The sequence below is a fragment of the Bubalus bubalis genome, chromosome 7 (genome assembly GCF_019923935.1).
Source record: "Bubalus bubalis isolate 160015118507 breed Murrah chromosome 7, NDDB_SH_1, whole genome shotgun sequence".
NCBI lineage: Eukaryota > Metazoa > Chordata > Mammalia > Artiodactyla > Bovidae > Bubalus > Bubalus bubalis.
Window position 1 is genome coordinate 3343196 of NC_059163.1, and position 281875 is coordinate 3625070.

At 55.3% G+C, this 281875-nt stretch overlaps 2 protein-coding genes and 1 long non-coding RNA gene across 35 annotated transcripts in view; 2 read left to right on the forward strand and 1 right to left on the reverse strand.

The window, feature by feature from the left end:
* Positions 1-15660: 15660 nt before the first annotated feature.
* On the reverse strand, positions 15661-17902 carry LOC123334386. The gene is made up of 2 exons (XR_006552130.1): positions 17754-17902; positions 15661-15916 (listed from the first exon to the last, which is right to left on the reverse strand). It is a non-coding gene; the product is annotated as an uncharacterized LOC123334386 (long non-coding RNA).
* Positions 17903-18142: 240 nt separating this feature from the next.
* On the forward strand, positions 18143-184219 carry ABLIM2 (actin binding LIM protein family member 2). 29 transcript variants are annotated; one of them, XM_025290545.3, is made up of 24 exons: positions 18143-18290; positions 68301-68444; positions 81177-81360; positions 84092-84207; positions 89840-89966; positions 90942-91007; positions 92844-92937; positions 103274-103361; positions 107853-107911; positions 115401-115478; positions 121522-121668; positions 124365-124397; positions 126020-126140; positions 127758-127856; positions 134044-134145; positions 134654-134707; positions 140992-141111; positions 142110-142162; positions 142820-142961; positions 155196-155257; positions 162222-162276; positions 163867-163874; positions 164086-164166; positions 182462-184219. In XM_025290545.3, exons 1-24 carry the CDS (start codon positions 18281-18283, stop codon positions 182573-182575), a joined length of 2157 nt encoding a protein of 718 aa, XP_025146330.3. In that variant the 5' UTR covers positions 18143-18280; the 3' UTR covers positions 182576-184219. The 29 variants fall into 29 exon arrangements, 28 of the variants coding, with proteins under 28 accessions (XP_025146330.3, XP_044801524.2, XP_044801523.2 ...); XM_006042999.4 differs by lacking the exon at positions 18143-18290 and adding an exon at positions 47455-47670; XM_044945585.2 differs by lacking the exon at positions 18143-18290 and adding an exon at positions 47456-47670 and having other exon boundaries at positions 142823-142961.
* A 12173-nt stretch (positions 184220-196392) lies between these two features.
* AFAP1 (actin filament associated protein 1) overlaps positions 196393-281875 on the forward strand; it is a 149347-nt gene continuing 63864 nt past the window's right edge. The window contains exons 1-6 of one of the 5 annotated variants that reach the window (XM_025289636.3): positions 196393-196619; positions 250030-250158; positions 254169-254266; positions 266086-266194; positions 274439-274650; positions 277177-277356. In XM_025289636.3, the coding sequence (XP_025145421.2) occupies positions 250032-250158; positions 254169-254266; positions 266086-266194; positions 274439-274650; positions 277177-277356 (726 nt within the window). In that variant the 5' untranslated portion in view covers positions 196393-196619; positions 250030-250031. Of the gene's footprint in view, positions 196620-221650; positions 222470-231091; positions 231114-250029; positions 250159-254168; positions 254267-257039; positions 257234-266085; positions 266195-274438; positions 274651-277176; positions 277357-281875 lie in introns of those variants that run through there. The other 4 variants (XM_044945614.2, XM_044945612.2, XM_044945611.2 and 1 more) reach the window with 4 other exon arrangements.

Below are 281875 nucleotides of genomic sequence, written 5' to 3' on the forward strand. Positions count from 1 at the left end.
TCAAAGAATATTCAAACTACTGCACAATTGCACTCATCTCACACGCTCGCAAAGTATGCTCAAAATTCTCCAAGCCAGACTTCAACAGTATGTGAACGGTGAACTTCCAGATTTTCAAGCTGGATTTAGAAAAGGCAGAGGAACCAGAGATCAAATTGCCAACATCTGTTGGATCATTGAAAAAGCAAGAGAGTTCCAGAAAAACAAGAGGAACTAAAAAGCTTCTTGATGAAAGTGAAAGTGGAGAGTGAAAAAGTTGGCTTAAAGCTCAACATTCAGAAAACGAAGATCATGGCATCCGGTCCCACCACTTCATGGGAAATAGATGGGGAAACAGTGGAAACAGTGTCAGACTTTATTTTTCTGGGCTCCAAAATCACTACAGATGGTGACTGCAGCCATGAAATTAAAAGACGCTTACTCTTTGGAAGGAACGTTATGACCAACCAGGATAGCATATTCAAAAGCAGAGACATTACTTTGCCAACAAAGGTTCGTCTAGTCAAGGCTGTGGTTTTTCCAGTGGTCATGTATGGATGTGAGAGTTGGACTGTGAAGAAGGCTGAGAGCCAAAGAATTGATGCTTTTGAACTGTGGTGTTGGAGAAGACTCTTGAGAGTCCCTTGGACTGCAAGGAGATCCAACCAGTCCATTCTGAAGGAGATCAGCCCTGGGATTTCTTGGGAAGGGATGATGCTAAAGCTGAAACTCCAGTACTTTGGCCACCTCATGCGAAGAGTTGACTCATTGGAAAAGACTCTGATGCTGGGAGGGATTGGGGGCAAGAGGAGAAGGGGACGACAGAGGATGAGATGGCCGGATGGCATCACTGACTCGATGGATGTGAGTCTGAGTGAACTCCGGGAGTTGGTGAGGGACAGGGAGGCCTGGCGTGCTGCGATTCATGGGGTCGCAAAGAGTTGGACACGACTGAGCGACTGATCTGATCTGATCTGATCTGCTTTATTGACTATGTCAAAGCATTTGACTGTGTGGATCACAACAAACTGTGGAAAATTCTTAAAGAGATGGGAATATTAGACCACCTTACCTGTCTCCTGAGAATCCTGTATGCAGGACAAGAAGTAACAGTTAGAATCGGACATGGAACAAGAGACTGGTTCCAAATCAGGAAAGGAGTCTGTCAAGGCTGTGTATTGTCAGTCTGCTTATTTAACTTATATGCAGAGTACATCATGAGAAACGCTGGGCTGGCTGAAGCACAAGCTGGAATCAAGATTGAGAAATATCAATAACCTCAGAGACTCAGATGAGACCAACCTTACGGCAGAAAGGGAAGAAGCTAAAGAACCTCTTGATGAAAGTGAAAGAGGAGAGTGAAAAAGTTGGCTTAAAACTCAAAAATCAAACAACTATCATGGTATCTTGTCCCATCACTTCAAGGCAAATAGATAGGGAAGCAATGGAAATAGGGAGAGACTTTATTTTGGGGGGCTCCAAAATCAGTGTAGATGGTGACTGCAGCCATGAAATTAAAAGATGCTTGCTCCTTGGAAGAAAAGTTATGACCAACCTAGACAGGATATTAAAAAGCAGAGCTATTACTTGGCCGACAAAGGTCTGTCTAGTCAAAGCTATGGTTTTTCCAGTGGTCATGTATGGATGTGAGAGTTGGACAATAAGGAAAGCTGAGTGCTGAAAAATTGATACTTTTGAACTGTGGTGTTGGAGAAGACTCTTGAGAGTCCCTTGGACTGCAAGGAGATCAGACCAGTCCATCCTTAGGGAAATCAATCCTAAATATTCATTTGAAGGACTGATGCTGAAGCTGAAACTCCAATACTTTGGCCACCTGATACAAAGAACTGACTTATTAGAAAAGACCCTGATGCTGGGAAAGATTGAAGGCAGGAGGAGAAGGGGATGACAGAGAATAAGATGGTTGGATGGCGTCACCGACTCGATCGACATGAGTTTGAGCAAGCTCCAGGAGTTGGTGATGGACAGGGAGGCCTAGTGTGCTGCAGTCCGTGGGGTTGCAAAGAGTCAGACACAACTGAGCAACTGAATTGAACTGAAGGCATATCAGGTGGCTCAGTGGTAAAGAGCCTGCCTGCCAATTCAGGAGACGTGGGTTCTATCAGGGGAAAAGATCCCCTGGAGAAGGAAATGGCAACCCACTTCAGTATTCTTGCTGGGAAATCCCATGGACAGAGGAGCTTGTGGGCCCCAGTCCATAGGGTCACAAAGAGCTGGACACGACTGAGTGACTTAGCACGCTTGCACAGCACATATTAATGGCTTGCAGTGGCGATGCTGTCCCCAGGCACATGGGTCACTCAGGTCCTTGCCTGGTCACCAAAGCAGCTCTAGTCGGTGGGTGTTCTGGTCTCACCCTCTTAGAAAGGAGCTATGAGGAGACAGAGTGAGCCCAACATCACCCAGCTGGTGAAAGGGGTGAGCATCAGTTAAACAGCCAAGGGCTCTGCCAACCCCACTGGCAGGACCCATGGCCAGCCTGGTGCCTGGTGCCCTTTTCAGGGTGACCAGTCATCAGCTGACCAAGTCAAGGTGAGGTGCTGGAGCCATTAGTGGTCTCTGCTCTCCAGATGAGCAGCTGGTTGATGGGGAAGAATGATGACATGGTTGGAGTCCCAGCTCCACCAGATGCCCAGCAAGAGAGGCAGACAGACACGCACTCCCAGCCTGAGTTGCATCTGTGAGGTCAGGGCAGGGATGCGGAAAGAGATGGCCAAGCCAGGACTCAGGAGGGCAATATCCATGGAGCAGGTCCATGGAGGACAGAGCAGGGGTCCTTCCCTTGGGGACCACGAGTGCCATTCCCTGCTGGCTGCGTCTCACACACTCACCGTTCACAGGAGGCAGGGTGGCATGGCACAGGAGAATCTCCCCTTGTTCTGCGCTGTGTCTCCTTGAGTCAGACACTTAGCCTCTCTGACCTTCAGGTTGTCCATCGTGCAAAGGAGGCTCACACATGAGCAAGCTCGGAAACGATCCTTCCCCTTGCCAGCAACCTTCAGAGGAGACCGCAGCCCAGCCGATGCCCCGACTACAGCCTCACAAGAGCCCTGGATCCACAGAAACTGTGTGACGAGAAATGTTAGCGAGCCGCTAACGTCACATGCTTCCCTGGTGGCTCAGCGGGTAAAGAATCCGCCTGCAGTGTGGGAGACCTGGGTTCAGTCCCTGGATAGATCTGCTGGAAGAGGGATAGGCTACCCACTCCAGTATTCTCGGGCTTCCCTGGTGGCTCAGTGGGTAAAGAATCTGCCTGCAGTGTGGGAGACCTGGGTTCGATCCCTGGGTTGGGAAGATTCCCTGGAGAAGGGAAAGACTACCCACTCCAGAGAATTCCATGGACTGTGTAGTCCATGGGGTCGCAAAGAATGGGACACAACTGAGCAGCTTTCACTTTCACTTTCAACATCACTAGCCCTTGAAGGGCCGTCTGTGTTTCAGTGAGGGGAGGCAGACGAGGTGGTTCAGACCATGGACGGTGGCATCAGCCACACTTGGGGTCTGTGCACCTCTCTGCTCTGCCGTTTGCTGGCTTTGGGTGGACCTTGGGGACGGTCTCTGTTTTCTCATCTGTGGGATGGGGCCAGCAACCTCAGGGGCTGCCAGGAACACAGACAGCGTGACTCGGGTAAAGCACACACGATGCTTTCGCTGGCAGTGGTGCCCACTCCTCCGGGGCCGAGTCTTTGGCAGATGGTAGCTGCTTCACTGGCATCACTCCCTACCCTCATCGGTCTGGAGAGGGAAGCACAGGGAGCCGCAGGTCTGTTTGTCTGTACCTAGGGAAAGCAAATGACACACAGGACCTGATTTTCTGGAAGGACGAGGATGAGAGTGACTTGACAAAACGCTCTGGCAGGCCCCCTTAGTCACCACTATTCACACACAAAAAAGCACCTGGGATCAGAAAGCACTTGATTTGGGTGCTGTTCCTGGTTCTGCTCCCTGGAGGAGGAAATGCCAACCCGCTCCAGTTTCCTTGCCTAGAAAATCCCACAGACGGAGGAGCCTGGCGGGCTACAGTCCATGGGGTCACAAGGAGTCGGATAGGACTGAGCTCACGGCATGCACGTACCCCCTGGCTTTGCGGGTGGCTGGCTGTGTGACTGCAGGCAGGGTGCTTGCCCTCTCTGTGCTTGCTGCCCCCAGGGGTGAGGTGGGCCACCCGTGGACCAGATGGCACAGGGCATGTCATATGTCTGTTCGGCCTCCCCCCACCCGCCTGCCTGCCCGCAGGAGTCTGTCTGGAAGTCCCCAGTTCCCCTAGTGTGGCTTTTCATCTGAATCCAACTTTTATTCAATGAATATAAAACCTCTCCAGGCTTCCCTGGTGGCTTAGTGGTAAGGAATCTGCCTGCCAAAGCAGGAGACACGGGCTCAGTCCCTGGTCCTGGAGGGTCTCACAAGCTGCAGAGCAACAAAGCCCGTTGCAACAAAACCACAACTATTGAGCCCGTGCTCTAGAGCCCAGGAGCCACAGCTGCTAAGCCCAAGCCCCACAAGCAGCCTCTGAAGCCCACACGCCCTAAGGCCAGGCTCCACGAGTCAGACACGACTGAGCGACTTCACTTTCACTTTTCACTTTCATGCATTGGAGAAGGAAATGGCAACCCACTCCAATGTTCTTGCCTGGAGAATCCCAAGGATGGCAGAGCCTGGTGGGCTGCCGTCTATGGGGTCGCACAGAGTCGGACACGACTGAAGCGACTTAGCAGCAGCAGCAGCCACAAGAGAAGCTGTGGCGAGGAGATGCTCGCTCTCCATGACTAGAGAAAAGCCTGTGCAGCGATGCAGACCCAGCACAGCCAGAATACATAAATGAAACTGTTTTACTGGACAACCTCCGGGCGCTGCTCTTGTGGTCAGATCCTGTCTTACTGCACAGCTGCCTGCAGGTTTCCCTTCTTTTACCGTATCCACAACCTCAACCCCTCCGTGAGGGCAACACTGTCACCCCCATTTGTGGATGGGGGGAGCTGAGGCTCTGTGGGGTCAGGAAACTTTCACGGGGTCACGGCAGCGGCCCAGCCGGGTGGGACCCTGGTCTGTGGCCCTCCTGGGAGCCACCTCTTCCAGGGACCCAGGCAAGCCAGCAGGAGCAAGGCCACAGGTAGGTGCTGGGGGGCAGGAGCCCCAGGAGAAGCAGGGAGAGAGGGCTCCCCAGGAGAGGCAGGGAGAGAGGGCTCCCCAGGGGTGCTTGTTGCTTTCCCCCGCTCGGGCCTGGCCTCCTCGGGGCCGCCTTTGCCAGCCTGGCTGTCGCCTCCGCTGTTAGTCTCCAGCTCCGAGAGGGCAGGCCTGGTCACCTTGGCCCTGGGCAGCCATGTGCGGCTCCAGCGACAGCCAGGTAAGCACGGCTGTATAAGATCCCGGCTAGGACTTCCCTGGTGGCAGAGTAGGTAGCATCCATCTGCTAGTGCGGGGGACACAGGTTCGATCCCTGGTCCGGGAAGATCCCACGTATCGCGGAGCAACTGAGCCCCGGCACCACAAATACTGAGCCTGTGCTTGGCAACGAGACGGCACAGCAGTGAGAAGCCTGCACGCCACAACTGGAGAGCGGCCCGTGCACAGAAACACAGACCCAGCACAGCCAGTAACAATAATAGTAAAAGAAGATCCTGGTTAACCAGCCGCAGGGAAGGAAGGAGGCCCCGACCCGGGAGGCACGTCCTGCTCACTCCATGGACGGGCTGGGTGGCTGGAGGGACTGCATAGGCCTTGGTCCAATTCTTCGTCCAGACCGCGGCCCAGCCCTGCACGCCTACTATGGGCCAGGCCCTACAGAACGCAGTGTGGATCTGCGTCTCTGGTCCCCGAGCCCTGGCCCCCAGTGACGTGGCCTGGGAAGACCCCTCCCTGCGTCAGCGTGTTTCCTTGCCCGTACGAGAGGATCATGACAGAGTTCGTGAAGGACTATAAATAAAGTTCAGGAATGCCCTGTGCCCAGCACAAGAAGGGCACTTAATTCTTGCTGTTCTTCAGTTCAGTTCAGTCGCTCAGTCGTGTCCGACTCTTCGCGACCCCATGGACTGCAGCATGTCAGGCCTCCCTGTCCATCACCAACTTCCGGAGCTTGCTCAAACTCATGTCCATCAAGTTGGTGATACCATCCAACCATCTCATCCTCTGTTGCTCTCTTCTCCTTCTGCCTTCAATCTTTCCCAGCATTGGGGTCTTTTCCAATGAGTCAGCTCTTCGCATCAGTATTGGCCAAAGTATTGGAGTTTCAGCTTTAGCATCAGTCCTTCCAATGAACACCCAGGACTGATCTCCTTTAGGATGGACTGGTTGGATTTCCTTGAAGTCCAAGGGACTCTCAGGAGTCTTCTCCAACACCACAGTTCAAAAGCATCAATTCTTCGGTGCTCAGCTTTCTTTATAGTCCAACTCTCACATCCATACATGACCACTGGAAAAAACCATAGTTTTGACTAGACGGACCTTTGTTGGCAAAGTAATGTCTCTGCTTTTGAATGTGCTATCTAGGTTGGTCATAACTTTCCTTCCAAGGAGTAAGCATCTTTTAATTTCATGGCTGTAATCACCATCTGCAGTGATTTTGGAGCCTAAAAAAATGAAGTCTGTCACTGTTTCCATTGTTTCCCCATCTATTTGCCATGAAGTGATGGATTCAGATGCCATGATCTTAGTTTTCTGAATATTGAGTTTCTTTTTCACTCTCCTCTTTCACTTTCATCAAGAGGCTTTTTAGTTCCTCTTCACTTTCTGCCATAAGGGTGGTGTCATCTGCATATCTGAGGTTATTGATATTTCTCTTGGCAATCTTGATTCCAGCTTGTGCTTCACCCAGCCTGGCATTTGGCATGATGTACCCTGCATATAAGTTAAAACAAATTTTACTTAGAGAAAAATTTATTTTGTTCTGATGTCCTGTGTTACTAGTTTGAACACATCTAATTGCCCCACGAAAATAGAAAACAGTTCTGTCGCCTCTCCAAACACTCTCTGACCTGTGAAAGCAATGCGTTTCCCTAGAAGCGGTCAAGTTGGTGGGCGGGACTCCACGTCCCAGTCTGGTCTGTGTGGATGCTGGTTTCAGGGTCAGTTCAGCTTTCAAAGCCTTCGCAGGGCTGTTTGGATCTGACTTGCGTGTGCGTGACCAAAACTCTGACTAAATCTTAGTCTCTCTGAGCCCTTTTGTAAAATGTTTTATTGGAGTATTGTTGATTTACGCTATGTTAATTTCAGGTGTACAGCAAAGGGAATCAGTGTACATACACATAGATCCACATTTTCAGATTCTTTTCTGATTTAGGTCATTACAGAGCATTGAGTAGAGTTCCCTGTGCCATACTGCTGCTACTAAGTCGCTTCAGTCATGTCCGACTCTATGCGACCCCATAGACGGCAGCCCACCAGGCTCCCCCGTCCCTGGGATTCTCCAGGCAAGAACACTGGAGTGGGTTGCCATTTCCTTCTCCAATGCATGAAAGTGAAAAGTGAAAGTGAAGTCGCTCAGTCGTGTCCGACTCTTCACGACCCCGTGGACTGCAGCCCACCAGGCTCCTCCGCCCATGGGATTTTCCAGGCTAGAGTACGGTAGGTCCTTACTAGTTATCTATTTTATGTGGCCCAGTGTTCATTCCAGCCTTGTCCTCAAAAGACAGAACCGGCTAAACCGGTCTCAGGCCTCACCCCCAGCGCCCCCCAGTGGACAGCTGATGTCCAGCCTCCAGCAAGGACGTCCTCAACCTGGTGCTCTCCCTCAGTGGTTTTCCATCCACTGACCCCACCTGCTCCTGGGCCATGACCCCCATGACCCTGTATTCAGGACTGAGCCTGGTTCCCCCATTGCAATTATTGTTGTTCAGTCACTCAGTCGTGTCCGACTCTTTGCAACCCCCTGGACTGCAGCACACCAGGCCTCCCTGTCCTTTACCATCTCCCGGAGCTTGCTGAAACTCACGTCCACTGAGACACTGATGCCATCTAACCATCTCATCCTCCGTCGTCCCCTTCTCCTCCTGCCTTCAATCTTTCCCAGCATCAGGGTCTTTTCCAATGAGCTGGCTCTTCACATCAGGTGGCCAAAGTATCGGAGCTTCAGCTTCAGCATCAGCATCAGTTCTTCCAATGAATATCAGGGCTGATTTCCTTTAGGATTGACCTGTTGCAATAGCCCAGAATAAAATCTCTCCAGCTCTGGGTTTTCTCTGACATGCGCCACCCGCCCCCAGCCCAGGATCCTCTTTAGGGTCAGGCCCTAAGGCTCTCAGAGCTTGGGGGTGGGCTGTCCCCCTGAGCCCCCCGGGCACAGGGAGGGCGCTTCACTGAGTAGCGCTTGTTGCTCTGCTCACGGTGAGGACTTCTGTACAGGGGGGTCCATGGCGGCCAGAAGGCTGAAGCTGCCAGAGCCAGAGACACTGAGGGGCTCCCCCCACCGTTTGCCTGTGGGACGGGGTGGTCACTGAGCTCACAGCACCTCATCAGGGCATCCCAGCCAGCCTGCGAGGGCCCTCGCAGTGTTCCCATTTCAAAGATGGGAAGAGTGAGGCCAGAGAGGGACCACAGCATGACAAGGGGAAATCCGTCCTCTGCGGCTGGTGGTTGGGTTGTGGGCATCATTGCTCAGAAAGCCCACATGTGGGGTTTTCCCTGATTAGAAGTTGGGCTTTGCTGACGGCTCAGATGGTAAAGATTTTGCCTGCCAATACAGAGAAACAGGTTCTATCCCCGGGTTGGGAAGATCCCCTGGAGGAGAGCATGGCAACCCACTCCAGTATTCTTGCCTGGAGTATCCCCATGGACAGAGGAGCCTGGTGGGCTACAGCCCATGGGGCAGCAGAGAATCAGACACGACTGAGGGATCAACTCAACTAACACTTTCATTTCCAGAAGTTGGAGGCTTCAGGACTGCCTCTGTGTTTCTCTGCCTCTGTAGCTGGGTCTCTCTCCCTCTCACGGGGTGCAAAGATGCAGATGGTTTGCTGTTCAGAGTGGGTCAGATTACTTGTTATCAGCAAAAGCCACCACCCCCACCCCCACCCCGTCCCTCCCAGCAGCCTGGGACGGGCTTAGAAAAAGATCAGTGACCAGGGGGCAGGACTCTGAGGCCAAGGAAACATCCCTTGACTTTTCCTTCCCTTGAGCCTTTTTCATCCAGGGGTCTTTAAGAAAATGGAGCTCCAGAGCTCTCCGGCATCCACCGTTCTCATGAGTAAACCCCCTGGCACCCCCTTGTGGCCGGAATGTCCTCTGCCCGCCGAGCATCCCTGGGAGAAAACAGCCCTCGCATCCCTCTCTGGAGTCCTGGCGTCAGAACTCGGCCAACTCTGTTCTCCACCCCAATGTGCACCTCCTCCTCTGTCACTTCCCTGTCTCCCTAGCCTGACCCCACACGTGTGGGGTCTGCGGTCTCCCTGTCTCTCCAAAGGTCAGGTTCATGATCACAGTTACCCAAATAGCTCAGACACAGGACTCGGCCGCTCTGATTCTGAGACTCCCCAGGGAGTCTGGTCCCCCGGGATCTGCGTCTGGCATTCGGGGCTCCTCAGGACAGCCCCCACCCCCCAGTCCAGGCAGCCTCCTGTCCTGCTGGCTCTGACCCCTCCACGCCGTAGCTGTCTTCCCTCCCTAACTCCACTCCAGAAAGGGAGACAGGGCTTTGAAGAGGAAGTTTACTGTGAAAGGGACTCTGGGGACGGGAGTGGGTCCTGGGGAGAGGGCAGAGGGCAGTAAAAAATGGACACTGTTGATCTGGTCAGCCTGCAGGCACTGGGGCCTTGATCCCACTGAGATCTTCTAAGGAGCCACGTGGAACGTGCCTGGGGGTTGAGCCTAGAAGAGGGGCCGTGGGTGCAGAGACTCACACGCCCCCTTGACTCACACGTACTCGGTCAAGGGTGGCCTTGCCCCGCTGCGTTGGTATGCTGGGCAATCTCGCAGACACCCGCGAAACGTGTCAGCGAAGCCCAGGGCAGAATCGAAGAGAAGTGCAGGGCAGCGTGCCCGACGTGCCCACACAGTCCAGCTCCGGTGTGGCTTCACTCTGCTCACCACCCTTGTCAAGGCCAGGCCACCAGGCTGCCTCTTGGAGGCCCGTGGTCTCTACAGACTCACCCAGGAGGTTCAGCACAACAGAGTGTGGCCCGTGGCTTCAGGTGGGGCTCCCGGGGGCCCTCATTCTCTCTCTTCTCCACGCTCCGGGCCAGCACTTCCAGCAAGGTCTCTGGAGGCTCAGACCCTCACCAGCCCTCCCCGCTGGTGGTCCTCGCTCCGCCTCCCCTGCGCCTACTGCCATCTCTGCGGAAGAGCCCAGGGGTGCCGCTGTGGTCCTCTGGGTGCCAGGCTCACTCCCCCTGCCCTTGCTGCAAGGGCGCTCCTACCTCCTGATGATGGTCAGTTACCACACCCCACTCCCACCCCCAGGAGAGCGACTCTGCATTCTGGTCCACTACTCTGAGGTCCCCACGAGCGGTCAGTTTCAAGTTCAAGGGAGTCTTTGCTCCATCTCCTGTTGGAAGCCGGGGTCCCCTCCATGCTCGCTGAGCCGGTGGGACCCCTGGTCCAGCAGAGCCCGAGACCGCAGAGATGAGCGGCACATACCCTACAAGGGGGCCACTGAGGACAATGCCGGAAGGGCCAGAAGCGCTCTGTCCTCGGTTCTGGCCCCGTGAACCGCCTGCTTTTTCTGAGCATATCCCGGAAAACGGCGCCACGCACAGGGAGTGCTCCCTGCATTGCGCCTTGGAGGGGGCCATTCTTGCAGCTGGCAGCTTCCGGAGATGTCTTTTTCTTTGGGAGGTGGGTACGACAAGCAGAGCTCATGGTCTGGGACTCCGTGTCACGCACTCTTTGCTGCAAAATGGGGTTCTTGGTCTGTGGCCTCTTCCTAAGGAGGCTATATAGACAATGTGTGTGTCATCGCTCAGCCGTGTGACTCTTTGGGACCCTGTGGTCTGTAGCCCGCCAGGCTGCTCTGTCCATGGGATTTCCCAGGCAAGAGTACTGGAGTGGATTGCCATTCCCTTCTCCAGGGCATCTTCCCGACCTGGGGATCAAACCTGGGTGCCCGGCACTGCAGGAGGATTCTTTACCATCTGAGCCACCAGGGATGCCCATATAGACAATGCTGCCGATTATTGTTCACAAACTGAACACTGGCTTTTAACCGGCCCCCATGGGGTGAAGAACTGGGGTCTCAGGGAATACCCACGGTGAGCCTCCTTCTCCTTCCTGGCAGGCTGACCTCTGAAGCATTTCCCTGACACACAGCCGATGTGCTTTTCTTGCTGAGTCTTGCCTGGAACAGAGCTGGGAGGTGTCGCCTTTCTTCCCATCTCGGATGGGGGTCAAGCAAGCCAGAGGCTCTCAGGAATTCCCCCGGTTCCCTTGCCAGGCCGGGGGTGGGGTGGGGAGCAGGTTGGGTGGGGGGTGCTTCTTGCACCTTCCTGCAACTTAGGTCAAGAGCGATCCCAGCATTGAGCCACCTGGAGGGAGACTCTGCCCAGGACATTTCAATATGACATGGCTTCAGCAACGTGACAAACACCAATGCCTTAGGGGACTTGCGGGTGGCTCCAGAGGCTGGGGCGTCCAGATGATTGCAGCGGCTGGGAACCTGGCTCCCTGTGTGACCCGGTGTCTCGCTTCTCACCAACCAGGGGGCCTCAGACCTGAAGCTTCACTCCCAGGAAGCCCTTGTGTGGGTGATGCTGGGCTGAACCGTACCCCCCTCCCTCTCCGCTACCCAAGACAGGCTCAAGTCCCACCCTCTGGGACCTGTGAACTTGACCTTACTTGGAAATAGGGTCTCCACGGACGTCATTAGCTAAGATGAGGTCATGCTGGAGGAGGGCGGGCCCCCCAAACGCAACGGGAGTCGCAGCTCCGAGCCCAGGGACACCAAGGGTGCTCAGGAGACCCAGAAGCCTCCCAGGATCAAGGAAGGAGCCTCCCCTGGAGCTCCTGCAGAGGGGTGGCCCTACCACCACCTTGATCTCAGACGTCTGGCCTCCAACAGAAGAGCAAAAGTCTGTTGTTCAGGCCCCCGTTTGTGGGGCTTCATCCCACGGCCCCAGGACACCAGGCCATCTCGCATTCCAGTTAGCCCTTGAACCAGCCCGGCTCTTCTTCTTCTCTCATCTCCAGCACAGGGGCTGGTATACAGGAAGTGCTCAATCAACGCCCTACCCAATGCACGGCATCACTTTCTATTTCCCTCACGTACTCCTAACTCCCCTCGTCTGCTTTCCGCTGCACAGGCACCAAATTTAATTAGAGAAACAGCTTCTTGATCACTAGCCAAAAATCCAAGTCTTGCCCATGGTGCGTCCTACCCCGAATCAGGCCCCGATGTCCTACTTCATTACTTGTAATGAACCCTCTCGTTTAATTTCTCTGTGATGGTGAAACGGTGCCAAGCCTGCAAAGCGCTCGGAGTTAACCGGGCCATCCAAACGACGGAGCAGACTCAGCCGTCACGCACGATGAATGCACGTGGCCTTTTCTGTTGCGCCTGGAGAGCTCAGGGTGAGTGACAGGCATGGGATGCTGAGGCTGGATCTGAATTTGCAGAATAATCCAGGTGTGTGGACCCGTGTTTGAAGGAGTGAGGCTCTAAGGAGTGAGTCACAAGTTATTTTCACTTCTGGTTTCATATGGCCTGGTTTTAAATTACTGAGCGGCTGGAAAGCTCCCACAATGAAATCATATTTCATTTGTTTCTCCATTTGGCTGTTAAGTGAATCAATTTCTGGGCTGGGTTTGGAGGTGAAGAAAGGACAGAGAAGCCTGCACGGCTTGGACGAGAGAAGGCCCAGAGGTGTCCTGGGTGGTTTGGAGTTTCTGGAAGTGGCTCTTCAGTGGGTCTGGGGCCTCCCACGTGCAGGATGTCTGCACGGCTGGGTTTCCAGGGCGTTGCCTTTCTAGACCAGGCCCCAAGTGAGCCCAGCCACACCAGGCACTCTCTAGGGAGAAGCAATTGGCGGGAAGTCTCGAGAGACCCAGGGCGAGGTCAGGAATGTGGGGGAGGGGAGGCTCACCTCTTTGCTTTTGCTGAGTGAGAGGCAGCAAAGGGAGCATCAGGGCGGGCAGGTACCTGCTGACCCTGGAGTTCAGTGGTTACGCTTCTCCACACTGGAGACCCCAGGATGCACTGGAGACCCCAGGAAGTGATGGAGGCCCCTTGATAAGCCCTGCCTGGGCAGCCTGACATTTGGTGAGGGAGTCAGACAAGAGGGATAAACAAGAGTACAGAGCAGCCTGGCAAGGACAGTCAAGGCCTCAGGGAGTGGAGGTGGCCCCTGGTTTAGCTGGGGTTCAGGGGTCTTCTCCAAGGAGGGACTCTTTGGTGGAGTCCAGTGGGTGATGCTGAGCTGTCAGGTGAGGGTGGGCCATCCCCCAGCCCAGAGGGGCGAGGGCCTGGCATGGTTTGGCTCCAGTGCCACAGGTCCCTATGGTCCGAGCTCCTTATCCTCAGTTCAGGCCCCTCTGCCTCATCTCTTGACCTCCTCAGCACTCCTTGAAGGTCCAGCAGACCCAGGAGAGATGCGTGCCAAATCCCACAGGCTCGCCCTTCAGAAGAGCCTGGCTGTGTATCCCAGCTCTTCTGCAGGGGACTAGTTTGCATTTGGGCAAGCGAAGCCTCGATTTCCCCATCTGTTACATGGGTGCAAGGATGACGCTGGGGATAGTAATGGAGGGTTCTCTGGCACAGAACGGCCCCAGAGCGTTGCAACCATGGTCCTGACTGCTTGCTTCACCTGCCTTTGCCCTTGGCGTCCTCCTCATCTGTATTTTGCCATCCGCCCCCCCACTTTGGGGGCCACACTGTGCAGCTTGTGGGATCATAGTTCCCTGACCAGGGATCAAACAGGCCCGTGGCAGCGGAAACTCAGGAGTCCTAACCACTGTTCTGCCAGGGAAGTCCCTTAAACCCCTTGCTCCTCCTCCCTGAGTATGAGGCTGGCCACACTGGGGGTTAGACAAACCCCTCCACCAGGTTCTCCTGCCCCATTTAAGCAGCCCTCCCCTCTCAACCTTTCTCCCTTCCAGCCCCTCCTGGGCAGGCCTCAAGAAAGCAGCACAGATGCCCACTGGCCCCGGACCACGCGGTCGGCGTTGTGCCCATCATCCCTCATCCCTCAACACCCTTCCCTCCCCAAAGCCTTCAGGACCCATGAAAGGGCAGCAAACATTTTCAGCACTGCTGCTGCTGCTGCTAAGTCACTTCAGTCGTGTCCGACTCTGTGCGACCCCATGGACGGCAGCCCACCAGGCTCCCCAGTCCCTGGGATTCTCCAGGCAAGAACGCTGGAGTGGGTTGCCATTTCCTTCTCCAATGCATGAAAGTGAAAAGTGAAAGTGAAGTCGCTCAGTCATGTCTGACTCTGTGCGACCCCATGGACTGCAGCCTACCAGGCTCCTCCATCCATGGGATTTTCCAGGCAAGAGCACTGGAGTGGGGTGCCATTGCCACAGATGGCCTTAATTCTGAAGGGCTTTCCAAGCCCTCAGAGCTGCAGCAGACGCCTGGATCTGCCTCCAGGGCGTTTGTCACGGAAAGAAAAGGCCCTTACCTGTAGGTCACTGGACTCATTTCTTGTGAACCTTCACCTGGCACAGCCCACGCAGGAAAAGCATTCCCCGAAGGCACCCCCGGGATGGCTGTGCTGTGTAGCTGAGCACAGTGTTAGTGGATGCTTGAGAAGGAACACTTAGGCTTTGATCGTTTCTGTGTTTTGTGATCACCTCTGGGTCACCAGGGACAGAACCTCCTAATTATAGCCTGGTGCCTGCAGGAGAGCAGGGTTTGCTGTGAGAGGTTTGACTCTAGCACCAGCTGGGCCCGGGGCAGGCGGGGGCAGAAGCCGCCCCCCCTCTTCTGCAGTCTCCATCACCGGCACAACCCATGTCTCCTGGTAAGTGGTCAGGGGACAGAAGACATGGAGCTGTCCATGTCTTCTCCAGGGTCCTACCTGGGTTCTGCCCACGAGGCCCCTTCAGCTGCCTGGCACCTGCCTGCTGGCACTTAAGCACACCCTCCTTTATGACCCAGGGCTCTGCCATCCGGCCCTGATTATACCCCTGGCTTCCCTGGAGTTCAGGTTTGGACAAGGGGGGCACGGGGCCACAGAGCAGGGGGCAAACGTGCGAGCGCCCATCTTCATCTTGGAGCTGGAAGTCTGAGTGCGCCGAGGCCCATCCCGGGAGGGATGTGGACCAGTGCTGCCGCTGGAGGTGCAGCCAGGGGACCTGGGAGACCCCCTGGAAAGTCAACCCCTTCTGCGCTTCCCCTGAGTGCAGCCTGGCCAGGTCGTGTCCTCTCCCTAAGCCTGGAGATGGACTAGGGCCCTGTTTCTAGGGTCACGGGGACCAAAGGAAACCTGCTAAGTCTTCAGGCAGGAAAGATGGGGCAAGGGTGGAAGGAATGGGTGGAGGGCCAGAGGGGCCACCCGGGGCACCCACTCGTGACGGCCTGGAAGGGGATCCCTGTGAAATGAGATGGGGACTTCCCCAGGGGAACATCTGGGGGTACAGGGGCCGAGGAGCAGGTGTGGCTTCTACCCTGCCTGCAGAGGGGGCCTGGGTCACCCCAGGGCATTCCTTCCACCCACAGGCGTGAGCCTGGCAGGAGGAGAAGGTGGGGGGTAGCCACTGGCACCTTCAGGGCTCTTTCTACAATGAATTAATGACTAATTTGAAAACAAATTTCTGTTTTCTTTATTAAAACAGTGCCCAGTTCACTAAAGGTACTGAATACACGGTGCGTGGATGGCTGGATGGAGGACAGGTGAGCAACGGCGACACCCTTTGAGGGCTGGCGACGTCCCACACTGCTCTCTGGTCTGCTTCAATAACAATAAATGTGATGATAACCATCGTTCCCTGAACTCTGGCGTTTTTGCACTTCGAACTGTTTTATTCACATGACTCATGGGATCCTCCTAAGAACCTGTGGGTCAGGCACTGTTTGAGGGGTGAGGAAGCTGAGACACAAGAGAGGGCGAACGAGTTGCCCGAGGTCACACCTGGTTCACACGGATGACAACCGAAATCTGGTTCCGTCCACCCAGACCACCCAGCCTCCGCGGGCACCATGCCGGAGGAAGACGAGCCGGCAGGCCTGGCCCGTGGGGAGCTCCCCTGTGTGAGAACCAGCTGGGCCAGGGCAGGGGGGGCAGAGGCGTGGCTACAGGACACCAGGGTTCTCCCTCACTGCCAACCTGCCGTGTGACTTTGGCAGGACTTCCTTGGGTCTTCGGTTCTATCCCAGTGAAAGAATGTGCTGGAACCACATGACCCTGAGGTTCCTGCCTCAAGGAGTTGAGAACGGCTATGATTCCCCAGTCCCTGCCCCATTTGAAGGGCCTGTTCAGAGAGGCGGGGCCAGCTCCACTGGGAGGCCCCGGGTGACCGCATGTCGGGCGGACCTCTGGAAGCAGGCCGCTCACACTCGCCCTCTGACTCACAGGGACTTGGGAGCAAGGGCCCGTCCACCCCTTTCCATGGGGAACTTGATGGCGAGCTTCCTAAAGAGGACACGAGGGGGCGGTGGGTACTGTGATGTTGGGTGGGCGTCTGGACTGCTGCCCCAGGTGATGGCCTGGAAAGTACCCCCTCTCTCCTTCCCTCCCTCTACTCAGCAGGCTATCTGTGGGGTGCCCACTCTGTGCCTGGCTTATACAAGTCACTGAGAAGGGATAACAACTGCATGATAATATCAAACACAGCTATTGATCTCAGCTGCTGCTGGGGCCCAGCGCGCATTAGCCCATGGGGGCCTCAGAAGTATCTAGAGAGGCGGGGACTACTCACAGTCTAACAATGCACACAGAGAAGAAACCAGGCTCCCCACGAGGGGGTCAGACCCCCCAAGCCTCCACCCTGACTAGCCAGGCTCTGCCCTCGCCAGGACTAACCACCAGAATTTAATGCTCTCACGCGTGGTGGATCGTCCACTCGTCCACTTCACGGGTGGGCCCCTGATGCCCACAGAGGGGCAGGGACTGCTCAGATCTGCACTGCTGAGAGGGCCATTGGGTGGAGAAGAGGGCACCTGACCTCTGTGAGTGTCCTTCCATCATCACATCCACTCGTGTTCTGGGCAAAAGGCCCCAGCGGACAGGCTTGGAGCCAGGCAGCTACACAAACAGCCAGCCCAGCCAGGCTTTCCAGGTTGCCAGGGTGCGTGGGGCTGGGCCAATCGGCCGCATTGCCCATGGCTGGTTCTCCCCAGGAGCTGCTGTCCTCTGGCCTCTCTTCTCCCTGCCGGCCCCTCTTGGGAGTAGGTGGACGCTGCTGGAGGCCGAGGAAGAGTTCTGTGCTCCTGCCTCAGGCTTCCGCTCAGAGTTCACATTTTCTGGGACCAGCCCTCTCTTCTCCCCCACCAGGCCGGGCAAGGTCCAGGGAGTCCACCTTCTGAACCGGCCAATCCAGACCCTCCACATCCACCCCCGAACACCCCTTCCAAGAGCACCAGAAACTCACTGGGATCCCCTTGCCCAGGGCCTTCCCTATGCTGTACCCGGGACCCAGGCCTTCCCTGGGCTGGACCAGGGAGGTCACTGACGTCACAGAAGATAGTCGGCTCCTGGGGATGGGGGAGGGATGGGGGCCCGCAGACTGCGCCACCGGGGTCAGACCACGGCGCCAGACGGTGCGGCGCTCCGGGAGCCTGGGGCAGGCCATCGGATCGCCGCCGCCGAGCCCTAGATCCGGGGTCAGGAGCGCAGGCCTCGCCCCTTGCCCGGGCAACTGGGCAAACCCTGCCTACCCTCGCTTGCCCCCACCTCGGTTTTCTTCTGCAAACTGGGGAGGGAGGAAGTTGGCCCCGTGCGGCTTGTTGCACCAAGATTGCGCCTCACCCGGCCGCGCTCCTGGCCCGCTCGCGGGCTCTTGGCAGCCGCCGATGGCCAGGCCGCGCGGACAGCTTCGCAGAGACCCCCACGACTGGACTGCGGGAGGACGCAGCTGCGTCGCCCGCCTGCGCATGCGCGGACCGCGCAGCCTGCCGGAATCGTAGTCCATCCCTGGGGGCGGCAGGTGGCGCTGAGCGAGGAGGAGCGGGGCGCGGGGCCTACATTTCCCAGAGTGCATCCGGTATAGGGGCGGGGCGAGAGGGGTCCTCCGGGCGGGGCGGGCAGGGGCGGGGTTTCGGGGTGGGGCGGGGCCTGCGGGGCGGGGCTGGCGCGCCGAGGGGCTGCGGCGGCGCTGCGGGCGGGCGGGCGGCCCATCCCGCCTGCAGGCGCTGCACCTGCGGACACGAGCGTCCGGCTGCCGTCCCGCCCCGGCGACCCGACTCAGAGCTGCCGCTGAGATGAGCGCGGGTGAGTGTGCGGGGAACCGGGGCCTCCCCGAGCTGGATCGCGGCGCCGCCAGGGCTGGGATGCCTGCACCTGCAGACGGGAAGCCGCCCCGCGGCTGCAGCCGGCTTGCGCTCCAGGGTCTTTGCAGTGTGGCAGATCAGGCGCGCCCCCCATCCCCCTCCCTGTCCCTGCGCCCGGGGGGGCGGGGACCCCTTTCCCCGAGCGCCGCACCGCCTGGCTGCGCCGGGCTGCCTGGACGGCGACGCTCCTTTGCTTTTTCTCCCCGGCGTGCGGGGTCGCAGCAGGGTCCGGGCGAACGGGCTGCCGTAGACCCTGCGGCGGAGAGGTGTGTGACACGGGTCGGGGGTTGAGGGCTTGGCGGCAGCGGGGCGCCGCCGTTGTGTGACTCCTGCAGCGCCTGGGTGGGTAGGTGGGTTGGGGGCGGGCGTCAGGTCGACCCCCCCCCCTTCCCCGGCGCCTTGGGCTCGCCCAGAGCAGACTTGGGGGCGCGGAGCCCGCAGTTTGTGTGCGGCCCTCCGCGATGCGCGCCCGTGGTCTCTCCGACCCCTCGTCCCCTCCACTGCGTACCCAGGCTGCTGCCTCTGGGGCCGCACCCGCAGGGTCTGACAGTCTCTGTGCGGCGCTGGAAAAACCGCACGTCACCACCACCTAGTGCGCTTGGGGAAACTGAGGCCTACCGCTGGGGGGGCCTTGTCTCCTGAGAGACTCTGGAGTGACCAGAGTCCCCGTTTTGAGAGCCTTCTGGGGGCCCAGCCCTGGCTGGAGGGCTTGTCCCTACATTCCCTGGCAGGGAGACGCCATCACCCCATTTTCCAGGGTGCGACCGAGGCTCACCAGGCTTGAGTCACTTGCTCAGGTCTTGCAGTGGGGCTGGGTTTTGAAGCTGGTGCTTCCTGAGTCCTGTGTCCTGCCTTGAGCCCATCTCACCCACAGACTACAGTATGGACCCCTGGCCACCGGCAGAAACCAGAGGAGACAACCATTCCTCCCTGGGGACAGAGGGGCGGGAGGGTAGGGAGCAAATAGGACTGGGGAGGGAGTGTGCCTTTAGGGACCATTTACTGACCTATGTTTCCCAGGAGCGCCCCCCCTCCCGCCAAGAGGAATCTGTCCCCTCCCCCTCATAGTTGAGGAAGGAGGGACCACACGGGCAGTGGGAGTTGAGAGAGAAGTAAGAGCAAATGGCAGGCTGGAGGAGGCAGACTTCTCTAGAAGAGGATTTCTGAAATGGCCAACTTGTTCTTTGGAGGTGGCTGGGGAGCAGGGCACCCCCCTTGGCAGAGCCTCCAGACACATTTATCTAATGGTAGGTGGGGGGAGGGTAATGGCAGGGTGCACCAGGTAATTTTAGGCTCTCCTCGACCGTAATTGATCCCTCTGATCTCTGGAGCCCTGGAAGGAACCCTGGCATTTCCCCCCTCATTTGTGGTTGTTCTGGGAGCAGGGGTAGGTGGGCACCAGGGGTCCTGGGGGGGGGGATCAGAGGGCAAGGAGACTGGAGTTTGAATCATAGTGTCCACCTGCTGGTCTTGGACACTGCGTGACCGCTTCCTGAGCTTGGCTTCCTGAAAGCAGTATCATTGCCCCCGTGGAGAGGATGAGGTAATGGTGGGAAATCTCGCACGTAGTGGGTCCTCCCTTGGTGGCTCATGCGGGTCGGTGAACCTCAGCCTGAGTCAGCCAGCCCTCTGGGTCGGGCAGTGGGCACGCCGACCCTCCACCTGTCGCTCATGGCCCGGCCCGTGACCTGCACAGCAGTAAAATTTTCACCCACAACCATGATGGGAGAGAGCAGACGGTGGTCCCTGGTGCCGGGCACCTGTGCACATCTGGAAGGTCAGGGGCTTCCCTCATCTACAAAGGCAGGTCCCCTGTCGGCCCTCCCCGGGGAAGGCTGGCATCATCCCAGAGCTGGGCGCCAGCAGGTGTGGCTGGGAGCACGTGGTCCAGTCTCCAGCGTCCCAGACCAGCCGACGGTCAGCGCCTGAGGGGGCCTGAACCATGGCCCCGGGTGGGAGGCTCCCCTTCCTTTATGCCGTGCAGGCTGCGGGCCTGCCTTCCTTCAGTCTGGTAACTCAGGGCACCTCTGAGAGGGCCCCGTGCCTACTTGCTTCGTTGCGCATTCATTTCAAGTGTTCAGGGAGATGAGGAAGCAGCACGGTGGGGCGGGAGGAGCTGGCACTCTGCCTCAGACGAGCCTGATCGCGCGCGAGCTGCGTTCTGTTTACAGTCACCCGTGCCCCGCTGTCCCCGCCGAATGGAGGGAGCCCCTTCGGCTCTGTGTGCACTGTTGGCTCACACCTCTCACATCTGGCCACTGTGCACGTCTGGCAGGTCAGGGGCTTCCCTCGTCCACGAGGGCAGGTCCCCTGACGGCCCTCCCCAGGGAAGGCTGGCATTGTCCCAGAGCCCAGGTGGGGCCCAGGAGACGCCGGTGAGCCTGGTGGTGGTCTCCTGGTGTCCCAGTCCGTGGAGTCACGGGGGGCAGGGCAAGGTGGGGCAGAGGGACGAGCCTGAGCCCAGAGGGGCTCCAGAGCCAACTCTGCCACCTCTGGGCTTTCTTGGCGCCTGTGTGTCCTGCCCGGGTGGCTGCAGGTCTGGTGGGCAGGATTCTCCCAGGTGAGTGTCATGGGGGGCGTGTTTGCATTAGTCTGCCAGGGCTGCCGTAACAAGGTGCCCACTGACCGTGCAGCTTAAGCAACAGAACTGTATCTTCTCACACTTCTAGAGGCTGGAAGTCTGAGATGGAGGTGTGGGCAGGGCTGGTTTCTTGCGGCTTCTTGCCTCATCTTGCAAGTGGCCATTTCCTCCCTGTGTCCTCAGATGGCCTTCCCTCTGTGTGGGTCTGTGTCCTTCTCTTTTCCTAAAAGGACACCAGTCGTACTGGATTATGGATTTGCAGGAGGGATGCAATTCAGCCCAGAAGGGGAGGGCAGGGCCAGGTGGAAAGCTGGGTGGCAGCTCAGCCGTCTTCTTTTCCCATGGCTGATGGGTTAGGAATGCAGAGCTGGAAGGGGCCTGGGGGGTGCTCCAGTCCTAGCCCACCCACCCACACAGAGGGGAAACCGAGCCCCGGGGAAGGAAAGGCGGCCGTCCCGGGGCCAGGAGACTGTGCGGTAGACGCAGAGCCCGAGCCCCGGTCCTCTGCTCCGGTTGGTGCAGCCCTGGCCTTTGAAACAGAGAAAAACACATTTCTAATCCGAGGCGGGGCTCTGCTGTCACCGCAGAGACGTTCACCACAGCATCCCTAACAGTGGCAGAAAGTCAGAAACCTGCTGCGTGTATGTGGTGGGGAGCGATGGGACATGGGCCATGGGTCCTTCGTCAGGTTGACCGATGTTTCCTAAGCCCCTGCTGTGTGCCCAGCGCTGCCCCAGGCCCGGGGCTCAGCTGTAGACCAGAGCAAGCGGCATTGTGTCTTCCTGAACCGTGCTCTCCTGGAGGAGGGGGGTGGCAAAAACATTATCGTTACCTGTGTGACTGGAGTTTCTCACGTTAGGAGAAAGTGCTGAAGAAAAGCTTCATTTAGAAAACAGCCGAGGACGAAATGGTGCGTCCTATGCGACCTCCGCGCTATGAAGCGGCGCAGGGAGCAGGCCAGAAGGAAGTTGTTGTGCCGTCCAGGGCATCCCCCTCTGTTGGAGGTCGCGAAAGAGCTAGTGTTCCCCGCGGCGTCTTTACGCTTCCCGTCAACTTCCCCAGTTTTGTTTTTTTTTTCACTGTGTGCGCTTACCTTTTGCAATGAGGAATCTGAAACAAGAAGGGCGTTGGTTCCGGGCCCAAGGTGGGCGCATGCTGCTTCCAAAGCCCATGACTCGGTGTCAGGTTGGGTGATTCCATCTGCAGGGGCCACTCCTTTGCTCGAATGGAGGTCTCCCAGTTGGCAGCGTTCGGATCTTAACACAAGTGCCCAGTTTCCATGGGTTGACACCATCTGACTTAGGTGTGAAAGTGAAAGTGAAGTCGCTCAGTTGTGTCCAATTCTTTGTGACCACATGGACTGTAGTCCACCAGGCTCCTCCTCCATGGGATTCTCCAGGCAAGAATACTGGAGTGGGTTGCCATTTCCTTCTCCAGAGAATCTTCCCAACCCAGGGATCGAACCCAGGTCTCCCACATTGCCGGCAGACGCTTAATCATCCTGACTCAGAAATTCATCTGAAATTGCATCTAAGGAAGTGCTCATTGCCCCGGAATCGGCAGCTCTTGGACAGCCTGGGAATCCTCATCTTTAAACTATTGGTCCTTTGCATCTGTGGTCACTTCCTAAACCTCCACCTGAGACGCTTCGATTCTTTCTGGTTTCTGTCCAAAGAAGTGGTTTGGGGGCAGTTGGCATGTTCTCTGGACCCATGTCGTGACTTGGGTGAACTCTTGGAAAGCCCAGTCTTACTGTCTCAGCAAAGAGAGTGTGACCTACACTCTGGACAAGTCGCCGGTCAGACACCCTGACTCTCCAGAGTGTCGGCTGTCTTGTGGGGGAGCTGTGAGCTGGCACGAGGGAGTCGGCAAGTCTGGTGGTGCAGGGAGCCGGTGGGGTGGGGTGGAGCCTCTGGGAAGGGTCTGTCCTGCTGGTGGGCCTCAGGGCCAGGCCAGCTGTGGGGACCCTGAGCTGCTTGGATGCCTGACTCTGGTCCCTGGGTCAGACAGCCCCTGCGCTGCAGACACGGGCTCTTCCTTGGGCTCAGATTCCAGCTCTGCCGCCTGCTAGCATGGGATCCTCGGACCTCTCCGAGCCTCTGATGCTACCTCTTCTGGGGTCTCCATAGGGACCGAGGGTCCCAAGTGCCTGGTATGTGGGAGAGGCTCAGTTCAGTTCAGTTGCTCAGTTGTGTCCGACTCTTTATGACCCCATGGACTGCAGCACGCTAGGCCTCCCTGTCCATCACCAACTCCCAGAGCATACCCAAACTCATGTCCATTGAGTTAGTGATGCCATCCAACCATCTCATCCTCTGTCATCCCCTTCTCCTCCTGCCTTCAATCTTTCCCAGCATCAGGGTCTTTTCAAATGAGTCAGCTCTTCACATCAAGTGGCCAAAGTATTGGAGTTTCAGCTTCAGCATCAGTCCTTCAATGAATATTCAGGACTGATCTCCTTTAGGATGGACTGGTTGGATCTCCTTGCAGTCCAAGGGACTCTCAAGAGTCTTCTCCAGCACCACAGCTCAAAAGCATCAATTCTTTGGTGCTCAGCTTTCTTTATGGTCCAACTCTCACATCCATACATGACTACTAGAAAAACCATAGCTTTGACTAGATGGACCTTTGTTGGCAAAGGAATGTCTCTGCTTTTTAATATGCTGTCTAGGTTAGTTATAACTTTTCTTTCAAGGAGTTAGTGTCTTTTAATTTCATGGCTTCTGGAGAGGCTGGAGAAGCAGATAAAATAGTTGGGACAGGAAAGCTCGGGTTGGTGTTCAGATGGCAGCTCATGTTTCCTGGTGATCGTGTGGTCTCGCGAGCTGCTGTGGGCCCTAGTCAGAGGGGTGCCAACCCGCCAGGCTGCCTCTGGCTGCTCAGACGCAGGGCAGAGCAACCCGAGTGCTGCGTGTTTGTTTACCTGGGGATGTTTCCATCGCCAAGGTCTCTAGGGTGTCGGGCAGCACCCTGCTTCAGTGTCAGGATGCTGCGGCTCATGGGGCCCACCCTTGGACCCTGCTCCGACGAGGGTTTCTCAGGGCTTCTCAGGGTGGCTGGGGTGTCCCCGCCTATAGATGGGGAGGTGGACGCCCAGGAGGGCGCCGGGCATCACACCCCACCACTGGTGAATGACAGCTGGATTTGAATCCTGGTGTGTCCAGCCGGGGGTGGGGGGGTGGGCGCTTTCTGTCTCTTCCCCTGCATGCATTAGGGGCTGCGATGGTGACTTCGTGATGTGTGGCTGAGTGTTAGGGGTGGGTGAGGCTTGATCCCCTGGGGGCCTCGCGATGACGCTTTCTGGTGACAGCGTGGGGTGGGGAGCCACAGCCGATGTCCTCACCTGAGCTGAGGAGCCTGGCCCCGTTCCAAGGTGTGGCACCTGCCGGCGTAGCTGGGAAGGCAGAGCCAGCCCCAGCCCAGCCCTGTCTGCTCCTGAGGACGTGCTGTCTCTCCAGTGCTCTCCTGTCCAAGGTCATGGCTCCGCCCCAGGGACCCACCTGGGGATGGACCACTCAGACTGGGAGAGGCTCACCACGCAAGTCCACACATCTCCCTGTAACTTTGACCCCTGGCCCTCGCTGTCCCCTCTGCCAGGCCCTTTGGGTCTTCTGGAACTGACTGCTCCTGATGGAGGCAGCATTCACGGCCATCCCAGGCTTCTCCAGCTCCAGCCTCGCTGGCATCAACCATCCCGTTAGTGTCTGAGCTCCCCGGACTCTCAGGCCCACCTGCTGGACCTCTGTGTGATCTTGGGCCAGCTGACTTCCCTCTCTGGGCCTCAGTGTACCCGTCTGAAAAAACAAGGGCCACTGCCATTCTCAGGGGTGTGACTTGCTTTTTTCTGACCACCTGCTCCCCGCCCCTTGCCCCCGCCCCCCACTGCAGTGGGGAGATCGTCTGGGTTTGAGGCTCAGCCGTCGTCGGTTCAGAGAAACACGCCGTGTGAGCTGTGAAGTCTCGGATCACCCTCCTGGGCCACGTGGACCTCATCTGATGGTTTCACGGCAGAAAGCACGTTGCCCTTCATGTGGGGGGGCCGCTTAAGGGCCTTTCTCCGCAGCCTGCCAGGGAAGCCACCTCTGTGGACATCTGCCTGGTATCCAAGCCAGCAGAGAGCTGAGTCCGAGTTCAGGGGAAGGCCTGGGGAGGGAGAGGTGTGCTCTGACCCCTGCTGGTGTCTCCTACCCTGGGTGGGGACAGGGGGGCTTCCAGGCTAGTGGGGAGCCAGACCCAGGCTGAACCAATTCTGTTGCAGAGTGATGTATTGGGGGATTTCGTGTGCCGTGTTGCCTTGGCTGGAGATTTCTGAGCAACAAGGGAGGTGGTCTTGCTTGATGCCTCAAGGGCTTTGGGGTCAGAACACCTGAGTGCCAGTCCCAGCTGTCACCTGCTAGAGTGTCCCGGCCACCAGGCTGCACAACTGCTCTTTGCCTCGGCTTCCCTGCCTCTCAGGTGGAGGTAATAGCACCTGCTTTTCCGGACTGACCGTGGGCTGTGGGGCCAGGGGCCTGGGGTGGTTTTTTTTTGTTGTTACAGCCGGACACGCTGTCCCAGGGCTCGAGGCAGAGCCTGTAAGGTCCGCCGTGGCGTCAGCTGGCATGGCCAGCCGGTTCACAGCTCTTCCTCTGTTGCTGGTTCTCCTGCCTGCCCTGCCCAGCCCACCCGATGCTGTTTTACACTCCCTGCCCAGTGCCTGGGTCAGGAGAAGCCCAGTCCCCAGAGAGCTGCCTGCTCCCGGGTTCTGAGCGGCGTTTTGGGCGTCAGCCCCGACCTAGTCCTTCGGGGCTGTCCTCAGCGCGCACACAGGGGCCCCGCCCGGCCCCCTGCACAAACCCCATGGCCTGGGGTTTGGGTTTCTTCACGCACAGAACGAGGGGTTGGACAGATCTGGCCACCCAACTCCAGCCAGCGCCCAGTGGCCCCGCCGTGCACACCCACCGGGCTGAGCTGAGTGGGTCCCCCTTGAGAATCCTCACAGGCTGCCTCGAGTCAGGGCAGCTCCGTGAACAGCCTCCAGTGGAGGATGGACGATGGGTGGAGCTCGGGTGCCCACTTCATGCCCAGCCCCCCTCACCCCCCATCTGTTTGCTCTCATCCTGGTTGAGGTCTCACGGTCAGGCCTCTCTGACCTGCTGCTCTGACCTCCTGCTTCTGCTTGGATGTCCGGGGCCCCAGGATCTTGCTGGAAAGTGGCATCTCCAAGGCCCTGGTTAGTGCTGCAGTTGGGCGTGAAGTTCTAAGAAGGAAGAATTATAAGGACCACCCTGTGGCCCCTCATGCCAGTTTGGCGACTGGAGTGGCAAATGCTCCCAGGGGGCCCACCCCCACCTTTATGTTCTGAGTGACTAGGCTGAGGCTGCAGGGGGTTTACCTGGGAGGTGGTCCCAGGAAGCAGAAGGGGGAGGGCTGGGGCGTGGAGGGGGAGAGTCGTGGGGCATTTGGATGGGTGGGTGTCCGCTGCGGGCTGTGGGGGCTCAGTCCTGCTCTGGGACCATGCAGAACGCTTCGAAGAACCAGCGGGACCCTGGGGCCTCTGTTGTCCTGGACTGGGGTGGTGTCTGGTCCTGGGATCGTGACCACCCCCCCCCCATACACACACACTGCATGGTGTGACTGTCCACAGCCATGCCGGGGAGCCCTGAGGCGGGGTGAGGGCCGGTATCAGCACACAGCCGCTGTGCCCACAGAGGGCCCACGGGTCCGGAGACGGCCCAGCCTCAGCCTTTTGGGGCCGCCGCTGTTCCCAGCCTTAGTCCTGTCGGGGGAACCTCTGATGCCTGCCATCGGCAGCCCCTCGAGGGCTCAAGGCTGTCCTAGAATGGCTGTTTACTTGGTTTATTGAGCCCCTACTGTGCACATTTGAAAAGACCCTGATGCTGGGAAAGATTGAGGGCAGGAGGAGAAGGGGACGACAGAGGAGGAGATGGTTGGATGGCATCACTGGCGTGATGGACATAAGTTTGAGTAAACTCCGGGAGTCGGTGATGGACAGGGAGGCCTGGCGTGCTGCAGGCCATGGGGTCGCAAAGAGTCGGACACAACTCAGCAACTGAGCTGACTGCACAGAGCGCTGTCCTTGCTGGTGATTCCCCCAAACGCGTGTGTTTTCTCCTGCCACCTTCTGTCCCCCTCCCCACACTCTGGTGCTGGAATTCCTCCTCCCAGAACCCAGAACGTCCAAGACCCTTGCCTCCATCCTCAGGACCAGTGGACAGGACCTGGAGCCGGGGGCTCAGGAGAGGCTGTGTGCCTGTTCCTAGCTGCTGTGTGACCGGCAGGTGGACACGGCCCCTCTCTGAGTTGCTTCATCTCTGAGTAATGGCCCCCAAGGATGCCCCTGGCCTCATCCCCAGACAGGTTGGATACATTAACGCACGTGGCAAAAGGGACCTTGAGGATGGGATTAAAGAGATCTTGCAGTTGGGGGGTTCCAGGGGGGCCAGTGCCATCTCGAGGAGCCTGCAAAGGAGGAGACAGGAGGGTCAGAGAAGAGGGGAGGTGATGGCAGACGCAGAGGTCGGAGAGGAGACGGGGTGTGGCACGGCTGGCTTTGAAGACGCAGGAAGGACAGCCTGTCTGTAAACTGAAGGGCTTCTGGAGCCACCGCATGGCTCGGTGCCACCGCCTGCCCCTCAGGCTGCCTCTGCCTCTGGAGGGGTCCACTGAGCACCCACGAGGGTCAGCGTCACGGGGAGAGTACAGTCCGACACCCTTGGAGTGCAGGGACGTGGGGCGGCGAGGCTGAGCCAGACCGGGGCGCTCACGTGGGAGAGGTGGCCAGCAGACACAGGGGCGGAGGTCACGGAGGATCAGTGGACTGTCCAGGGTGGCCGGAGCTAGCCAGTCACCCAGGAAGGGCTGGGCCAGGCAGCGAGGGGGCCATTGGGCTGGGCAGGGGCTGTGAGCCCAGCGCAGCATGTCAGGCCGGGCAGCAGGGGGGCCGTTGGGCCGGGGCAGGACCCGGCCAGCACCTTCCTGCTGCTGCTCTGGCCGTGGCCACACTGACCAGGACCCGGCCGGCACCTTCCTGCTGCTGCTCTGGCCGTGGCCACACCGACCCCGTGACACGCTTCTCGCCAGCTGCCTACATCCCACCATTCTCCTCCAGCTCTGAGCCCGGCTGCTTCTGCCAAGCACTTGAAGCGTAGCCACGGGGTTCAGGGCTACAGGCGCCGGTTCCCTTGAACACACCCCTGATATGCCTTGGAAATCAGGAAACGCGATCTGTGTGCAGAAGCCCAGCGTCCAGCCAGGCGCCTCCCTGGCTGCCTCTGACGGGTGTGGGGTGTGGCCTGGGCCTGGGGCACACATGAAGCATGACCACAGGGCAGGTCCGCCTGCTGAGGACCACGGGTGGCCCTGCCAGGGCTCCCCAGGGCCGCCTCCGGCTTCTTCAGGCAGGGGTCCCTGCCAGACCTCAGCGTCGCCTGGACCTCTCCCGCCAGGCCCCACCATCACCCCGCCTCACTCTTTCCTCTCCGGCCGAGCCGGGACCCCCGCTCTCTGCACCTGCCACGTGAGAGCTTTGTTCTGCCCTTGCCGCGGCCACCTTGTCTTCCTCCGTCAGCCCCCGCCCCCTGACCTGACCTCCCAGATTCCTTCTCTGAGAGTAGCTTGCTGGGCGGAGCACCCAGGCAGCCGATGGCCTCTGAAAAGGAGTTGAGAGGAATTAAAATCGCTGGCGAGAGTGCACACACTGAGCCCCTAAGCGGGCCCTTTGGGGGACACCCTGCAGTTCAGGGCAAGGTTTTCTAGGACCTGGTGCCCAGGGAACGGGGCCGACAGAGCGGGGAGGCAGTCCCCGATACTGGAGGGGGACCGCTGATGTGAAGCTCTGTAAACCTCGGGGCTAAAACAGCAGGAACTTATTCTCTCCCAGTTCTGGAGGCCTGAAGTCCAAAATCCATGTCACTGGGCTGACGCCAAGTCTCGGCAGGGCGGGGCCTCCTCCGCAGGTGCTGGGGGAGTCCCCTCCCCGTCTCCTTAGCTGCCAGAGGCTGCCGGCACTCCCTGGCTTGTGGCCGTGTCACCTGCATCTCAAGGCCAGCCTCTCCAGCACCTTCAGCTTGCCCGCCGCCCTGTCCGAGTGTGTGGGCAGGTCTCCCTCCGCCTCTGTCTCTGAGGACGCTGGTGAGTGCGCTTGGGGCCCGTAACCCAGGGTGACCTTCCCATCCCAGGGTCCTTATATCCCATCTGCAAAGACCAATCGCCCCCCATTTTTTAACCTTATGATGTCACACCCACGGGTCTTAGGGATAAGGACCCAAGTATATTGTTGGGGGGGGGCATCATTTGCCTTTCCTGGGCAGCTTCTTGAACATTCTGTTTCTGAGACTGAAACCCATTTTTACCCCTCCTTGTGGGGTCTGTAGAAGATCCGAGGGTTAGAGAAAAGACCTCTCAGAGGATAAAAATTGTACGTCTCAAGTCAGCCGAATGTAAACATCCCACAGTCCCCAGAGCTGATGGCCTCAGGGGCCTCTGACTGTGGGTGTGTGCTGTCTCTTGGGAGCAGCTAGGTGAGATGCATTGAGCCTTAAATATGTTCATGCCTTCAGTAGAAGAAGGCGGCTCTCTGGAATCTTCTGAAGAAGGGTTCTGAAACACAGATATGATTGGTTCATAAAAACTCCTTCACTGCAGGGGGTCACAGGCTCTGCAGAGTGAGTGTCCAGCCAGAGATGTTGAGTCAGGAAATTACTGTCCGTCTATCTGCCCGTACGTAGCAGCTGTTCTCCAGCTTTGAGGGCTTGGGACCCCTTCACTCAAAAAATTACTGAGGACCCCAAAGAGCTTTTGTTTAAGTGCGTTGTATTTATCGATCTTTAGTGTATTAGACCTGGAGAAGGAAATGGCAGCCCACTCCAGTATTCTTGCCTGGAGAATCCCAGGGATGGAGGAGCCTGGTGGGCTGCCATCTATGGGGTCGCATGGAGTCCAACACGACTGAAGCGACTTAGCAGCAGCAGCAGCAGTGTATTAGACAGGGCTTCCCTTGTGGCTCAGTGGTAAAGAATCTGCCTGCCAATGCAGGAGTTGCGGGTTCAATCCCTGGATCGGGAAGATCCCCCTGGAGAAGGAAATGGCAGCCCACTCCAGTATTCTTGCTGGGAAATCCCATGGACAGAGGAGCCTGGTGGGGTCATAAAAGGTTGGACACGACTGAGCGACTAAACGAGTGTTCAGTTCAGTTCAGAATTGCGGCACGCCAGGCCTCCCTGTCCATCACCAACTCCCGGAGTTCACTCAAACTCACGTCCATCAAGTCGGTAATGCCATCCAGCCATCTCATCCTCTGTTGTCCCCTTCTCCTGCCCCCAATCCCTCCCAGCATCAGAGTCTTTTCCAATGAGTCAGCTCTTCACATGAGGTGGCCAAAGTATTGGAGTTTCATCTTTAGCATCAGTCCTTCCAATGAACACCCAGGACTGATCTCCTTCAGAATGGACTGGTTGGATCTCCTTGCAGTCCCAGGGACTCTCAAGAGTCTTCTCCAACACCACAGTTCAAAAGCATCAATTCTTCGGTGCTCAGCCTTCTTCACAGTCCAACTCTCACATCCATACATGACCACTGGAAAAACCATAGTGTATTAGACATCAAAATGGAGAATTTTTAAGCATATTTAATTCATTGAATAAGGAAAATAGCCCGTTGTATGTTAGCTACGAGTGTTTTCAGGGAACAGACCGGCCTTGCTTTACAGCTGTGCAAATCTTGTTAGCGTCTGGCTAATGGGCGGCGGCTGGAGCCCATGTCCGGCCTGCGTTCTGTCAGCTGTGAGGCCACGTGTCACAGGGCCTCGGGCAAACCCTAGCGTACATTTGGGAGGGAGAGGGAGTGATGGAGGAAAATAACATCTCAGTCTTATTATGAGCACGGCTTTGACCCGGCCGGCTCCCTGCTTGCATGCTGGGGACCCCAGGGTTCCTAGACCACACTCGGAACTGGTGATAAAAGATGGAGTACTATGCAGTCATTAATACGATTGTCAAGGAGGAGTACAAGGCGTGTGCCAGCACTGATGATGAAGAATGTGGGGTCCGCAATTTTATACACAGTGTCATCTGCAAAACAGGCAGAAAACATGTTGAAATGCAAGAGTTATGGGCAAATCTGCCTTTTCTTCTTTCTTCTGATGCTTGGCTGTTTTATTTTCCCAGCTTCTTCATTTTAAGGATGTGCGGGGGGGATGGGTGGGGGTAGGCGTGTGCTCAGTATTGGTCTCAAGAGGCTTGAGTGGAGAGCAGCTGTCTGACCCCCTGGCACCAGCCGGCTTCTGCTCCAGGGACCGGATGGCGTTCTCTATTTTGGGAGGTGGACTCTCACTGTGGCTCTAGGCCTTTGAGTGGCCCCGACATGATGCAGGGATTTGTGTGTGTGTGTGTGTTTATGCTCTTGGGATAACGTCATCTGCTGTTACAAGAGAGCAGTTTCTGTGGGCTCTGGAGCAGGTTCCACAGTGGCTGGTGAGGAGTTGGGGGCTGGTCTGAAATTCAACGTCCCCTGCAGAACTTGCCCGGCCCTGGAAGGGCTCCAGCAGAGAGCTAAATATAACCTGGGTGTGTGCTGGCAACCTCGGGCACCCCAGCCCCCAGCTGGTGGCGGAGCCGAGCCCATGGGAGCAATTGATTTGTCTAATGGAGCTCAGCGTCTGCCATTTGTGGGGCATCTGGTACCTGCGGGCGGGCGGAGAGGTCATCCAGGCCCCGTCTGGAATGCCACAGAGCCTGGCGGGGTGGGGATTCTTGCTCCCGATTTTCAGATGTGGGGGGACGGCAGCTGGACTAAGACGTGGGGCAGGACCCGTGGTCACATGGCTGGTGAGGGGGGAGGTGCTCCCAGCTGGGAGCACCCCATATGCCCCTCCCCACTGGGGGGCACGTGTCTCCCCCACTGGGTCCTCTGATCCGAGGACTGTGGCCACGTGTTTCCGAGGGCTCTGGCATCACTGGTGGCAGAGAATGGTTGTAATGATCATCGTAACGCCCCAGACAGCATCCCTGCTCGGGTCCTTCCGACGCTGCAGGAGTGGTCTCCGTGACTGCCCATTGTACAGGTGGGCACACAGAGGCCAAGTGACCTTGAGAAACCTGCTCTGGGGACCTGGCTGGTGGCGGGAGCTCCTCCGGATCCCAGGTTCTGCTGAGCTGCGTCCTCTCTCCCGAGAGAAATGTGGGTCAGCCAGCTCCCCAGGCCCAGCAGAAGCCCTGCTCCGAGCGCCTCCGTGTGTCAGTGATTCTCCTCCACACCTCACCTTGTAAACTGGGGGCCTGCTCTCCCCACTCCTCCCACTGGCCTGGGGCATCATGGGTCAGGATGATGTCATCACCCCTGGAGGGGGCGGCAGTGTGGGGTGACTGGTGGGGGCGGGGCAGCCTTCTGAAAGGGACTCGCAGAGAAACGATCCCTCTCTCAAAGTACGGTCTGCCATCTCCAGGATCAGCACCTCGGCGAGGACATCTCGCTGGAGACTGGGGCCCTGCGGGTAATTCCTGCCCATCCCTCACACAGGGGGCCTCTCGTCCCCCGATACCCTCCTCGCCTTGCTCCCAGGCACCCCTGCAGCCTCCAGGAGACCTCAGCAGGGCTCTGCTCTGGATTTTGGGGTGATGGAAGGATAGCAGGGCCTCAGCCTTCCTCCTGGGAACCCCTTAAAGCAGTCTTCAGGGAGGAGGTGGCTCCCTGGATTCCCCCCACCAACATTCCTATCTTCTCCATTAGGACCCGCCCCTTCCCCGGGGCGACTGAGGAGACCCTCCCCACCTCCCTGGGTCTCATGGACAGGCAACAGTCAACCCAGCATCCCTGGGGGTAGGGGTGAGGAGGTGGTTTCATTTGACCATGTGGAGCCCTTGGCCTGGTGCAGAACGTGACCTTGAGGGAGTTCTTCCCTCCAAAATCTTCAAGCCTGGTGAAAGAGGTGGACAGCGTGTGGGAAAGACACACCATGAGAAAAAGCACTCCCCCAGGAGGCTGTGGGGGAATGGATAGAGGGCAGGGAAACAACCTGTCGTGAAAGAGAAATCCTGGCAGACTTCCTGAAGGAGGTGACGGCCCACCACTCAGGAGTCAGACAAAGCCGTAGAAGGGCAGAGGTGAGCGTGTAGGGCGTGTGTTGGGAGTTTCACTCATGCCTCTGCCCCACGCTAGGCCCTGGGTAAGGTGCCATCTGCCTCTCAGGCGCCGTGATCCCGTCTGCCCTCACGGTACCTTGCACAGCACCTCACTAGCAGGAAGTGCTCAGTGATGTGGCTACAGGGGGCCGAGCAGTCACAGCATGCAGAGAGGGGACAGGGAGGGAGTATGGAGACCGTAGGCTTCTGGGGGTCTGCTAGACCCACCCCCACCTGCCCCCATGACTGCAGGCTGAGCCAGGGCGGGGGTGGGGGAGTCAAGCAATCTCAGCATGTTTATCTGTGAATGGGGGCGGGGGAGGTTAAAGCCCCAGTGCAGGTGTGGCCAGGATTGGGGAGGACAGGTCACTCTGAGTGGGGGGAAGGGGCACAGAGCGGACACAGGTGGCTGGGCCATCCATTTTCCTTGGTGCCTCATCCTCCCCTAGAGCTCGGACTCATCGAGGTCCACACCAGGCCCATGTCCTTGCAGAGGGCTTGGGGGCCTGGCAAGCTGAAACAGTAACACTGACCCTGTCCTGGGGGGCTGTGTGGGGGCGGGTGTACAGGGAGACCACTGAGGGTCCAGGTGTGGCCCCTAGTTTGGAGGCCAGGGCCCCCTCCCTGCCTCGCAGCAGGGACGCCCACGACCCAGCGCTTGGCAGCTGACCCCATGAGCCCTTGCAGCCCAGACACAGCCCTGTGCATCCTTTTGTTCAGGAACAGAGACAGCTGGGGGCAGAAGGGGGATCGTCCATCCCCGCTGGGCGATGCCGGGCAGTGCCCTCTGGAGGCATTCCAGCCAGGGAGGTGAGCCTCTGAGGGGTGGGTCGCGGACTGGTGAGACCCGGAGACTCAGAGAGGGTCTCGGGCCACAATGGAGACCCTGGCCGTGGCCCGGCCCTCCCTGCCCCAGTTCTGGGAAAGAGGGTCATGCCAGGAATAGAACCTTCTATTTCCCACGGCTCCAGCCGCCGCTCCAGGCCGCAGCAGTCTGCAGAGTATTGGCACCAGGCCCGCGATCTGTGGCTCTGGGTCGGAGTGGCGGGTGGGGGGGAATGTCACTGGCCACCTGGCCAGCATCAGGACAGCCGTGTCCAGCGGTCAGGTGTTTTTATCGCCTCCTGCTGGGATCATTCTCTGCCTGGGGCGACCGACCACTCGACACGCAGGCTGCAAGTTGGGAAGTTTGGGAGTCTTGGTCCCAGGCATGTGGACAAAAGGAAGTTCAAGATGGATCCCTGGACCACCTGGCAAGCCAGCGCCTTGCCACAGCCCTCCTTTTACCTGGGACCCGGGGTTGCTCTCACCTGTGGACCTGCTGTGCTCAAACCTGCGTCCAGCTCTGCTCGGAACATCAGGCCCAGCCCGGTCCAGCCTCCTCTCGTCTCTGGGAGCAGAAATATTCAGATCCCATTGACTTGGTTCTGCTTGGGCAAATAGACCCGAGTCCTATTAATATTTGGCAAAGGCCATTTCCCTGGGTGCCCGCGAGGAAAATGAATTGCAGGGCAATTGCAGGGCAGGCTCTGAGCGAGGCCCCGTGGGCTGTGGTCTCACCAAGGAGGGACGGGGGCGCTGGTAATTAACTGCTGGCCACATCTGGGGCCCAGACCTGTGGGTCTTCCCAGGTCTTATAAAAGCCGTAGGATTCCAGCTCGCCTTCACTTGGGCTGTTACTTCTCTGGGCACTCAGGTGCCTGTGACCTGGTTAGAGTCCTCAGAAGTGCTTAGGGCTTTTTGGGTTGGGCGCGAGGGGTGGCCGGGGTCACAGCTGGACGAGGCAAAGCTGCGATTCGAGGCCAGTGCTCTCTGTCTTCATGAGGCCTCCTGGGTCACAGGAGAAGAGGGTGTGCAGACAGCGAGAGCTGCAGGTCAGGTACCCGACCTTGTAGGAGGCACGTCCACAGGGATGCAGGCAGTGCTGTTGATTTTTTTGTTGTAAATTTATTTAATTGGAGGCTAATTACTTTACAATATTGTAATGGTTTTTGCCATAATCAGCCATGGGTGTACACATGTGCCCCATCCTGAACCCCCCTCCCACCTCCCTCCCTATCCCGTCCCTCTGGGTCATCCCAGTGCACCAGCCCCGAGCACCCTGTCTCATGCATTGAACCTGGACTGGCGATCTGTTTCACATATGATATTATACATGTTCCAATGCCATTCTCCCAAATCATCCCACCCTTGCCTTTTCCCACAGAGTCCAAAAGTCTGTTTTTTAAATCTGTGTCTCTTTTGCTGGCTCGCATACAGGGTCATCGTTACCATCTTTCTAAATTCCATATATATGCGTTAGCATACTGTATTGGTGTTTTTCTTTCTGGCTTACTTCACTCTGTATAATAGGCTCCAGTTTTATCCACCTCATTAGAACTGACTCAAATGTATTCTTTGTAATGGCTGAGTAATACTCCATTGTGTATATGTACCACAGCTTTCTTATCCATTCATCTGCTGATGGACATCTAGGTTGCTTCCCTGTCCTGGCTATTATAAACAGTGCTGTGATGAACATTGGGGTACATGTGTCTCTTTCAATTCTGGTTTCCTCCGTATGTATGCCCAGCAGTGGGATTGCTGGGTCGTATGGCAGTTCTATTTCCAGTTTTTTAAGAAATCTCCACACTGTTCTCCATAGTGGCTGTACTAGTTTGCATTCCCACCAACAGTGTAAGAGGGTTCCTTTTTCTCCATACCCTCTCCAGCATTTACTGTTTGTAGACTTTTGGATCGCAGCCATTATGACTAATGCCATCAATTTTAATGAGAAAAGAGGCTTGAGAAGACCCTGCTCACATACCCAGGTCTCCTGGGCTCTGATTCAGAGTCTGCTCATCCTCCAGAGTTCCTCGCAGCTGACCCTCCAAACTGGCAGGCTGGACCCCAGGCATCTCCCTTTTGAATGACGACTGGCTCTTGCCTTTACCCCATATATTTCTGGGTCCCATCCTCTGCTACCAGGGACCTTAAACAGGGTGCATGTGCGCTCAGTCGTGTCCGACTCTTTGTGATCATGGACTGTAGCCCACCAGGCTCCTCTGTCCATGGGGTGTCCAGGCAAGAACACTGGAGTGGGTTGCCATTTCCTACTCCAGGGGATCTTCCCAGCCCAGGGATTGAACCCACGTCTCTTGTGCATCCAGCATTGGCAGGCGGATTCTTGACTGCTGACGCCACCTGGGGAGTCCCAAACGGGGACCTGTCCTGCTTTAGGGGTCTCACTCTCACTAGAGTTTCTTGGAGTCTGTTTTATTATCATTAATTGTGCAATGAACCAGACGTTCATTTTTGCAAGAACAGGGGATTGAAGAGGGAGCAGTCTGTGACCCCCCACCTCCCGGCCCCACGGCTGTCTCTCTCCTGCGAAGCCTTGGGCCACGTCCCGCACGCCCCTCCTGACACCACCCAGGAAGCGCTCCCGAGTAGGACATGCTCTCCTACAATCGCTTCTCAGCGGCTGCCTGTGACTCTGTGGGTTTTCTCTGGTTTGTTTGGCCATGTTATTTTTCCAGCCCAAAGTACAGCATTTTCTGCATTAACGTGTCTCATATTGTGGTAAAAGACACATAATCTAAAGTACGTCACGTGAGCTGTTTTTACACACGCCGTTAGAGGCACTAAGTACATTCACGTTGCTGTGAGACCCTTTACCACATCCGTCTCCGGACCTTTTCCATCTTTCTCAGCTAACGGTCCCCACGAAGTAACTCCTCATCGCCTGCCCTCCACCCCTCCCGTCCCCCCGCCCTTGGCACCCACAGTTCTGCTTTCTGCCCCTGTGGATCTGGCAGCTGTTGGGACCTCGCAGAAATGCAGGGGAGCCTCGGAGCTTGTCCTTTTGTGGCCGGCTTGTGTCACCGAGCGCAGTGTCCTCCGGGTTCCTCATGTTGCAGCGGGTGTTGGAATGCCCTGCCCTTTTTTTTAAGACCGGACCCTATTCCGCTGCATGGATGGACCACTCTGTTCATCCGTCCATCCTTCCCTGGAGACCTGGGCTGCTTCCGCCTCCTGACTGTTGGCAGCGATTCTGCTGTGAACACAGGTGAGCCATATCCACTCAGGTCCCTGCTTTCCTTTCCTTGGGGTGTGTCCCAGGGCAGCATTGCTGGCTGAGAGGCACCTCTCCTTCATTTCTTGAGATGCCATCGTGCCATTTTCCCAGTGGGCATGTGACTTCGCCATCGTCAAGGGGTGTTTGAAGGGTGGGGTCTCATCGGGGGGCCTCTGGGTCCACCTTGCACGGACCTTACTCCTCGTCTTGGCAGAAGAGCCCGCCCTCACCTCCCTGCACGCTGTCTGGCAGCCAGAAGGGCAAGGCTGAGACCTTGGAGGTTTCCCCACGTGGGCTGCCCTGTCTCCACGCCGTCTTTACCCAGGCTGGCCCCCTTCTGGGGCTCCTTCCTTCCCCGCCTCTGCCCCCAGCCTGCAAGAGCAGCAGGCGTCCTGCAGGCCCCCTCATCCTGTCCTGCTCCTGGTCTCATCCCTGCTGATGCAGGTGCTGTCCAGGTGGGTCTGAGCCCTTTCCATCCACCTCCCTCCAGAGGGGGCCCATGTCCCCCGGCTCAGAATCCTGGGAGCCCATGGGCACCTGTGCAGACCAGGGGTCCCACACCCTCTGGAGCCTAAGTGCCTGAGTGTTAGGGTAGGGGACCCCAGGCCACAGCTCCCAGGACCCAGGAAGCATCTCTGTCCAGCTGGGCAGCCTCGCTTCCCTGGAGCCTGAGTGGGAACCCGGCCATGCCGGGGAATCTACAGCTGGACCCAAGGCCACAGTGCAGGACACTGCCTGGTTAGTGAGGGATAAATTTAGCCATGTTGATGGAAAAGCATCCTGCGTCTTCCTTCCTCTGCTTCCCTTAGCCCTGAGGACATGACTCACAGGGGGCATGGCTGTACCTCCCCACAGCCCACCCCGTGGTCTAGAGATGCAGAGATGCTGGTCTAGAGAGTGAGGGACCCCAGTCCACAAAGTGGACCTAGTGGGCTCAGTGGGTGAGGGGCCCCTGACCCACCAAGCAGAGCCGGTGAGCTCAGTGGGTGAGGGACCCCAGTCTACAAAGCGGACCTCGTGGGCTCAGTGGGTGACGGACCCCTGACCTACAAAGCAGAGCCAGTGGGTTCAGTGGGAGACAGACCCATGACCCACAAAGCGGACCTGGTGGGGACAGTGGGTAAAGTCCCCTCCTCCCCTGTCTCAGCCAGAGCTCTACCCCTCCAGCAACCTAGTGCTGTGAAGTTCTGCTGCCCTAGGCGCTGGGCAAATTAAATTGTGGTAAAATAAACACAACATAAAGTTTACCCTCCTAAGCGTTGAGCCGTGTAAGTTCTGTGGCATCTAATACAGTCGCTCGTGTGGCCATCACCGCCGGCACCTCCTGACCGCTTTTCCTCTTGTGAAACTGAAACTCCGGCCCCACGACACACCGGCCCCCCACCCCCATCCCAGCTCCTGGCGAGCACCGCTCTGCCTTCTGCCTCCAGGATTCTGTCTGCTCCAGGCGCCACGTCAGTGGGGCCCTGTGGTATTTGTGCTTCTGTGACTGGCCTGTCTCGCTGAGCAGAGCGTCGTCAGGGCTCGTACATGTGGTAGCCTGTGTCAGCTTCCTCCTCTCGAAGCTGACTAATATTCCATCGCGTGAAGAGCCCACAGTTTGTCCGTCCACGTGACCGTGGACGCCGGGGTGGCTCGCCCCTTGGCTGTTGTGAGTGTTGCTGTTACGATAACGGGTGTGCAAATACACGCTCGGGGGTTTTACCGCAGCAGCTCTGGGGCAGGTGGTCCTGCGGTCCTGCCCCAAACAGGCCAGGGCTGAGCCCTGGACATGTGGGGCTCCGCTGGTTCCTCCCGCTGTCCAGTGAAGTGTGCGCTCCTCCAGTCCCGGGTGTAGGTGGGGAAACTGAGGCCAGCGGGGTGAGGGGACTTCCCGCCATGCCAGCATCTGGGCACGGTGCCAGGGCGCCGGGTGGGGGGTGGGTTTCCACATTCAGAACCCACGCCCTCGCCTTTTCCATGGGGCGTCCGGTCTCCCGCGGGCCTTTGTCCGTTCTCTCAGCTATTGGTTCGTTCATCAGACCCTGAGCAGGACCACTCACCTCCCTGTCCCGGGCTGGGCCGGGCAAGATGTATCTAGAATATACATCCCGCCCTTAGGAGCTCACAGGATGGAGACCAAATCACTCAGAGGCAGAGAACCGGTGATGGGCTACCCACGCCTGCCACAGGTGCCGGCCGTGGGGGGGTGTGTGTGCGAGCCATGAGCTTGCCGACTCTGGCTACAGGTGAGCACCCGAGGTCGGAGAGGTCCCTGAGCCAGAGCCAGGCATTCTGAGCCCCGGGTCTGTCTCTGTTGCTGCAGTATTTTTCCAGGATCCATGAGGGTAAAGTTAGCCAGTCATGGTCTATCCTGTTCCGGGGGGGATTCTGCCTTCTTCATCAGTTTCTCCCCCAGATCTTTTGAAAAGTTTTAAGCATATAGAAAAGTTGGTGGTGGGGGGGGAGTCAGTACAATGAATACCTTGTGATACTTTTTCATCTGGATGCATCAACTATGAACGTTTTGCTACATTTTGCTCTATCCGTCTCTCTGTCTCTCTCTTCTGAACCATTTGAAAGTTAGTTGCATTATAACACTTTAGCACATGTCTGTACCCAAATATCAGCTGCAGAAAATCCCTGTTTCCTGTCTCCCCCCCCCCACACACACAGGGCCCCTTTACAGATGTTTGTCTGCGTTTTCTCCTCCAGGAGCCAGGCTGGGGTCTACACCACAGCCGGTGAACATGTCTCTGTCTTTGGTCGCCTTTATCCTGGGACATTCTTCCCACCTGTTTTCTTTAGTTTTTCTTTCATGCTGCCAATACTTAGAGAGTCCAGACCTGTTTCCCTGTGGGCTGCCCCCTCCCTGATCTGCGTGGGTCTCTGTTCCTTGGTGATGGGCTTCGGGCTGAGCGTTTTTGGTGGGAGGCTGCTGTGCGACTGCTCCCCGCACAGGAGCACGCAGGGCCGTTGGTCCCGTGTGCTTTCAGGGACCCGAGCGCATCCAGCCGGGGTGAGAACTCCTGCACACGTGGTTTTGCACCTGTGTGCATTGACCTGTGAGTGGAAGTTATATGTCTGCCCAGAAGCGGAATGTTAAATGGGAGTGTCGTCTGTCTGCCAAACCACTGTCCCTCACACCTTTACCCAAAGGACACGCGAGTCCCTTGTCCCCGTCCCCTCCCGGCCCAGCACGGGGCACTGTCCGTCTTCTCAGATTCGCCAGCGGATGGGGAGGGTCCCCCCAGCTTTCCCCTGCCCCCCGGGCGCCGAGGGCGTTGCTGTGGCGTCGGGCCATCTGTATTTCTGTGAGCCTACTGTTCCTCCTTCTCTGGTTCTCTGCATGGCCACTTGTCTGCCTGTGTTGCCCCAGCAGGGGATGGGCGGGTGCCCTGCGCTCTATCCGGCCGGGATGAGGAATCGCTCTCCTTCTGAGATCGGGTGGTGGGGCCCAGGAGCGGGTGTGTGTGTGTGTTGGGGACAGGGGGCAGGGCAGGGGCGTGGGGGGCTGCGTCCAGGTGTGTTGCTGCGTGGAGAAGGCAGCGTGGGCCGAGGAGGGGCGTCTCTGAGTGGGGAGACGGAGACGAGATCACCTCCAATCATCCTCACCGGCAATTTCCTTGCTTGCCAGGCTCAAGGAAGGGGTCACCGAGATGCTCTCCCCCTCCCGTCCTGCGGGGCCTCCTTCGGCCCTCTGGGCAGCCTCCTCCTTACCTCGGGTGCCTTCCCACTTGCTGACTCCTCCGCTGGACTCGTCCACCTGCTCTTAAGTTTTCTCTTTGCCTTCGAAGTCAGCTTCAGCATCCTTTCCTCCTTCAAGAGAGGCCCCTGACCCCCAAGCCGTGCGGCAGTTATACACTGCCGTTATACACTGCCGTTATACACTGATCGCAGGATGAGCCTGCGCGTTCGTTTGTCTCCCTGACTGTGTTCGTCACCCTGTCAGCCTGCTAGCTCCTGGTGGGGGCCTCAGAGCTGACAGCCAACCCGCCTTTACCAACAGAACACCTTGCTCAGGGCATCCGCTCCTCTGTGACGCAGACCAGACAGCCTCTGACTCACTCACCCCGTGGGCATCCAGGCTTGTCTGACTGCAGTCACCTCCCAGCTGGTACCTTGGGGGTCCCTGCTCTCCGTTGCCTTAGGGGACCTTGGACTTGCTGTCTCGGGGGCATACGTGTCATAGACAGTGGTGCGGATGCTGTGGGGGCTGGCGGGCCGAGGTGTGGCCCCTTTTGAGCTCAGCTCGCCCAACGTGGACGCAGGCGAGAAGAGTGGACTGAAGGGACGTGGTCCAGCCAGGCTGGCGTCTGGGACACGGAGTTCGGTCTCGATCCGGGAGGCCTCCTGAGCCCCCTGCCCCAGAGATGGTGCTCTGTGCTGGGGACCCGGAGGTCGGCCTGGCAGGGAGGAGGGATGGGGCAGAGTCTCAACCAGGTGAGAAAGGGGGTGGGTGGGAGGAACCGAGAGAAGGGGCAGCCCCGGGAAGGATGGAGAAAGCCTAAGGGCAATGCCGACGTGTGGCACGCGCTGCTCCGAGACCACAGATGGTGTTGGTGACGACGGGCAGGTCTGTGTTCTGGGTTGAGTTGTGTCCCCGAAGAGCAGTGCTGAAGTCCCGACTCTGGTCCCTGTGAATGTGACCTTATTTGGAAATAAGGTTGTTGCAGATGTAGCTAGCTGAGATGAGGTCACATGGAGTAGGGCATCCTGATGAGACGAAGAAGAGAGACACGGATGTGGAGACACGAGAGGAGGACCCCAGGACTGCAGAGGCGGAAGCTGAAGGGCTGCCGCTTCGCGCCAAGCGTCGCCTGCAACCCGCATCAGGAGGAGTGAGGAAGGGCTCTCCCCTGGGTGTTCCTGAGGGACCACAGCCCTGCTGGCACCCTGATTCAGGACTTCCGGCCCCCAGACCATGAGAGAATAGAGTTCTGTTATTTAAGCCACTCAGTTTGTGGCCGTTTGTTCCAGCCAAACTCACGCAGTTAGGAATTGGGACCGAAAGATGCTGCTCACCAAGTGCCCATCACATGCCACGTGAGGCGCCTGGCACTTTCACGTGTATCATCTCGTTCAGTCTTTCTGAAGCCCGATGGGTAGGCACCCCCATCAGAGAGATGGGAAACTGAGGCCCAGAGAGGTGAAGACGATGGGCCCAGGTCACACAGTGGCTGAGACATGGAGCCGGCTGCAAACACAAGGCTGCCTGAGTTGCACAAGGGCAGTCAGCTCGGTGGGGGTGTTGGGTGCGATGCGTGGCCCTGTTGGAGGGCGGGGAGAGGGGGGCGAGGGAGGGTGGCCGTGGTGAGGCCTTCTCTTTTCCGACCGTGAGGCTCCTGGAGGACTTCTGGGTGGAGGTGTCAGCACTCCGATGGCTCTGGGGGTTGAGTGCTCAGGAGAGGCCCGGCTGGGTCTTAAGGAATCCTCATCCAGGGCCTGGACGATGTCTTGGATCCCTTTAGAGATAATTTTTATGCTCCTGAGAAAGCACTGGTGTTTTCATTGCCTTAAATTTACCTGAAAAACCAGTACTCACGTGTCGTAAAGTTTTCAAGCCCTTGATTTCATTTGTTTCTTATCTTTTTAAGCAGCATTCGGCAATAAAGATGCGAGTGAGTATCACTCGGGAAGGCTCAGGGATGACTGGATGCAGAGCGGGGCTGTTGGGGGGGAAGAATTATTCTGGAATGTGGAGCAGGGAGTGTGCAGGGAGAGGGGCAGTCAGGGGCTCGGGGACGTGAGTGGGGCCGCCAAAACCACCTGGCCACGCTCCCCCTTGCCTTTCTGGCTGGAGCCAGCCTGCTGGGGCCGCAGGCGGAGGGCTGTCCCTGGGGCAGGGTGGCCTGGATCACGCCCTCACGTGTGGCGGTCCTTCCAGGCCCCTGCAGTCCTGCCCACCCTCTGAGTCCAGGAAGAGCACATTTCTCTCTTTTCTTTCAATCGCTGTCATTTCTGCCTGGTCCCCCAACTCTGGCAGGGTACAGGCGTAGAAGGCAGGACAGAACTTCCTCCACGGCAGGTGGCGACCCATCTGTGGGCGTGAAATCAGTTTAGGCGGTCACAGCAGCCTTTCTTACGTAAGAGGTTGAAATGAATAGAAACAGAGCGGACCCAGCCTAGAAAAAGAAAGGAAAATAGCAGAGCACATCCCAAGTAATAGGGCAAAGTATTGTTTGGTGAAAAAAAAAATCTGTTATGTATTCACATATTGTATAAGCGATTGCTGTGTGTGGCAGGCTGAAAAACGTTCCCCCAGCCCAATATTTCATGTCCTTATCTTAGGACCTGTGAGTATTTGAAAAAAAAAGGGGGGGGGTGGTTTGCAGATGGGATTAAGGTAAGGATGCTGCACTGGGGAGATCATCCTGGATTATCTGTGTGAGTCCTAAATGCATCACAGTGACTCTTAGAGGGGCAGAGGGAGGCTACAGACAGACTCACAGAGGAGAAGGGGCCGGGAGCAACAGGGCAGGCAAAGATGGGGTGATGCCACCATGAGCCAAGGATGCTGGCTGCCACTCGGAGCTGGAAGAGGCAGGAAGGATCCTCCCCCCGGGCCCCAAGGGAGCCCTGCCCAGCAGACACCTGCGTTTCAACCCCGTGGTACCGACTTTGGACTTCCGGCTTCCAGGACTGTTGTTTTACCCATTCGTGCTGGTCACAAGAAACTGGTACGCTGTGGGACGAGCAACCCCGAAGCTCAGAGGCTCAGTCGGCAATCAGTTATCCTGGCTTGGGGCCTGCGGGCTGGCCGGAGCTCAGCTGACCAGGCTGGGCTCCCAGGGGCTGGCCCCCTCCCCTCTCCATCTTCCTCCTGGGATCGTCCGGTGGCCTGGGGGATGCGCTCCGTGCAGGAAGAGCAGAGGGAGCTGTGTGACGCCTGAACCCGTAGGTGGTCACTTCCACTTGCGTGCATGCGGCAACCAAGCCAGGCGCGGGAGCAGACACCAAGTCACAGGGCCAGAAGAGCCCTCTCCCCCACGACTGGGGACCCTAGTGAGGGGGCAGGAGCAGGGGGGCCCGGGCCCGGTCCGTCTGCAGGCTGTACTCTGTGCGCGTGGGGCCGCTGCCGGGTGGGCGCATCTCTCTGTGCGCTGATGCTGGAACCGTGTGGAAGCTGCCTACCGGCGGCACAGAGCCCGGTGTGAAGTGCCCTGGACACAGCCATTTGTGGGTTTTCAGGGCCCGGCTCAGTCTCTCTGCGACCCTCCCTGAGAATCAGTCTGGAAGGTTCCAGGTGGGGAAGGGACAACGTTCCACCTTACCCCTCACCCCGCATCCTCAGAGGGATGGATGGGGGCTCATCCTGCAGGGTCTGGGGCAGGGGAGAAGGGACTGCTCCCCTACAGCCCCAACTGGTCGCCATCCCTGGGGGGAACATGCACGTCCACTGTTAGCTTAGGTTCACCAGGATCCTGGTCCTCTGCCTTGAGCGCGCACGGGGACTTCGGAGAGGCTGCGGGGCAGGAATCTCCCACGATGAGGCTGGGCGGCTGCGGCCCGTCCTCCCCGTGGGTGCTGCCTCATGTTGCCCCTCCTGCCCGCTCCCCCCATAACAGATGCAGAAGAGGAGCAGGGCCCGGGCAGCTCCCCCCACCCCTGGTGCTGGGAAACCACCTGAGCCCGTGGGAGAGGAGGCCATGGGTCCCCGGAGCCCTGGAACCTCTGTGGGCAGGGCACGTGTCCCCACAAGCCAAGGGCAGTCTCCCACAGGCCTGGCAGCCACTGTAGTTGGTGGGTCATGGCATGGGGTCGGGGGGGGTTGGGTGTTCTGGCCTCCATGGGGGCCTTGGTGCAGGCCAGGCAGGGTGGGGAGGTACCCGGAGCTGAGGGTCAGTTAGGCAGATACCTGGAGAGGCATGGAGCCCAGGGAAGACCTAGCATGGTCAGCGAACACCAGATCAGGCCAGCTGAACCAGGACCGGGGCGGATTTCTGCCCCAGGGACCAAGGAGCCCCCAGCCCACGGTTCCCACCTCCTGGGAAGCCCTTCTGGCGGTGCTGTGGCTGCTCATGTCATGCACAGGGGTCTTGCCCGCCCAGCCCAGGTGGACAGGAGGCATCCGGCCCTGGGGGGAGGACCCTGGTGAGGGAGGCGCCAGCCCTGGGGAGGTGAGTCCGGGAAGGCAAGACAGCTGGCCTCTTTTGGGTGCTCTCCCCAGGCAGCAGTGGGCTTGGAGTTCATGTAAGTCATCTTCACTGGGATGCATGGGCGAGGGAGGCGGTCCTTCCAAGGGGGCCTTGAGCCACGCTGAGTCTGGGCCGCAGCAGCGCCTGCCCTGTGGATGGACGGTACCCGCGGCTCCTCCTACGATGATTCTCTTTCCAGTGCCTGGGCAGACCCCAGCCTCCCTCGTTCTCAGGGTGAGACCGACCCAGGGTTTTCCATGGAAGTTCTGTTGCCCTGGCCCCTGCCCGCCTTCCCACCCCAGCAGAGCCTCATATAGCCGAGGGCGCCATCCTGCTGGGAACATCAGCTCGCCGTCTCCCCTCTCCAACCTCCGTCCCGGAGTCGAGCAGCTTGCCACCCCTTGGGCTCTGAGTCACCCCGGGTTCTGTCTGCTGGGGCGTCCCCTTAAGCCCCGCCGGGAGCGCCCACCGCCCCATGTGATACCCCGGGTCAGGCACCAGACCGTATTGCCCCTCTTCTCCTGTCTGACTCTCAAACTCAGAGCCTGCGAGCCTCTCTTGTTCACCGGAGCTGGCCCAGCTCCCCCCGTCTCTGCCTCGGTGTCCTCACGGGGGAAGTAGGGACGTGACGGTCCCTGCCTTGGGCGCGGGGCTGGCTGGGGGCTCAGGGGGGCTGCTGTCTTTGTCGCCGTCGCCAACGCAGTGGTCATTTCGGCCCGGGCTGGGCACAGACCGCAAGGCATCGAAGCTGCAGAATAGATAAGTGGAGAGAAGCTCTCCTCCTCTGTAAGCACGCGGGGCTGTCGTTCTCTCCCTGGGACGCGTCATCCGTACCCACTGGCAGGACCCGGGGCCTGGCGTGACGCTGCCTGCAGCCCTATGCTTACCACCCCCCGTCCAGCAGGCGGAGAGGTTCAGACCAGTGTGATCAGCTGTGGTATAGTGTTAGCCGCTCAGTCGTGTCTGACTCTTTGCAATTCCATGGACTGTAGCCCGCCAGGCTCCTCTGTCCATGGGATTCTCCAGGCAAGAACACTGGAGTGGGTTGCCATGCCCTCCTCCAGGGGATCTTCCTGACCCAGGGATCGAACCTGGGTCTCCTGCATTGCAGGCGGATTCTTTACCGTGTGAGCCCCCAGGGAAGACCTAGTGTGGTTAGCAAACATCAGATCAGGCCGGGAGAGTCCCTGCTGGCGGCCAGCACCCCCTCTGACTCTTCAGAGCTGAGCTAATGAGGTGTTTTCTGCTGGGTGCTGGGGGAGGGCTGACGTGGCCTCCCCGCCCAACCCCCAGAGACGCTGCAGCTGAGCCCTGGGAAATATGACCTGTGCTCCAGGGCGTGGCCACTGAGCCTCCCCGCGGTGGGATCCTGGCCCCTGGCCACTAGGCCATCACGTGCGGTTAGCCAGGATAACGCCTGCAGGGTCTCAGGGACCGCGTGCTGGGGGCCAGGCAGGCCTGCCTGCTTGTGTGGTTCATGGGTCACAGGGCGTTTCTGCCTCTGGAGAGCTTAATGCCGAGTGTTGCAGAGAGACATCCAGGAGCACAGGGGCACCAGGGGACCAGGCAGTCAGGGTCTCTCACCGCTGCCTTTATGCCTAGGGGCCCCCCGAGTGTCCCAAGCCTGAGTCTCCTCCGATCTGGCACACAGGGCTGCGGAGTGGGTTAAGTAGGTCGCCCTGACATTCATGTCCACCCGGAACCTTCACGTGTGACCTTATTTGGAATAGGGTCTCTGCAGGGTAATCAGGGTGAGGATGGAGAGGAGGTCCTCCTGGAAGAGAGGGGACCCTAAATCCAGTGACTGGTGTCCTTGTATAACAGACAAAGAAGGACACGCAGGGATGTACAGAGAAAAGCCAGCCCTGTGAGTTCCGGGGCTGAGATGGCAGTGATGTGGATGCTAGTCCGGGTCGCCCAGAGTCCCCAGAAACTGGTGATGAAGGGAAGCACCCTCCCCAACTGCCCCAGAGCCTTTGGGGGTTTTTGGTCTGCAGACTGGGGGAGAGTCAATGTCAGCTGCAGAGGCCGCAGCTGTGCGGCTGGGTCCCCAGGATCCGGGCATGGGCTGGGAGGCGCTGGGCGGGGGTGGGGTGGGGCGGGGTGCGGCTTGCGGGCCGGGCCGGCCACATGGGGCCGCAGATGGACTCAGCTTCCCCGGGACCCTCCCCCACTGCCTTTGCAAAGCCACTTTCCCGGACGCCCGGGAACAGGTGTGTCTCCCGAGTGGGGTGGCAGTCTATTTCGGTGTGCTGGGCAGGGCTCGGCCCGGCCCTCCTCGGGCATGAGGGCGGCAGCTGCCTTGTGACCCTCTGGCATGTCCCCTGAGGGCTGTGCTGGCCGCAGAGGCTCCAGCCCTCGGCCAGCTGCCGCCCGCCCGCCGCCTCACGGGTGCCGGCCGGGCTCGCGGAGGTCACAGTCCATGGGGATGCCCGGAGGAGGGACAGGTAAGGCCCACGCTGCCCTCACCGCTCCGACCATCAGCCCGGGAGGAAGGCTTTTGTTCTGACTAGAAGTCGCCAGTCCCCCCAGGAAGCCTGGGGTCCAACTCGAGGGGAGGCAGCGTGAGCTCTGCCGTGTATGAAGGCAGATGCGGCTGGAGCTGACGTGTACCCGGCCTCAGCAACTGTCCTCTGGACTCTTGATGGCTGCCCTCTGTGGTGACCTGTTTTACAGATGAGGAAGCTGAGGCTCAGGGAAGGGGAGGGTCTGGGCAGGTACACGGTGGCGGGCGTTGCTGTTGGGCCCCTGCTCTAGGTTGAGCCTCTGTGCCTCCCCGCCCCTGCCCTTTGCGCTTTCCTGGTGGTTCTCAGTCTTCAGCCAAGGGTGCCTTTGTTCCCGGGGGAGGGTGGGGGGCATTTGGCCTTGCTTGGAGCCACTTCTGATGGTCTCAGCTTGGCGGGGGAGGGGGTGCCACAGGCCCGTGGTGGGGTGTCGAGGCCAGAGACGCTGCTCACCACCCCGTGGTACATAGGGCAGGCCCACAGAAGCGTGGTCCAGCCCGGAGTGTCGGCTGGGCCCGAGGCTGGGAAACCGGCCTTAAGAGATATTGTAATGGCTTCGGTCCTTCTGCTGTTGATGCGAAGAGGAGGGCCCATCAAGGTAGAAAGAAACTCTAAGGAGCTTCCAGTCTGTTCCAACCCCCCCTCGGATGAGGTGGCGTGTGGCGGGGATGACAGATGACGGGAAGAAAGCTCTGGGGCAGGAGGAGGGGCTAGAGGAGGAGACAGGGTGTGTAGGGGGGCGCAGGGGAGCGAGCCTGGACCCTGGAGCAGAGAGGTGGGGTGCAGTGGGGAGAGCCTCTGCGAGCTGAGGTGTGTGGGGCCGGGGGGCTCCGGCCAGGGTCCAGCCTCCATCCTGAAGTGCTCCCAGCCTGGTCGTCAGGGTGCCATCCTGGCACGAGTCTCAGTGCCCAGCAGACCCTGTCTCAGCAGATCCTCTGTCCTGGCTGTGGCGTCTGTCCAGAGGCAGGATCTGGGGCCCCTCGTCCGTGCATCCCCGTCAGCACCCCACACTCTGCAGGCTCAGGGGGGTTTTATGCAGGAAGCAGCCCCAGGGGTGCCGGGTGAGCGGCGGCAAAGGTTTGAAGCCTGACCCCACTGTGGGCCTGGTCTGGTTGCTGTCTTGCTCCGGGGTGGGGTGGGGGGGTGCTCCAGACCCCCTCTGTAAAATGGGGGTGTTTACAGTTCTTCCCTCCCACGGTGCTCTGAACCCGCGGTGCCCTGAACCCTCCTAGCAGACTCTCCATGTTTGTTCCCACAAATGTGTATCTGTGGGTGCCCCGCCTCTCCGGGCTGGCTGGACGCAGCCCCACGTGGAGGTCTCCCTCCTGGCCTTAGAGCTCCGGCTGGCTGGGGGTCAGATAACATCCCCCGACCTGCTCTGTGTACTGGATTGTTCTGAAAACACCGGCGGATTCCAGGAGCTGAGCCATGTGACCACGTTCACTTCTCAAATGGAATTTCCATGCCGGCGGCTGGGCGGGTCTCCCCACTCAGCTGAGAACTTGGTGTCCTTCACGCCCTGCTCTCAGCGGACGACGGGCAAAACAATCGTGATATTAAAAACTGCACAAACCCAGTGAGATAAGCCCTGTTGTTCCCGACTCACAGACAAAGAAATGGCATCTCGTGATAAAAGTACCAGGGAGGGAGATGTGACTCTATTTATGTAAAATTATAATAAGAGCTAAAAGTTAAAGAACTGTAGAACTTTTAGAAGACAATATTATATCAGGATAGGGATTTTTGATCTTGGGGGTTTCTTAGAAACAACAGTAAGTACGCAAGCAAGAAGACATAGATACGTTGGATTTATTTCTTCAAAATGAAGCAGTCTTACGCTGCCAGGAGCATTATGAAGCAATGAGAACACAGATCACAGAACAGGAGACAGTATCTGCCAATCATATATCAGAGGATGGGCTTGTGTCTAGAATATTCGTGTGCGTGCATGCTAAGTCGCTTCAGTTGTGTCCGACTCTTTGCGGCCCTATGAACTGTAGCCCGCCGGCGCCTCTCTCCACGGGATTCTCTAGGCAAGAATACTGGAGTGGGTAGCCATGCCCTCCTCTGGGGGATCTTCCCGACCCAGGGATCGAACTCGCATTTCTTATGTCTCCTTCTTCGGCAGGCAGGTTCTTTACCACTACCACCATCTGGGAGGCCCGTCTAGAATACTTGAAAGTGAGAGTTGCTCAGTCATGTCTGACTCTTTGCAACCCCATGGACTATAGTCCATGGAATTCTCCAGGCCAGAATACTGGAGTGGGTAGCCTTTCCCTTCTCCAGGGGATCCTCCCAACCAGGGATCGAACCCAGGTCTCCCGCATTGCAGGCGGATTCTTTACCACTAGCACCAACTGGGAAGCCCGTCTAGAATATATAAACAACTCTCATAACTCAATCAGAAAAAGCCGAATTCAATGAACAGATCTGAATAGACATTTTTCCAAATAATATATACAGATGGTGAATAAACATGTGAAAAGATGTTCAGCACCGGTGGCTATGAGGAGATGCAGACCCAAGCCACAGTGAGACACATCTCACGCCCATCAGGGCGAGGGTGCGCTCAGTCGTGTCTGACTCTGCAACCCCGTGGACTGTAGCCCACCAGGCTCCTCTGTCCAGGGGATTCTGCAGGCAAGAAGACTGGAGTGGGTTGCCATGCCCTCCTCCTTCAATCCCTGCCATCTTCCCGACCCAGGGAGTGGACCCGTGCTTCTTGCATCTCCTGCATTGGCCGGTGGATTCTTTACCACGGCACCACCTGGGAAGCCCATCAGGGTGACCATGATGAAAAAGACCAGTGGAAGCAGGGACATTACTTTGCCAACAAAGGTCCGTCTAGTCAAGGCTATGGTTTTTCCAGTGGTCATGTATGGATGTGAGAGTTGGACTGTGAAGAAAGCTGAGAGCCGAAGAATTGATGCTTTTGAACTGTGGTGTTGGAGAAGACTCTTGAGAGTCCCTTGGACTGCAAGGAGATCCAACCAGTCCATTCTAAAGGAAATCAGCCCTGGGATTTCTTTGGAAGGAATGATGCTGAAGCTGAAACTCCAGTACTTTGGTCACCTCATGCGAAGAGTTGACTCATTGGAAAAGACTCTGATGCTGGGAGGGATTGGGGGCAGGAGGAGGAGGGAACGACAGAGGATGAGATGGCTGGATGGCATCACTGACTCGATGGACGTGAGTCTGAGTGAACTCCGGGAGTTGGTGATGGACAGGGAGGCCTGGCGTGCTGCAATTCATGGGGTCGCAAAGAGTCAGACACGAGTGAGCGACTGAACTGAACTGAACAGATATTGATGAGGATGTGGAGAAGCTGCTAGTGGAAGGGTGAAGGGATGGAGCTACTTAGGGGGGCAGTCCGGCAGTCCCTCACACGGTTAAATGCAGAGTTACCATGTGACCAGCAGGAAAGGGGAGCGTCCACAGGGAAGGGCCTGTGCCTGAGTGTCCAGAGCAGAAGGGGGAACAGCCCCAAAGTGGAAGCCACCCCGGAGTGCATGTGGTATGTTCCTGTAGTGGACAATTGTTTGGACATAAAGAGTTACGACACGCTGACCCCTGCTACAGCGTGGGTGAACCGTGAAAGCCTTAACCTGAGTAAAGGAAGCCAGACACACAGGCCCACGTATGATGCGTTTGTCTTTCTATGAAATGTCCAGGGTAGGCGAATCCATTACAAAGACAGGAAGGTCACTGGTTGCGTCACTGGTTGCCCGGAGAGGAGGGAGCGGGATGGGGAGGGATGGAGATGGTGAAAGTGAAAGTGAAGTCACTCAGTCGTGTCCGACTGTCTGCGACCCCATGGATTGTAGCCTGTCCGGCTTCTCCATCCCTGGGTTTTTTTTTTTTTTTCAGGCAAGAGTACTGGAGTGGGTTGCCGTTTCCTTCTCCAGGGGACCTTCCTGATCCAGGGATCAAAGCCGGCTCTCCCTCATTGCAGGCAGAGGATTTACTTTTCAGAGGGATGGAAATATTCTAAAGCTGATCGTGGTGGTGGGCGCACTTCTAGGAACGCACAACCATCCAGACCCCCACTTCTAACGAGACACACACAGGACACGCTTCCGCTACCGTCACCCTCTTGGACTGGCGGGTTAGGTGGAGAACACGCAGAAGGGCAGAAGGTTAAAGGAAGTGGGGAGGGCAGGGAAGCCAGAAGAAACGGAAAACCAGGCCAGTCACACAGAGACCTGGGCTCGAATGCCTCCCCTGCCGGTTACGAGCTGTGGGATCTCAGCCAGTTGCTAAGCCTCTCAGAGCCTCGGTTTCCCCGGCTGCTGTGGGAGGTGATCATGCGTCTCGAGCCAGTTGGTGTGCGGAGCCCACCAGGCAGAAAGGAGAGTCGTGGGTATTTCTGGGTGGCCGCTGGGGACAGAGCCTGCCCTCAGAAGTCGCAGGCCAGCGGCTGTCCCTGCAACCCTCCCCCAGCCCTGGTGGCCCCTCCGAGGAAGGAGAGGAGACTGGAGCTCCTGCAGGACCACCCAGCGGATACTAGACCCCCCATCCCTCCCTGGTCCGTCCACAGACTCCCACCAGGGTCCAGGCAGCACCGAAGCCGGTGGGCGGGGTGTCTGACTTGGGTGAGGATCGTCCAGCCTAGATTTTCAGACCCCAGCTGAGACCCCTTCGTTAGCAACACAGATCACTAAGTAGGCTCTTAAGGTCCACCTTTTGTGGAGAAAACACGAGGGTTGTAGGACTGGCCTTCCCTGTGGGTCTGGAATCCCGTGCACATCCATGGTTCCGAGGAGCAGGTCGGAGGAATTTTAAATTGAACGTTGCTGTGGGTTTTGCATGCTTCAGTCATGGGAAGCCGCTTCATGACTTGGGGGAAGAGGGTCTTTGTCTACCAGGCAAGCATCTGGGGGGCAAGTGTGGAGCCACGAGGTTGGGCACTGGAGGAGGGTCCGGCCGGGACTGGAGACCCCAAGAAAGGGCTGCTGGCCCCTGGGAGGACGCAGAGAGCCTGGACTCCAGGCTCAAGTGAAGGAGGGCCCTTCCATTACAGGAGATGGTGCTGGACTCCGACAACAGGTGAAACGGATGCTTTTGATGAGCGCTGTGAGCTTGCAGCCCTTGGGCTGCTCAGAGTCCATGAAAATAGCTGTGGACAAGGAGGTTTGCCAAGCAGGGGCACCCCGGGAAGATGCCACACAGCGAGTTAGGTCAAAGGTGGACCTGCCTCCCCCAGAGCTGGTCCCCTCCTTGCCCTCTGCCCCTCAGTTATCTGCTCTCCCCCCAGCCCCACGCAGCATGCCACAGAGGGGAGAGCAAGACCCAGAGAGACAGGGCTTCCAGTTCCGGCCTGGAAGCTGCTTCCGTCCTTGGAACCTGTTTGTCCATCTCAGAATGGTCAAGAGAGGATGTTCCCTGATGTGCAGAATGAACGGGATAATTGGACCTTAAGTGATGGGTCAGCAGCAGGCTCTGGACAGTGGACAGTGTCCTCCTGGGAGAGGGGTCAGGAGGAGAGGCCGGGGGTGTGGTGTGGTGACCTCTTGGACGCCCGTGCCATCCTTGCTGGGTTCAAAGCCAAGGGCTCTTCTGGGCCACTGGGACTCGCTGATGGTGACCCGAGGGGCAGCTGGGTCCCCACCAGGCGGGTGGTATCTCCAGGCCAAGGCTGCAGCCCCATCTCCAGGGACCTGGGCAGAGAGGGGGGCAGCTTCTGACTCTAAGCGGGCCCGCATGCAGAGTCGGCCAGTCCCCCAGCTGGCTGCCCCCCCGCCAACTCTGCCTGGAGAGTGAGGGCTCCTGGAAGGATTAGCACAACCCCCACAGACCCTCAGGCTTCCCGGTGGCCCAGTGGGTAAAGAATCCACCTGCAATGCAGGAAATGCAGACAGATGTGAGTTCGATCCCTGGGTTGGGAAGATCCCCTGGAGGAGGGTGTGGCAACCCACTCCAGTATTCTTGCCTGGAGAATCCCATGGACAGAGGAGCCTGGCGGGCCACAGACCATGGGAGTCGCAAAGAGTCAGACACCACTGAAGCGGCTGAGCATGCATGCCACACACACAGACCCTCCCGGCGGGAGCTGACAGTGGGGGCTTGGGGTCCTGCAGGCCTGGGTTCCAGTCCATGGTGCCGTGTGCCCACTCCCAGCTCTGTGACCCGGGTCACTGGTGGGAATCGCCCAGCGCCATGTCTGGCCGATAGTCCAGGCCCAGGAGCTGAAAGCTGATGTCGTCACTCAGACTGTTACTTCTCAGCCCCGCGGGGTGCTGTTCTGTGCTCTGAGTCACCAAACGCACCCCCCCGTTTCCCATCATATGTCAGAAATAGTCGTGGGGCACCTGCTGTGTGCTGGGCCTGAGCTGTACACCGAAGACCCAGACGAGGTCCCTGGCTGTCCCATTGGTGGCCACCTGGCCCACGGCGAGGTGACACAGGGGACAAGCGGTGGCCCTGGCCTGGGAGTCCAGGGACCCAAGCCCTGGCCCCGACCTGGCCTCAGACTTGCCCTCTGCTTTCCCCTTTGTTGGGGGGGGGGGGAGGGAATGGGCTCAGATGCCCACCTAAGCCCTGACCTTCCGGAATGCCACCCGTGAGATACTTAGATGCCTTGCAGGTCAGGAAGGGCAACTCTTCCGGCGATGAAATAACACCCTCCAGGGACGTGGGTGGCCGGGGCGCCTGGACCAGCTGCTCGAAGCTTCAGGAGTCTGTGAACTGCCAGAAGCTGGAGCCGAAGGTAGCTGGGCGCCCGCCATGGGCAGCCTGAGCTTCCGGGGGTGGGGGTGCTCACTGCCATGTTCTCCCCGCTTCTGCCTCGGGAGGGAACCCCTCTACCAGCAGACACCACCCCTGCAAAGCCCCTACCTCATGCCAGTCTGCAGAAGCCCGGCCTGGGGCAGCATGACCGTCCCCCGTGCAGAGGAAGACAGGCTCAGGGGGGCAGAGGAGCGGTGAGTCCCCAGCCCTGCCTCCCGCTCCTGGAGGGTTGGTTTCCTGGGCCCACAGGAATGAATCCCACAGACATTTCTTCTCAGACGGCTCTGGAGGCCAGGCGCCTGAAATCACCCTGTCCCCGGCACGGGCTCCTTCTGAGGTCTGCGGGGACCGGGCCTTTCTTGGCCTGCTGACAGCCGTCTCCTCCCTGTGTCTCCACTCCTCGAACCTCTGTGCGTCTCTGCCCCAGTTTCCTGTTTATAAGGACACAGTCGTGTTGGAGACAGACCGAGTGGCCTCGCTGTAACTTGCGTGCCTCTCTCTAGGACCCCGTCACGTTCTGAGGAGCTGAGGGCCAGGACTCTGATGTTGGGGGGATGTGGTTCCGTCTGCCATGGACAGGTTCCCTTGTGTGGCCTCCCATTATCCTCGCTGGCTGGGAATCCATGGAGGCTCCTCTTTCCAAGCATGGTGGGGTCATAGCGTGGGCAGTGGGGTTGTTGTGTGGGTGGTGGGTCGTCGCGTGGGCAGGGGGTCATCGTGTGGGCTGGGGGCCGTCACGTGGGCTGGGGGGTTGTTGTGTGGGTGGGGGGGTCATCGTGTGGGTGAGGGCGTTGTTGTGTGGGTGAGGGGGTTGTCGTGTGGGCTGGGGGGTCATCGTGTGTGTGTGTGGGGGGCCGTCCCTGCATGAAGCAGGAATCTGGGGTTTCCCCGCTTGAACTCTGCCTGAGTTCTGCCTTTGGTTGCTGGGGCCAGACAGCTGGCCTGTTGTCCTAACCTGGCGTCTCCCTGGCTGAGCAGCTGGGCCCAGGCGCCTGGGGGATTTTGGTGTGCCATCTGCGTGGGAACTGGCTAGGGTTGCCCTGGTTGAATTTGGAGCAGGCAGAGCCCGTTTCTGGAACCAGACCCAGAAGGTGATGAACTCGTCCTAGGGCAGAGAGATCACATCTGTCCATCCTAAAGGAAATCAACCCTGACTATTCATTGGAAGGACTGATGCTGAAGCTGAAACTCCAGTACTTTGGCCCCTAAGAGCTGTCTGCTGCTGCTAAGTCACTCCAGTCGTGTCCGACTCTGCGACCCCATGACTGCAGCACTCAGACCCATGTCCATCGAGTCGGTGATGCCATCCAGCCATCTCATCTTCTGTCATGCCCTTCTCCTCTGCCCTCCATCTTTCCCAGCATCAGGGTCTTTTCAGCTCTTCACATCAGGTGGCCAGAGTATTAGAGCTGACTCATTAGAAAAGACCCTGATGCTGGGAAAGATTGAGGGCAGGAGGAGAAGGGCATGACAGAAGATGAGATGGTTGGATGGCATCACTGACTTGATGGACATGAGTTTGAGCAAACTTCAGGAGGTAAAGTGAAGGGCAGGGAAGCCTGGTGTGCTGCAGTCCATGGGGTCGCAAAGAGTCGGACACGACTGAGCGACTGAGCAGCAAGTGCAAAGAGAGCTCAGAGCTGCTGGGTGTGGCCTGCTGGGAGCAAAGGAATCTCATCAAGGGAGGAGCTGTCTTTTCGAAAAGCAAAGGGAGGTGGGTGCAGCCAGGAGCGGCTGAGGACTCAGAGAGGCTGCCGTGGGCGGGGCTGTGATTGATGGGTGGAACCTTTATGGGTGGAGCCTGTCATGGGTGGGGCCTCAGTGGGCGGAGCCTGCAGCTGGGAGAGGAGGCTGGTCTTGGCTTGCAGCTGCCTTGAGCACCGAAGAATCGATGCTTTTGAACTGCGGTATTGGAGAAGACTCTTGAGAGTCCGTTGGACTTTGAGGAGATCCAACCAGTCCATCCTAAAAGAAATCAACCCTGAATATTCATTGGAAGGACTGATACTGAAGATGAAACTCCAATACTTTGGCCGCCTGATGCGAAGAGCTGACTCACCGGAAAAGACCCTGATGCTGGGAAACATTGAGGGCAGGAGGAGAAGGGGACGACAGAGGATGAGATGGTTGGACGGCATCACCGACTCAATGGACATGAGTTTGAGTAAACTCTGAGAGTTGGTGATGGACAGGGAGGCCTGGCGTGCTGCAGTCCACGGGGTTGCAGAGTTGGGCTCGACTGAGTGACTGAGCTGAGAGCACCAGGCGGGAGGCAGGCCTGGGGTTGAACTCTAGCTCCACCCCTTCTGGCTATGTGGCTTTGGGCTGGTTATTGACCTTCCTGAGCTCGGTTTCTCTAATGCATGTAACGATGTCCACCTTGCTGGGTGGTTGTCATGACTCCAGCCCAGGTCACACCAGACTCTGGGCACTTCCTTTCCTGGGTCAGAAAGGCCGGCACCTTTGGGGCTTTGGCTGTGGAGGAGGTGACCTTACCGTCTCTGGAGCAGACCTTAGGCGGGCAGGCGCAGAGATGGGGGAGGGGGCGGCCTGGTACAGACGGGGCGGGGCTGCCTGGGCTGGAGGTTGGCGTGGCGTTTTGGTTTGCTATGGGTGGGTAACTAACCATCCCAAACCTTCATGGCATCAGACAAGCGTTCTGTGACACTCACAGGTTCCGAGAAGCAGAGATTTAGAAAGGGCTCCGTGAGGGTGTTTCATCTCTCTTCCATGGCTTCTGTGGTTTCAGCTGGAAAGCGAGAAAGCCTGGGGTGACTCAAGCCCTGGGGACTGGCATCTTTGGAGGCGCCCCGACTTGGGGGACGTGCGGGGTGGTCTGAGCTTCCTCACAGCCTGGCCGCCGGGTTCCCAGACTTGGCATCCTAGGAAGCCGGGCAGAGGTCTGTGACACTGTGACTTGGGTCAGGGCAGCGGCAAAGGTCCACCCCGGTCCCGGGGAGGGTCTCAGAGCTTGCCGCTGAGCAGAAGGAGGGTCAAAGCCAAGTGTGGAGAGGAGCCTGCGGGTGGGACTGGTGTTCAGCCATCTTTACACGTCCAGTCAGACACGTGATCAGTTCTGTCTGCAGACACTTGTGCTGAAGCCCCGGGTCCAGTCCTGAGACCCCAGGCAGAGCGGCGCTCGTCACTGGCCTCCGGGAGCTGCCGTCTGGCCACGGGGCAGTTCCTGGGCTCAGCTGAGGACGGGGCTGCAGAGGGGTCACAGAGACCACGCTTGTCGGGAATCTAAGAGGACACACAGCTTCGCACGGCAATGGCGCCCCCGCGGGCCCCTGCCGCTCGCTCATGAAATTACAGACACAGGCCAGGAGACGGGTCTCAGGATGAACATTCCTGTGCCTGGGGGTCAGCATCAGTGCGATGAGCTTCCTGTGAGGGGTTTCCACGTCTGTCTCCACCTCCGTGCCCTTGGGTGTGAGCTCCTCAGGGTGGGGGACCGTGTCTTCCTTGGCCCCGTGCCAGCAGGAGCTCGGCAAGGAGCTGGTACCACCCCAGCTTCGCCGAGGACGGATGGATGACGTGTCTGCAGAGGCTTCAGGCCTGGCAGTGCGGAGACCCTTGCAGCCGGCTCACTGGGCTCAGGCTGCCCACAGCCTTGGCAAGACAGGCCGGATCAGAGAGCCGCGTCCTGGTTCCCGCTTTCATTCACAGTCAGCCCTTAAGGAGGTTAAGATAGGGAGTGACTACAGGTGCTTTGCTTTGATTTACCAACACATAACAGCAGGAGGCTGAAATGGCACCCCACTCCAGTGCTCCTGCCTGGAAAATCCCATGGGTGGAGGAGCCTGGTGGGCTGCAGTCCATGGGGTCACTAGAGTCAGACACGACTGAGAGACTTCACTTTCACTTTTCACTTTCATGCACTGGAGAAGGAAATGGCAACCCACTCCAGTGTTCTTGCCTGGAGAATCCCAGGGACGGGGAAGCCTGGTGGGCTGCTGTCTGTGGGGTCGCACAGAGTCGGACACGACTGAAGCGACTTAGCAGCAGCAGCAACAGCAACAGCAGGAGAGGCCCAGGCCTGTTCCTGAACCGGACGACCTATAAAGAGTATCCTGAGGGCAGGGGAGACAGATGCCCTAAGGTCTTCGTGCCGTCAACTCCCTGTTTAGAAAGCCAGTCTAAACAAACCCCTGTTCTGGAGGCTGTGCTAGCTGCAGGATGCTGGTGGTCACCAGGTGCGTGAGGGCCGTCTCCCAGCTGGGCCTGGCCGAGCGCCCCTTGCTCTGTCTGCACTGGTCCCCGGTGCCGGGAGCCAGCATGAGGAACTCCGCCCATGGCAAAGGTCATGAGGAAGGAGGCTCGGCATACGCAAAGGCGGGATCAAGCCTCAGGAGTCCCCCTGGAAATTCTCGAGCATCTACCCCCAAAACCAGAGTCTGCCTACTTTACTGCTTTGTGCTCTCACCTTCACCTCTGACTTTACGGGGGGCTGTCTCCCGCCACTTCTTTCTGAAAAAGAGTTAACTTAGAGCTCCAGTTAATAATAATTCCTGGGCGTGACAGGAGTGTTTCAACCTACAAACTCCTCTGAAGGTTCTCTAGCCTGCCTGACAGGCTTGTCCAGCCACATGTGATTGCTCACAGCCTCCCAACCGTGAGAGGCACGAGATGCTTTAAACCTTCTAAAAACAGGTTCTTTAGAGAAGTTAGAAAACTATTAGTATAGTATAGTGGGCTGATTAGAAATTGTATTGGTGAAGGGTTTTTCATTTGTTGAGCCAATGTTTGCTGCTAAGTCTCCACATCCCCTGCCCTTATACACATTAATGAATATATAGAAGAAATAAGTATTAACCTTTGATATTAATCACATTAGACCTTAGGCTAAGCAAATTCTTTCCTTAATTAAAACCCACTACACCCTCACCCTATAGGAATGTAACTTTATCTGGTACCTTTGGAAGGTGGTGTCTGTTTTAAGAATAATCACCCCTGGAGAAATAAGTGTTCTGGTTGACTGACCGCTGTCACAAGGAGAGGGTCATAAATTGTCAGCAGGCCCCCTGGCCAGAAGATGATGTAACACCCCTAAGACCTCTGTATACATTTGCATGAAGCACCTGACTTTAATAAAAGTCAGGACTGCTGACCCCACGTGACTTTTGTATAACATCTCAGTGTATAAAAACAGACCCTGGAAAAATAAAAAATGGGATCAGTTCCTCGAAAGACTGGTCTCCCCATGCTGTTCTTTCTCTTACCTTCTGGCTGAATTCCATCTGGACCGTGGAGGCTCGTCAAGCCTACTAATTATGCCTGGGCTTCTAAGATCTGACCAGGGAGGCCTTAGTGTCTCCTCTCCTTCGGGAGAATGGGAGGACGCCTGTAGCCTACGTAGGTGACGTAAATTCCTTGCCTTGGAATTTTACTAGCTTTCCACGTAAACCAAGTTATTCAGCCCCTTTTCTCCACTGAATTTTCCTACTGAGCTATCCTTATTCTATTACTCTTTACATCTCTAATTAATATTTAATTAAAGCTATGGTATCCAGTTCGCTGAAGCCGTCTCCACTTTTAATTTCCCTGGATCCACCGGGGCTGGACCCCGGCACCCCGGCCCTAGGGAGCGGCACTTCTCAGACGCGGCCCCTGGCCCAGGAGGTGAGCGTGGTGCTGTGTGCTTGCTGCTGCCATGAAGGTGCCTGTGCAGCGTGCGTCACCTGCTCCTGGAAGCCCTCCCTGACTGCACACAGGTCCACCCCCCCTGCAGCACCTGCCCACGGCCCCGTAGCCTCCCTCGGTACATCTGTGCCCACTGTCATGGTTAGAAGGAAAAGCCTGAGAGAGGAGGTGAGAACTCAGCACCTGGGACCCGCTCTGGGTGCATCAGAGACCCAGGAGAGGCTGTGACGCGCGGTCGTATAAAGCTCATTCAATATTAGAGCAGACTTACAAAATGTGGAGACTCCACACCAGCTGTTGGCGTGATACAGAGAGCAAGATGGAGAGTGCTACAAAACCATCATGCTGATGGAGCATGGCTTCCCCTTGGATCCCCCGAGGATGCAGGGACTCCATGTCCCAATAGTGAAGTGGATTGACCCTGAGAGCAAAGCCTGGAAAATAAGCTGAACAAGGGCTGTTGGTCCTTGGCCAAGCCAGCAGGGCCTGCTCGGGGGTCCAGTGTTAGCCGGACCCTTCGGGAAGGGACAGGGCCATATGTAGAGGCTTGGAAGGTGAGCGGATTGAGCGGAGATAAACAGTTGGAAAAGTCCCCGATGACCACAGAACGTTGTGTGCTTTGCTGTCTGGAGTGTGAGGGATGAGAGGAGTCCCTGGAACAAGAGAGGCACCTGCCCCCGACCCCCACCCGCTGGGCCTTGCGTGCGCCCTCTCCTGCCTCCTGCCACACCCGTGCCTGGCCAGTTTGCACACTCGCCTCCCCGAATGCCCACCGGCTCCTCTGCTCCCGTTTGGTGAACAAGCAGGTGCATGACTGGGACTTGCAGAGCAGCAGGTGGCAAAGGGGGTGGTGGTATTGGACACCCTAGCAGCAGGGACCCTGGCCGAGTCCCTAATCCAGCCACGTGGCTTTGGGAAAGTCCCCCGGCATCTCTGAACCTCTGTGTGTACTCAATCAGGACTCTGCGCCCCCCATGGGTTGTAACGCACCAGGCTCCTCTGTCCATGGGATTCTCCAGGCCAGAATACTGGAGTGGGTAGCCATTCCCTTCTCCAGGGGGATCACCCCAACCCAGGGATGGAACCCAGGTCTCCTACATTGCAGGCAGATTCTTTACTGTCTGAGCCACTGGGGAAGCCTCCATATCTTCATCTGTAGAATGGGGGTGACAGGCCATTTCCGTGGCGGGGAGTGTGTGGTATGGGTCAAGTGAGGGCCAGGACTGGGTCTGTTTTGTTCCTATGGGACCTGGGCACATAGTAGGTCTCAGGCATTTGTTGGGTGGGTGCATGAATGGTGAACAAGGAGGAGAGCTTTGCTGGCTGGAGTTGGGAGTTGCTCACATCTTGGCCGAGCACCCTGCAGCTCTGCCGCCAGAATGAAGTCGTGGGTTTCCACGGTTAGGGCACCAAGCAGGGTCAGGGAAAGATGCTGGGAAAGATGGAAGGCGGGAGGAGACGACAGAGGATGAGATGGTTGGATGGCACCACCGACTCGATGGACATGAGTTTGAGCAATCTCTGGGAGTTGGTGATGGACAGGGAGGCCTGGCATGCTGCAGTCCATAGGGTCGCAAAGAGGTGGACATGACTGAGTGACTGAACTGAACTGAACTGAAGGGTCAGGGTAGATGCCCTGAGGCAGGAGGAGGCCAGCCCACCATGCTCCTGCACAAGCAAGGATCCCGTGGAGGGGAGGCAGTGGACATGTGTTCAGGTAGCATCTCAGCAGCTTCCAGGTCCCGTGATGGGAACGCATGGAACCTTTGCTCACAAGTCTTGAATGAGGCCAGGCTGGTGAATTTCTCTGAACAAAGTGGGAGATCACCCCCAGGCAGGTCTGTGCCAAGGGAGTGAAGCGGAGAGTGGAACGTTTGGTGGGTACACCAGCCGGAAGGGAAATCTACAGGCCCCCTGATGCTCTTGCCCGGTGTCCTGGGGGCCCCCACTGCGGTGGACATGAGCTGAGAGGTTGACATCAGCCTTGGCAGCAGTGCTTGTGGGGTTCAGACGCCAGGACTGCTCCCCGCGTCGAGCTCCAGCAAGGTTCCATGCTGGGTCTGCGTGGATCCCATTTGGATGGAAGAGAAAGCCAGGACAGGCTGTTGATGAGGCTTTGGGGTGAGCAAAGGTGTGGCCCCCAGCAGCTCCAGGTCCCCTTCCTGCTTCCCGAAGCCTCTGCCCTTCCCACTCCGAGTGACTGGTTTCCCCCTGAGACCCTGGAGAACTAAGCCAGCAGCTACTGGTCGGCAACACCTGTCAGTCATCACCTCCAAGCTCTCTCCACTTCACCTGATTCTGAACGGTGCCTCCTGAGACCAGGCTCCACATCACAGATGCGAGCGCTGAGCCTTCTCAGAGCTCAACCAGCCCTCAAGGTCACACAGCTGCCCCCTGCATGGTGGGCCCAAGCCCAGCCTTGCCAGCTGCTGTCCTGGCTTGGTTCCTCCAGGCCCTGGATCTGGTTGGTGGATCAGAATTGTACCCAGAGGGATCACAAGAGAAGGGTCACAGTGACTGCCAGGTCAGACCCAGGAAGCCACGAGCCTCCACTTTGAACGCGGGTTCCGTGTTGATGTTACTGGTAATTGTTCTCTTATTCCCAGCAAGGCTTCCCTGTGCTGGGATTTCATTATCACGGGGGGGATTAAGTGGTCACAGCCCCGTGGGATTGATCCTTACCACTTGACTTTATGTTTCACGTTATTATCACAGTTAGGGACTTGTTAAATCAAATGCTAGAGCCGATCTGGAAATTGTAGCGAAATGAACCTGCTGGGTTTGGGGTTAGGTCTGGAGTGTGGTGGTGCCCGCTCTCTTTCTCTCTCTCAATTTTTTTTAATAGGCTTTGTTTCTTAGAGCAGTTTTCAGTTTACAGGGAAGTTGAACAGTAAGCAGGGAGTTCCCGGGTCCACTGTCCCCCAGCCCCCAGTCTCTCCTGCTAACATCTTTCCTGGACATTCGCTGTGACCTTTGAGTGTGCTGTGTTTCTCATGATGGATGGACTAGTTCTGATACGTTATTATTATATAAAGTCCGCAGTGTACGTCAGCCGTTGCTCTTGGTGTTGTGTGTTCTCTGGGTTTGGATGAACGTATAATACTATATGGGCTTCCCTGGTAGCTCAGCTGGTAAAGAATCCGCCTGCAATGCAGGAGACCCTGGTTCTATTCCTGGGTCAGGAAGATCCCCTGGAGAAGGGATAGGCTACCCATTCCTGTATTCTTGGGCTTCCCTAGTGGCTCAGACAGTAAAGAATCTGCCTGCAGTACAGGAGACCTGGGTTCAATCCCTGGGTTGGGAAGATCCCCTGGAGAAGGGAAAGACACCCCACTCCAGTGTTCTGGCCTGGAGAATCCCCCTGGATGGAGGATCCTGGCAGGCTACAGTTCACGGGGTCACAGAGAGTCAGACGCGAGTGAGCGACGGAGCCCAGCAGGGTGTAGTGATGTCTGTTACCACCGTGAGGTCACACAGAACTGTTTCTCGTGAAATGCCCTGAGCCCCGCCTGTTCATCCCTCCCCGCCCCCGGGCCCTGACGCCCGCTGCTCGTTTACTGTCTGCGTGGTTTTGCCTGTCTTGATGATGTCGTGGGGTCAGTCGTGCAGCGTGTAGCCTTTCCAGACCGGCTTATGTGACTCAGTAACAAGTACCTGAGGCCCCTCCAGGGCTTTTCATGGCTTCACAGCTCATCCCAAGAGTTCTTTACGAGACGAGGTCTGGCCCAAACCACCCCATCCCCGTCTAAGGGCCCATTCCTGCCCTGTCCTGCCACGCAGGGGGTCCTGATTCCCTCTTGTTGTGTCCACGTGCCAGCTGGGCTGCCTGCCCCGGCCTCGGTCCACTCACTGGGCGGCAGGAGAAGTGGCCGTGGCCCTCGCTCTGCAGGCTTCTGTGAGCACTGGTCCCCTTTGCAAAACACCCGACTGGTGCAGCTGCACGAGGTCTGAAGACTGAGTCCACCTTGAGGGGTAAGAAGTCCCAAACCTCATATCCGCAGAAGCCTCAGGCTGGGACCCCAGGGACTCGCAGGCACCCGCAGGTTGGAGGGGACAGCTGAGCAGGGGGTACCCACAACAGGCCCCCTCTGGGCAGTGTCTACTTCCCACCACCAGGGGGCAGCACCCTGCTCTCACCCAGCCACCCAGAGCCCCGGGAGGATGCTCCAGGCTGCAGAGCTGGTGCTCCCACAACACGACCCTCTTAAAGCAGCTTTCACCCCAGATCAAGTATATGTCCATTAACCAGGAAACTGGCCGTGCCAGGCTGTGAGTTCTTGCGAATGACAGCGGCTGTTGTGAAGGCGGGAGGAGAAGGGGAGGACAGAGGGTAAGATGGTTGGATGGCATCACCAACTCGATGGACATGAGTTTGAGTGAACTCTGGGAGTTGGTGATGGACAGGGAGGCCTGGTGTGCTGCAGTCCATAGGTCACAAAGAGTCAGACACGACTGAGCGACTGAACTGAACTGAGCTGTTGTGTATTGATCTCTTATGGTTTGCGGGACTCTGGGCTGCTTGCTACGCAAGCCTTTCTGCCTGAGGTCCTAGCCACCGCTGGGGCAGGTGCTGTGAGCAGAGGGCGGATGGACAAACACCTGGGTGGCCGGGAGTTCCAGGTCACTGCCTGCTGGAGGTGAGGCTGGGCTGTACCCAGGTCTGGCCCCGCCGCCCGCCCCTGACACTGGTCCATCCCACACAGGTGCTGGTGTGAGACCTTGCGTGTTCACTCATGGAGCCACAGGGCACGCCGTCCTTTATATGCTTAGTGGGTGAGAAGACAACATTCGTTCCCCCACCAACCCTCCCCCGAATCTTGATTTAGTCTCCGATGCAGACGGGGTAACTCAGGAGCCTCTCAGCCCCATGTGAGTCCCAGGCAGCCCCAGGGCGGTGTACAGCTGTAAGTCAGCTCTGCCTGAGGTTTCAGTCCTCAGGCCCAGTGGGGAATCTTTAATTCCAGCCCAGGACCCCACCCCCCAGCAGTTTGATTAAGTACTGGATGAAGGGGTTTCTGTGAGGATCGTATAGGAAAAGACAGCGAGGGGCAAGCCTGCTGCTGGCACGTAAACCAGGGTGGAGGTGTCCCCACGGCACCCAGGGTGGCCGGCGGGGCTCTGCGGCCCTCGCTAGGCTCCGCACTGTCCAGTGTGCCGTTTGGTCCTGACCCATCTGAAACCTCAAGGCGGTCCTTAACACTGGGCCTGGGGTGCTGGGGGTGATGCCAGGGTATTTGTTTGTGCCAATTGTCTCCTTTCCTGTACCTGCTTCTCCAGACAGGGTGACTTTTTAAAATATGAAAGTGAAAGGTGAAAGTGAAGTCGCTCAGTTGTGTCCAGCTTTGCGACCTTATGGACTGTAGCCCGCCAGGCTCCTCTGTCCATGGGATTCTCCAGGCAAGAATACTGGAGTGGGTTGCCATTTCCTTCTCCAGGAGATCTTCCCAACCCAGGAATTGAACCCGGGTCTCCCGCATTGCAGGCAGATGCTTTACCATCTGAGCCACCAGGGAAGTCCTGGTATACATATATATATTTTTTAATATATATGTCTGTCAGTTGCTCACTTATTTACTTCTGGCTGTGCTGGCTCTTCCTTGCAGCTCGCGACTTCTTCTCTCTAGTTGCAGCGAGCAGGGGCTCTTCTCTAGTGGCAGCGCGTGGCTCTCTCATTGTGGTGGCTTCTCTCGCTGCACAGCATGGGCTGTGGGGTGCCCAGGCTCAGCAGCTGCGTCTCTGGGCCCTCGAGCACAGACTCAGGAGTCATGGCGCACGGGCTTAGTTGCTCCGCGGCACGTGGGATCTTCCGGGCTCAGGATCGAACCTGTGTCCCCTGCATGGGCAGGTGGATTGTTTACCACTGAGCCATCAGGGAAGCCCCAGGATGGCTTTTGACCCCAGACAGCTGCTACCCTGGGGGTCTTCAGGGCCTCCTCCTGGAAGGCCTGGTGTCCCCTGCATGGCCCGGCCCTCTCCACGGGTGGGACCTAGAGGAGGGAGTCCTGCACTGCGGATCTGCGGACCCACACTGGGGACGGTGGGGAAAGAGGATCTGGAGGCTGGGGGGGCAGGCTGGAGGCTGGATGGGGAAACGTCCTCTGTGTGACATCCCGCCTCCTCCAGCTTTACAGGAGTGAGGAGAGCTTCCATGCCTAGGGCTCCATCAGGGATGGTGCTGAAGCAGTGTCTGTGCATGCAAGCGTGTATCTGTTTCTGTGTGTTTGTATGTGTGTATTATACATATGTATATTATACTTATATATTTGTGTGTGTATGTGTGTGTCTGTCCTTGCACGTGTGAATGTATACTTCTGTGTCTCTCTGTATGTGTGTCTGTGTGTGAATGTGTACATGTCTGTCTGTCCATGTGCATGAGTGTATATTTGTGTGTCTCTGTGTGTATGTATGTGTGTCTATGTTTGTCTGTCCATGTGTGTGTGAATGTATGCTTGTGTGTCTCTGTGTGTCTGTATGTGTGTGTCTGTCCGTGTGTGTGAGTGTATATTTGTGTGTCTCTGTATGTGTGTGTCTTTCTGTCCATGTGTGTGTGAGTGCGTATTTGTGTGTCTCTGTGTCTCTGTATGTGTGTGTCTGTCTGTCTGTGTGTGTGTGTATTTATTTGTGTGTCTGTCTCTGTGTATGTCTGTCTGTCCATGTGTGTGTGAGTGCATATTTGTGTGTCTGTGTGTGTGTGTCTGTCCGTGTGTGTGTCTGTGTGTGTGTGTGTCTGTCTGTGTGTGTGAGTGTGTATGTGTGTGTATTTGTGTGTCTCTGTGTGTGTCTGTCTGTCCGTGTGTGTGAGTGTGTATTTGTGTGTCTCTATATGTGTGTGTCTGTCTGTCCGTGTGTGTGTGAGTGTGTATGTGTGTGTGAGTGTGTATTTGTGTGTCTGTATGCCTGAAGCTCCCTGGCTCCTGACCTCTGGACCTCTGCTAAAACCTTAGAACTCATTCAGCCCAGAAAAGGGGGCCAAGAGCCCTGCTTTGTGCAGCCCTGACCTGGGGGATGGGGGGGTCGGTGCCCCAGCCCCCTGCCCTCCTCCTGAGGGATGCCCTGGAGGGTCTCCGAGGGGGAGAATACCTTGACAGCACACTCTCCTTCCTCCCCACTGCTTCCTGCCACCTGGGGTCCCTTGGGTACACCGCCAGGACCCAATCCTTGCCTCAGCCTCGGGTCAGGGGACCCCAGGCTGACAGAAGGTGGGACTGGAGGATGTGGGTCCATGCTAGGCTGTGCACTAGGAGCTGGCTGAGCAGGAGGTCTGCTTCCATCCCTGCACCTGGCAGAGAGCCAGAGGCAGGCAGAGGAGTGGACGAGCTTCCCTGTGGAGGAAAGGGGACCAGCTCCTCTCAGGGAGTCACGTGAAGCTCGGGGCGGGGGGGCGGGGGAGGCAGTGCTGCAGGCTGGTATGGAAGCCCGCCGGGCAGAGAGCACGGCCCACACTGGCCCCAGCATCCCGGGTCCACCTCCCACCCAGGACCAGCCTGAGAAGGGCGAGCCTGCCCCTAGCCAGGCATGTGGGATCCCCACCCCCATGCTCTTTCAGTAGCCTCCCAGGTCCCCCAGGCCTCCAGCCCCATCAGGCCTGAGAGGAGCTGGTCCCCAGCCCCTGGTCATCCCCTGACCACCTGGCTGTGGCCACTGCTGGGCTGGAGCTCCCCGGGCACGGCCGCTCCGTGGGCCCCAGTGACCTCACACTGGCCCCCGTAGGCGCCCCTGGAGGGTGTGGATGAGCGGTGGCCCTTCCCGGAACCCCCGGAGCTCCACAAGTGGGCCCTTTGGCCATCCACCCTGACCCATCCCTCTGAGGGTCTCCATGACCACCCTCAGTCATGGCTGGCTGTAGGGGGGAACAGTGATGGTACTCAGGTCACCGGCCCCAGGCCACAGAGTGGATTCCAAGTGAGCTCACAGGAGGATGCTCTCGTTATATGGCACAGGACCTGGGTTGCCGTCTGCAGAAGGACTCGCGAGCTCAGCAGAGCCAGGGGTGGGGGTGCCTTGCTTCTGAGGCCCCGGAGGGCCAGGGAGGTGGGGGACAGGACCACCGTCAGGGTCTCCCATCTCCTGCCCTCCGCTGGTCCCCCGATGCCCTCTGGGTCATGCTAGGGGGTTATGCGGGCCCTTAGAGCTTGAAGAGGTGCCGGTTGCTCGCCTGCGCCTGGCTCATCCCGCTTTTTAACGCTGCTCCTTTCCCCCTGCAGTGCCGGAGCCGCAGGCTGCTCCCAGCCCCCCGGAGAAGCCGCCCAGCACGGCGATCCTGTGTAACACCTGCGGGAATGTGTGCAGGGGCGAGGTGCTGCGGGTGCAGAACAAGTACTTCCACATCCAGTGCTTCATCTGCAAAGGTGAGCATCCCGGCCGTCCCCACCGCGGGGCCAGGCACAGCCCTGCCGTGCGGCTGAGCCCACGTCCCCAGAAACTCGTTAGATCTGGGCTGTTGGAGAAACTGATCCCCAACCTTTCTATACCGACGCGATCTTTTCAGCGTGGCCTGCCTGCATCCCTTCTGGGGCTGACAGGAGTTCCTGTCCGAGGGGGCAGTGGGTCAGGGGACGAGGTCTGGTCCTGGGCAGCATTCTCGATGGCTGTAGCCGTGTCAGAGGATTCGGATCCACTGGCCAAAGTGGCCACCTGGGCCCAGAGCCATGCAGTAAGTGTCCATTGCTGGAGGCATGAACTCGGCGCCTTGGGGTGCACGGGGCGGAGCTGGACCACAAACCTCAGGCACGCCCTGTCCTCACCGGAGTGGGACTGAGAACGTTACCACTTGCTCCAGATGAAAATGACTTTTTATCTGGTTATACAAAGTGACATGTATATGCACTAAAGTCAAATAGATAATTTGATATTCAAATATCAGAAAGATAAGAGTAAAATAAATCACATGAAATCCCCCTGTTTGAGGCTTTCTGGAGCATCCTTCCAGCCTGCCCTTCCTCCCTGCACTGAAGTTAGTGCATATTCTGTCGTGCCCAAAGGGATTTCGTGAATTTATATTTAGTTTCCTGAAAACAGGGCTTCCCTGATACCTCAGTTGATAAAGAATCTTCCTGCAATGCAGGAGACCCGGTTTGATGCCTGGGTCGGGAAGATCCGCTGGAGAAGGGATAGGCTTACCCACTCCAGTATTTTTGGGCTTCCCTTCTGGCTCAGCTGATAAAGAATATGCCTGCGGTGCGGGATACCTGGGTTCGATTCCTGGGTTGAGAAGATCCCCGGAGAAGGGAATGGCTGCCCACTCCAGCATTCTGGCCCGGAGAATTCCATGAACTGTATAGTCCATGGGGTCGCAAAGAGTCAGACACGACTGAGCCACTTTCACTTTCCTGAAAAGAAATGAAAAGTAGCATTTGGGGGAAGGGATGGACAAATCAAACCAATCTGACATGGTGTCCAGACTCAAAGAATTTATACATGCGTGCTAAGTTGCTCGGTTGTGTCCCACTCTTTGCAACCCTATGGACAGTAGCCCACCAGACTCCTATGTCCGTGGGATTCTCCAGGCAAGAATAATGGAGTGGGTTGCCATGGCCTTCTCTAGGGGATCTTCCCAATCCAGGGATCGGACTTCCATCTCTTATGTCCCTGAACTGACAGGCGGGTTCTTTATCACTGCTGCTGCTAAGTTGCTTCAGTCGTGTCCGACTCTGTGCGACCCCATAGACGGCAGCCCACCAGGCTCCGCCGTCCCTGGGATTCTCCAGGCAAGAGCACTGGAGTGGGTTGCCATTTCCTTCTCCAATGCGTGAAAGTGAAAAGTGAAAGTGAAGTCGCTCAGTCGTGTCCGACCCTCTGCGACCCCATGACTGCAGCCCACCAGGCTCCTCCGTCCATGGGATTTTCCAGGCAAGAGTACTGGAGTGGGGCGCCATTGCCTTCTCAGTCTTTATCACTCGCGCCCCCGGGAAGCCCGTGTAGTTGTAAAGATTTCTCTCAGGGGCCCTGCAGCCCCACCTGACCTCTGGGCAGCACACGCTGTTCTCACAGCCTGCCACCCCGTGGGTTTGAACGCCGTCCAGAGATGCAGGGAGCTTCACAGATGGACCTTGATGGGCCCCAGGCAGCGAGGGCCTGGGCTTCCTGGTCGAGGTAGGGAAGCAAACACGCCACGTGTAAGATGACGGAGCACCGTGGCTTCTATCAGCTCCACGGGGCCCGTTAAGTGCCTGAGTCCCTGCAGCCTGTCGTGGTCCCATGAGGTCCCGCTGTGTGCCAGACCTGGCCTTTGAAAGCTCTGAGTAGCAAGGCTTGAGATCTAGCTTGGAGGCTGCAGTCTGGTCTGGTCCGGAGACGAACCTACCAGCTCAGTGGGGACAGTTGGCCCTTAGTGGTCGAAGCCGAGGGCTGGGAAGGGCCCCCAGGGGTGCAGCAGGGCCCCCAGGGAGCCCGCTGGTCCTGCACGGCGCTGGAAGTGGCTCCGTCTCCCCTGGCCCTCACCTCTGCTGAGCGCTTCCTGTGAGCCCAGCTCTCTCGTGTGTTTCCTTCTAAAGCCCCCCAGTCTTGGGGGGCGGGGTGGCTGTGGCGTTATGTCCACTGAAAATGAGGATTCAAGGATGGCTGTGGCTCACAGCTGTCCCCTGGGGGAGCCACTGGCGTGAGTCGGGATTGGGGGGCCCTTCCCATGAGGCTCAGCTCTGCCCCACCCCAGCACAGAGGGATGGGGTGCGGGCCCCCAGCGGGGTCTGTGTCCCCGTGAAGAGGGGGCAGGAGGCGAGGGCCAGGGGGTCAGGGAGGCCACGGTCATCGGTGAGCCAAGACGGACCCTGTGCTCAGTCCTGCCACCTCACCCGGCTGCCCCGGAGCTTCAGAATCACGGATCTCCTGGTCCACATCTGTCCTTTCCCAGGAGGGAAAACTGAGGCAATGGGGGGACCCTTCTTGCCCAAGGGGGCAAATCCAGTCAGCTGCTGGAGACCCTAGACCCGAAGATCTTCAGATGAGAGCAGGAGAAAGCCGGGGGAGAGAGGGAGGGGAGGACAGATACGGATGAATGGGAGAGACAGAAGGAGCAGACCTCGCGGGGGCCTCGGAAGGAGAGAAAACCCCGGTGGCCAGCTGTGCTCCCCGCCCCTCACCCCACCCACCCCCTCAGGTCAGTGCCACGGTCCCCAGCGGGCCCCTGCCTCCAGCCCGTCTGCCCGGCAGGGACCAGAGTGGGCTGTCCAGGCAGACAGGCCTCGGCCTCTCCCATCACCTGGGATGAATGTAGTGCCTTGAGCTTACCTGGCCCAGGTAGCAGGCGCAGTGTCCAGGTCACCTCTGCGTTCAGCTGGTGCACCTGGGAACTGGCTGTGTGTGCAGGACGTGGACGGGGTGGATGGGGTGGGGCAGGCTGGGGAAGGAAGCAGGGAGGGCGGTTGGAGTGTGAGGGTGAGTGGGGGTGGACTGGGGGGTGGATTGACGGGCGGGTGGAGAGTGGACATGGGGCAGGCAGGAGCCCAGCCGGCTGGCTGGAGCTGCGTGGACAGGGTGCCCCTCTGCCCCGACGCACACCCTGCGACAGGCCAGGCCTTCTGGCTGGAGTGAGTGTTGGGCCTGGCCTTGCCCCCAGCCCTCTGAGCCCAGGCTCCCGCCAGACCTTGTGATGGCATCTGGCTGGACGCCCGGGTGGTGCCTCCCGGGGCTTGTGAACCAGGTGTCTCGGGAGCTCAGATCTCCCTGTCGGGGGTCCGCATGGGGGGGCGGGCCCTGCTGGCCACTCCATCTCCCCAGGGGCACATGGGCACTGCCCTGGCCCTGGATCCTCCATCCTTGTCTCTTGCTAAGACCCCGAATGAAGGTCTTCCCTCTCGGGTTCCTTGGAGGGGCCTCCTGGACAGGGGGACAAGGGGGGTGAGAAAGGAGGGCAGCAGGGAGAGCCCCCACCCCCTCTAGGAGCCCCCCACTTGTAGCCACATCAAGTCACAGACTCTGTGGGAGCTCTTGTGTTGAGTTCGGTCGTTTGAACAGAAAACTTGAGGACCGCTGCCCTGCCCTCAGCTGTGACCCTGTGCCCTTCCCTCAACCCTAGGCCCACAGGGCTGCGCCTGTGCCCGGGGACCTTTCCCAGGGCGGACGTGACCCGACACCCTGGCCAGGGCCCTGCCCGACCCGTTTCTTCTGGTCATCAGAGCTGCCCAGGTTCAATCTCCTCTGTTCTCCTTCAGAAGCACGTGCTATGTTTGTGCATAAAGCCAAAGCCATTAGATTGCTCTTTTTTAAAAGCTGATTTGAAAAGACCCAGGGGAAATGCTTGCTGTGTTTAAAAGGATTGTCTGGGGCACTGATCTTAGGAACTGGATAAAAGGCATTAGATGTCCAGCACCCCGCCCATCACCTGCTGTGGCCCACGGGGTTTGGTCAGTGGGGGTTGGGAGGGCTGCCCCAGGTGACCCTCCCCCAGGGTCCTTCTCTGAGCTCCAGCCTCCTGAGTAGACGTGGGAATGGGTCTGACCCCGTCCTTAGCAGCCGGGGTGGGCAGTGCTGGGCCAGCATCTGGGCCTCATCCTTGAGCCCCAGCAGGCACCTGAGGTGGGTTGTCATGTTAGAGGGGGCAGTGGCAGGAGTCTGTCAGCGTGAAGACCTGGTTCCAAGACCCCCAGGGATCCACCCACCCACAGGTTCATTCTGTGCCAGGAGCCCTGTCAGCCTGCCGACACAGCAGGGCCCCTGCCCTCAGGAGGCGGCATTGTTGCAAGAAGGCGGACCCCTTCCAGGGCCCGAAACTGGGCTCTTGTCTAACACTCAGAAATGAATTGTCCGAGGAGACACATGTGCTGACAAAGCAAGAGATTTTATTGGGAAAGGGCGCCCGGGCGGAGAGCAGTAGGGTAAGGGAACCCAGGAGAACCGCTCTGCCGTGGCTCACAGTCTCAGGTTTTATGCTGATGGGATTAGTTTCCGGGCGGTCTTTGGCCAATCATTCTAATTCAGAGTCTTTCCTGGTGGCGCACGCATCGCTCAGCCAAGATGGATGCCGGCGAGAGGGATTCTGGGAAGTGGACGGACGCGCGGTGTCTCCTTTAGACTTTTCCCGAGCTCTTCCGGTCGGTGGTGGCTTATCAGTTCCGTACTCCTTAGCAGGATCTCCTGTCATAAGACAACTCATGCGAATGGTTACCATGGTGCCCGGCCAGGGGGGCGGTTTCGATCAGCGTGCCTCCCCCAACAGCATGTCTGCTTAACCTGCTGAAAAATGACAAGAACAGCTAAGATTTCCTGTGAGTTTTAAAAGAGTTGTGTTTATTCAAGCACGAGGATTGCATCGTCTTCGATTGATCTTTTATTCACCGCTCGTGAAAATGCAGTCTATGAGTCATTGAAGATGCTCTTGGATGAATAAAAGAAAAAACCCAACTTACAGTGTCTTAAATTACATGGGTATTTATCATCTTAACAGGAAGTCTGGAAGTAGCCTTCTTACCCCCCCGAGCTTGTTAATGTAACAGCTCAACAAAGTCATCAAAGACTGGGTTCTTTTTCCACTTCTCCACCCCAGCTGCCCCACCCCCAGCCTTTTGCGTTTCAGCAGTGCCTGTCCTCATGGTCTCAAGATGGTTGCTGTAACTCCAAACATCATATCCTCACAGATTGACACTCAACCCTGGGGAAGTGGTTGGGCAGGGATGCGGGGCAAAGGGGCCCTCCTCCCACATGATTGCCCTGTGTGGTTAATCAGGATAATCTCCCTTTGATGACAAACCTAGACTGTTTATTAAAAAGCAGAGAAATCACTTTGCCAGCAAAGGTCCATATAGTCAAAGTTATGGTTTTTCCAGTAGTAATGTATGGATGTGAGACTTGGACCACAGAGAAGACTGAGGACTGAAGAATTGATACTTTCAAACTGTGGTGCTGGAGAAGACTCTTGAGAGTCCCTTGGACTGCAAGGAGATCCAACCAGTCCATCCTAAAGGAAATCAACCCTGAATATTCATTGGAAGGACTGATGCTGAAGCTGAAGCTCCAATACTTTGGCCACCTGATGCTAAGAGCTGACTCATTGAAAAAGACCCTGATGCTGGGAAAGACTGAAGGCAGGAGGAGAACAGAGGATGAGATGGTTGGCTGGCATCACTGACTCAGTGGACATGAGTTTGAGCAAACTCCAGGAGATGGTGATGGACAGGGAGGCCTGGTGTGCTGCAGTCCATGGGGTTGCAAAGAATCAGACATGACTGAGCGACTGAACAGCAGCGACCCTTTGATCAGGGAGGAGAGCTTTTTCCTGGAGGCCCTCACAGGCTTCCTGTGTGACTCACCAGCTGGAACTGGGTCACACTCACTCCCACCAGTAAAGAGGAAAGGGAGGGCGGGGACTGACTGACTCCAGCCACGTTCCTCCCTTGGTGGGTGTGTTGCCAGCCCAACTGCAGCAGGGTCTGTTAGCACAGAAGACAGCTGTGTCGAATTCTGACCCGAGATCCCAGCATATTGGGGTCCCGCCACCCAGACACTTGCTTGATGTGACTTGGTTCACCCAAATATGAAAATCTGTGAAAGGAGTCGCGTCGTTTTCCAGGCCCTTTTGACGTCGTCAGGCTTGGGCTCTGCAGCCAGGTCTGGGTTCCCATCCCACACTCTGCTCACATGGGTCTCAGACACATTTCTTAGCCTCGGTTTCCATTCAGCAACCCTACTGGGCACCTGCTCTGGGCTGGGCAGTGTTCTGGGTGCTTGGGACGCATCCATGAACAAAACAGAGATCCTTGTCCTCATGGAGATCACGTTCCAGGGCCGGGAGACAGAGAAGAAGCACTAGATAGAGTAAATAAGTAGATTTTTATTATATACTGAAAGGGAAGCGCTAGGGAGGGGAAGACAAGGAGCAAGATGAAGATGGAGTTGGGAGTGCCAGGAAGTCACTCTTTTAAGTTGGGTAATCAGGGCAGTCTTCACAGAGGAGGTGACCTTTGCATGATGACTCGAAGGAGGTGAGGGAAGGGCGTCGCAAGCAGAGGGAACAGCCAGGCTAGCGACACTGAAGCACGCAGCTCTGCCCGGCGGTTTCCGGGACACCAGGAGGCTTGCTTGCCCGGAGCAGAGTGAGGAGAAAGTGGGGAGGGCTGGAGGGGTTCTTGTGAGGACCCGGGCCCTGACACCGGAGGGGCAAGAATGCAGGAGGGTCCTGTGTGTCTTAGTGTCGTGGCCTCTGGGTGCCGTGCTGATGTGGGGGTCAGGGCAGGGTAGGGAGACGGGCCCGGAGGCCTGGCCCGAGGCCACGGCAGCTTGGACGAGAGTCTGAGAGGGCGTCTGCTTCCGGATTGTCTTAGAAGCCAGCCAGCTTCACGGTGTACAATGGGACTGCGGGTGAGATGGAAATAGGCCAAAGACCAGGCACACAGCAGGTCCTCGGGGAAAATGTGGCCGTTGTTACAAACAACTTGAAACTTGCCCAGGAGGATGAATCTGGTCCTCCGGACCTTCCACGTGTGGCCGAGTCTTGTGCTTTTGGAGCGTCTGTTTCCAGCTGGGGTCATCTGTCGCCCTGGTCACGATGCCTGGGAAGCACAAGCCCTGACTCCAAAACGCTGAGAAGATGAGAAAGTGAGGCCAGGAAAGCAGGTGCTTTCTGATCCGTGCGGCCCAGGGGCTGAGTGTGCTCATTTTTGCAGAAAGAGTGAAGGAGACAGGGGGAAGGGATGTGTGTGTGTGTGTGTGAGTGTGTATGTGAGTGTATGTGTGAATGCATGTGTGTGTGAGTATGAGTGTGTATGTGTGCGTGTGAGTGTGTGTGTGAGTGTGTCTGAGTATGAGTGTGTGTGTGCGTGTGTGTGTGGTGTGTGTGCGTGCATGTGTATGTCAGTGTGGTCTGTGTGAGTGTGGTGTGTGTGTGTGAGTGTGCATGTGTTTGTGTGAGTGTGTGTGTGAGTGTGCATGTGTCTGTGTGAGTGTGTGAGTGTATGAGTGTGTGTGTGTGAGTGTATGAGTGTGTGTGTATGTGTGAGTGTGGGGTGTGTGACTGTGTGTGTGTGTGTGTGAATGTGCGTGTGCATGTGTGAGTGTGCATGTGTGTGTATGAGTGTGTGTGCATGTGTGAGTGTGTGTGTCATGCACCAGCTCTGCCCGTAACTTGGTAACAGCAGGTGGGGTTGTCCACAAGGACACACCCCTCTGGGGATCATGGACGGCCACGCCCAGAGCTCGTCTGGGTGTCAGGGGTGACAGGGACCAAACGCCTGTGTTCCAGAGCGTTCGTGGGAACCGGAAGCCAGGGGAGAGCGGTGGACAGCAGGGCAGGAAGGACTCTCAGCTGGCGTGGGCCTGTTGTTTCCAGAGGGAGGGTCTGCGGCAGAGGCTAGGCTGGGGCCTGGGTGGGCGGTGACCCGCTGCCCCCAGCCAGCTCGCTCCAGCTCTGCGGACGCCTGAGTTCTCGGTCCGCCTGGTGCTGTAGCGTCAGCCGCTCTCTCCTCGCCCCAGGCGCCAGCACCAGAGCGCCCCTCAGCTGGCCACCCCGAGGGACTCCGTCCGCATCCCATTCTCTCCCTTTGTGAGTCTTTTCCATCCAGAGTCCTCTTGTCTACAGACTTCTGTGTCTCTTTAAGGGACTGCGTGAGCCCTTTCCCCATCATGGGTTTGTCAGCACATTTCAATACCTGCCCAAATCCCTTCAGCTGCCTGGCCCAGCGGTTAAACGGTTGCGTGGATTCCAGCCGATGCTGGGCTGATCAGTTTCCTTTGCCTCATCTCAGTGATTTGTTATGACAACCGTGGGAGATCAGTATGATTAACCCTTTGCTACAGATGAGGACTTTGAGGCTCAGAGAGGTTAAGTAACTTGCCCCAGGTCACACAGCAGCGGGAGCGAGGATCCACGCCCAGGCTTCCTGTCTCTAAAGCCCAGAGTTCACTTATCACAGTATCCTGTAGTTACGCTGCAGCTGACACTGTGCGGGTGGACTTCTGTGGACGTTCATAGTCATTTCCTTGAGATAGAGTCCCAGAGACAGACGGCTGGGTTAGAGGGTAGGAGCCGTTCGCACACTCCTTTGAGTCGGTAAAAGAGCCTTTGAGCCAAACAGTATTCCAGAACACGGATTGTCTTCCCACCACGGCCCGCCCCCTCCCGACCATTTCTCAGAAATGACCATGGTTGACCGCCAAAGAGGGGGCCTCTTGGGGTCACCCACAGCTGCTCAGAGCCCTTCGTGACTCTCGGCTACTTGCTCAGGCAGATGGAATGTAAGGACAGCATATTGCCTTGATGAGGACTTCTGGCAGATGACAGAGGATGAGGTGCTTGGATGGCATCACCGACTCGATGGACATGAGTTTGAGCAAGCGCCGGGAGTTGGTGATGGACAGGGAAGCCTGGCGTGCTGCAGTCCATGGGGTCGCAAAGAGTGGGACATCCCTAAGCGACTGAAATGAATGTATTTGGACTCTCTATTTTTAGCAGGCAGAGGTCTGGCTTTACTGTCTGGCCTTAACCTTAGGCACCTGGGCAGCTACAGTCTGCTCCGCAGCAGAGATGACCCGGGACTGTGGGGGGCATCGTGGCACCAGTGGGACCCAGCTCGCAGGGCAGAAAAGCTGCTTTCATTCCGTCTCCTGGTGCCTCCGTGATGGAGACTCCGGTTTAAAGGGGCACTCGATCCCTCTGCACGCTTTTCTCCTTTGAGGGATAATCAGTGCCGCCATAGCTTTAAGAAGATTGGAAAATGAGCCAAACCCCAGAGCCAAGGGTGTCTGGGAGCCAGCTGTCCCTCAGGGCTGAATCGCTGCAGGAGGCATTTGCAGAGGACAATAATTCTCCTGCACAGGCCCCGGGGAGCCTGTTCTTCCCTAGTCGGGGTGCAGCTGCTGGGGCTACACCGGGGTGCGAGATTGAACAAAGGGGTCTCGCTCTCGGCTGGGAGGGGGCCAGATCCAGAACCAAGTGCCGGCCTCGGGTCTGCCAGGTGAGTGACGTCAGTCCAACGACGACCTGGACGGTGTCCCCGCACGACTCGGGGCTCATGTCATGCGAGCTCGTGGGATCCTCTGTGTGCTGCCGTCCGCCCGGCTGAGGACACGGGGCCCAGAGAGGCCGGGGACCTGCCCAGGGGCCCACAGCATGATGCGCGGGACGAGCCTGCATCACCCGGGCAGCCCTGGCGTCCCGACTCTCAGCTGCTCAGCTTTCTGTCCAAAGAGCCAGCCGCTCCTTGGAGACATGGAAGGAAGAATTTCCAAGCCCACGGGCGGCTGTTAGCACGGAATGGTACGTGCAGCCCTGTGGCCTAGGCGAGGGGGACAGGGGACGACGGGGAGACCCAGGAGAGGCCCACCGCCTTGCCCCATGTGGGGCTGGGGGCTGCGCTAAGTCGGTCCCTCCCTCAGGGCCATTGGAGCCCCCAGGTCGCTGTGGGAGGGTGCACCAAGTGTGCTGACCAGTCCACATGCTGAAAGGCGCTGCTGACTGGACCGAGCAGAACCCGGCCCCGGGGACCCTGAGACCCTCCGGAGATTCTGATTCCCAGAGAGCTCTTCTCGAACCTACCAGCCTGAGGAGCCACCTGTGGTGAACGGACGCTGTCTGGTTGCCCTTGCCTCCCGAACCTGCAGGGCGCCGTTCAGGGGGCTCCCCGATCAGACACCAGGAGTTCCTCTCCACCGCCACCATCCGTGTCATCAAGACCTGCACTGCAGAAGGCTTTCACCCTCTCTGTGTAGTAGTAACGACATATGTGTTGCGTTCTGATTTTCTGTGTTGATCTTGGCTGTGCTGGGTCTTCGTTACTGTGCGGCTCTTCCCTAGTTGTGGCGGGCAGGGCTGCTCTCTCGTTGCGGTGTGTGGGCTCCTCATTGCGGTGGGTTCTCTTGCTGTGGAGCACCGGCTTTACGGCATGCAGCCTTCAGGACTTGCAGCCCTCGGGCTCAGTAGCTGTGGGCACGGGCCCAGTTGCCCCGCGGCATGTGGAATCCTCCCGGACCAGGGACGGAACGCGTGTCCCCTGCATTGGCAGGTGGATTCTTTACCACTGGACCACCAGGGGAGCCCCATCATATGTGTTGCTCTGATAGATTTGTACTAGCAATTTTTACTAGTAACTAGCTTTTTACTAGTACTAGTAAATTAATACTAGTACTACTTTGTATTAGTAGCTGTAATAACAACCCCATCCAGAATAAGCTATTAAATATTTACAACCTCGTGACCATAAGAACCTACATAGCTTATTAAAAAGCAGAGACATAACGTAGCTGACAAAGGTCCGTCTAGTCAAAGCTGTGGTTTTCCCAGTAGTCATGTATGGATGTGACAGTTGGACCATAAAGAAAGCTGAATGCTAAAGATCTATTGCTTTTGAACTGTGGTTGGAGAAGACTCTTGAGAGTCCCTGGGACTGCGAGGAGATCCAACCAGTCCATCCTAAAGGAGATCAGTCCTGAATATTCATTGGAAGGACTGATGCTGAAGCTTAAGCTCCAATACTTTGGCCACCTGATGTGAAGAGCTGACTCACTGGAAAAGACACTGATGCTGGGAAAGATTGAGGGCAGGAGGAGAACGGGACAACAGAGGATGAGATGGTTGGATGGCATCACTGACCCTATGGACATGAGTTTGAGCAAGCTCTGGGAGTTGGTGATGTATAGGGAAGCCTGGCATGCTGCAGTCCATGGGGTCACAAAGAGTTGGACAGGACTGAGTGACTCAGCTGAACTGACCATAAGAAAAGGCTTCCCAGGTGGCGCTAGTGGTAAAGAACCTGCCTGCCAATGCAGGAGATACAAAAGATGCTGGCTTGATCCCTGGATCAGGAAGATCCCCTGGAAGAGAGCATGGCAACCCACTTCAGTATTCATGCCTGGAGAATCCTATGGACAGAAAAGCCTGGCAGGCTACAGTCCATGGGGTCGCAAAGAGTCAGACAGGACTGAAATGACTTAGCACGCACGCACACAGCATGACCATAAGAAATTTCTGATAAATTGAGTTCCATGTGGACTGTGGGGTTTTTCTTGTGGAACCATTGGCGTTTTCCATCTCAGAAGCGCCTCTCTTGCAGACGGTTCTGTGGGGGAGGGATAGAAATTGGCTTTCCAGGCAGAAGGGGGATGAATGCCTGCTTTTACTGAGAGCCTGGCTCTGGGTTTTTAAACAGAGGTCCATGGTCTTGCTTTGGCATCTCCAGTCGACTGAAGTTGCCCATTCTTAGAATTTCCCAGAAATGATCTCCTCTGCAATCGGTTAATCTTTAAACGTTTGTTTGTGTATTTGGCTGTTGCGGCGTGTGAACTCTTAGCTGTGGGGTGTGGGGTCTAGCTCCCTGAGCAGGGCACAGACCCAGGCCCCTTTCCCTGGGAGTAGTGAGTCTTAGCTGCTGGACCACTAGGGAGGTTCCCTCGGTTAATGTTTTGATGAAAACATTTAAGCATTGATTTGAAGATGGGCTGCAGAGTTTTTCAAGACCCTGGCTTAGGGGCTGCAACGCTTGAAGACCCCAGACGGACCAGATGGCAGGCTGGTCCTCTGCAGGGAGGGGCGTGAAGGCTGCTGCCTCGGGAACCAAGCCTGGCTCCCACGAGCCCTGGGACCTGTCCTGGGGGAAGGTGCCCCCTCCTCCACTCGGCAAGTCCCCCCCACCCAGTCCTCCCAGGGCAGGAGGTGTGTGTTAGGGTCAGTGCCTGCGTGCCTGGCCTGTCTCCCTCCTGCAGGGGGTCTGGCCTCATCCACACTGGGGGAGACGGGTGTGGGGAGTCAGGAAGCCTCGTTGTGGTCTGGGGGTGATCATTTGTCCTTATGGGATCTTCCCATCCAGAACAGGGCCTAGCACATAGTAGGTGCCCAGGTACTGACCGCCTCCCCCATCTGGTATTTCTGTGCTGGGGACAGCACAGCTGGAGGGGCTGGGGGCTCGTGGGCATCTCCGCTTCACCCCTGGGGGGCTCAAGGAGGCGAGGAGACCCTGGACTGGCCCCCCAGCACGGCCTCCTTCCCTTTCTAGAGGCTTCCACAAGGAGGTCCACTCAGCTCCAGGCTGAGGGGCCCAAGCTGGCGTTCCAGGGGTTCAGCGGGCCACCCCGAGTTCCCCCCGAGGCCCGTGTGTGCCCCGTCAGGACCCGGGAGCTGGTGGTCGCCTGCTAACTCGGCTCTACCTGTGTGTCCCCAGCGTGCGGCTGTGACCTGGCCGAGGGCGGCTTCTTTGTGCGGCAGGGCGAGTACATCTGCACGCAGGACTACCAGAGGCTGTACGGGACCCGCTGCTTCAGCTGCGACCGCTTCATCGAGGGCGAGGTGGTGTCGGCTCTGGGCAAGACCTACCACCCCGACTGCTTCGTGTGCGCCGTCTGCCGGTGAGCGGGGCCCGCCTCCCTCTTCCTGTCCTCTCTCCTCCCCCTCCTCCCCTCGCTCCCCCTCCTCCCTCCTCCCTCCTCCCCCTCCCGCTTCCTTGCCTCCCTCCTCCGTCTTCCTTTCCTCCCCCCTCCCTCCCCCTCCCTTTCTCCCACTGGTTCAGGGCCAAGCGTGGCAGACAGACCCTGACCCTGCACGGAGGCACACCTCTGTCCAGCCCCACGCCCTGCTGGCCCCCCGCCCCTTGCCACACAGGGCTGAGCCCTCTCCCAGGGACGCAGAGGCCCATGGGTGCCGAGGCTGCCGGCCCCTTGCCACACAGGACTGAGACCTCTCCCAGGGACGCAGAGGCCCATGGGTGCCGAGGCTGCCGGCCCGTGGCCGCCGATGGCTTCTAGGGCACTCTCCCCTTCCCCGCCCCGGCCTCCGCAGCCCCCTTGGCCGGGTCCTGTCCTGTCTGCCGCCTCACGTTGGTGCCACGATGCCCTCGCTTCAGCCCCTCTGAGCCCACCCACTGCCTCTCCCCTCTCCTCTGCTGTCCGGGAGCCGCCCACCCGTGGCCCCCGCCCCTGGTCTGTGGGTGCCACAATCCACCAGGCAGCACAGGCGTCTTCCCAGGTCCCTCCCATTCCAAACTCTGCCCAGCTTCTGCCCCGCGCGGGCTCAGAATTTGTGTGCCCGGAGTTCCACCAAGGCCTCCGTGCTGGGGTCCCTGCTTCCCCCCTGCCTGTCACTGCTCCACGCCGCCCCCATGGGCTCCACGAGGAAGTGTGAGCCGCCAGCCCGGCTGAGAGGAGCGTCATGGTGTGTTCCAGTCCCTGCACTTCGCTCACTCGGTCACCTGTGCAGGCGTTTCTCAGCGCCTCTGCGGGGCCAGACGCCGGGCTGGCCCTGGTGACTGGAGCCGCCTTAGCTGGACCCTGCAGGGCACAGCGTCCAGCGACATGGGGCCACGGCCAGACTGGCCTCCCCCGGGGCCTCTGCCCTCCTTCTCTCCTCATGGGCCCGCTGCCATCCTGGCCCCACAACCCCGCTGGGCACCGTGTCCTGGGGCTGCCCGATGCGAGTGCCCATGGGCAGGGGCTGAATCAGACTTCTCTCTGGTGCCCAGAGCCTGGCACGGAGCAGGTGGGCAGTGAGTCGTCCCTGGAGGCAGACTGAGGGGCTCACCCTCAGCCACAGGGCTGCACCCACTCCCCTCTCTGCCCTGCACCTCTGGGGCTCGGAGAGGGGTCAGCGGGCCGCCCCTTCCCTCCCCCTCTTCCTCTCTCCCCCTCCCTGTGCAGCCCCAGATACATCGCTCTCCGGGGAATGTTCCATTTGTAGAAAACAAAGACTGAAAACCTCCGGGTTTGTTTTCTCTCTGTTCTGTGTCTCACCCCACCCAACTGCAAGGGGACTTTTTGGAGTGCTGTTCCTGAAGCTGTTTTCTGTAGTTACAGCCTCTGCTCCAGACAGAAATGGGAGCTTTGTCAAGGGCGGGGGAAGGTGCTGAGCTGGGAAGCCAGGATGACAAGGGGCGTTTCTAACGGAGGGCCACTGTGTGTCATGGCAACCTGTCTGGGTCAAGTTTCCCCAAGGGTGATCTGCATGCTTGATTTCTCTGCGCGTAGCTTAGAGACGTAATCACCGCGAGTTTGAAGGGTCACCTCTGTGATCCACCCTTTTAAAAATAACAGCTGACGGCTCTGTGGTTCTGGAGTCACCGGGCCTGGACTTATCCATCCGCTATAAACAACTAGAAAACAAACCAAAAAAAAAAAAAAAAATAGACAAAACAGTTGTTTTGGGAGATACTGGGGCACAGGCCCAGGACTAACAGAGGAGTCGAATGCCGGGACCCCAGTGACCACCCAGATTCCGCCCACAGGCTGTTTCTTGAGCCAAGGAGGGTATGGCGTCCTCCCTGGGTTAGGAGAGAGCGAGACGAGAGACAGAGCCGCAGCCAGACCAGCGTGGCCGAGGGGAGAGCGCCGTGCAGAACGAGAGTGCGGGAGAATCATATAGAGCTGCCTTTGGATCCTGGACCACAATGAACAAAATCCCAGACTTTAAAATAAAGACAGAAACCCAACGTGCGGTTTTGCACGCTCCTAGTGGCCGAGCTTTCTGCAAGACCCAGGCAGGAAGGCAAACCACACAGAGCTGGCCCCAGACAGACCTAGGTTTGACTCTGGCTCTGAAAGGCAGCAGCTGTATGTCCTTGGGAGAGTTAACCGCCTTCTCTGAACTTCAGTTTTCTCACGGATAGAGGAAAATGAAGACCCACGTGGACAAGCACGCTAAACAGCTGTTGGAGGAGGCGGGAACTAAGAGTCTGTCATGGAGCCTGGCTGGCAGCAGCAGTTCAGTACATGGCATTGTTGCCTTGAGTGCTGAAGTGAGCAGCGTCCCGGGTGGTCAGAGGAGGCGGGGTCGGATGCGGGAGGCCCACAGCCTAGCCTGCCCGGTGGCTTGGTGGCTGGCCGCTGTGTGTAAGCGCCAGCCGGCCCCCGCCTGCCCTCCCCACGGCCCTGTGGTTCTGCCTGCTGGTGTGATGAGGAGACCGCAGCCAGGCCGTCCAGTGACCAGTCTGAAGTCGCCTGGAGGGGCCGCGGCGGCGCCTGCACTGGGAGGCCCTGCGTCCCGGGCCTGGTCTCCGGGGGAGGTGGCGCGTGGTGTCCAGGCTGGTGCTCCCCCAGGAGAAGAGCTGGGTGGGGGGGTCCTGGCTGGTAACGCGCTGTTTTATTTCAGGTCGCCCTTCCCGCCGGGGGACCGAGTGACCTTCAATGGCAAGGAATGCATGTGCCAGAAGTGCTCCCTGCCCAAGTCAGCGGGCAGCAGCGTGCCCCTGTGCCAGGGCCTCTGGAGTAAGTGGGTGAGGCAGGGCTGGGGGGGCGGCCTCTGCGGTGCCGGGAGGGGGCTGACGACACTGGGAGCCAAAGCGGAAGCAGCGGGAACGGATAACTGCCATTAAACGTGCCGCAGGGAGTCGGGGCCAGGGCTCTCTGGGGTGCTCCCACCTCTGAGCCTTGGCTCAGCCCGTGATGCCTCCACCCCCGGCCCCCGTGTGCCCTTCCGCTTTCAGCCCGGCTCTAGGCCACCTCCTCCAGGAAGCCTTCCGGCCTCCTCTGGTCCTCTCCCTCCAGCACCCACACTCAGCTCCCACCGTTCATTCCATACCACCCAGAAACCCGTAGGGAGGGCCATGAGGGGAGGGGTGACCTCTGGGCTCCTGTGGTCTGCGGCTCTCTGATAACTGCTCCATCCCCTGGGAGCTGAGCCAAGGCATGTATGCAGTGGGTGCTCAATACATGCTTCTGAATGGAGAAGGGGGTTGTCAGGAGCCTGTGGGCATGGGGCAGAGTGAGAGCAGGGTTGGGGCACAGAGGTGCTGGCCTCACGGCCTGAGTGGCTGTTCTGGGACCAAAGATGGGACAGAGGGGTGGGGAGGGAGCCCAACACTCTGGGACGGCTCCCACGAGCTCCCACTGCAGAAACGGGGTGTTCAGAGCCCACCCTGCATGCAGGGTCCCTGTGGTGTCCCCAGGGCCAGGGCCATATGTCCTGAGACAGAGGAGGGGTTTGTACTGACCCCCAGAGCCAGCCCCTTGCTCACAGTCCCCTCCCCACCAGCCCACCGTGTCCCTGACACTGAAATCTGCACAGAGAAGGCTGCATACCCTTCTGGGAGCCAAATGTTGGCTTCAGGGGCTGGTAAGAATTTTATCTGATAAGTGAGGTGAAGCCTTCATCCCCGGGGAGGCAAGCTCACAGCAGGCCCCACTGGTGAGGCTGTGGCTTTGGGGTCTGCTGGGAGAGGTCTCCAGTCACAGCTTTCTCTGCAGCTGAGGTCTGGATTGATTAAAGAATTTGAGGATGTGCTCCAACAAACAATCCTATTATCATTTAATCTGAAATAGCAAAAAAAAAAAAAAAAAAAAACTACAGCATAATTCAAAAGGCAGGGATTTGTTTGAACAGTTTGTCCAGAGTATCCTGGCAGCCAGAGTGAAAAGGGAAGCCTGTCCAACCACAGACTCATTGTCTGAGACTTCTTTTTGAGATTTTTAAAAAAATGCCATGGGCAGAAAGGCTGCCCTGTCCAAATGGAAATTTATTTTAAAATGCCAAATTTGTGTTTTCAAAAACAAATGCTCGCTTGAGCCCTGGATGGTCTAATAATATAAGGGGCCCCTGCTCCCGGTCCACGGTGATAATCTGCAGCTTAGAACCATTTTTGTGCCTTGTGGTTATTTAGTCGCTCAGTCGTGTCCGACTCTCTGAGACCCCACGGACCACAGCACGCCAGGCTCCCCTGTCCTTCACTGTCTCCCAGAGTTCACTCAAACTCATGTCCATTGAGTCGGTGATGCCATCCAACCATCTCATCCTCTGTCGTCCCCTTCTCCTCCTGCCTTCAGTCTTTCCCAGCATCAGGGTATTTTCCAGTGAGTCGGCTCTTTGCATCAGGTGGCCAAAGTATTGGAGCTTCAGCTGCATTTTTGTTCCTGGAAAGCACTGAATGTCCATCACCAGCTTGTGGCTTCTGTGTGGATGTCTACACATCCCAGCTCCTGCCTCCTTTTGTCCCCAGAGCAGCCTAAGGGCAGGGGTTCCTCCCTCCTTCTCCAGGAGCATATGTGCCCTGAGTCTGGCGGGGAGGGCAGATGTGCTGGGTGCCCAGTGTCCAGCAAGGAACAGGTGGGGCTGAGGTTTGAGCCAAGCCCATTAAATTCCAAAGAGGGGAGCCTGCCCCGCTGTGAACAGAGGCTTTTTGTGAGATACTGTTTGATCTGAAACTTGAAGCACAGGCTTCAGGAAGTAGGCATTGAGGTGAGGGTACTGCATAAGCTGGGGGCAGCCGCCACCCCCATGTGAGTGGACAAGGGGGCTTCTGTGTGGGGGCAGGGGGTGGGAGTGACGCCAAAGAGACCAAAATCAGGTGGCAAAACCATACCAGGGGGCTCCAACTGCATCCTGGAGGCAGTAGGGAGCCAGAGATGGCTACTGAGGGAGGGAGTGCCCACGTGGGTTGGGAGCACTGGGAGTGTGAGCCTGAGCAGCAGTCTGCCCTGCAGGGGGTGGCAGAGAGGGGCACCCTGGGGAGGGGCCCAGTCCCTTCCTGCCCCCATTCTTCCTGACCCCGTCCTTCCTGCACCCCCGTCCTTCCTGCCCCCTGGTCTTTCCTGCCCTCCCGTCCTTCCTGCCCCCCCTCCCCCTGGCCCCTTCCTGCCCACCCCCCCCCCGTCCTTCCTGCTCCCTGGTCTTTCCTGCCCTCCTGTCCTTCCTGCCCCCCCAGGCCCCTTCCTGACCCCCTAGTCCTTCCTGCCCCCCCACCCCCGTCCTTCCTGCCCAACCCCCCCGTCCTTCCTCCCCCCACCCCCCGCCCCGTCCTTCCTGCCCCCTGGTCCTTCCTGCCCCCGTCCTTCCTGGCTCCTGTCCTTCCTGCCCCCTGGGCCTTCGTGCCCCAGTCCTTCCTGCCCCTGTCCTTCCTGCCCCCTGTCCTTCCTAGCTCCTGTCCTTCCTGCCCCCGTCCTTCCTGCCCCCTGGTCCTTCCTGCCCCCGTCCTTCCTGGCTCCTGTCCTTCCTGCCCCCTGGTCCTTCCTGCCCCCAGTCCCTTCCTGCCCCCAGCCCTTCCTGCCCCTCCTCGTCCTTCCTGCCCTCCCCGTCCTTCCTGCCCCCCCGTCCTTTCTGCCCCCTGGTCCTTCCTGCCTAGGGTGGACAGCTGCAGGTGGCCACCTTTGGGTACTGCCTTCCCCAGGGGAAGTAAGAGTGACCAGCTCCTCCCGTGGGAGTCTCGCTCAGTCCCAGGGCCCTGCACCTCCCTCCCCCGCTCTCTGGCCTGAGTCTGTTGCTTAGTAACAGGATCCATGCTTCTGGCTGGACGCCAAGGCTTCCCTGGGCAGGGATGCGCCCCTCCCTCTGGGTGTCCACCACCTCCCTTCTTGACTGAGCCTCCACGATGCTGCACCCTGGGCTGCCTCTCCCAGTGCCTGGGAGAGGGTGTCCTCCCAGAGGGCCCCCTTTTCTCCCAGCCAGGCTCCCAGGTCGAGCCCATACTTTGTCAGGCACTTTTAAGAATTAGAACCCAGTGGGTTCCTTATCAAAGGTCAGTCTCTGATTTGACCCAGAGCTCCCTGACCCAGTTAGATCTGAGGGGACAGTGGGCTTCACCCCACTCCCGCCCCGAGACCCTAGCTGGGGCTCAGAGGCCCCCGGCACGTCCTGGGTCTCACACAGGGCCGGGCCTTGAACCCGTGATCAGGCCTGGCAGAGGAGGGGGCACTTGAAGGGAAACGAGGAAACTGTCTGGAAGATTCTAGAAGGCCACGCGGGGGACGGGGCCCAGGCCCATTCTGCTGCCGTGATGGCAGAGCCAGGCCCAGGTTGCAGAGTGAGACCTCCCGGGGCCTCCGCCCCGCCCCTGCCCTGGGCTGCGGGGCGCATGCCCTCAAGGGCATCCCGGCACCGACAGCAGTTGGCGACGGGCTTCCTCACACGCGGTTCCACCGTCACCGGCAAAGCAGTGCGAACCCATGCTGAGCTCCAGATGTTTTCAGAAAAGGATGATTGCGTCTCCATGACAACGGCCCTTGCAGCTTGCTCTGGCCTCCGCGTTCACAGCTCACTGTTAATGAGGCTGCACCCCGAGTTCAGGGGGATGAGCGGCTGCACCCCGAGTTCAGGGGATGAGCGGCTGCACCCCGAGTTCAGGGGGATGAGCGGCTGCACCCCGAGTTCAGGGGGATGAGAGGCTGCACCCCGAGTTCAGGGGGATGAGAGGCTGCACCCCGAATTCAGGGGGGATGAGAGGCTGCACCCCGAATTCAGGGGGGATGAGAGGCTGCACCCCGAGTTCAGGGGGGATGAGAGGCTGCACCCCGAGTTCAGGGGGATGAGAGGCTGCACCCCGAATTCAGGGGGATGAGAGGCTGCACCCCGAGTTCAGGGGGATGAGAGGCTGCACCCCGAATTCAGGGGGATGAGAGGCTGCACCCCGAATTCGGGGGGATGAGCGAAGAGACTGGGGTTAGGGGGATGTCCCCCGGCAGCTGCAGGTGGCACGTTGGGCTGAGCCTCGGACCCTGCCCTGTGGGAGGGCGCGCTGCTGATGCGGCCAGAGGCAGAGAGGAGACGTGGGCTTCCTCTCAGCAGTAGCAGGGGTAACTCCAGTGTTCACGTGCGCTTATTCGTGTATCAAACGCATCTTCCAGCCCACGGGCCACTTTTACTCTTCTTCACCGCCTGACAGCTATGTGAGGCCGGTTCCTTTACCGTCCCCATGAAGTGCGTCCCTGTTTTAGCGGGCACAGAGAGGTGAAGCGACTTGGTCGCTGTCACACAGCTTGGGGGGCAGCCTGGTTCCAAGGTCCGTGTTTCCAGCCACTGCCAGTGGTCTGCCTCCTCCCAGGTCTGTCTGGCACAGTCCAGGAGGCTTTTGTGTTGCCCACTTGGGGAGACCCGAACGGAGGCTCCAAGCAGGCTTTCTTGACTTGGGCACTGTTGACATTTGGGGCCTGATGATTCGTTGCTGCGGGGGTAACCTGTGTGCTGGAGGGTGTGCAGAGCATCCCTGGTCTCCAGGCTCCAGGAGCACCCCTCCCCACCCAGCTGGGATGGTCAGAATTGTCTCCAGATGTTGCCCAAAGCCCGGGGAAGCAAAATGGCCTTGGTTGAGACTGGTAGAGAGTGTGCGTGTACCCGGGGTCACCTGCTAGGTGAGGGCCCAGGGTGGCTTGATCAGGGATGGGCATGGCTGGAGCGGCAGAGTGGAGGGCCAGCCAGGAGCCCAAAGCAGGCTGGGGGCCGTGGGTGGGAAAGCACCAGTCACCTGGGGACCAAGGCACTGCCAGGGGCCTGGTTCCAACCTGGGCTGGGACCCGGACCCAGAGTGCAGGAGGAGGTCAGAGTGTCCGGCGTCCAAGATGCGGCACAGAAGGAGCTCAGAGGCCAGGCTGGAAGGGGCGTTACGGCAGGCGAGCACTTGGAGGTCAGGCGTGGGGGCCTCTGACCTCTCTATCTCTGCACCTTTCCTAAGGGGGCACGGTTAGGGGTAGAGTTCACCCGCCCACAGAGGAGGGCAGAGGGGCCACCAGAGCTCCTGCCATCACGGCACCCTGCGGCCCAGGGACCCTCCCTCTCAGGACAGCCCCCAGTGCGAGGGGCCTCTGTCCGAGTCCACATCTGCTTGCCGAGGCCTGGAAGCCCATCTCTGGGAGGCGGGGCCTCCATCGGTTCATCCGGGTATCCCTGGATCGCGGCCCGGACTGCATGCAGTCAGCGCTCAATGCATGCAGGAATGAGCTTCAGGGTTTATTTTCCACATGGTCACATCGGCTGTTGTGTAATAGCGTCTTCCTTCAATGCTGGACGCTCCCCTCTGTCCTGCCGCTGTCCCTGCCCTCGTGGCGTGGGCCTGACGTCCCAGTGCTGCGGGCACCCGCAGCCCCGCGCCCCTCGCCCGGGAGGATGACGTCTGTGCTGCGTTCTTTCTTCCAGGTTGTGGGGGCTGCGGAGCCGAGATCAAGAACGGCCAGTCCTTGGTGGCCTTGGACAAACACTGGCACCTGGGCTGTTTCAAGTGCAAGACCTGCGGCAAACAGCTGAACGCGGAGTACATCAGCAAGTGAGTGGGCGGGGCGGCCCACCTGCGCGTGGAAGGGGGCGGGGCTCCTCCTGTGTCCAACCTGCACTCTTGGCCTCAGCCTCCACCCCAAGTCTGCAAGGCGAGCCCCGCCAGAACGCCAGGACTTGGCCTGTCTGTCCCAAAACCCTTGTCCTGTCCCCCCACCAGCCTGGCTTCCCTGACACAGAGACGCTCATTTCTGTTCAATGAGCCGTGGCGTTAGGGCTCCTGCCTTTGACCTCGGGGCAAGCGCCGTCCCTGGGTGTCGCCCTCCCTGTGGGACCTGCCGCCCTCTCTGGCGCCCGGATCCCCGCCGAGCACAAAGTGGAGGTCACCCGAGGCTGCTGGCCACAGAGCCAGGGAGGGCTGACAGGCTTAGGGGTCACGGATGTAGCTGTCCTCTGCCGTGGTGCTGACGTGGGGTCCCTGACGGGTGCTCAGAGTACAGGGGTGGCTGGTTTGGGGTGCGTGGGGAGGGAGCTTGTGCAGATCAGGGTCTGAGCCCCTGCTGGTTGGCCAGGAGGGGGCTGCATTAGAATTCTCAGAGACCCCAGGGACGGCAAGCCTCCCGACAGCACAGGGGAAGGAAGGGTCATGGAGTGAGCTCACGGAGCAGCTTGTCTGAGGGCAGAGCGGCTGTCTCCTGCCAGTCAGGGGCGTTTGGGACAACTTCTATCAACGGCTGTGCTGGTTCTTGATGCTCTGGGGAAACAGAACCATCACAGGAATTGATTGGGTTAACAAAAAAATTCCTGCAATAAAACTGCAGAGAATGAAGCACACACACATGTACATGCGTGCACTGTCCGTAAGAGGTGCGTGTGCGCCGGGGATCCGGTCACTGCGTGCACATGCGTCAGTTTCCTGGCGGACCTTGTCCGCTGATTCTGTAAGGTGTGTGAGCTTTGGGGAACCCTGGGGAAGGCTCTCCGGGTTTCTCTGTATCACTTCTTACAAACGCATTTGGACCTACAGTTATCTCAAAGTCAAGCGTTGCCAGGGAAACCAAGATGAGCCTCTGTCCAGGCTGGGTCAGGCTGGGTGAGTTTCTGCTTCCTGTTTCAGAGTAAGAAGAAGGAGTGAGTGACACGCAAGGGTGGCCTTGGGGACCAAGCACTTAAAATAAAATGCTTCCCAGCCCCCAGAGTGCAGCAGCTCACCCACACAGCGTGCGTGTTACTTAGCAGCCTCCAGAACTCAGGAGGAGGGGCCTTGGGGTTGCCATGGAGACGTTTTCTTTGAACCTCCTGGGTTTGCTGCATGTACAGCCTTTTTGAGGGGCTATGATCGGGGCCCTGAGGTCAGGACATTGGAAGGTGGACCCTAGGGGCTCAATTGACATGTTCCATCGCCTGTGCAAGGAAGGACTGCTTTCTCAGTGGGACTGCGAGAAGCACCAGGACCCCACCCCAGGCCTGCCCGCTCCTGCCAGCGTCCGTGGGACCCAGACAAGGTCCCGAGCTTCGACGAAAGGAGGGTGCCATCAGCTCCGTCTGCTGACAGCTTGAGAAACCTTCCCTTCTGTTGGCAGCTGAGCAGAAATCAAGACCAAACTGATGACATGGCAACACATCAGCAGTGCTGGGGGAGACGGGCCAGAGTACCAGATGCCTCCGTCACCAGCCACTGTGCCAGCCGCCTCCGCACCCGACTCCTGATGGACCGGGCCCGGGCCAGGGGCACCGTCCTGGTTGGCAATGATGGTCACAGTGACAGTGGCCTCAGCCAGCAGCTGGCAGGTGCCCGCCGAGTGCCAGGCGCTGGTCACCCCTTGTCATACACAGACCATGCTCTTGCGACCCCCACTTCACAGACAGGAAGCTGAGGCCCAGGCAGGTGAGGTGACCGCTGGGACTGGGGATCTGAGCGCCGGCCAGTCCAGTCACCACGGCCCAGCCGCACCCCACCCGCCCCACATGGAGCGCTGGCACCGTCCCGACACCATCACCACCACGTGCCCCGCGGGGCCGACCTCACCGTGATGATTGCGATCAACTTCTAATGAGCTCTGACCACATGCCACACGCTGTTCAGGCCTGTGCCTGCGTTCCCGTCCTTTGACACCCGCAGGCCAGCTGTGACTTTGCAGCCCAGTGCATGAAGCCCAGCGTCTGAGCAGCCCGCCCGCAGCTGCCCAGATGGACACTCAGGAGCAGCGCCCACCAGTACTTCCCTCTCGTCCATAATCCCCAAAGCCTCAAGCCACGCCCGCACAGAGTTGGCCCGCTGTGCATGGGCAGCGTGAACGCGTTGCGTGTGGTTCAGCTCCTTCCCAAGCAGCGGAAGGTCTGGGCCATGCCCGGGGACAGTGAGGGTCAGTCCCAAGGCATGCCTGCACCACTTAGCATCTTGTCACCCTCAGACCTGGTCTCTGACGTGGGCAGCTTTGTCAGACCCCCTTGTCGGCTCGCAAGGATGCCCCAGAAGGAACAGGAAGCCACCAGATGAGGAAACAGACCATTTTACACCCGACCCGGATGTTGAACATTGGACAGAACAAACTGGAATGAATAGTTGCATGTGCAGAAACTTCTTTTATTTCCCAGACGTGGCTTTGGTTCTTTGGGCTCTCTGGAGCCCTCCACCAGCCCCTCGCTCACCCCTGGGCAGGCGGCCCCACCTCTTGTACCTTGGTTTCTGCACCTGTGAAATGGGACCATTTTTGTGGTATTTCTTATCGGGCTGCTAGGAGGACTGAGGGGCCGTGCTGAGCCCAGTAAGTGCTCAGCACACGCCGTCCAAGGGCCCGCTGTTATCTGGAGTAGGAGGCAGTGGGCGTTTGCCCCTTGGACACGGCTCCTCTCCTTAGTGAGGACTGTCGGGCCTTGGGGGTCCTCAGGGTGCCCCCACCCGTCCTGACTGCCGGCTCTGTTGCAGGGATGGGCTGCCCTACTGCGAGGCCGACTATCACACCAAGTTTGGGATCCGCTGTGACGGCTGTGAGAAGTACATCACGGGACACGTGCTGGAGGTGAGGCGGCCAGCTTGGAGGTGGGCTCGGGACCCGACCCTGCAGGTTCCGCTGCTCTAAGTCCTGCTGTGGGCCCTGGCACCTGCCTGCCCCGCTGGGACTTAACCAAGAGGATCCGAAAGGATTCCTTTGTGCAGGAATCCACGCCCCTGAGCCTCTCCCTCCCTCTTCCTCCCGGCTGTGCCAGAGGACACAGTCCAGGCTCTTCAGTGACTGCCGCCTCCTCCAGGAAGCCTTCCCTGCCACTCTCTCTCAGCTGTGTGATTCTGGTTCAGCCCTTTGGGATCTAGATGGGAATCAGGCTTGGGGGTTTTAAAAGTGAGCCTGTACCCCTTAGCTGTTCCTCCCTGACACCCCGAGCCCATGGCAGCGCCAGTCTACTTGTGGTTTCTGTCGAGTTTCCACTTCTGGGCATTTCCTATAGATGGTCCTATGTCCTGCTGTCCTCTGATGGCGTCTGTCTCACAGGTGCCTCATACAGGAGTGCACTTCCGTATTGCACCGTGTCTCATCACAGGACTAGACCAGAAACGTGTGAGCTGATCACTCGTTGTTGGACACAGCACGGCTTTCCACCCTTTGGCTATGATAAATAACACTGAGATGAACATCTTTTTTATTGTCTTTCTAGTTTTCCTGAAGGTTAGTTCACGGACGTGTAGAAACCGAGCCAACAACTGTGATCGTTTTCAGGGTTCTTGAAAGTTATAAAGTGGTTTCCAAAAAGTTTGTTCTGTTACACCTCCCTCCCTGGGTGTAATCTCCATGAAATCCTGCGCCAAGTGAGGGTGTGAACCTGGCTGTCGTATGCCCCCCTCCCACCCCAGAGGTGCTGTATTTCGTCATTTTTAACCAATCAGAGTTCTCCTTGAATTTCAGTTCCCTTTCATCGCGTTGCCTGTTTACACACTGGGGTCAGTCACTCAGAGTTCTTGCACCGCAGTTCCCTTTCATCAGACTTGCCTGCTTCTGCTCTGGGGTCTTCGTGTTTTTCTGACGCAGTTGGGCAGATGGTCACATGATGAGATGGTTGCTGTCCGGTCTGCCAGACGTCTTGTGTCTTCTTGGGTGGTGAGCAGGCTGAGTGTCCGTACCCACATCCTCTGAATGTGGACGAACGCTGCGTCCCTCCCCCGCACCCCACCGTGACCCCTTACCTGGTGCCCCTCGTCCCGGGCCTCTCTACTCACCCAGCCCTTTGCTGAAGATCCTGCTCTGGGCAGTCAGCTCCCCTCCCACCCGACCCAGCTGCAGGACTGAGGCTTCTGGAGAATTCCCCCACCAGGGCCCTACCTGCTGCAGGGCCCCAAAGACTGTTCCAGAGCTCCTGAGCTCCTTCCTCCTGGGGGCTGCTCCCCGCTCCACCCCAGCCTGCCAGCCACAACCTCCCTCGTCTGAGATTTACTGAGATTTAACGAGAGAGAGTCCAAGGTCACTCAGGGCTATCTGCGAAGCTTCCTGGTCAAGGCTCTGTTCCTCCTCCCGCTCACACCCTATCACCTGTTCTTGGTCTGAACCCCTCTGCCTCCTGTGGGAGGCAGTCACCCTGCCTCCCTGGGGGCCCAGACCTCCCCTCTCACAAGCCATCCTCCCCCCAACTCCCACCCCGCCTCCTCTGGGGCCTGACCCTGCAGTCCCCCTTCCTCCCTGGGGGCCCCACCTCCCCTCTCACAAGGCATCCCCCCAGTGACTCCATGAACAGCTCCCATCCCCCTCTGCTGTCCCCCCCCACCACTTCACAGTCAGGTATCTCCCCGGGATGCTGACCCGCCCCCATCCAGCCCCCCCACATCCCTCCCCAGGCCATGCTCCGCTCATCTCCCCCAGGCCCGTCTCTGTGTCCGGAAGAACACGTGCTGGGCCAGTGGCCACCCCCACGCAGGGCCGAGCCCACCTGAACCCAGGCTGCCCAGCCAGGCCCCCCATCCGGTGCCTGTTCTTGCCCGCCCCCTGGCCTCTCTCCCCGTGGAGTCGCTGGCGGGTGCTGTGCTGCTTCGGTGCCACCCGATGCCCTGAGTGGGGGCCTCTCGGGCTCCGTGGCCTGTGGGTTGCTGCTGCAGGTGTGTGGGTGGGATGCTCCTGACCTGGACCCTGTGGCTGCCCTGCCTCTCCCAGTCCTGAACCTGCCGTGTGCCTGCGGAGCGGCCCCCATCCTCAGAGCAAGCCAGCATCTCCTCGGGGGACCCTACAGGACGTCCCCCCAGCTCAGTGGTGGCCCCCGTGGGTAGTGGGTGAGGTGCGGGGTCTCCCCTGATGGATTGGGTTTGGATGGCAGGGAGGGACCCCATCTGCCAGCTCTGTCTGCCTGTTAGCTCCCTGATTGATATTCGATGCTGGGCCCAACACAGGCTCCGGGGTTTGGGCACTGTGAGTGGGGTGTGCCCTGGTCCGCCTTGACTGTGAGGAGCAGGAGAAAGGCAGGTCTGCGGTGGAGGGTGCAAGAACCTCCCGGGAAGATTAATGCTTTGTTTTCGCCCCTGCGGGTGAGCTCCGGCGCGGTGGTGGCTGAGTCGTCGGCGGGGCCCCGCGCGGCTCAGAGCATCCTCCGCAAGCCGGCTCCGCAGAAGGGGGGCGGCCGTCACCGCGGCAGCGCCGCCTGGGCTCGGCCCAGAGCCTGCCGGAGACCCGGCTGGCCAGGCGGAGGGCTCTTACTGGGGGGCGGGGGGGGGGGCGGGTGGCAGGTGGCCGGCGGGGGACAGGACCTGCAAACAGGACGAGAAGGATCCAGACCGCCGGCTGGAGGGTGAGGGTGTCCGTTCCTGCCAGCCTGTCCCCGGAGGGGCGCTGGAGAGGGGCCTTGGGAAGGCGGGGGTGGGGGTGGGGGGGCGACTGCTTGGACTGGGCTCTGGTGCCAGGACTGCGTGCAGGTAGGAAGCTCCCTGGGCTGGTGGGGAGGCCGTGCTGGCGGGGGGGGGGGGGTGGGCTTGCTGGGAGCCGGGCTGATCAGCAGGGGTGAGACCCTTGAGGCACCTGCCACCACCCCCCACCCTGCCGACTTGCCTCCCAAGAGGCTCTCCTCTCCAGAGCCCGAGTAGGAGAGCAGCTGGGGCCCCTTCCCTGCCTGCAGGAGTCTGCCGTGTCTGCGTGCCCGGGCCTGGAGCCATCTCATGCAGGCACCTGCCCGCCCGCGAAATGTGCCTGTGACTCCCTCAGCCACGCTAAATACTCAGCATCCGCTACCCCGTGTTTGCGTGCATCCTGCGTGTCTGGGGTGTCTGTCCCCATGAGCCCGCTCCACGCTGGGTCCGCAGGGGACCTGGGAAGGGCTGACGCGGGCCCCCACCCAGTCACCGGCTGGCTGGCTGGCCGGCCCCCTGGAGCATGGGAGCAGCCCTGTTGCAGGGCTGGCTCCCGGGGATGGAGTTGCTCTGAGGAGCGAGCTGGAAAGTGGGCTGGTGGTGCGTGGCCAGGGGACAGGGCTCTGAGAAGACCAACCAGTGTCTGGTCCAGAGGGGAGGTGCCCAGTGAGGGAGTGTCCCTGGCTCGGTGCCCCCATCACCACCTTCTCTTGTTCTCACTGGTATTAGCAGGAACAGGTGGGAATGGGGGGGCGGTGCGGGGACTTCTTGCTCAGCCCCACCCTCCTTAACCTTGGTCCTACCTGCCTCCTGCAGCCTGGCTGTGTCCATGGTAACGAGAAGCCCAAGGTCCCTCTGGAACCACTAATTAATCCCCTCCTTCCTTTATTGCTTCCTCTCTGCTTCCCTTCCTACTACTCCTCCTTCCTCTACCCTCCACTCACCTTGCAGACCCTTCCTGAGCACTGTCCCACCCTGGCCTGGGGGCTGGGCTCCCAGGGATGACCGTGGTAGGAGTTCCTCTGCCTGGAGGCCCCCTGGGGGGTGTGGGGCTGGTCACCTGAATGTTTCTCCATTTCAAGTGGACCGTCTCCATGACTCCAGAGCTGGCAGATTTGTTCCCCCCTCTCCTTTCCAGCACTTTCCTTTTCACCCTTATAAGCCGGCAGGACTTTTATCACAGAGAGAAAGCAAGCCCCGACTCTGGACAAATAAAAGCGTTTCCTAAGGACAGAGTTGAAGTCAACTTTTCTCTCTCTTTTTAAAATTTAATGACTGTGAAGTCAACTTCTCAAGGCCCTAGCTTCTCTCTCTCTCTCTCTTTTTAAAGTTTAATGAATGTGTTTATTTTAAAAACATGCTCAGAAGGAACACTTGTCATAAAATAAACCAAAAATCATCCATAATGAATGTCATCACCCAGAAAAAAAACTACCGTTAGCATTTAAATGTCATCCTTGCTCATTGTGTGCACACACACCCACAGAGACACACAGACACACACTCAGATACACACATAGGCACACAGACAGATACACAAACAGATATACATAGACAAAGACACACGAAGACAGATATACGCGCACACACACAGATTCACATAGACACACAGACATGCACACTCAGATACTCACACAGAGATATACACAGGCACACAGACACACACAGGTAGATGCACAAACAGATACACATAGACACCTCAGACACGCACATAGAGACCCCCATGCAAGCACACGCTGACTTGCCTGCAGCCTGACGCCACATCCCCGCTCAGCACCAGCAAGGAGCAGCATCTCCACTCCTTGTCTTCAGCCATCAACGTCACCATGTTCCCAGGCATCTGGGTTGGGGAAGCCTTGCAGGACTTCTCACTGCAGGACTTCTCAGAGCCTTGATAGCTGACGTGCCTGGAGGTGGAATGTGTTATCTCTCTGCTCCCACACTCTGACCAGAATCCCCCTGTCGCCTAGGACCCTGTTATGCACGACGGGTGGATGCTGTTTCCCCATTCCAAACGTCTTTATGAGATACCCCCTCTGTGTGCGGCTCTGCTCTAGGGCCTGGGGACAGCAGAGGACGAGGGGACACAGCTCCATCCTGGAGCAGTCTCCCCAGATTGAGTGCGGGTGAGAGAGGGGCAGGGCCAGGGGGCCACGCCAGCCTCGACATGCTCCCTCGAGCCCCTGAGCTCAGCACGAGCCTGTCCCGAGGCCAGTGCCATCAGCCGTGGGTCCAGGCTGAGTCAGGGGCTCTGGGGAGGGTCTTTGCTGACATGGCACACAGCCAGGCTCTTCTTTTTGGGGTGAAATCTCCTTGGGCGGGTCTGGGGTGGCAGAGCCCTCTGTCGGGGCTCCTTCACCCCACCCTGCCACCCCCGCCACATGCTTCCTGCTAAAGCTTTTTGATGAGCTCGGTAAATTTCATTTGATCTGTGTGCTCTGTGATTAGATCTTTTAAGATCTGGATCCGGTTCTGGTCATTCTCAAAGGAGACTAAATTAGGTTCAAATCTGGGGATGTGCCAGGAGCAGCCACAGGGAGCTGGCCAACCTGGGCTGGGGGGGAACGTGTGCCCTACAGGGCTGGCCCTGCGGGGCGGGGCACCCAGGGGAGGCCTCAGAAAGTAGGCAGAGGCCAGGCCGGCTCTCCCGAGACCGGAAGAGGCGTGGAGGTATCTGGGAAGAACAGGAGGTGCCTGCCTCTGATGGGCTGCTGGAGGCACAGCCTCTGTGCTTCCCACGTGGAGGAGGGAGCTGGGAGGGCTGGCCTGCTCCTCTCGGCAGGTAGAGGAGGGGGCTGGGGACCCAGAGGCTCTGCCATTTCTCCGTGGTACCAGCCCAGCCCTCCGGGTTTGGAGCACTTGGAGCCCTCCCCTCTGCCTGGGGGTCGGGGAGGAGCAGAGCCCGCTCAGTGCCCCAGGAGGCTGTGCTCCTAACGAGCCTTGTTCTGCCTGATTAAAGACGACAGCCACTTGTCGGAAGGCACGCAGCATCATTGTGAAGACACACGCTACAGGATCTCACGGGCTTTTGATCCCCTTGGTAATCTGGGCCACCCTGAGTCCCACCTGAGCTTAAGGGGCTTGTGCTGCCTGCCGGGGGCGGGGGCTGGGGGGTCGGCGGCACAGTGACCCCCAGGGGCTGACGGCTGAGGCCCTTCTTGGACAGTACTGGGAGGGGGGCGATGGAGCAGGGGGGTGCAGCCATGTTCCGACGACGGCGAATGCCCCGGCCAGCGTGGCCACACCAAGACAGTACCGAGCAGCGACGGGGACTGATGGAAAGCGTGAAGGCTCGACTGTTTGACCTTATGAGCCTGTCTTAGTCAGCCTGGGCTGCTATGCTATGAACTGCTAGGCTCAAACAATAGACACTCATTTCTCACATTTCTGGAGGCTGGACTTCCGAGTTCCAGGTGCCTGCCCTTTAGGGTCCTGGCTTGGAGATGGTCGCCTTCTCCCTGTGTTTCCCCACAGCAGCAAATGCTGATGCCTCACCTTATAAAGACACTGCTGCCGCTGCTCCTGCTGCTAAGTTGCTTCAGTCTGTGTCCGACTCTGTGCGAGCCCATGGACTGCAGCCCACCAGGCTCCTCCATCCATGGGATTTTCCAGGCAAGAGGACTGGAGTGGGGTGCCACTGCCTTCTCCATAAAGACACTAATATCCTTATAAAACACCACAGGGGCCCCAGGTGTGGACACTTCGCTTCTTTTTACGGGTAGATCTACGAACAGTCCTCCGTCGTGTTTATCACGCGCGCCCGTTGACGCCCCTGTGGGCTGGTTCTACCTCTGGCTCTTGGCAGTGATGCTTCTATGTGGATTTATGTGCGGGTTTTGGGTGCCCGTGTGCTTGTATTTCTCTTGTTCTCTTCATTTTCCTTACAGACGGAGGAGTGGGATCGCTGGGTCCTGGAGTAGTTTTACGTTTACCTTTTGGAGTCACTGCCACTCTTTTCCCAGCAGCTGCACCATCTGGCATTCCCACCACCGGCGTGCAAGGCTCCAGGTTCTCCACGTCCTCACCAGCACTGGTTATTTTCCATTCTGCTTTATTTAAATTAGACCTGGTGACCCCGGTGGTAAAGAATCTGCCTGCAATGTGGGAGACTCGGTCGATCCCTGGGTCAGGAAGATCGCCTGGAGAAGGGAACGGCTACCCACTCCAGTATTCTTGCCTGGAGAATCCCACGGACAGAGGAGCCTGGCGGGCTACCGTCCATGGGGTCTCAAAGAGTCGGACACACCTGAGTAACCCACATGTTCACTTTCACCGGTGGGCGTGAGGCAGGATCTCGCCGGCGTTTGGGTTTGCCTTTCGTTAATGACAGTGGTGAGAGCATCTTTGACTTGCTTCTTGGCTGTGGCTGCATCTTTTCTGGAAGAAAATGTCATTTCACGTCGTTTACACGTCTTTTAACTGAGCCCTTATGTTTTTGTTGTTGAGCCATAAGGATTCTTCATATATTCTGGATCCTCAGCCCCTATCAGATCTATGATTTGCAGATATCTTCTCCCATCTGTAGTTTATCTTTGCACTTTCTTCATAACGTCCTTTGATACACACATGTTTTTAATCTTTACAAAGTCCAATTTATCTCTCATGTTGTTGCCTCTTGTGCTTTGCACGTCCTATCCAAGAGTCCACTGCCAAATCTGGGGTCAGCAAAATGTACCCCTGAGGTTTTCTTCTGTGGTTTTATACTTTTGTAGGAAAACTCTTTTATTGGCATGTAACACACAGCGGAATCCATGAATCTCGCATAGTGGGCACACCCAGGCCACCAGCACCCCGACCAGGAGGACACACGCCCAGCACCCCAGACACCGCCTGGGGCCCCAGCCACCACCCTGATTCTACGTATGGCATCTGCTCTGCAGTGTGGTGTCCGAGGCCTTGGGTCTGTCTGAGGCCTCCATGTTGATTGCTCAGGGAGCGGCGTTGTTTGCGGGAGCGGTGCATGTGAACATGGGGTGCACATCGCAGAGTCAGGGACCGCCCAGCTCAGGGCAGGGGTCACAGGACCAGACTCCTGGCTCTGCCGCTCCTGCTGTGTGACCTTGTTCAGCTTCCTCTACCTCTCTGTGCTGTGATGAAAACGAGGCTAGGCTGTCCTAGGGATGTCCTAGGCTGTCCCAGGGATGAAGACCCGTTAGCGTGTGAAGGGGCATCCCCTTGCTCCTTGCAGAAACAAACAGCATCCTGGTTGCTGCTGTTTTTGGAGCCGGGGGTGAGGTCATCTGCCAGGGGCTGGGCTGGGTGGTGCTTTCCGAATCAGTTCAGTTCAGCTCAATCGTGTCCGATTCTGTGCGACACCATGGAGGTCAGCACGCCAGGCCTCCTTGTCCATCACCAACTCCCAGAGTTTACTCAAACTCATGTCCATCGAGTCGGTGATGCCATCCAACCATCTCATCCTCTGTCATCCCCTTCTCCTCCCGCCTTCCATCTTTCCCAGCATCAGGGTCTTTTCCGGTGAGTCAGCTCTTCGCATCAGGTGGCCAGAGTATCAGAGTTTCAGTCTCAGCCTTCCGAATGGAGGGAAGCGAGTAGACGCAGGGCCAGCCCCAGTGCCCACGGGGCTGTCTCTCCACTCAGCCTTAATTCTCCTTGGTCTGGCTGGGGGTTTCAAGCCTGTCATCTTCGAAACTGTCCCCGCGGCTTTCTCTTTCCACCTGCCTCAGTGTGGGCGTGCCTTGCGGATATGCCATATAGACCCCCAAGTGGCTGTTGCAGAATTTCTGCTGTCTGACGTCATGAGGGTGGGTTGTCCCCTCTCCCCCCGCCGAGAGTGAAGGGGGTGCCTGCCTGGGGAAGGCGTGAGGACAGGTCAGAGGTCACGGTGTTTAGAGCGTGTGAGTCCCCAGTTGACAGCGGAGACCTGGTAACAGGCGGTTTCCACTTAAAGCCAGAGCTGTTCCCACCCCTCCACTTTCACCTCGGGGTAGGAGCTGCTGTGAGCACGTGGCATTTTCACCGAAATGGCAGCTTCACCCTCGTTCCGTCAGGCCCACTGCTGCCTCGTGACCTGCTCCCCAGACGGATCCCTGCGACCAGGGGTTCCTGCAGCGGCCCCATGCCAGTCCTGCCCTCGGAGGCTCACTGTCTGGTGGGGAAGAATTTCCGAATGAATGGTCAAAGCCTGTGACCATGGGGCTGTGGGGGACCCCGAGCAGGGGAGCAATCAGGGGCGGCTTCCAAGAGGAGGTGGCACTGGAGAGGCGTTTGGGAACGTTCTGAGTGGCCCCAGGGGGGAAGCAGCCCTTGGCCTGGAGACGCTGGGCCACGTGGACTGGCACCTCCAGCCCCAGGCAGGAGAGGAGTCTGTTCTGGATTCTTCTTCCCTGATACTCAGGCTTCTCTTGTGGCTCAACTGGTAAAGAATCCGCCTGCAATGCAAGAGACCTGGGTTCAATTGCTGGGTTGGGAAGATCCCCAGGAGAAGGGAATGGCCACCCACTCCAGTGTTCTGGCCTGAAGAGTTGGATACGACTGAGGGGCTTTCACTTTCAACTTTTCCCCCGAAACTCGAGGGTTACCTGGTTGGCACCAAAGTCACCAGTGGGGAAGGGGCAGGGAAGTGAGACGCTCATAATGAACTTTCACCTTGACACTTAACTGGTGCAGGAGCGAGTGTTCCTGACTCAGATTCATGAAGGGGTGATTAACCTTCACATCTCAGCAGACAGTGAGCGGGGTCACGTCCACATTAGCAGCGGGCTGCCCCCACCCGCGGGTGAGGGAAATAGGCACTGTACCGTCATGCTGAAGACAGTATTTTGGGGTATTTTTTTGGTACCATGTAGAAATAATCCCGGGTGTGGCTCAGCTAGTAAAGAATCAGCCTGCAACATGAGAGACCTGGGTTTGATCCCTGGGTTGGGAAGATCCCCTGGAGAAGGGAAAGGCTACCCACTCCAGTATTCTGGCCTGGAGAATCCCATGGACTGTATAGTCCACAGGGTCGCAGAGAGTCGGACGTGACTGAGCAACTTTCACTTTCATGTAGAAATAAGTCAAACCTGCCAGTGTCCTTTGTTTTGATAATTTTGCTATTTTAATGGAGTTGGATGAATTTTAAGAACAATAAAAACAGTAAAACACTCATGAAGAAAAGTGAGCAATACAGAGATACGAAAATGACCCGTCGTTTTCACCCCGCCTGTCCCGTCCCTCCCCCTGGGGAAGTAACATTAGTTTGGTGTCCCCTCTGCTCCAAGATACAGAGGTTTGGGGACCTGGCCCCCCTCTGCCTCCTGGCAGTGCTGGAGACGGGAGAAGTGGCTGCTTCTGGAGGCCGGTCTCTGCTCCCAGGCCTGGCTCCCAGCGGACAGGGGCACGTCCACACACACACACCCTGGGCAGCCTGGAGCGTCATGGCCCTGACCCATCCCCACGGGTGTGGACTCTCCCCGCACGGCCGGTCACCTGAGTACCTGCGTCGGTGGTGCACGGGGGCAGTGGCTGTGGCCCAGCTGCTGCTGCTGCTCCGAGTCCCCGTCCCCGGCAGACACACCTGCTCTCTGTGCTTCTTCCAGGCGGGGGAGAAGCACTACCACCCTCTGTGTGCACTCTGTGTCCGGTGCGGCCGGATGTTCTCAGAAGGCGAGGAGATGTACCTGCAAGGTAAGAAGAGGAGCGTGCCGCCAGGGGCCCGGGGCGCCACACAGGCACTCGGGGACCCGCGCTCTGTCCCGGGTGCGCTGGCGGCTCGGTGAGCTTTCCCTGGTTAGGGAGCCCCGCCTCCCCGCGGGGCCGGGGGTCAGGGCCAGCAGGCTCTCCCCACAGGGACCCTATTCAAGAGCAGGACCCAGGACTGGTGGACGTGTGGGTCCCAGTAGCATGTAGTCTGTGGTTGCTTCAAGCCTGTCCTGAAAGGCCCTTAGCCCAGGGTGGGGTGGGCAGGCAAGTCTCAGGGTTTCCCACCACCCCTACCCCTACCCCTGCAGGCTGATGAGGGGGTGTGGAGGCCATGGGCTGCTCCCGAGGCTTCTTTCCCGGCCAGGGGAGTCTCCAAAGCACAGGTAAAGAAAGCTTTAGAGGAAGGCATGGCCAACCTTCTCACCCATCCCGTGGGAAATCCCGGACCCATTCACCATTCAAATCACAGTAACCGTAGAATAAAGGCGTCCTGTGGCCCCAGACCTGGAGGAACAGCAGGTCTCGGCCAGTCATCCCCTCCCTCCTTCTGCAGGGGGCCTTCTTCGTAGCTCATTGCTGCTTGTTTAAAAAAAAAAATTATACCAACACTGAGACGGGGCACCCAGCTCTCAGCCATTTCTTTACCTGTTTATTGCCTGGGGTGCGGGCAGGTCTCCTTTGAGCTGCACTTAGTTTTATCATTTTGACGAACCTGTCCCCCACCCACCCCCCCACCTGTGGCTTATTCATTCCTGACCTTGATAAAGAAAGATTGTTCACATACTTGTCAAAACAGTAGGAAGACGTTATTCAGTTCATGGCAGTCGGGGAGAGGGATCAGGCCGAATTCTACAAAGACGGTGCAGGGGATTTATAGCCAAGGTGCTGGGGGGCGGGGAAATGGGTGGATGGAAAATTATCAAGAGGAGAGCCTGAGGGGGACCCCTTGCTGAAGGCAGGCCTGGGGCCTAGATGCCAAGTCTGTGGCGGAGGCCGAGGAGCTTGGGCATATATCAAGGGTTGGGGAGTCCCCGCGCCCCCCCTGCTAAGGCAGCTCAGCAGGATTCTCACTGGGCCTGGGTTCACAGGCTGAAGGCCTTCCCCGAGGGGCCCAGCAGGATGGTTGGATGCTGAGACCCCTCCCCTGCCCCCCCACGTGGTCTCAGCGTCTTTTCTGTCTCGTGACCCCAGAGGCAAGCCGAGCAGGCTGCACAGTGTCCCCCAGATGGGCCATGGGATGAGCTCACCCGGGCACCGCATGTCACACAGGCCTGCCTTTCTGAGACAAGCTCAGGGGCTGACATCAGCCGGGACGGCCTGGTCCCCAGTGGCCCCTCTTGTTCTTTAGTCTTGAGAGCTTATCAAAGGGGTCCTTTGGGCCCCTCCCAGCTGTGCCGGGATGTCTTGGGTGGGGAGGAAGCCCCCTGCAGCCCGAGGTGCCCACCCCCCACCGCGACAGCGCTTTCGGGACTTGCTGACACCAAGCACGGGAGCCCGGGACACGAGCTCGCCATCAAGGGGACCCAGTCTCAGGACAAAGACGCTCTTCATAGCTCTGGGCTGAGGCCGGCTCCCCGTTTCTACAGCCGGACCCGCCCTGACCTCCTGTGGAGTGTCAAAGCCCGTCCCTCCCACCTCCCGTTCCCCAGTCTGTGCCCTAAGGGTGCAGACCTGGTTGATGGTTTTCACGCCTGCTCCACGGAGCACAGGAGTCACTGTGCACGGCGAGGCCCCCGCCCTGCACAGACACCGTGAGACCCTCTGCCTGCCTGGTCCACCTGCGTGCTGGGGCTCCAGGAGGGTGTGTTTGATGGATGAATCCCGAGCAGTAAAAGCTCAGAGGAGCAGGGTTGTGAGCCCTCTGGCCTCCGAGGGAGATGAGGCAGCCCCCGCACCAAACTCCCGCCAAATACCAGCCCCGCCTCCCAGCCCTGGACGCAGCTGCCTGTCTGCAGACTCGGTACACACCTGGGAAGAAGGTTGGCACTCACTAATTACCAGGGTGGTTGTTATGTTAGTCACTCAGTTGTGTCCAGCTCTCTTGCAGCCCCATGGACTGTAGCCCGCCAGGCTCCTCTGTCCGTGGGATTCTCCAGGCAAGAATACTGGAATGGGATGCCATTCCCTCCTCCCAGGGGATCTTCCCGGACCAGGGATTGAATTCGAGTCTTCTTGGCAGGTGGATTCTTTACCACTGAGCCATGAGGGAAACCCAATTATCAGGGGTACCCAGATAAAATAACAATTAGATGCTATTTTCCCCATTGATCAACAAAGGTTAAAAGGACAGACACACCCCCCTATTTGGAGAATTGGCGTAGACAGGCCTCTTACCTGGCTGATGGAGCGAAAATTGTGAACTTGCCAAAATGCCTCAAGAGCCTTAAAAATGCCCACACTCTCTGAGCCAGGAGGACCCACTTTTAGGAAGCCTTCAAGTCAGTAAGAGAGATGAGGTGGAATTTGTGTTTCATGGAGTTCCCATGACTTTATTTAGAAATAAAACGTTGGAAATAACAGGGAGCAGATAAAGAGATTCCTATTGATCCTTATGATGGAATATTATGCAGCCCTTAAAAGTTACACCTTTGATATTTAATTACGTGGAGGAGCACCGAGACATTTTAAAGCAAAACTCATATAATGTGCACGTGTACACGGGACGACAGCAAGCAGGAGACTGCAGGTGACCCTCACTGTCTTGCTGATTCCTTTAAGGTCTTGCTTAAATTTTAACAAAGAGTACCTGTTACCAGGACTTCCCTGGTGGGTCCAGCGGCTAAGACTCCTCACTGCCAGTGCAGGGGGCCCAGGTTCGATCTCTGCTCAGGGAACCAGATCCCACGAGCTGTACCTAAGGATCCTGCATGCTGTAACTAAGACTTGGGACAGCCAAATCAGTACATTTTTAAAAAAAAAGAACATCCATTACCTTTGCAATCATAAACAATACATTTTTTTAATAAAAGCTCACACACACCAATCAATTCCCGGTCTCTCTGGGAGCTCCAGGTTGGTGTAGGTGCTTTTCCAGGGAGGGGCAGAAATGAGCTCCCTTCCCAAGTGTTTACTCGCGTGACCTAGAGGCTTTGTAGGCAGAAACGGGCTGCAGCTCCTCCTGCCACAGGTTTAAGCCCCTATGACCAGTCGGGCCCCCTACTGTGTCTACTCTGTGGCTTTTCGGGGAACCTGAGAGTGGTGTGGACACAGCTCCCATCTCCAAGGGAACGTGGGCTAGCCTGGCACCAGAGGGCGGAAACCTTCCCCCGGCAGAGGGCTGTGTGAGTGGGGTGTGGGTGGGGGGGTGGCGCAGGGGGATCAGGCTGAGGTTCAGCGAGGGGGGAAGTAGGGTCTCCAGACCCTGAAGTTCTTACCCTTGTTTCATTGTGTTAAGTTCTCCCAGTGGCCTGCTGAGGTAGGATTATTGTTGGCCCCGAGTGAAGGTGGGAAAAGCCTGAATTAGAGAAGAGCAGGACCCTTGGGGAGGGTGCTTGTGGTAAAGAACTCACCTGCCAGTGAAGGAGACATAAGAGATACAGCTTCAATCCCCTGGAGGAGGGCATGGCAACCCACCCCAGTATTCTTGCCTGGAGAATCCCATGGACAGAGGAGCCTGGCGGGCTATGCTCCATAGAGGCAGACACGACTGAAGCAACTTAGCACACACGCAAGGCCCTCAGGGCCCTGGGGGACCTGTGACCTTGATGGCGGGGCCATAGATGGGGAAAGCTGGGTGGGTCCGGCATGACCAAGACAGCTCAGACACCCTGGGAAGCAGTGAGGGGCTGGGCCCCAGCCCACAGTCTCACTCCCAGCCCACACCTCAGGTTCCCACCTGAGGGTCCTCCTTCCTGCCTTCCATCTGAGAGCTCCACCCCAAAGCCCTCATCTCCCATTCAGGTCGCGCCCGGCTCCACACTCCACTGTGCCCATGGCTGGGCTTGGCCACTGCCCACTTCACGGAGAGGAACAGCCCCCTTTATCTGCTGCCTGAGTTATCTGACTCTGAATAGAAGCCACTCCCAGAGCGCTCCTCGAAAGCCTCCTCTGGGTGCTGGGGATCCGAGGGGTCCCGTGGGAGCACTGGCTCATGGTGACGCTCTACCTGTTTATTCCATGTCGCCAGTGGGACTGTGAGCCCCAGAGCCTGAGAGCCGCAGACCCAGGAACAACCCGTGACTCGGCACAGAGGAGGGCGGTGTGGTCCCAGTGTGACTCGGCACAGAGGAGGGTGGTGGGGCCCCAGTGTGATCATCACAGAGGAGGGCGGTGGGGCCCCCGTGTGACTCGGCAGAGGGGAGGGTGGTTGGTTCCCAGCGTGACTCGGCACAGAGGAGGTTCATGGGGTCTCAATGTGACTCGGCAGAGAAGAGCGTGGTGGGATCCTAGTGTGGACACTGACCCCTCCTCCTGACCCCTGCAAGCCCTACCTCTGGGAGTCCAGACTAACTCTTCCTCTTGGCCATCTGTCCGCAGGCTCCTCCATTTGGCACCCAGCGTGTCGACAAGCAGCCAGAACTGAAGACAAAAACAAGGTTGGTGGAATTCAGTCTCCGATGCCCTCTCCCCAGCTTCTGAGCTGCATCACACAGTTGAGGGGGTGCTGGCTTGTCTGCAGGCTCAGTGGTTAGTCCTAATGGGCCGTGGGGTGGGTGGCCCGAGCCCGCCGAGTGTCCAGGTAGAAAGAGCAGATCGGCTGCTGTCTGGCCCGGGGGCTCCCCGCCCCGGCCGTCCTTTGTTCAGTGGACGCCGATGCCTGCGAAAGTTCAGGGACCACTGAAAAGTTAGCACGTCTCCTGAGTCCCCAAGAACGTCCATGCTTCTGACGCCAACAGCTGCTTCGCAGGGTCTCCCCATCTGCCCTCAGGTTCAAAACCAAGTTAGAAGGACTCAGTGGAAAGTGTTGCAGCCCAGTTGAGGTTTGTCCCGGGGAGAGTGGAGTGGACTCAGCCCAGCGTGAGGCAGGGTCCCGGGGGGAGGTCTGGACCCAGGCTGCCACCGTCCTCGCCTGGTGGAGCCTGGATTCCACGCCTCCCAACGTCAGCACACACCAGGCGTTACCAACCAGGGAAGCCCCATGGCCGGAGATCTTACCGGGGCTCCGTTAGTCGAGTGACTGGCCGATTGATTGATTGCCATGTGGTTGCTTTCACTCTCCCGGTGACATCACCCAGGACCGCCAGCATCTCAGGGCTGCTCTTTCTGAGACCTGGGGGGTGTGGTGAGCGCCCTCCCCCCGAACAGAGAGCTCCGACCAGGTGTGACCCTGATCACCTTCCAGAAGCAGGGCAGGACCCCTGTCTAGGCCAGGCCAGCCCTCCCCTCTGGGCCAGGTGAGACTCCTCATCCCGCAGAGGCCCTGCTGGGGCGCCCGGCCAGAGGTGCCATGTGAGGGAGGGGGCCAGCCTGCCCCGGGGCCCTCCTGGGCTGGTGTCCCCAGGAGAGACAGAAATCAGCGCCCCGACAAGCAAGTGATGGAATGGGCTGGCGGGGCCGGAGAGCAGGGGAAGGACCAACTTTCCTGGGGATGGTGATGGGGGGACATAGAGGGGGTCCTCCAGAGGAATCGAGTGGGAGTGGAACCCTGAAGAGGGGTGGGGGGTCCTGGGCAGGGCTGGGGGCTCAGGAAGAGGCCCCCGGGGCAGGACAGGCAAGCTCCCTTTGGCTGGGGCGGTCAGCAGGGCAGGGGTCCTCCGCCTGCACCTGCAGAAACACGATTCTCCTGCCTGGGCCACCCTCTCGTGCCTGGCACCCTGCCTCCCAGCAAACGCGTCCTGTGGGCCCTCAGATCCACCTAAAATGTCGTCCCCTGAAACCTCACAGACACCTCTGCTCACATCCTCTTCTCCCAGAGCTTCCTTGCCGGGCTCCAGGCTCCTCCATCCTGAACCCCCTGGCCCCGAGCCAAGCCCTGGCAGATGACAGAGAAGTGTTTGCAGGATGAAGGGAGGAAGTGAATCTGGGTGAACTGCAGCTCAGGGCACCCACCCCTCCAGGCCCCTCGAGGGGAGGTGTGGCAGCCAGCTTTGCTCTGTCAGGGACCACCCCTGCCCCTGCACGACCTCAGCTGAGATCCACACCCTGCAGACCCCAGGAGCAAGTGCACCCGCCCCCCCCCAGGGGGGGCAAGTCGTGTGTGACCCACAGAACTCCTGGCCTCGTCCCAGCGACCCCTGGTCTCCCACAGCCACCCCCATGCAGGGCGTCCAGGCCTCGCCAAGACCTTGAAAGTTGCCAAACTTGCTACAGATGAGCCACTGGGCAGATGGGCCCTTGAAGCCCCTGGTGACTCAAATGCCCCATAGCGGCAGCGGGTCTGCATCCGGACTTGGAAACGACAGCTGGGGGACTGCAGGGTGGCCGACGTGCCTGCGGGAAATCAAGCGCGGTGTGTGGAGTCACTCTGCGATTCCCGCAAGAGCTGGGACCCAGGCCTCTAGGACTCAAGGCCGTGGGACGCCTAGGATTCCTTTTGGGGGGAGCGCAGGGCTTGCTTTGCTGGTGGCAGCTGCAGGAGACAGGATGGGTCGCCGGCTGGTGGAGGGGACCCTCCTCCTCGTGTGGGCTCCTCAGGGAGGGTGGGACCCAGCAGTTCAACAGACTCTTGCCAAGCCTGTTCTGAAAGAACTCAGCAGAGGGAAAGTCTCCCTTTTCCTCTAGCAGTTGATCTCAGTGGGTTTGGAAGCCTCTGCTTTTCATGTCTCCACCCCTTCATGAGTCATTCATTCAGCACAGCTTAAGCGAGGGTCTGACTGGGCCAAGCCTGGTTCTCAGTCTGGGGCACCAAGGTGACTGTCACAAGTCCTGGCCCGAAGCTGCTGCTGTTCGGAGGAGCAGGTGGACTTACCTGCAGGTCGCATCGAGGGCCATGGGGACCATCCCACTATGCCCGGCGTGGCGTGAGGGCCTGGGGAAAGGTGGCCTTGGGCCAGGGCAGGAGGGCTCCATGGAGGAGGACGAAGTACCCAGGGTCCTCCGTGCCCTGCGCCTCCCCTAACCAGGTCAGGGTGACCAGCGCCAGCCCTGGATGCTGGACCGACTGTTGAGCTGGCCTCAGGACCTGCAGGGAACCCAGCGGGCCTGGAAGTGGCAGGCACATCTGCTCTCAGCCTGGAGCCCCCGCCCTGGATGACCATGGGCCACTGGCCCAGCAGGAAGGAGGCCCTCTGGGTGCTGGAGGCTGGCAGGACAGGGCAGAAAGAAGGACCATTGTCTTGGGGGCTGGTCATGGCCCCAGAGTTGGCTTCCGGGGCTCGTCTCCACAGATGCTTTGGGAACTTTGAGGGCAGAGGCCGGCAGCCTGGGGACAGCTGTCCCTCGTATCCAGTGACAGGATCCAGGCCCTGGTCATGCCCTGCGTGTCCCTTGATTCACCCTCCCCACCCCTGCCCCTCAGAGCCTCTTCTGTCTCGCCTGAGAAATGAGACTAAACGCTGGGCAGGCCAGGCAACAAGTGGACAGGGCAGTGGGTGGATGGGGCAGTCGGTGCGCAGGGCAGTCAGTGGGCAGAGCAGCAGGGGGACAGGGCGGTGGGTGGGCAGGGCAGTCAGTGGGCAGCAGGTGGACAGGGAGGGCGTAGATTACTTTCCCAGTCACTCGGGCCCGTGGAGACAGCTCTCCCAGCCAGCTGACCGCCCCTAGCCTGCGCAGCAGGAGAGAGCCGTGTTTTTCTGTAGTGTGCGTTGAGTGGGAGCCAGCTAACGAGCATGAATCTGCTGGACCTGGTCAGCTCTGGGTCAGCCTGGCGGGGTCGGCTCGGCGGCCGTCAGCCCGGGGGATACCACAGAGGTGGCGTCACTCTCTCTGAGTCCAGCCTCCGGGCGGAGGTGGCTCTGCTGTAACCTGGCAACCAGATGAGAGCTAAGTTGCCCATCTGGAGGGGTGCTCAGCGGTCAGCTAACCAGGCATGCCAGGCCCAGTGGGTTCCAGGACCCCCCTCCAGCCCCTGAGGCCAGCTCCGGAGTCCCTGCGAGCAAGCCAGGAGAGGGAGAGCAGCCCTTCCTCACTCCTGGAAGATCCCTGACTGCGTGCCCCACCGGGGGGAGGGCTGCCCCCCAGGATAAGGATGCTCGTCTGCCAAGGGTGCCCGGGGGGTTCCCGTTGGAAGGCTGTGGTCCTAACAGCCCGTCCCCAGTGCCTCATTGGGCGTTGGATTGTACCGTCATTCAACTCACGGTCCCCGAGCACCTGCTGTGCCTTCCAGGCTGGGCGCCGGGAACGTAGAGGTGAATGAGCGTCCCTGTCCTACAGCGTCTGGGAGAGACTCATGGGCCGGCTCCAGGGTGCAAGACACTTGCCTGCGAGGCAGGGAGGGACAGGGCTGGCTGGAAGGGCCTGGCAGGTGGGGTTAGGGGAGAGCCTGGCTTCCTGGAGCCAGGGCTTGGCAGGTGTGCGGAAGGGCGGGTCGCAGGGGCCGGCCCTGCTCTGGGTGTGGGGTCCCAGCCTGAGGAGCCATGAACAGGTGGGGATCGAAGGAGGGTTTCAGAGCCTTGGGAAGGGACGGCCCTGTGTCTGCTGAGAAGCTGGAGAGGCCTCGGTGCATGTAGAAGGTGGCCGGGGCAGGGCCAGCCTGGCGGCTCCTGCTCCGGTGGGACCAGAGGGAGCCTGGATGGGAGGGCTGGTCTCCCCCAGGCTGTGGCTGTCTGTGATCACGCCTACCCTGGGGGTGCACGGAGGTCCTGGCTGCTTACTGCGGGGCCTGGGGGGCACCCAGAGGAGGAAGCCAGAGCCCCTGTACTGACCGAGGGGCGGATGAGCAGAGAGAAGCCAGGCTTGGTGAGGCTGCCCCGGGGGCGCGAACACAAAGATGGAGAGACTGACCCCGAGCGAGGATGTTCTAGCGGAATTCACAGCGGCCGCCGGGGTGGGAGAGCCAGACCTGCCATTGGAGCCTCTGTGGCCTTGGGCCAACCACCAGCCCTCTGGGAACTCAGCCCCTAGGCTTTAACGTGGAGACGAGCGGGCGCTGACCTCCCTCTGTGTGTTCATGTAGCTTGTGTCTGACCTTAATGAGAGCCAGGTGCCCCGAGACCCTGTTGTAGGATGGCGCTTTCTGGGTCCGGGCTGGGTGGATGGGGCTGGACGACTACTCGGCCTTGGGCGGGTGTGAACAGCACCCCGGAGAACGCAGCTGGGTGCTGGGTTTGATTGTGAGGCTCCTTTGGGCCAGTTGGAGGCAAAGTAGAGAGAAGATGAGAGAAAGCCCAGGTCTCCTGATTCTGGGGGAGACTGCCTGGACTCAGCCCCCTTCCATCTAGGCTCCCTGACCCAGAGGACATCGTGGGGGTTGGGGGCGCTGCTCCTCTCCCCGCCCCCACTTCTCCTTGTCTGGGAACCGGGGTACAGAGATGGGGGGCACCGTGTAGCTGCCCAGCTGCCTGCTCTGGACCCTGAAACGTGCAGGAGAAAGCCGGACCCTCTTGCTGCCGTGCAAACAGCCCAAGCCCCCTTCTGTCGGGGTCGTGGTGTCAGTAACCCCGGTGCCACCCCGACAATGCCAGGAAATGTCCCTCGGGGCCTGGGGTCAGTTCTTGTGGCTCGGCTGTTGCTCTCCGCTTAGGCACTGTCTTCTGAAACAGCCAGTGTTAGTCGGCTTTGTGAAGAAGGGACTTCGTGAGCTGGAATCAACTGAACTAAGAGCAAGGGTGACTCATCAGAGCCAAAACCTTAGCAGGCTGTGTGTCTGAGTCCTCGGCAAGGGAAAGAGCCTTCCAGGCAGGCTTCTCCATTGCACAGAGGAGGAAGCTGAGCGTCAAACGTTTTTCTCAGATGTGCCAAATGTACACACACAGCATTTTTGCCTAGCAAAACGGGCCACCTGGCCACCGGGACAGTGGTAAAACACAGACGCTGTGTTTCCCGCCTCCCACGGCGTGTCTCCCTTGAAACCGCAGCACGTGGTGTGTGTCTTCCTGGGGGTGGCCGAGCCTCAGGGTCAGGCTGACCTTCTCGAGGGACCCCAGCCTCTTGCCGGCCTTTGCCAGCCTGTGGTCAGTGCCCCATCCCGCGTGTGCAGCTGGGCCGTGGGGCCTCAGAGAGGGTGCCAGGGTGACGCCCGGGGTAAGGAGGCTGGACCTGCTGACAAGTGACCGAGCGCGGCGGTGGCCGCGGAGCTTCACGCCCTGTCCTTCTCCTTCCTTTCTAGATGCAGAATCAGGCTTCCCGTCAGGCTTCCCCGGGCGCCACCCCCATGCCTGTCAGGTTGTCCCTGCCGCCGCCTGTTGGGCTCACATCCAGTCCTGGTGTCCTCTCGCCCCTGCCGGTTTCACGCTGAGTGTAGGAGGCGCTTGGGTCATCTCCCCGAGGGGAGGATGGGGCGCTCCATGGCAGGCTCTTTTGTTGTTCAGTCGTGTCCGACTCTTTTCAACCCCGTGGACTGCAGCACGCCAGGCTTCCCTGTCTTTCCCTAGTGCCCAGAGCTTGCTCAAACTCATGTCCATTGAGTCGGTGATGCCATCCAGCCATCTCATCCTCTGTCCTCCCCTTCTCCTCCTGCCTTGTCTTTCCCAGCATCAGGGTCTTTTCCAATGAGTCGGCTCTTCACATCAGGTGGCCAAAGTATTGGAGTTTCAGCTTCAACATCAGTCCTTCCAATGAATATTCAGGACTGATCTCCTTTAGGATGGACTGGTTGGATCTCCTTGCAGTCCAAGGGACTCTCAAGAGTCTTCTCCAGGTGTTAGCCACACCAAATGTGCTTAAACAACGAACGGAACTGTCCTCTCTCAGCTCTGGAGGCTGCAGCTCCAGGGCCCGCCGGCAGACTCGGCTCCTCACGCAGCCTCGCCTCTGGGCGTGTGGACGGCCGTCTCCTCCCTGTGCCTCACACGTCATCCATCTGTGCCCTAGTCTCCTCTTCTCATAAGGAAGACAGTCAGATCCAGTCCTGTCCTGAAGACTCCATTTAAACCTAATTACGTCTTCAGACATCCTACCTCCAAACACGTTCTGGGGTCCTGGGGTGTGGGCTTCAACCTATGAGCTTTGGAGAGGAGCGGTTCAGTTCATGATACGGCCCCTCCCAGGCTCCTGGCGGGAGGTGTGGACCACTGTGAGGGGCTGGACAGAATTTCAGGGGTCGGGGGAGAAGGGGCCTGCTTAAAAAACGAGAGAGGAGTTGGACCTCCCTTGGCAGTCCTGTGGTTAGGACTCTACACTTCCACTGTAGGAGGCACGCAAACCCTGTGGCAGGGCCGGAGGAGCTGTGAGTGGGGGGCGGGAAGCAGGAACCCCTTCGTGGAGATGGGTTTCATTTGGATGAGGCGAGTGGGAGGCCTGGAAAGTTAGGTGGCTGGGTGGTCCTGGCTGGGGAAAGGGCTAGACCAGGAGAGGGTCCAGGAGCTGCCAGGTCACGCCTGGCAGGCGGGGATGGACTCGGGTGCAGAGAGGGGGGCGGGAGCTGAAGGAAAGCAGGGTCATCACGGTGGTGGAGGACCTGATCCAACAGAGCAGAGGAGACGGAGGGTTGGGGGGGTCTGTCACCATGGGGGTGCGGATGTCATGGTCAGAGATGAGTGAGGAGGGCTGGGGGGATGGTCCCCAGCTGCAGTGGGCACCCGAGGAACAGGTCCCAGGCGGGACGGCCGCCCCGTCGGACCACAGAGGCGGGGCTGGAGGCGCTGCAGCGCGTCCCCCAGAATCGACGCGGAGAATCCGCTCTCCGAGCGCCTCGATCCTGCCTTTGCTGGTGGGGCATGCAGAACCCTTGAAAACGCATCATTGCTTGCTCTCACCCTCCAAATGAAAAGATCATTTCAGCGACGTGGAAGCTTCGTGGTCGCAGAGCGAGTACATTCGGCCCTGGGAGCACATGGCCCCTTTGCTGGCAGCCAGGGTCACCCGCTGTGTCTCCCAGTTACAGCTTCCTTGTTCATCAAAGCCTACGTGTTTATTTTTCAACCTACCCATAGAAAGGGTCTCGTGAGCTCCAACGTTTCTGCTGGCGCTCGACTCGCTGTAGTTGCCTCCGGAAGGTTCTCTGCGTCAACAGAGTCTGCCTCAGCCTCTCCCTGTCTCGTCTCCTAGGAAACCAGGACTTCCTCAGAGAGCATCATTTCTGTACCTGCTTCCAGCACCTCAGGGTCTCCGAGCCGCGTGATTTATGTAAGTCGCATTCTCTCTGTGGAGAGGGGAGGAGACCAGGGGCCGGGGGTCCTTGCTGAGCGTGCCCTCGGGGGCGAGGGGCGTGGGACTGCAGGAGAGATTGGCACAGACTCTGAGGCTGACTCGGGGCCTACAGCGTGGATGTGTTGTGTGACCACGGCTGCCCCGGAACGTGGCGTCTGGTGTGCAGAGAGGTGTGCTCACGGCCGTGGTTCACAGCGGTGTCGGTGTGGACACCTGCCTGCATCCCGCAGCCAGGACTCACCTGGATAAACAGCACTCGCCAGTAATGGTGCAGATCTGTGCCTGTTGGTGTGGAAAGTTCCGATGTGTCTCGCAAAGGAGCGTGTGAGGGATGACGTGTATTATGTGGTCCCATTCTCATTTATGTGTGTGGGTATTCGTGTGCACGTAGGCATGCATATGTGTATTGTGTGTATTTGAGTGTGTGCATGTATGTAGGCATGCGTGTGTGCACATGTATGGATGGATATGTGTGTGAGTGTGTCTACATGCGTGCTTTTGCATGTGCATGTGTGCACGGGATATTGTGTGGGGGTGTGTCTGTGTGTGTGTGCACATACAAGTCTAAACATGATTGAAAACATTTTAACTAATTGTTGACAGCAATTACCTCTGGGTGGTGGCTTTAGAAACAGAAGGTGACTGTTATAATTACTTGCTGGTTTGCTAGTCTAAAGAGCCTGTGCTTCGGGGAGGGAACGGGAAAGTGGGATGAGCCCTGGACTGCAGGCTGGTTGGCCCGGCTTCACCCCCGCAGGCTGGTCGGCCAGCACGAGTCTCCTCTCCCATTCCCCTGACTCACGGCCGGAGCCTGGTTTTTCTCTAACACGATGGAGATCGGATTCCCTTCTCTCGACACTTCTTTTCAGCCCCCAGAACTTTCTCTCTGGTTGGACACAGGGCCATTCCTGCCCTAATGATAAGAACCCAGGTTCTAGTCTGGAGGGCGAATGGTCGGATGACCCTGGGCAGATGCAGCCTTGGAGGTTCAGAAAGACAGCCTGACGTCACCAGGCCAGCTGTGTGCCCTCAGGCAAGGCGTTAGCCTCTCTGAGCCTCCGGGAGCTCACCCGTACCTGGGGGCCCACAGCACCTGCTGCCCAGGGCCACGGGGGGCCTGAGCGGGAGGCCCTGGGCACAGCCCTGAGCCCAGAGCGGGGGCCCAGGCAGTGCTCACTGGAGTCATGTTGTGACATCAGTGCTTGTCTGCGGGGCCGCCGTACCGAGTGCCCAAACCAGGGGGCTCAACCGCAGTGACGTACCTTCTCTCCATCCTGTAGCCTGGGCGTCCGAGTCACGGTGTCAGGAGGCTTGGTTCCCTGCAAGGCCTGTGTCCTGGGCGTGTGGACGGCCATCTTCTCCATGGTGTCCTCACGTGGTCGTCCCTCTGTGCACGTCTGTCCTGACCTCCTCGTCCCGGGAGGACCCCCGGGTGCTGGCTCAGGGCCCCCACCCTGCTGACCTCGGTTCACTTTAACCACCCTTTAAAGGTCACTCTCACCAAATACATTTTCTGTAGGGCTGGGGGTTAGCGATTCCATGAAAAGAGGAGGACACGATCCACCCCAGATGCCGTCATCATCAGGACCAGTAATGGTGACTGTCAGTGTTTGGACGGCACACGAGTGTTCGTGGCACACGAGTGTGGCCCTGTCCACAGCTGGCAGCTGCTGTTGGTAACTGCTCGTTGCTGTTTAGCCGCTCAGGCGTGCCCAACTCTTGTGACCCCATGGACTGTAGCCCGCCAGGCTCCTCTGTCCATGGGATTCTCCAGGCAAGAATACTGGAGTGGGGTGCCATTTCCTTCTCCAGGGGATCTTCCCGACCCAGGGATTAAACCCGAGTCACCTGCATTGCAGGCAGATTCTTTACCATCTGAGCCACCAGGGAAGCTCAATAAATTGTGGGTTTTTAAAAAGTAATCTTTTCACTGTCTTTTTCTTTATTACAAAGGTAACCCACGCTTATTAGGAAAAAATAGTGATTGGTATAGAGACAAAAATGAATACCATTTATAATCCTCCCAGCCAGAGTAGCCCACCGTTTATATATCGAAGTACACACTTTCGGTCTCTTTTTCTCCGTGTGCGTGTATTTTATTTCTTTCTTTTTAACAAAATGAAGTCACGTGGGCTATATTGTCTTGTAACCTTTCTTCACCATGCCAGTAAAGCAGTGAGTTGGCATAGTGTACAAGGGCATCATTAGATTGTATTATTGGCAGGATTATATTACAGTTGTAACATCATATACGGTCACATCCTAGGGGCTTCCCAGGCGGCGTTAGTGGTAAAGAGTCCATCTGCCAGTTCAGGAGCCATAAGAGATGTGGGTTCAATCTCTGGATCAGGAAGATCCCCCTGGAGGAGGGCATGGCCACCCAGTCCAGTATTCTCGCCCGGAGAATCCCATGGACAGAGGAGCTTGGTGGGCTACAAGGTCGCAGAGAGTTGGACACGACTGAGTGGCTTAGCACACACACATGCTGCATACAGAGTAGGGAGGAGAAAGTGGAGGGAAAACACTCGCAGACACACACAGCCCAGTGGCCTTCCGCCAATGGGAGGGCATAGCCTGTTGTCACGGCGACCACCCCAGGACCTGGATGCTAGGCAATGGATCTCTGAGCCCCACTGGGTGGTGTGGATGTGAGCAGCCGGGAGCACGGCCACTTAGCTACCTGGCTGGGGGCTGGGGGTTGGGGGCCTCTTTCTGAGCTGGCTCATGTTGACGTGGTTGGCATTGTCAGGCGCTCTCTCTGATTCCTGCAGTCAGGGGCTGACCCAGGGCCAGGTGGGCCTCGCTGACCACACGTTTGGGGCTGAACAAGCCAGCGGGCAGCTGAGCGCTGTGATCATAGCAGGGCAAAGGGGGCAGGGTGGGTAGGCACAGCCTCCCCCAACCCCATGGCAGCATCGCCCTTTAGGTCAAGCTGTGTGGGTGTTCGGAAATCCAGCAGATGGCGAGGCCCAGGTGGCATTCCCATTTTCAGGGGGAGACGGAGGCCCAGAGAATCCACCTGGCTTTGGCGAATGCTTGATCGATTTTAGTTCAGTGCGGCATGCTTGCCCTGAGGACCATGTCATGTCAATCATGGAGTTAGGGGGAGGGGCTCCATGGTGAGGCAGAGTCCTGGGTCCACAAGCCACTAGCCTTGCAGGGAGGGGACATTGATGCACCAACAAAGATCAGCACCTTTACTCAAAAGAGGAAAACATCCAACCCAGATGAGAGAGAGAGAGCAGGAAAGCCTTCCTGGAGGAGGAGGCCTCTGCTGACTCTGGAAGGACCAGAGGATGAGCCGGGCAAAGAGGTCTGGGGAGGGCGTGTTGGAGGGAGGAATCTACATGTGCTGAGCCCTTGGGCTCTGGACGTGGGGAAACGGTAAGGAGTTGGGTGTGGCTAGTTTCCTGGGCCGGGGAGTGAGGGGCTCTGATGAGCGGATACACAAGGTCTGGACCTCCAGGGGCCTCAGCTCCAATTTCCCCAGAACACAGAGAGGAGCAGCTCAGAAGTGCTGATCAGGGGTCATCGTCATGACAAATGGCACACTCAGGGTTTGAACTCAGGTCTTCCGAGCACTGCCCAGGGTTCCGAAGGGAATCGCCAGAGTCTGAGACGTCGGGTGTTCACTCTCTCAACCTATGTCACAAACGGCATGTGGTAGCCGATGCCTCCCGGGAGCCTAGGAGTTGGGTGGTCAGGGAAGGCTTCCTGGAGGAGGTGGGCTAGAGCTGCCAGACCTGGGAGGGTGCGGGAAAGCTGGGGCGTGGGGGCTGAGCCTGGCTCACAGAGGGCGCGAAGAGGAGAGACCACACAGCAGACAGACTAGAGACATCCGGCTCCAAACATCAAGTCTGGAGACGGCAGTGAGGGCTGTGTCACCTAGCCCTGGAGGGGGCTTCGGAGGATGTGAGCTGGAGGGTGAAGGGGGCAGCTGGAGCTCGAGACACGTGGCCCTGGCAGAGTGGAGAGCTGTCGTGCGAGTGCGGCTCTGCACGCAGACAACCTGCTTCTGTTCCCTGGCTGTGGGGCTCTGGGCACGTTACCTGACCTCTCTGGGCTCTGCTTCTTCCCCTGTGAAGTGGAGGTCCTGTGCGTGCCCCGCTTCATGGGCTTGGCCCACTGCTGCCTGGGGTGGAGCACAGAGCTCATGCTGCTGTTGGAATTTGTTGGAAGAATTGCTGGCAGGACGCCTCTCCCCATGGCCACCCCCACACCCAGAGGCAGAGGTTAGATCTGGACTCAGGCCGTGAGGACCTTGACCAGAGCTGCCTGGGGCTGGGACAGGGGCAGAGACGTGGGCAGGGGCTGTGTTGGCCGGACCGAGGGTCCCCAAGGGAGGCCGAGGTCGAGATGAGGGTTCTCGAGAGGTTTGGGGGTCAAGTTGAGCTAATGCGGGCAGCCCGACTGGCCAGCTCTGCCCACGACTGGCAAGGCCAGCCTGAGACTAACCCTCAGAGGGGACACGGGGGAAAGGAGGTGACTGGCGTGTTCCCTCCAGGCGGGACAGAAGCCTGGGCATCCACTCCACTGGGGACCGGGCAGTGCTGGGAGCGGGCTGGGGCTGCACGTCCCTTCTTCCGTGGGGATCGCAAGCTGTAAACATTCCATGCGCACTTGTTGGGGGTGTGCCACGGGAACACCGCGGCTGAGACCAGTGTCTGGGTGTGAACCGCAGCCCTGCTGTGAGAGCCAGGCCTCCTGGTGCACAGCTCCCAGGCCTGTCTGGTCACACGCCCCCAGGCAGCCCCCAGAGCCAGGAGGAGGGGCTGGTGGGCCGTGGGGCAGACCGAGCCCAGTCATAGGAGAGCGAGCCGCCCCGTGGACCTCGCCCGAGCAGATGCGGTGGTCCCAGGCTTGTCGCCACGAGTGAGCGCCTCTGCGGTGACCTCCGTGAGGTCGCACGCCCGCTGACTGTCCCCTCACATGCCAGCCCGTTGGCTGTGTGTAGGGAGTGCTGCAAAGCCCTGAGCGTGTGTACGAGTGGCTGGGTGTGGAGGTGTGCTCATGTGTCCTGCTTTGGGTGGGTGTGGTTGTGTGCGAGTGTGTGGGTGCCTGAGGGTTGTGCTGGTGAGTGTGAGTGGGTGGAGTTGTGGGTGTGTCAGCGTCCCCCTCCACAGTTGTGGGCGGACACATTCTCTGTGCACACGTGTGTTATGTGTGCAGGCCTGCATGCGTGTGCTGGGTGTTTGCATCTGTGCATACACGTGCACATACATCGAGCAGGTATTCAAATGCACGTGTGTGTGTCATTTATGTGTGTGTGTATTTTATGTGAGCACATGTGTATGTATTTGTGTTTGCATGCATGCAGGTCTATTATGTGAGGGAGTTTGTATGTGTCCATGTGTGCGTTTGTATGCATGTGTACGTGTTCGCTGATAGCTCAGCTGGTAAAGAATCCACCTGCAATGCAGGAGAGCCCGGTTCGAGCCCTGGGCTGGGAAGATCCCCTGGAGAAGGGAATGGCTACCCACTCCAGTATTCTCGGGCTTCCCTGGTGGCTCAGCTGGTAAAGAATCCACCTGCAATGCAGGAGACCCCGGTTCGATCCCTGGGCCGGGAAGATCCCCTGGAGAAGGGAACGGTGACCCACTCCAGTGTTCTGGCCTAGAGAGTCCCATGGACTGTGCAGCAAAGAGCTACACACGACCGAGCGATGGGTTTCCTGTGCCCACACGCACCGTATGTGTGTATGTGCGTGTCTGTGTTTGTGTGTTTGCACCCGAGTGTGTATCTGCATGCATGCATGTATGTGTGTATAGGTGTGTTTGCTGTGCCCTCACACATGTGTTTGTTTGTGCACATGTGTCTGTGTGTATGCAAGCATAACTGTGTGAGTGTGAGTTTACACCGCAGGCTGAGTTCTCACTGTAGGACCAGGAGGCTTCCCCGCCCCCTTGCCTTTGCCCCTCCGCCCGCTTCACTCAGACTCGCTTCCTCCCACGCCTGCCGGGCGATGCGGCCCTGGGTGTGGGTCTGACCAGCCCTCCTGGCACCCCCTGCCCTCTCTCAGGCCAAGCTGGGCGATGAGATCCTGGACTACAGAGACCTGGCCGCCCTCCCTAAGAGCAAGGCCATCTACAACATCGACCGCCCCGACATGATCTCCTACTCACCCTACATCAGCCACTCGGTGGGGGACCGGCAGAGCTACAGCGAGGTACGGGGCCCCCGCAGCGGGTCGCCTGGGCGGCCTCAGCCTCCTTTACCCCCTCAGACAACCTGCGCCTCCTCTTTAGAGAGTCCCCAGAGTGCTCTGGCCCCAAACTGCCCGTGAGTCTGGACGGAGGACCCCCTTGGAGCAAGGGTCAGGGAGCGGGAAGCTCGAGGGCGGTCAGGAAAGTGCCAGGGGCAAAGCGAGCATCTCGTCCTTGTCTTCAGTTGGGCTGATGCTCAGGCCCGGGGAATGGACCATGTTCCCTCATCCAGCTCTCCTAGCCTTGCTCCCTGCTCACACGCTTCCCCGTCCTATGAGCGCCTCGAGCTGGGCTGACCCCTGGTGGGACTGCAGTTGACCCCTCCCTTCTGTCTCTCGGGCGGTGCCCTTGTCAGGGCCTCCCGGCTCACAGCTGCACCTCTCCATTTAACCTGGAACTTGATCCTGGGTTTGGCTTTTTGAGACTCGGGTGTGACCCTGGGGGCAGGGTTGGAGGGGAGGAGCGTTTTGTCAGTTGCCGGCTGTGTCCATGGGCTGGTCACATGCAGCAGTCTGGCCCAGGCGGCCCCTCGAGGGGCAGAGCTCAGCCCTGGCCGTAACTGAGTCCCCCAAGGTGTGGCTGAGGCTCTGGGGTCTCCAGGTTCAATGGGGGTCATGCGGGCAAGCCCAGCTTGGCAGGTACTGCTGCGGGATATAAGCGCGGGGCAGGGTCCTCCAGGGGTACACTCACTGGTCACGCCACAGCGGCTGGCCCCTGCCATGGTCACTGAGGCCACAGTCGCCACCCACGCTCAGACCCGCCCTCACTCTGCCCTGACCCCGGGCTTGGTGCTGCCCACCTCCCATGGCACAGTGCTCTGGAAAGAGGAGACTGAGGGGGACCTGCTGGCCCCAGGACCGTGGGGCTCAGAGCAGAGCTGGGCATGGGCCCGGGGGGCCGACAGGACCGTGGGGCTCAGGGGCTCGGGGCAGAGCTGGCCGTGGGCCCAGGTGGGGCTCGGGGCAGAGCTGGGCATGGGCTTGGGGCAGAGCTGGGCGTGGGCCCAGGTGGGGCTTGAGGCAGAGCTGGGCGTGGGCCCGGGTGGCCAACAGGACTGTGGGGCTTGGGGCAGAGCTGGCCGTGGGCCCGGGGGGCCAACAGGACCTTAGGGCTCGGGGCAGAGCTGGGCGCGGGCCCAGGTGGGGCTTGGGGCAGAGCTGGGCGCGGGCCTGGGTGGCCGACAGGACTGTGGGGCTCGGGGCAGAGCTGGCCGTGGGCCCAGGGGGCCCACAGGACCTTAGGGCTCGGGGCAGAGCTGGGCGCAGGCCTGGGCGGGGCTCAGGGCACAGCTGGGCGTGGGCCCGGGTGGGGCTCGGGGCAGAGCTGGACGTGGGCCCGGGGGGCCAACAGGACCTTGGGGCTCAGGGCAGAGCTGGGCGCGGGCCCAGGTGGGGCTCGGGGCAGAGCTGGGCGTGGGCCTGGGTGGCCGACAGGACTGTGGGACTTGGGGCAGAGCTGGGCGCGGGCCCGGGGGGCCCCAGGACCGTGGGGCTCGGGGCAGCGCTGGCCGCGGGCCCGGGGGGCTGACTCTGGTCACTGTCGCCCCCTTGCCTGCTTCTACCATTGCCCAGAGCGAGGTGCTGGGATCCCGTCCCTCCTCCATCTCCGGGGACCTCTCATCTCTGCAGACCCCACCACGCCCCAGCCGGCGGGCCTGCTCAGAGGGGGGCTCTGAGGGGCCCTTTCTGTGAGTAGATGATGAAGAGGGGCCTGGGAAGCCCCAGAACGGGGGTTGGGGCACTGAGCTGGGCAGACATGGCCCAGGGCTGGACAGCTTCGCCCGCTTCTCTAGACCTGCGGCCTTATAGCCGCTCATCCCAGGGCGGAAAGCTCGCAGGGGGAAGAGCAGTGGGCCAGAAGCACAGAGCTCTGCCAGCCTCTCTGAGCCTCAGTCTCTCTGTCTGTGAAATGGGAAGATTGGAGTACATGTTCCCCCTTCCCATTCTAAGGGCGGGGATGGTACAAAAAAGAGCCCCCAGTCACTCGAGGCTCCTCCTCGGAAACTCTCCACAACATCTTCCTACCTGTCCAGGTGTGGGGGAGATAGGTGAGCTTTCCTGCCTGGAAGCTCAGTTTCCAGAGCCCCTTCTGCTACTTGCTGCCTCCCTGAGCCCGTGTATAGGTGGTGGATGACCCAAATACAGACCCATATACAGATGGTGGAAGGTGCGCTTGTTCTAACGAGAGGTGCCTGGCTGGCGACCGTGCCCCGGGGCCCCGATGGCCTCCAGCCCCTCACTCTGGTCCTCTCTCCAGACCCCGAGACTCCGAATCACCCTTCCTTTCTCCAGGCCCCTTTATCTTTTCTGAAGAAGACCTGTGGGCTCACGGGGTGGTGACCCCCGATGCCCTGACCAACAGTCCTCCTACTGAAACATGTCTTCGCGGGAGGGTGGCGGGTGGGGCAGGCCAGCCAGGAGGAGACAGGTCCACGCTCATCCTCACAGAGCTCCGTCCTGGGGTCCTCTTTCTCGGGGGCCACTGACTGTATGTCTCCAAAGAGAAGGCTTTGGAACCCATGTGGGATCTCATAGGGAGGCGTTCCTTCCTGTCGGGAGGAAGAGTCCCTGGGTGGATGTACCTGGGCCGGGGTGTGGGGCCCTCCCTGTGTGACCCCCGGGTGCCGGGCCTAACAGGGTCCCCTGTGTTGTGTCCACAGTCCCCTCAGCTGCTCTCGCCAACGCCGCCCGAGGTAACCGCCCCCCAGCCTGCCCATCTGCTCATCGCTCCACTGCCTAGATTATAAAGATGACCACCCGAGGCTCCCCCAGGAGGGTCCCCCAGGCCCTTGGCTGTGGCCTCTGGCCCTGGCATCAGGCCGTGGCCCTCTGAGGCTGGGGTGGTTATTTTTATAATGGTGTCTCATCCGCATGCTTCCCCGTGTGTCTGGCAGTCCGGTGATGCGGACCCCTGGGACACAGGCGTTCTGCGGTCTGGTCCACGGCTTCCTTTAGAGGAAGAACAGGTCCAGGGGCTGGGCTGGCAGGGGCCACCTCATCCGCCTCTGAGCGGGATTATGGGACTATCCTTGGGGCCTTGAGGGTGGACGTGCTGAAAGCGTTTGTATAAAATAGTGTTTATAGTTAGCGGCCCACCCTTTGTGTCTGTTTCTCAAAATTGATCCATGACATAGATGGCTGCCAGTCAGACTCCATAGGTGTCAGATCCTGGTTGCGGGAAGGTGAGAGCAAGTGCTGTGGGTGGGGAGCCAGCACCGAGTGGCCACGCCCGTGTGTGGTCACGCGCCCCAGGGACAGGGCAGTGAGGCGACGAGACGCCTGTAAAATGTAAGCTGGTCAGTGGGGCTGTGCAGAGAATGCCCGGGGATGGAGACGACACAGCCGGACTGCGGCAGCCCCAGAGGAGACAGAGTGCCCATCGCCAAGGGGGTGGCGGGCCAGGCCAGGAGGTCAGTGTTAAGCACGGGGAGTGGGGAGGCCCTGACAAGTGCTCTCCCAGCATGAGGGCAGCCTGAGCGGAGCATGGAGGTGGGCATGCAGGCAAGGTTTAGGAACAGTGGCTCGTGCGGGTTTAGCTGAAGAGGAGCCCTGGGAGGCGGGAGGTAAGCTGGGAAGGGCATGGGAGCCGTGAGTGCCAGACCCAGACCGCCCCAGTGCTCATGCCCATGCCGGCCTGGTGGGCAAAGCAGCAGGGTCCACCCACGGCAGGATGCCAGGCCGCACCGTGACTCTGGCTAGGGTGCCGAGTTGCGGCGGGCCAGCGGTCTGCTCCACCCCCTGCCCGCGTGCCATGCCATCTCACGCCACCCGCTCTGAGCGCTCGAGAGAGCGGCCCGTCCTGCTTGAGTGGAGCCTGTGCTGTCAGTGACTGTGCGTCTGGCTCAACTGAGCTTCTGGGCCCCGGGGTTCGGGGGCTTCTCACCTCCCACACCTGAGGAGCCCCTGTCGAGGCTGGTTACAGAATCTCCGTGGGTCTCAGTGTCTCCCGAGGACCCTTGGGGGCCGAGGATGGGGCAAGACGGGGACTGAAGGAAGTGGGGGGAGCCAGGTGCCTTTACCCACCCTCGGAGCCCAGCCACAAGGAGGTGCTGTGGAGGGATGGGTACCATCCCGCCCTCCAGCACCTGACAGCTGCTAAAGGATGTCAGGCCGAAGGGAGTGTCAGCACCAAGGCCAGCTCCCCGCCCGGCTCTCCAGAAGGGTCCTGGCAGGTGCAGGTGTGGGGACTCCATCCCGGGTCCACGTTGAGTCAGCCTCCTCGGTCAGGCACGTGGACAGCGCTCGGAGGGCGGAAGGGTGGGACGGGGCGGGTGGTGCTCCTGGCTCAGCGTTCACCGGGCTGTCTTCCTCCCAGGGGGAGCAGGACGACCGCTCCTACAAGCAATGCCGGACCTCCAGCCCCAGCTCCACCGGGTCGGTCAGCCTCGGCCGTTACACCCCAACCTCGCGGTCGCCCCAGCACTATAGCCGTCCAGGTACTTGCCCCCGCCCCCACAGCTCCTTTTACCCCCCTGAACCTGTGCTTCTTGTTGCTTTGAGGAGTCTGTCTCATACTTTGCACGGCTGGAGAAAGGACGGGCTGGGAGATGGAGAGCTGTGCTCTTAGTGGCAGAAACAAAAGGCCCTCCGCGGTCTGGGCGGGGAGGTGACGTGCAGAGGCGGCGGGTTTCCCCGTTGGTTAGAGGAGCCATCCTGGGAAACGCATGAGGCCATGCTGAGCACGTAGAACCCAGCTCGTGTGTTAGTGTCAGGAAGGTAAAACCACATAGGGTGCAGGAGTCACCGAGCTCCGAGCTCACGGAGTTCTAGGAAGGTTTGCGCTATGAAGGCAAAATCAACAGACAGAAGTTGGCATCAGCATATGCATGGACGCTTCACCTGTTTCTGGGTCAGTGGCCCCAAAGACAGCCGTGGGGAGAAGCCTGAGGAGGGTCCTCTCTCCCCGGCCCGGCCTCATCCCCTGCCTGGCGCCCAGCTGTGTGTTGCTCTCCCTTCCCTTTTAAAACTCTGAGCTGGCTCCGTGTGTCTGAGTCACAGGGACTCCACGCAGAGGCTGCTTTTTTGAGGGATTTTTCCAAGCATCTCCTCCTCGGCCAGCTGTTGCATGGCTCCATTCTCACCTCCATGAACTCAGCTCTTGAGTTTTGCAGTGCTTGTGGAAAAATCAAAGCTCCATTCATTGGCAAAGTTATTTTCATTACCTCCCTGCCGTGTGCCTGGTACATCCTGCTCAATAGAAGTTTGGAAAGTTGGTGAGTGAGTGAGTGAGTGGTAAGAGATGAGTGACGGACTCAGTGAATGAATGAGTAGGTGAATGAGTGAGAGAGTGGGTGAATGAACAAATGAGTGGATAAATGAATGGACAGATGAGTGAGTGGGTGAATGAATGAGTGAGTGAGTGAATGAATGATGACTGACTCTGGGGATGAATGAGTAGGTGAGTGAAGGAAAGAGTGGGTGAAGGAATGAATAGATGAGTGAATGAATGAGTGGGTGAATGAATGAATGAGTGGGTGAACGAATGAGTAGATGAGTAAGTGAGTGGGTGGGTGGGTGGGTGAGTGAGTGAATTAGCAAGTGAGTGAGGGAATGAGTGGGTGACTGACCAGGCAGGTGAGTAGGTCAGGGAGAAGGGCCATCAGCCTCTCTGAGGACCCCTCTGCTGACCCCTGGCCACTGTATTTGGGTCACCTGGGCTGGCCAGCAGGTGCTTGGCTGGATGGCCACCCCAGGGTCAAGGCCTGACTCCTGGGCGAGGCCTGGTGCCTATCTGGTGACTGACCCCTCCCTGGTCCGGCTAACTGCCCTCCGCCTGGGTCCCGGATCCCAAGAAAGCCCCTTCATGGGGCAGTGGGCAGGACCCAGGGAGCCAGCTGCTCCCACCCAGCCTGGGCACCCTGACCCCAGCAGGCAGGCCTTCCTCCCTCCGAGCCTGGAGCAGAGGCACCCCAAGTGTGCTTGGCGGCCCACCCCCTCGAGGTGCCTCAGAAAGGTGTGCGTTCTTGGGTCGAGACGGCAGAGCGGGGCCTGGGGCTCTTCTGCGGCCGTGTGGCCGGGCGGGCTGACTCTGACTTGCTCTCTGTCGCCCGCAGCTGGTACTGCGAGCGTCGGTACCAGTAGCTGCCTGTCCCTGTCCCAACACCCAAGCCCTTCTTCCGTGTTCAGACATCATTACATCCCGTACTTCCGAGGTAAGGCGCGCGAGGCTGCGGGCTGTGCCCCAGGCCGCCTGCAGAGCGTCCGTGTCTTGCCGTCCTGTGCCTGCTGCTGCATGGCTTCCCCGAGCCCCTGTCTCACGCCCATGCTCCCCGCTGTGTGTCTTGTGTGTTCAGCTCTGTTGGTGTGTCCGTGTTCCCAGGAGGCAGCTTGTCGTGTCAGAAAAGCAAGTGGCAAGGTAGGGAGAGGGTTCTAGGACCTACCCAACGCCCACCTTGGGCTGGCTCCAGAGCCTTTACCTAAGTCACCCCGTGTTATTTCCCCCTCGGCTCGGCGGGCGTGGGGGACTGCTCGCCACAGTTATCAGGAGGTGTCCGCGGCTTCAGTTCATGGTGGCCGGGCACCCCACGTGGCTGCAGCTCCTCCCAGGGCGCAGACCTGCCCGTCTGCCCCACCCCTGCCCAGGCACGTGTATGTGAATCAGTCCAGGAAAAGGGCCAGTTCCTGTGTTATGGACTGAATTGTGCCCTCAGAGTCATTTGTTGATGTCCTAAGCCCCTGTGAGCCTGTGTTTGGAAAAAGTGTCTTTAGGAGATTATATGGAGAAAGAAATGGCAACCCACTCCAGTGTTCTTGACTGGAGAATCCCAGGGACGGGGAGGCCTGGTAGGCTGCCATCTATGGGGTCACACAGAGTCGGACACGACTGAAGTGACTTAGCAGCAGCAGCAGCAGCAGGAGATTATTAGGGTTGTGTGAAGTCATAAAGGTGGGGCCCTAATCCGATGGGGTGGGTGGCCTTTTTGGAGCAGAACAGTCTGTCTGTGTGTGCTCAGAGGAAAGGCTGTGTGAGGCCAGAGCAGTGTCTTCTGCCGATGAGAGAGGCTGCACCTGAGACCCAGCCCAGCCAGACCTTGATATGGGACTTCCGGCCTCTGTTCCTGGGAGAAATGAATGTCTGCTGTGCAAGCCAAGCAACTGAGGTGCTTTGTTATGCAGCCCTACCTGACTGAGACACCCCGGAAGATCCCCCAGAGCACAAGAGGAGCAGTGGTGGTCTGTTGGTTCCCCCGGAGTGAGTTAGGGTCCCCGTTCCTCACGACTGCTGAGTGCAGAATGTTTCAGGAGAACCTTCTGACCCCGAGGGACCGGGAGAGGCCAGCCCAGCGGGATTAATGCGTCACTGATGGTCGCCCATCCCGGCTCCTTGGAACTTGGACGGTTCTAACATGCATCGTCATCACCCATCTGAGTGACCCCGTTGGTCTAACTGAGAAGAGAGCCCCCTGGTCAGTGGGGTGCCTTCCCTTCCTCTCTGTGGACCTGGCCCCCCAGCTCCCAGACTTTTTGGATGTCCTGGCTTTTCTGAGAAGGAGCAGAGCCCCCAGACCTTGTGAGCAGGAGAACAGCATGGCTCGCCTGCATCCGTGTGGACAAGGGTGTCGTGTGGCTGGGGTGTGGCCTCACCCAGAGGCGGACAGAAGACTCACTGCAAACCAGAGGGAGCTTGACATTTAGACGCGTCCCTGCAGGTCACCCAAGCAGGCACCCCTTCTTGTCTCGAAGGTCAGAAAGCTGAGCACACGGCTTTCCTCCCACCCGATGTGGCCCTGCTTTGGGTCCCTGGCAGAGGTACAGCCCAGAGGCGAGGCCGGGCAAGCTGCCCCACCCTGGGAGCTGGGCTGACCGCCTGGGAAACAGCTTTGTCCACATCCGCCCAGGCGGCCCCGGGGACTGCCCTTCCGCTCTCCACCAAAACATGGCTCAGAAACTGTATCACAGCCCCTCCAAGGGCACCCCTCAGGTCAGGGAGGGGGCACGGTGCCCTGTGGTCTGCTCCAGGTGGGCGCTGGCTCCACGGTGGGCCACCCTGCTTCCCTTCTGCCTGCTCTTTCCCCCAGTTCTCTTTGTGCAGGAATCGGGCAAAGCCCCGACCCTCCTCTCTTGTGCAGGAGGTGGGGGATGCCTGGCACCCCCGGGTCTGCCTGCTGCTGACTTTCAGGGCCGCCCGTGACCTCAGGAGCCCCAGCCCCTTCCCAGACTACCCCCTGGGGTGACTGAGGCGCAGGGACAGCTCGCTGGGCTGGGCCCAGAGGCAGGCCCTCGCTCACCAGGTGTGTCCACCTGCAGGCTGTGGGATTGCTCCTTTTCCCCAAGGCCCACGGGGTCTGGTGCATTGCATCCTGTGGGCATTCTGTGGCGAGCCGTGCCAAGGGCCACCTGCCTTCCTCTCAGCTGGTCATGGGGCCTGGTGTCCACTTGCACTCCGGGAAAGCCTTCCCTGGCCGCTCCTCCCAGCAGCTCAGCTTCCTTGGCTGCCTAGCTGGAGATGTTCCCTCTGAACTATGCTACAGATGGAGGGCTCGCCCAGGAGGGACCAGCGTTTGCCCTGACCTGGCCACATGCGCCTCCGTCCCCACCTCACCCTTCCATTCACAGACACACCTTCCCACCGTGTCCTGGCACCCAGGGCCACCCTCCTGCCAAGACCCGTGTGCAGCGTAGGTGCCCATGGCAGCCATTTGCACTTGAGTATAAATTTCAGTCCCTGGTGTATCTCCCAGGACAGTGTGAGGTTTAAGCCTGACCTCTCACCTGTTAAGGAGCAAGCCGCAGGGACCAGCAGGTGAGTGCAGAGGTGATGCTGGCAGAACCATGTTGCGGGGCAGTAGGGGAAAGTGACCCGTGAGCCCCCCGCCCACAGTGTGAGGGGGAGAGGAGGGACTGCAGAGGTGGAGCCTCTCGTCGGAGCCCCCTTGCCCACCCACTGGCAGCGCCTGTCAGCACCTCTTCATCTCACCCCTCTGGGGCTGCCCGCCTGGTGGCCGTGGTCGGCCTGGGCGGCCTGGGGCAGCAGGCTAGGCAGGTAGAACCTGCCTGCATCATGGTGACCCCTGGGAGCCCTGTAGGGGCTGGGGGCTGGCCTTGCCTCTGATCACCTTGAGAAGATCCACAGAGCTGAGTTGGGGCATTCCCTAGGGCTGAGTGTGGACAGCTGAGCAGCGGAATGAAGGGCGTGGTACTGGATCGGAAAGCAAAGTACAAACGTCCATGAGTTCACAGCCATGTAAAGGCATGACCAAGTAATACCAATGGGGAGAAGAGACCAACTCCCGGTAGAAGAGACCCCAGTGATTCACGGGGACCCTCTGCCCTTCAGGAGGGGTGCCCTCCTTCCCGCCATCAGGTGGGGGCAGTGCCTGGCAGTTTCCCTGCAAAGAGCGCAGAGTTGGGGGTGGAGAGGAGCCCGATGTGCAGAATCCTGGGCCAGCATGACCTCGGCCGTGGGGTCAAGGTCAATTGCAGTGCCGGGTCACGTGGACGGCAGCACCTCTGACGATGGGGGGAGGGTGCCTCCCCTCCGGGCTCTTCCCCCCAAACCCGTGACCCCATCTGGTCATGAGGACACACCCGGCAAATCCTCCCTGAGGGGCAGTCTGCCAGACACCCACGCGGCACTTCTCAAAACTGCCCAGGTCAGGAGGTTCCCAGACACTGAGAAGCGGTTACAGCCCCAAGGGGCCTGGAGGGCCGTGAAGACCGTGTCTACTGGCATCCTGGACGGGTTCTGGGGTACCCAAGGGACGCGAGTGGAAAACGGGTGAAATCTGAGTGAAGCAAGGCGTTTGGACAACACCAGGGTGGCGAACCGCCGGCTGCATGTAAGATGGAACCGCGTGGGATTTGCAGGAAACCTCCGTGTCGCCCGGAACTGCTCTGCAACAAAGCACTGACTCCAATGGGCAGGGGAGATGGCTGTTCACGGGCCAGGGCTTCCTGGGCTCCGGATGGCACCCCCAAGGTCCTCACGGCTCCCTGAGGGCACTGAGGACCGTCCATAGCAGAGGTCGGAAGCGACCTCCGTGCTGACCCGCCTCCGGGAGGGGCCACATGTTCGGGCATGAGGAGCTCTGTGCTGTTTCAGCGTCGCCACACGGCTGGGCTTGCCTCTGGCATTCTCCCACCCCTGGTGACATCGGTGGTGGGGGTTTTGGCCACCAGGACCCACGGGGAAGGCAGTGCCCAGGGCTCAGTCTCGCCAGCACCCAGGGCCCTGCAGAAGGCGGTCGTGGGGAAAGTGCTCTTCGAGGCCCCATGTGGGGTCTATGCGAGTGTGCACTTCACCGTGGATTCGCGGCACGGTGACTGGGCGGGCGGGCATGCATCCAGAGAAGGGAATGGCCAGCTGGGCTGTGTTCCCTGGGAAGGCTTTGCACCTGAGCCTCAACCCAAGCGGAGTCTGGACAAGCGGGGAGGATTGGAAAGGGGGTCCCCCAGCGGTTGGGGGAGGAGGGGCGATGAGCAGAGACAGATTGGGTCAGGTCCTAGTCTGGTGGCCAGTGAAGAGGGCCCTGGATGGCAGGTGTGAGATGGGCGTGACCTGCCCCCTGACCCCAGTGAAAGCCACAGTCCTCCTCAGACACACGTGCGTGTGTGTGCACACACACACACACATGCACATGTGCACACATGCACACACAGAGAGACACGCACACACATGAACGCATGTACACGCACATGTACACACATGCACAGAGACACACGCACATGTGCCCACATGCACACAGACACACACAGAGACATACACATACATTCACATGCACACGTGCATGCACACACACATACACACGTGCACACATGCACACACATGCACACATACACAAGAGTCTTGCTTGTGAAGTCGGATGCTGCACGGTGACCCTGAGGACTGGGGAGGATGGGGTCCCATGATGTGCTGGAGTCTGCCCCACCTGGGAGGAGCAAAGAGAAACAAGCCATGGGAGGCTGGGCCAAGACGCCCTGGCACAGCAGGGCACCCCAAGTCAGGCGGTCCTCAGCTGCTCTGGGTTCTAGCAGATGAATGTGAAGCCCTGGCTTCTGCATGTTCTGTGCCCTGGGGGTGATGAGTCACAGCCCGCAGGGCGGGTCTGCGGTTTCCTTCACACACCCATGGGCATCGCCTACCCACTGGGAAGTGCAGCCTAGCCTGAGGCTCCAGAAGGCTCTGAGCTGTGCTGGAGGGCGGTGCTAAGGGAAAAGCGGGCTTCACATCCCCTCCCTGGGGGGTACAGTTCTCTACCTGACGTTCCGTCCACGCTGACAGGTGAAACTGGTGCCCTGGCGGGAAGCTGCTGGAAGCTGCAGTCAGTCTGGGGAGCTGGTTGTGGTCTGCTGTGCCCACCCTGCCCCTCAGGCCCCCCAGGGTCCCCAGCATACCACCCCAAGGCAAGAGCACCCCCTAAGCCCGTCTGCCGTTCCACCCCCATTAGCCCACCTCCGGGCCGGCCCGCGCTGCCTCATGCGTGTCACCTTGGGGTCCTGTGACTCCCAGTCTGGGGTGTTTTCAGGTCGAGGCGTCCCTTTCCTTTCACCGAGCTGTCCCGTGACGTTCCTGAGCTCAAAGGGGGAATGAGTTGTGCCTGTGTGTGTCCTGCTGAGACGAGCCGTGTGCCATCCCTTCAGGAGGTGTGGGGGCAGGGCGGGGAGGGTCACCGGGTCACCACGGCTGTCTGCAGTCTGTGACTTGATAATCCAACCTTGTCCGCAAAAACTGAACTGACAGATCTAGATGGGATAAAAGTCGGAGCCAAAATCAGAGGGCTCTTCTCCTTCAATCTGGCCAAAAAAAAAACCAAACAAACTGCTTTATTTGGGAACACGGCAGCTGATGAACACCAGTTGCCTCTTTTTCTCCCGTAGCTGATAAAGTCCTCCGTGGCTTTTAAAAGACAGATGTCGATGAATTCTAGCACTTCAGCCCCTGTTGTGAATGGCCGATTTGTGAATCCTCCCAGAATTCAGCGTCTTTTACACAAGAATATTTAGGAAGAGGTGGGGCGCTTAGTCTTGGTGAATTTGTGATTTTCTAGATTCAGGCAGCCGCCTGGCCATGCCCCACCCCGCACCCAAGGAAAGGGGGGCACTGTCGATGGCCCGGCCAGCCATCCTGGGAACTTCGAAGCAGGCGGGGCCTTGCCCTGGGCACTCCTGTTCCCCCACCCTGGGGCCGTGGAAGGCGGTTCCTCGAGGTTGGATTAATGAGTCGTGGGGCCTCATCTGGAGGTGTCGGTGGAGGGGGGGGTCACACTCCCTCCCCTGGGCAGAGGGCGCAGAGGCCCCACCAGGCAGGGGAGACGGGCTCCTGAAGCTCTCACGCTTGAAATGCTCTCCTCTGCTTTCCCCTCCCGCCTCTGTCTGCCGTCTTCGCTCTTCCGTCTGGAGGCAGTGAAAGTGGCCGGAGCACCCCCAGCCTCTCCGTGCTCTCAGACAGCAAGCCACCCCCCTCCACCTACCAGCAGGCTCCTCGCCACTTCCACGTCCCAGGTAGGCGCCCAGGACGCACGGCCACCCACCAGGCAGACGGGCCGCCCCTGAGCTGTCGGGGCGGGCGTCTGCCGTTACCTCTTGGGAGTCGCATGTTCACCAAGCTTCTTCATCCCCCACCCCCCCAAATTCTGAGATGCTTTAAAAATCCACAGATGGGTGGTGTGCACATCCCCAAACTGGCACGTATCTGAGCCTCTCTCGAAGCCCCACAAACCCTGGGGAGGCGCAGCTGCCCTTCCGGGAGTGGACTGGAGACGGGTTGTCCCTGGACACCCGCCCTGGCCCCCTCCGGCCCTCTGCCCGCTTCACAACGGTGGGTGGCATCTGGGCTGAGTGCAGCTGAGGTGTGAGGGGCCTGGGCGCCCGTCGCTGGGCTCCCCTATTCTTGCTGGGGGCGCTGGGTGACGGGCTGCTTGCTGACGGATGGCGGGAGAATGGAAATCATCATGGTGTGCTTGCTCACCCTGCTGTCTCTCTCCTTTTTTTTCCCTTTCTCCTTTCCCAGACACTGGCGTCAAAGATAACATCTATAGGAAACCCCCCATCTACAAGCAGCATGGTACATGCAGTCGGAGTCCTCTGCTGCTGTGTTTGCCCTGCATGCCTGTTGGTGCCTTTGCTTCTGAATGCTTGCTCTTGCTGTGCTTTGATACATGGCGGGGAGGGTACCGCGGGGGGCTGCGGCCTGAACGTTAGGTACGTGGTGTTTGCTGGCGGGATCCCAGGAAGCCCCTTCGTAAATTGCAGCGGAGGGTGTGTCCAAGTAAGCACCTCTGTGTGTGTGTGCAGCCCGGCCCTGACTCGAGGGCCGGGCTGCAGATGAGGGCTTGTAACCGCGAGCTGGTCCTCGCGTGTGGCTTCGGGGGCACTGCTTTGAGGGGAGCAGCCAGCCTGACTTTAGCCCAGATGGTGAGGGACAGAGGTGCCTGGACCCCAGGGTGGCCCAGCCTGGTCTTTGGAAAACAGCACAAACCAGAATCAGTCCTTGAGCCCTCCGTGAGAATGTAAGTCCTGTGTTTTGAGAATCTCTGATGGTAGAATTAAGGACTTGGCCTTTGGTTAAAGGGATTCCAAGCCTCAGCAAATAGGGGCAGGCGATGTCTGCTGGCGAGGGTGTCTCACCGCGCCACCCCCCACCCGGCCCCGCCTCCAATTTCCCTCCCAGACGTGACCTGCGGTCTGCGCTCCACTGAGCCTGCAGGAGTCAGGTATTCAGGGGCCAGGAGGCTCCAGGTCTCACCTCTGTTTCATCAGAGAATTTCTGGTGATTTGGGATGTGTTGCTTCACCATCCTGAGCCTCTGTTTCCTTGTCTGCAGAACAGGACCGATCCTCCGTCCTGCCTTTTGGACAGGCTGGTTGGGAGGATCCAGGTGGGGTAATGAACGTGAAATTCCATTCTAAACTGTCGAGGGCTGTGCATGTGATGTGGGATTGTTATTAAATCCCTAGAGAGACGGGAAGGGGAGCTCCCATGCTTAAAGTTCTTGCCCAGAGGCATCCCCAAGACGGCCACGACCCCTGCTGATAACTGGAAGGGTGCTGTGGGGTGAAAGCTATCAAAGTGTGTATTCTGGACTTCCTGGGCGGTCCAGTGGTTGAGACTCCGCGCTTCTAATGCAGGGGGCGTGGGTTCAATTCCTGGTCAGGAAACTAAGATACTACCTGACACACAGCATGGCCAAAGACGGTGTGTTTTTTTTGTGGCTTCCTGGGCTTCTCAGATGGCACAACTGGTAAAGAATCCATCTGCCAGTGCAGGAGACACAAGAGATGCAGGTTCAATCCCCGGGTAGGGAAGATCCCCTGGAGGAGGAAATGGCAACCCACTGCAATATTCTTGCCTGGGAAATCCTCTGGACAGAGGAGCCTGTGGGCTGCAGTCTGTGGGGTTGCAGAGAGTCAGACACGACTGAGCACGCACTGGCTGGCTGGCTGTGGCTTCCTGACAAGCCCGTGGTGTCTGTTATATAAATGTTCTCCTTGACTGCAATAGGCCTGTGCTTTGTGTATTTCTGCCTCTTCCCAAGAAAGTAAAAGATGACTGGGAACTCCTGGGCTTCCAGGAGGTGATGCCTCTTACTGTTGCCCCTTGATCAGAGAAGCAGGATACCCAGATCTTCCTGAGGGATCAGAGAGGGCGGGGCTCGTGGACCCCAGAACCCTCAGAGGTCGTCCAGACCAGCCCCCGTGTCACCCGTGGGGCAGCTGAGGCACAGGAAGGCAGGAGCAGGCCGACAGTGATGTTTTCCCGTCGGGGTGCCCGTGCTGCAGCCTTGAAGCTGTCCTCCTCTGCGGGGAGAATTGGCTGACTCGGCCTCTGATCAGCTGGTAACACGTCACTCACACACACAGGGACCGGCCCCTAGGAGGGGGTGAGGCGGCAAATCAGCTTATGAAATTGCTCCCTAGCATCTGATGAGGCCGAGATCCAAGACAGAGAACTCCTCACACTAAGTCTCTTAGCTGAATCGTGCCACAGAGATTCAGTTTACCTATTTTTTTTTTTTTTTTTTGGCTGCTCTGTGCAGCTTGCGGGTCTAAATTCCCCGACCAGGGATTGAACCCATGGCCCCTGCAGAAGCACAGGGTCTTAATCACTGGACTGTGAAGGAAATCCCGCTTTGTTCTTACCAGGGGTGATCTTCATATTTTATTTTTTTTAAATCTGGATATTTACACCTTTTCTATTGAAAGGCAAGTGAATTCCTATTTGAACCCTGAGTAATGACCCAAACTCTTTTACGTCTGGAACTTAGGCTTATTGATTACTTTATGAAATGGACCTTACAGAGCACCTGATCTCTGCCGAGCTTCAGCCTCACGGCGGGATGAACAGGAACACAGTCAGCCCCCGCTTGACTATCAAGGGGCTGTGAGAGGGGCAGGCGCTCTCAGGGGCCGCGAGTCCTCTCGTCCAGCTTTCCCCGGACAACCCTTGGGGGTGACGGATGGGTGTGATGGGGTGCATTTGAGACGTTCTGATTTTATAAGGTTTGCCCATCTAGCTGGACCATATCCACGGGAAGTGCCTCGGGGGTGGGGGCGTGCATGTGTGTAGCACGCATGTGTGTGAGCATGCGCGTGTGTGCATGTGTGTTTCAAGTCCACGTGCAGCCCCTTCTCCCCATCTCAGCCGCAAACCGACCGTCCACTCATCTCTCAGGGGAGAGAGGAACACACCTCAGGCTGGAGAAGCCGTCACTTTAATCTCCCGACTTGCCAGAAACAAACTCCGGGCGGTGACGTTGAGTTCCTGGGCCATTTAATTAGTTTGCTAAGTCACTACTACCGGGAGTGGGGCTCGAACCCATGCAGACACATGTCCATTGGATCTTAAGTCCAAGGCCTTAACCACTTAGCAACCCCAGCGGTAAGAATACTGGAATGAGTTGCCTCGTCCTCCTCCAGGGGATCTTCCTGATCCAGGGATCGAACCCCCATCTCTTACTTCTCCTGCATTGGCAGGTAGGTTCTTTACCACTAGGGCCACCTAGGAAGCTGAATGGCAACCCACTCCAGTGTTTCTTGCCTGGGAAATCCCATGAATAGAGGAGCCTGGTGGGCTACAGCTCATGGGGTCACAGAGTCAGACTCCACTTAGCGACTAAACCACCAAGTCACTTCAGTCGTGTCCAACTCTTTGCAACCCCATGGACTGAAGTTGCCAGGCACCTCTGTCCACAGGGATTCTCCAGGCAATACTGGAGTGGGTTGACATGCCCTCCTCTTAATTGGTTTAAGATGATACGTTCAGTGAGCTTTAAAAATGTATGCATTTTAATTAATGTATTTACTATTTAACTTTCTATTGCCAAGTCATCAAAAGTTGTTTTTAATTTAGCAACACTTTTTTCTGGCGCCTTCATCCCACTTGTGCGTTTGGGGAAATGAACCTACAGAATGAGAGTAGCCGGGCCTGGGGACTCAGGGAGGGGTGGGTGGGGGACACTGGCATTGAGGATGAGGATCAGGGTCAGGATTAGCGATTGCATAGCTGCCACAAATGCATCGTGTGCTGGGGTTCCGTCTCGACATAGCGCTGTTAGCTGCCCTGCAGTGCCTAAGTCGTGTCTGACTCTGCAACCCCATGGACTGCAGCACGCCAGGCCTCCCTGTCCACCACCAACCCCTGGAGTTTACCCAAACTCATGTCCATCGAGTCAGTGATGCCATCCAACCATCTCATCCTCTGTCGCCCCCTTCTCCTCCCGCCTTCAATCTTTCCCAGCATCAGGGTCTTTTCCAAGAATCAGTTCTTCGCATCAGGTGGTCAATGTATTGGAGCTTCATCTTCAGCATCAGTCCTTCCAATGAGTATTCAGGACTGATTTCCTTTAGGATGGATGGATTTGATCTCCTTGCAGTCCAAGGCAAGGAAGCTAAGGTCAGGGCCATGAAGTGGCCATTGTGACCAGTTGACACCAAGTCACCCCAGGTCTGCCTGACCCCTGAACCCGCTGCTCTCACTTAACATCATTAGGGACCAACAGTGTTTTCTTGGACTGCATTAGTTCCATCTCTTTCGTTCAGTCGCTCAGTTGTGTCTGACTCTTTCGACCCCATGGACTGCAGCACATCAGGCTCCTCTGTCCTTCATTATGTCTCTGCTTGGTTACAATTTAATGACATGTTTTTAAAAAAGGAATGAGAAAGAGAAGAAAGGAAGCAAAGGAACTGAATGGAAAACAAGAAAGAAGGGAAAGAAGAACCACATCCCACTGGCGGAAGGCGTTGCACAGGCTGGGGGTCCACAGGAGACCTCCCACGCCAGCTAAGCCTCCAGCTGTGATGGGGACCTTTTTTGGGTCCTTTGAACGGCCCGAGTCACCTGCAGTGTTGAGCCCAGTGTTGGTCCTCTGTGAGGCAGACAGGACTCCCCCACCAGCTCTGTCTCTACTCTGGGGAGCAGGGTCCTGGCTCCCAGGAGCTCCGCATGCAGCCACGTGATGCCTGGCACAGAGCGGGGACTTTCCTCCCAGTGGAGCGAGCTGGCCCAGTGTTGAAAGTGAATTCAAGAGGAAAACATAATGCCTCCCTCCAGACTTCGCAGGAAGCTGTCCAGCTGCGAGGACAGATGTTCCGTTTCACCGGCCAGTGCGTGGGAGCTGTCAGGTGGCAGATTGCGTGGGAGCCCCGGCCCAGGGGGTGGGGGTGGGGGGTGCCTCACCACCTCCCACACCTGCTCTCAGTAAGGGGCTCCCTCCTGCCTCCCAGAGCCACCCACCCGCACCAGGCCATAGCAGCCATCCACACAGCCTGTAACTATTTCCCGGGTGGCTCAGACGGTAAAGAATCCGCCTGCAATGCAGGAGACCCAGGTTTGATCCCTCGGTCGGGAAGATTTCCTGCAGGAGGGCATGGCAACCCACTCCAGTATCCCTGCCTGGAGAATCCCATGGACAGAGGAGCCTGGTGGGCTACAGTCCTTGGGGTTGCAAAGAGGCAGAAATGACACAGTGATTAATACTTAATCGCATCTCATGTGTCTCTCTGGGATTCCTTCATAATGGGGTGGAGGCGCATTTTGGCTTTGGGATGGGGGGAAAGGGGATGGCTCTGGGCAGATCGCCCCTCCCATCAGGGTGCTTCCCGCAAAGGTCCCGGGCAAGCAGGAGCAAGGACATCAGCCTAGTCCAAAAGGGTGCTCATGGCAGATACCTTCTGCGGCTCGGATGGAGCCGCCTCATGTGACAGGAAAGACACACACAACCCTGTTTCTCTGCTTGTCCTGAACCGATCTGTCTGTTCCTGACACCCCGAAACGGCCTGCTACAAATTAGCTGCATGATTCGCCTCTCGTTTATTCCTAATATTTCAGATCTGCGAGCCGAGCTCCTCATACGTGGCAGTATCCATGTTCATCTCACGTGATCCTTTTCACGTGGAGGGGGTGGGGTGGGTGGCATTTGCCCATTTTACAGATCAGGAAACTGAGGCTCAGGCCCATTAAGGAAGCAGCCCGCAAGCCACACGAAGTGCCAGGGTCCTCTGTGTCCCTAAGCCCATTTCCCATTTCTGGAGACACCCCCGCCATGTGTTATGTGGCTCTGGAAAACCCCTGTTTGTGTCTGGTTAGCTCGTGCACACCTCTCGGAGCTGGAGGCATTTGCAGAGAAAACTTGCTGCATTTTGGTGGGGTCCCCCCCATCAGAGGTGGGGCGCTTCTTTGAGCCCTGAGGTGGCTCTACAGCCAGAGCTCTTCTGCCCCCATGTGACCCCCAAGGCCATGTGGGGTCCTCAGACCCAGGAGGCGGGGGTGGGGACGCACTGGTCCCTGGGCCTGAAGTCTCAGGACTCTCACGCCCTCGACAGCCCTTTGGCTGGAGCCATTTAGTTTGTGCGTTTGCAAGTTACCCCAACCACGGCAGTGCCTGCAGGGGCCACTGCGGGCTGGCGAGGGGTGAGGCTCACTCACTTTTACCAGAAGAGCCAGCCCTGGAGGCCGTCTCTGGGCTGGACAGTGGCCGAGCTCTCAGAGCCCCCAGTAGCCGCTGGCCGGATTGTCGCTGAGGCTGCTGCGCCAGCTGCCAAGGGTCCCGGCTGATGCATGGCTCGACGCCCGGGGCTCTGCTGCCCGGCGACAGCCATTGTCTGGGCAGCGGGAGCGCCCATGCCGCTGGGCATGCATCCGCCTCTGGGCCCCGTCCCCCGCGGCTCCATCACGGTGCCCCGCACGCAGGCTTGGCACCTGTTGTCTTCTGTCGGTGGAGAGAGCGAGGTCTTTCTTTTCACGTTGCAAGCCGCTGTCTCTCCCGGGAGAAAGAGAAACAGGGAGTCGCTGGGAATAACGAAATGTCAGAGCGTCCAGGACGGTCTTCAACTGTGGCCTTGTCTTGTCAAGGTCCTGTAGCCCAGTCCCCCGTTTCCAAGCTCTCGGGTCTGATGTCAGCCTTGTCGTTGGTGGTGCACAAGGCAGGGTGCTCCCAAAGGCTAGAAGGTCTGAGCCCTCCGCAGGCTGCAGGTAAGGATCCCACCCTTGGCACGTCCTTGTCTCGGTGGCTCGGCTTCCAGCCTCAGCCTCCGCAGCAGGTGGCGAAGGACCCTGGGGTCTTCCTTTCGTGGTTCCGTGCGTGCATGGGGTCAGTGGTTTAGCTCGGGACACGCGGGATGGGTCATCACTGAATTGGATGCTGAGAACTGTCGGCCTTGCCCTCATGTGGTTTATTTCATCATGTTAGTTTGGAGACGATAATGTGAGCCCTGCTGGGTGACCATCCCCACCCTCCCCCTGCCAGAAAAAAGGGAAACGGAGAATACAGACACTTCTTGACTCAGCTCCAGAGAGTCTGCCGAGCGGCAGACATTCGCGCACTCTCTCTAGTCGAGCCCACCCCCGGTCCTGGGTTGCACCCCCTTGTTGCTCTTGCTGGAGTCCTCCCAGTGGCACTGCTCACTCACCGCTCTGTGTCTTGCGGGCAGTGAGGTGGGGCAGACAAGAGGAAGGACTTTGGAGTCAGACCGCCCGAGTCCCATGTCAGCCTCTGCCACCTGCTGATCTGTGATCTCGAGAAAGTCACGTCAGGTCTCTGAGCCTCAGTCCTCTGATCTGAGAAATGGGTCATGGTGGGGATGAGCAGTAAAGTCTGTGAAGCTCAACCCAGCAGAGTCTGACCCAGCGGGGGCTGGACGACGGGGCCCTTCTGGTACTTTGAAGTTAAACTTGGAAGGTAGAAAGCGTGATCTTCGAAATGCCAAGCGGCCAAGGAGGGGTCAGCTGGATTGTTAATGAGACATCGTGTCACACACCTGCTCTTCTTTTAACAAATCCTGTGCAAGGCCCCCCAGCACCCATTCCTGCGGGGATATTCCGCAGCCGATCTGGGGTCGATGCTCAGTCCTCAAAAGTACAAGCGCTGGCGACGTTTCTTTCGTTTCCATTTTGAGCATGACTGAGAAGTGGGAACCAGGGCGTGCAAATCGGTGGTACGCCGCCTTGACCGATTGCTGTTTCCTTTCCAGCTGCGAGGCGATCAGATGGGGAGGATGGAGCTTTTGACCCGGATAACAGGAAGGTAATGAGGGGCAGGCCCAATGTTGGGGGGCCTTCTCCAACTCGAAGCCGCAGCTCCTCCCCTTAGGTTCTGCTCCTTAGGGGTCTGGCACGGGCCACATGGAACCACATTTAATAGGCAGTCCCACCAGCCTCCTCGCACTTAGGAATACTACCTCTTCCACCAAAGTCCTCATTCGTTGCTGTGTAACTTGAAAGTGAAAGCGTTAGTCGCTCAGCCCTGTCCAGCTCTTTGTGACCCTGTGGACTGTAGCCCGCCAGGCTCCTCTGTCCATGGAATTCTCCAGGCAAGAACACTGGAGTGAGTAGCCATTCCCTTCTCAAGGGGATCTTCCAGACCCAGGGATTGAACTCAGGTCTTCAGCATTACAGGCAGATTCTTTACTGTCTGAGCCACTTTTGGTTCTTTAACCAAGGAGATGACTGAAAAGAAAAGAAATCTTGAGTCCACCCTGGCTCAAGAGCTAAGACCCTTTGTTCGTCTTTAAGGAAGGTGGGTGAGTGTGGCAGGAGCCCAGGGCTGACTGATCTGACCCCCGCCACATGTGACCTCACCTGGGGCTCTGACCTCCCCAGCCTCAGTCTCCTCATCTGTAAAATGGGGCAGTGCCCCTGCAGGTCAAGTTGAAATTCACAGAGCTTCTGTCTTTTCTCTCAGCAGAAGACCAGCTGGCTGATTCTCAAGGGGGAGGCAGACACGAGGACCAGCTCTCCGGACCTAGACAGCCAGTCTTTGTCCCTCAGCAGCGGAACCGACAGAGGCCCTCCCCAGACGGTGCCAGGGGACAACTTCTACTCACGTGAGTGGTTCTTCTGAGCAAGAGGCTGTTGGTGCAGCATGAAAGGCCTTGCAGAAAAGGGGCCCACGACCTAGAGCTGATCCCCCCCAGATCTAAGACTTGCTCCTTAAAAGCTCTGAGTGCATACCTACAGACAAAAGGGCAAGGCGGGCAGGAAGCAGACCCTAGCCACACACGTCCTTTCCTGCATGGCGTCCGGGCCAGCAGGCTGCCTGGGGGCCATGCCAGCGTCTGCCTGAACTCCCCACGGCTAGGAGGAGGCTGCCTCAGGCTCCTGGGGTCCTCGGGGGGAAAAGGGCTTCCAGGCTGGAAGTGAGGGCCTGTTGTCCTCCAGAGCGGACGGAGCGTGGTCCAGGCGGTGAGTCCAGACTTGGGGCCGAGAGCAGCGCTGCCCCGTGTTACTGTGTGCCCCTCCTGAGCAAGGGGCCGGAGCCGGGACCCCATGTCCTCAGGGAGTGAGGTGGGACAAAGACCCGCATCTGCCTGATCCAGGGGATTGTGACACTCAGTTGGCGTGCCCTTCAGACGTGGGGCAAAGCTCCCCGTGACGCTCTGCACGTCCGGAGGCTGTGAATTATAGAGGGGACAGCAGCAAGCTGCTGCCTGGCGCACGCGGGAGACGGCAGACGGACTCTGGGCCTCGGCGGCTGTGGGTGGGTTTCTGTGGACCAGCTGGAGGTCAGTTTGGAAGTAGAGAAGGCCAGGAGGGGATGGATGTGCGTGTGAGAAAGCCCAGGAAAGACACTGGCTTTGCCTTGAGAGAGGCCCGAGTTCAAGTCCCTGCTGGACGCTGACCTCGGGCCAGTTATGCCGGTCCTGGGCCTCAGTTTCACCCGTGTGCCTGGCGGGGCTGTTAGCCGCCCGGGTGGGGAGGGGCCCCGTGAGCCACCAGCGCTCATCCGGGCGCGTAGTAGATGCTCAGCAAACGCACCGCTTCTCCTCACCACCATCCTCATCCTCGTCCTCCCGACTGTAAACCGTCTCACAAACGAAGGCGCGCGTGTTCCGACGTGGGAGGGGCCGGGAAGCGTGGAGGCGACCGCTTGTTAAAGGAGACGTCCAAACACCGCACGTGTGTGTCGTCCTGTGTGCCGTCTCTGTAGGCGCCTTGCCGGCCCGGGCAGCCACCGTCCTAGTGGGAGCCAGAGGCACGCAGGGCTGACACCCCCTCGGGAAGGTCGCACCAGGGAAGACCCTCAGCAAGACCGGTTCACTCGGCGGCCCGGGGCGGGAAAGGCCGAGGCAGGCGGGCGGGGGTGAGGGGTGCAGGGCTGCTCACAGGAGCAGTGAAGGGCAGACCCGGACCCGGCAGCTTCAGCTGGACCCCCAAGCCCCTCTCTGCCTGGTTGGGGGGTGGGGGTTCGGGACTTGCCTGTGGCCCCAACCGTGGCCCCTTCTGCTTTTCCAAATGGCAATTGTTTGGAAGGTGGAGACCTCCTACTGCACCATCCCCCCAGAGTACCCCCAGCAGCGCCCCAGTAGCCCCCCGCCTTGGGGGCACCAAAGCATTAGCTCCCAGGAACGGACACTCTGGGGTTCTCAGGTGGGCTTTGCCAGCATCGGTTCTTCCCTGCTGGGTGGTGGGCAGGCCCGTGTCTGCAGGGCCGGTGCCTCCCCCAGTCTCTCCTCGGGGAGGGCGTGGGGGTGGGTAGCTGCTGTCCCTAGGGAGTTCCTTCGTGGCCTGCCTCTGGCTTGGGGCTTAGTGGGGGGGCTCCATCTGGGGAGAAGCCCAGGCAGGAAGAAGCTGCCTCCTGGGGACCTTCCTGTGCTGCGCTGACCTGCCCTGTGACCTGGGCATGTTTGTCCACCTCCCTGCACCGCTTCCTCATCTTGTGCCACACAAGGTGCCTTGGGGTCATCCCAGGCGTTCCCCCCGGGCAGTAGACCCTGCAAGGCCTGGAGGCTGTGCAGCCGTTTTGGGCAATCACACACCTGCGAGGTCTGTGTCAACCTCATTCCTTGCTGCCGTGTTCCCATCACAAGCTGCAGGGGTGCCCGGCCTGCAGGAATCACAGTTCTGTGCTGGAATTCGTGCTCCAACTGGGCGAGCCCTCTGAAGTGCAAAAACCTGTATCTGTGTTGGTATGTATGCATATGTGTGTACATGTATGTGTGTACACATGTGTGTATATGGGTGTGTGTGTATCTGTGTGCACACATTTGTACATGTGTGTGTGCACATGTATATGTATATGTGTGTGAGTCTATACATGTGTGTGCACGTGTGTGCACGTCTGTACATGTTTGTGTGTGTGTGTGCACGTCCTCCTTCAGGGATGCAGGTTCACAATGATTGTGATATTGCTTGTGTCATCGCTTCACTTTCTGCTGGTGTTCTGACATTGGTTCCTGCGAACAGGAAGCCCAGGGTGTCTGACCACTGCACCCGTGACTTCATCTCTGCCCTGCGGATATCACTCTGCTCCAATCATGCATGGAAATGGCAACGAGGACCCAGGCTGCTGGTCCTGCCTAGGTCAGGCATGCCTTGCTGTCTGCCAGCCTCTTGAGAAATTTGGGTGGGATGAGCAGCACCCCTAAACTGAGAACAGAGGGGCATCCACCTTCTTTTCTCAAGTTGCATTGAGAAAATGCAAGTGGCCCCCAGTCGTGAGTCCATCGACACTGGTTTAATTTGCAGTCATTACTGAACAAAGCGGTGTGCACACAGCAGGGCAGGCCCGCCTGCACCCCGGGACATCGTCCGTGGTGCGCCGAAGGAGGGCAGGACTGCGACAGTCAACACAGCGGGCGCTCAGTAAATGTTTGTTGAATTGAGATGCGCTAAATTCAACGGGTATTTATTGAGCACCCACTCTGTGCCAGACGCTGTGTGGGGCGCTGAGGGGGAGACCCCGCCCTGGAGAAGTGCGCAGGGAGCTGAGACAGGCAGAGGGGCTGCTGGGAGCCCGCGCACACACCCCGCTGCCCACCTGGGGTCCTCTGTGGGCTCACCGGGCCCGGGCGCGACCGCATCCCGCTCATGGCACCATCAGCACATCTCACCTGAGGCTGAATTCATCGTTCGGTCACTCACCCATCCCTTCACCGAACATTAACTGAGCACCTACTATGTGCTGGACACAGCACTAGGCAGCAGAGAGGCGGTGGTAAACATGGCCCAGTCCGCGCTCCCCCTCAGGGAAGCAGATGACTGAGAAGTGTGTGTGACATCTCCCTCCTCTAAGATGGTGGTTCTCAGCCGGCATGGCTCGTCCCTCCAAAGAGATCTCACTGAAACACATGTTTTATGATAGAGTGCCTGGTAAGCTGCAGTCCATGGGGTCGCTAAGAGTCGGGCACGACCTGAAGCGACTTAGCCTCAGCAGCAGCTGTTCTTTTCCTTTACGCTACACCTAGGGCATTATCTGTACCATGCGTGTAGCTGTCTGGGCTTCCCTGGTGGCTCCTTTGGTGACAAATCTGCCTGCAACGCGGGAGACCCAGGTTCGATCCCTGGGTCGGGAAGATCCCCTGGAGAAGGGAACAGCAACCCACTCCAGTATTTTTGCCTGGAGAATCCCATGGACAGAGGAGCCTGGTAGGCTACAGCCCACAGGGTCCCAAAGAGTCGGACATGACTGAACAACCCACGCCTTCACTTGCTTGCTTGCTTGCTTGCATGTAGTCAGTTGTATTATTGCTGAATCTGATTTTTGCCCAGGAAAGGGATGGTACTGATTTTCTGTTACAAGGAGAGGGTCTTGAGCCTCACAGGATGCGGGTCACAGGATGAAGGACACCAGGAGGTGGGCCCCTCCCCTGGCCTGGGCTCTGCTGCTGCTCTCGGCGCCCCTCCCTGGCCCTTCAAGTCCTGTTCTCCCTTTTGAGGTTCCCCACGTTCCCCCTCCTCAGGGGGTCAGAGGTGTGCCGATGTCAGACAGAGCCCCAGGCTGGCTGAGCCCCTTCCCTGAGGACTCGGTGGGCCCTGGAGAGGACCCCACTGTTCGGAAGGGAATCAGGCAGCTAGGGTGGACTTAGGGTGGGCTTGGAGGTCAGGTGAGGACTGCTCTGCATGGAAACCAAGGCGCACAGAGGGCTGGTCCAGTAGGGGCCAGCGCCCCCCCACCCTGCCTGTGACTTTGCCATCGTGTGCCACCTTCTGCGCGTCTGACCCCGGGGAGTCCCATCCACTTGTCTGCCGTCTGCTGCCCACCCAGTCAGGGCCTGGCCGGAGGCTGGGGTCTGAGACTGCTCCCCGGGTCGCCACCCCCAGTGCCCACCAGGGAGGGTCGGGAGACGGCATCTCTGTTCATCTGTGTCTCCCTGCTAACAGCAGCAGGAAAGCGGGTGTCAGGCCCGCTCTGAAGTGGCTTTCCCCGTCCTCTGTTAGTCCTTGGAAGTTTCCAGGCTGTGGAGAAAGAATGTTCTCACGTTGCCTGGTCTGTGGCGGAAAGAGAGAGAGAACCGATGTACGGTGTGCCAACCCCATGAGAATTTCAGGGCGCAGGGGTGTGTGCAGTTCTGGGCGTTGTGACCTGAGACCCAGGGGGCAGAATCCACGAGCATCACACCGATGGGACGTCAGTCCTGGCCCTCCTTGTCGGATAAGCAAGAGAAGGCCCGGAGACAGGGCGCGACCGCCCGACCTCAACCAAGCTTTGGTGAGGGCTCCCACGCCCTGGCCCTCGGTGTGTGCTGGGACACAGCAGAGTCTGCACAGACAGAACCCCACCCCAGGAGCTGACAGTCTGGGGGTGGGGGGGTAACACAAAGTCCAGATGAAAAGGTGAGACGTATGGCGCCTGCCTTTGCATGCTGAACGGCATCACCAGCTCGATGGACATGAGTTTGAGCAAGCTCCGGGAGATGGTGAAGGAGGGAATCCTGGCGTGCTGCAGTCCATGGGGTCGCCAAAAGTCGGACACGACTGAGCAACAACGACATAGCGCCTGCAGGTCAGGGGGCCAGGCCCAGGCGGGCTCGGGGGAGGAGAGTGCTAAGTGAGCAGGCTTGAAGAGGGAGGTATCCGGGGAGAGGACCCTCCCCACAAAGGTGAAGCCTGGCTGCTGGGCCGTGGGTGGCGTGGGGGCTGGGATGTGCAGGGTCGCCAAGAGCTTTGGGAGCCTTGGGAGGGCCCGGCCTGGCCTGCGAGTGGGGGATGAGCCTACGGGTTCTCAGCAGCGCCCCGGCCGCCTCTGACTGAGCCTCCAGCAGGACTCTTGGGGGCGGGCACACTGCAGTCATCCAGGCTGGTGTGGGGGGTTGGGGGGCGGCCGGGAGGAGGCTTCTGGGGATGTCCTGGGGGTGTCCCAGGGAAGGACCTTCCGAGCAGCCTGCACTGGGGCTCGAGGCGAGAAGCGAGGTGGCCGTTTGGGAAACAGGAGGCTGGGGGCGGCGGCCAGAAGCCAGTGGTCCATGTTCAATGGCTGCGAACTTTCTTTCTCTGTCTTCAGGGACCAGAGTCAGGGCAGCAGGGTTGTGAGTAACTTTCACATTGTCTTATTTTATTCAAGACGAGGCTGACAGTTTTACCCATTTAAACGCGGACAGGCAGCTTTGCAGAACATAGACTAGAGGCTGCCGGGCCAGGGCGAAGGGGACTGCGGGGCCCAGATGAGCCGTGGGGAAGCCCCTTGAACGGTCCAAGCAGCAGGATGGGTGTGAGCGGTCAAGGGGGAGCGCATAATCAAGAATGACCGTCCAGGTCGTCCTGGCTCAAGTGGGTGGGGTCACCTTTACTCAGAGGCAGGGCAGGAACAAGGTGGGTTCTTCCTGTTGAGACAGGAGTCTGAGACACCCAGCCAGAGCTGGAGGTGGATGGGCGGGGCCCTCAGGAGAGGTCTGGGCTGGAGGCAGAGTCCCCGGGGCCCTTGGCTCCCAGGTAGGCCTAGGGGTAGGGTGTGGGTAACCTGAGACTCAGGTCCTCCCCTGGGCGGGTTCCAGAGCTGCATTACTTTCTCCAAAGGGTCTGGGGCCCAGAGAAGCTGTGATTCTCCTGCTCAGCACCCACCTCTGCCCCCATCCTCTGCCTCCATTCCGCTTTCCTGCAGGACCTGGGACGGGGGTGGAGAGAAAGCGTGGACAGGGGGAGCCCCCAGGGAGCCCCCGGAGAACCCCGGGGGTGGAGAGAGCCAGGGCTGGGGGGCGGGATGGGGGAAGCCTGGGCGAGAGAGGCCCGAGGGGGCTGGAGGGCTCGGGTTAGGCGCCCAGCATCCTGCAAGGGGCCAAGGGGCCCCTGGGGCAGAGATGGCCGGGAAAGTGTGGCCGGCCTGGCCTCCAGCTGGGCGGACAGCCTGCCCCCTGCCCTGCTGCTCACGTTTGGTCCCAGCAAGAGCAATGGGGGCTCCAAACGTCAGGGAGGGGACCTTGGCCCAAGAGAAGCCCCTTCGCGTGTGAGGGCAGAGACCCCCTGCCATTCCCTGGGGGCTGGCTGGGACTCTGCTTTCAGCAAAGGTCCCTGTGCCCCCCACACTGGACAGGCTTGCCCCCAGCATGGGGACCAGATGGGGTGTGACCTTGAATTTGTGGGCAGGGACACAGGCCAGGCCCAGACCCTCGGGTGTCCAGGGGTGAGAGCCCACATCTCAGGTCACAGCTCTCAGACCTCTTATGATCCCCCCACAATTCAGCTCTGGGTCTCATGGTGCCCACCTGGGAGCTCTGTCTCTCCTCTCCCAGCCCCGGCAGGGAACACCTTATCTCGAGCCCTCCATGTCCTTTTCCCCCTGAGGACCGTCAGCGCTGGGGGCAGGGTCTGGGGGCCCCCTGTGTCTCCTCTGTGCCTGCAGCAGCCCCCTAGTGAGTGCCCGTGGGGCAGCAGGTGCCCAGGGCTTCCCTGAACAGAGCCTTCCCTCGTTCGTGGGTCCCAGCATGGTGGGGCACCGCGGGCAGTGACCGTGGACACGAAATCACGTGAGGGGTCAGCGGAGGCGGCTAGATCTGGGTGCCGGCGCCTGGGCGTGAATCCTGGCTTCTCCCTTGCTGCGTGACCCTGGGTACAAGAGCAAACCTCTCTGGGTGTTGCCATCGCCTCATCTGTGAAGGTGGGCATGGTGCAGTCTTCCTGGCAGGAAGCACCTGGGCTTTGGGGCTCCAACGTGAGCATCCTGTGGGCTGAGCCCTGGGGTGTCACTCAGAGCTGGTCGGGTCCACGGGCCAGCCGTGGTGAGCCTGAAATGGACCCCTCTCACGTGCTTCTGAAGCCTGAAGCTTCAGAAGGCGGCCCAAGGGGCCTCCTGCCCACTTTCCTTGGGGCTGAAGGCGGTTCCAGCCCCTCCTTCCTTGGATGAGGACACCGAGGTGCTGAGAGGGGACCTGAACCTGAGCAGGGCCGTGCAGCTGCAGACTTCCATATCCGTGATCGGTGAACTAAAACCCATTCGCTGTGCTGGTGAAGCTGACCGAGATCTGCCCAGGGGAGCGGCTCCCTGCCCCTTATCCACAAGGCATCCTGGAGGGGCCATGTGTCTCGAGCTGGACGTGAAACAGTCATCCACCTGCAAGGGGCCTCTCCTTGCCCATCCGTTCAGTGATTACTCTAACCTCGGATGAGCCAGCCCAGAAGAGGACAGACCCAAGGAGACACCACTCAGGGCCCCTCAAGCGGTCTCAGCAGGACGCTGAGGGCAAGGTTGCCACAGGAGGGCTTCTGGGAGGAGGTGACAAGGGGGCCTGGTTAGGCTGAGCTTGGAAATGGGGCGTGGACAGGCATGCAGAGCCTCTAGGGACTGTTGCAACTCAGGGCCCCAAGTGCCCAGCTGCCCCTGACCTGCCTTTTCTATGTTCCCTCTGTCTCCCTCTAATCCACACACTGCACATACTCTTAAGGCCAGCCAATGCCAGCTGACAGGCAGGCCCCCAGACTCCCACGACTGCAGACCCTCACCAGGGCAGAGCTCCTGTAGCAGAGAGGGTTACTGGGGGAGAAAGTATAGAGTCCTGGGAGCTTGTCTCATCCTCTTCATGAGTAATCATTTGACCTTCTATAGGTCATTTAGTTCGGAGATGGCAATGGCAACCCACTCCAGTGTTCTTGCCTGAAGAATGCCAGGGATGGTGGAGCCTGCTGGGCTGCCGTCTATGCAGTCGCACAGAGACAGACATGACTGAAGCGACTTAGCAGCAGCAGCAGCAGCAGGTCATTTAGTTTCCCTGGGCCTCAGCTTCCTCACCTGTAAAATGGGCTCATATGTAATGCCTTGGCTTGTGATGGTCATGTAAAATCTCTGAATGTGTGAAGGAACCTTTTAAATTGATGGTTCTCAAACCTGGCGGCACCCAGGATCCAGGGACCTCTGAAATCTACCAATGGCTGGTCCCATCCCAAGAGAAACCAATTCTAATGGGTCTTAATAGCACCCAAGGGATGTGATAAGTGGAGAGTCTTCTCTCCCTGCCTTCTCCACTCAGTACAGTGGAAAAGCCCTAGAGCAATAGGGTGGATGGCCGTAGAACTCTGGAAAGAGGAAGGCGGACTGGCCAGAGACCTGGGGACGTGAGGAAAAATGCAGGACCTGTGTCTCCCACCTGCCATGCAGCAGACAAGGAGACTAAGTATATCGCCCTCCCTGACCCCCGGCCCAGGGAAACACACTCCGTCTTCGGCCAGTGTCTCCCACCCCTGCCTCAGGGCACAGAGCAACCAGGAAAGCACCTTTCATCACCAGGGTGTTACCAGCAACACCAGGTGGACTCTGAAGACCACAAGAGCAGTTTAACAAGCCTTCTGAAAACTGACTTGTCTTCAGAAGCACAGTCCACAATAAGCCAGGCCCTACCTGTTAAACCTAAACAGGGAGATGGCCTGCTAACATGGAAGACTTAACCAGGATCCAGGCCTCCTAGTGTAAAATTCTCATGCCCAGGATACAGTAGAAAATCACTCATCGCACCAAAGACCATGAACATAACTATTTGAATGAGAAAAGACAGTCAGCACATCCTGTTGTTGTTCAGTCGCTCAGTTGTGTCCGACTCTTTGCGACCCCATGGACTGCAGCATGCCAGGCTTCCCTGTCCTCCACTATCTCCTGGAGTTTGCTCACTCATGTCCATTGAGTCAGTGACGCCATCCAACCACCTCATCCTCTGTCATCCCCTTCTCCTCCTGCCCTCAATCGTTCCCAGCATCAGGGTCTTTTCCAATGAGCTGGCTCTTCGCATCAGGTGGCCAAAGTATTGGGAGTTTCAGCATCTGTCCTTCCAATGAATATTCCTTTAGGATGGACTGGTTTGATCTCCTTACTGTCCAAGGGACTCTGAAAAGTCTTCTCCAGCACCATAGTTCAAAGCATATCCTAACACTGAAAAGATGTTAGAATTATCTGAGGAGGATTTTTAAGGCAGTCATCACAAAAATGCTTCAACAAACAATTACAAATACTCTTGAAACAACTGAAAACTTAAAAAAAAAATAAAAGGAAAGTCTCACAGAAGGAATACAAGTTCTAAGAAAAAGAATTCAATGGAAATGAAGGAACTGAAAAAAAAATATGCAAGATTTAAAAATTCACAGGTGGGTTCCCTAACAGAAGAGAAGGATATATCAGAGGAGAGACTCTGAGCTTGAAGATAGAACAAGAGAAATGATCCAACCTGAACAGCAGAGGGAAAATAGGAAAAAAGACTGAACAGAACCTCAGAAACCTGTAGGATAACACTTATGTCATGGGAGACACAGAGGGAGAAAATGGGTCCAAAAAATATTCACAGAAATATTGCCTGAAAACAAAAAAATTGGCAAAAAGACATAAACCTACTGGCTCAAGAAACTGAGTGAAGCGCAAGTAGATTAAGCCCAAAGTTATCCACAACCATACTTAAACTTCAGAACCAGAAGACAGAAAAAACTATCTTGAAAGTAGTTCAAGAGAAGACACTTTATACTCCCTACCAGGGACACCAGTGTGAATAACAGCCAACTTCTCGCCAGAAACCACGGAGGCCAGAGGAACATGGCACATTTTGCAGTGCAGAGAGACATTTGCTGTCGATGCGAATTCTATCTTGGGTGGAAATATCCTTCAGGAATGAATAGAACATGGAGACTTTCTCAGACAAAGGAAAACTCAGCAAAGCTTTCGCTGGCAAACATACCTGCCTAAAGGATATTCTCCATTCGGGAAGTGATAAGAGGGCTAGAAATTCAGAAAGGAAGAACATCAAAGTAGGTAAAAACAGAGTCAACGTATCAAACTGTCTTTCATTTTGATGAGTTTCTTAAGTCATTGCTGATGATCAAAAATTATAGCAGCATGCGATACGGAAGCTCAAGGCAGGCAGAAGAAAGAGCTGAGACAGTCGTAGCTGATGAGTCAGGAAAATGAAGTGGCCTGGTGGAGGTAAGGTCTCTACACTTAAGCATAGGATGCTGAGACAGAGGCTGGCAGCCTGAACACAGGGGGTTTTAGAAGCTGGCCTGGTGATGGATTCCGGGTGGAGAATCACTGGTTTAGAGCAGATAAGACTAGAGGAGAGGGCATAGCTGGTCCCGGGGCCCTAAGGGGTGCCAAGCCTTAGCGAGCATCAGAATGCCCTGTAGGGCTTGTAAAACACAGGCTCCAGGACCCCAGATCCAGAATTCTGCGTCTGTAGGTCTGTGGTGGGGCCTGATAATGTGCCCTTTCTGACAAGTTCCTGGGCGAGACCGGCGCTGCTCGTTGGAGACCCCGCTTTGAGACGTGCGGCCAGCACCCTTGGCTGATCAGGAGTTCCTGGGTCTCCGCTGAGGGCCCCCTAGGCCCTCAGCCCCACAGCCTCACACCCCCAAGGGTTCTGGCTCCGTGCGTAAACTGGGGAGCAGGTGTGTCCTGGAGGGACCCTGGGACTGTAAGCCAGGAGGCCTCGTCTTGCGGCTCAGGACCGGGTGAGCTTGGCCAGGTTCCTCTGTGGCCCTAGGCCTCTGTCCCCCTTTCCGTGAAATGGGAGGAGCCTGCTGGGTCACTTTCTGGTGGGGCCCAGGGTGACGGCAGGAGTGAGAGGCGTCCAGCGGGCCTGGCCCGGGCACCTCGCCCCACTTCGCTTTCTCTAGCTCTGCTGTCTCCTGTTTCACGGATCAGTTTTCACACAGGTTTCCTGTGACGAGAAGACTCCTTGGCTAAAACAAGTTTGAGACCCCTGCCCTTGACGTTGTAAAGGGCCCCTCCTGACCCCCACCCGGAACCTTCCCACAGGCCATCCGGGGACACACGGGTCCCCAAGGCAGGCCCCCAGCTGAAGCCTTTCCTGCAAATATGGCCTGTTCAGAGGGTCTTCTCTCCCCCTCCCTCCGCCAACCCCAGGAGACAGGCACCCGGATTAACAGCACCCTGTTCAGAAGCTGGCCTTCCTGGAGTGGGCCACAGGGCAGGGGCGCCAGCAGGCGGTTCTGCACACAGTGCCCACCTCACCTCCAGGGGGCTCGGTCCTCTGTCCTTGAGGACATTCCGGTGGCTCCCAGGAGCACGTGCTGGGAATAGGGACCCCTGGAGTCAGCAGACGTGGCCGCTGCTCTTCATGGGACCACAGACTATGGAAAGACAGATGTTCAGACATCCAGGGGACGTCTGCTCCCCCAGGGTGGGCAGGGGTCCCCTGCTCCCCAGGGACCCCAGCTCTGCCCTTTGTTCTCCTTCCGGGGCATGTCCCACACTCATCTCTGAGCCAGGAACTTCTGCTCTGTTCTGTCTAGACGGGGCACTGGAGCGGTTAATGATGGGGTGGGGGAGGGGAGATGTCTCAAAATCCTGGGCACCCCCCCAGGGGAGCCAGGAAGGTGAGTGATGGAGGGGGACCAGGTGTGGGATTTGCATAGGGAATTCAGAGCCCCATGTCTCAGACTGGCCCCTTGAGAAGTTAGAAATTAGGATTTTAATGTGAAAACCCCCAACTGCAAACAGCTCAAGGGTTTTGAAAGGTAGTCTGCAGGCCACCTCTGGTGGAGCTGGGCCTCTGCTGGTCACCTCTGGCTCAGGGTGGCCCAGCCCTGCCCACACAGGGCCCCTTCCCCCCTCTGCCCCCAGCTCTCCTGGTCAGCTGGGTGAGGAGCTGGCCAGGTGACAGGACACGCGTGCCTGCCAGGCCGGGTCAGGCTCCATGGTGTTCCCAGGGTCAAGGGTGGGCTCCGGGACACCACCCGCTTCCTGTATCCATCTTCAGTCAGTTCCCAGGGGATCAGGGTCTGGAATGAGGCACGTGGGATGTTCAGGGTCCTCCCGTGTCACCCAGTCACCCCCCACCCACATGGGCATACCCCTTTCCCGCGCCCGGCCGAGTCTGGCCGCCTGCATGACCGCTGTGCCGTGTCTGTTCTAGGGTTTCCCTATTCCAAGTCTGACCCTGTCACAGGACATGGCAAGAATGGCTTGGACCACCGGGTAGGTACTTGATCCCCCCCACCCCGCACACCCTCCCCCGCACACGCGTACTAACCAGCGCCCAGGGCTAGTGCGGGTCCCACAGCTTGGGGACCACTTGGCCAGGAGGAGGGGCCCTAGGGACCCCGCTCACCCGCCTGCCTGCCTCTGCCTGCTGCCCCACCAAGGGCCAGACCACCACCCAGCGACACCCCTCCTCTGTCTGCCTCCGGCTCCCAGGGAGACCCCAGGGTTAGGGGGACAGGGGCAATGGGCCATTCAGAGGGATCACACCCTCGTTAAGGCCTTCCTGATTCCCTTCTCCTGTGACCTGGAGCTTAACAAGGGCCAGAAAGGATGGAGGCGCGTCATGAGCCGTGTGTGCCCAGCGTCCACCTCCTCTCCTGGCGTGTTCTTGCCCCCCACCCCACACTGCTGGTGCCATCACCACGGTCGCCTCTGATGGTGCCCTCAGCACTGTGAGCGCTTTTGGGGTCACACGAGGGGCTGGCGTCTTCTGCCCTCTCCTGACAGCTGCTTTGAGCACCCCCTCCACGCTCCCTGAATGTGGGGACGTGAGAATGTAGCCCAGACAGCCTAGCACCTGGCGTGTCCCCCAGCCGGGCCCACGTGCTCGTCCCTCTTCCCACAGCTTGTCTAGGTCCACAGCGAGGACCCCCCGGGCGGGGTGGGCGTGTGGCACCGGACCTCCCCCACAGCAGACAGATGGACACACAAACACACACACACATGACAAACACCACACACATAGAACACACAACACACACACACACGACACACACATACACACGACAAACACCAAAACATACACACAGAACACACACAACACACATACACACACAGAACACATAACATACACAACACATAAGACACACACAGAGAACACACAACACACACACACCACAAACACACACAGAACACACAACATACACATGACACACACATACACACACAACAAACACCACACACATACACACACAGAACACATAATACACACAACACATAAGACACACACACGACAAACACCACACACATACACACACAGAACACACTAAACACACAATACACACACACACAGAACACACAACATACACAACACACAAGACACATGACAAATACCACACATACACACACACACAACACACAACATACACAACACACATACACACACAACAAACACCACACACATACACACACAGAACACACAACATACACACATACACGACACACGACAAACACCACAAACACACACAGAACACACAACACACACACACACGACAAACACCACAGACACAGAACACACAACATACACACGACACACACACATACACACACAACAAACACCACACACATACACAGAACACACAACATACACACACACCACACACATACACACACAGAACACATAACACACAACACGTAAGACACACGACAAATACCACACATACACACAGAACACACTACACACACACACCCCACACATACACAGAACACACAACATACACAACACAACACATAACACACACACATATGCTCACATACACATACACATACCACATAGACACACACCACACACACACACACACACACACACACAGAGCCCCAGGACACTTGCTGCCCCAGAGGCAGCCTCTTACCGCTTGGAGGACACTGTCCACAGACAGCGCTTCCATCCTCCCAGAGAAGCCCCTCAGACTCGTCCCCACGTGCTCCCCCGGGTGTCCCTGTCACCACGTGTGTAACGCAGGGAGCCGTGACCCCTCGCACTGACCTCTGGCCCAGGGTCCAGCCACGGGGCACGTCCTAGAACAGGGGCCCCATCACGGAAGCTGTGGGCATCCTCAGGCCCTGCTCCATCGCCCTTGGCCTCTGTGGGCCCTGCTGCTGCGTCTGTCCTGGGCCCCAGAGCCTCTGCATGATTAGCTCAGGTGAAGACGCATCCCACTGACCGCTCAGGTGAACGGCACCCATTCCAATGACGGCTCAGGTGAACCGCGCACATCTCACTGACCACTCGGGTACTGTGTGCATCCCACTGACCACTCAGGTGAATTGCACACATCCCACTGACTGCTCAGGTGAACTGCGTGCATCCTACTGACCATTCCCCTGTTTGTTCAGAATAGGCTAAGCTGGAATGGGCATGCAGCATGCTTCTCTGAGTTTCCTTTAAGGATTTTTCTGCTCCTGTCCTCCAGTCCTGTCCACAGGATCCCCAGGGCTCGGGAGAAGGTAGATCCTTAGGTTCAGCATGAGGGGCCTGAGGGCAGAGGGACTGGGTCAGAATACTCCCTGAGTCTCTGCTCTGTGACTCAGAGGCCGTAAGCGCCAGGGTCACTGGCTGGGCCACATCCATGCCAAGGCATTCCACCCCCACAAGCCGAGTCTGGGGGGTTTCTCTCAAAATGTGGGAGACAATTAAGAGGATGAATGTCAGCACCCACAGGCTTGCATCCTTAGTGGCCGAGCTGTGCGTTGTCTAGGGAGAGTTCCCTCCTGGCTGCCATGCTGGAAGGATGCTGGCAGTGGCCCCCAGCAGTGCAGGGAAGGCGTGGCCTCCAGATGCTCCACCCCTAAGGAGCCTGGGAACAGCTGGTGGAGACAGTCTGGCGGGGATACCATCTCCAAGCCTCTCCTAGAGCAGAGAGAAGACACTTAAGCTTCACAGAGTTGACAGCTGAACCCTCCAGGAATGTTTCTCCTGCTAGCCTCAGGGTGGGGAGCAGAGTGTGAGCCCTTCTGTACATCTTGCTGCTGCTGCTAAGTCACTTCAGTCATGTCCGACTCTGTGCGACCCCATAGACGGCAGCCCAGGCTCCCCCGTCCCTGGGATTCTCCAGGCAAGAACACTGGAGTGGGTTGCCATTTCCTTCTCCAATGTGTGAAAGTGAAAAGTGAAAGTGAAGTCGCTCAGTCGTGTCTGACTTGTAGTGACCCCATGGACTGCAGCCTACCAGGCTCCTCCGTCCATGGGATTTTCCAAGCAAGAGTACTGGAGTGCGGCACCATTGCCTTCTCCGTCTGTACATCTTAGAGAGTCGATAAAGATGGAATTCATCATCCCATGAGGACTTTTAGCTTTTCACATTAGACTAGCTTGGAGGTTGGTGAAAATCCTTGTTGACTTTTCTTTGGGATTCTTTTTTCCTTACTTATGTTCTCTCCTATTTTTTTTCTTCACTCTTTCTAAGACTCTTATATAACTGTATGCCTGTTTTTTGGCCGGAAGACCGGATAATTGATGGCCAGTCTTTTACAGCTCAGCCATGTCAGATTAAGTTGTTTCTTGGTTTGTTTTTTTTTTACTTTCTGAAAGGATTCTAGGTGACCTAAATTAAAAGCACAGATGCAGAGAGACCAAATCCCAGAGGAGAGGAGAAGAAAGAAATGGGAGAAAATTATGTCAGAAACACACAGAAGAACACTGTCTGGAAAAACCATCGAAGCTCAGCTGCGAGCTTCCTGATGACCAGGGCACAGAGGCTGGCGGGACCAGCTGTGTGTTCTCACTGTCAAGTGGAAGGAAGTTAGTAAATCAGGAGGCGGAGATGCGCCTGCTTCTAGTTCCAGGGTGGATTTGGAGCCAGCACCCTAGGCCCCACAAGGGCTTCCCTCGTGGCTCAGCTGGTAAAGAATCCGCCCGCAATGCGCGAGACCTGGGTTCAATCCCTGGGTGGGGAAGATCCCCTGGAGAAGGGAAAGACTCCGCACTCCAGTATTCTGGCCTGGAGAGTCCCACAGACTGTATAGTCCACGGGGTCGCAAAGAGGCGGACACGAGTCAGCGCCTTTCACCTTCACTTCCACCCTAGGTCCCAAAACTTGTTTAAATGTCCTAGTAACTCGCCAGCCACAGAGCCTACCATGTGGTGGCCAGTCACGCCTCTCTGTAGGATAAATGGGAAAAGAGCTGCCTGTGAAAGTCTTTCCTGTGGACCAGAGAGCGCTGGCTCCAGCCCGTGCCACTGGCCTGCTATTAGGAGACTGGAGAACCCCACGGACAGAGGAGCCTGGCGGGCTACAGTCCATGGGGTCCCAAAGAGCTGGACGCAACTAAGTGGCTAACACTGAGCGGGGTGGAAGTCAAGGTTAAAGTGAACCAGCAGTTTCCGTGGTATGAAGAGGGAACAATTCATTCTTGATGACCCCAGTTATAAATCAGTTACAGCATTCATAAACTTAAATGTACCAAGCAACATGGCAAGGCCAGAGACCTTGGTAAAATGCAAGTATGGAAAGCATTTTGAATAAGACTCCTGAAATCAGATAAGGATCTAGTGAAAGGAAAAAAGGATAGAGAGCAATTTAATAGTGCAAAGAACAAAATTAGACTAATAGGTGTATGAAAAATCCATATCTTCTGGATTAGGTTTTCACATGTCCATAAAACATTAATTAGTGTATATCACTGTGAAGGAAACCTTAACAAAGTGTAAAAGTCTGATGTTTTCCAACTGTGATGCTGAAAAGAATACATGCATTAACATCAGGCAGCCCTGAGTCCAGATCCCAGCTCTGCCATGTACTGGGTGTGCGTTTGGGCAAGTTACTTAAATTTCAAGTCTCTATTTCCTAGTCTTTAAAAAAAAAAAATCATGGCAACCCACTCCAGTATTCTTGCCTGGAAAATCCCAAGGACAGAGGAGCCTGACGGGCTGCAGTCCATGGGGTCGCAAAGAGTCGAATATGACTGAGTGACTGAGCACGCACGCACACACACACACACAAAGTCATCCTTACCTCTTAAAGTTATCATTAGGACAGATAACATGACGGTTGTGAAATCTTCTAAGCTCTGTAAGCCTAGCTCCCAAATGAATAGTTATTATAAAAGCACGTCTGCACCCTTTCTTATCTCCACATCACTGGCTCCTAAGTAAAACATGAGCTTTAGCAAGAAAAGAACAGTCAGTGGTGAATGGCCAGTTTTGTTCTCCCTGTTATTAATCCCAGTATAATTTTTGGAAACTAAAAAGCATCGGTTAAGTCTTTTACAGTTCCATGTATTAGCTGTATGATCTTGGGCAAGTATCTTTACTTCTCTGAGCCTCAGCCATTACACGCTGATAACAATGCCCACCTCCTGAGGCTTCAGGAAGATGAGTGAACGCGTGTGCAGGGCAGCTGGCAGCTAATAACACCAAACAAACGGGAGAAGTAAAGAGTTGGTTGCTTTTAGATTCTCTGTTCTCCGCTGAGAACTGCAGAGGGATCAGCTAGGGGTGTGCCTGTGGGTGCGGCCTTCGTGGGATCCCCCCGGGCCGCTTAGCTGTCCTGCCAGCCCACACATCGAGCCAGAGGCCCCGGGCTCCCCTGCACCAAAGAGGGCATGAATGTCCCCCCACACTGGGTACTTAGAAGATTAGGAGTAGACTGCTCTTCCCCTGCTCTGGACTGACACGTTGCGCCCCCTCCACCTGAGGGATGCGCCCCCTCCCTGCTGAGAGTCTCTGCCCTGTCTCCGAGCCTGGCTGACCAGACGACACTGGTCCTGCTGCCCGGAAGTGGGTTTCCCACAGCCACAGGTGGTGGTGCTGCTCCCTGGCCCGGGAGCTTGCCGCCTGCGATGCAGAGCAGTGGGCACTAGATGGCAGCATTTCTCTTCCGCATTCCGAACAGGCCCCGGGCAGAAGGCCAAGGTGGGAGACAAGCCGCCTTGCTTTGTGCAGGAGGTTCCCTATCCAGACGGCCTGAGAAACCGTCTCCAAATTTCACTCTTGAAACTCCCAAGGGGAGTCCTTCACGGGCGACTCGGTGGGTGCGAGGTTGGCCGGTCCCAGGTCCCAGCGCTGGGACGAGGGTACGGCGTGCCAGGCTCTTACCAAAGGACTCAGTAATGGAGAAAAGCAAGACGCTCATACGTTTGTGAGAAATCCAAATTAATTTTTAAAAAATTGGCGATGGACAAAGGATCAGACACGTAAAGACCACCACAACCCTCTGCTTACATGCTCACCTGCCTCGCCACCTCTTCCCGGCGTCTCTGGGCCTCAGTTCCCCCCGCTCAGGATGAAGGACGTTGGACTGGGTGCTTCCGGAGGCCTCGCCCTGCCCCATGCTCGTGAGGACTGTGACCAGCTGCTCACTTGTCACCTCTAGCAGTAAATGAGTGCTGGAAGCCCTCTCCCTGTAACACGACCCAGGGTTAGGAGGTAACGCCCCCCCCTTAACTGCAGGGCTCCCTCCGTGGAAATTTAACTGCAGCGCCCAGTTTCAGAAGCACTGGCCAAGAGCCCTGACCCGGCTCAGGTGCTGTACCCGGTGCCAGACGTGAGCACACATGAAATGCTTCTCTCCACTGCGGGCAGTGGACTCAAGGCCCACACAGAGTGGACAGAACAGGCGCCAACTGACGTGCAGGGCCCCGGTGCCCGTGTCGCAGGGCCGGGACCCTCCAGAGAGGTTTGCAGGATGACTTTTTCAGGAGGCAAAGGGAATGAGAGCGCCAGACATCAGGGTTGGCTGCTGAGATGCCACGGACAGGTGGAGGCGGCACCCGAGAGGGTGGCCGGGCTCCCAGGTCCGCCGCCCCTCCGAGGGCCAGCCCTTGAGCGCCAGCGCGTCACAGCCACGCGCATGACACGTGGCGTCTGTGCCAGGGGCTTTACAGACACCGGCCACCCAAGCCCCCTGGGGCCCGCTCGTCCAGCGGGACCGGAGGCCCCGTGCTGGAGCCACAGCCCCGGTGAGAGGCCCGCGGGGTCCGGGCCAGCTGTGGGGCCGAGGGGCAGGTACCCGGGAGCTGTCATCTCAACGGCTTAGGAGCTGGTGGGACAGGCAGGGGCGGCCTGAAGGCGGCAGGAGGCGCGTGAGCACACCTGCTCTTGGGAAGCCGGCGGCCCTTCCAGAGCCTCGTCTCAGCGGGCTCCCCGGGCCGACCCTCGTCCCCCGCCCGGCTGCCAGGACCCTGGCGACTGCCTGCCCCCTGCAACCTGCCCCTGCCGCCCTCTCTCTTTCTCTTCCAGAATGCCAATGTGGGCCCTGGTGGAGCAGACCCGGATGCCGGCTGGGCCACGCGAGGTACAGGAGGCGGGGACCCCGTGGGTCTCTGGCTGGGGCAGGGGCCGCTGACAGGGTTCCACGAGTCTCGTTCTGAGACCACCCTCCCCGCCATGGCCGCCGGCAGACGGCTCCGAGCGCCCGGGAGGAGGAAGCCAGGGATGCTCGTGTCCCCGCCTCTTCCGGTCGCGGTCGTGCTTCAGATTTCGCTTTCATCCTGATACCTGACATGCTTCCTCTTCTCCCTGGGGTGTCCCCCTCTAACTCGGTGCTCCCCCCGTCTCCTGCTCTAGGTGCTCCCCTCTGGAGCACGGGCCCACCCTGTCCTGACCGACTTGTCACTCCAAGTCACTCAGGCAAGAGATCTGTGTTTGAATGACCACCCCAGGCCAGGGCGGCAGCCAACCAAACACCGACGGTCACATCCACGATAATAAGGGGGGCAGAGCCGCAGGGAAAAGCCACCTCGGGGCTTCCCAGGCAGCTCCGTGGGTAAATGCAGGAGCATTTGCAGTGCAATGCAGGAGCCCCAGGAGACGCGAGTTCAATCCCTGGGACGGGAAGATTCCCCCTGGAGGAGGAAATGGCAACCCACTCCAGTATTCTGGCCCGGAGAATCCCTTGGCCAGAGGAGCCTGGTGGGCTGCAGTCCATGGGGGTCGCAAAGAGTCCGACGCGACTGAGCCACTGAGCACCCACAACAAGGGAGGCAAAGTGGAAGGGTAAAGCCCGCCCCGCCCCCGCTGGCTCACAGGGCAGCCTCCTGGGGCTTCGCACCGGCAGGATGGCCTGCAGGGGGGTTGGCGTTACTGGAGAGACCTGGTCATGTGGCTGGTGTCCGCCTGGGAGGCTCTGCCAGTCCTGAACCGCAGGGCCGCGATGCTCACTCACGGTTGTTACCCAAGGGTGAAGGGAGCCTGCTCTCCAGGGCTGATCCATGCTGGATGTTGGAGTAGGGGAGAGGGGAGGGAGTCGCAGCCTGCACCCTCTAAATGGTCTCCAGGTCTCCGGGCTCAGAGCCGGCCTGGCCAGGCCCCCGCACAGCACACGGGGAAGTTCAGGGACCAGCTGCCCAGTGCCCGAGCCCCTCACTGGTGTCTCCCTCCAGAGAGGGAGGCTTTACAGACAGGACCCAGAGATGCCGCCTTGGGGGGATGCGTGCCCATCAATACGATTTTTTTTTAACAAGCGACTTTTAGTCTGGAAGAAAAAAAATCTTTAATAAGCTAGCATGTGGGGCTCTGTATTTAAAAGGAGGAGCTGAAGGATGAAGAAAGGAAGACAGTAAGAAGCGGGTAAGCCCAGGGGGTAAACTGAGGCAGGTCCGGGGAGCCCCCCCACCCGGGGGAAACAGCAGCCCAGCCAAGAAAGAACACAGCGCTGCCTCGGGCTCCCAGTCTGGCCTCCAGTCTCCAGACCATGCCTCCTGCTCCTGGCTTCCCACGGAGACCCCAGGGCCTCCCCCCCCACCCGCAGCTTCGAGGATGCTGCGGGGTGGAGGTGGCGTGGCCCGTCTGGCTGCAGGGCGGGGTCCGGGTGGGATTGCTCCACCTTTGGGCTGAGCCTGTGCGAGTTCTGAGCTGGCCCCTGTGGTCTCTGCTTCTCTTACAGAATACAAGGTAAGGGCCGCCCGCTCCCGCGCTGACCTCTGCCTGCTGCACCGCACCTGCCCAGGTTAAACATTCCTTTTGTTGTGCTTTCCCGTGAAATGTGTGTGTCAGATGCGGACACATGTACGTAGCCCTTCCTTAGCCTCGACTCAGCTCTTGGCCTCCTTCCTCACAGACGCACCTGCTCCCTGGGTGACCCGGGGCTTCCTTCTCCCTGCAGATCTATCCGTATGATGCCCTTATTGTCACAAACCGGATCCGAGTGAAGCTGCCCAAGGATGTGGATCGGACGAGACTGGAGGTGAGAGGGCCCCAGGGGTGGAGGGCATGTCCGCCGGGAACATCTCTCCCCACCCGGTGTGTTGACACGCTGCCCCCGAGGTCCCCACAGTGATGTGCAGGGCCCAGTGATGGGCTCGGAGTCAAGGACCTGAGTTGTCTCCAAGACCGGAAAACGTGGTTATGTGCCCAACAAAGATGGCTTTGCCAAGGGGCGCACAGCTGCAGCGGTTTGGGGCCAGGAAGGCTTCGTCACTGTGCTTAACTGGGTAACATTCGCCTCTTCCTTGAACGCTGGGAAAATCGGCACGGTTTGTGGTTTCTTATCTGATCGCCTTCACCCTGACCTTGAATGGTGCGTAACTCCGGGAGCAAGGGTATGTTTGAAGGACCTGCAGGACGAGGGCACAGAGGCTGTGTGGGTGACATCTCTTGACCAGGCCCCACCACGAGCCATGGTCCCGGGTGGTCAGCATGCATAAAAACTTTGCTTCATCCTAGCCATCCTCCCACCAGGAAACCAATGTCCAACGATGGACTGCACCTCCTGAGCCGGGTTGGGAAGGCTTCACAGGGGTGAGGGGTCTGGGGGCTCCTGAAGGCCCAGGGCCACCTGCCGTGTCTGTGCCCAGGGGCTGGGAGCAGCGTGGGGTGGGTGCGGGCTCAGGAGGCTGCTGGGAGGGAGCAGTAAGGGCGTGGATGTGGCCTAGGGGCCCCAGCAGTGTCGGGGGCTCAGCAGGGCTGCCAGGCATAAGCCCATCCCAGTCCAGGCCAGGTGGATCTGAAAAGAAGCGCAGCCTCAGGGGGTCCAGATGGATGCTGTGGGGCCCTGATCTTCCTTTAAGATGAGCTGATATCTGTTGGGTGGGTAGCTGTGCTCACGAGAGGCACGAGAGCCCCTCACCCAGGGCTCAGGTGGTGGCAAGGAGGGACGGGCACGCTGGTGGGGCTGCAGCAGTGGCGGGGCGGGCATCAGTCTCCTGTTGTGATGATGGAGCCTGACCGAAAGCTGTTGTTCAGTCGCTAAGTCTGACGTAGCGACTCCACGGACTGCAGCACACCAGGCTTCCCTGTCCTGCACCATCTCTTGGAGCTTGCTCAAACTCCCGTCCATTGAGTCGGTGATGCCATCCAACCATCTCGTCCTCTGCCGTCCCCTTCTCCTCCTGCCCTCCATCTTTCCCAGCATCAGGGTCTTTTCCAGTGAGTCACCAGAAGTTAGCCGAAAGGGAACTGCTAGCTTGTCTGACCGACGGGGCTTCAGGTGAGGTCTGATCAAGCCCCCAGGCCCGGGTTCTCTCCTGTTTCCTGAGTGCCTCCCCTGTGTGTCGGCCTCACAGACGGACAGACGTTCACCTCCCCTCCCCCAGACTCGAAGTCTGGATGGAAGAGACCCAGTGGGGCTCCCAGAGGGGCTCTGGGACCTGGGACCTAGGACCTCGAGACAGGGGGCAGATGCTGGGCTCTCAGATAATTACGGTGTAAATACGTAATGTAGGATAAATACGGTAATTTATCCACTTAACCCTTTACTAGCAGCTATTTAGTGATGTAGCTATTGCTGAGAGTTGAAAACATAAGGACAATGTTAACAGTAACAAGACTGGATTTTGCGTGTGATTTGAGGTACTAGTTTCATTCTCTTATTGATAAACGACATAGTATTCTCTCCTCTCTCACATCCTGCCTTAGCCAAAATCATCCATGGAATGTTTAATTGCAAAGAAGCCTTTTTATTACCAGTGAAAAACTGAAAACCATGCCTTGCATTAAAAGTATTTCACAAATTATTTGCTCACAATTATGACATTAAGGCTTCCCAGGTGGCTCAGTGGTAAAGAATCTGGCTGCCAATTGGATTTGGGTTCGATCCCTGGGTCGGGAAGATCCCCCCTGGAGGAGGAAATGGCAACCCACTCCAGTACTCTTGCCTGGAAAATTGCATGGACAGAGGAGCCTGGTGGGCTGCAGTCCATGGGGTCACCAAGAGTCTTACGTGACTAAGCACGCACAGAAGGCAATAAACTGTGGCCGTGTTCTGTGAACTGTTCGGTGTGGTCTACGATGTTCTGCATACCTGCTAAGTCGCTTCAGGTGTGTACAACGCTTTGTGACCCTATGAACCTTAGCCAACCAAGCTCCTCCATCCATGGGATTCTCCAGGCAAGCATACTGCAGTGGGTTGCCATACCCTCTTCCTGGGGATCTTCCCGACCCAGGGATCGAACCCGCGTCTCTTGCATCTCCCACACTAGTAGGTGGTTCTTTACCGCTAGCCCCACCTGGGAAGCCTGGAATGAACAGAGCAGGCCCCGAATCAGGCTCAGGGGGTACCTGCCACATACCCGCCACGTGGTCTGGAGGACAGGGTCCAGGGCGGCCGCTGCCTGGGCCTCAGGGTGACAACCCCTGAGTCCTTTGCAGGGGACACACTCTGGCTCCTGCTGAAGTGAGGCCCTTGGTAACTGTGCTCAGGTCTCACTGCTGTAAAATAGGGCACTTCCGGGCTGGGTGGCTCTGTCAGGACCTGCCTCGAGGGCTCGCATGGTGGTGCACGGTTGTTTCCAAACTGTGAACGCCCTCCACTCTCGCCACAGCGGGGGAGGGGGCAGGGGGGCCGGTGAGCTCAGAGCAGGGTGCCCACAGCTCCTGCTCCTGACCCACCAGCGGCTGCGGGGCCACCAGCCCGTTGGGACTTGCTGTTTCCCTCCTAGGGAGTGGGGTGCCCTTTCACCAACTCCCATCCCACCCTTTATTTTGCTACAGTACAGAATGAAGGTACAAAATAGCAAATGGTTAATACATGTAAACATTTCCCTTTTTTTAAAAAAAAGCCTTGGACATGAGGGTAATGAGTTTCGTCACCCCCATTTCCAAGAACGTCCCAGAGCATGCGTTGCTCTCTAGTCCTTCTCTTCCTGATCTCAGCCACGCCAGGCGGCAGGTTGGAGGCGTTGCCACACAGGGTATGTCTCACAACCTTCCGGGTTGGGAGCTGGGCCCTGAGCCAGGAAGGGCTCCGGGGGTGGGGGGTGGGCTGCATCCCAGCAGGAGAGAAAGATACAATAATGTTTTCATCTCAGGGGAGAGAGCTTAATTTTTAATATAAAAACAGTTCCTAAAAACATGAAGAAGAACAGAAGCATTCCATGGAATTCCCCCACCGAGTCATAACTCCTGTTAGCTCCGGGGCGGACCTGTTTCCGGAAATCTTTTCTTTTTTTTTTTCCTCACAAATGCCCAGAGATAACTGAATTCTGTTTGGATAAGCAGGCTTGTACAGCTGATGCCTCTTGGCATCTACTTTGTTTCTTTTAAATTTGTCGTGAGCCTTTTCCACGCCAGTTCATGGGAGTCTGCCCTTGCTTTTAGGCAGCTGCGTGCCAGTCCTGTGGCCTGTTCTGTTGCCCAAAACTTGATCTCTCTGCACTGCTGCCAAACTGAATCTCCAGGAGAGGGCTTTGGGTCAAGCAGGAAAGGAGAGCTGAACTGCTCTGCCAGGCAAAGGGGGGCTTTGTGTCCCAACCTGAGAGGGTTCCTTGAGTTTTCTAGTTCAAGGGTGGAGTTGCTGATAAGGTGTTTGCAGGGCCTGCACTCATTTAATCTGGTCTCAGGTAATCTCTTGGTGAGCTTTTATGGTTCCTTGAAGCTTAAGGCCTCAGCTGGCCTTCTCTGGAATGAAGAGTGCTGACATCTTCCATTTATTGAGGGTTTTATTAGATTGGTGCAAATGTAATTGCGGTTTCAGACTGTGAATTTTAAATCTTTGTAACTAGGCTCAAACACATCTATATTAATCAAAATAGGAACCATTACAATCCACACGTTTTTATCAATGAGAAATACATTTGCTTATCCCTGTAGCGTAAAAATCTGTGCTTCAGGATTCCATGAACTCTTGGAAAACATATTCTGCCTCCGGCTGGTTGTGGAAGCGTTTTCCCTGCAAAAAGTTGTCGAGGTGCTTGAAGAACCGGTAGTCGGTTGGCGAGAGGTCAGGTGAATATGGCAGATGAGGCAAGACTTTGTAGCCCAATTTGTTCAGCTTTTGAAGCATTGGTTGTGTGACGTGTGGTCGGGCATTGTCTTGGGGAAGAACTGGCCCCTTTCTGTTGACCATTGCTGGCTTCAGGCGTTGCAGTTTTCATGGCATCTCATCGACTTGCTGAGCATACTTCTCAGATGAAATGGTTTCGATGGAATTCAGAACGCTATAGTGGATCCGACAGGCAGCAGACCACTAAACAGTGACCGTGACCCTTTTTTGGTGCAAGTTTGGCTTTGGGAAGTGCTTTGCAGCTTTTTCTTGGTCCAACCGCTGAGCTGGTCATTGCCAGTTGTCATATAGAATCTGCTTGTTGTCACACGTCACAATCCGATCAAGAAATGGCCCACCGTTGTTGCGCAGAAAGAGAGAAGACGACGCTGCAGGACGTCCGTTTCTGTGCTTTGCGGTCAGCTCACGAGGCTTCGAGCTTTCTCACCTTTCCAGTCTGCTTCAAGTGCCGAACGACCTTAGAGAGGCTGATGCTGAGTTCTGGAGCAGCTTCTCGTGTGGTCGTAAGGGGATCATCTTCGATGATGGCTCTCGGTTGGTTGTTGCTGACTTCCGATGGCCAGCCACTCCACTCATCTTCAAGGCTCTCGGCTCCTTTACCAAACTTCTTCAACCACTACCGCGCTTGTACGTACACTTGTTAGCAGTTCCTGGGCCAAATGTGTTGCTGATGTTGTGAGTTGTCTCCACTGCTTTATGACCCATTTTGAGCCCAAATAAGAAAAATCACTCGAATTTGCTTTTGTCTAACATCATCGTTTCCATCTTCTACAATAAATATAAAATAAACAGCAAGGAACAAGTCATTAGCAAAAAAAGCGAGAGATGCATATTAAAATGATATATAACCTAACAACATTTATTTAGAATGTATTCTACTATCAAATGGCAAATTTCAACAGTGCAAAAATCACAGTTACTCTCTCAGCAACCTGCTAGTTTTATGAAAGTGAAAGTGTTAGTGTCTCAGCTGTGTCCAGCTCTTTCCATGGACTGTAGCCCGCCAGGCTCCTCCGTCTGTAGGATTTTCCAGGCAAGAATACTGGAGTGGGTTGCCATTTCCTCCTGCAGGGGCTCTTCCTGACTCAGGGATGGAGCCCTGGTCTCTTGCATTGCAGGCAGATTCTTCACCTTCTGAGGGCTTCCCTGGTGGTTCAGATGGTAAAGCATCTGCCTGCAGAGCGGGAGACCTGGGTTTGATCCCAGGATTGGGAAGATCCCCTGAAGAAGGAAATGGCAACCCACTCCAGTATTTTTGTTTGGAAAATGCGTGGACGGGGAGCCTGGTGGGCTGCAGTCCACGGGGTCACAAAGAGTCGGACATGACTTCGTGACTAACACTTCCACTTTTCTGGGAAATAGTTCTGTAACGAGCTCAAACAGCATGATTAGGTGCACCCCTTGAGACAAACCAGGACCCTCCCAAGGCTGCACTGTCGCTTCCTGGCTGCTCCTCCTGTGTCTTTGCATCCTCTCCCTTCACTGACTAGCAGCTGTTTGAACCTGCCGTTTACGACTCAGGGGAGGTCACGGGCCGGCGTCTGTCCCTGACAGACAAGGGACAGGGGAGGGCTTCTGTGCCCAGGAGCCCCGCTGGGTCTTGCCCTGTTCCCACCCCACACAGGGGCGGGTGGCAGGGATCAGGCTGTGGATGACAGGCCATTGGCTGGGGCTCCGTCACCCAGCAAAGCAGTGGGTCTGCTGTGTGCCCAGCAAGGGGAGACAGTGGATGTGGGGGGACAGCTGGTGGTGCCCACACACCGCCACACCACCAGGGATGTGGGGTCAGCCCCTGGAAGGAGGACCGCTCTGTCTGTCAGTGGTCAAATCTTGTTATCCATCCTGACCGCAGAGTGTTTGGCTGAGCCTCACTAGCCTGGTGAATATGGGCCAGGCATCGAGCCGGGCCTTGGGGATGCATGGTAAGCCAAAGCCAGCAGGAGTGCTGCCCTCAGACTCAGCCTGAAGGGGAGGCAGACGTCCATCAACTGATGACTAATGAGGGTATAAAATTATAGCCCGAGATGGGGGCTCTAAAGGAGAGGAACGTTGGTCCCGTGAGCATTTTAAAAGGGATACAGTTAAGCATTGATGCTTTTGAACTGTGGTGCTGGAGAAGACTCTTGAGAGTCCTTCGGACTGCAAGGAGGTCCAACCATTAAATCCTAAAGGAAATCAGTCCTGAATATTCATTGGAAGGACTGATGCTGAAGCTGAAACTCCAATACTTTGGCCACCTGATGCGAAGAACTGACTCATTTGAAAAGACCCTGATGCTGGGAAAGATTGAAGGCAGGAGAAGGGGACGACAGAGGATGAGATGGTTGGATGGCATCAGTGACTCAATGGACATGAGTTTGAGTGAGCTCTGGGAGCTGGTGATGGACAGGGAAGCCTGGCGTGCTGCAGTCCATGGGGTCTCAGAGTCAGACATGACTGAGTGACTGAACTGAACAGTTAAGTGGGCGTGATAAGTGTGCCTGAACGTGTGTGTGTGTGTGTGTGTACCCGCACACAGGGGATAGTGGCAGGTAGGAGCATTTCAGGCGAGCACACAGCAGGCGCAGAGGCCCTGAGGCAAGACACAGCAGAGGCCGTGCTTGAGCAGGTGACAAGGAGGAGGGCCAGGCCTTGTGGGGTCCTGAGCTTAGGTTAAGCAGTTCAGTTTCTAGCCAAAAAGCAATGACTTTCAAGTTGCGGGATGACATGATCACATTCGTATTCAAAACCGTGCCTGAGGCTGCACTGTGAAGTCTGGGCTGGCTGTGTGCACACAGGAGATGGTTGAGGAGGCGGTTGGGTGGTCTGGGCCAGAACTGATGGTATCTTGGACAGGGCAGTCGCAGCGCTGAGGTGAGAAGTGGGTGCATTCAGGCCGTATCTGGGGATCGAGGTGGAAGGGTGTTGTGGGGACAGGCAGGGACATACCTGGGGTGACTCCAGGGTGTCAGGATTGGGTGGTGGGTACATGGCAATCACTGGGTTCAGCAGGATAGACCCAGGTTCTGCCGATGACTGATGCTCTGGCCTGTGAGGCACAGACAAGGGAATTCAGGACTCTCAGCCTGGCAAAGAGAAAGACGCCACGTGGGCACCTGGTAGCCCATAGTCTCGAGCAGGGGTCTGGAAAGGGTGTGGTGGCCCTCCCCACTGTCCCACAGCAGTCGGATGAATTCTGGATCCCCATGGGAAGGGTGAGGACCAGGCTTCCCAGGGAGATCTGTCTGGGACCAGTTTAATGCCATACCTGAGATCCAGCGCTTTCTCTCCCAGAGGGTCTAGGTCTCAACCCTACCCCAGCACCCAAGGGCCTCATGCTGGGGGCTCTTGGGTCTTCCTGCATTCGGCAGGTGCCCTCTGAGGGTCTGCCGTGCCCGGAGCTTCCACCCTGAGGGGAAGAGCCTTGCCTGTCCTGGGCAGACTCCAGCGTCCACTTACTAAGGCCAGCCCTGCACTCTTACGCCCAGCATTCGCCGAAAGACATGGCCATTTCGCTCTGTGTCAGCCTCTTGCCGTCCAAAGGTGGCACCCTGGTGGAGGGAGAGAGCACCTCGGGTCCGGGTGACCTGGGTGTGAATCAGTCTCCATAATGTTTCTAGCTGTGTGACATTGGACCAGTTACTTAGCCCCTCTGAGTCATCAGATGACATCACTGTGCCGGTCCGGCTGGGCGGTTTGAGTGCTTATTCAGTTGTTCGGGAGTCAGGAGCGCTTGCCACAGGAGAGCCCTAGGCGGTATGATGTGCAGTTTCAGTTGTCTTGTCCGTGTCCCCCCGTCTTTACCAACCTGAGAGCCACGTGGGCCAGCACGAATTGGAGAAAGGTTTCCATGGAAAAGGGAGTGCTATGGACGGGCCAGACAGTGCTTGCTGAGAACTGCCTGGAAAAGCGAGGTGGCTGGGGGTGAACGGAGGCAGGGTCAGGCACCGGCCTGGTCACCCGCAGAAGGGAAGCCCCTCCTGGATGCCTGGTACTGGGATAAAGCAGGATGCTTGAGAGTTTATCAGATTTGGGTTATTTAATAAGCACTCGATCATCACCACCAAGCTGTTCCAAGCACTCGACACATTGGTGTACTTGGTTTTTACAGCTCGGTGCAGTGGGCACAGAGAAGGTTTGGGGGGGGGTACAGAGAAGGTTTGGGCAAGTTGGGGGTACAGAAAAGGCTGGAGGATGTCCCCAGGCCTTGAAGCTTCTAGGAAGCAGATCTGGAGTTCTGGTTAAGATGTCACGCGGGCCCACTCTGTTGTGCGTCTTCCCAGATTAATTACAGTATGGAATATTGATTTCTAATCCCTCTTCCACACGCCAACCTCCCAGAGCACACAGTCTGCTCCTTAGGTAGGAAAGTATGTCCACCAGGGCCTTCCAGAGAAACAGCAGAACCAACAGGAGACAGATGGGCAGACAGACAGACATAGAGAGACGCAGACGGACAAGTATTGAGTTGGCCCAAGAGTTCATTTTGATTTTTCAGCAAGATGTTATGGAAAACCTGAATGAACTTTGACCAATCCAACATCAAGAAATTTAATTTAAGGGATTGGCTTCCTGTGGGGCTGGCAAGTGTGGCATCCGCGGGGCAGGGCAGCCGACTGGACACTCAGGAAGGAGCTGACATGTAGAGGCAGAATTCCTCCTTCTCCGGGAAGCCCTCAGTGTTTGCCCCAGCAGAGTGAAAGCAGCCACTGCATCTTCACTCAAAGGCTGATTGTAGGCATGACCACGTTGTCAGAATAGCTTCACCACCCCTGGACTGTTTGGCCAAGCACCTGGGCACCAGGGCCTGGCCTGGCTGACTCCCGCAGAGATCAAGGCTGGCGGTTGAATAGGTGGGGAAGGAGGGTGTGTCCTCCTGAGGCCTGGAGGCTGCGGTCTCCAGGGTGCTCCTTTCTGAGCGCTTGGCATAGGCAGGGCTGAGCAGCTCCCCGCCTGCCAGACCCTGGGGCTAAACACACACCTGAGTTTGCTCAAGCAGGAAAAGCCCGTGTTGTAGGAATGCACCTGAAACCCAAGGTCCTGAGGTTAAAGAATATATCCTTTGTTTAGACTCATCCGACCGGTCTGATGGGTCTCAGAAGAACCCGACAGACTGATGGTGACTGGGTTCCCAGCCACGCGGATGTGTCTGGGAGACGCGTCTGCCATAGCCTCCGGGACCCTAGGGCCTCCTGAGGAGACACGGAGAACAAACATAAGCCATCCTGGAAGGCCAGGACAGGTGGTAGGACTTTAGGGGTGAAGAGTGGGGAGGGAAGAGGGAGGCGTGCGGAGAGAAGGGCAGGCCCTCCTGGAGGAGGGGGAGCTGGGAGGCAGCGTGACCGGGGAGGCGAGAGCACAGAATTGGACTCAGGGATGCAAAGCACAGATTATCCCTGGATGAGGACAGGAATCAGGCCCATGCTGCCCTAGAGGGGCTGAGACAGATGAGGCCAGCTGTGTTCAGTACTGAGGAACACACATGGCCTGGGGCCTGCTTGCTTGGCTAGTGCAACCCAGGAGGGTCCCCGGGAGGAGGGGACGTTTGAGCTGGGACCTGCAGAAGGAGGAGGAGCTGCTCTGTGAAGTGGGGGAAGAGCATTGCAGGCTCTGGGTGGCAGAGAGTCTGGCATATTTCAGAACTTATAGATGGCCGCCATGGGGCAGAGCCGTGACGGGAGAGGTGGCAGAGGACACGATGATGCAGGGCCTTGGGGCCACCTGGCAGCCACATCAGTCTACATCTCGGAGCCTCCATCCCCGTCCTACCCAGTAAGCTATGGTGAGGTCACAACCTGGTGATGGAGAGCTCCTGGCCCTTGTCTGGCACAGAGGATCACTCCACAGACAGCAGGGGCCATTGTCCTGATGACAACAACGATGTCATCACGGTGATAATGTCATCGTGGTGATGATGATGACATCATGGTGATGGCGATGATGTCATGGTGGCGGTGTCATCATGGTGATGATGATGTCATGGTGATGATGTCATCGTGGTGGTGATGATGTCATGGCAGCAATGATGTCGTTGTGATGATGTCATCATGGGGATGATGTCATTGTGATGATGTCATGGTGATGGTGTCGTCGTGGTGATGGTGTCGTCGTGGTGATGAGATCAAGGAGCAGGAAGCATGGACCCCACTCAGCAGGAGCCCCCTCTGCAGACAGGGACTCCTTGTGCCTTGTGACAGTGTGGGGAGGTGCTGTGGGGCCCAGGCCTCTGAAGGAACACAGCTCCTAGAGTCACAGGCTGAGGGGGTCTGGGCCTGAGCCCACCTGCTCAGCACCCCCTGGAGCAGGGGCCTGGTGGTGGCTGGTGGGCTGCAGTGGGCGTCTGAGCTTGGTGAGGTGGTGGGACTAGGCGAGGCCTGCAGGCCAGTCCCGGTAAGCAGGGCAAGCTCAGGCCAAGGGCCTTCACCACGAAGCCTGGGACGCTTCCAGGAGCTGCCAGAGGCAGGCGGTCAGGACTGAGGGAAGGACTCCGCTCTTGAGCCTCCTGGCCTGGGGCCCAGGCTGCATGCCCCGGGGCGAGGCTCGGGACCTCTCCAAGCCTGGGCTTCCAGAGGCTGTGAGGTGAGAGCAGGCTCTCAGGGCGGGTGAGGATGGCAGCAAGTGTTGTGAAGTCCCTTCCCGAGCCTGGCGGTGTCCCCCATTGGGGCAGGGGGGTGATGGCGTCCCCATTGTGTAGCCATGCCTTCCAGGAAACAAACGCACTTGGAAGGACAGTGCAGATGGTGGAGTGCAGCTTATTACACCGGCGGGCCCAAGGGAGAGTCTCTCTTAGCCAAGGACCCTGACCAGTTTTTGTGAAAACCTTATATACCCTAAGTGTACGTGCCCAAACCCGCCTCCTCAAATTCCCTGAAACTAGTCCTAGGACCGGGGGAGCCTGGTGGGCTGCCGTCTATGGGGTCACACAGAGTCGGACACGACTGAAGTGACTTAGCAGCAGCAGCAGTCTGAACAAAGGAAAAGAAAAATACAATCAAAGTTAACCCGTGATTCATATGCCTTAAGCCTAGATAGTTAACAGTGGACAATTATCAATAGGCCTGTGGTCATACCCCAATAAGCATAATAGAATGTATGATTCTATTCGGTTACACAGATAATTAGAATATTCTTTTAGGCCACGGAGAGTCTAGGTACGAGCCCTGGGGCTCTTCCATCTGGGGGGGCCTGGTTTTCCATTGGTATGTCGTTTCCATAGATACAGGGCATAGAGCTTAAAGTCCACAGCCCGGCCCAAGATGGAATCCTGCTTTCAAGATGGAGCCTGTTCTGTCTGTCTCCTCCTTCACCCAAGTAGACCACAGGACGTCCATTGCGCCTCCTGAAGCCTGGATGCTAACTAAGGGTGTGTGAGTGCACGTAATTCTACCCAGATGGACCGCTTCATTAATGTTTCAGAGGGTCTGTGATCCAGAAAGAGTTGGGGATCGCTGCCACCAATGGCCTCAGAGTGGACAGGCCTCAGTGGGCCCGTCGGCCATGGGGAGGGGTAGCCCCCTGGCTACGTGGACCTGCCTGTCTGACCCACATGTTGTCCCGAGGAGCAGCTGAGGGCAGCCTCTCAGAAAGAGCCCTGGACCCCCGGCCTGAAGGTCTGAGTTTCCAAGTGCTGCTTGCTGGGGCTGTGTGACACAGGAGACGTCCCCATCTGGGGCTCAGTCTGCATCCTGTGGGCACCACCGCCTCGCCACCTCCCTGGGTATGAGCACAAGTGTGCATCTGGCACAGCCATGCATCCCTTGGTCCCTTGATGAGCTCTTGCTGTGAGCAGAGGTTCATCGTTACTGAGTCCTGTCTCCAGGGAGCCCTGGCCATTTGAGCTGGTTACAAACTTGTTGACTTAAAAAACAGTCACAACCGGAAAGTCAAAAGTTATGTTTAATTCAGTGGGAAATTTCAGGACTTCAAGCCCAGGGGACAGCATCTCAAGTGACCTTGAGAGAGCTGAGGTGGGGCGGGAATCCAGGTTATAAAGAAGTTTGTGACAAGGGGCTGGTGATCTGGACATCGTAAGATTATTGTTAATTACGGAAAACCAGATATCTCAAGTTAAGGAATTTAGTGCTTCTCTGTGTAAGGGAAGATGCAAGAGCCTGGACTCGCTGAAATCATTCCTTTCATACACACCTCACCAGTCTGGGACCAGTGTCCTGTTTTCATATCCGGAGCTTCCTTTCCTCAGGGCTCACTGTCGGGAGTGGCTGCAGTATGATGGCTCTTAGATAGCAGGTATTCTTCTCCTTCCTGAATTCCCTCAGGGCTCAGCGGCTCACACCAAGGGCTGCACTCTCTGATATGACTGGGACATCCTTGTTTACTGATAGATGGTAGGAAATATTCCATCGCAGTCCTTACTGAGTCCTGTCTCCGGGGAACTCTTGCCAGCAGAGCTGGTAACAAGGTTGCTGACTTAAAAAAAATAGTCACAACCTAAACGTGGAGAATTATGTTTTGTTTGGTGAGTATTTTTAGGACTTCAAGCCCAGGAGACAGCATCGCAAGTAGCCCTGAGAGGACGGCTCCAAGGAGGAGGGGAGGAGTCAAGTTATATGGAAGTTTTGCAACAGAGGATGAGGGGCGCTAGTGATACCGAACCTGCCTGCCAAAGCAGGAGATGTAAGAGACGTGAGTTCAGTCCCTGGGTGGGGAAGATCCCCTGGAGGACGAAATGTCAACCCACTCCAGTGTTCTTGCCTGGAGAATCACATGGACAGAGTGGCCTGATGGGCTGCAGTCCCAAGGGTCACTCAGAGTTGGCATGACTGAAGTGACTTAGCACAGCACAGCGTAACACATGAGTAGTAGGAACATCACAACTATTTTTGTGCGATAAAGAAAACCAGATATCTCAGGGGCTTTCCAGGTGGCAATAGTGGTAAAGAACCTGGCTGCCAATGCAGGAGACATAAGAGACCCAGGTTCGATCCCCGGGTCAAGAAGATCCACTGGAGGCAGGCTTGGCAACCCACTCCAATATTCTTGCCCAGAGAATCTCATGGACAGGGAGGAGCCTGGTGGGCTACAGTCCCCAGGGTCACAAAGAGTCAGACACGACTGAAGCGATTCAGCACGCAGCACAAATCTCAAGCTAAGGAATTCAGCACTTTTCTATGTATGGGAAGGCGAAGAGTCTGGGTTCACGGAAGTCATTCCTTCCACGGGCATCTCTGCTCTCCGGGCCAGAATCCTGCCTGTTTTCACATCCCGAGCTCCTCTGTGCTCACTGCAGGGAGTGACTGCAGCCTGATGGCTGTTGAATGGCAGGTATTGTTTTCCTTCCTGAGTGCCCTTAGGGCTCAGAAATGCACCTTCAGAGGGCCAGAATCGCTGATGGACTGCGACAGCCTTGTTTATAGATACGGCAGGAGTGCTCCATTTCTCAAGGTGAAGTCAGATCCGCGCCCTAAGAGAACTACCTGTGGCCATGAGATGCTGCTGGGAGCCTCCCTGATGCTTCTCGGGGCATCAGGCCTCCAGATCTGCGGCCCTCAGATGGGCTTCACTGCTCTCTGACCCTCCTCCCTGGCAGGTGTGAGACGGCTGTGGGGTGGGGGTGCCCGGTCTGGTTTATTTCTGTGTCCCGGCACCTGATGCCCCACAGGTGAGTGAGGAGGGAGCCGTCTCCAGCTCTCCCAGCTCTCCAGTCACCCCATCACCCAGGAGCAGCCTGTGCAGGGTCCTAGGCACACAGGTCCCCTTTCCCACCCTGGGGTGTTCCTTACAGAGGGAACCAGAGTACAGTTCGCTTATTGGTGGCTGTGAAGCAACTCCTATTGTTAAATTTTCAAGCATTTTCCACACTGGTTGTTAAACTCAGCCATTACTGAAAAGCACATGAAGTGTACTTGAGATTCATAAATTATATTTAAACCACAGGTAACAGAGACATCTCCCCCTCTCCCTAATTCCTCTGCCACTTTTCACTACCATCTGTGTCCTTGGGGTGGGTTGCCTCCATTGCATCTGCGTGGAAGGCGCATTCTACAGCAAGTTCCCCTGGGCGCCTCTTTCCAGTATTCAGTATGAGTATTCAGTAGCATCTCCCGGAAGCTTGAAACTGGGTGGGGTGTGAGTATCCACACCACGGGGAAGGAGGAGGCTTAAGGACCCAGGAGCCTGCGGTGACAGTCAGGTGCAGTCAGGAGAGGCTTTCTGGAGGAGCTGAGACTCGGACCCAGGTCTGGGGATTCGGGGTGGGGGGGAGTTCCCCAGGTGGACCAGGAGGGGCTGGCATTCCAGGCAGAGGAAGAATGGGGTGAAGGCACAGATAATTCTCATTTTACAGATGTCACAGCTGAGGTCGTGCGGCTCTGCATAGCTGGGCAGGCCTGGAGCCGGGACAGGGTTCCTGTGAGTCTGGCTCTTGGGCCCAAGGCCTTTGCACAATCCCATCCTGGACAGTGATCAACAGGCCAACCCCCAGCTGAGCATGTGGGACCCCTCCCATGCCTCCTTCCCAGGGGTGCTCCTGGGGGAGACGGTGCACCCCCAGAAGTGAGGGCCGTCCCAGAATGTCCCTCCACCCGGGCACTGTGCCCCAGGCTTGCTTCCTACCAGCTCAGGCAGGAGCTTGGCCAAGCCTGGCCTTGGTGGGTACCTGGGGTGCGGGGGAGGCCTGCCTCCTCCAGGGAGCCTTCAGGAGCCAGTGACTGGGGGAGTCGGGCTGGGGTCAGAAAGTCTCTGGGGCCAGCTGTGCTCTGTGGCAGGCAGTGCGTGTGTGCTGAGTCGCTTCAGTCATGTCCCCCTGTGCCACCCTAGGGACTATTGTCTGCCAGGCTCCTCTGCCCATGGGATTCACCAGGCAAGACTACTGGAGTGGGTTGCCATGCCCTCCTCTAGGGGATCTTCCCGACCCAGGGATCGAACCCATATCTCTCCTATCTCCTGCACTGGTAGGCAGGTTCAACCAGCTTCAGCTAGCAGGCAGTTGAGGGGGAGCCTGAGACGGGGGTCCTGACTCTGCCGTGAGTGGGATTACCTTCAATGCCAGTGGCCAGCTGCCAGGAGCAAGGTGCCTCAAGCCCTTCTCCCCTGGGAGGCAGTGGGACCAGTCAGGGGCGATAAGAGGTTGTACTACAGACCCCACAGCTGTAGCCTGGAGTGAGGGACAAGCTGCTTGGGCCCTGCAGTGCCCATGGGCTCTGCCACTGCCCTCCTGTACTGGCAGGAGGCCCCCAGGTGGGGAGCACGGGGCCACCCTCGTTGCGCCCTTCTCCCCTTCTCAGCTTAGAACACGGCGACCCCTGTAGTTCCCCTCCCGTCTCCTCCCTCCCACGTGTCATCACCTGGGAGACCCAACCCCGGACCCACCCAAGGGCCCTAAAACAGGAGACCAGAGGCTGCAGGGGGGCTGGGCCTCACCCCATGAGCCCACTCCAAGCTTCTGCCCAGGATCCCTGTCCACCACCACCTCGGAGCCCTTTCCCCCCTCACCCCCAGCTCCCCAGGGGCCGTGCCCTGAGGACCAGCATCCCGCTCAGGCCTCTGATCTTTCTCTGACCCCCCTGCACTCCTGTTAGCCGCCCCCGGCCTCACCCTCGGGGTCTTAGGACTCTGCGTCAGGCACCCACTCGACACAAGCCCTGTGGGAGGACTTCCCCGATCCATCCTCTCTGGCATCGTGCTGGCCCCACAGTCACGGAGGGTCGTGCCGTGGCCCCCGGAAGCTGGTGCTGCTCTCTGGAATGACGGTTCTGAGTCCCCGTGGGCTGAGCTGTGGGTTCCCCAGCCGGTCAGGAGACCCTGGCTCAGCACCGTGAGTGTGAGCGTTTTTCTGACCCTGTTCCTGTCTGCAGGTCTGAGATGGCGGCAGGCGGCGGACGGCCCCGCCCCGGCCAGGGCTAGCTGGATGGGATGTGTGTGTCCCTGTGTGTGGCGGTGTGTCTGTGTGTGTCTGTGTGTGTGTGCCAGTTCTGAGGACTCCAGGCCTAGGTTCAGGGGGTAAAGACTCCACCTGCCGTGAGGGAGACGTGGGTTCCATCCCTGGGTCAGCAGGATTCCCTGGAGGAAGAAACGGCAACCCACTCCAGTATCCGTGCCTGGAGAATCCCAGGGACAGAGGAGCCTGGGGGGCTACAGTCCATGGGGGTCCCAAAGAGTTGGACACAACTGAGAGACTCACACTTTCTGTGACTCAGCATAAAGGCGTCCCTTGAGTCCCCTCCCCCGTATCATGCCAGTGGCTGGGCCCCAAAACCCAGGGCAAGTCACGCAGGGCTGTGATTCCTGTGAGAGAGATGCCCAGCGGTGATGGCTGCTTCTGTGTTCCATCGCTCCCCACGCGTCTTCACACCATTTTCTCTCTCGATCATCACAGTAACCTTTACTAGGACGTGTTTTTTAAATTCAAGAAAGCACTCTTTTTTCTGGCAGGAACTAGGTTTTTTAATGATAAAATTCACAATTGCAGCCATTTTAAAATATATGGTTGCCTGCCTTTAGCGATTCTCACTGTTGTGTGACCTCCACTACCTCTGCGGAATTCCAGAACGCGGTTGTTGGGTCCCGGAGGACACCGCGTGCCCACCGGCCAGTCCTTCCCCAGCCCCCTCCTCTCCCAGCTCCCAGCAGCGACGGATCTGCTTGTGGTCCCTGAGGATGTCCCCCACTCTGGATGTTTCCTACAAGTGGACTCACTTGGCCTGTTTTCTCGCCCATCCGTGTTGTAGCATAGGTCAGAGCGTCACGACTTTTTCTGGATGAATCATGTTCCCCACGGCACTGGTGGTGAGGAGCCCGCCTGCCAAGAGCCCTCCTGCAGCAGGTGCAGGGGGTCAGGTTTCTGATGCCTGGGTCAGGAAGATCCCCTGGAGGAGGGCATGACTACCCACTCCCGTGTTCTTGCCTGGAGAATCCTCATGGACAGAGGAGCCTGGCAGGCTCCAGTCCGTGGAGTAGCAAAGCGTCGGGCGTGACTGAGTACTCACCAGTCATGTTCCAGACTCTGAATCGACCTCATCTTGTGTACCCCTTTGTCCTTCAGCGGGCACTTGGGTTGCTTCCGCTTTGGACCGGGTGTGATAATCTGCTGTGAACACGGGTGTGAAGGTACCTGTGTGAGTCCCTGGTTTTGGTCTTTGGGGATCTGCTGGGTCTTGAGGTGATTCTGCTAAGCGTGCGGAGGAATGGCCAGGCTGGTTTCCACGCAGCCTCGCGGAAGCCACACTTCTTACATGGGGGCGGGAGGGGGTTTTGAACCAGGCCCTCTGGGACTGCAGCTGGCCCTGCTGCAGGCTGCCTGCCCCCCTTTCCATCTTCTCCTCAGCTCCTCCCAGGCAGGGGGGAGGGCCGGCCTCACTCCTCCTGGGAAGCCCCCCAGGAGAGGGTGCCGTGCCCACCTGAGCCGGGTCTTGAAGGACAAGAAGTTACTCAGCACCGAATAACTGAATAAGGGTGAAGGAAGCAGACACCTGCAAAGAAGAGTCTAGAATTTAGGTGGCGTCAAGTGTCGACAGAGGTGGCTCTATCTCAGATCATAATAACTGTGCCCAGGGCTCACTGTTCCTGCCCAGGGCCGGGCTCAGCCCTAGGAGCTGACCTGTGCTGACTCGTTCACCGCACACCTCCGGGGTGTGCCAGGGTGACCCCATTTAGATGTGAGTAGGCTGAGACTCCAGGGGGGCTAGCTGGGGCTCAGAGAGACAGGAAACTTGCCCGGGGTCACACAGCAGAGGTGGGCTGGGCAGAGGGAGGATTTGAACTGAGGCCTGGGTTTGTCTGCCTCCGTGTCCTCATGTGAGCAGTGGGGACACTTCCTGCTCACACAGCAGCCATGAGAAGGAAATGAAATGGTACACGTGACCATGTGTGCACACCCCCTGCTGTTTCCAGGCTTGATTTGCATTCGGTCTGTGGTGGGAGAGGCTTCTGCAGGTGTCAGGAGTCAGGGCTCTGGCCCCTTCTTGGCAGCTGCTCACCGTGGGTCCCCTAACCATCTCTCTTTCCTCTGGGCCAGCTTCTGTCCACTGCAGAGCAGACTGGTGGGGATGCAGAGGGAAGCTGGGGAGCCAGGCACACCCAGGGAGACCCCCCATCCTCTCTGCAGGCCCTGCCTCTGGGGGTGCAGAGGGAAGCTGGGGAGCCAGGCACACCCAGGGAGACTGCCCCCATCCTCTCTGCAGTTCCTGCCTCTGAGGATGCAGAGGGAAGCTGGGGAGCCAGGTGCACCCAGGGAGACTCCCCATCCTCTCTGCAGGCCCCGCCTCCGGGGGCGCTTGGCCAGGTCACTCACTGCCCCGCTCTGGGTTTCCCTTTTCATTTGCAGAGACACCTGTCGCCCGAGGAGTTCCAGGAAGTGTTTGGGATGAGTGTGGAAGAGTTTGACCGCCTGGCCCTCTGGAAGAGGAACGACCTCAAGAAGAAAGCCCTGCTGTTCTGACGCTGCTGGGGGGTGGGGGGGCCCTGACCACGGGCGCGCCTGCAGGAACCACCAGACCCCCTCCTCTTGCACTCGGCTCTGGCTTCTCTGTGTCCATGGCGGGCAGGCGGGCGGTGGGCGCCTGGGGAGGACTGGTTTGTGGGGGCTGAGGGTGAGAGGGGGTCCCAGAGCAGGTAGAGCCCCCATTTCTGGTTTCTGCCAGCACCACTCCCGTGTCTAGTCTGCGGCGCAGACCCCTGGCTTTGCACTGTCCTTCCCCGCTGCCGCTTGCCATCAGGAAGGAGGATGCGGCGAGGTCACTGCCCGGAGATGCAGGACTACTTAGACGCACGCAGCCCACCCTCCCACCTCCCTGCAATGTCCTCCCCACGCTGGGCCTCCGGGGCGCACAGAGGGCGGGAGTGGACGCCCGAAGAGGCTTAATCAGTGGCAGGCGCTGATGGGTTCCGGTGGCTGGGCACCCGGCTCCTGGTATCCGTGGCCCCGCTTCCCTGCTCAGCCTGGGAGGCATGGCCTGGCATGCAGGCCCCCGCCCCCCGCCCTGGGCCTCCCCCGGGCTGTCAGAAGCATGGGGGTCAATTTTTGCAGCCTTCGTGATGGATCTGTGTTTAGGGAGGACCTTCAACCCGAAGGCGCACCTTCTGCCGGGGCCCTCCGTGTGCCGCGTTCCTCTTGCAAGGTCATCCCTTAGATGCCTAAACGATATCTTTCAAGTTAACACAGAAGTTTTTATTTTGTTAAAGAGTAGAGCCTACTTAAACACAAAGACGACATATATAAAGAGTTTAATTTTATGGTCCCGCTGAAAGGGAGCGCACCCAGCCTTATTCTCCACCTTCGCATCCGTGTGCTTTCTGGTTTTGTGTGTGCTCCTTGTCTGCTTCCTTCGTGCTTTTTTCTTTTGTTTCTTGGCCTGTCACACAGGTACCCCGCCAGGCAGACCCCCCCGCCCACACACCCCCCACCACGGTTTGTAAGGACGCCTAAAGTGTGGCCACCCTGCGTTTCTCACTGTCGTTTTCCAAGCCTTGCAGAAAACATCCTCCCTGATGGCCACAGCCCCTGAATCAAGGGTTCCCACGGTCCCGGATAACGCTTGCCGCAGCTTGCAGAGCGTCCTCTTTGTCACGTGGCTGTGGAGTCCCACTTTTCCCACTCCACCCGCTATAAAACACCCCCAGCAAGGGAAGGCTGGTGTCCGGTCCTGAGACCAACGACACCCAGACCCTCCGGGAAGACGGGATGGGAGATTCTGTCTAGACTAGCAAAGTCGGCAGGGGGACCTGCCGGCCGTGCAGGTGGGATGTGGTACCAGAACGTTGGTACAATGCATCGAGGGGCCTATGAAACACGGCGCAGGTGTCCCCAGCGTGTGGGCCCCGCCTTCGTGCCGCCGCGTCTTCCTGTGCGTCCTGGATGTCCCTGTCTGTTCAGTCCGCGTGACTCAGCCCCCTGTAGTCCTGCTGTGCACCCGGCTTCTCACCAGCGTGGCTCGGCCAGGGAGGGGGGTCTCTCAGCACCTAGTAAATGCTTCCCTCCACATCGCGAGCCGAGCCCGAGCCGCTGGAAACCCTTATTTTCTCACTAGTGAACGTCTTGTCAGACCAGGGGAGCCTGGAAAAAATAAAGGATGATGTACTACAACTTGTAAAAGCGAAAAGCCGCTTCTTATAAACGCCTGTCATTTCCAGCCACGGGCCCCCATCTGCCGCCAGCGCCTGGGGAGGGCATCCTCGAAAAGTGGTCGTCCTGGAAGCGGGCACAGAGCTGGGGGTGGGACAGACCCCGTGTGGGCCGCGGGATGGCCCTAGGACAGCCCCGGCAGAGACAGCCCCTCGGGCTGGGGCCCTGAGCCCCTCACCCAGGCCAAAGTGCTGACGGGAGAGAGGCTGATACCCGTCGCCGTCAGGCTGGGGAGACAGACCAGTACACAGACCATGATAAGACTGACCCTTTGGAGCAGGTCCCCAAAGCAAGCCCCATAAACACCCCAGAGGTCAGGGGAGGCTTTCTGAGAAGGCGCTGCCAAACTTAAGTCTTGCCAGATGAGGACGTGTTCCTGGAGGCCAATGAAGGGACAGGAGGGGACACAGGGCTGGAGATGGCGTCCCAGGATCCACAAGCAGGCTGTTGGTTGTGGCCCTGGAGCTCGTAGCTAAGGAAAGGACGGGCGCCTGCCCAGTAGGTTAGCAGCTGCTGCCCTGGGATGAAACAGTCTGTAACCTCCACCTCTGTTCACTCAGGCTGCTCTAACACAAACCGTAGACCGGAGCCTCAGACAACTAAATGCCGAGTTCTCTTAGTGCTGGAGCCTGAAGCCCCAGGATCAAAGTGCTGGTCGGGGCAGGTCAGATGTGTGGCCTGTGTCTTCACCTGGCAGAGAGCATCTCTCTTCTCACTTAGCCAGCTTCTTACAAGGGCACTGACCCCCTTGTTGAGGGCCTCACCCTCGCGGCCCGATTACCTCCCAGAGGTCCCTTCTTACTGCATCACATGAGGGATTAGGGCATCGGCTATGCATGTATGGATGTGAGACTTGGACTGTGAAGAAGGCTGAGCGCCGAACAATTGATGCTTTTGAACTGTGGTGTTGGAGAAGACTCTTGAGAGTCCCTTGGACTGCAAGGAGATCCAACCAGTCCATTCTAAAGGAGATCAGTCCTGGGTGTTCATTGGAAGGAATGATGCTAAAGCTGAAACTCCAGTACTTTGGCCACCTCATGTGAAGAGTTGACTCACTGGAAAAGACTCTGACGCTGGGAGGGATTGGGGGCAGGAGGAGAAGGGGACGACAGAGGATGAGATGGCTGGATGGCATCACTGACTCGATGGACGCAAGTTTGAGTTGGTGATGGACAGGGAGGCCTGGGGTGCTGCAGTTCATGGGGTCGCAAAGAGTCGGACACGACTGAGCGACTGAACTGAACTGAACTATGAATCTGGGGACACATTTAATCCGCAGCAATCTCTAATCTTATTGTGAAGACAGTGAAGACTGTCACGAAGCCCCGAAAGCCTGTCCACATGTACGTACTGTGCCCTGTCTTAGTATATACTTAATGATGCAGGACATAAATGAAAGCATTTCCCTCCCCGCCAGGGACAGCCCATCAGAGGTCCTGGTTCTACCCAAAGCATCTCTCTGCATCTCTCCAACTCAGCAGACACCTTCACGGAATTATCCAGATCAGAAAACAGCCTGAGACTAGAAGGTGGTAGTTACCAATGGCCCTGGGACACAGTGTACACCTGGCCTGTCCCAGGCGAACCGGATACGTGGCCACCCTGACCATACGCCCTCACCCTCACCTCTCAGCTGCGTGAACACAGCTTCCCAGTCAGCTTTCTGGTCCCGGTCTTGCCTGGGGGCGGGTCGTTTCCCACCTGACAGCTGCAGTGATGTGGCCACAGGTCAGATCATGTCAACGTCCCAACAGGCACTCTGCCCCCTCCCATAAGTCACAGCTATGCTGCCTTGGTTCAGCACAAGCCCTGAGCTTTTACACACACTCTCCTCTGTCCCACGGCTGGGGGCGGCTGTTTCTTCTCCAGGTGGGGCCCCACTCTCCCCTCTCGGTTCAGCTCTGAAGTTCCCACCTCAGACAGTCCAGTTCACTTCAGTTCAGTCAGTCTGTCAGTCGTGTCTGATTCTTTGTGACCCCATGGACTGCAGCACACCAGGCCTCCCTGTCCATCACCAACTCCCAGAGCTTGCTCAAATTCTCAGACAAGCCCTCTGCTGAGTCCAGGAATTTCCCCACCCATACCCAAAGGTCATCATGCGTGCCTGTATGTCAACACATTCTTGTCTTTTTCTTTCTTCCCCCAAATCAAATTTTCACTTTTATTTGGGGATGTTTTGTATTTTCTCTCTTCTTCTAATTTTGTTATATTTAAGAATTCATTTTATTGAAGTATAATTGATTTTTGTTGTTGAGTTGCTCAGTCGTGTCCAACTCTTTGCAGCTGCATGGACCACAGCACACCAGGCTTCCCTGCCCTTCACTATCTCCTGGTGTTTGCTCAAACTCATGTCCATTGAGTCAGTGATGCCATCCAACCACCTCAGCCTCTGTCGTCCCCTTCTCCTCCTGCCCTCAATCTTTCCCACCATTAGGATCTTTTCCAGTGAGTCTTCTCTTCGCATCAGGTGGCCCAAGTATTGGAGCTTCAGCTTCAGCATCAGTCCTTCCAATGAATATTCAGGATTGATTTCCTTTAGGATTTTTTAGCTGATTTATAATGTGGTGTTAATTTCTGCTGTGCAGCAAAGTGATTCAGTTATAATCGTATGTGCATTCTTTTCCACATTCTTTTCCATCATGGTTTATCACAGGCTGTTGAAGAGAGTTCTCTAGCGCATTCTTCTTGTCTGTTTCCCGACACTTTCCCTCCGAGAGGGCTGGCAGTTTTACAACAGTGCTCTGTGACCCAGGACGTCACTGGAGTATTTGGTATCGAGACTGGAGCCCAAAGCTTTCCCAGGTGTCAGTGCTTTCAGAGCAGCCCGACCCAACAGACTTTCTGCAAAATGTTCCGTACCCACTCTGTCCAGTACGACAGCTGCTGGCATTTGAAATGTGACTGGTGTGACTAGGGAGTTAAATTTTCGTTAAAGTTAAGTTTAAGCAGCTACATGGGACTAGCAGCTGCCAGTTAGACAGCACAGACCTAGAAGAGTAGACACTTCTGCTGCCCTGACCATAGAGACTGGATCCCTCAGTAGGCTTGGGACCTGTCGTTCTGTTGAGTGGAGCGCCATTTGGTGCCCAGTATGTAGGGTCACTCAGAGCATGCACTGAGTCCCTATCTGTGCCTGGCACTCTCTTGGGTGCTGGAGGTTTACAAGGCCTGCCCCTGTGCCCCAGAGCTCATGCCCACCTCTTGAGCCTCAGGGGTCCCCAGTTCTAAGGAGCTGTCCACCCCAAAGCCCCAAGCCAAGTCCAGTCCCATTTTCCATGCCAGCCTTGGTGTCTGCCACTGGCAGCAACCTTCCTGAACCAGCCTCAGCCTGGGCCTGTGTCAGGAGCCCTGGGATCCAAGGGGCAGGGAGATGTCAGGCTCCAGCCTTTCTTTCTGGACCCTTCTCCCAGGGTAGCTGTGCCTCCTAAGCCACTGAAATCTGAACCCAGAGCTGCCAAATTCACTGCTTTGAATGAGAGGAGAAAGACGGCCAGGCAAGTCACACTGCCCACCCTAGGGTTTGGCTCAGAAGGGACTTGTGTAACCACCAGTCCCGCTCATTGGCCAGAGGTGGTCACATGACTCCGTTCAACTGCAAAGGCGTCTGGGAACACAGCACCCGTGTGTTGAGAACCAGCCAGCACGATTGGTGGGCACTCCCAGCTCTGCAGCCCAGGCTCTCCAAGACCTTCTTGTCCCCATAGTCAACACCACCCCTCCGCGTGCCTTCGGTGGCTCTTGGCAGGAAGCCCCCAGGTGCCCCGTCACCATGCTCTTGGTGCCTGAGGCTTGCTGCCCTCATTCGTCTCTGCCCATCTGCCCGCCTCACTACATGGACTCCAGCCCCTCCCAGTCTTTGCCATGTTCTGTATCCCCTCCTGAAGGCACTTTACCCACAAGTCACTGTGTCCTGCCCATGACCTGCTGCCCCCAGCACAGGCGATTGGACCAAGGGTGGCCCCTGAGCCCCTGGACTCCTTGGTGACCCCATGCGGCATCTCTCCCCCAACCCCTAGCCCGAGAGGCTTCGTTCTGCATGGACATGGTCCACCCAGTCCACACTGTCTCAGGGAGTTGGACTATGAGATGCATGAGTCAAGGGAGGTGGACAGAAGCAGGGGACAACCCCCAGAGCAGAAGCCAGCAGGACCCACACGGTAGAGAGGGGGCACATGGGAACGTCAGTCAGGAGAGCAAGAGAGGGAAGCAGGAAGAAGGCAGAACTGGAGGGGCCATCACCAGCAGGGCGGAGACCGTGAGTGACCCTGTGGGTGGCTTGGGGCTGTTTAAGCCCACCTGCCCCGCTCTAGGTTCTGGGCCAGCTGAGAACCAACAGGAGGATGAGGAAGCAGGGACTATATCGTTTTCCTTGGTGCATCAGACCCCAGAGCCCCAGTCCAAAGCTTCCAGAACAGCTGAGTTGGAAGATGTTGTTCAGGGGGTTTTAGATCAGAAAAATCTGCAAGGATGGTCCACCACTTTCCCCATCTGCCGCTGGACATAGGTTTCCAGCAGGTGACGGCCAGTGGTAAAAGCTGCACCCTTGCCGGCCAGTGCAATGGGAGGAGACTGCCCATGAGCCCATCTCCCCGGGCAAGCAGAAGAAGAATGGGCACCAGGCCCACACTGAAAACCCAGGCTTGAGACCTGGCCCAGGCATGGCTCCCACAGGAGGTGGAGAAGTGAATCAGCGAAGCATCGATTTCCAGCTCTCGCTCTCTGCCTCTCCCTGTTCTGAGCACCTGGGGTCCTTACAATAGTACCGTGAGATCCTTCCTAATCCCTACTCTACAGATGGGGAAACCGAGGCAGGAGGAAAGGTGACCCAGCTGGGAATGTCAGACAAAAGATCTAAAGCCTGCCCTCTGCATTTGGATAAGGGGCATTGTCCCACGGGAGCCTGCCTGAGCAAGCCTGCCTGAGACCCCTGGGCAGAGCTTGGGCTCAGATCATTCTAAGACCAGACCAGCGGCTCCCTGACCTCGCCGTCCAGAGATTCATCTGTTTGTGCGGACAGTCAGGGACACTCCCCGCTGTGCCAGTGATGGCAGCAGCCAGTTGTGTCCTGCATGGGGAGGACTTCGTCCCAGGCCAGGAGGCCTGGCCTTGTGGTACTGAGGTCACTTCCGGTCACACTTAGCTCATGAGGCTCCCTAGATGGCCCACCCGTCCCAGGGGCGCTGAGGTACCCTGATAGTCAGGCTTCCGTACGGGCTGGGTAGGGTCTTCCTGGCCCAGCCCTGCTCTCTCCTCCTAACCCCACTGCTCTCAGCTGTCCCCAGGCCTCCTCCAAGGCCACCACCCTCCTTTCCAGACCCCTCCCTTACATCACCTCCACCCTTGTCATTGCCCCTATAGAGGGAAACCTGTCTACTACACAAGTGAAAGCTGGGTCATTCCAGAAGTCAGTTTCCCTCAACCCCTGGATCCATGATCTCCCCCTCCCCAACCCCCACCTTCCAGAGTGGAAGAAACCCTGGTGTTGGGTAAGTCATCACCAGGGCTGAGTGATCACAAACTGGCCCGGTTCCCGGCCCACGGGCTGAGACGGTGCGTTCCCAAGTGTAAGAGCACTTCTGACAAATTAAATGAGGGAGATCAGTGCCTCCCCAGTGACTGCCAGGCTGCAGGCTGTTATGGAGCCAGCTTTCATGAATAATAGAAGCTGCCTTTTCTCCTGTCTGCAGCCTGAGTCCCGTGAACCTTCCTCAGTGGCACGTCGTTTCTGAGCGCTCCACACAGCAAGTGTGGCCTCCGAAGCGTGCCTCCTGCCTCCAGTGCCCCAAATACCTCCCTGACCTGATACCCACGCACCACATCATTCTTCCAGTTTGTCCCATGCTCAGGGGTCTGCAGCAGCTGTCTGCAGTGCAGGCTGGACTGTGCCCACCCCTGCCTGGAGACCTCACCATGGGGACTTCTGTGGCCTGTCTTCTGATTCCTTCATGGGCACCATCTGGCCACTGATCCCTTCTCCAGACTCTTCTTTACCTCTCCCTGTCTGGCACTCTTGTTTCTTGACCGGCATCTTCGCATCTCCCCCCCCCAACTCATGTCCACCAAGTTGGTGATGCCATCCAACCATCTCACCCTCTGTCGCCCCCTTCTCCTCCTGCCTTCAATCTTTCCCAGCATCAGGGTCTTTTCCAATGAGTTGGCTTTTCACATCAAGTGGCCAAAGTATTGGAGCTTCAGCTTCAGCATCAGTCCTTCCAATGAGGAAACTGAGGCTCAGAGAAGTTAAGTAAATGGCCCAAGAGCATGCAGCTATTAACTGACAGGCTAGGATTCAGACCAAAGCCCACGTGTGCATCCTTTGTAATTGTCATGTACAATTGCATGTCGGGTGTGGGGCTAGGAGTTTCATTAATACACCCTTTATCATCTACTTAACTAGCACCCATTATATAAATGAGCAAACTGAGGCTCAGAAACACTAAGTAACTCACCTACAGTCACATGACTGCTTAGCAGAGGTGCTGGGATTGCAGCCCAGGACTACCAAGCTCTAAACCCAAGCACTCCCCAGGGTCCAGCACCCTGCTTCCTCCTTAACTGCCCCACACGAGGCTCAAATTCAGCAACACTGAGCGACGTCTGTTACATGATCATTTCATGATAAAGAGCCCAAGGGATGACTACGTATTGGCACAAGCTTTTAAGTGAATCGTTTTCTTATGTGAAGATGGGACAACTTAGGGACTCCCCTGATGGAACAGCGGATAAGAATCTGCCCACCAATGCAGGGGACATGGGTTCGATCCCTAATCTGGGAAGATCCCACATGCTGTGGGCAGCTGAGCCCGCACACCACAACTACTGAGCCTGTGCTCTAGAGCCCGGGAGCCGCAACTACTGAAGCCCATGCGCCTAGAGCCCGTGCCCCACAAGAGACACCGCCACAGTGAGAAGCCCACGTACCCCAACGAAGAGTAGCCCCTGCTCACGGCAACTAGAGAAAAGCCCACAAAAAGCAATGAAGACCCAGCACAGCTAAAAATAAACAAATAAATCTTAAAAAAAGATGCACAACTTACGGTGGTTGTGGTTTAGTCACTAACTTGTGTCCGACTCCTGCAATGCAATGGGCTGTAGCCCACCAGGCTCCTCTGTCCATGGGATTTTCCAAGCAAGAATACTGGAGTGGGCTGTCATTTCCTTCTCCAGGGGATCTTACTCACCCAGGAATCGAACCTGCATCTCCTGCATTGCAGACGGATTCTTTACCAACTGAGCTATCAGGGAAGCTTGTTACCCACCAAAGATGAACCCTGAATGAACGTGTGCGTGAGTGGGTGCACATTCAATCAATGGCATTCATCACAGCCCAGAATCAGAGTGATGTCGGTGGTACAGAGGACCTTGGAGACCAGACAGTCTGACGTAAGGGGATATATTTAGGGTTTCCCCCACAGCCCCTTCCTCTTCTCTGCTGGCTGCCCCACCCTCTGATTGTCTGCATCTCCTCTTCCAGGTGCTCCCGAATGCTGATGCCCTCAGGTTCCTGTAAAGAGCAAGTTGGGCTCTCTTTGCTTCTCTGCCTCAGCAGCCCCTCCCCATTGATGGGCAGTGAGTCTTCAAAACCAAAATTACCTTTCAAGGAGGCTACTGAGGTTCCGAGCAGCTCGAAGACTTGCCAAGGTCATACAGGTGTCAGAGCTGGGTTTCAAGAGATGATTGTTATCACTCTCAGATTTATGCTTTCTCCAAACACCAAGCCACCACATTAACTTGATAGACCAGTGTTTGCAAAGGCACCAAGCAGAGCGGGAGAATGACATGCTTAGGACCAGCTGGGAAGTGGTTCTTTTCCTACTATGCCACGTGCATGAAGGAGACAGAAGACAGTGCATGCAAGTGGTTGTTGGTTTTGGGGGGAGATGGACTGACACTTTTTTTTTTCCTTTCAACATTATAAGACTGTTATCCCTTTGTGTTTTTTTTGGCTTCCATTATTTTGGGTAAGTAGTTATCTGTAAGTCTTACTGTTTTTTTTTTTAATAGATTTATTAATTTTATTATTATTATTTTTTGGACATGACACATAGCTGATGAGATACTAGCTCCCCAACCAGGGATCAGATGCATGCCTTCAGCAGCCAGAGCACAGAGTCCTAACCACTGGACCACTGGGGATTCCCTGTAAGTCTTATTGTTATTCCCCAGAATATGACGTTTGTTTTCTATGTTTGCTTTTAAGATTTTATTTTAACAGTAAGTTTTCAGCAGCTTGGTAGGCAGCCTCTGAGAAGACCCCCAATGATCCCTGCTTCCTGGTGTTTCCACCCTGTGTGGTCGCCTCCCATTGCCTGTGGGCTGGGCCTCCTGACTTGCTTCTGATAGAACACAGTGGAGTTACTGGACGTTCACTGCTGGTGAAATGTGTGGCTTCCATCTCAGGGGCTCTGGGGCAAGTCAGCTGCTGTGTTGTGAGTGGCCCTGTGCAGGCCTGGCATCTGTGAGGAATGTGGCCTTCGAGAAGCCATTGGAGTGACATGGAAACAGGTCATCCGCCATCAAACCAGCACGTCAAACCTCGGCCCCAGCCAACAGCCTGGTTGCGACTTTGCGAGAGACCTTGAACCAGAGGTGCCTGGTTGGGCTGTGCTAGATTGCTAACTCACCAAAATGGTGAGAGAAGGAATGTAAGTTTTGTTTTTTTTTTAAATTTTTTGGCCAATTGGCATGTGGGATCTTAGTTCCTTGACCAGGAATCAAACCCACATCCCTTGCATTGGAAGCACAGAGTCTTAACCACTGAATGGCCAGGGAAATCCCACTGTATGTTGTTTTAGACTGCTAGGCTTCAGGGTCATTTGTTACGAAGCGATACATGACCCGTGTGAGAGCCCTGTGGGTTTTCAGCTTTGGTGACTCACACCACATCCTAACATGGGCTTGGATTTCTCATTGCTGCCTAGTTGCCACAGGGGACCTCTGCTCCCTCTGGGTCTCAGAATTTAGGAAGACTGCGTCAAAAGTGCCATGGAGTAATGATGACCCTATATGCGAGACAGCAAAAGAGACACAGATATAAAGAACAGACTTTTGGACTCTGTGGAAGAAGGTGAGGGTGGGATGATCTGAGAGAATAGCATTGAAACATGTATATTACCATATGTGAAATGGATCGCCAGTCCAGGTTCGATGCATGAGACAGTGCACTCGGAGACAGTGCACTGGGATGACCCTGAGGGATGGGATGGGGAGACAGGTGGGAGGGGGGTTCAGGATGGGGGACACATGTACACCCATGGCTGATTCATGTCAATGTATGGCAAAAACCACCACACTATGGAAAAGTAGCCTCCAATTAAAATAAATAGATTAATTTTAAAAAAGTGCCATGGAAATGTAGCTTACCTTAAATTTACTTCCTCAAGAGATATATTAGTGGAAGAATCTGGAAGACGTCTAGGGTCACTAACTACCTATGATAGCCCTTCACAGTATCAAACTAGGTCAGGAGCTTCTACAAGGCAACCACCTTGGACACTGGGCAGGGTAGTACATGACTGGAGTGTCTCTAGCAGAGTGTGGCTGGGAAAGGAGGCCAGGAAGGGCAGCAGGGCCAGCAAGCCCACTGGCGGGTTGGCCTGCCTTTGGCCCACTGCCTAGAACAGAACTGAGTCGGGCGTTGAAGCACAGCAATGAGTAAGACACGCTCTGTTTCTATCTTCAAGTTTTTGTGCAAGCGGCAAGTGAGTGATGTGAACCAAGTAGAATCGTGGTGACTGCCAGAAAGAAGTACAGGCTATGAATGTACATATGGGGGAGGGGACCTAGTACTTGTTTTTTATGGTTTCATAAGAAATAATCACAAATGTAGCAGCTTAACGTAACCCATGTTTTTAAACTCAGTTTCTGTGGGTCGGAGTTTATCCCATTTTAGGTGGGTTCTCAGCTCAGCGCTCATCAGGCTTCACTCAACGCTTCGGCAAGGATGTGTCCTCCCCTGGAGGCTTCACCAGCGAAGAGTCCCTGCCAAGCTCCTTCAGGTTGGCACCTGGATTCATTTCCACGGGACTGCCTGGCTGGATCCCAGCTCTTTGTTGGCTGGAGGCGGTCCCCAGGTCTTAGCACCATCCAACCATCTCCAGGTGGGCTTCTCCAGAGGCCCTCTCATAGCACAGCCTATACATAGAGCCTCTCCCTATCGTCTAAGATGCGTTCTTTTTTTTTTTTTTTTAATAAATCTTTATCGGAGTATAGTTGGTTTACAATGTTGTTAGCTTCTGCTATACAGCAAAGTCATTTGGTTATACATGTATGTATATCCAGTCTTCTTTTTTTTAGCTTTTCCCCCCATATAAGTCATTACAGAGTACTCAGTAGAGTTCCCTGTGCTATAGAGTAGGTATCTATTAGTTATCTATTTTATATATATATATATATATATATATATATATTAGTATGGCATCACCGACTCAATGGACATCAGTTTGAGTAAACTCCAGGAATTGGTGATGGACAAGGAGGCCTGGCATGCTACAGTCCCTGGGGTCGCAAAGAGTCAGACACAACTGTGGATGGTTTAAAGCCTGGGAGAGTCTGAGATTTCCCAATAGGAGAGTCTATACCAGAGCCATGGGCCACCTTAATACCCCAGCATGGAGAGATTGGGCAGAGAAGGGGTGTCAACTCCAGAGAAGCTGCCGGTGGTGGGGGTTTAGTCACTAAATTGTGTCCAACTCTTGCAACCCAACGGACTATAGCTGTGGCCCCTCTGTCCATGAGATTCTCCAGGCAAGAATCCTAGAATGGGCTGCCATTTCCTTCTCCAGGGGATCTTCCCAACCCAGGGATCGAACCCAGGTCTCCCGAACTGCAGGTGGATTCGTTACCAGCTGAGCCACAAGGGAAGCCCAAGAATACTGGACCGGGTAGCCTATCCCTTCTCCAGTGGGTCTCCCAACCCAGGAATGGAACCCGGGTCTCCTGCATTGCAGGTGGATTCTTTACCGACTGAGCTACCAGGGAGGAGCCGCCAGTGACCTAGAGGAAAAGGGGGCGTCCCAGGATACTCAAGATCAAAGGCGGTGAGGACAGAGGTTTTATGGATGACTGGTACTTGGACTTACGGGGTGCCATGCAGGGCGAGGAGAGTGCTTCAGGTGGGGAAGAGCGTAGGAACAAAAGCTTTGTGGGAGGAAGGGGAAAGAGCTCTGTTCAGAGCACCAGTTTTGTGACTTCAAGTGACCTTTAGAAATCTCCGATCCTATCTGCGGGAGGTCTTTGAGGGCCAAATTTGCCTCTACTCCATTCTAACCACACATCTTTGGGGCTTCAAAAATGTAGCTCAGTTGGTAAAGAGTCTGACTGCACTGCAGGAGACCTGGGTTCGGGAAGACCCCCTGGAGAAGGAAATGGCAACCCACTCCAGTATTCTTGCCTGGAGAATCCCATGGACAGAGGAGCCTGGCTGGCTCCAGTCTATGGAGTTGCAAGAGTTGGACATGTCTGAGCAACTTTAGCACACTTGGTTTGGGGGCCAGGAGGTCTTCCTCCTTAGGCCTCAGTTTCCCTTTCTGTAAAGAAGGCCATCCTAAATGAAATCAGTCCTGTATTCATTGGAAGGACTGATCCTGAAGCTGAAGCTCCAACACTTTGGCCACATGATGTGAAGAAATGACTCATTGGAAAAGACCCTGATGCTGGGAAAGGTTGAAGGCGGGAGGAGAAGGGGACGACAGAGGAGATGGTTGGATGGCATTATCGACTCAATGGACATGACTTTGAGCAAGCTCCGGGAGTTGGTGATGGACAGGGAGGCCTGGCGAGCTGCAGTCCATGGGGTCGCAAAGAGTCGGACACGACTGAGCGACTGAGCTGAACTGAAAGAGGACCAATTCCATAAACTTGAGTTCCGGGTTTGGTATGGCCACGGTCTCACTGAGTGGACCCCGGGTGGACTTGACGCCCGGCCATCCCGGGTCGGAGCTGGGTGGGCCGAGGTTGCGGGAGCTCTCGGTGCGGGGAGCCCCGCAGCCCCGCCCCGGAGCGGCCCCGCCCCACCTCCCTTTGTTTCCGTAGGCCCCGCCCACCGCGGCCAGCTCCCTCCCTATTGGTTGGGGGGCGGGCCCCGAACGCCGGGGAGCCGCCGGGGGCGGGGCGTCGTGGCGCGGGCGGGGCGAGTGCGCCTGCGCGGAGCTCGAGCCCGGTCGCAGCCTCTCGGCGGCCGCTGCTCCTGAGGAGCAGGAGCGCTAGCCCGAGCGGGGACCGGCTGAGGCGGCTGCAAGGCGGCCCCGCCCCGGGGCTCCATTGTTGCGGCGGCGGCGGCTCTGCCGGCTACTCGGCTCCGCCTGGCTCGGCCAGGGCGGCCTCCGACTAGGAGCGATCGCTGCCCCAGCGGCGGCCTGAGGTGAGGCGGCGGGCGGCGGGCGGCGGGGCCGGGCCGGGCGGAGGGCCTCCCCGGCGGACACGGGCTCCGGGGCTGGGAGAGGGTCTCTCGGCCGGGCGGCGGTCCCGGGAGGTAGGGGGGATCCTTGGGAATCAGGGGTCCCAGAGCCGGGTGGGGTCCAGGGCGGGGCAGGGGTCTCGAGTCGGGCTGGAGTCCCGGAGCCGGACTGGGGTCCCCGAGCCGGACAGGGGTCCCCAGGGCCAGACTGGAGTCCCAGAGCCAGACTGGGGTCCCGGGGCCGGACTGGGGTTCCAGGGCCGGACGGGGATCCCCAGGGTCGAACTGGGGTCCAAGAGTCGGGCGGGGGTCCCCAGGGCCGGACTGGGGTCCCAGAGCCAGCCTGGGGTCCCGGGGCCGGAGGGGGACCCAGTTGGGCGGGGGTCTCGAGTCGGGTGTGAGTCCTAGGGCCGGACGGGGCTCCCGGGGCCGGACTGGGGTCCCAGGCAACAGGGGTCTCCGAAAAGGCAGGAGTCCCAGGCCGGGCGAGGGTCCCAGGGCCGGATTGGGGTCCCGGGCCGGGCGGGGGTCTCAGGGCCGGACTGGGGTCCCAGGCGGCAGGGGTCTCCGAGAAGGCAGGGATCCCAGGAGCCGGACGGGGGTCCCTCTCTGGGTGTGGCACATCCGAGCGGGGCGCCGCGGGGTCGCTTGCCCGAGATGTCGGCCGCCGCCGCCCTGAGCGCCAAGTGCGGACAGGGAAGCGGAGCGGGACCGACCGCCGCGCGTCTGGGCGCCGGGCATTGTTTCGGCCTCGGGGTGGCTCCGAGGGGGCTCCGCGCCCCCTGGGACTCCGCGGGGATCGGCCGGTGATGCCCCCCGCGCGGGGTCCTGGTCATCCTGAGGGCGGGGACACTGCCTCGGTCCCCGCTCCCTCCCTAGGGTGGCTGGCTCGCGTGGTGTGTCGCCCGAAGGCAGCTCTGGGTGGGCCCTCGCACGAGGGGATCCCGGACATCCTGGGAGTGGGAAACTGTCTTTGTCCCCGCACCCCCCCACCCCACCCCCGCCCCTTACCTCCACAGGGTGACTGGCTCGCAGTGTCTCACCGAGGGTAACTGCGTGGACCGCCGATCGTAGGGATTCTGGTCACTCCGAGAGTGAGGGGCTCTGAGTGTTTGAGGGTCACCGAGGGTGGCTCCGCGTGGACCCGTGCGCGCAGTGTCTTGGCCACCCTGCGAGTTGGGGGGCTGTGCCCCGTCCCTACCCCTCCCCTCCCTGAACCCCCGCGGCTTGTGGGGGTGTGATCGGCCCGGGGACACGCTCCCCTTTTCCCACAACAGTGCGTGCGCGCGCGTGTGTCTTAGGGGGGTTCCATGTGTCGACGGGTGTCCCTGCGCGGGGAGCGGCGCCCGTCGGGCTGTAACGGGCTTGTATGTGGGGGAGAAGCATTTGGCCCGAGTCGGACAGCTGAGCCGCTCGTTTATTTATTGTCTCCTTTGCCGTGTGAACAGAAGCGGCTGCACTGGCCCAGGAACCCGCCCCTCGCCCAGCCCCGGTCCCCGGGGAGCGCGGGGCTGTCACTGCGCCGCCGGGGGACCGCGCGTCGGGGCTGCGGCCGGAGTTTCCTGCTGGGGCGCGAGACTCGGCCGGCCGGGCGGGAGCCGGCTCTGATTGGAGGGAGCCTGGTCCCTCTGCCCGGCGCTTCTTGATTTCTTCCGTTAGGATTGGGAAGAAGAAGAAAAAAAAAAAAAGTCTGGAAAGCCAGATTTAACTTTGCAGCTCTCAGCGCCTGGAGAGTGGAAGAAAACTTTCCCAAGAATTTGGCGGGCTGGAGAGTGCGTTTGAAGGAGGGGAATCCACACCCGCGGAATGAGGCCAAGGCAGTTACAGTTAGGTCAGGTTTACGCAAGGAATAGAGGGGGTGAGGCTGTGGGTCATTCGTTTTACCCTTGTGTGAAAACACCTATTATGTTCCAGGAGAAGTGATTCTTTTCCCCTGGGGAATGCAGTGTCTAACAGGTCAGTCTTTTTCCTTTTCAAGAGCATCCTGGTCTAAGATAGGAAACTGTGCTATAGGCACAAGCAACTGTAATATCCAAATGGAAATTATCTGTGAAGGGACAGGGTATAAATAACAGAAACGCAAGATGGACATGTGGCCATAACTGCAGCTCTCGCTGTTATCAAGTCCAGACAGCCGGCTGGCCTTTCACGCGGCCTGTCTCCGCTCACTCTCCCGTCTCCCCCATGCACCCGGCGGGCTTCCAGCTTCGTTTGCCCGTTCTTAGAGTATCAGTTTAGGTGACCGTTTCTTTCTCAAGGCTCCCCTGACATCTTCTCGTCCTGCCCTCTGAGAGCCGTGGTCCTCAAGGACAGAGTGGTTCGCTGCAGTACCCAGAGAGAATGAGGTCTGTCTGAACGAGAGGCCCCTTTTCTCCATCCCGGATCCAAGTCTTTCCTGTGATTTAAAATCTGCAGTTCCTCAACTCTCCTAAGGACTTTCAGATGAACAGTTGCTATTACTGAATTTGTTGCACAGTGTGGAGTACTTGAATTTATTTGGTCTGAGTCTGGCTCTGGAATGAAGCTGCTGTTTGTTCCTGCAAAACCACTGGGCTTCAGTTTCCTCACCTTCGAGGGTTTTAAACTAGGTAAGAACTTTGTCAGCCCTAAACCTTTAATTCTTTCAACCGAATACAGCAGAGGAAAGTTGTCTCAGTGGCAGTGGTATAAATAATGGAGATCCTTTAAAATGTAGGTTTCTAAAGTGAAAGTTTTGTTTTTTGTTTCTTTCCACAAAGTTTAGTTGTGGGTGTATTCTTTGTCTCAGGGTTGAAAGACACTGTCTATGATGGAAGCTTTGGCAACTACTTAATACTGTCTTGCATAGTCTTCATAATTGCATTTTACTTGCAACATCTGTGCTCTGTCAAATTGGTTTGAAGTTTTCCTTAATGAAGTTGTTGGGTTCAGATCTCTTGGCAGGAGTATGTTGCTGATCTTTTGAGTGTCATACGAAGTCGGCCAACTGCAGGCTTTTTTATGCCCCAGTCTCTCACAGAGATTTTATTTTTTTAATTCTATTTCCTGTTGGGGTATAGCTGATTTAACAATGTTGTGGTAGTTTCAGGCGAACATTGAAGGGACTCAGCCATGCATACACATATATCCATTCTGCCCCAAACCCCTCTCCCATCCAGGCTGGCACATAACATTGAGCAGGGTTCCGTGTGCTATTGAACAGTATTCCGTGTGCTATATAAGAGGTCCTTGTTGGTTATCCATTTTAAATATAGCAGTGTGTACATGACCTTCCCAAAGTCCCTAACTATCCCTTCCCTCCAGCAACCATAAGTTCATTTTCTTAGTCTGTGAGTCTCTTTCTAACGGAGATTTTAATTTGGAGAGTATGGAACCAGTGAACATGGGGAGTACCTTGAGTGGGTGTTTGTGGCTTTGTATAATGGATTAAAACATAGTTTAAAATGATTAGTTGCAAAGTTGCATCATGTTAAATGACCTATAAAGCTTCAATTCTAAAGAATATAGTAATTAGTCCTTAAAAATATTAATCTCCCTTCCAATTTATGTTTGGCAAGATGGGAATTTGATGTGCTTGATTCTTTCAAAGCCACATGTCTGTTGTTGAAAGGATAAACAGTTTTCTCTGCTATTCTTATTTGGGTGATTACAGGAATACAACATAGTTGGTAGCTGTTTGGTCAAGAAGTGATGCCACCAAATTATATTTTCATGTTAAGTAGCATTTTTTGTCTTTATTTTGATTTGCAGCCTTTAATTAATATAGCATATTAAAAAGTGCATTGTTTTATATATGTATGCACTCCACATGGTTTGTTTTGTTCCCTGGTGGCTCAGATGGTAAAGAATCTGTCTGCAATAAGGGAGACCCGAGTTTGATCCCTGGGTCAGGAAGATCCCCTGGAGAAGGGAATGGCTACTCTCTCCAGTATCCTTGCCTGGAGAATCCCAGGGGCAGAGGAGCCTGCCGGGCTACAGTGCATGGGGTCACAAAGATTCGGACATGACTTAGCGATGAAGCACACACATGTTTTGGGAGCAGTCTTTAGAAATGCAAATGGGTTTTCTTTGCGGTTTTCTTAGATTGTCTTAATGTTTTCACTGAAAACTAGTTGCTACTTGTTCTGCAGGCAGGGCTGGTTTTTATATGGATTAGATGAAGAGGCAGCTTTCAGAGAAGAGGTCGCCTGGGGATGGAGGAGGTAGCATTGAGCTGTGCTTTTGGCGGTCATTCCTACTGTTCTTCACTGGAAGAAGACGGTTGACCGGCTCTTCCCTGGAGGCCTAATTAGAGTGCTGACTTAGCCTCACCTTAAAGAACTGATGGTGCTCCCCCCTTTTTTAGTTTATGATATTCTCTAAATCATCTTGTTTAAGCATTCTTTTTTTAGAGCTAGAAGTTCAGAGAGAAACTTTTTTCTTAAGCTATATAAATCTAAGTCTTTGCTGTTACCCGCTCCCCTCCCGCACCCCGCCTGCATCCCACATCAGCTACCAAATGGATTTTTCTTCTTGGTTTTTCCGTTTTAAAGATCTTATCATATATATGCCTATTATTACAGGCTACATCAAAGCCGTTTTGAATGCTGACAGGATGTCATATGAATAATATATTCAAGATAACTTACTCCAGTACTTTTGCACAGGAAGCTTGGCCCCAGGAAGGCTTTTGTTAAGGTCAATTACTTTCTTGAACTTTAGTTTCCCTCCCTAGCGGAAGAGATTGTCCTGAGGATAAAATGAAATCCTGTATATAACAGGATTTTGTAAGGTGTAAAATATGTTGCCAAGGATTAAAAGATAATGCTTCATTAAGAATGTAATGAGTCTGTTTTTTTTTTTTAAACTCCAATGTTTAATATACAGATGGTCCATAACATGAAGGATATCAGGCAACTTCTTGTAGGATTGTTTTCTATCTTTAATTGGCCAGTGTTGTTTGATATCTTAGCCTTTTGAGGGAACATGCAATTCAAGTTTCAGAGATGTTACTCTTTTTAAAGTAAGGCTATGGAACGCGCAGACTGTAGCCCTTAACGGTCTCTGTCTTGTGTCCCTCTCGTGTTCATGTTCCTGTGAGCCTTCCTTTTATGAAGCCTGATGGCTGGGCATTCCCGTTCCTAAGGGACCTGTCTTGAGGTTGGGAAAGGCAGGAGGCGTTGCCAGGTCACAATCAACGAGAGTTCACGTCTGCAATGCCCTGGAGTGCAAGCTGCGGGAGTCAGGGGGAACCTGACCTCAGCCCCCTGGCGTCCTCGGGCCTTCTCGCCTCATGGCACCTTGGAGACTGCAGGGTTTCCTGCCCACCAGGCGAGGCTGCCTTTCCCTTCCTCTCCCTCTCCCTCCTGCCCTTTCTTCCTCTCCCCCAGCTCTGAGTATCTCTGATGCCCCAGGCACTGGCAGGAGGCAAATACAAGGGCTGATAAAACACAGCACTGGTCCACAAAGCCTGTAGACACGGGGGTAAGTGACACTGTCACACAGCCTGACAGACGTGCGCCCAGAGTACCTGTGGTGTTCCTGCGGGCAGGCGACCTGTGGAGACTGGAAGGTGGGACCCAGTGCCTCACTGGAGGAGAGCTGGAGGCTTGTAGTGTAGTGGGAGAGGCAGACCTGGGTGCGACCCAGTGCGGGTAGTAGGTGCTGCCAGGGGTCTGCCAGAGAGTCTGGGGGCCAGGGCGCATTCTGCTGCTGCTGCTGCTAAGTCGCTTCAGTCGTGTCTGGCTCTGTGCGCCCCTATAGACGGTGCCCACCAGGCTCCCCCGTCCCTGGGATTCTCCAGGCAAGAACACTGGAGTGGGTTGCCATTTCCTTCTCCAGTGCATGAAAGTGGAAAGTGAAAGTGAAGTCGTTCAGTCGTGTCCGACTCTTCCTGACCCCATGGACTGCAGCCTCCCAGCCTCCTCCGTCCATGGGACTTTCCAGGCAAAAGCACTGGAGTGGGGTGCCATTGCCTTCTCCCAGGGCACACACAGTCCCACATTTATTCTCCTCTGTGGTGTTCGGAGTTCATTAGGTAAGACAGGCAACGGAAGGTTTACAACTTAAAGAAAAGGCAGTGAGTTACCCGAAGCCTGGACCTGAAGTAGACATTCTGGAGAGCTTATAATTTCCCACATCTGCATGTATCAGAACAAGTCTGTGATCTCTGTTGTTTTGGATGGAGTATGACCATTCCTTTGCTTTTTTTTTTGGCTGTACAGCATGTAGGATTTAAGTTCCCCAACCAGGGATCAAACTTGTGCCCCTTGCAGGGGAAGTGTGGAGTCTTAACCATTGGACCACCATGGAAGCCCCCATTCCTATCTTTTGATTTAAGGAAGTCAGTTGACTCTTGCTGAATGTCGAGGATGCGGCAGACACTGACGGGTGTTTTCACATATATGGCTGCATGGCTTTCCTCCGCTGCTGTAACAAATTGCCCCAAACTGAGTGGCTTAAAACAACACAGATTTATTATCCTACAGTAGATTAGAGGTCTAACTTGGGTCTCATCAGGCAAAAAACAAGGTGTCTGCAAGGCTGTGTTCACTACTGGAGAATCTGACGGACAGCTGCTTGCAAGCTCATTCACATTGTCCATCAAATATAGTTGCTGCCACCTGTCGGCCTGAGGCCTGTTTCCTTGCTGGCCGCCGGCTGGGAGGCTGCCCCCAGCTCCTAGGGGCGTCTGTCTGGGACCCTGTCTGAGGTCTGTAGCAAAGTGCTTTTTGCCAGGTAATGTGACATACTCACAGGGCCCAGGGATTAGCACGTGGTCATCTTGGGAAATCATTATTCTGCCTCCAACAATTACCCAATCCATTTATGACAACATCCAGTGACACTGTTATTATTGCCCTCAGTTCACAAATAAATAAAAGGCATCTGTATTTTAAGCAAATTGTTAGGACCATCAAGATTCCAGTTAAATGACAAGACAGTTCATCTGACTCACCCTTGAGCTGATGGTGGGGTTTATAGCAGCAGGTCAGTGAGAAAGCAGCAGAGTAAATTTTGTGTTTTGGAGTATTTAAATGGATGGGCTGCTCTGATTATAGAAGTTTTGCCAAGAAGTCATTAAAGTAATTCCTCTGTTGGAAAAAACAGCCACGTGGGGGATTTGGGATGTGAAGGACTTTTCCTCTTGGGGTGAAGAGTGCACAATTCCATGTCCGGTTCTCCAGTGGAAACAGCTGAGTTGACCCAATGGGGATTCACGTTCCTGAACTTCAGAGCATCTGTTTCAAGATTGCAGCAAACCCAGGAAACAGAGTTCATACTTTCAGTGATGGTTTGAAGTGAGGTGCGTCTTGTGGTCAAGGAAGCAACAGGTGATGGTCACGAGCCTTTAAGACCAAGCATGACCTCATGGGGTCCCAAAGTCAGACACGACTTAGGGACTGAACAGCAACATGATCTTGTTTGTTTATGCTGCTGTTCACTTGCAAAGCCGTGTCTGACTCTTTGTGACCCCATGGACTGTAGCACGCCAGGCTCTCTGTCCTTCACTATCTCCTGGAATTTGATCATGTAGGTGTTTTTAATAGTTTTTCATTATATATATATTTTTTCCTTCTATAAGAAATCAGAATCTAGAATCCTAAGGCATTTTAACTCAGCCTTCAGGAATTTACTGACTGCCTGATACCCTGTGCAGAAACGTTGTGTGTCTTTGTCTGTGTGTATGTGTGCTGGGGGGAGGATTTATAGCTCTCTGTTCTTTTTTGAAGGCGTTGGATTCCAGAAAGTTTAAGAACACACTGCTTAATCTGATATTCTTGCCGGTTAAGTATCAGATTTTGTTTAAAAATGAAATACCCCATTTTAAACAGAGTTACACAGACGCATAGTTTTAAGAGTCAAAAGTTCTACAGGACTTAAAACAAAAACCCAGCAGTCACCCACCCCACCCTTCTCCACCCTGATTCCCGTCCCCCGAGGCCTCCCGCTTCAGTGTTTTAGCTGTTTCTTCCAGATTTTGTGTGAGACTTCCTGCTTAGGAAGAAGACAATTTGGGTCACCTATTCCCTCCTCTCACCACCCACATCTCTTTCCTCTGTCCCCTCAGTATAATTACGTTAAAGGTTTTGGTTAAATATTCAGCAGTACCCATTATGATTATGGAAACATTATTCACAGCTGAGATATATTGACTGTTTCGCTTACAGTTCCCTTCTTTTATGGTTTTTACCTTTTTTTCTAGAGTTGAGACTTGCCCTGCTTTGTTTTGCTTAGTTTTCTGTGCTGAAAACTAAGCCTCTCAAAGTGTAAATCTCCCCTGTGTAGGTCCACACACAGCAAGCAATGTTCCATTCTGTCCTTTTATTAGGATGATTGTGTCTGAACCTCTCACCCACCTGGTGGTGGTTTAGTTGCTTAGTTGTGTCCAACTCTGCGACCCTTTGGACTGTAGCCCTCCAGGTCCTCTGTCTATGAGATTTCCCTGGCAAGAATACTGGAGTGGGTTGCCATTATCCTCCTCTGGGGGATCCTCCTGACCCAGGGATCGAACCTGCGTCTCCTCTGTCTCCTGAACTGCAGACAGATTCTGCTGAGCAATACCCAGGTTCAGGGAAGCCCTGATTTTCTCTAAATTGGTTGCTTCCCAGGCCTGCTGCACATTCCCTGTTGCCCTGAGAATTTCTTTCACCTCTTTCCCAAATAAGATGCCGCCTTTTTAAAAGTTTTCTCTCTTGTTTTGGTTGAGCATGTTCAGCAGCAGCTTTCTAAGAAGTAATTTTTTTTTTTTTGAAAGCTTCTAAGGAAATGGCAACCCATGCCAATACTCTTGCCTGGAGAATCCCTTGGACAGAGGAGCTTGGCGGACTACAGTCCACGGGGTCGTGGAGCCGGACATGACTGAGCGACTGACGCACATGATGTTGGAACATTGTATGCTCGTGTTTGGTGGACAGTTTGGCTGAGTGTAGAATCCTGGGGTAGAAATCATTTTCCTGCGGAGTTTGGAAGACGCCGTTCAGTTGACTTTCAATGTCAAGGTGGCGGTCGATGTGCCCAGAGCCATGCCTTTGCTTGTGACCTGTGTCTTCCTCTGCGTAAATCCTGCAGGCTGCTGCTCGCGTTTGCAGATGGCATGGCGGCCGTGCCGAGACGCGGGCTTCGTGTCGGCCACTATGCTGGGAACCAGGGGGACCTCTTCCGCCTGTGGACTCCTGTCCTCCAGCCTGACTGTCCCTCAGGACTCCTCTTTTCCCATTCCTTTGTCTTTTGTTTTCCCACTGGGGAGATTTCTCCAACTTCTCTAAAGCCTTCTTTGAATTTTGTGTTGCCATGATTATTTCAATTTCAAGAGCCCTTCAAAGTCCCTGAAAATATTAAAAAAAATAAAAATACCATCTTTCCTTGTTTCAAGGATGGTGGTCAGGGGTTTCATTACACCCTGCATCCTGGAGGAAAGGTTTGTCTTTTCATGGCTTTTCAGCTTGATTATCTAATAAAACCCAAAGGATCTGAGAGTAGTTTCATCACACTGCTGTAGTTTGAAGGGAAATTTTTCCGTTCGGCCCATTGTTTATTGTATAATATGGAGAAAAGACTTAGCTTTTGGTCCTTGGTGGTATTAGATTATTTTTTGTTTTTTTGCCACACTCTGAGTCATACGGGATCTCACTTCCCCCACCAGGGATCGAACTTACAACCCCTTCAGTGGAACGCAGAGTCCTAACCGTTGGACCACCAAGGAAGTCCCTAGAAGATGGCTTTTGTATGTCTTCAGATACCTCCGTTGAGAACATTTCTTTTCCCCCCATGCCCAGGCTGTGGCTGACTCTGCCATCTGCTCTGTGCACTTAAGACTGTGCACTCTGATTCCTGTGAGAACCTGCCAGCAGTGGGTTCAGAGTTTGGAATCCTGTTTCCTTTTACTTGACCCGAGTGCTCAAGGCATATGCAGTCTCTGCGGGCAGTAGCATTGAGGAGCCTCCTTTTTTGGGTTATATTAATACTTGACTCATAGTTTATCAAGAAAAGGAATAAGAAGTAGTAATAATGGTGGATTCTTGCTCTGGACATTAAATTGCGGTGTGACAGATGAGAGTTTTTTTTTTTCCTTTCGGCCATGCTGTATGGTTTGTGGGATCTTATTTCCCCAGCAGCAGTGAAAGCTCAGAGTCCTAACCACCGAGCAGCCAGGGAATTCCCAAACGAGGGGCATTGTTAGCCATGGTAGCTAGACTTCCCTGGTGGCTCAGATGGTACAGCGTCTGCCAATGACTCAGGAGACCCAGGTTTAATCCCTGGGTCAGGAAGATCTGGAGAAGAAAATGGCAACCCACTCTAGTATTCTTGCCTGGACTATCCCATGGACGGAGGAGCCTGGTAGGCTACAGTCCATGGGATCACAAACAGTCAGACATGACTAACTTCACTTTCAGGTAGAGCTAGGTTTGAGGTTGTCATCTAGCGTGGACCTTTCTGTCAGGAAGTTATAGAAGTGACTTCTTGGGAACAGGACAGGATGCCTTCTAGGGGACGTTTGAGGAACAGCTTTGTGATGGATGTCCAAGACAAAGACTACATCTGAAAGTCGTTTTGGAGCCCTACTTTTTGAATAATTTTGAAACCCATAAAGGGTTTGCCTAAACATTTGCAGCATGTGATTCTGAATTAATTTAACTATGAGAGTCAGGGGTGGTTCTTGGGGACATGGGGCATGTTGCTTTCTTTTAAAATCCTGTCTTCCCAATGAATACAGATTTGTGTGTTGGGCAGTTGTAAGTGATTGAGTTTTTTCTCCAGATGGATCATTTGAGCCTTCCTGTGCTTAAAGTGTGACCCACTGTCTTAGTTTGTCCAGGTTGCTGTAACAGAACACGTAGACCGGGTGCTTTCTGAACAACAGGAATTTCCTTCTCGCCATTCTGCAGGCTGGGAGTCTGAGCTCAAGGTGCAGGCAGATTCTGTGTCCAGTGAGGACCTGCGTCCTGGCTCACAGGCAGCACCTCTGGCCGTGTCCGCATATGGTGGAGGGACACAGGCGCTGACTGGGGTCTCTTTTCTGAGGGAACTAATCCCCTCCAGGGATACCCCACCCTCATGACCTAATCACCTCCCAGAGGCCCCACTCCTCTAATACTGAGACACTGGGGGCTAGGTTTCAACATATGAAGTCTGAGAGGACATGGACATTCGGTCTGTTGGACCCTCTGAGAAGTTCAGACGTGCTCTGTCTTCAGGATGCGTGTGTGCTAAGTCGCTTCAGTCGTGTCCGACTCTTTGCGACCCCATGGGCTGTGGCCCGCCAGACTCCTCTGTCCATGGGATTCTCAGGCAGGAATACTGGAGTGGGTTACCGTGTCCTCCCCCAGGGGATCTTCCTGACCCAGGGATGGAACCCCAGTCTCCTGCAGCAACTGCACTGCACGTGGATTCTTTGCCACCGGGCCACCGGGGAAGCCGAGGCTTCATAGTGAGCGAGACTCAGTGGTCCCGAAAGGCCAGCGCTGCCTTTTGGAGTCTGAGATGGCACCCCCATCACGGCTGGCACTGTGTGCTGAGCGCTTACTATGTCTGAGGCACAGGGCCAGGCACTTTCCGCCTGTATCCCTTTTAACCTTTTCAGCAGCTCTTGGGGAGGTAATGTCCTCCTTTTGCAGTTGACAAAATGAGGCAAAGACTCACAGAGGCTAGAGTTCACAGTACTGTATTGTACGTTTAAAAGTTGCTGAGAGAGTAGATCGTAAGTGTTCCCATTACAAGAAAAAAAAAATTGTAACTGCGTGTGGTGACTGATGCTAGGAGACTTACCGTGGTCCTCTCACAGTAGACGCAGTGTCAAGTGGTTAGGTCGTCAGCCTCAAATTAACAATGCTGGTGGTTACTTCGAGGTAAAAACGATGAGGTGAAGAGACAGAGAGGAACTTGCTCAAGATCACGAAGGAGGTGGGATTCCAGCGCCAACGCCAGGGCCGTGACGAGCGTGCGGCCCGGCCTCTTCGTTTGTTAGGACGTTCTGGTGGCCCACACCCAGGGGACCGGCGTGCCCGAGAGCTGTTCTCAGGTGGCCCCTCAGGACACAGCAGGGGGCAGAGCCAGCCCCGACGGGCAGGCCAGCCGCTGTTGCTGCTGTTGGCCCACCTGGCGGGTCTTCAGTGCCTGTGCCCCCGCCTCCCTTCCCTCCCCCGTTCAGTGGCCCAGAGGGTCTGTGTGCAGGGGTCCTTGCCCTGGTGGCTCCCAAAGCCGCACACATCGGGAGGGGCCGTGTACAGAGGCTGACCGTAGAGGCGAGACAGATGCCGTTAGGGAGGGCCGCGCAAGATGCTGGGGTTTCGGAAGGTGGGCGAAGGGACCACCGAGGGGTGGTCCTGTGGGGGACCTTGCAGGGGGCATTGGCTTTCCACAGCGGTACTGAAGATTCCAGCCACCCTGTCTCACTTGGATGTCTTTTCCTGAAATCTCTGTTTCTTAGAGCAGAAAAAGGCATCATCTCTGCACTGCTTATTTCTGAGTCCAGTTTTGGACATTCAGCAGGTTGCAGGTGCCTGGGCTGGACAGAGGAGCCTGCATCTCCCACCTGGCGGGACAGCTGGCGGATGTGGTACAGAGGTGTGTCAACGTGGCCTGGGTCCGGGCCTCTAGCTGCCCAAAGACGGCTGCCACCAGGGCTCAGAGAGTGTTCCCTGGAAAAGACAAGGCACAGAATAGTCAGCGTGTCCCCAGGACGACAGAAGGGTGGACAGATGGCCTCCTGGACAGAAGGCTGCTGTGACTGACTCCCACGCTGCCTGCTGTCTGAGACTGAGCCATCCTTTGTACCACAGTGGAAGGCGCTTCCAAGACCCCTGACGTCCTGGTGGTCTGTCCACATCGCCTGAGCCTCAGGGAGGGTGGCACCGCAGGCCCCCAGACTGACTCTGAAGAGGATTTCAGAGTTAATCAAGTCTACTGGGGATACAAGCGTGGGGTGGTGCAGAAAAACCACTTTCGTATCACGGCTCATGTAGCATGAGTTAGAAGCGTCTCATACCCAGGTGAAAAATGGAAACAAATCCTGTCCTTGGGTTGCAGTGGATACCACTGTGACTGTGTGAATGAAAGGTTTCGGGCATGGGGACCACCAGCTGCTGTTGGGGCATCTTGTGTTTCCCCCTGTGGGGGAAGGTGGGCCAGGAGGGGGGGCCCCACCCTTGCTGAGCACCCAGTACTCGCCAGCTGTCTTACAGAAGTGTCCCCTATAATATAGTTTTAGAGGTAAGTATTTTTGATGAAGATAAAGATGGAGGCATAGAGATGTTAAAGTTGCTCAAGGTCACATAATTACAAGTGAAGAAAATGAAATGCTTGATGAACTCAGGGGTTTGACCTCAAAAGCCCTTGATCTTTCCCAGACACTTGGTTACTTCCCTGGATAGCAGAGTCGTGACTCAAAGCTCCAGAAAGTGAGGTTTTGTGGAAAGAGGGCCCCGCGGACATGAGGTCTCTCCAGACTTGGAATCTGCCACATTGGGCTCCTAAATTAGGGACTGACCATCTGGAGCGAAGCCCCTGGTTTAAGATTTTTCTTTGCGGAAGTAGACGGAGACCAACCACATGAAAGAGGCGAAGGCTATGTATTCAGAGCTGGCTCATGGCAAAGGGGTTGGCCTCCGCCACTGGTGCTTGGCAGAGGCTCGGAGGAGGGCGCGAGGTTCTTAGTGGAGAAAAGGGGGCTCAGGGTCCCTGGAGGAGCTGGGGCGCTGCAGGGTCTCTGGAGGAGTGTCCAGATGACTGTTCAGGGGGCAGGTAGGTTGGTCCTGAGTTGGAAGCAGGACAGAGATTAGGAAGGCCATTAGATATTGGTCTGGTCCTGGCCGATTGTCACGGGGGCTGCTGTCTGGCTTCCTGGGTCGTCACTGAAGACAGCAGTCTGCCCTCCTGAAGGTCTGGCTCGCAGCAGGCTGGCTGGCTGGGCTGGCAGCTGCAGGCTGAGGGTCAGAGCTCTGCTTTTGCACGGTCTGGCCACTGTCACTGTATACTATCTTTCATCTTTCTCTTCTTGTTAGAAATATTAAAAAATTAGACGACTTCCCCAGTGGTCAGTGGTTAAGATCTGCCTGCCAAAGCAGGGGACACAGGTTCAATCCCTGGTCCAGGAAGACCCCACATGTTGCAGAGCAGCTAAGCCCGTGGGCCGTGACTGCTGAGCCTGTGCTCAGTGAAACCGAAGCAGAAAGCAGCTAAGTTGCTTGCCCAAGTTCTTGGCGTTATTTCTGAGAGAGACAGCGCCCTGCTAGTTTCAGGAAGTGTTTATTGAACACATCCTCTGTAATGGGTGCTGTCCTGAAATTGCATTTAGGGATGGGGTACAGGGCAAAAGACCCAAGTTTGATCCCTGGGTTGGGAAGATCCCTGGAGGAGGGCATGGCAACCCACGCCAGTATTCTTGCCTGGAGAATCCCATGGACGGAGGAGCCTGGCGGGCTGCAGTCCATGGGGTCACCAAGGGTTGGACGCGACAGAGCAGCTGACACTCACTTTCACACAGGGGGAACAGTCCACGTGCACCTGACCTGCTCCTGGAAGGAGGGAGGGGCCCTGTGGGGAGCAGAGGGAGGGGTCTCTGGACAATGCACGTGGCTTTCATGTTCCTGCAGCCTGATCTGAGGCCCAGTTCTTGCAGAGATGCTTCCCAGAGAGCCTTGATTGTGATTTTGGCTCACCTGAGACTGAAAGTGAACGTCGCTCAGTCGTGTCTGACTCTCTGCGACCCCATGGACTACGTAGTCCGTGGTATTCTCCAGGCCAGAATACTGGAGTGGGTAGCCTCTCCCTTCTCCAGGGCATCTTCCCAACCCAGGAATCAAACCCAGGCCTCCCGCATTGCAGGCGGGTTCTTCACCAGCTGAGCCACCAGGGAAGCCGGGCCTGAGTGGCCTTCAGTGTAAACAGCCTGAGTGGCGGCCTCGGAGCTAGTGCTGCTGCCCCCAGCGGGCCCGCTGCCACCCGCCAACGCCCGTGGGGGCGCCGCAGGGACTGGAGTGCTGAGCCTGCACGCGGCTCAGTGGGCGTCGCGTAGCGCGTGGACTTGATGCTGGTTGTGATGGATCAGACTTGTGCGCTCTTTCCCACTTGGAAGCAGGTTTACCCGTGTCCTGGGTTTTGCTCCGAGGCCGCAGGGTCAGAGCAGGGCCTGGCAGTTTGCTGGCTGACACACATGTTGAGTGCTCAGTTGCTCAGTCGTGTCCGACTCTGCGACCCCAGGGACTGCAGCCCGCCAGGCTCCTCTGTCCATGGGATTCTCCAGGGAAGAGTACTGGAGTGGGTCACCATTTCCTCCTGCAGGGGATCTTCCAGACCAGGGGTTGAACCTGGGTCTCCCGTATTGCAGGCGGATTCCTTACTGCTGAGCCACCACGGGAGCCCGTGCTGTACGTGTGCAAGCAGAGAGCTTTGGACAGGGTGGCAAGAGGCAGTGCCGAGTGCCGTGGGGTCATTGGTTGTAAACGTTCCTGCAACAGCGGCATCAGACTGACAGAGCGGCAGAGCTTTCTGCTCTGTGCTTCCTCTGCTCTTGCCAAGTTTTATTTGGCTGTCTCCTATATAGAAGGCATGACTTCAGCTTTTGTTACCAAGTAGTTGTAGCAGTTGGTACCTCCTCTGTGGGTCACTTTTTGTTCTGCGGTTTCTTTAAGGAAATTGTAACTCTCCTGCCCAAATCACCTGTCTGATTGAAGGTGTTGCTGATTTCTGAGCACCTTGGGAGGCGTGTTCTGGGGGAGGAAGCATTCCTGTGTGTTTGGTGGTCTCTGGTGACTGTCCAGGTCAACAGGGTCTGTAATGTGTTGTCTGAAGCCCCTGCCCACCCTCTGCCTCCCCTTCCTTCTCTGTCCTTCTCCCTGTTTTCTTTTCTTTCTTTTAAAATATTTTTTTTATTAAAAATTGAGCAAGTATTTTGGTTTCCTTCATTTGCTCTTCTTTGCTAATTGCATGTTGAGTGAGCCCGAGGAAATGAGCAAGATTTTACTTCCCTTCAATGATGATAACAGCTACTTTTAACCGAGAGGTGGACCGTGTGCCGGGCATTGAGAGGTGGCTTTTAATCCTCACACTCAGCCAGCTGGGATAGATGGTGCTCACCCCCAGTTAATTGGGAGGGGGATTAGCTCAGAGAGCTTGAGGCACCCTCCCAAAGTCACACAGCCAGGAAGTGGCAAAGCAGAATCAAACACAGGTTGTCTGTGTAGACGGATGGTCTGATTCAAAATGGGCTTAAAACTCCTGGAGGCCATAGAGCTGAACTTAGGTCGGAATGGCCCTGACATAGTTGCCTTTATGTATTTTTATTATCGACAGATGTTTACTTAAAGTAAACTTCCTTGCCTTCAATAAATATGGAGTATTTGAAGGCTTGTATTTCAGTCTTGCATTTTATACTTTAGGTTTCCCGTTGATACACATGTTATTACTCAGTCACAGGGCTTTATAGTGATGACCTTTCCCCGACATCTGCTAAGTCGCTTCAGTCATGTCCAACTCTGAGCAATCCTATGGACTGTAGCCCACCAGGGTCCTCTGTCCATGGGATTCTCTAGGCAAGAATCCTGGAGTGAGTTGCCATTTCCTCCTCCAAGGGATATTCCAGACCCAGGGATCAAACCCACATCTCTTATATCTCCTGCATTGGCAGGCAAGCTCTTTAGCGCAGCACCACCTGGGAAGCCCAGTGGGAAATGAATCCCTAATTAATAGACACACATGCTAATTGTTTTAATTGTTACACATTTTAGCTGTTGCTTAGGCTTTGCTTGTGACTCATGTCAACAGGATCTGCTGTCATAGGTAGAAATCAGAATATTAAGCAAAGAATACTTACGGTTTCCAAACTTTCAAACTGGACATTTTACATTGTTCAGTATATAATTAGAATTAAAGCTTTACAAAAGAATACTTACTGTAATATAGATGATGAACCAGCATGATTTTTAATTTCATTAAACATGGAGCTGGTTGCCTGGAGCACTTAGACATCCACAGGCCAGGGGAAAAAAAAATGAACTTTGATCTCAGCCTCACACCTTATACAAAAATTAGCTCAAAATGGACCACAGCCTTAAATGTAAAATGTAAAACTATTAAACTCTGAGGAAAAAAGAAACAAAACAGAAAATCTTTAAGGTTTGTGCTCAGTTGCTCAGTCATGTCCGACTCTTTGTGACTCCATGGACTGTAGCCCACTGGGCTTCTCTGTCCATGGGATTTCCCAGGCAATAATCCTGAAGGAAATCAGCCCTGAATATTCGTTGGAAGGACTGATGCTGAAGCTGAAGCTCCAATACATTAGCCACCTGATGCGAAGAACTGACTCATTGGAAAAGACGCTGATGCTGGGAAAGATTGAAGGCGGGAGAAGGGGACGACAGAGGATGAGATGGTTGGATGGCATCACTGACTCAATGGACATATGTTTGAGCAAACTCCAGGAGATAGCAAAGGACAGGGAAGCCTGGCGTGCTGCAGTTCATGGGGTCACAAAGAGTTGGACATGACTGAGTGACTGAACTGAACTGAATACTGGAGGGTTGCCATTTCCTGCTCCAGGGGATCTTCCCAGCCCAAAGATCGAACCCAAGTTTCCTGCGTCTCCTGCGTTGGCAGGTGGGTTCTTTATCACTGTGCCACCTGGGAAGCCCTGTAAGGTTTAGGGCTAAGCAAAACATTCTTATTTGGACTTGATCCTGAAAGCACAACCCAGAAAAGGAAAACCTGATACATTGGACTCCATCAGGATTGAAACTTTTGCTCTGCTGAAGATTCTACCAGTGGGAAAAGGGAAGGGTGTGGGGAGAGAAAAGGGAAGGGTGGGAACTGAGAGGGGCAAACTACTCTTACATAAAAAAATCATAAAATAAGCTACAAGGATATATTGTAGAGCACAGAAAATACAGCCAGTGTTTTGTGATAGCTTTAAATGGAGCACAGTTATACAACATTGAATCACTATGTTGTATATCTGAAAACTAATTTAATACTGTAAATCAACTATCCTTTAATAAAAATAAACCAGTTAATCAAACATGCCATCTTCCTGTGTAGAGGAAGAAACAAAAGACTGTGTTAAGAGGTTGAAAAGACAAGCTATGGACCAGGAGAAAATATTTACAAACCACGTATGTGATAAAGGACTAGTATTTAGAATATATATATTAAAAAAGAACTCTCAAAATTCAGCAGTAACATAAACAATCTAAATAGAAAAGACATGAAGAGACATTTCATTAAAGAGGATGAGAAGTAAACACATGAAAATATCTTGACTATCATTAACCATCGGGGAAATGCTGGTTAAGACTGCAGTGAGGTATTACTGCACACCTCCATGAACTGGCTAAAATAAAAAATTGACCCCACCAAATGCTGATGAGGATTCAGAAAAACTGGGTCATCCATGGCTGATGGGAACGTAAAGTAGTGTAACCAGTCTGGAGAACAGTTTGGCAGTTTCTTAAAAGAAAAAAGCAAAACACACATGTCGGATAGTTAGGGAGTTTGGATGGACAGGTACTCACTGCTATATGTAAAACGGATAACCAACAGGGACCTACTATATAACACAGGGAGATCCGCTCAATATTCTGTAACAGGATAAATGGGAAAAGAAATGGAAAAGAAACTGAAAAAGAGTAGACACATGTCTGTGTAAGTGAATTGCTTTACTGCACACCTGAAACCAACACAGCATTGGTAATCAACTCTCCTCCGATATTAAAAAGAAAACTAAAAACTAAACGTGCAACTGCCACGGGACTCAGCACTTACACTTTGGGGCCAATTTATCCAGAGAGACGAGGACTTAGGTTCACACAGAAACCTGAGCGTGAATGTTCACGGCAACTTTGTTCATAATACCCAGAAATTGGAGACAACCCAGATGTTTTCAGGGGCTTAGTAGGTTTAAGGGATATGGTACATCCAATCCCATGGAACATAACTCTGCAGTAAAAATAAATGAATTAATATATATAACAACCTGTGTGAATCTCCAGAGAATTGTTTTTCATTCAGTTGCTAAGTCGTGTCCGACTCTTTGCGACCCCATGGACTGTAGCACGCCAGGCTTCTCTGTCCTCCACTATCTTCTGGAGTTTGTTCAAACTCATGGCCATTCAGTCGGTGATGCTATCCAACCATCTCATCCTCTGCCACCCCCTTCTTTTGCCTTCAGTCTTTCCCAGCATTGGGGTCTGTCCCGTGAGTCTGCCCTTCATATCAGGTGGCCAAAGTATTGGAGCTTCAGCTTTAGCAACAGTCCTTCCAGTGAATATTTAGGATTGATTTCCTTTAGGATTGACTGCTTTGATCTCCTTGCTGTCCAGAGAATTATACTGAGTGAAAAAGAAAGCCAACTCCCGAAGTTTACACAGTGTGTGAGTCCATTTATATAGCATTCTTGAAATTACAGAATTGTATAAATGGTGAGCAAATTAGTGGGCTAGAGGTTAAGAAGGGAGGAGGAGGCGGGCAGGGAGGGGAGTGATTATCAAAGGGCGATGTGAGGAATCCTTGTGGTGCTGAAAGTGGCCTCTATTTTGACTGTTTTGATGCCAGCATCCTGGTGTGAGATTGTACTATGGTTTTGTAAGATGTTACCACTGGGAGAAAATAGGTAAAGAATATATGGAATTAGGGGCTTCCCTGGTGGCTCAGATGGTAAAGAATCTGCCTGCAATGCAGGAGACCTAGGTTTGATTCCTGGGTTGGGAAGATTCCCTGGAGTAGGGAACGGCAACCCGTTCCAATATTCTTGCCTGGAGATTTCCATAGACAGAGGAGCCTGGCAGACTACAGTCCACGGGGTTGTAAGTCAGACACGACTTAGCAACTAACACTTTATATGGGATTAGGGACTTCCCTATTGGTCCAGTGGTTAAGACTCTGTGTTCCCAGTGCAGGGGACCTGGGTTCGATCCCTGATTGGGGAGCTAGATCCCACACGCCAAAACTCAGATCTTGAGGGCCACAGCTAAGACCTGATGCAGCCAAATAAATATTTTTTAAAAGATCATATGGGATTATATATGTTTGTTTAACTGAATCACTTTGCTGTACACATGAGACTAACACATAAATATTATGAGTCAACAATGCTCCAATATAAAATAAAGATTAGAAAAGAGTATATGGGATTTCTTCTTTCTTATAATTACATGTAAGTCTACAGTTACTTCAAAGTAAAAAAGTTTAATAAAAATATGCTAGTTGCTAAGCATTCAGTTGATTGTTATTTGCTGGAGAACTCTTCTAGAGGAATTTAAGACCTTTTGGCTTTTCGAGAATCTTTATGATTCTTCTGAGATTTTACATGCCCATTATAGAGAAATCAAACAATGCAGAAAAGTGCACATGTGAATGTTTTTTAAAAAAACTCACCCTAATCCCATCCTTTGGAGATCACCATCAACTTGAAGGTGAAAGTTGCTCAGTCGTGTCCGACTCTTTGTGACCCCTGGACCATACAGTCCATGGAATTCTCCAGGCAGTATACTGAAGTGGATGGCTGTTCCCTTCTCCAGGGGATCTTCCCAACCCCGGAATCAAACCCAGGTCTCCCATACTGCAGGTGGATTCTTTACCAGCTGAGCCACAAGGGAAGCCCAAGAATTCTGGAGTGGGTAGCCTATCCCTTCTCCAGGGTATCTTTTCCAACCCACCACCATGACAGTCTTCAGGAGGAAATACTCTAAGTATTTCCTTCACACACATTCAGTTTGCTTTCCTTCTGAAGAGTGCCATGGCAGTGCATACCCTCATTTTTATATCAGGAAGCCAAAGCTCAGAGAATTTGGGTGACTTGATCACGGGCGCACACTGACTTAATGGCAGAGTTGGCTCCTCAGTGTTAAGACCCTTCCTAATACCTTGCCTGGGGCAGCCCTGCCCTTCTCCTTGTCCCTTGGAGCAGCTGTTCTCCAAGTGTGGTGGTCCTCCAGCCAGCACGCCTCTGTCACTTGGGAGCTTGTTACAAATGCAAATTATCATGCCCCCACCTCTGGAATCAGCATTTTTCTTTTTTGCCTTGCTGTGCGGCATGTGGGATCTTGGTTCCCTGATGAGGGATTGAACCTGCAGCTCCTGCACTGGAAGCTTGGCATCTTAACCACTGGACCACCAGGGCAGTCCCTTGAAGTCATAGTTTCTGTTTTGCTGAGGCCTCTGAATGGTTCTGAGGATCCTCTGCAGGACTGAAGGTGCTTTGCCTTGACAGTGGTGTTTGAACAGCAGGTTGGTGCGCATTAAGCAGACGTGTGCATGACCTCTCACCACGGCTTCTGCTGCTCCTTCCCTGCACTACTTCTGCTGAGATTCATGCATCGTCTGGTCATTTGTCTCCCCCATTCAGTTCTGAGCTCCCTGCTGTGTGAGCTCCCGGGGCTCTGCAGGGCTCTGCAGCTCCTATGTCCAGGCACTCAGAGTCACTGACTAAATAAAAGAGCTGGTGAACTTGACATTGGATTGATTGCTCAGTTTCTGTCCCAGCCCCTGGTGTCTGGATGGTCGCTTCTGCTGAGTTCACTCCTTGCTTTTCTTCCCTCCTCCCTTCCACAGTTTCAGGGGTCTAGTCTGCTCTGTGCTGGACTTTGGAAATAAAAAATGATCTAGTGGGTTGCTATATTTAAAATGGATAACCAACAAGGACATACTGTACACCATATGGACTCTGCTCAGTGTTAGGTGGCAGCCTGGGTGGGAAGGGGTCTGGGGGAGGATGGATACGTATGCATATATGGATGAGTCTCTTCGCTGTTCACCTGAAACTGTCAACATTTGTTTCTTAATTGGCTTATACCCCAACACAAGATAAAAAAAATGGTTGAATGTTAAAAAATGACTATGTCCCTCAACTGGAGTTGCTTCTGCAGCTCAAGTCCAACCTCTTCCCCGTCTCTCTTCCAGATCCGACTCCCCTGCCCGGTTTGTTTTTACTGAGTTAATGCATCCTTACTCATTCGTTGCTCAGACTAGACCCCTCCATGGTTCTTACTCTCCTTTCACCTCTGGGTCTAATTAGACCTCATTGTACATTTCTTGCATGTGTATTTTTTTCTCTCTCTAGTCTTGCTGTTTCGGCTCTGGGCTAGAACCTCACTGTGTTGCATTTGAATCGTTGTAATAAACATTGAATACTTTCTGTATTTCATTTTCCACATCGCCCCTAGGATGATCTTTCCAAAACACAAATGAATTCTGTTCGCCTATGCAACCAGCTCAGCAAGGGTGCACGTTTTGTTAGAAATGTTATTACCTATCTTTGGGCATCCCAAGGACTCTAGGGAGACAAAGCTGCTCGTCTGTAAGGCCAGGGCGGATCCTGGGAGGGCCCCGTGGGATGCTGGCGGCAGCGCTGACGCTGCGGAGGCCTCTCCTTGCGGCTCTGGTCCGCGCTGGCTGTCGCTGCAGAAGTTCCTCCTCCATGTCTCTGCGTTTTGGTTTCATTCTCCCAAGAGAGGGGTGTGATGAAACCTCCTGGCCGATCACACACAGGGCTGCAGGGAGGAGCAGATGAGATGCGTGGAGGCGAAGCTCTGCAGTCTGTTAAGGCGTTTGCATGCTGTGGGGGTGACGTGGTGTAAACAGCGTTTCTGGAATAATTGAAAGCCCGGTCGTAGGTCTGCCTCAGGACGCCAGCGGGTCCTTGTGTGTGGTGGTTGACGGGGCACCGCCCACCGCCACCCAGCGCAGCACTAGGGTCTCTCTATTGCGGAGGTACAGCTGCCCGGGGACGTCCCTCCCCCACCCACAGCCTGGAAAGGAGGCTCTTTCCTGCCTGTATTTGTTGGCACCAGCTCAGCGCCTTAGGGACCGAACGCGCAGGGAGAGCCGTGAAGAGAGTTCACCGCCCACTCGGCAGTCCGCCTGCAGCCCACGGTTGGGAAGGACCGGGGGACCGGGCAGGCAGTCACTTCCTGGTAACTTGCCAAAGCCTTTCTCAACCCATCTGCTCACAGAAGTGACCCGCATAAAAAGTAAAAGATCTGCTGGAGACAGATGGACTGGATTAGTCCGGTACATTTATGGCTTTTGCGGCCTCAGAACAGCCTGTGACAGAGCTGCCAGGATCTAATAGCTTTCTGGGGAGGGCTGGGTCAGCCAAGGGGCTGGAGAGGGCGGGGGGGGCCGTCCACACCCTGCGGCTCTGGCCTGGCCCTGGTCCCTGGAAAACGATGCCTAGGAGGGGTCTCTCAAGTCCGTTTCTTAACCTCCTTAGGCTGTGGTGACTTTCGTCCGCAGCAGCCACCCACAGCAAAGGGCTTGTCTGAGGGTCAGCCAGGGCAGCGTGGCGACACATGGGCGTGGAGAAGGCCTGCAGGAGACGGGCTGGGATCGGCGGCAGTGAGGAGCGTTAGGCACACGGAAGGCAGCCAGGCGTCTGAGGGACGGATGAATGGCTGAATGCATGGATGATAACCCCTCCGCTCTTGGGTCAGGACTCAGAGCACGTGCGTCCCGCTGACCCCGGCTACTAAGTAGCCTGGTTGCTTATTCTCTGCTTTCACTTGTGACGGCTTAAGAATGGGCAAAGTCCTTTGGTTATTTTTCTGGTCAGTGGCGGAAATTCCTTTTTATCACTCCTAGGCTCTGGAGGTGACTCCTGTCTTTTCATACTCGACCCTCTCGTTCAGCTGGTGGCCACCCTGAGACCAGACAGGACAATGGATGTTCCTAAGGTGACGCTGCTCATTGGCCCTGGGGCCAGGACTAGGGCTTAGGTGTCCCCGATAGCTCAGCCGATGCTGGGGAAGATTGAGGGCAGGAGGAGAAGGGGACAACGGAAGATGAGATGGTTGGATGGCATCACCGACTCAGTGGATGTGAGTTTGAGCAAGCTCCGGGAGTTGGTGATGGACAGGGAGGCCTGGCGTGCTGCAGTCCATGGGGTCGCAGAGTTGGACATGACTGAGCGACTGAACTGAACTGAACTGAACTGATAGCTCAGTTGGTAAAGAATCTGCTGCAATGCAGGAGATTCCTGGGTTGGGAAGATCTGCTGCAGAAGGGATAGGCTATCTACTTCACTATTCTTGGGCTTTTCTTGTGGCTCAGCTGGTAAAGAAGTCTACAGTGCGGGAGACCTGGGTTCGATCCCTGGGTTGGGAAGATCCCCTGGAGAAGGGAAAGGCTACCCACTCCGGTATTCTGGCCTGGAGAGTTCCACGGATTGTATATAGTCCATGGGGTCGCACAGAGTCGGACACGACTGAGCACCTTTCACTCACTAGGACTGGAGTCCTCAGTCCGTTGAGCCCCAGCTGCTCTTTTTTCTATATTGTGTGAGTTTTCAGTTTCCATCCTTGACAATGAGGTAAACCTAAGACGCCCTGTGCTCTTTAGAGGGGAGGGTGCACTTCCAGGATGGAAAATGGCCCAGACTTGAATTTGTCTTTCATGCAGCTTTCTCGTGGCTCAGAGTTGATCCCTGGCTACTGATAGGGAACATAAAGGAAGTTGTTTTGTGTGTAAACTTTCACCGGAGTCTTTTTTCACCTGGGAGTTTATTTGGTTTGGACTGGAATAAATCTCTGGAATTGGTTTCTTTATTCCAGAGGCACAGAGAACTGTACACTCTTTTCTAGGGCATTGAGCCAGACTTGTCTCACTCTGCCTCGTTCCCTCGTGCCTAGAGTTTCAGTGAGTGTTGGTGAACTGGCGGCAGTGTGCGAGGGCTGGGCTGTGGGTGGCAGCCCTCCTCCTCCACTGGAGGGTGTGTGCTCACTACACACCTGCTGGAATAGAATCCCTGGGAGTGAGCTTTGGCGCCGGTGTCCAAGGTGAGGGGAGTCCCAGGTAATGCAAGCGTCTTCTGCTTTCATCAGCTTAGAAGGGTTTGGGGTACTTTTGGGGTGACCAAGAATATTGTGCAAATAGATGTGGAAATTACATAAATGCTGCATCCTGATGGCTCAGATGGTAAAGAATCCTCTTGCAGTGCGGGAGACCCAGGTTTCATCCCCGGGTTGGGAAGATCCCATGGAGAAGGAAATGGCTACCCACTCCAATATTTTTGACTGTAGAATCCCATGGACGGAGGAGCCTGGCGGGCTACAGTCCCTGAGATCACAAAGAGTCAGACGCGGCTGAGCGACTAACACTTGCGCTGTTTTCACTGTTCACATCCTGTTAGTACTTACCGTGGGTATGACCGTCAGCCCCTCAGTTATGCTGGGGGTCATCTACCCATCCTTCTTTCTCCTCGTGGAAAAACGCGATGACAGCTGGTTACGCAGAGCCAGAGCAAGTCTAGTCTGAGTGGCCTCGAACGACTTGGGGAGTCTAGTGCTGTGTCGGTATTTGTTGCCCCCTGTCTGCTCCAGCTCTGTGCCCAGCAGCTGATAAACGTTGCCTCTGAGCAAGGCCTGTAGAGGCCGGCTGCCTGGCTCTTGCTGACGAGCCGTGAGGTTTGGGGAAGGCTGTAAGACGCGTCTGAAGCTCGCTTTCAGGCAGGAGCCACTGTCATCTCACAGGACGGTTTGAGGTTCAAGTGCAAACGCATATAAAGCGCGCAGTTCAGCGCCCCTACCAGCACACAGCAAGTGTTCGGGAGCGTTGCCAGCAACTAATTGCATCACAGAGTTTTTCTTTCTTATTAGTTGTTTTTTTTAATCGTTTAGATTTTCAGTGTACGTATTCAAAGCTAATACATTTGTCAGAGATGGTTCATCCTTAGCCTTTGAACTCAAGGTTTCTTTAGCTCTAACTTGTGGAGTGAACTCAGGTATCAGCCCCGTGAACACCTTGCCTCCAGTACTGCAGCCAAGGGATTGACACCTGGAGCCCTCCTCTGAAAGCTGGTTTTAATGTTTGCGTGATGGGTCCTGGAGCTCCATTTGTTTCTTTGGTTTCTTCCTGGACACTCCTCTGCGGTGAGTTCGGGGACCCGGGGATGGTTTCCTCGCGGCCTCATTAGTAGCCTTAGGGGATGTGAGCTCACGCTAGAGGGAGCGCTGAGGTGCTGTTATTTATGTGTTAGGCGCTTCCTGTGGCCCCCTGTGCCTTTTCTTCTTAGCTGTCTCCCATCAAACTGATATTGTTTTCATCTGTTCCTCGACTGTGCTCAGTCGCTCAGTCCCGTCCCACTCTTTGCAACCCCACGGACTGAAGCCCCCCAGGCTCTTCTGTCCATGGGATTTTCTGTGCAAGAATACTGGAGTGGGTCGCCATTTCCTCCTCCAGGGATCTTCCCAACCCAGGGATCGAATCCACATCTCCCGTGTCTCCTGCCTTGACAGGCGGATTCTTTACCGCTGAGCCACCAGGGCGTCCCCACCCTCCCCATTAGACTCGAAGTTCTGTTTGAACCAGGACTCTGGTTGTTGCTGTCAGTGCCGCATCCTCCTCACTTAGCAATATCTAGCACCTAGGAAGTGCTCACTAAGTGTTTGCTAATGCTAAGTCGCTTCAGTTGTGTCCGACTCTGTGTGACCCCATAGACGGCAGCCCACCAGGCTCCCCCGTCCCTGGGATTCTCCAGGCAAGAACACTGGAGTGGGTTGCCATTTCCTTCTCCAATGCATGAAAGAGAAAAGTGAAAGGGAAGTCGCTCAGTCGTGTCCGACTCTTAGCGACCCCATGGACTGCAGCCCACCAGGCTCCTCTGTCCATGGATTTTCCAGGCAAGAGTACTGGAGGGGGTGCCATTGCCTTCTCCACACTAAGTGTTTAGCAAATGGTAATACAGCAGAACGCAGGCTAAATCCACACGGTAACATTAAGCTACGTGGTATGAAATCTGCATTGACTCAATTTAGTACATCAGTTTTGTCGATGCCAGTTGAAAATGTTTTAGTAGCTAACGTAGTTCAGTAATCATTTATTGAGTGTTATATGGGCATTGGGGCTCGAAGGACAGTATCTGATCCCTGCCTTCGTGGACAGTGGCCTGGTGGGGTGGATGGACACATGGCCTTGATAGAAGATGGTCAGTGTTAAGATAATGGGGCGTACACCGTGTGCCCTTGGAACAGAGCGTAGCTGCTGCTGCTGCTGCTGCTAAGTTGCTTTAGTCGTGTCTGACTCTGTGCAGCCCCATAGACGGCAGCCCACCAGGCTCCACTGTCCACAGGATTCTGCAGGCAAGAATACTGGAGTGGGTTGCCCTTTCCTTTTCCAAACGGAGGGTAGGGTTTGTGCTTTATTAACACAGGTTAAGAAGTCCAAAGAATTGAAGTCACTTGTTACGTACTCATGCTTTTATATGTGATAGGAAGCACCTCCCTTGGAGTCTGTGCTAAATAAACTCTCAAATGGCTTTAGTGTGGATTGCATGGCTTTTGCCCAGGCCTCATTTTCCTTTCCTTCATTATGAAAAAAAAAAAAACAACAAAAACAAAAACGCAGGCTGGCGTTGCTGCAGGAGCTTGGACCAGAGCTCGGCGAGGAGGTTTTGGTTCCGGCTCTGTCACTAACCCTATTTACTTCCTTTTCCTGGGCGCCACATCCCACAGCCGTACCAGGAGGGTTGGGCCAGGTGATGTCGAGGGCTCTTTGAGTTCTGACTCTGAGACTGACCATTTCAATCCGTCTTCCTCGGGAGCAGAGAAAGAACAAAGCAGTTTGGGAATCGTTTACCTGTGTTCCTGGGACTTTGCAGCCTGATTTTGGGGGAAGGTGGCTGTCAGTTTGCTCAGGGAGAGGCATCAGCCGATCGTCTGCTCGGTGCTCTGCGAGGGGCCCTCAGTGTGTATTAACTCCCTGGTGTGAGTGGAGGCAGCTGCGAGGAGGGAGCACCCCGAGTGCTGAAGGTGGTGCTGAGCGCGGTGATGGGGAACCCCGGGGATGTCTTCCGAGAGTCCGTCTTCAGGATCCCACCCTGCATGGCAACTCTGCTTTCAGCACAGGAAGTGGAGGGTTTTCACTTGACATCCGGATGCTCTTTCATCTTCGCTCCAGGAGTGAGCACATGATAGTTGTCGAGTCTAGCGGCAGCAATTCCCTTCTCTGCTCAGCCCTGCTCTAAGTTTGGGTGACTTGAGACCCTTGGAAGAGATAAAACTGGGTCTTGCATATCCGCTTGCTTCTCTCTTGGAGAACTCGGAGGGAATGACATAGCGTGCACTGTGGGCGTCCGGCCCGAGACCCCAGCTGTAGGCCATGTTGCTTTCGGTCGGGGGCGAAGGTGGGAGGAAAAGGCTGTCATCCTCTAACTCGGTTTTTACATGGTTGTTTTTAACGGTAATCATGGTGCCTTAAGTTTATGTTTTGCTTCATAGTTCACTAGGAATTTTTAAATCCATTAGCTCAGTTTATCCACTCAGCTGTTCTGTGAAAAAGGCAAGTTCGTGCCTTCTGTTTTCCGATGACTTCACTGTGGCTCGCGGAACCTGAGCGCCTTGACCAAGGTCATGGGTTGAGCTAGCAGCTGGGCTGGGAGTAGATCTCGGGCCTCTGGGGACCCTGTTCCTCCCTTGCTGACACGGTGGTGCTCAGGACATGTTCGGGGTAGCCTTCTCTGGACCCCTTACATCTGGGGAATTTCAGTTCATTTCGGAGCCTTGAGATGGCCTGTCCTCTGCCCTCTTTCTCCCCGAGGCGTGGGCATTCTTGAAAACCTAGGCTGACCTTGTGTATGTGTTTGGGGTGGTTTTGAACCTTCTGAATGGACTGTCCTCCAGGAGGGACCCCTGTGCCCACTCCACACTCGTTAGAGCTTGACCTGAACATCCCTCTCATTATGGGAATGGGGTGTGGTGTGTGCTGGGTGCGTTTCGTTTTGATTCAGGCTAGTGAGGGCCAGAGCTGAAGCCGCTAATGCGGTCAGCGAGCTGTCTTACAGGCATGGGGTAGATACGTCCCCTCCCACTTTGGGCACCCGAGGGCGAAGCCAGGCCACGTTCGTGGGTGTCGTCTTGGCGGTGCTGCTTGCTGTCTGGGTCACAGTCTGTGTGCGGTGCTGAGCCCGAGGTAGAGAGGCCGGCAGAGGTGGCAATCTGGAGAAGGACATGTCAGTCACAGGAGTTTTAGCAGAAGACATGTGCAAAAGAAACCTTTTCAGAAGAGTGGGCCTGGGGTTAATTTCAGCTCTGAGGACCACTGTGTGCCCAGAGGGCCTTGGGGTTTCCCTGTGACAGAGGGACTTGATTCGATGCTGCGTGACCGTGTTCACTTTTCCCTGGACCTTTCTCCCGAATGGAGTGGGTTTTTCTCTCAGAGTCACACTGCCTGTCTGACAAGTCTTAATGGTAATTCTGTGGGCTGATCTCCCGCTTGTTCAACCCAAAGGACGACCTGCCAAGAACCATACTCACAGCTTTTCGGCTCTGGGAACTGGATTTGGGTTCCCGCTCTACTGCCCGAGGGAGAGGGTCACTTTTTGAGCTGAGAAATGACACGTGTCTTCATCCTGCTCCTTTCTCGTTGCTGTTCCACGTCCCTCGGTGGGCACCTGTTCTCGCTTTTAGGCGCCGAGGGGGCTGTGTGCGCAGACAGTGAGGAGTCAAATGTCCTGGGTAACATGCCGCTGGAGCCTGTTTTACCCCACCCAGCTCTCGGAATTTGGATAAGTCACCCGGAGTCTTGGGGCCACCTTCCTTTTCTGTGATGCTTTCCTCGAAGGGTATTTGCAAGAATCGATGAGGTAATCCTTGTGAAAGTGCTTTGTCCTTTTTTTAAAAAAAATTGAAGTATCGGATGATATATCAGTTTCAGATGTGCAGCGTCGTGATTCAGTATGTTTATAGATGACACTTCACGAAAAGTTACTACAAGATAATGGCTCCAATTCCCTGCCCTGTGTGCTTCTCCATTTTGGAAGCTCTCGAGCCTGTGTGTGTTACTGAAGCAGATGGAGTTGGCTGGGCTCTGGGAACGTGGGTCTCAGGCTGGCCCTCTGTCCTGCTGGCGGCAGTGCCCTCCTGGGCCCCGGCCGGGGTGCAGATGGCATGTGCTGTGTGGCACGTGGCCGACTCTCTGCGACCCCATGGACTGTAGCCGGCAGGCTCATCTGTCCACGGGGCTCTCCAGGCAAGAATACGCAGTGGGCTGCCATGCCCTCCTCCAGGGGATGTTCCTGACCCAGGGATCCAAGCCACGTCTCCTGCATTGGCAGGCGGATGCTTTACTACTGAGCCGCCGGGGAAGCCCTGAACATCTGCTTTCCTTCTGGGAGCCCGGGTTTGATGTGCCAGGCAGAGCGGGCCCATGTGGCCAGCCCGCAGTCAGACCCCTGGCACCGGGTCTCCGCGGGCTTCCCGGGGTCGGGGGGGGGGAGCGTCACACGTGTTGTCGCTGTGTGGCTCCACAGGGGGGCTCCTGGGAGCTCGCGCCTGGTCTCCCCTGGGTCTCGCCCTCTGCGCCCTGTGGCTTGCCCACGCTGCCTTGTACCTTCCTGCTGTGATAAACCACAGCTCTGGGGGACGCCCCTGATGGAGCAGTGACTGAGACTCAACGCTTCCACGGGAAGGGGGCACCGGTTCGATCCCTGGTTGGAGACCTAAGGCCCCACATGCTGCACAGCGTGACCAGTTTAAGAGAGAACGAAACAAAAGCCCCGCAGCTCTTGAGTGTGTCTGTTGCCCTTTGAGTCCTCCCAGCTGACCATCGAGCCTGGGGGTGTTTGTGGGGACCCTTGACAAGAGGTCCTTTTCTAAGCTTTAGTAAGTATGTATATATTTTAAAAAATAAAATGGATATTGTATATTTTTGAGATCTCTTTTATTCAACAAGTACCAGTGAGCATTTTTATCATATCACGAAAACATTCTTTCAGAATGTGATTTATAATTGTCTCAAATTGTGACTTAAAGACGTTAGAAACGTGACGTTTACAATTCACAGCGCCGTTATAAGTCATGAAAATGCTTGTTTGTAGAGCTGGGTGTGCATCTCTGATGATTTTCCTGGAACATGGTTCTGGGAGTGAGAATATGGCAGGACGTGACCGTGGTCTGATCGCCGAGCCACACTGTTCATGGCAAAGGTGGTCTCCGCCCACATCCTCATGCGCAGTGTGCAGGGGCGGCCCGCTTCCTGCGCCCTCACTGATGCCGTCTGATCATTTGAAGCCGTGGCTTGTCGATCTGACACGTAAGACGGTGTGTTTTACTTTGCGTTTTTGAGCGTCAGCGAGGCTGAATGGTTCATCGCGCGTTTGTGGCTCCTTTTTCTGACTTGTTTGTGCGGACCTTTTGGACGGAGAGTGGTGGACTCTTCCAGCTCCTGCTCAGATGTTTTCTGGCTCTTAGTCTGGGCTGTGGCAGGGATCTCCGAGACGGAAGGCCCTGCACCCACCCTCTGCTGTGTCTGCCGCAGGCCTGCAGACCGCGGCCGGTGCTGAGGAAGTGGGCTCTGGTTATGATAGAAGGCACGGCACCTTCAGCAACCGACGTGAGCGCCGTCCGAGCCGATGGAGCAGGGACACGCAGGAAGCAGGGAGTACCCGAGGGCAGGCTGTGGGTGCCTCGGGCCGCTGCCTCCTGTTCCTCACGTGGCCCCAGAGACCGGCCTTCTCGTGCCGTCTGTCTGACAGCCCTCTGATTTGGCCCGTTGTCGTTTGCTGTCATCACGGCAGCAGTGGCTGAAGGCACAGCTTGGCTTAATCTGAACATTTGGGTGTTTGTGCTATTTATAAACAATTAGAACAGGCGTGGAAGCCTCTTTACCGCAAGCTGGCAAATGCAGCAAAACAGGGACCGTCTGTTACCCCGTCTGCATGGGCGCGGGCACAAAGCAGTCACACAGGCACACACACATCTACCCATATTTAAATGTTTCTCATAAAAAAAAAAAAGGCCTTCAGCCATCGGCCATATGGTGTAGAGACTCTGCTTTGAAATGCACAACTTGGGCTATAAGACACCTGAAATCCGAAGCCGTCTTAGAACCTTGCCCTAATGTGATGGGTCCCATCCCTGTTCAGCAGACACACACTTCTCCCACCGTTTTGAGGAGGAAGGGTGGAGGGGAGGAGAGTGTCACCTCACAAAGGCTTTGGTTTCAGTCTGTCTGTCCCTCCCCCGGTGCCTGTTCCCTATGTATATTTCATGACATGAGCCTTCCCGTGCGGTGGACACATCCCTTCTCCTCTTTCCTGCTGCACTTTTTTTCTGGAGAATTTCTCACTCTCTAAGGTGTCGTTTGGTTTGTCTGTCTCCTCCTTCTCACCTCTGCCAAGGCCGAGATGACTGTCTCTTGCGTTCACTTGCTCTGTCACCAGGGCCCAGCATGTGGATTAATCAATACTTGTTGAATGGATGGGCTGAAAAACCTGTTCTTCCTTCTGCCACGTCATGACACACACTTTTGGCCAAAGCTGTCTGAAAGGGAACGGGGAGAGTGTCAGCAGCTTTGGTTGTGCGGGTGGCTGCCAACGGCTTTTCACCCCAGCTCTGTCACCTGGAGGAAGGCATGGGGCTGGAGTGCAGTCACGGAGACGGGCCCTGCAGGAGATCAGCCAAGAGTCCCAGCTTCTCACGGAGGGATGCGGTGCTGCCGTGTGTGCTATATGAAGAGCTGCTGGAGCCTAGAATCCCAGACTGACAAATTCCTGGGCAGATAAGAGCAAAGCTTGGGGCACAAGAATGTGATTTGCCCAAGGTCACTCAGGTAGCATCACCGGGCTGTCCCAGGTGGCACGGTGGTAAAGAATCTGCCTGCCAATGCATGAGGTGCCAGAGATGTGGGTTCCATCCCTGGGTCGGGAAGATTCCCCTGGAGAAGGAAATGGCAACCCACTGCAGTATTCTTGCCTGGAGAATCCCATGGACAGAGGAGCCTGGTGGGCTACAGTCTATGGGGTCCCAGAGAGTCGGACACGACTGAGCACACACACACACACACACACACACACACACACACACACACACACACGCCCAGGTAGAGCTGGGATCAGTACCTCTGCCTGTCTTCCCAGAGCCTGTTTAACTGCTCACCACACATCCTGTTTGCTGCTGAAGCCATCTGCCTCGACTCTGAATCTGTAACAGCAAGGGAGAGACCATTCTCTGGTGTCACACAAGCAGGGGAAAACAAATAACCCAGCGGATAAAATGCTGTTCACAAGTCCTGTGTCCTGAGAGCGTGGCCGTTCTTCACAATGCTTTTATATTTCACAGTGCCTGTCGTTTTCTCCTGAATTTTGTAAACCAAGTAAGACCAGAGAAGATGTTGGAAGAACAGTAACTTAGGAAAAAAAAAAATCAATCAAACCAGAGAGTTACAGTTTCTCTTTTATATTCTCCATCCAGAACTTCAGGCTCCTGTGTCAGGAAGGGCTCGGAGCTGGTGAGGAGCAGCTCTGTGTGGCCGGGCGTTATACACCATTTTAGAATAACAGACGCAGCCACGACCCTGCCCTTTAACAGCGGGCTTATTAATTTTGAATTTGAATGACGGGGGAGCAGATGGTGCGGTGGGTGTGGATTTAGGCCTTTGGCCATCTGTAGGGTTTGGGGTCTGAGACTGGCTGCACCCCTCCCCCGCCAACAGCTGAGCTCTGTCTCATCTCTTCCTGGTCCAGAGGGGTTGCTCCTGTAGCAGTTGGTAAGGTCAGGTTGCTGATTGTTTTGGAAGCATCAGAGTTTATTTGCACCACCCAGATTCTGAAGCCGAGCTGTCGAAAGGTTGTCTTCTCTGTTGTCCTTCAAATCTGGGTGATGTTTTTGTTTAATTACAGAAGCACACACAAGCGGTCTTTCATCGTGCATCGTGTGTATTATTGATGTGAATGAGAGGTGAGCCCTGCTGCAGAGGCCCTGGGACTTGCTTACATGGAAGCGCGACACTTCTTGCATGATTGGATGTTTCTAAACGGTTACCCAGCACGACCCTGCACGCCAGAGACGCCCATTTATTAAAGAGATCTCCTGTTTTGTCTTGAGTTAAGCGTTTACTTCAGTGTTTAGAAAAAAGAGTAACAGAGCTACACCATTCAACCTGAAGGAGCGTGCACGTTCCCTGCCTCTCTCTCGAGGTTGGACGGCTCAGTCATCAGAGGTCCTCTCCTGCCTGCCCAGCCGTCCTGCCCGCCTTCCCTTCCCTCCTTCTTCCCCCTCTGCTCTCTCATCGGGGTGACGGCCCCGAGGCCCGGCAGGACTGCAGCCTGAGGCGTGGTGTTGCTGCGGCTCCTGCTGACCCAGCAGAGGTCAGCTTTGCCGCTGCCACAGTGAGGTCCTCCTGTAGCCTGGGAATTGTATCATTCCGCAAAAGGAGAGATGAAGGTGGTGGGAACAGGGACCTCTTCGTCCCTTGTGCTGGGTATTTTAACCGTGGCGAAAGCCTTGGAAAAGTCAGTGATATCTGAAACTGGATGTCGGAAGGAAGTCAGGGACGGGCATGAGAACAGAGAAGCTTCCATTGTAACAGGTGCATCAGTTGCACTACACGAGCCCCGCTTCCACCTCCCTCAAGGCAGACTCGGACAGACGGCTCCCTCACATCTCACTTGTGAATTTGCCTCGAAAGCGTATAACGTTACCTGACTGTGTTTGTGCTTGAAGAGTGGGCCTCAGACTGCATTTAACACAGACGTTTGCTCTTGCTACAAGGGAGACGCTTCTGTGTACCAGCTGGGAGGTGAGTACTGAAATCTGGGCCAGTAGCTGGGATGGTGGAGCTAGATGGCACCAAGGTCACCGTGTCCAGCCTGTCCCATCTGGATGAGTCAGAAACAGGACCAGAGAAGCGAATTTGCCTTTGACCCTGATGCCTGCTCACAGTAGCACTGGAGCCAGGCTGCGTCTGGAGCTGTTGCTCTGCCCGTGACGCGCGCCTCCTCCCATTCCTGCATAATGTCACCCCGTCGTCCAGTCTCTTGTTCTGATGAATTGGTGCGTCTTTGCCATGTAACAGCAGGCCCGAGTTGAAGTGTGGCAGTGTGTACACAATTATGAAGGCTTGTACAGTTTTAAAAGTTGTGCTTACAGTTTCTTTTTTTAAAAAAAACAAGCACATTTATTTATTTATTTGGCTGTGTTGTGACGTGTGGGCCCCCTGCCTAGGGAGCGTAGAGTCTTAGCCGCTGGACCACCGAGGACGTCCTTGCCTATCGTTTCTTGCTGGTTGCCAGGCATTCTTTCAGAAGGGACTTCTGTGTGGCATATTTATATTTCTTTTCGAAGGCAACTTTGGTTAGAACCTCCTCAGAGGGAGTGGGGGCAGGTGGCCCTTGGTGACGGCTGCCCGCCTTGCGGGCAGACGTGAAGTCATCGTTCCCTGAGGGGGACCTGCTTTCCTGTCCTCATCCCGCCCCGCGCTTGACTCAGTCTGTGTTGGTCTCCTAGCATCTGGCCATTTCTGGCCACGTCTGGGTCTCCTCCCTTATTTTAGCACACGCTTTCAGGGGCCGGAAATCGATGGCCAGTTAGCTCAGACATCCCCTTGAAGGACGGTTTGCTGAGTAAACTGGAGCGGAGGCGTTGATTCGGAGTGTCGGTGCTCTGGTTCTCTGACGGGTGGGCCGGGAGGCGTTTGGCCGCGTGGCGTTTGGCCGCGTGTTCTTCCGCGCTTCTTCCTCCTCGCAGCGTTCCAGATTTTGGGAGCCATCCTTGTAATTGCCACGAATGTCATTCTCGAAGGTCTAGGAAGTCAGGACTTATTCAGTGTTAATTTCATATCGAGAGCTCATTCCTGGCCAAGTGTGTCAGTTAGCTGGTCCCTGGCAGCCTTGTGGGAGGCGTTTGCTATGGCTCGGGCGTACGGGAGTTTGAAGGCAGTTTAAGCCACGAATAACTGAGACACAGCCAGGTACTTTTTGGCTGTGTCATTTACTAATCACTGTTAGGCTTCTTGATCAGGCCTGTTGAATTCTTGAGCCCTCCTGCACTCTAAACACACACACGCGCGCACACACACACGCGCGCACACACACACACACTCAAACACGCACACACACACGCTTTTTTTTTTTAAGAAGACCATAGCCCCTGTGGTGGCCACTGTCAGTCAGGCCCCTGTTTGCTGTCTCTGGTTCAGAAGCATCCCAAGCCCAGGGCTCCTTCTGTTTTTCTCCCTTCCCTGGCATCACCGGCCAGCCTGCCTCTGCCCTGGGGATGGCATGGGCGGAGGGGGGGATTCCGTCAGAGACTGGGGCTCGTTCGGGGTATATTCGGTTTGTTAATGATGAGATTTATTCTGTGCCGGGAACTCACAAGTGTGCTGAGTAGAGTGGGGCATGTTTCGACTTCTGCCCTTCTTAGGGAGGGGGTGCTTGTGAACCCTTGCTTCCAACAAGAGAACACGGCTTGCGTATCTGCTGCGCGTTTCGTATCCCCTTCCTGCATGGTGACTGACAGCTGTTCTTGTCCTCGTTACTCGCTCAGCCACCGCTTCTTGAGCTGCACGCACGTTCCTGTCGCGGTCGGTGCTCTGCGAGGCTCTAGGACCAACCCTTAGGAGACGGCTGGTCAGGGAGCCGATCTGTGTGCTGGTTGGAGCTTTGTGAGTGCTGTGCCAGGAACGCCCTCAGGTGCAAGACAGCTCGTGGGTCACTTCAGGAGGTTCCGCATCTTATCAGCCTGACTCCGTAGCTCTGCCCCCCCTGTAAGATGCTCATCACATTGCTTAAAAATTCTCTGCTGTGTATCTCCTTTCCATTCAGTTGAGAACCGTGTAAGGATAGACTGTTGGCTATGAATACTTTTTTTCTTTAATATTCCCACTGCCAAGCACAGAAAGAAAGTCAAGGGCTCATTAATGTTTCATGAAAAAAGGGATGGGCTTAATGGGGGTTGTCCCCGGGTTGGCTGGGGGGAGACCGGGTGGGTTCACAGAAGGAGACTGGGTTTTGGTTTTCCTTTTACACCTCTTTTATTTGAAATAAGTCAGACTTACGGAACAGGTGCAAAAACAGTGCACAGAATTCTTGTAAGCTCTTCGCCCAGATTCTCCAAACATTTTATGACATTTGCTCCTTCTCTGTCTGTCTGTGTTTTCCTTAAATGTTTGAGGGTGGAGGACAGAGTACAGGGGTGGGGGGCAGAGCTGGAAGAGACGAGCTGAGCTGCGAGCCTTTCTGGGGTGAGAAGGGGGCCTGGTTGGAGTTTTCTGTCCTTAGGTCAGTTGTTTATCCTTCCTGAGAGTTTTCTGTTTATGAAATGACAGTGTCAATCATGCAGATTACATTGTTGTTAATGTTTCTGAATGATGTGTTTGGAAGAACAGTTCCCGTTAGGTTTATTGATGTTTCACAGAGTATGGGAGGGAAACTAGACTCAGTTTCTCTGGAGGAGGAAGATCTGTGGTTTATTGAGAGCTTACTGTGTGCTGTGAATGCTCTGTATCTTTGTTGAATCCTTATAACTCCCTTTAAGGTGGCTGCTGCTGCTGCTAAGTCGCTTCAGTCGTGTCCGACTCTGTGCAACCCCATAGACAGCAGCCCACCAGGCTCTGCTGTCCCTGGGATTCTCCAGGCAAGAACACTGGAGTGGGTTGCCATTTCCTTCTCCAATGCATGAAAGTGAAAAGTGAAAGTGAAGTCGCTCAGTCGTGTCCAACTCTTAGTGACCCTATGGCCTGCAGCCTACCAGGCTCCTCTGCCCATGGGATTTTCCAGGCAAGAGTACTGGAGTGGGGTGCCATTTCCTTCTCCAGTTTCCTTGACTGATGGTCTGCAATTCAGCACAGCTGGCCGGGGTCAAGGGAGAGGTTTAAGATGCGCTGTGGTTGCAGAGCTTTAGAAGGGCCGAGAAGGAAAGCCAGCATGCCAAGGTGTCACCATTTCCGTCTGTCACTGGGACAGTTCTGGGGACAAGTAGGCTGTTGAGTTTGCCCACTGGGAAGGTCTAAAGTCTTAGAGGTTCTGTTAGCCTCCGGGAAGCCTCTGCCTCCACTGTACCCACCAGATCCAAGGGTCTATTTTCACATGACTTAATTAAGTCAAGCTTTTTAAATTCACATCAAATAGTGGCCGCAGAGATGCAGTTAATCTAGTGGGAAGTGTGACACAGTGGCGTTTCATGGGAAACAGCTCTCGTCTCCATTGTGCCAAACATGATGTCTCACAGCTGGCAGCGCGGCCTGGTGGCCCTGGGCCCCCCTACTCCGCCCCGCTTCCGGAGTCAGCGGCTTTCTTACCCTGGACTCTCGCTGCTTCCTCCTCCCCGGGGCCTGCTGTTCCCGTGGTCACTCTGGACATCTGCGGAGCCTTAGTGTTCCGACTGGGCAGCTCATGGCCTCAGCATGGGCTGGCAGGGAGGGCAGGCTTTCATTCTTCTTTGAGAGGCCTCCGTGTCTTTTGAGAAATGGAGTGTTCCTGCCTTAGCAGTAAACAAGGCCATCGCAGTCCTCAGCGATTCTGGCCCTCCGAATGTGAATTTCGCGATCCTAAGGGGACAGAGGAGCCTGGTGGGCTGCAGTCCATGGGGTCGCTAGGAGTCGGACATGACTGAGCGACTTCACTTTCACTTTTCACTTTCATGCATTGGAGAAGGAAATGGCAACCCACTCCAGTGTTCTTGCCTGGAGAAGCCCAGGGACGGGGGAGCCTGGTGGGCTGCCGTCTATGGGGTCACAGAGAGTCGGACACGGCTGAAGTGACTTAGCAGCAGCAGCAGCATTGGAGAAGGAAATGGCAACCCACTCCAGTGATCTTACCTGGAGAACCCCAGGGACGGGGGAGCCTGGTGGGCTGCCGTCTATGGGGTCGCACAGAGTCAGACACAACTGATGCGACTTAGCAGCAGCAGCAGCAGTAAGGGTGCTCAGGAAGGAGACAGATCCCTGCCATCAGGCAGCAGAGAGCACTGAGGATCGCAGGGTGTGAAAATCACAGGACACTGGCCCAGACTGCTGAGACACGGACATAGAAGGAGTGGCTTCAGTGAGCCCACTCTGGCATCGTTCCACACACAGAAAAACGCTAACTTCCTCAACTTGGGATACCTGGTTTTCTTTAATTAACCATAATCTTTTGATGTCCAGACTACCTGCCCTTTGTTGTAAGACTTCTATATAACCTGGCTCCTCCCCCTCGCCTCCTCAGAGCAGTTCTCTCAGCATCACTTGAGAGATGCTGTCTCCCGGACTTGAAGTCCTAAGAATTTCCACCGAATAAAACACATAACTCTCAACTTTTAGGTTGTGACTGGTGAGTCAGCACTGTCTAAGTGATGCTTCCCTATTTGGGGATGGTGCCAGGGCCCCTTTTGTGCCCAGTGGACTGAATGGGCACCGTCTCCAAGGGCTTTAAGGCAGGGTGGTGTCACAGGAAGCACCTAGACACAGGTGTGCCATCAGCTGGACTCGAGTCTGGAAGTCCCTGTTCCTTCCAGGGCTTCTAAGGCTACATCTGTGACCCCAGAGCTGCAGGGGAGAAGCACCTGTGGTGAGAATTCCACCAGGAGGGTGACAGACACACGTGTTCGCGAACGCTTCATTTCCTCTCTGCCTCGGTGTGACGCTGACCTTGGAAGGGATGCCGACAGAGGATGCAGGCCTGGGGGCCGGGGCTGGCTCCTCCCCTTCGCCCCCGGCCTGGTCTTTGCTTCCTCAGCAGGGTCTTTGGGAACCAGGGCAGCACGTGGTCTCCCCCCATGCCTGATGGAGAGGGTCCATGAACTCCTGTACTAGACGTCTCCCTCTGACCTTGCCCGCTGTAGGGTCTCTGTCATCTCTGGGAGGAGCCAGAGCTGGTTGGGGTGCTCCTTCCTCCCAGGTGTGTGGGCTGAGCTCATCCACCTCACCAGTGACATGTGGAGAAAGCCTGTGGTGGTTTCAACGAGGCCACGTTATCCGTTCAGTCTTCCTTTCCTTTCCCCTTTGTTGTTATTCCTTCCTCTGATTAGAAGGAAAACTCGTTCAGGCATAAAGGTGCAGTGCAGCTTTATGGTCGTGGAGAGAACTTGGTTCATTAGCGCTTTCTGAGTCTTTGCCTGAGACTGAAACTTGCTTCCATCCCTGCAGAGGCAGAGCTAGCTCTCTGTATGCTAGTCCAGTCCAGGGTTCTCACTCCTGGCTGTTGCTGCTGGGTGGCAGAATCTTTTCTTAAAATTCCATTTACCTGGATTTTCTTAAAACTTCACATATCAAAGCGTGATCACATAAAATACACACAGCGTCTTCTAATTTTACTTCACCTTGACTAGTTAGGGTTGTTTTTTTTTCTCTTATTCTTAATTCTCCACCTCTAACTCTTCAGCCCAGAGTTCCAAGCTATGAAGACAGAGGAATCAGCTGCTCAGACCGAGGCAGCCGCTGCTTTCTGTTACTGCAGATTACTTTTGCTGGTTCTAGAATTTCCTAAAAATGGGATCATGCAAGTCTGCCTTTTTGTGTGCCTCACTGTTTACTTATGTCCTTCTTTTAGGTGGGACCATGCAAGTGTGCCTCTGCGTCTTGCCCCGTCCTCTTACGTCCTTCTTTGAGATTCACCCGAGTTATGCAATTGGGTAGTGTGTTTCTGTTTTTTCTAAGAAATATTCCATCGTATGAGTACTTTGTTATTTGTGACCCGTATGTTTGTTGCTGGTTGTTATTTGTTGTTACCCACATGTTTCTTATTGGTTATTTAGCTTGTGTGCAGTTATTGGTTATTATGAGTAGAGCTGCTGTTTTTGTGTAGACCTGTGCACTAATTTCTTCTGGGTAGATACCTTCCAGGGGAATTCCTGGGTCAAACAGTAAATGTCTGTTCAGTTTTCTAAGAAACTGCCAGCTATTCTGGGACGTTGTACCACACGGACCCCCTGCAGGAAAGCTAGGGTTCTGCTGCCAAGGTTTGCTATGAGCCGTCTTCTGAATTCTGGTCATTCTGGTAGACGTATAAGGGCATCTCGCTGTGATTTAAATTTGCATTAACCCGATGATTAGTGAGTATATATGCAGATGCATATGAAATAAACAACTTCAGTGAGGATTCATAACCCTGTCTCTCTGATCTGTCCAGACACAATGCCACACGGGTTGGTTGTTGTAGGTGGAACTGAGCCTTGACACGAGGGGACTTGGGGTCTCCAACACGGCTTTTTTCTCTCCAGTGTTGGCTGTTCTAATCTGTTTAATTTTCGTGTATTTTACAGTCATCCCTGCAATACAGTTTTTCTAAAAAAAAAAGCTGCCGGGATTGTGTTGAGTCTATAGATTAATTTGGGGGAGAACCTCTCAAATGGATGCTTATAGTATCTCTCCTTTTGCTCGGCTCTTCACCAAGTGTTCTCAGCAGGACTTCACAGTTGTCAGTTTATAGGTCTCACACACGTTTTGCTAAGTTTATCCTTAAGTATTTCCTGTATTTTACTGCTATGAATAGTACTGGTTTTTCTTTTTCTTTCAATTATCAGTGTTCCTTGCCTAGTGAGGAGTTTTCCTGTTTTATAGAGAAGCTGACAAATAAGTAGACAGGTGAGGGGCATTCCCTCTCCACTGAGTCGGTTTGGGGAAGGCTTTGCGGAGGTGACGTTTGGTTGCACCTACAGAAATCTCAGTTGGAGGAGAAGGTGAGTGCCAGGGGCAAGGGTGTTGCAGAAAGTGGCACTGCCGAGGGCGGGCAGGAGCACAGGGAAAGCTCTGAGAATGAGAGGCAGCTGGATCAGGCCGCCCCGAAGCGCGAGCAGTGGAGTGTGGCAGGTGGTGAGCTTATAAGGACACCGGGGCCAGATTCACAGGGGTTTACTGCTGCACAAGGTTAGAACTTTATTCAGTGAGCACTTGGGAGTCCTTGCGTGTTTATGAGCTTGGAAAATGAGCTGTTTTTTTTTCATTTTTGTATAAAAGTTGTGGTAAAATATATATAATGTAAAATGTACCGTTCTAGCCATTTTGAAGTTTCTAGTTCAGCGGTGTTAACTGCATTCACTTTGCTGTGTGGCCATCACCGCCACGATCTCCAGGGCTTTCCCATTTCCCAACTGAAACTCCACATCCGCTGAACACTAACCTTCCCCGCCTTCCCCCAGCTCCTGGCAACCACCGTCCTACCTACTGTCTCGAGGAGTTTGACTCCTCTGGGGCCTCACCTGAGTGGAATCCTAGGTGCTTGTCCTCTCTTGACTGGCTTATTAACTGAGCTTGGTACCCTCAAGGTTCACCCCTGTTGTAACATGTGTCAGAAGTTCCTTTTTTTCTTTTTTTTTTGAGGGCTGCATGGTGCATGGATGTTAGTTCCCTGACTAGGGATCGAACCTGTAACCCTTGCAGTGGCACTCGGAGTCTTAACGCCTGGGCCACCGGGAGGTCCAGAAGCTCCTTCCTTTTAAAGGCTGAGTCCTGTTTCACTGTGGCCGATTTTCATTTCATCCATTGGTGGACGCTTGTGTTGTTTCCACCTTTTCGCTATTGTTAGAAAGCAGAGGACCCCAGAGAGCAGGGATTAGGAGCAAGAAACGCTGACCTAAATTTCTCTGTGGAAGCTTTCTTCATAGTACCCACCATCATTTCTGGCTGTTTTTATTTATTTGCATACTGTTTTTCTTTCCAACATGAATGTTAAAATTGTGTTTGTTTTGCTTATCATTGCATGCTCTATAATTAGGTACTCAAGTATTTTTGCGAGTTGTTTTAGTAAATATTTTTTAAAAATCTTATAATAAGTAGAGCACTTTTTATAATCTTTTAATTGTAAGCTAATGTAGAGCAAATGTAATGGTTTGCGTTTTTCTCATCCACCCTTTTGCTGTCTCTTCGTGTTCTCTTGGTTGAGAACAGCCCTTCCTGCCCCAGCCTCTCCCTGTGCCTTTTCATCCTCAGTGCCGCTGCCAGAACGGGCTGCCTTTCCAAAGATGGAGCTCGATCGATGGTACTTTTCCTGACAACTCGGGACTCTCATGAGCCCAGGTGTTTATCTGCTGCTCTAGATTGCGATTCTTGGATGTCAGAGACTTGCCTTTGAACACATCGACTATAGTGTCTTAATCAAGGTCACATTTAACAACTTATTACTGAATTAAATTGAACTGATGTAAGTGGAATGAAAATATACACTCTTGATAGCATGTTTAAAACTCTTCTCAGCAACCAGCTTGATTTTTGTCAAGTCTCATATCAACTTAGGAATCAGGCTTCATGAATCAGAAAATCTGGTTCCTACGATGTCGTCAGGGTACACACATTAACATGATTAATTAAAAAACAAATCTAGGGTTTGTCTTTTGCTTTCTTCAAAACAATAGCTGGATATTTTTATTAGGGCTTTCATAATCCATCCCTGTATTAATCTGACCCTTAAGAATCACGATAATTTCTGGAGAGAAGGTATCCTGTGGATTTTTATACTGATGCCTTAGGGAGCTTCTTGCCCGCTGTGTATAATCCAGAAGGGAAGAGTCTTAGGACTCAGAACATACATACACGCACCTCCTCCTTTAAAGACACAGACTTTGTTCTGGGATATTGACAAATGTTTTAAAGATTCAGAATCTGTGCTGAAACCAAGCCCTCGTTGCCCTGAGTCCAGTTCCGACACTGTGACAAGTGGAGTAGGGACCTTATTTATTGACTTTCTCTTTGCAGACTCAGATTAAACTAGTACCCTCGATTGGATGTCCCTGAACTCAGAGGCCTTCCTCTATTCACAGCAGCTTCTGGAATCTCCACTGTGGTCTTGCCAAGCAGCCCAGGACTGTTATTATCCCCACGTTCTAGACGAGGGCACCGGGAGTCACAGAAGCTTAGTGGTCTATGCTCAGAGTCACCCGGTTACTCAAACAGCGGTCAGCTAGGGTTTGAGGGAATTTTAGACGTGGTCTGGCCGGGGAAAACTTTCCAGCCAGACAGCATCTAAAGTGGTGCTGCTTTTCTGAGATTTCTCAGCTCAACCTTTGGGCAGCCCATTTAGATTATCTGCAGAGGCTGTGGAAATATTTGGAAGAGTCTGCATGAGGAGTCTCAACTGCAGCCCTATAAGGGAAAATATGCAAGTGCTCTGCTGAGCGCTGGCCCCTTGGCTTCGGTGCCACCGTTGTGTCCCCCGAGCCCCCCCGCGTGTTCTCCTGTGGTGTCAATGCGGCCTGAGCAGCGCAGACCCCGACCAGGAGATGCCTAGACTGCCTGAGAAGGCGAGCTTGCCAGAATCGTTCCTGCCCTGCCTTCCAGACTGTCCATAGGCGGTGTAGTCACTGACTATGAGAAGGCAATCTGTGGTATTTTTCCCTGCAACTGTCTCTTCAAATCTTAGGAATTTTGTCTGTTATGGAGATCTGGAAACGAGCAGGTGAATTAATCCACCAAACACATACTGAGGATCCTGCATTGTTCTAGCTCCCATGTCAGGCGTGTGCTCAGCATTCTAGGTAGAGAGAGAGGTCACACACGGTCCCTGACTTCAGCCTGCCTCGTGTCGGGTGAAGAGAGGGACGGATTAACCGTGGTCACAGCATACGATGGGGGGTGCTCGCAGTGCAGGTGGGCTGGGGAATCCAAGGATAGATAGGTAAGAGGTGGCTGGTAAAAGGGGTGTGTGGGGGGAGGGACAGGGACACCCAGGGTTCAGGCGCAGCGCAGCAGTGTGAGCCGAGGTCCAGGGCAAAAGCAAGCCTGGTTTATGTGGGAAGTGAGTCATTCAGAAGAGCTGTGGGTGAGGGGTGGGGAAAACCGAGTCTGGAAAAATAAGCAGGGGCTAGTTCAGATTCTGCTACAAGGTCAGGAGAAGTCATTGAAAAGAAGAACGTAGGGGGGCATTTTCCGAGGCGCCTCCGGTGTTGCCCAGTGGTCCTTAGAGAGAGGGGTGAGGTGGGCCTTTGTGAAACCAGTGCTCCAGGGTCCCGACTGTGGACCCAGCCCCCGGAGACAGTCTTCGTGAAGGGCAGGTGTGTGGCTGCCCAGGCATTCTCAGCCGCACCCCCCTCCCCCCTCAGGAGTTTATGGGATGCGCTGTCTGTATGAGTTCTGTGCAGGGCGGGTGGAGGAGATGAGGTCCCTAGTTTGGTCCTTACCCTGGAGGCTCAGACTTTTATCTTCTTACAGGCTCATCAGTCGGCCTTTTCTTCTACATCTGATTTTGAGTCATAGTTAGAAAACTTTTTCCCACACCAAGGTTATAAAGGAATTTGCTTGCTATTTTTTTCTGGGACTTGAATGATTTCATTTTTCATAGTTAGATTCTAAAGTATCTTTAGTCTTTTTTCTTATGTCTGATGTAAGTATTTGATTTTATCTTTTTTTTAATCCCCCCAAATGGTTACTAGTTGTCCTGACACCAATTTTTATTTTAAGAGGTCCATCTTTCCCCACTGATTTGACATACTGTCTTTATCACAGGCTGTATATCTATGAAGCCTATGATACATAGGCTATCCTATGGGTCTGTTCCTGGACCTTCTGTTCCATACTGTGGATCTTATTGGAATTTGTGTATCAGTATAATACCATTTAAATGATAGAACTTTTCTGTTATGCTTTAGTAGAGGATATGGCTGACCCCCTTCATTGTCTTAGACATCTCTTATTTTTCCCTATAAATCTTAGAATTGATTTGTCTAGTTTGAGACACAAAAGAACATTTGTTACATGTGTATTGGGCTTGCATTAAATTTACCTGATAACTTGGAATGAACTGACATCTTTGTGATGTTAAGTTTTCTGTCCAAAGGCAAGGGGCGCTTTCTGTTTGCTCAGGTTACTCCTTTGTCTTTCAGACGAGCTTTGAAATTTTCCTTATGTCAGCTTTATGTAAGGTAAATTAAGTATTTTATGTTTTAAGTCACCTTTTAAAATGGAATTTTCTCTTCTATTTATATCTTATTGTTTGGTATAAAATATTAGTGTTGGTCACTCAGTCGTGTCCGACTCTTTGCAACCCCATGGACTGTAACCTGCCGGGCTCCTCTGTCCATGGGGATTCTCCAGGCAAGAATGCTGGAGTGGATTGCCATTCCCTTCTCCAAAGGATCTTCCTGACCCAGAGATTGAATCCGGTCTCCTGCATTGCAGGTGGAATGCTATGCAAAAGCAACAGTTTTGAATATCCTACTTGATTAACATTTTTCGGTCACAGTTTTGCCTTTTATCGTGGATTCTTTCCTGTTCTCTAGGCATGCTTTCGTATCAGCTGTGCACAGAGACAATTTTATTCTTTTCCATTCTTAAGTTTCTGATTCCATTGACTAATATTCCAATGCAGTGTTAAAAGCGGTAGAAGAAATGGGCTTCCTTGACTTGTTTGTGACCTTACTGGGAATGCCCGGAGTGTCTCCTCATTAAGGAAGATGTAGTTTTTGTTGTGTGCTGATGTCTTAAGTCTGTTTGGGCTGCTGGAACAAAATAGCACATACAGGGTGGCTTACAGACAACAGAAATGAGTTTCTCATGGATCTGGAGGCTGGATGGCCAAGGTCAGGGTGCCTGCCTGGTCGAATCCTGATGAAGGGCCTCATCTGGGTTGCAAATGGCTGACTTTTCACTGTGACCTCACATGGTACAAGGGGCAAGAGCGCTTTCTTGAGTCTCTTTTGTAAGGTCACTCGTCCTGTTTGTGGGGGCTCCAGCCACAGGACCCGATCACCTCCCAAAGGCCCTGCCTCCTAATATCATCGCACTGGGGGTTAGGTTTCAGCAGAATTGGAAAGGGGGCACAAGCATTCGGCCTATGACAGTTACTGTGTGTATTTTATCAAACTAAGGCAGTATTTATCAATTCCCATTTTATTGGCTGAAGTCAGGACTGCGTGTTGAGTTTTCCTGAAGGCACTGTCATCCTCTATGGGGAGGATCCTCTGGTCTCATTAGGTCTGTTAGTCGTGAGTGGCATCAGCAGCTCTTCTAATGTGGAGCCGTCCTCGCTCCTGGAACGGACTTCTTCTGGTCATGTGTGCTATTAAGGTGTTGTGTTGGTTTCTGTTTGCTAATATTTTATTTAGGAGTTTTGCATTGATATTTGTAAGTAAGGTTGGCCTTTAGTTTTCTTTTTGGTGTTATCTGCATCAGGGTTAGGCATCGTTTTTATACCTGGTCCTAAAGAAAGAAAGGGTTGGAAAATTGTTTATCTGTTTCCATCCTTTGGAAAAATGTATGTAGTAATCTTGATGGTTAAGCTTTGGTACAATTCCCCTGTAAAACCATCTGGGTCTTGTGCTTTTTTTGTGAGGCTAGTTCTTTGTTAACTTTCTTTGCTTCCTCTATGGAAATTGGCCTGCATAAGGTTTCTGTAACGATTTGGTAAATTTTGTTCTTTTCTGTGAAATTGTCTATTTCACTTAGTTTCAGATCTGTTTGCGTATGTACATAGTAGTCTTTCGAGACTTTTCTTACACCGTGTGTAGGTATTTAAGGACTTCCTAGTTTTAGAAGATAAGGAAGTTGCGGGTTGTGTCCCTTGAAGTGTTCGTGGAGCCCGAGGCTTAGAGTGGCGCTCTGCTAACACGAGCGCATGCTGCAGTGGAGCGCGAGGCTTAGAGTGGCGCTCTGCTGGCACGAGCACATGCTGCAGTGGAGCGCGAGGCTTAGAGTGGCGTCTGCTGGCACGAGCACATGCTGCAGTGGAGCGCGAGGCTTAGAGTGGCGCTCTGCTGGCACGAGCACATGCTGCAGTGGAGCGCGAGGCTTAGAGTGGCGCTCTGCTGGCACGAGCACATGCTGCAGTGGAGCGCGAGGCTTAGAGTGGCGTCTGCTGGCACGAGCACATGCTGCAGTAACAGTAAGGGCTGCCATTGGTGAGACGCCGCCCCCGTGTGGGTGTCAGTGCACTTCATCCTCATTACAGTCCTGGGATACATAAGAATCATCTCATTTGAAGGATGACATAATTTGGGGGAGTTACCCACTTTTCAAAAACAGAAATAGACTCACAGACATAGAAAACAAACTTATGGTTACCAAAGGGGAAAGGGAGGGAGGAAGGATAAATTAGTAGTTTGGGATTAAAATGTGCACACTACGATATATAAAATCAGTAACTAATAAGGACCTACCGTGTAGCACAGGGAACTATATTCAATATCCCATAATGAACCATAATGGAAAGTAATCCAAAAAAGGACACACGTACATATATGACTGAATCAGTCTGCTGAGGCTAACAGCATTGTGAATCAACATTTCAATAACATCTTTTTCTTTTATTTCATGGCCATCGCTGCTCAGCAGGCCAGGGTTGTCTCAGGTCATCCACGGCGTGATTATCGTGAAATAGTCGGAGCAGGGCCTTTGAGTCAGAGCTGCGTTCAGACTTGTCCTGCTCCATTCCAGCTGTGTGGCTGTTAGCATATTGTTACCTGGAGGAGGGCCTCAGACACTTATTTACTTCATAACCTTAGGCCACCTCTGAGCCTCAGTTTCTTCGCCTATAAAATGGGGTGAGACCAGTTTCCAGCTCCTGGGATTGTTGGGAGCCTGCATGAAGTCATGCATGTAAAGGGGCTAGAACAGTGCCCAGTGCCTGTGACTGCCGTGTCAGGGAACAAATGGGCCCTGGCCTCTGGTCCCCCTGTCTGTGGAGCCGAGTGAGTCTTTACAGCATTATTGTGAGAATTAAAGTGTCCCACGTAGATGCTGAGAACAATGCCTTTCACGCGACAGGTTCTCAGAAAGCACTCCTTCCCCTACTTTGTCCGTCACTCGCCCATCAACAATTCTTGCGTGGTTTCTTCGTGGCCTGTGCTGCTAGGCAGCTGTAAGGTGCTGGGAGATAAGCAGAGCATAAAGCCTGCTCCTAACCAGCTGACTTGCTATTTTGAGGAAAAAACAAATCTTAAGGTCAGTCAGCGCCTGGTTATCGGTGCAGCGGTTGAGAGGAAAGAATTTAGTGCCTTGGGAGGGTTTGAGTTGGGAGGAGCTTACTGGGGATGTTGAATTAGAGAAGGCTAGGGGAGAGGGGGTTTGAAGGGCCTGTTAAGGGTACATGTGGTTTGTTCCGTCTGTGGGAGATCCTAGATATGTGGAACTTTTCTAATGGTTTCGAGTCTAATCTGGGAATGTTTTGCATTCTGAGGTGCAAAAAAGAGCTTTGCTTTGAGAATCTTTTGGATGCAGTTTCAGGTGAAAAGAAAACCACGCAGTAGCTTAGTAAACAATGAAATGAAAATTTATGAGAAGGACGCAGGTATCTCAGGCAATTCACGTGCAGCCCAGGCTCACAGGTAACTGAAAAATTCCAGGATGGTCTCAGGAATCTATCCTGCGCCCTGTCTGCCTGGCGCATCCTCTCTCTTGCCTCTGAATGTCTGCGTGTCCTCTTCAGGGTGTAACTTCATTCTTTCTTCCTCTGTTAATGACTTTCACTCTCTGGCACGAATGTGCCTAAGCATGGCAGCTCCGTAGCTCCTGAGTTCACATGTCTTCAGTTCAAGAGATCGAAACTGGCTAAGAGTTCCTAGTCCCAGGCAAGATGTACAGAGGGAAGACTGACCAGCTTGAGCTAGGGTGGTCCAGCTATTATGACCTGGGAGCGGGGTTGGGGGCTGGTCTGCTGGGCCCGGTGGTATAGATGCTGTTCAGAGTCCAGCTTGTAGTTGAGGGTGCTGTTGTCTGCAGGGCATGGACTGGGCAGGATCCCAGTGGTGATTCCAGGAAACCCCCAGCCCTGCAATGGATCCCCGAGGGGAGCTCTGTGAAAGCAGCACAGGGAGATGGGTTAGGGCAGGTGCTGTCTTTAGTCCTCCAGATATTTTGATGCTGCTAGACAAAACCCCAGGGAAGAATTGCAGGATAAATATGATTTGGCAAATGCGAGAGAGGCATTTTTGATAAAGGAGTATACAGATGGTGATGAAGAGTGGGTACTGCCAGCGTAACATAGATCCATAAACATTTTTAACATTTTTTGCTTATAGCTATTGGCAGCCCTTCAATTTCCGGGCAAGGTTGATTTTGTTTGTATTGTGGTAAAATAAACAGATACTTTGCCTACCTAATGTGAAGAGCTGACTCAACAGAAAAGACCCTGATGCTGGGAAAGATTGAGGGCAGGAGGAGAAGGGGACGACAGAGGATGAGATGGTTGGATGGCATCTCCTACTCACTGGACATGGGTTTGAGCAAGCTCCAGGAGACAGTGGAGGACAGGGAAGCCTGGCGTGCTGCAGTCCATGGGGTTGCAAAGAGCTGGACACGACTTAGTGACTGAACAGCACATGTAACATCCATTTTCCCATTTTAAGCCTTTTTGAGTATATAATTCAGTGTCATTACAGGTGTTCACAAGTGTGTGACTGTGAGCACCATCCATCACCAGAACTTTCATCCTGCCCACCTGTAGCTCTGTCCCCATCGACACTGACTCTCCATCCCCTCCCCCAGCACCTGGTACCCACTATCTTCCTTTCTCTTTGAGTTCTGGGCTTCCCTGGTGGCTCAGTGGTAAAGAATCCGCCTACAACGCAGGAGACACAGGAGACGCAGGTTCGATCCCTGGGTAGGGAAAATCCCCTGGAGGAGGGCATGGCAACCCATTTCAGTATTCTTTCCTGGTAAATCCCATGGACAGAGGAGCCTGGCGGACCACAGTCCATGGGGTCACAAAAAAGTCAGACATGACTTTGCAACTAAACACCAACAGCTTGTTTGACAGCTGTTTGACAGCTCTGGGGACCTCGTATACGTATAAGTGGGATCATGCAGTGCTCGTCCTTTTGTGACTGGCTTACCTCACTTGGCATAATGTCCTCAGAGTTCACCCATGGTGTAGCATGTGTCAGACTTTCCTTTCTTTTTCAGGCTGAATCATTTATCATTGTAAGAATGAACCACATTTTGTTTTTCCACTCACCCATTGATGGACATTGGGCTTGTTTCCACATATTTGGCTATTATGATTAATACTGGCAGCCCTTTGTTTCTGAAGTATAGATGAGATTGTTTTCTACTTAGAATCATCAGGAAATTGTCTTCCTGATGAAAAAGACCTTAAAGGCTGGCTTCTTCCAGCCACTTCATTTCATGGAGGGGAAATCAGGAAAAGGGAGCCACCGAGCACACACCTTGCCTACCCTGAACTCATTTGCCATTTCTCTGCCCACTTATCTAAAATGATGGGAACTTTGGCAGCTAAGAGTGGCCTCAGTTAAGATCCTTTTTTCTGGAGGGTGTTGTAGACTTCAGTAGATTTGGGAAGAATCCCATTGACCAGTGGTTCTTGAACTTTTTTGCTTAGGACTTTTTGGTTTCAAAATATGTGTCAAGAATCCCAAAGAGCTTTTTTTTATTTGTGTGGTTATATCTGTGGCTATTTATCATACTAGAATTTAAGTCTGGAAGATTTTTGAGATATTAAAAGCAGAGACATTACTTTGCCAACAAAGGTTTGTCTAGTCAAGGCTATGGTTTTTCCTGTGGTCATGTATGGATGTGAGAGTTGGACTGTGAAGAAGGCTGAGCACCGAAGAATTGATGCTTTTGAACTGTGGTGTTGAAGAAGACTCTTGAGAGTCCCTGGGACTGCAAGGAGATCCAACCAGTCCATTCTGAAGGAGATCAGCCCTGGGATTTCTTTGGAAGGAATGACGCTAAAGCTGAAACTCCAGTACTTTGGCCATCTCATGTGAAGAGTTGACTCATTGGAAAAGACTCTGATGCTGGGAGGGATTGGGGGCAAGAGGAGAAGGGGACGACAGAGGATGAGATGGCTGGATGGCATCACTGACTCGATGGACGTGAGTCTGAGTGAACTCCGGGAGTTGGTGATGGACAGGGAGGCCTGGTGTGCTGCGATTCATGGGGTCGCAAAGAGTAGGACATGACTGAGCGACTGATCTGATCTGATTAATATATTTATGCAAAGTAACTGCATTTACCAAAGTGATATAGTGTGTGGAAGAGTGGCATTGTTTATGTTTCTGCAAGTATCTTCAGGATCTGGCTTAATGGAAGAAAGCTGGATTCTTGTGTCTGCGTCTGCATTTTGTTTGTTATGAACCATTGTTTTGGTGGAAGTACATAAAGATAGCCTGGCCTCACACAGATATGTACTCGGAAAACTGCAGAATATTTTAGTACCTTTCCAGAAAGTTGTGAGTATTCTTTGACACTGCACTGAAACTCAGCAAGTGGTAGTTTCTTAATGGTTTGTGGCAATGTGGACTCTGATGCTGTATCAGAGAGCACTTACTCTCAGTTATTGCTGTTCAGTTGCTAAGTCATGTCCGACTCCTTGCGACCCCATGGGCTGCAGCCCACCAGGCTTCCCTGTCCTTCACCATCTCCCGGAGTTTGCTGAGACTGATATCCATTGAGTCGGTGATTTCTCTGTTACATGAGGATATTTCAGCTTATTCTGCACCTTACTTGTATCTTTACCCACACATGATTTTATGACATGATGGTTTCCTGAGTTGCGTAGATCTTCCGAATGTGGACACACTGCATTATACACCAGGAGATCACGTTCCTCGGTGTCATTCCTAATCTCACTGGAAAAGTCTCTGTTGGGAAGCCATCATGCTCCTGGTGGTGGATGCCTGTGTTTGAAATTCTTATTTTCACCTGGAAGCGCAAATTGTATCCTTGGCAACAAATGCTGTCATTGTTTACCTGGACATGATGAGGTTTGTTCATTTTTGAGGAAATGTTGGTCACATTCTCAGGTCTGGATAATTGTGGTTCGTCTCTCATTTCTTCTTCGGTGCTGCACGAAGACAGTGGCTCTGTGTAACTCGCGGCTCAGACGCTTGTCACGCGTTCTTCCTGCTTCATCACACAGCATATTAAAAGGGTTTCCTCCAGGGCCGAGATCTAATAACAGCAGTGATCTTTACTGCTTCATCAAAGGCGCTCTTAAGTGAAAGTAGCATCCTGTAAATTTTATTTATTTTTACTGCTAGTGTGTAAGTGAAGAATATATCGACCGAGAGTCCAGTTGGGTGTCACTGCTTTGATTTGCACTAAGATGCCAACAGCTTACCCTCCCCTTCACTTGCGCTGTTAGTGCAGGAAATAGTGAACGATGACACAGTGTTGTGAGAATAGTTTGACCTCGCAGATGCCCTGAAAGAACGCTGGTGTCTCTCAGAGGTTTACATCGTGGGGTGAAGCTCGCTGACGTCAGCCCTGCGGTCCAGTCCTGTGGGAGTCAGAGGGAGACTCTGCTTTTACCCTAGAAACGAAAGGCATGGCGGAAGTCAGGACTTGAGCTGCCATCGCGGTCCTCCCGGCACCCTTGTAACTAAACGCGCTCAGTCTTCCTGGGGAGGGAGCCAGCCCTGCAGAAGCACAGGGTTGCATGTTGAGTTTCTGAAACCACGTCCTAGTGGTTGTCTGAAAGCTATTTGGCATTTTAAACTCCCGTCTATCCTCCTGGACACTGAAATTTAATATCATGCAGTTAACACCAAATGATGGTGTCAGGCTCTCGGGTCGTGACTCCATCTGTTGGCAATGTGGCTTTGGAGCTCCTCCCAGCCGAATACCGTCGCCTCAGAGCAGGGAGCGACCAAGGAGCAATCGGTCTAGAAGATGATGCATGCGTCTCTGAGACGACCTGCGTTCAGCTCATTTGTTTTTCATGTTGGAAAACCAGAGTCGTCCATCGAGCTAAACACAGAGTGCTTTGAGTAAAACCCTGCGCTCATATTTTGACATTTGCAAATCGATGGGTCTCACAGTACCCTTCTCTCCTCTCCTTTATTTTCAGCAATGGAAGAGTTAATAGTTGAACTTCGTCTCTTTCTTGAACTCCTGGACCACGAGTATCTCACCTCAACTGTCAGGGAGAAAAAGGCAGTCATCACAGACATCCTGCTGAGGATACAGTCGTCCAGAGGTATGTCCCTCTCAGACTTCTGGTCTGTCTTCTTCCAGTCTCTTTTGGCCTCAAGTGCTAAGTCGCTTCAGTCGTGACCGACTCTTCTGCGACCCCATGGACCGTTACCCCCCAGGCTCCTCTGTCCGTAAGGGTTCCCAGGCAAAGATGCTGGAGTGGGTTGTCGTTTCCTTCTCCAGGGGATCTTCCCAATCCCGGGATCAAACCCTTGTCTCTTATGTCTCCTGCATTGACAGGCGGGTTCTTTACCACTAGTAACACCTTTTTGCCTCTAAGCCATCCTTAATTCTCATCTTTCTAGACCACATTCATGAATGAATTTATTTACTCCTCAGGTTTTCATCGAAGGCCTTACTATGTGCCAGGGTCTGTGTGAGTCTCTGGGTTTGGAAAGATAAAGCCTTTAAGGAGTTAATGGAATAGTAGGTTCATTGTGGGGGTCCCTAAAATCACCCAACATTGGGAGATTTGCTAGGACTCAGCATGGAGTTGTATTTTCTCATGGCTGGGATTCATCACAGAGGTTGTAAGGACACCCAGACAGGTTATAAAAGAAAAAGACTTCGGCCGAGTCTGGAGGGTTCCACGCACAGGCTTCCTCGTGCTCCTCCTCTCACGAGGCTCACACAGATCGCACTGTCTCCTCAGCGGCAAAAATGCAGCTGCCCGTGTGTCATGCTTCTATTCCGGGAAGCTCACTGGAGACTCAGTGCCCAAGGACTTTCCTGGGGGCTGGCCACATAGGCACCCTCTGCCTGGCACATACCCAAATCGCAGACTCGCAGGAGGGGAGGTTTGTTGGTCAGGGTTCCCTGGAGGAACAGAACCCACAGAGCTACCGAGTGAGATGGAAAGATCTGGGATAGGGTTGGCTCGTGTGGCCTCAGAGGCTGAGCAGTGACACAACTGCCCTCTGCAGGTTTGAGGCCCAGGAAAGCGGGTGGTGTAATTACCAGACTGTAATTCAGTCCAAGTCCGAAGGTCCGAGAAGGGGCGGTGGGGGCGGGAGGGTTGCTGCCCGTGTGCGTCCTGATCAGGGCAGCAGGAGCACCAGTGTCTGAAGGCAGGAGAAGACGGACGACTTGGCTCCAGCCCAGAGGGTGTGTCCACTCTTCCTCGGCCTTTCTGTTGTGTTCAGATTCTCAGCACACTGGAGGACGTCCACTCGCACGGGGAGGACCATCCTCTTTGCTCAGTTCTCCAAGTCAGATGCTCATCTCTCCCAGAAACATTCTCTCAGAAGTGCCCGGGATAGCGTTCTGCCAGCTCTCTGAGCGCCCCTGAGCCCATCAGGTTGGCACACGGTGAGCCATCGCAGCCGGTGCTTGGCATCGATTGTGTTGTTTGCTCAGTCTAGGCACCAACGTTAGGTCAACCTCATCAATTAGGCAGTGTTGGAAACGCTTCTGAAATTCACGTTCCCCAATGCCAGCCAAGGGCACAGCCTTGCCCGCAGGCCCTGGTAAAGACAGCAGGCTCAGGCCTGTTGTGTCCCCACTTTGGTGCGCGGTGGGTAAGACAGAGTAGCGAGGAGAGAACGTCCGTGTTAGGAGAGCACCCGAGAGGCGGATGCCCCCAGACCGCCTTAGTGAGAGAGAGTGAGTGGGGTAGGGGCCGGGGGCAGTTCCTGGGGGGGATATGGGGTTAGAATCTTGAAGGCAGGAGATACCTGGATGAAATGTGGAGGTTTACTGTAAACAGCTTCACTGAGATATAATTCCCATGCCATGCACTTCAGCCATCTAAATGTGCAGTTCTTTGCTTTTTAGTGTGCAAAGCCATGATTTGACAAAGATTGGCATTCCAGAAAGTTCTGCTGCTCAGTCTGGGCGGTGGGCTCAAGGATCTGGTAACAGGTGGAATGAGAGCTGCCTGAGTCTCTGAGACGGAAGTGCAGGATGAGCACGGTGTTTTGGGGTCAGTCAGATTGAAAGGGCCAGTAGGATGCAGAGAGAGCTCCATGTGCTCAGTCGTGGGATTGAGCTGAGAGAGACTGCTGTGCAGTCATTTGGGCTTTGCTCTCTGTCTCTGCCCATCACCCAGGCTGTGACCTTGAGCAAGTTACTTAACATGTTAATGCCCAGTCTCCACCCCTGTGGAAAAAAGGGGTAGCAGCATCTACCTCAGAGGGATGTTGTGCGGATTGACAAGATGATATAAAACTTCCAAAGATTGCCTGGCACGGCAGATAATGAGTAACTGTTGATTTTTATCTCCTACTCTTGCTTTTGCTGGTAGAGGCAACATGTCTCTCAGCCTCATCTCTTCTGTGTACGCCCGTGGGTCGGTCACCTGAGACCACTGGTCTGAACCGGCCGCAGTTTGGGCCTCCTGCCTCTGGAGTTGCTGTCTGCTCCCCCTGGTTTCCCTTCCTCTCTTCCTCTGCTCAGTGGGTTCCAACACCCTTTCCCTCCCTGCTTTGTTCTAGATGTAGAATACCTTTCCCCATACTTTCCAATTCACTGATTTTCTCTTCAGCTCTTTATTCTGCTTAAAACTCATCCACTGATTGTTTTGGCAGTAGAATTTCCATTCATCCTTTATCTTTCTTTTTTTCTTTTTTTTACTGTTTCCAGTCCTCTGCTAAGATTCTGGTCTTTGTTGTAGCTTCTGCAGCTCGGGGACTTTGTCTTTTCCCAGCCTGTGACATCGTGCTCAACCCCGTATAGGTGATCATTGAGCAGTTTTTTTCTAGGTCTAGGAAGTTGAGCCCTTGCATGTAAAGTGCACTGGGCCCAAATTAGCGCCTTCCGGTTCCCTGCTCCCCACATCTCCTGAGAGTCAAGCATACATATGTTTGTCTTCCCAACTTGAATACGCTGGCCTGAAGGTATGAGAGTGTGTCAGTCTTGTCAGCAGCGAGCAAGTCTGTTAACAGCATCCAGCCCCAGGAGGGTGCTCAATGCAGACTCACTGATTCCCAGGGAAGCGTCTGCCCCCTCGGTACGTGGGTGAGCACTAACCTGGGCAGGAGTTCAGGAGAGGCTGCTCTCCTTGAGAGACCGCCCGGCCTAGGGAAGGATGTCCACTTTGGTACCAGCTCCATTGTTCTTCCTGTCCGTGTTCTACTTAAGCGCTGTAACCTTTTTTTTTTCTTTTGGTCCAGCTGTAGATCTTTCACCTGTAGAATGAGGCAGAAGAATACTTACCTTGCAGGACTGTTGTAAAGGATTAGGGAAAGTAAATATTTGTGATGTGTTCAGTGTGGGGTCAAGGAGGTGGCAGCTTGCTCCTCTTCCTCATCCAGTTTAGTTCAGTTCAGTTGCTCAGTTGTGTCCAACTCTTTGTGACCCCATGGACTGCAGCCCACCATGCTTCCCTGTCCATCACCAACTCCCAGAGCTCGTTTAAACTCATGTCCGTTGAGTCACTGATGCAATCCAACCATCTCATCCTCTGTCATCCCCTTCTTCCCCTCCCCTCAATCTTTCCCAGCATTAGAGTCTTTTCAGATGAGTCAGTTATTCGAATCACGTGGCCAAAGTATTGGAGTTTTAACTTCAGCATCAGTCCTTCCAATGAATATTCAGGACTGATCTCCTTTAGGATGGACTGGTTGGATCTCCTTGCAGTCCAAGGGACTTTCAAGAGTCTTTTCCAACACCACAGTTCAAAAGCATCAATTCTTCAGGGCTCAGCTTTCTTTATAGTTCAACTCTCACATCCATATGGGCTTCCCTTATGGCTCAACTGGTAAAGAATCTGCCTGCAATGTGAGAGACCTGGATTGGGAAGATTCCCTAGAGAAGGGAACAGCTACCCACTCCAGTATCCTGGGCTGGAGAATTCCATGGACTATATAGTCCGTGGGGTCACAAAGAGTTGGACACGACTGAGTGACTTTCATTTTCTTTCACATCCATACATGACTACTGGAAAAACCACAGCTTTGACTAGACGGACTTTTGTTGGCAAAGTAATGTCTGTGCTTTTTAATGCTTTCTAGATTGGTCATAGCTAGTCTTCCAAGGAGCAAGCCTTCCTCATCCTCATTTGTGCTTTTGGTGCAGGTTTTGAAGTGAAGGATCATGCCACAAAGCCGGAGACCCCTAGCAGCCTGCCGGCCCCTCCCCAGATGCCTTTGCCCGAGATCCCACAGCCGTGGCTGGTGAGTGCAAGACCCACCATTAACTTTGTCAGAGTCCACATGTACGCATTAATATATAGTATCTGTTTTCCTCTTTCCGACTTAGTCACAGACTCTGAGTTCATCCATGTCTCTGCAAATGACCCAGTTTCATTCGTTTTTATGGCTGAGTAATATGCCATGGTATCTACATACCACATTGGTATAGATAGTGTGATATATGAAGCAGAAATAGAGATGCAGTCTTGGAGAATGGGCATATGGACACCAAGGGGGAAGGGGGTGGGTGAACTGGGAGGTTGGAACTGACATGTGCAGTTCTCTGCTACGTCCCTATTTATAAGTAGCTAACTGAGGAGAGGCTGCCGCACAGCACAGGCAGCTCCACTCCATGCTCTGTGGGACCTAAAGTGGGAAAGAAATCCAGAAAAACAGCGGACAGAGTCCCAAGGACGGGGGAGCCTGGTGGGCTGCCGTCTCTGGGGTCGCACAGGTTGGACACGACTGAAGCAACTTAGCAGCAGCAGCAGCTGATTCACTTTGCTGTACAGTGGAAACTAACAGCATTGTAAAGCAAGTATACTTCAATTAAAAAAAAAAAAAAAGTCCCACAATCAGGAGAATCACTGGACACCTGGGTTATTTTTGGTTCCAGGGCAGGTGATAAAAGCCTGATTCTGCAAGAAAAGAGGCCTTGGTTTGCTCAGGGCATGCCTGTGAGTGTGTTTTGGGGAGCTAGTAATGGTTAAGTGGGAGGCTGTAGGTGTGGCCTTCCCATAGGAGGCTGCTGGGCCTCTGAAAATTGCTGGAGCTACAGGTCCATGGAAATCTGTTCTTAAATCGGATTAAAAAAAAAATCAGATGATTTATCAGCAAAATAATGGCAGTAGAGCCTAGTGACATGCCCGTCTCTGCGTTAGCTCTGAGTTTGAATATCCGTAGCCTGAAACTTCAATATTCACTGTTATGCTTCTTTCTGGGATTAAATATCCTTTTTTTTTTCCTCCAGAAGAAAAATATGTACATAGTCCAGGAATGTGTATTTTATTTGATTTTCTGCATTCAAAATTTGTTTTGGAATTCTCTGGCTACTTTTGTGATCTGGGGATATTCATGTTTGCCATTTTTCATGCCCCACTCAGCTTTTTCTGCCTTTTGCTATTTTCTAATTTGCTTACTCAGGAAAATTAGGCTCTCATTCAAAATTAGAGCAGTATCAGTTACCTAGCAACTCTTTTCCTAATGTTTGCTTTCTGTATGAATCATCTTATCATCTGTCCAGCCAGAGAAGAGCTGCAGGAAGACAGGGCCACAGCCTGTTTGTTTTGTCCCTGCCTGGGTCCCAGCACAGGGCCAGTGTCCTGTGGGCGCTCCGTGATGATCACTGGAGAGGGGACGGAAGGAGCTCGGCACTCACTGGGTCCCTACCACATGTCACAGGGCACGCTTATTCCTTTTCCACTTACAATTTCATTTAATCCATACAACCTGACCTCAGAGAACCCTGCAACACCTCTGAACACGTGAACAGTGTGTATATCCACTTTACAGAAAAGGAAATGTGGATCCACTGGCAAAGGGACAGCCCAAGGTTAGGAGGAAAGGCAAAAGCAGATTTTTATAACCTATTCTTTTGATTTCAAATCCAGCCTTTTCTCAATAATACTGTCAGTATCTGTGGAAGTGAGGCAGCAAAACCAACGTGAGCACTCACAAGCGTTCACAGACGGAGAAGGTTTTGTCAGGAACCACGAGCCTGCTTCTGCATTGGGTGCTGAGGAGGCAGCAGGGTCCAGGGCACAGACGGGAGTGTGGCTGCCTGCTTCCAGGTACCAGCCTGACACTCGCTGTGTGGGTTCAGACTGTAGCTTTCACGTCTCCGTGTCTGAGAGGCCTCGTTCTAAAACGAGTGTGCTGATGGCATCACCAGCTCGGTGGACATGAGTTTGAGAAGCTCCGGGAGTTGGTGAGGGACAGGGAAGGCTGCTGCGCTGCAGTCCATGGGGTTGCAAAGAGTCGGACACAACTGAGTGGCTGAACTGAACTGAACTGAAGAGTACTTAGTGAGATTGTTGTGAAACTGAAAAGAGTTGGTGTGCCTCAAGTGCTTGGAATATCTACCTTGCATCTATTAAGCCCTGTGCAAGAGCCGGCTGTTACTGCGTAGGGCATTGCTTCTTAAAATTTCAGGGAACTTGTTAAAGTGAGCATTCTGGGCTTCCTTGGTGGCTCAGTGGTGAAGAATCCACCTGCCCAGTGCAGGAGACATGGGTTCAATCCCTGGTCTGGGAAGATCCCGCTTGCTGCAGAGCAACTAAGCCCGTGTGACATGACTGCTGAGCCTGTGCTCTAGAGCCTGGGAGCCACGACTGCTGAGCCTGCGTTCCAGAGCCTGGGAGCCACAGCTGCTGAGCCCGTGCTCTGGAGCCCGGGAGCCTCGACTGCTGAGCCTGCGCTCTGGAGCCCAGGAGCCATGACTGCTGAACCTGCGCTCCGGAGCCCCGGAGCCTCGACTGCTGAGCCTGCGCTCCAGAGCCCGGGAACCACGACTGCTGAGCCTGCATTCCAGAGCCCGGGAGCCACAGCTGCTGAGCCCGCGCTCCGGAGCCCGGGAGCCGCGACTGCTGAGCCCGCGCTCCGGAGCCCGGGAGCCGCGACTGCTGAGCCCGCGCTCCGGAGCCCGGGAGCCGCGACTGCTGAGCCCGCGCTCCGGAGCCCGGGAGCCACAGCTGCTGAGCCTGTGCTCCGGAGCCCGGGAGCCTCGACTGCTGAGCCTGTGCTCCGGAGCCCGGGAGCCGCGACTGCTGAGCCCGTGCTCCGGAGCCTGGGAGCTGCAACTCTGAGCCTGTGCTCTAGAGCCTGAGAGCAACAACTACTGAAGCCTGTGTGCCCTAGAACTTGTGCTCCACAACACGAGTATATTCCTGGTGGTTTTTCAGGGCATTTGTTACTCAGCAAGTAAGCCCGTCATTCCGTAAACGGCGTTTGGTGAGTTGGCTTCTGTCCAGTTGGTCATGTGCAGTTGGCACGTTGACTTCCAGGAGATTTGGCTGGTGGGAAAGTAGAGATGCGGTGGGTAGGAGTCTATGCCAGGCAGAGAGCGTATCATAAATTAAAGCACAAGCCCAAGAAAAAGACCCTGAAAGACTGAAGCCTGCAGACCCCTCTGTGTGGCTGAGTGATAGGGTTTGGGTGGCTCGTCTGTGCGTGAGGCTGGAACACACTGTGGCAGGGGTCAAACCTTGAGGGGCCGTGGGCCTGCCTGCAGAGCAGATCAGACCACCCTTAGAGCAGCTCTAAGTGACCGAGGGGGTCTGTTTCTAATGTAAGACTTGGGGCGCTCCCACCTGGTGTCATTTCATTCACTTGAGCCACAGTTGCATCTTCAACTCTTTTAAAAATGGCACATATCAAAGGAATACTGCCTTTTATCACAACTCTGTGTGTTCTGACCTCTGAGAAATGAGTCCTTTTCTCTTTTTAGCCCTTTTAGTGTTGAACATCGCTTTTTGCAATTGTTATTGTCTCTTGATGTCCTTTTTTCCTGGACATTCGAGAGGCTGGGCAGGCAGGCGGGGTCACATTGGCCACTTTTCTGAGCACACTTAGCATCCCATCACCCCCCCATTTCAGGCCTGACAGGCCCGTAACTGAGGGCCCTCACCTGGCTCTGTGAGGCCCTCTTGGGCATCAGCGCTCCTCTTTGGTTGGCTGACACCTAAGTGGGCACCACCCTCCCCAACAGGATGTGGCAGAGACCAGATGGGCCTCTATGCCCTACAGCTGGTGAATTACACTCAGGTGATAGAAGTGAAAGGGAGGGGAGGGCGGGATCCAGTGGGCCTCTAAAATTTATCCATCTGGGGTAATTGCAGCTTTATGCCTATTGATCAGCAGTGCTTCCTTTTGGCATTCTCCTCATTGCACTAGATTTTCACCTTCTGAAGACGGTGTGTGTTCTTCTCCTTTGTGTTCCTCACGTTGCAAAGCAGAAAATGGGACGACCGCTCAAGGTCAGGGCCGCATCAAAAAGCCCGCCTTGTCACGCTGATGATCCTTCTATACAGGAAGGGAGGAGTGCATGTTTCTCTTTTGCCCTTAGAGTCAACACGGCTGCAGCCCAGGGTCCCTGGATGAGCCGGTGACCCCCTCAGTATGGCCTGTAGGTCAGGCGGTGGGAGTGTGGGTGTGTGCTCTTCGAATTCAGATCTGCTCTCAACCCTTGAGGTCACAGGGCGGGGTGCAGTGTCTTTACAGCCCCTCCAGCTCCCTTGCTCTCCGGGGGGGACTGGAGCAAGCCAAAGTATGCATATGCATCATGAAAACATTTCTGGGAAGGGCCGCGCTTTTCAGCAGATTCTGGGTTTTGTTTCACACTGAGAGCTGTGCAGCTGTCAAAGGCCCGGTCCTTAGCACAGCCGGTGCAGAGGGGGCATCTGTGAAGGCGGCCCGGTCGTCCGGAAATGGGTCCCATCTGTGTTGACATTGGCCGCCCAGCCCTCCAGCCAGGGCTGATCCAGACCACTGGGGATTGTGCTTCCTGCCCTCCCCTCCTCCGCTCCAGAGTAGCAGGGGGTCCTCGGACAGGGAGACCTCACACTTCCCTGCTGAGCGAGGAGAGCAGGCACGCTCCTCTGGGGGCTGCAGACGATACGGATGATACCTCATCAAGGCATTTTCCAGAAATGTTTTTATTTGCTCACTTGAGTGGTCACTCCAGTGTTCTTGCCTGGAGAAGTCCACGGACAGAAGAGCCTGCTGGACTACAGCCCACGGGATCGCAAAGAGTCGAACGCGACTGAGTGACTACATGGTACTTAGATGGGAGTGTATGCGTGTGCGCTCAGTTGTGTCTGACGTGTTGTGACCCCATGAATTGTAGCCCACCAGGCTCCTCTGTCCATGGGATTTCCCAAGCAAGAATACTGGAGTGAATTGAAAGAGACACATGTACCCCAGTGTTCACTGCACAATAGCCAGGACACGGAAGCAACCTGGATGTCCATCGGCAGGTGAATGGATAAGAAAGCTGTGGCACACATACACAACGGAGGATTACTCAGCTATAACAAAGAATGCATCTGAGTCAGTTCTAGTGAGGTGGAGGAAACTGGAGCCTATTATACAGAGTGAAGTAAGCCAGAAAGAGAAACACCAATACAGTATGCTGCTGCTGCTGCTGCTGCGTCGCTTCAGTCGTGTCCAACTCTGTGCGACCCCATAGACGGCAGCCCACCAGGCTCCCCCGTCCCTGGGATTCTCCAGGCAAGAACACTGGAGTGGGTTGCCATTGCTTTCTCCAATGCATGAAAGTGAAAAGTGAAAGTGAAGTCGTTTAGTCATGTCCAACTCTTAGGGACCCCATGGACTGCAGCCTACCAGGCTCCTCTGTCCACGGGAGTTTCCAGGCAAGAGTACTGGAGTGGGGTGCCATTGCCTTCTCCCCAATACAGTATATTAACACATTATATGGAATTTAGAAATACGGTGATGACAACCCTGTATGCAAGACAGCAAAAGAGACACAGATGTAAAGAACAGACTTTTGGACTATGTGGGAGAAGGCGAGGGTGGGACAATGTAGGAGAACAGCATTGAAATGTGTATATTACCATACATAAACTAGGTGATGCGTGCAAATTCAATGCATGAAGCAGGACACCCAAGGCTGGTGCTCTGAGACAACCCAGAGGGATGGGGTGGAGAGGGAGGTGGGAGGGGGCATCGGGCACTCATGGCTGATTCATGTCGATGTATGGCAAAACCCACAATATTGTAAAGTAGTTAGCCTCCAATTAAAAAAAAAAATGACTATTGGAGTGAGTTGCCATTTCCTCCTCCAGGGGATCTTCTTGACCCAGGGATTGAACCCGCGTTGACAGGTGGATTCTTTACCACTGAGCCACTGGGAAAGCCCCATTTAGATTGGGTAGAAGATAGCAATTTAGTGTTTTGATGTCTTTAGGCCAGACCCTGTGTAAATATGACTTATTATGCCAACAGGTAATAGGTCATTTTTTTTTATTATGGTAAAACATACGTAACACAGACTTGATCATTTCAATCATTGGTCAGTGTCCCATTTAGTGGTGTGAGAGTTTATTTTCTTGGGGTCCAAAATCACTGCCGATGGTGACTGCAGCCATGAAATTAAAAGACACTTCCTCCTAGGAAGAAAAGCTATAACCAACCTAGACAGCATATTAAAAAGCAGAGACATTACTTTGCCGACAAAGGTCCGTCCAGTCAAAGCTATGGTTTTTCCAGTAGTCGTGTATGGATGTGAGAATTGGGCTGTAAAGAAAGCTAAGCGCTGAAGAATTGATGCTTTTGAACTGTGGTGTTGGAGAAGACTCTTGAGAGTCCCTTGGACTGCAAGGAGATCCAACCAGTCCATCCTAAAGGAAATCAGTCCTGAATATTCATTGGAAGGACTGATGCTGAAGCTGAAACTCCAGTACTTTGGCTACCTGTTGTGAAGAACTGACTCATTGAAAAAGACTCTGATACTGGGAAAGATTGAAGGCAGGAGGAGAAGAGGGTGAAAGAGGATGAGATGGTTGGCTGGCCATCACCGACTTGATGGACATGAGTTTGAGCAAGCTCTGGGAGTTGGTGATGGACAGGGAAGCCTGGCGTGCTGCAGTCCATGGGGTCACAAAGAGTCGGACACGACTGAGTGACTGAACTGAACTGAGTTTAGTTGTGTAAAGTCCATACATATTGTCGTGCAGCCCTTAACATGATCTATCTCCAGAACTTTTCATCTTTCCAGACTGAAAGCCTGTCCCCAGTGAACAGGGCTCCCCTCCCCCAGCCCCAGGAGCCAGCATTCTAGTTCCTGTTTCTCGGAAACTGAGGTTTTAGTCCCAGCCCCTACCACCTGGCTGGATGGCATTTCGTCCTTCCTAAAGTACTTTCACAGCAACTTCGTTTTCTGTGTTTGACAGATGGGATCATGAGATTCTTTGAGATTATTATGAGAAAATTAGTTATTTTACCAGTTGCAGACTGGAGACTAAGCCTGAGATTTAAAACAAAATCATTTAATTCCCAGGGAAGTCAGATGTGATCCTTCTGGTGGATGTGACCCATCCGTTTCTTTTCTCCTTGTCTCTTGAAAACCTCAGAGTTTGGCGTCGCGTCTCATCCCTACAGCATCTTCATCATGGATCTATCCCGTGTCCTGTTGGCATGGCCGGAGGACTCTTCCCCCCTCCCTGCCTCGTGGTGGAGGAGGAGCGGACAAGAAAGTGGCTTCACGGCCTCTCATTCTGAGTTGTGTGTAAATAAAACTTGAGAAAATACGCGTGGATGATTTCCCAGTGTTTTCTCAAGTGCTGTTTGAATGCAAATTAAATAGTGATCAGAAGGGAATGGGTTGTCATTTGGATAAAAAAAAAAAACTTTTACTTTACCAAGAAGAGTACCTGCTCAAAATTCTTTTTTTTTAAAAGTTTTTAAATTTTTTTGGCTCTGCTGAGCAGCACACAGGACCGTAGTTCCCTGAGCAGGGATTGAACCCATGCCCCCTGCAGTGGCAGCATGGAGTCTTACCCACTGGATCGCCAGGGAAGTCCCATACTCGAAATTCTTTACGTTGGCGTTGAAACCACGTTTTGCAGTTTAGACCTTAAACTTTTGTTCCCTGTTGACAGTCATGAAGCTTAGCTGAAGCTGTGGAGTGCTGTCCTCGTGCCGGCGGAAAAGGGTTTTGCCAATGCATGGCTCTAGCGTGGGCCCTCTTCTCTTCTGTCAGATCCTATCTTTGGGCTGCTACTGAAGAGTCCACCTGCCAGTAAAAGAGATGCAGGAGACACGAGTTCAGTTCCTGGGTCGGGAAAATCCCCTGGAGAAGGAAGTAGCAACCTCCTCCAATATTCTTGCCTGGGAAATCCCACAGACAGAGGAGCCTGGCGGGCTACAGCCCATGCGGGGGTCACGGAGAGTCGGGCACACTGAGCCTGCACAGCCTCGCACACTTGTTCTTCCCGACGTGTGTGTGCTGGGCCCATCACACAACTTCACTTGAGATTTTAATCACCGTAACCAGAAGGACAGAATCTGGACGTACCCCTGTGTGGATAGAATTAAACTCAGAAAGAGATTCCACATTCTCAGGGGTTTTTCTCTGCTGAAGTCAGGTCTTCTGGTTCACTGGCCTATCTGGTACAAGGGCCTGAGTGATAAATTGGGGCTGGCGGAGGGGAAGGTGGTGGGGCGGGAAAGTGCAGTAGGGGAGAGAGGGGAGCGGAGGAGTGGGAGTGGAGACAGAGGCAGCGCAGATGCGTCTTCCTCCCGAGGGGACGAGAGGGCAGATGCCACGGAGCTGCAGGGGCTGGAAGCCTCAGGTTGCGCCCAGCGACCCTGAAGGCTGGCTGCTTTCCCTGCGTCTTACGTGGCTCGGCCACCACAGCGGTAGGTGTCCGGGCCTTGGTCCTGACACGGGGATGCATTCTTACTGCTGCAGTGCCCACCAGCTGGCTTCTCCTCCTCCACAAAGCAGCTCGGCTGCACCAGGGACGCTGGGCGACGTCTGTCATCCCCTGAGCCTCAGTTTCCTTGTTTCCAAAATTATATTGAAAACACTAACCTCTCAGAGTTGTCTTCTGAACAAGAAAAAAAGATACAGAAAGTCTTCCAGAACAGCGTGTGGCACACAGAAGGCAGTCTGTGAATAGTAGTTAATATTGTTATTTTGCTGAAATAATAGCAAAATAATCATTGTATTTGTGCCATCTTGTTGTCGTTCAGTCACTCAGTCGTGGCCAACTCTTTGCGACCCCATGGACTGCAGGCAGCACACCAGTCTTCCCTGTCCTTCACCATCTCCTGGAGCTTGCTCAAACTCATCTCCATCGAGTCGACGATGCCATCCAGTCATCTCATCCTCTGTCCTCCCTTCTGCTCTCAGTCTTTCCCAGCATCGGGACTTTTTCCAGTGAGTTGGCTCTTCACACCAGGTGGCCAAAGTATTGGAGCTTCAGCTTCAGCATCAGTCCTTCTTCAGGGTTGATCTCCTTTAGGATGGGCTGGCTTCCTCTCCTTGCAGTCCAAGGGCCTCTCAGGAGTCTCCTCCAGCAAGGCCAGTGACTTGTGAGCTGCTGGAAGGATCTGAAGGACGCCTTCCCCTTGAAGGCAGTGGCGCTAAGCCGTGGCCCTCGCCGTCTTCTCTGCCTCTTCCCGCATCTGCCCTGTGACAGACACACCGTCACTCTGCCCGTGTCTGTAGCCCCGGAGGTGGAAGTTCACGGATCAGTGGCATTTGGGGGTGGAGCTTGAGATCCTCTTTGGAGAGGCAGGGTGCTTCTCTAGAAATATTATTTTTTGAGGAGTGTGATTTCAAAATGCACGTTTGTGTTTTTTTTCTTTTTAAAACAATAGTATACAGAAAATTCAATGGACTTCCCTGGCCAGCCCGTGGTTATAACACTGTGCACTTCCAATGCAGGGGTCACGGGTTCAGTTCCTGGTCAGAGAACTACGCAAGGTACTGCTTAAAAAACAAAAGCAAGCAAGCAAACAAACAAAAAAACCCCTAAAGAAAATTCAAGCTCTACAGATGTGCATGAAACAGCCGTAACCTTGTGTTAGCATTTTGGGGAGTGACCCGTCTTTGTGTAGAGGTCCGCATAAGCACAGCTCCGATAGGCTAACAGGCACCTGTTTTCTTTCATGTAACAGCATCCAGTAGAGACTTTTCAAGTAAGTGACTGCAGGTGTGCACCGTCTTCCTTTTAAATGGCTGTGCGTGGATGTGTTGGAACACCTGAACAGTCTCATCTCAAGGAATATTTTGATTGCTTTTAAATTTGGAGGGAAAAACTTTTATTGAACATCCTTAAATGTTTTTGCTCATATGACCAGTTGACCTTCTTAGCATGTATTTCTATAAGTAGAATCGTGGATTTAGGGGCATACGTGTGGAGAGCTTGTGTGGAGTGCACACCAGCAGGGTCTGAGAGTCCGCTGAGAAGTCTCATTAGCTGAGTGCCGGCTCCTACCTCACGCACCTTAGCAGCCCTGGAAAGGAGGAGTGTGCTGTGCTAATTGATGAGTGTTTGATTCAGCCATTGGTAATGCTTTCCCAGAACATGAATAATTCCACTGTTTCAACACACTAAGAGGAAGCTGAAGCATTCTCATTTCATTAATAAAAACACTCAGGGACTCAAACAGCCATCTACTAAAAGCACCGAGCGGAGATGTTTAACCCTCCTGTGGACTTCTGTTCTGACCTCGCCCAGGGAGGATCGGGTATCAGGTTCCGCTGTCAGCACCACCCCTCGGGGACCTGGATGTGGTCCAGCATGAGAGCCCAGGGTGACGGCTGGTGGGCAGCAGCCTGGGGAGGGGCGTGTGCAGGGGGACCAGGGCCAGGACACTGCCTTCAAGGACGGGGCAGGGTGCTGTGCGGATGACCTGGAGTGAATTATCTCTCTTCATCTCCGAGAGGAAGGAGTGGGTTGAGCCCACAGTGGCGATTAGTCATTCGCAAAGGACTTCTTGGCTTCAGGCTTGAGTTACAGGGGAAAAAAAAAAAGGTGGAGTTTCGTGTTCTATGGGGTCATTGTTCTCCTTGGAAGCTGAACTTGGTTGCCCTTCAGTTTGGGGCCTCTGTTCTCCTCCATTCCCAGTGACATCTTTCCTGTTTGTTTATAGGATATAGGTGGTGTGAACTAGTTAGGAAAGGGGAAGAGAGTGAATAGGAATCTGAAAAAGGTCACTGCTGGGCAGACCCGGGCTTGAAGACCCCAGCTTGTCACGAAGCAGCGTCTGGTTTTGAGCAGATGTTTTTAGACACTGAGCCTCCCTCTCGGTGTCTGTGAAACATAAGGTGATGTGGTGTTGGCCTTGCAGGGTCCCCGCACGGATGGCCGATGCAGCTTATAACCAGGGCCGCGGCTGCTCGGGGTGGTGCCAGCAGACAGCAGGTGTTGCTGCGTGTTGAATTTCCAGCCCTTCTGTCTCTGTTGTTCTGAGGTCCATGAGGGAGGGATGGAAGCAGCAGATTCTACACGTGTTCATGGGAGGAAGAGCTGGGTCTGCTTTAGTGTTGCCGGGCACGTTTGAGAGACCGGTGCTTCAGCTGGTCTAGCTAGAATTTGGATGGGCCTGAGCCTGCCAGCTTTCCATGTTGTGAAGTTACGGCTTCGAAAGCAGCCTGCCTGTCTCAGAGTCTGTCAAGGAACTGCGATGGGACTGGGTTGAGTGGTGAGCAGATACCTTCTCCAGAGAATAACGTGCAGTTTCTTTTAGAGCTGGCTTGTGGGTGATTTCCTCTTCCCTTTCTTTGTGAGTTACCCTGACACACAGGAGGGGTTTGGTGAGATAGAGGGCACACACGCTCATCTTTTCAGTTGCCACGTAATGAGCACTGCTCTGAGATGTGCACGGGCGATCTGAACCGTCTCTGTGCCCCCCAGGGGTCTCTGGTGTGGGTGGTCCTAGGAGGAGGAAGTCAGCCTGGGGACCCGGGCCGGTCAGTGGTGTGGGGTGGGCCGTTGGGTGGAGGGGAGGAGAGATACCCGTCTCTGCTCTGGGGAGGGCTCTGCAAGGGCCAGTGACTGCAGCCTCTGCCTGAGTTTGTGTCTGGTGGTGGCTGGCAAGTGGCATCGATTGAGCGGCGTGGCCAGGGCCAGGCAGAAGGTGGTCGTGGGCAGGCGAGCAGTGGAGACCCCGCCAGGAGCCGAACTTTGGAAACTCTTTGTAGGATGATGTTATTTTTCGGTGGAGACATTACAGAGGAGAGAGGCATGTGCCCGCGGACGCCTGTTAGGTCAAACTCCAGAATTCTCTTCTAACTCTGGTGCTCTGTTGTTTTTCCTCCCTTCGCTCAGCCACCCGACAATGGGCCGCCACCGCTCCCAACGTCCTCTCTCCCGGAAGGCTACTACGAGGAGGCCGTGCCCCTGAGTCCCGGGAAAGCTCCGGAGTACATCACCTCAAGTGAGTGCCTCCTGTCCGGCCGGGCTGTTAGGGAGCCCCCCGTTTCCTGGGGTAAAGGGGAGTTGGAGCATACCCAGCAGCATGGGAGTTTAGAGTCAGGAGATCCTGAACCCAAGGGAGGGAATACAGGAAGGGCTTTGAGAAGTCTAAGGTGTCCTCTACATACCTGGGGTAATTTCAGATGGTTGTCCTTTTTTGTGACTCAAAATTAGTGAAATCCCGTTGCCATGGGAACATGTCTCAGCTAGTGAAATGTGTTCCCTTTGGTCAGAAGGGGGTGGCCTTTTGAGGCATGTGCCCATGGGGTCCCCGCTGGCTTGACCAGGGCGCATCCCTTGGAGGCTGCATTCATGGTGCCGCCAGGAGGGCATGTCTACAAGATACATACAAAACAAGCAGATGTATCATAGCTGTTTGTTTCGTTTTTAAATTTATTTCTTGTTCAAGTATGGTCAAATTACAGTGCTGTGTTAGCTGCTGCTATACAGTGAAGTGACTCCGTTATGTCCTTTTTCATATTCATTCCTGTTAGGGTTTATCACAGGATATTGGGTAGAGTTCCCTGTGCTGTGCAGTAGGACCTTGCTGTTTATCTTTTCCCTATATAACCAGTTTACATCTGCTAACCCCAAGCTCCCAATCCAGCCCTCTCCCACCCCTACCCCCTTGGCCACCACCAGCCTGTTCTCTGAGTCCCTGCTTCTGTTGCTGTTTCACTGAGAGGTTCGTTTGTGCCATCTTCTACATTCCACATGTAAGTGATAGCGTGTGGTCTTCGTCCTTCTCTGTCTGACTTATTTCACTTAGTAGGATAATCTCTGTGTCCACCCATGCTGCTGCGAATAGTGTCATTTTGTGCTTTTTATGGCTGAGTAGTGTTCCATTGAATATGTGCTGCAGCTTCTTTGTCCACTCACCTGTTGACCAACATTCAGGTTGTTTCCTGTGTCTTTTCTTTTCCTTCATTCATACAGGTTTTACCAGAATGTTTTTGCCTAAGTTAGGGCTGTCATGACACGGCTGTTCTCTTCCTGCTGGGGACTCAGAAGTGCCTCTTTATTGGCAGCCAACTTTCACATTCACAGAAAGAAGGACATGCTGGCATTGAACACCTTTTTGGAGTGATGTCTAGAGTTTGTTTCTAGAGCTTTGGCTTTATTTCTCCCCCTCATACTCTGGAGTCTGTATAGTCAAAGCTATGGTTTTTCCAGTAGTCATGTATGGATGTGAGAGTCAAACCATAAAGGAGACTGAGCACCAAAGAACTGATGCTTTTGAACTGTGGTGTTGGAGAAGACTCTTGAGAGTCCCTTGGACAGCAAGGAGATCAAACCAGTCTATCCTGAAGGAAATCAGTCCTGGATATTCATTGGAAGAACTGATGCTGAAGCTCTAATACTTTGGCGAAGAAGTGACTCATTGGAAGAGACCCTGATGCTGGGAAAGATTGAACGCAGGAGAAGGGGACAACAGAGGATGAGATGGTTGGATGGCATCATCGACTCAATGGACATGAGCTTGAGTAAGCTCCGGGAGTTGGTGAAGGACAGGGAAGCCTGGCGCTACAGTCCATGGAGTGCAAAGAGTCGGACATAACTGAGCGACTGAACAACAACAAAAAGTGCTCTGGCGGCAGTATGCGTCGTCTCATAATGAGGCAGACGTGGCCTCTCCGAGTGTGCTGACTTAGGGAACCCAACTTGCCTTTCCCATAAACATGGATAAAATGGGAGTGAAAGAGTATTAACTCGTATCATAGAGAGACTCCCCTTGCCTGTCACCCCACTTCCGCTGTTTTCAGACATGATCTCCTTCATCCTCGCCATCTGCCTGCCACCGGAAGTCTCTGCTTCATGCAGACTTGGGCTTTGCCATCGTTCTCTCCCCTGGCAGCGCGCAAGCAGAGCCATTAGAGCAAAGCGGAATCTAGCTTGCTTGTTAGCAGAAGATCCCCTTGGGATGTTTTGTGAACATGAAGAGAGACACGCAGAAGCCAGGCGGGCTGGACTCCAAGGCCCAGGGGCCTTTCCTGCTCACTCACGCCTGCTCTCTCTGGAAACTTCCTACAAAGGCTCAGCCCAGCATCAGTAGGTCCTCATTGTTCTGAATGAGGTCTGAGTGAGAGAAGGGATTGTTCTCATGAGAGGGCTGTGAAATCTTGGGTCTTGAGATCTGGAGATTAAATATTTTAGAACCATTTGGCAAAAATGCATTTAAATCATTTCTTAAGCGTCAACTGCCTAAGGAGGTAGTAAATTAAGTAGAAAACACAGAAAAGTTAAATGGCTTGTTCATTGGATCCCTTTCTTTCTGAGAGCAGAGAATAAAGAACAAAAACATCTTGATGAGGGTATTTCCCAGCTCTGGGGACATTTGGTCCCAGCTGTCTCCCGCCTCCACTCCCCCTTCCTCCAACATGCTTTCAAGACTAGAAATTGATAGTCTTTTTGTTTCACCTGTGGGAGCCTGTGGTTATTTTCAGTCCAAGAATCCCCACCTGACTGGTGTGTCATGTCCTGAGTTGCTGACAGGCAGGCCCCTTGGGTTGAGCTAATTCCAAGGAAACAGTCATGGAAGGACTGCTGCTTGGGGAGACAGCGGGTCAGCAGAGCTCACACAGTGGGCTTCTTAACCCAAGCGTCTGTGGCCGAACCCTGGCTGCAGGCGTGGACCCCTCCCAGTGGACCCGTGGCAGGGGGCTGAGTCCGGGTCTGGCCAGGGTCACACACCCCTCACTTATTGTGGACTTGGGGAAACTTTTTTGGGCTTTATGTCATGTCCGGTTTGTCAGAGAAGCAGGACCATGATGAGTGTTGTAGAGTGAGGGGTGTGTGGTAGACACGAGACCCTGTGCAGTTGTGGGAACCTGGGAAGATGAGTGTTATAGGGCCAGCTGTCATCAAGGAGAGCTGGGCGAAGCCTGGGGGCAAGGAAGGTTGCTGGAAACCTCCTCTGCCTCTCACCTCCCCACACAGGGGCCCTGCATGAGAGGCTGGACCATGGCTCCACAGAGCTGCATGCCTAGCAGTCTCTTAACCTGCCCGTGTACTGGCAGCTGCTTCCCCGTTTGCCTTCCAGGTCATTCACAAACTTCCCGTGTGGCCAGTCCTAACCTAGAGGCATCCAGGGAGGGGAATTTAGGGGAATGCTGAGTTGATACAGTGTGAAAAGCACCACTGTTGGTCTTGGCTTGGTTTGGTATCCACGCACCTCTCTTTACCACGGTGAATTTCCAAACAAAGACAGGAGCAGAGTCATGGTTCAGTCTAACACAATTCAGCTGCGGCCAGAAACTCCCCAACTCCCCCAGAGGATACAGTGTCCTCTGTCCACTTTGGGTGACACTGTTCTCTCATAGCCAAGTTACGCTCTCCCCCTTGAGTGACTGTAACTGTTGGGCCTGATGGAGCCCGATGGAGGTGATGGAGCCCAGTGGAGATGATGCAGTTTGATGGAGCCCGATGGGGATGATGGAGCTGGATGGAGGTGATAGAGCCTGATGGGGATGATGTAACCCAATGGAGGATGATGGAGCCAGATGGAGGTGATGGAGATGATGGAGCTGGATGGAAGTGATGGAACCTGATGGAGGTGATGGAGCAGAGATGATGGAGCCTGATGGAGATGATGGAGCCAGATGGGATGGAACCAGATGGGGATGATGGAGCCCGATGGGGATGATGGAGATGATGGAGCCAGATGGGGATGATGGAGCCGGATGGGGATGATGGAGCCCGATAGAGAGGCACCTTCTCTGGTGTGATGCTGCGTGCTCCTTGGTGGGTGGGATGACCCAGAGCCCAAGTGGGGCAACTTGGGTTGGTGGGAATGTGATCAAACTTTTAGACTCTCCTGGGGGTATTGGAGAGACAAAGCCATTTCCTGAAAATGATCGGGTTCTCATCGTCTTCAAAATCCCCCCTGGGAGAGCGTGCCAAAGGCTTCTGTGTCATTGTCTGAAACGGTTGAGCCGAGAAGCAGAAGCACCTCAAGGCGGCACGGGAGATTCACTCCAGGGCCTGGGCCTCACGTGACGTGGAGCTGCTGAAGGAGTCAGCGGGAGGCTGTCCCCCAATGTGTGGAAGGAGAGCTGGACTCAGTGGCAGAGGTGTGGATGCATCATTGGTGACTCTGTGCCCTCCTGCCCAACTCCATGTTTTTCTTCACTTTGCACAGGGTCCTCATTACCTCCTCACCAAATCATAAATTCCAGCGCCAACAGCGGACTCCTTGATGTCCTGTTTCAGCCTCCAGGAGGTACCCTGGACTCTGCTGGGAGACCGCCCAAGAGACTGATGTGTTGTCCTGCGTGCTCAGACTCTTAGTCCCAACTGCTTGGTTTGCGAAGTTGGCTGACATTCTTCTAGCATGATTCCGTCTGTCCTGCTCTCTCAGCAGAAGGCGGGTCATGAACTCACTGTCTTTTCAATGAGTGGACCTAAACCCGTGGACCTCAACCCATCCTCCCCTTGATGCGAAGGGCGGCCAGGGCATGGTTTGCTCGTTCAGTTCATAATCAGAATCAGCCAAAACCGTCTTCCTTCGTCAGGATGTGGTCTTGGGTGAGTCACCTGCTCTGCCGGCATCACCCTTCCCTCCCTCTGAGATAAGGACACAACTGTGCACCCACCTCCGGGCGGCTGAGAGGACCAGCGAGGCAGGGCGTGTGCCCGCGAAGCCAGCCTCCTCTTCTCACAGCTTTATCCCACAGCGTGCAAATAAAAATATAAAAAGTACTGCCTGGGGGCTTCCCTGGTGGCTCAGTGGTAAAGAACCCGCCTGCCAATGCAGGAGACACGGGTTTAATCTCTGATCCAGGAAGATCCCACGTCCCACGGAGCATCTAAGCCAGTGCTCCACGACTACTGAAGCCCATGCACCCTAGAGCCCATGCTCCTCAACAAGAGAAGCCTCCGCAGTGAGAAGCCTGCTCGCCACAGCTAGAGAAAAGCCTGCAGAGCACCAAAGACCCAACATGGCCAAAAATAAATCAATAAAATTATTTAGCAAAAAACACTGCCTGACACATTGGAAGTGCTCATTGAATATTTCTTGCCTGAATGAAATGAAATCTCCCCATCGCTGGTTGATTTAGCCCTTCATTCTCTTGTTGACTTGTTCACTCAGTGTTTACTGAATTTGATATTCTAGAAAGTGAGTTAAGCACTGAGGGTTTCGTGGCCCCCCAAGCGGCCATGAACATGGTCTTTCTAGGATAAAACAGGACTTGATCTGCTGCCCGACTGAAATCTGTCAGCAAGCCTTGGACCGTGGAGTAGCTCGTGGTCTTTCACAGGTTCATGCTTTCTTTCCTGGGCCCTATGTTCCAACCACACTAAAATTAAAAAAAAAAAAAAAAGCTTTTATTATAAAATGCATTTGTCAAAAAGCGCATAAAATATGAATTTATGCTTAATGACTCTCCATAAAATGGGACACCTAAGTGCCACCACCAGGTCAAGAAGGAGCACTGTCAGCCCCGGAAGCCCCTGCCTCCTCTTGACAGCCTCCTCCCCGCAAGGGTCAGCCCGGCTTGGCTTCGATGACAGTGACGTAAATTCTGTTGAAAAGCACATGGCTCGCCGCTGTTTGCGTAGTGTTCTATATTTTTCTTTGCTTTTGCAAGTCGTGTTCCTTCTCCTAGACTCTCCTGTCTGGTCGGCGCCATCTCATAAGCAGTGGAGGCTGATGGCTTTGTCCAGCCTCCCCTGTGTGCCGTGTGCACGGCCCTCTGGTCACCTGCCTGTCTGAGTACTCGAAGTGTGGATCTGGAGACCAGTTTTATTTAACTTGAGTTAATATTTGAATTTAAATGGCCACCGTGGCTGCCATGTGAACAGAACTGTTGGGTAGATGTAGATGGTGGCATATGGGGGGTGGGGGTGAGTGTGCGCTTGCACATGTGTGTGTGTTACTGTGGGGAAAGGAGTGCAGAGAAGGAGGAGAAAGGCCTTGACTGAAGCAGCACGGCAGGGGAGCCTGAACTCTTCTCTCCATGGTGGTCTGTAACCTGGATCCTTCAGGCGCTCGAATCCCCCAGCCCCACACGCCTCTTGGCAGAGCATCCTTCCCACCATCACGACAGACGCCTCCTAACTGTCATCCCGGCTTTAGCCCACTCTCCCTGCCATCGCCAGAGTTACCTCTAGGGTCAGTCACCCTAGTCTAGACTAGTCACCCTAGTCTCTTCCGTAAAATTCTCCCCTGACTTCTTTATTAGGATTTAAAAGTTAAACCATCAATCACTCTATTCCCCGCCTCCCTTATTAAATAATTCTTTGCAAGAAAGTTAACATACACGCATGTCTCCTGATTACAGATTACAGTCCAGTTTCCAGCGAGTTCTATTCTGTAAAGGGTTGGCCAGTTCTTGTGCATCCAGTTGCTTCAGCCACAGATTCTCCTTATCTATCCTTCATTCCTCATTGAGGTGTTCACTCCTCACATGTATTATGAAAAGCAAATGCATTCCAGATGTGTCTGGGGTTGAGGGAATGCTGAGGTGAATCAGACACTGCCTCCGGGACCTTTCGATCCAGCAGGGCTGAAGCGATCAGGATCACGGACAGTCACTCGTGTTGATTCATCATTTTTAAGATGCCATCCATCCTTCTGAGGGCTTTGCATTTAAGTCGATCTAACAGTGCTCCGGATGGCGATGGCAGCATCGACTCAATGGACATGAGTTTGAGCCACACCTCTGGGAGATTATGAACGACAGGGGGTGTCATGTGCTCCGTTTCATGGGGTTGCAAAGAGTCGGACTAAGTGACTGAACAACAAACAAGTTCTCCCTTCTGCACATATGTATCACTTGCTCTGTGCCAGGCCCTTTGCGAAGCACTGGGACAGTCCCATCCAGCAAGGGGGTTTCCCTTCCTGCAGGGGAGACAGCTTGAGGCGGGACAGACAGACAGGGGTGGCAACACAGCGGCAAGTTGTGTGCTGAGTGTGGGGTGGATCCGAGGGGGTCGCCGCACCTGCACCTGAGCTCAGGCTGCCGTAACGCAATATCATCCGCTGGGTGGCAAAACGGTCCTTTTTATGTTCTCAGAGTTGTGTAGTCTTGAAGCCAAGATCAGGGCTCCAATGTGCTCAGCTTGTGGTGAGCGCTCTCTTCCTGGTGTGCAGGTGGCTGCCTTCTCGTCCTCACATGGCAGGGAGAGAGAACTCCAGGTCTCCCTCTTCCTCTTCTCAGTGGATTCGGACCCACTCACATAACCTCGTTTAACCATAATTACCTCCTAAAAGTCCTGTCTCCAAATACAGTAACATTGGGGTTGGAGCTTCAGCACATGAATGTGGGGGGCTCCCAGTTCAGTCTACAGCCGTCAGGGCTGGAGAGCCAGGGAGGGCTTCATGAGTTAAATCCTAAGTGATGAGCATATATCCAGGCAAGGGTAGGAGATGGAGTGGGATGAACAGGGAGCCTGGGTGAGAGCTGTGTGCACAGACCCTGAGGAAAGGAAAACGGGCTCCCGTGGGGACCCTGCAGACAACCCGGTATATAAGTGTTGACGCTCTGCAGAGTAGGAGGGGCGGGTGGACATCTGTGACAACCCCCAGGGTGGCCTGACTGAGAGGGGTGGTCTGGGTCTGGATCTTGAACCTTAAGAAGGGTTGGTGTGTGTGGTGATGCCAGGAGGAAGGAAGGCATTGCAGACTTGAAAGAACTTTTAAAAATATATTTATTTATTTGGTTTCCTTGAGTCTTTGGTTGCAGTGCATGGGCTCCCGAGTAGCTGAAGGCTCTGGAGCACACAGGCTCAGCAGCTGTGGGGCATGGGCTTGCTTGCCTCTTGGCATGTGGGATCCTAGTTCCCCAAACAGGGATCACACTCAGGTTTCCAGCATTGGAAGGTGAATTCTAAATCACTGGACCACCAGGGAAGTCCTGAAAGAACTTTCACATCGAGGTGTGGGTGGGAGTTTCCTTTGGCAAAACCCATTGTTGAGTAGGGGTCATGGCACCCAGCGAGAATGTGGCGAGGATTTAACAGTGTGGGGCCTGCAGGTGCCGAAGTAGTTTTTATAAATGCAGAATTCTTAGTCACTTCATTTGAAAACTCTTTGTTGGGTTTCTACTACCCAAGTCTGAGTTATTTTCCCCCTAGTTTTGCCAGTTGATGTTTTCCAAGCACCCTGAATGCTGAAACCCCTCCTCATTTACAAATAAAATGATGGAGCCCACAGGTCGTCCTCAAGATAAGGTTTTTGCTCACTTTTATTTCTCATCTTTGACAGATTATGACTCGGATGCGATGAGTAGCTCTTACGAATCCTACGATGAGGAGGAGGAGGATGGGAAGGGGAAGAAGACGCGGCACCAGTGGCCTTCGGAGGAAGCCTCCATGGACCTGGTGAAGGACGCCAAGATCTGTGCCTTCCTGCTGCGGAAGAAGCGCTTCGGGCAGTGGACCAAGCTACTCTGCGTCATCAAAGACACCAAACTACTGGTAAAGCCTCGCCACTCGGTTCTCTCTTGTGTAGAGTCGGTGAGGCGCAGTGGGCCATCTAACCGGGCGGAACCTATACCCAGGCGACATTCACATTGGTGGACACAGAGGGAGCAGCCTCGCCACTCGGTTCTCTTGTATAGAGTCGGTGAGGCGCAGTGGGCCATCTAACCGGGCGGAACCTATACCCGGGCGACATTCACACTGGTGGACACAGGGAGCTGAAGCGCTGGCCCGTGACCGGCCGTCAGCAGGCCTGGCTGAGGCTCCCGTGCCTTTAACGCCCTTTTCTTGCCAGCTCCCTAAGCACTCAGCGGGCAAAACCATCCCCGCCTCGGGCCAGCGTCTGCGGCTCGTGTCAGGGGAAATGCACGCTGCTGGAGCTTGCCAGACGTCGCAGGATGGATTTTCTCATTTGTAGTGAGTCAGTGAATTCCTCAAAGCCAGGTCATCGAAGGCGGACGGGCAGGCCAGGCGAGGTCTGGGGGACGGTGCCCAGGAAAGGAAATTCTTTTGGAGAGCTAAAGGCTGACTCTTTTTTCTTTTTTTGTAACTCAGGGAGGCAGACTAGAAAGAGTAAGTAGCAGAGGAGCGGGGGCAGGAGGACACACACCCTTTGCTGCAGGCGCCAGGCCACCGGGGAGCCTAGAGGGGAAGCCAGAGCCTTTGCCACGCATCCTCTGTCCCTCCTCCCTGCTTCCTTCCCAGCTTCAGAAATCACGGTTGGTTGTTGGCATTAAGAATGTTAGACTCTGCTTTTGTATTTTGTTTTTCCTTCAAATGAACCTTGGGGAACAAAAATCACTAAAAATTCTATCATTAAAACAACACGTGAGGGTGTATGGTTCTGTATCTCACTTTTCAGTGGAGCAGATAACCTCCCTTTAAAAAAAACAGTCTCATCTGTGAATTATGGGAATCTTATTTTACTAGATTCTTAGGACATAGTATGTTTTTTGATTCATGGTTTTGTAAAAAAAAAAAACAAAAAACTTTTTTTTAAGCAATGAGAATACATTTGTTTTTTTTCCACATGTGTGGCCTGAATTTCTCCCAAATTTAGACTATGCCAAAAAATGATTATGCCACGGGGGAATTTTAAAGTAAAGAACGAAAGAAAAAAAGATTAAAAAGATTAATATGGTCCGTATTTACAATCTGACATAATGGCTGCAAGATGTGGATATGTTATATAAACGCTTTAAAAATACACAGTTGGCTCTTGTGTAAAGGGCTTCCCTAGTGGCTTAGCTGGTAAACAATCTGTCTGCAATGCAGGAGACCTGGGTTCGATCTCTGGGTTGGGAAGATTCCCTGCAGAAGGGAAAGGCTACCCACTCCTGTATTCTGGCCTGGAGAATTCCAGGGACTGTATAGTCCATGGGGTCGCAAAGAATCAGACACTTGACTGAGCGACTTTCACTTCACTTCTCATGTAAAAGAAGTTTTAGAGCACGCTGTGGGAAGCCTGTGGTTGGAGTAGGGTCAGTAGTTGTCAGAGGTGCTGAGTCCACCCTTGGTCCCAGCCCCCGGCCCCAGCCCCTTCTCTTCCTGTCTCTTCCTTCCCTCACTCCTCATCTGCTTCTTCCATCACTTACCAGGTTTCCCATCTTCCAAACCGGGATGATGATACCATTTAGAGTAGCTGTAAATATTTAAGAAGGGATGAATGGAAAGCCATGCAAAAGCACTGTCTTTGATGAAATGCAGAATCAAAGTTTTGTTATGAAACTTTTTCATTCAAAATGACCTACGATCCAACTGCCCAGATTACTCCTGTTGACACTGAAAAAAAAAAAAAAAATCAACAGTGTTAAAAGCAAGTACTCTCTAAGTGTCACAGAACAGAAAGCTGTAAACGGAAAACGAAACAGCAGCCTTTTCCCCTAAATGCCCTCAGTGTGTTTTCCCACGGGCGCCACCATGACGAGCTTCTTTGAATGTCCTTCCAGAACCCGTTTGTCTCTGCGCCCAGGCAGCTCTCTCATGGGCACTGAGATGTGCCCAGACCCCTTCAGTGCTCTCCCGTGGACCCTGCACTCAACTGGAAGGCGCAGCTTGGCAGACGTTTCTGTCTATTAAATGCTGATATGTATACTCTTCATAAAATGATTCATCTGTGTTTCAGAAAGAGTAGGGATGAGATAGGTAGACATGAAATGAGGTAAATTGCCGTGTATCCAGGATGCTGTGTGCCCACGCTAGAGAAAATCTAATACATTCATGTCACCTGTAGAGGATGCTCCGCTAGAACATAAGATCCATCAGGACTTGACACCCCGCCGAGGCACGTCCCGGTGCTGGTTAACTCTGCTGAGTTACGAGCAGGTGTGTGTGCGCGTGCACAGAGGTGCGGTCTGGGTATACAGCGGGGCTCTGTGTGTGCTTCCCCGGATCTTCAGGGGCTCCAGCCTCCGAGCATCTCTGCCCTTCAGCTGGACCTCCAGGTGCTTCTCCAGCGCTGCTTCCACTGTGCCATAAAGGACTTCCTTATACCCTTACTCTGATCTCTCCTGTCCATCACAGTGCTACAAAAGTTCCAAGGACCAGCAACCTCAGATGGAACTGCCGCTGCAAGGTTGCAACATTACCTATATCCCGAAAGACAGCAAAAAGAAGAAGCACGAACTGAAAATCACCCAGCAGGGCACAGACCCGCTTGTCCTCGCCGTCCAGAGCAAGGAGCAGGCTGAGCAGTGGCTGAAGGTAACTTGTTGCTTTTGTTTCTGAGCCAGTTTCCTTCCCAAACCTCTTCCTGAGATCTGTTAGTTTTTGTTTAATGTGCATTTTTTTATGCAAGCACAGGCAAGCAGTGGATTAACCTGTCTTTGATGTCTTGAATATTCTGATTACTTTGAGGTTAATCATTTTAAATTTTGTCTTCAAAAGGGCATTCTGCCTCCTGTTTGCAATCTACTTCTAGAACTTTCTCTTTTGGCTTGGTTTTATCATTTTGCTTTGTCATGTCCGAAGTGAAGTGTTAGTTGCTCAGTTGTATCTGACTCTTGTGACCCCATGGACTGTAGCCTACCAGGCTCCTCTGTCCATGGAATTCTCCAGGCAAGGATACAGGAGTGGGTTGCCATTTCCTCCTCCAGGGGATTGAACCTGGGTCTCCTGCATTGCAAGCAGATGAGCCTTTACCGTCTGAGCCACCAGGGAAGCCCATCGTGTCTGGATGTAGTTTTTTTTTTTTTCCCCTGCTCAGGTTTCCCTGGTCCTTTTAAATCTGTGGATTTAAGTTTTTTCAAAGTTTTGGGAAAAGTTTTCAGCCATTTCCCTTAAAATATAACTGCCCCATTCCCTTCCCTCTCCCAAATAATTTAAATATATGTTAGACTTTTCCACTATTTTCTACTTTTATCTTCTCTTTTCGTTTCTTATCCTTAGTTTCCCTCTTTAGTCGTGTTAATTTTTTTCTTGTTACTTTCCAGATCACTGTTTCTGTCTTCAGCTGTATCTAATCTGCTAGTAAGTTTGCTCTTGTTCACCGGGTTCTTTATTTTGTCTATGGTAGTTTTCAATTCTGGAATTTCTAGTTGTTTCCTTTTTAGGAACTTTTGTTTGGCTTTTCTCTCCATGACAAGCACATACAGGCATGCTTCTTTTGACTGTGGTTTCGGTTGAGTTTGGACCTGGGTCTGTAACCTACGGTTCCTTTTCTTGTGTATGTCATTTTGTCTTCTTGTCAGGGTATCTGATGATCATGCTGGTCATTATATTAACATTTGGAAAAAAAAATATTGTGGTACATTTTTATGTCAGCTCTGCTGAAGGATAATTCAAATATCCTACAGTTCATCCTTTTAAAGTATGAATCATTGGTTTTCAGTTGATTCATAGAGTTGTGCAGCTATCAACATAATCTAATTTCAGAACATTTTCATCAGCCCAAAGAGAAACGCTGTCCTTACTGTGTTAGCAGTCACTTCCCCTAACCCCAGCCCCAGCCAACTACTCATCCGCTCTCCATCCCTATAGATTTGCCTGTTCTCAGCATTTCCTGTAAACACACTCATGCGATATGTACCCTTTTGCGGCTGTCTTCCTTACTCAGCATGATGTTTTTAGATTCATCCACATTGTATCTGTATCACTCTGTCTTTCCCTCTTGGTGCTTTTTGTGTCTTTTCTAAGAAACCATTGTTTAATCCAAGGCCTGAAAGATTTATAACTATATTTTCCTCTAATAGTTTTGTAGTGTTAGCTTTTAAATTTAGTCTGTGGTCCATTTTGCTTTCATCTTTGGTTATACTGTGAAGGAGGGCTTTAGTCTCAGTCTTTTTCTTGTGGCATCCAGTTGTCCCTCTAGAAATAACTGGATTCTTAGCACAGGGCTTCCTTTCTTGGAGAGCATTTGCATTTGCCTGTGGCACAAGCTTTGCTAGGCACTAGGTCTCCAAAAGCAGTTTAATCTAATTTCAGAGCTTGAGATTTTTCAGAGCCCTCCAGATGACCTGAAGTCAGGCTGTAGTCCATTAAAAGGCAGGCTTATATTTATTTTAGTCTTACTCCAGCTCCTAATCTTGGGGTCCTACTCTTAAAGGTAGGGCTCCCCAGGTGACTCAGTGGTAAAGAATCCACCTGCCAAGGCAAGAGATGCAGGTTTGATCCCTGGATTGGGAAGATCCACTGGAGAAGGAAGTGGCCGCCCACTCCAGTCTTCTTGCCTAAGAAATCCCAAGGACAGAGGAGCCTGACAGTCCGTGAGGTCACAAAAGAGTCAGACGTGGCTTAGCAACTAAACAACAACTCAAGTGTGGGGTTTCGCCAGGGACCTGTCCTTTCTGTGCCCCAGACCCAAGCTTTTGGTTCCCGTTCCTCCAGATCTGCCAGAGTACTAGCTGGCTCCTCAGCTACCTCCTCTGGGAGCAGCAAAGGCAGTCCTAGCTGCTGGCTTGCCTCTCAGTATTTCCATCTACCTCTGGATCATGGCCGGGTAATTCCACACTATGCTCATAGCTGTTCTCTGCTTTTAGGAAGAGGCTGTGTGTATTTCATCTTGCTTTCCTGATGGTCTTTATCGGGGGATTGGTCCACACCTTCTAGTCCGTCATTGCCTGATAGTACTTGCTATGAAGAAAAAGACTGGGACGGGCTGGGAAAGCTTAATGAGACATTTTATAACGCTGCTTTTGTAATAAGATGCCAGCGCCCATTAAACCCAGAGCCCTACTTCCCTCTCCTCCCCTGGAAAAGCATAAGGCCAGACTCTGCAATGACAACAGTGATCATTTCTGCTGGGGCAGCGCACACAGATGTGGCTTTTCGCATGTCTGTAATTTGGGAGATGGAGCAGAGCATTTGTTTTTTTTAATGGGAGTCCTGTGATCGAGAGTTCCGGCTGCTGAGTTTGCTTCGCCTTCCAGACACAGAACCTAATATGTCACATGTCAACCCCTGCTGTTACCAAAGTACTTTTCCATCGTCAACAAAGCTGCCCAAAAAGGTTGTTACTTTTAGCCATTTCATTTTACAGGTGAGGTACTGAGTCCCAGATACACACAATGGCACACCAGTCAACCTGTGATGGAGCCAGGAGTGGACTTCAGAATTTCCTGACTTCATTTTCATCTTCGTTCTGCTGGGCCATCTGACAATTTGCCATTTTCTTTTCTTATTCCTGACTTCTGGGTTCTTAGCACCATTCCTTCATTAAGGAGGGAAAGAATGAGGAAATAGATGAAAAGCCTAATTTTGATTCTGTTTTCTTCACCTGGTTACCTGTATCTGGCCTTCTGCATCTCTGTGTTTACCTGTTTCTTAGGGGAGAACCGAGAAAGGATGCTCTGAAACCTAAGCTTTCTTCTCTTTTCACTCTGTTCTCACAGTTTGTTGACTGTTTAATGCGCACCGAGTCATAGCTCCCTTCTTAGTCACACTGGTCTGGTGTGAAATCAGAGTTCACTGGGTTTTACTACTTCATCGGGAAATAATATTGAGCTGACCGTGCTGCTCACAAACACGCAACTAAAGACAAAACTTTTTCAAGAAGTCAGATGCTAATGGAGTGAAACAACCTTACATCTATTTCACCAATGTGAAATACAGTTCAGGGTACTTAGCCAACTGCAGAGTGATGACTCTGGCAGTGGAAGTTGCATTGCAAGGACTTTTTAGCATTTGCTCATGTTTCTTTAAAAAGAAGTAAACACGTGGTAACTTACCTTTTCCTTAAGGATTTACCTTAATTACTCCATTTAATGTTTGTGTGTCACTCCCATTGCATGTTATAATACAGGAACCTAGGAAGTCTTGATTAGAAATGAAAGTCAGATGACAAAACTAGTTTTAATCAGATACAAAATTTTAATTTTTAAAACCAGCAGAGCTCTTGGATGGAGAAGGAAATGGCAACCCACTCCAGTGTTCTTGCCTGGAGAATCCCAGGGATGGGGGAGCCTGGTGGGCTCCCGTCTATGGGGTTGCATAGGGTCGGACACGACTGAAGTGACTTAGCAGCAGCAACAGCAGAGATCTGGGATGATTTAGTTTAGTTTCATCCAGATATTGTCTTTAGATTGGCTGCCTTTTCCAAATCATCTGGAATTTAAAACAACAGAGATTTCTAATGATTTGGTGCCTAAGAATGTTTTCTTTTTAGTTTATGTCTTTTACCCCTTTTAAAATCCCCAAAGCCACAGGTATACTTGAAACATGCCTCCCCTATTAATTCTCTCTCCCTCTTCCAAGATAACTTTTATCTAGAATTTGGTCTTTATTATTATTATCTAGGTATGCTTTGCTGCTAAGTCACTTCAGTGGTGTCCGACTCTGTGTGACCGCATAGACGGCAGCCCACCAGGCTTCCCTGTCCCTGGGATTCTCTAGGCAAGAACACTGGAGTGGGTTGCCATTTCCTTCTCCAATGCATGAAAGTAAAAAGTGAAAGTGAAGTCGCTTTTACTTACACATGTACATACTCATAAACGAGGGGCAATATTATTTTTCATGTTTAAACTTTCTGCGTAAATGGCTCCAGCCTGCACGTGTCTCTCCGCCAGCTTTCTTCACTCAGCTGTTTGTTTGCACACTCTTGCTATCTTGGACCGTGTTCAGTGCGTGTTCTCACGCATGTCCCCTGGTCTGGGAGTCCTGGTTTCTCCAGGATGGGGACCATCTATTGGAATTGCTGAGTTTGGTATATGCTCATCTTCACCGTTACTGGAGCTTGGCAGGTTGTTTTCCAGGCTCCTGTGTATAATTGAGCCTCCTCCAGCGATGT

Excerpts from the sequence above, each read along its gene's own strand:
- ABLIM2 (XM_006042999.4), top strand. The coding sequence starts at position 47,541 with ATGTCCCCTGAGGGCTGTGCTGGCCGCAGAGGCTCCAGCCCTCGGCCA. Across the intron at positions 103,362-107,852 it reads CGAGGAGATGTACCTGCAAG|GCTCCTCCATTTGGCACCCA; the intron begins GTAAGAAGAGGA and ends ATCTGTCCGCAG. Across the intron at positions 115,479-121,521 it reads CTCCGAGCCGCGTGATTTAT|GCCAAGCTGGGCGATGAGAT; the intron begins GTAAGTCGCATT and ends GCCCTCTCTCAG.